At 37.1% G+C, this 243,793-nt stretch overlaps 2 protein-coding genes and 1 pseudogene across 3 annotated transcripts; 1 reads left to right on the top strand and 2 right to left on the bottom strand.

Moving 5' to 3' along the window:
- Window positions 1–5,469: 5,469 nt before the first annotated feature.
- On the top strand, window positions 5,470–18,006 carry TGIF1 (TGFB induced factor homeobox 1). The gene is made up of 3 exons (XM_007429224.3): window positions 5,470–6,801; window positions 15,092–15,318; window positions 16,964–18,006. Exons 1-3 carry the CDS (start codon window positions 6,786–6,788, stop codon window positions 17,507–17,509), a joined length of 789 nt encoding a protein of 262 aa, XP_007429286.1. The 5' UTR covers window positions 5,470–6,785; the 3' UTR covers window positions 17,510–18,006.
- A 16,081-nt stretch (window positions 18,007–34,087) lies between these two features.
- DLGAP1 (DLG associated protein 1) lies at window positions 34,088–138,932 on the bottom strand. 2 transcript variants are annotated; one of them, XM_007429225.3, is made up of 11 exons: window positions 137,976–138,932; window positions 121,374–121,588; window positions 99,613–99,790; window positions 94,103–94,347; window positions 58,568–58,593; window positions 55,028–55,398; window positions 52,127–52,218; window positions 43,650–44,071; window positions 38,880–38,971; window positions 37,908–38,060; window positions 34,088–34,306 (listed from the first exon to the last, which is right to left on the bottom strand). In XM_007429225.3, the coding sequence occupies exons 1-11, from the start codon at window positions 138,930–138,932 to the stop codon at window positions 34,097–34,099; spliced, it is 2,961 nt and encodes a 986-aa protein (XP_007429287.3). In that variant the 3' UTR covers window positions 34,088–34,096. The 2 variants fall into 2 exon arrangements, with proteins under 2 accessions (XP_007429287.3, XP_007429288.3); XM_007429226.3 differs by lacking the exon at window positions 58,568–58,593 and having other exon boundaries at window positions 94,107–94,347.
- LOC148213725 (U4 spliceosomal RNA) lies at window positions 105,218–105,292 on the bottom strand (annotated as a pseudogene).
- Window positions 138,933–243,793: the final 104,861 nt, after the last annotated feature.

Raw genomic sequence — 243,793 nt, 5'->3', positions numbered from 1 at the left:
CTTTATCTCACTATTTTTAAACCTGATAAATAAGGTACACTCGGCTTAAAATCAGATCCAGCCACACTGAAGCAGCTAAATTTGGTTGTAAGTTATCTCTCTGATTACTAGATGTGGAGCGATGAAGAAAAAGGTTCTAATTAAACTTTTGCTCTGAAACTCTTACTGTTGAGTTTTTCCCCTCCTCATGTATAGAGATGGTTTATATGTAAAGCATTGCATTGTGTTTTAAGAACAGTGAGCCATATTGTGGCACATTTAAGATTAACACAATTATTTGGTCATAAATTCTTGCTGGTCAGATCCTAATTTGAGAGTCGCATGATGTAATAGCAGACATCAATCAATACACAGATGCACCCATGTATACACAGAAGGCACAAATGAAACTAATTTACAAAGGTCATAATTTGGCATTTGTAGTGCACCTTTTCAGGCCATCCAGATGAGGAACTGATGTTACCCTTATAGTTGTAACCAATCCTGCTTTGGGCTTGAAGATTTCGTGTTATTCTGATATCCCCTTCAAGTTTTAATGACACTTCAGTTAAATTTATTTTATAAAATCAAAGCATGAGATCAATTAACAGTTATTAGACATAATACCTAAAGGGAAATTCTTCAGAGGCAGTATGTTTCTGAACACCAAATGCAACATGGATTAAGAGAAAGCAATCATTTTTCTTTCCAATCAGCTTCCCCAGAATTTTGAGTGCACATAGGAAAGACAACATTTGAATACATGAAATGTATCAAACGTGCCCAGGGGCATTTACAGCCAATCTTATTTCCTAAAGCCATGGGTATTTTTTGGTGCCATTACAAGCCTCTTTTAAAGCTTCATTTCCATGCAGGGGATAATTTTCAAGAGTGGGAACAGAACTGCAGCTGAGAAAGATCCATTTTGAGAGGTTTTATGGAAATTGCAGCATGTGGGAAGAATCTATCACAGAGGATTGGAACCACCTAAGCTAAATGTAGTGCTGTCACTTCAGATCTTTCTGGTCAACACAGGAAAGCTACAATAGCACGCCAGGCAAGTGGGGCAGAGCTGAAGTGCATGTCTCTACCCTTCATGTTTACAGTTTTGTAACAAAAATTTGAAGTGGGCTATTGCCACTCAGGAGTGTCAGACAGGGAAACAAAGTGCCTCAAAATGATATGCTTCATGGCAATTGAATTGGGTGGATTGTCTCTGCTCAAGAGATGTTTCAGGAAAGGACTCTGCTGTTTTGTTGAAAAAACAGCATATTCCCCCACATATATAATTCCTTCCAAAATGGATCAAATCTGAATCCAAAATATGTTAATATGTCATACAGCTACTCATAATTTGAGAGTGAAAATGAGGCCCAAATGACAGAAATCTCAGCAATGCTCTATTCAATTTCCCTCGAAATTGAAATTTCCTTACAGTTAGTATGTGTAAGAATGGCTGTCTTCCTGGTTTGTCTGGAAGTCCATCTACATTGGGCATGAGGTATAACCTTTTAAGCAGCCTGCTTCCTTATAGCCTGCTATACCTTCCATAATTCCCAACAAGTTAGGTGAGAGTTCTGGGAGATGTGGTTGAACATATCTGACAGCCAGTAGGCATTGTAGGTGATAAGCTGGCATATTCACAAACAAAGACTAACTTTTACAGGCTTGATAATCTGCAATCATTAGCTATCATCAACCAGACAAAGGAAAACACATAATGTGGACATACTGGCATTGTAATTCCCTTACAGCTTCCATTCAATATGGTTAGGCAAGTCAGGCCCTGACAACAGAGTGGGCAGACAAGTTGTGTAGGCATGCATGAAGGATTACATATGAATAGGCTGACTGACAGAGTAAAGAAAAGTTATTTTTGAAAAGGAAATGCATGCTTGTCAGCACAAGTTATGACAGTCTGTCTTTGGATTAAAGACTGTTAGTTTAAGTAGAGTTTATTCACCAATTGGAATCATTCCACCAGGTGGCACTGTATAAATACAGTGATGTCAGGCTTAAGATTCCTGTGCCATCACTGTCATCAAAGCAGGCCTTATATTGTATCATTACATTTCTCACACATTTACCACCTTCATTGTTTCTAATATCAACTAAAGAACTGCTTGAAATAACAAGAAAAGAGACACTTCTTAACCTGAATACTGACCACATCCGTCAGCATTAATGTATGCATTCCCTAGGCAGCTGTGAAAAATAATTTGGATCCATTAGTCTGAGGTGAGACATCCTAATTGGTCAACTATCCTTCAAGCTATATGAGGAGCATTACCCTTAGCCTTTACTAAATATATGCATTATTGAGAAGAGTATACCATAATACATGCTGGGTTTAGTTTCACCCAGCAGAAATGTTTATTTATTCGTTTCTATATCTGAAGGCTCTTGGCCAAAACACTGTAGGTGGGAAAATAACATATAAAGATTCCTTATTATCCAGGAATATTTTGCTAGACATGTGTAAAAAAGCTCATAATCTCTGTAAATTACACGTTTTATACCAAATATAATTTATTTCTGTAAATATCTTCCAGTAATCTCAGTTCCATTATACTTGTAGGATTCTGATACAATAATAAATGTAATTTATAAAAAAATCCATAAATATCAATAAAAGTATACTCTGATAAAAAAATACGATATAGCCAAATTTAGGACACGTGTAAAAAAGGTAGAGAGCTTTGATTGCATTGTTGATCTTGACTTTTTAACCTCCTCATTGCAGATGCCTGTGCTTTAAATATGCTGGACTTGTGGATTTAGGCCTTAAAAATTGTAGTATCTACATTTATTATAGACATCTTGAACAATTTCTACTCATAAATATCATTGAATTTCCTGCCCTTGGGTAAGTCTAGAGCTTTTGGATTTTATCTGGAACATAAGCACTGTGAGGATAAAAGGTATACCAAAATAGCATTCAGTTTCCTGAAGCATTTGGATTTTAAGGTATTTTCCTACATAATGGAAATAAATCACAATAAACGCATATGTAGATTTCTCCCATCTTGAAAGAGAATCAGGACTCCGTTCGTAATTCCAAATTCAGTGGAATTTAATTTTGAGTAGGCTAAAAATCTATAATCCTGAGGCTTCCAGGACAGACAGCACAGTTGTCAACCACTCCTGAATCCCATCACTTTTATTTTTAGAACGTTGGCATCTTATGTCTGATCCAGATTTCCATTAAAACAAAACAAAACAAAAAACAAAACACGACTGTTCCATATTGTACTGATGGGCAAAGTATCTCAAATAGATGGCGTGCCTTTTTCATTAAGAGGACTGTTTCCACCTGTTAGGCTACTATGCTGTGCTGTTCTGGATGCAATTCTTTTGACTGGCAGTCGTTTAGTTAAGCATTGCGCCGCATAAAATCCATTAAAAGAATCGAGAGGAAAGAACGACCCGAAGCAAGTCCCCCATCACGTCCTCTCAGCTCTTTCCAGCAAAGCGCCTCCTCGCGAGTTTACAGACCAGTAGCCTTTGGGCTTACTTGGCTGTCGTGCCGTGCCTAATGCACACTGGCCCTTTTGCCTTCAGACATACTTCCAAGTGTCGGTGGCAGGGAAATGTTTTCTCAAACCAGAAGGGTACAGTTCCAAACGTGTGCGCGTGTACGACACAACTACGTTGCCTGGGGAGAGACAGGCTGCGTAACGTCCAACGGCGGGCCAGACCCGAGCGAAGGGAAGCACCGCACTCAAGCTACGTCCCGCCCACATTGGGGGCAACGGGTCTGTGTCAGCCAAGAGGCGATCCTCTGCTTTCCGAACAAGGAAGTGAGCCGCCCAGAAAGGTAGGAAAGCCAGACGAACAGGGATTTCCTCCAAAGGGCGCCGCGTCCTCGCTCCGCCCCGCCCCGCCCCGCCCCGCCCGCCACCGCATTGGCTGCGAGCGGGATTGTCAGGGTGGCCGAGCAACCGCTTGGCGACGCTTGGGACGCTCAGCCCGGATGTGACTCAACCGCGGCCGCCAACTGCAGCTCGTCAGCGAAGGGGCCCCCAGGCTTCAGGCAAGAAGGCTCGGGAGCCGCCTCGTCTGCGCCGGGCGGGAGCCCTAAACCCTTTCGGAAGCGCGAGCCCGGCGCCGCAGACCCAGCGCGAGAGCCCTACGGAGAAAAAAGACGCGTAACGCAACACGACGCTTTGGTTGCGAGACAGGGCCGGCGCCGTGACCTTGCATAGTCTGATTTCAGAGGAATAAATATAAGACTGTACCGTTGAAAGAACGGGATGTGGACAGAGTTTCAGGTCTCTCCTGAAATGTTGGGGAGGGCAGGGGTCACATATCGCCCTTCTTACTACGGTACAGGAGGCCTTCTCGGAACTCCGCTCCAGGTTGCGGATCAGCTGAGCGATTCCGTCATTAACGATGACGCGGCGGATCTGTAAAAGCCTCTCAAAAGAGTGAGGGGGACGCAGATTCATTCCTTGGGCACGATGTGGTTTTCGGTCCAGATAATATGCAAAACAGACTTGAGAGAACTTTAAAAAAAAAAAAAATTCCCCAGTACTGTAACTGCCTAAGATTAACGCTTTAGCTCGATCCTCCTATCCGCCCCGGTTTGCAATACTGTACCTATTTACTGTAATCGGAGCGCCGCTCAGTTACTTAAAGAAACGAAGCCTTGCTGGCAACGTGATTATTTACTGATCACCGTCGTATACTGAGGAGGGAAGTCCGCGAATAAACGGCGCGCCTGCGCCTCCCCCTCCCCCCGTTCCGGCAGTGAACCCACGTGGGCCCTGCAGGCCTCGCTGTCCGCAGCTCGGTCAGCTGGCGGTTCGGCGGCTGAAAGAGCTCTTGGGGCGACGGCGGGGAGGGCCCCCTTTCCATTAAGACGTCGCTTGTTGGACTGAGTACGCCGTATGCTCTTCGGTTGGGCCAAGTGATAATTACTGCATGACATTCGCATTTAGTCATGATGAATGTGCTCATTCAGTTCAGGAAATGTGACGGGCTAACGCTTGAGCAAGAGGGTGCCTTTTCGGCTACTTCCTTACATCCCAAGTCAAGAGCTGTATTTTCCCACAGGAAGGCAAGGGAGACTTCTCTGCCGCTGTGGTTTGGAGAGCAGCCCGCTCATAACTCCCTAAATTTCAGCTCCATTGGCCTGAAGGAAGAGGCGGGCGGATCTCATTCGGCTGCAGTTGGATCTGTCCCAGTAACACTGCTAGGATAGTTTAGAGCAAAATAAACTGGAGGTACGCACGCTTTTATTCACTGGAGATGAGCCAAGCCGTGAGAGTCTAAAAACTAAGAGATCGCGGGGGCTGGACTCCCCCTCCTTAAATGAACATGTTTAAAAAATACGGAATGCATTTCATTAGTAGAAGTGGACCAGTGGGAAAGTAACTGCGGGATCGGCGAATTTCCCTCCACATAAGTTGGAGCTGACGTAATGTTTTCTTTTTTTTTCCCCCTCACTGTCTGAACAGACGGAAGAAACAGCACTGTTCAGGCATCCATCTGATTCTCGCGGTACTTACACACACAGTCCCCGTCCCAAGTTAAGCCAACACGGTTCGTCTTGCAGTTGAGCTCTTTTAAGCAGCAGATGCGATCTATCCCAAAGCGCGTTCATAGGGTGATGTAAACTCCAATGGGACGTACTTCTAAACCAGGTTTGGGATAGGATTGAGCGCCGGGTGCTGGTAGGTTTTTTGCCTGCGGTTTATAGGAATCGCTTTTTCCCGGGTAAACTCTCGGAAAGGATTCGAGGGGCCGTTCGGCACCTGGGGCGAAGGACTTCACCCCAGCAGTGCGTTATTCGGGGCAGGAGCTGCAGCGATCTCCGAAGAGGCGGAAGAGGAACAAGATCTGAGCCACCTGGCCGCTACGTGTAAGGCTAAAAAGTGGAAAACTTGCTCACTGTTCTCTGGCGGGCCAGGGAGCGGCTGTTGCAAGGACTCCACCGATGGAAAGAGGCCGCCAACCTGACTATCATAATCCAAAAAGCGGGATCCGAGAAGTGGCGGAAAAACCGCACCGAGGCCTTCTCCCGCTGACCAAGCCGAAGGCGAAAGGAAAGCGTGAAGGCGGGCTCGTGGAATGAGAGCAGCCTCCGGCGGAGGAGATTCCTGGAGCGGGCTGCAGTGCTACTGACACACACAACTTTGTAAACGCTGGTTGCACTGGGTTAGGAAGCGCACCCGGCGACTGAAGCATTTAAATTCACTTCTCCTTTCCCCCCTCCGACTCCCCCCTTTTCCTACTCGTCTTCCCCCATTTTTGCCAACTTTGCGATCAAAGGACTGATTAGGAAGCGAAGCACTGGAGCTTCCCTCGCCTGCTCGCGATTACGCTGCCTTGTGGGGGGAGAACTTCTCTACCCCCTCCTCGGTTTAGCTCCGGTATTTGACAGACTCACCCCATAAGCCGCTACCCAGCCAGCCCCCGGGAGGGAAGGGGAGCGGAGGGGAGGGGCAGTTCTGGCTCCTGGCTCCTCTCCCGCTTACTCAGTGCTGGGAGGTGGGGGAGGGCACACCTCGTGGCGGAGGAGGCGGCAGCAGCAGCAGCAGCAGCAGCAGCTTGTGCCAAGCACCAGTTGAAGAACAAAGAAGGAAGAAGCGGCGAGAGGGCCATTCTCAAGTTACTTTCTGCCCCAGCGAGCCCCGTCCATCCCGCACAGCAGACGCTTTTTTCCCGAAGGACTACTGGAAACTGCCTTCTCTCGCCCGCTCTTTTCTCCCCCCTTCTTTTTTCCCAAGTTTCTTTCGGCCTCTTCTCCCTTCCCCTCCAATAAAAGGAAAGGAATCCTCCACGATTAGGCGGAAGGCACCGAGATGAAAACTCAGAAAAGTAAGTAGGTTTGTCCTGGTTTGAGCGCCTTTCTGCTCCTGCGGCGGCTCCAAGCAAAGGAGCTCCTCTCTGCCTTCCTCGTGGCGCTGCTAAACAATTGTCAGGAAGGGTGCGTGCGTGTGGCTTGGTGTGCGCAACTCTAGAGTACAGCTTGTGGAAGAAATTGGGACTTCTCCCCGTCCATTTCTTTTAAAAACCCGGACCGTTTTGCTTCTTTGTACAGCAGTAGCACGAAACGGCAGTTGAGGGGGTTCCCCGTTCAGACAAAACATAAGCGCGGCGAAGTTTGTTTGAAGGTTTCTGCATCTTCAGCTGCTGGCGCCCTGTCAAAAACAGGTCTCAACGGCCTGTTTTGTGTCCGAACAAAGTTTTCTCTCCGACTCTTTCTCTCCCCGGCCCGCTCACAACTCTTTCTTTAAGCCTGCTTCTTTCATGTTATCTGGTTCAGTTTCTTCTACTGAAAACTCAACTTTTATTGAGCAAGGCTGCATCTAAAAAAAAATCTTAGACTAGCAACAGCGTGCTTGAAGTAGTTTCTTTGTTTGCGATTGTCGGATAGGGAGGGGGCATAGAGACAGGGGTGGAGCCTCTGAAAATCGGTTAAAGCCTGGAGAGCAGATCTCCCACGCCTGATACTCTGGACTTGTAAAAGTGCAGTTTATTTTTAAGAAGAGGACATAAAAGCAAGTTAATGTGCTATTTCCAGGATGAAAGGCTGGGGTACAAAAGATAACTGAAAATCACTTTTTTTAAAACTCTGGACATGGTGAACTGTCTTGTACGCTTAACAAAGGCATTGCCATTGTTTCTGTTTGTGAATTTAACAGCACAGTCCTGTTCATGTTTACTCAGAATATGCCCCTTTGAGTTACAGTAGGGTTTCTTACCTATGTTTACCTAAACTCTTGTTTATGTTACAGTAGGATTTCATATGTATGCACACTGAAAAATGAAAAGTCAGCATGCTTAGAGTTACATAGTTGAATGGAAAGGTACAATATAACTCCAGTATTAACAATGATTTAGGCTTTATGGTTCATTATGAAACTTACCGTTGCTTTTGAAATGTATCTAAAACTTCCTTTTCCATGCAGCTGATTTTGCGTAGTGACATGTAAATATGAAATATGAAAAGGAAAGTGGGCTACAAGTTAGGTAGATCCATTCAATGGTAATGTAAGCCCACATAAAATAAATCTGTGAGAGGCACAACCTTGGTTTATAACAATATCTGCCCCAACAGTACCATGGCCTACCTCTGAAGCTCATGCATAGTTTTTGAACTTTGTAGTTGAACAAAAAGGTTTTTGTAACACTATTGAACAAAAACTTCCACACTGAATAATTTGAATAGCTATTTTTATAACGTTCCTCTGCTCTCTCTGTTTGAACAGTGGTGGTGAGTTGGTTTCCTGCCTGCTGTTGTGTCCATTGTTCCAAGTTTGGGGAGGGGGAGGGGTGGGATGTGAGATGCTCTGTTTTGTGCGTGCGTATTTAAATCTCGAGCTTCTGTCTGGTCAACTTTAAGCATGCTGCCTGTTCTGTCAGCCCAGACACTGTTTAAGAAAAACTTTAAAACGTTAAGTACATGAGAGAAAGCTTCTGAGTGGAGGAGCTCATCAAATTTACACAAAAGAATGTGAGGAGATGTTTTCAGGTGTGTGGAATGTCAAGGAGATCAGAGCAAAAACATTTTGAAAAGTTGGATGGTTGATGATACACATGGTCTGAAATTTTATTTGTACTGTAATCTAAGAAAACTTGTAAGCTCCCATTTATTCTATATAAATGTGTTTTTTCTATTGGTGTAGTTTTTCGTGGTGTGAGAAGTGTGTATAAGGTTAAAAATATTGAAGGTGGGATAGATGATCTGATCAGTAATTTCAGATTTCATTAACCAAGTCAGTGAAAATGTTCTTTTTAAAAACATCTATTAACTGTAAAGTATACTATGTATTCTTACACAAATTGTGATAAATCTGGTGTTGCCACTGTTTTGTGAAAGGGCACACTCTGTGAGTTAATGTGACTAAGCTTTAGCATAATGATTACTATGTGTATCTTTGAGATTTATTTCCTCTTACCTCAGTGCTAAAAATTTCTCCTTTCCTATGTCCCTACAGCTTGGGATCACATCTGTAAACATTTTTGCCTATACTAAATGCTTTCTGTTTTAAAGTATGGTGAGATTTCATTTAATTATGTAATGAAAAACCTGTTGATTTGAAGGGCTGTACTCCTATGTATGAGAGCCAGTTTGATGTAGTGGTTAAGGCACCAGGCTAGAAACTGGGAGACTCTGAGTTCTAGTTCCGCCTAGGCACAAAGACAGCTGGGTGACCTTGGGCCAGTCAGTCTTTCTCAGCCCTAGGAAGGAGGCAATGGCAAACCACTTCTGAAAAACCTTGCCAAGAAAACTGTTTTTCTTGCCAGTAAAAATCTTGCCAAGAAAATTGCAGGGACTTGTCCAGGCAGTCTCCAAGAATCAGACACAATTGAACGGATTAAAAAAAAAAACCCAACAACTTGTATCTCCAAACTATATTTTCTAACTTTTAAAGAGTTGCAGGCTGCTACAAATACACATCCTTTCTAAAATAAAGCTTATAGGTAGGGTGCCATAACTTGATTCTTTCTGACCAAAATGACCATGGAAGTGTTATATGTTTGTAATTATTAGAAAGACAATAGTTCTTATTTTTCCAAGTAATACTTATTGTCTTAGCAGTTAATACCTTAGCCCTGTATCCATGTTTTTAATTTTGTGTCAGTCACAAATCTGCTATCTTTCTTTGTTGTTTTGCCTTCCCTGCAGTTGAAAAGAGTCAATACCACATGTGTAGACTCTTAAGTTTTCAAATTAGGAATAAGTTGAATCTTGTATGTATAAATTCTGCAGATTTTTTTTGGAAATGCTTGTGCTACTCTGCACAACAGTTTGATAAGAGTTTCGCACACAAATTTGTGGAGAAAGCAGTTTAGTACATTGCTTATAGTGCAAAGTGGGCATATTTGTTGTACAGTAAGGCATTTTGTAAATTTATCAAAACAGCTGGTATCTACCACTTTCCCTTGTAGTACTTTTTTCCCCCAGAACAGCAGTCCCACTGTTTTATAAGGTTCAAGTTTCAGTAGGTTTGTTATTTCCTTAATATTCAAAAATTAAGGAATTAATACTTTGACCATGCATGCCCAAATGTGGGGTTGGCTTGAAGCATAATTATGTTAATTTTTTGGCCACATAGAGGAAAACAGGTAAATAATTTACACAAAAAAGGCATTTGTTCTTGTTTAGATGTAATTAGACAAGGCTTCATGCTGTGCATGCATTTAGAAGAATTTTTCAAATCGAGACCTGCAATATGAGATGAAAGTCAACAGTGCCCATAAACTTTGGACCAAGTGACCTGATGGTGTAGCAACAAGTTATAACTGTGGTTTGGGGTTTGTTTTGTTTTGAAAATAGTATTGTAAAACTATTGCCTCCAGAAGAGTAAATGAATACTGAGCATCTAAAGTTATTTTAATAAGACAGAGCTCTCTTGTATATACACATTAGTACATTGTACAATATTAAATTGGTGTAACTAAACATTTCTCTTTAGGTGAATTTAAAATAAGCAATTTTTTAAAATTGAAATTGGTGCTTTGGCTGTATTATGACCAAGTAGTCATGTGGAAACTGTAATCTGCTATGTAAAAAAACACCAAAGGAAGAGTGCAATATTTCTGCCTGAAAAAATTCTTTAAAGAAACAAATGACAAAGCACCAGTGATCCACTGAGACAGGCAGCCTAGCCAGGCCACCTTTTAACTGTTCCCTGTTAAAACAGGAAATGCAAAGCACAGACTGATTACAGGGTAGCCTTGGCTTTCCCGTGTTAGTAATCAGTACAGACGCTCTAATGTAAACAGTGCCATGGCAGCACCAGTATGGCCTTTGCTCTAATAAAAGATCAGCTGGACGAGGTTGCACCTACCGCGTCCCGTAGTTTCCTGTAACTGCAGCTTCTGCACAAATAAAGGGTCTCTTTCCTGGCAGTTCAGAGTTAATGCTACTTTATTGAAATCTGCTCATTATACCAAGAGAAGTTTCATAGCATTTTTCTCCTGTTTAGCCCAAACCTGTTTTGTATCATTAACTTCTTAGCAGAGGGAACATGTCACAATAAGTAAGCAGATCAAAGGGCACTCAGTACTGCAGGTTTGTTCTTGCTTTAATTTTTATTTGTACTGTCAGGAGCTTTACAGGTTCTCCTTTTTTATGTTTGCGGGGAGAGGAGGAGATCAGTTTTGACATTTGTTTTGAAGGAACCAGAATACGTATTTTAGCTTTTGAACATTTTCTAGTCCAAGTTTTAAACTCATTTTTTTCTTTTTTTCTTTTTTTTAAGGCAGTCTTCTGTTCTAGCTACTAAAATAATTTGGCTAGATTGCTTTCCTCAGCACTTGGCTGTAAATCTTGTGTAATGTGTTAGGATCCATTGACTTGCTTTTTATTGCATCTATGAATGAATTTCTGTTCTTTACATGTTATCCATGTATGAAAGGTACTAATGGAGAGCACAATAACTAAAGGTCTCCACAAATCAGACCATTATACAGAAAGAAGTAGGTCCCAAATGTATCAGGACAGAAGGGAACAACAACAACAACCTCTCAATATTATAAACTATCTAGTATCACAGTACAGAAGTGTACTTAAAAGGGATATCCCATCCTGCTGACACATTACTATGTTTCCGTAAGGCATAAACTACTTTTTAAGATTACTTTCTGCTATCAAAAGTTTTCATGTAAATAGAAAGATACTCTCAGACTGAAATCTAGCTGGAAGAGCACTGATGAAAATAAAAAATCTGGCTTGTACAGTCCAAACCCTGACAAGATTGCCCTGTTTTACATCTGTTCCATTCATGGAAGACTACTGTCACAAAGCCTAGTATTAAAAGATACCATAATAATGTATAGCATACTATAAATTATATCAAACACAATGTAAAGAGGCCCCAGATCTCATATATTTTGCTTACATGACACATTGGATCACAAACTGGCCAACCACATGCTTGGGTTAGCATGTTGGATGAACCCACACCTTGTGACTAGGTTCAGTGTTGGTGTGAGCTCAGAAATTTTGGTTGATTAAACCAGGATTAAGTTAGCAATGGGTAAGAATGTTTTGTGAACATCACCACAGTCTGCCATTGAAAAGGCTAGATAAATATTTATCTGAAAATGCAGATAAACCAGCCAACATCTAAGTGTCAGAAGTCTTTCACTTTGCTTTCCACCTTGTCCACCTCCTTCTCCTTAATTGGTGATTCATTATTGTTGCAGGGCATCTTGTTAATCTCTCTCTCTATTCTCTTCAGATTATATAGTCCAACAGTTAGCTCTATCATTGTATTTGGAGAACACTGAGCTGTTGTATTGTAATCACCTGGTTTACTGACACACTAGTGACACAGCATGGCCAGAATTAGATCTTGAGCCCTGATGCAGTTGAATACTAGAAATCTCATTCTAGCCCCTGTACATGGCCTATTATGTTTACATTGCATACAAAACATTTCTTATTTACCTTGAAAAGTTTCAATTTTTATTGAACTGTATCTCTTAGAAGATATCATTAAAAAATTGGGTTACCAGAGTTTATATTCATAAATAACACTGGGACTTGCTGGGAAAAAAGTACCCATAGATAAACAATGAGTGCAGCTTTCCCATCAATGTATTTTATGCCTGATAAAGCCACAATTGTTATCCCGCTCCATCACACATTCTGAAAAGATACAGGACCATTGCTAGAAAAAGCAAGGCAGAGAAACATGCAGACCATGGCTTATGGAACTCTATCCAATCCCTTAATAACAGCTCCAATCTGGGTCATGTGCCTGGAATGGAAGATGGAAGGGATATAGAATGAAGGAGGTGATAACATCCTAATCCATTGCCCAACTGCTTCTTTGATAGGGATGCTTTGGAGCAGTTTTTTTGAATTTTTTTTAATCCACAGCTCTCAGCCTGATCTGGACCATTTTTAAATGTAGTCTTTCTTCTGCCAGCTTCTACCTCTATATCAAATTTGATCAACTTCGTTCAGTTTTTAAAGAGTTGGATGGGACAGTATCATGCCCCTGATACATAATTTATTTCCAATGTTCCATTGGATTGGAAAGAATAAAAGGTGGCAGACCAAGAGAGGAACAATTAAGCTCTTCTCACAAGTGGCTGTTGAATTAATTAATTCCTTCACAGTAATGTTTGTATTTAGGAAACTACTAGTTTGAAAAGATAATGTCACTAGGTCAATTCAGAGAGAGGAGCTGTTCTGCTCTATATTTTATGTTATTCTACTGGAAAGAACATGTCTTGTTTGGCTACCAGTGTCAAGAGACGATGCACTATTTTCTGATGCATTTCACTATATAGGATGAAAATCTATTTGAGTTCAGGGAGGTGGGGGTTATGATCAAAAGTTATGGTAATTTCCCCTTTTTACACAATACCAACATATACTGAATCCTTGTTGCAGTAAAGCCTGTACCACTAGTAAAGAAGGGTTAAAAGAGTAATTGAACTACAGGTAGACCTCACTTACCAACTGCCTAATTCAGCGACCATTCATTATGACGGTGCTGAAAAATAACTTTACAACCAACGCCCACATTTATGACTTTCACAGTGTCCCTCAGTCATGTGATTGCCATTACAGTTAGTACACATTGTCCTGTACCTGACCTGTTGTTTTTCTCCCCCCCCCCTCCACCTTGCAGAGTGGGAGATTGGAGAGGAAGGGTTTATAAGAGAGTAAGCAGGCCCACAGTGGGGAATACACTGGGCTGTTTGCGCAGCATGCTTGTGGCTGCTGGTGCTAGCACATTGCTTTCAATGTATATTCCCCATTGTATGCCTGCTTACTCTCTTGTAATCCCTTCCTCTCCAATGAATGCAAATACAAACATTAATTCCGTTCTGCTAATTATCCCAGCCCTGGGGTGAGCATTCCAGAGGGTGGTGGAGTAGTTAGGAGGCAAACAAAAGTGGAAATTGTGAAACTGATTAGTCTTGTCAGTTTCAAGCCAGCTTTCCCCACACTACTGGGGTGAGCATTCCAAAGGGCAGGGGAGTGGGAAAAGGATATTACAGTCATGGTCATGTGATTATCCACTTACCGACCATTTCACTTAGCAATGGATTTGGTCCCATTTGTGGTCGTTAAACGAGGACTACTGTAGTACATATGAAGTGATATTGAGAAAGAGGGTTGATGAAAAACTTCATTCTACTGTAAACCAACCACTTTTCTTGACTTCAGGGAATGGATGAAGGAAATATGGATATCATTTTGAGGCGTAGTTTATCATATCCTCATGAATATTTTCTCAGGGTATTAGTGCTAAGTGCTAATTTGCAGCTATAGTTGCAGAAATAGGGTTGATATTCCAAAAAGATACTATGTTAAGGCTCCATGCAAATTCTAACTGTTTAGAATGAAGTTTCATATCTAGCTGTTATTGGGCTTAATTTTAATAAGTCTTCTAATTACCAAGTTATTATTCTTAGGTGATTTAATGTTAGAATACTCATATAAAGTTATTGTAATGATTGAGTAGCAATTTTAAAAAGCCAGCTGTAAATGGGAAAGAGCTGATGCTCCAGAAAAAAAAAATGAGTGTGAGTTTTTCATTCTGTGGGCTTATTTTTATTATTATTATAGACAACCTTAATAATGAGAGTGGTTTGTGTACCACCTTCCTCTTAATACGTTTTTTTGAAATAACATAAATACTGGCATCACACATCACATTTACAACCTTGTTTGTCTCACTCTGGCTTTGAATGATGTGTGGATTCAGCCATCATAACTTAAAACCCTCACTTATTGCTTAACTTTTTGGTTAAGGTCAGCCTTTCTGATTTTTCAAGAAATGCTAATTAAATAAATCACCATTTAGTGCAGTGAGTGGATTAGCTCTGAAAAACTGTTATAAGTTCGTAAAAAGTGGTAGAGTTGGCTCTGAAGAAAATTGGCCAGATGCATATCCACAGTTGTTGGCCAATAGTTGGTATGATTCTGCAAATAAAGCAAATCATTGTATGTATACAGACAGGTACGTGAATTGCTAAAGTAGTCAGAATGAAAGATACTGGGACTTTCTGCCTGGTCCTTGTCAGTGCACATTACCACATTTTATTTGCAAAGGATGATGATAAAACGTGTTTGAGTAGAGAAATGCAGAATTAGAAGAGAGAGCATCATGCTGCTTTTTCATGTGCATCATAGGTGCTGCTGCAATATCAGGCAGTGAGACAGAGGACGATGACAACATGGATGTCCCCCTGGATCTCTCCTCTTCTGCCTGCTCAGTCAAGAGGAGGAGACGGGGTAACCTGCCCAAAGAATCAGTGCAGATTCTTCGGGACTGGCTGTATGAGCACCGTTACAATGCTTATCCTTCAGAGCAAGAGAAAGCACTATTGTCAAGACAGACGCACCTTTCCACACTACAGGTATGTAAGCACGTTCTAATGAAGCTTAAGGCAATAATGATAAGCATGTTTACCTGTTGAATAGTATAGATGTTGCTTTTAAATGAATAGACATTGGGTGGTATAGCACAGTAGTAGTGTTCAGTGTTCTATATACTAGCTTTCATTTTACCTTTAAAAAGTGTCTTAGTATTTGACTTTAAAAGGTGCCATTTCAGGCTGATTTTTACTGCAGACCCACAAAGTTGACAGCTTAGTCTGACCAAAGTGGTATGGTTACCTGTTCACCTAGGACTAATGTTTTGGACCTATCTAAAATCAGTATGAATGTCCAATGCCCATCTGTGCCTTTTATCAAGACAGTTTAAGCTTCTGTGGGATTGCAAAGTATGTAGCCTGATGAGAAATCCTGACTTACAGAGGCAAGCACACGTGGTAACAATGATGGAGGGAATATGGATTTCAGTTTCTCCAAATCTTCTGAATGCAGTAGTTTTGAGACTCCATGCACTTTCTTACATAAATACTTCTTTTTGCATATTTAGAAATCAGTTAATGTCTAATACTCAGTACTCAGATTTACCTAAGAATGCAAATGATTGGTTTCTGTTCCCAATTCTGAGAAAAAGTGTACAGTTCTCAGCATGTAAGTTAACTGTTGCTTGTTCCTTTCTACCAGTAAAAAGGAGGTAAAAGTATTCTCTAATGTATGTAAGGTTTACTTGCTGTCTGAATATATATGAAGTTTTGTAACATTAGAAATAAGGTCTGTAGTACTTACTGAAATAACCTGGAATCTTTTAATTTAAATATATGAAGATTTTCTAACAATAGAAGATTTCTAAAAAATATGGCTTTTATTTATTAATCTTAAGTCCTACGGGGGAGGGGGGAGATATGAAAACACAAAAGAAGAAGGATATGAATTTTAAAATACCTCTCTTGTTTGTGGGATTTTAATACAATTTTCTCCCAATCAATTCACCGTCTTTAAAAAAATAATACATTGTGTGTGCAGAATTTGAAGCTGGTGATGTGTATATTTGTGTTTTTGGACTATGTCAGTTCAGCCCACTTCAGCTTTATTAAATCTGGTTTTGCCATGTTGGATCAGAATAATTGGTATCATTTCTTTGTAGGTATCTGACACATTTTCTTTGTAAGGAGAAACTGTTCTCCTCACAAAGGACTGTTGGACTTTTTTTTATTGCCCAGGAAACTGGCTTGATACTCAAACAAGAGCAAACTTGGTGAGGTAATCCCTCTTTTGCCTGTTGACATAGTCAGTTGAACAAGGCAAATCAGTAACTGCTTTAGGGAGGAGTTACTCTTTCAGAGGGAAATGTTTTCCTGTTGTTAATTAACCTAACTGTAATGAACAAAGAGTAATCTTTGTTCATTACATGTATTCAGACTTAAAACCAAACTTAGGGGTTAATGCGCTACAGTCTTTGGACAGCCAGGGGCTTTCTGCTGAGAGGAGAGGCTGGCCAAACCAGGAAAGGCTGTCTTTAGGGTGTGTCAAAACTTGTTTGCCAGCCTTTTTTTGGTCCTGTAGTTCAGGAATCTAGCTTGAAGGGATTCAGGCATTTAGCTGAACTGCTCTCATGCAACACATAGTTGGAACTGAATGGAGGTAAGAATGAAAATGTCATTGTATTCTCAGGTCTGCAACTGGTTCATCAATGCACGGCGCAGGCTTTTGCCTGACATGCTGAGGAAGGATGGGAAGGACCCAAATCAATTTACTATCTCACGAAGAGGGACCAAGGTAACTGACGGCCACCCAGCGGAATTTTCCAGCTCAAAAAACTGCATTCCCTTGATTGAGAGCTCCTTTCTCTCTGGTAGCCCAGGACCAAACAAGTCTTGTAACACTTCTCCAGGATCTCTTTTGGCTCGGCCCTCAGTAATTTGTCATACCACCGTAACTGCACTGAAAGATGTCCCTTTCCATTTCAATCAGCCAGCTGGTGCAGGTCAGACCACAGATGACTTGCAGTGGGCTTCGCCTACCAACTTTACAGACAACTCGCTCCTATACCATGAGGATAAGTTGGGACCTAGTTCAAATGCACAGAGTGGGCTTTTCAACACTCCTCCTCCAACTCCTCCAGACCTCAATCAGGACTTTAGTGGATTTCAGCTCCTGGTGGATGTTGCACTGAAACAGGCAGCGGAGATGGAATTGCAGGCAAAACTCATGGCATAAGTTGTTCTTCATATTTTCTCTCTCCCAACAGGGATGTAATAGAAACATGTGGCAATTGTCTCAATGATATCAAGGACTTAACTGCATTATTTTTTCTAATTAATCTTATTTGCACAAGGGATTGCTGAAATGAAGCTTCCTATCTCTGTAATGGTCTTCAGTGGAATACAGTCATTCCAAAAATTATAAACTTAAAGCTACTGTAGAAGCAAAAACCTTTTTTTTTTTTAAAAAAAAAAACATGTTTCTTAGTAGGTTTTTTTTTCCATAATGTGAGATTGTTCCCAAGATCATGTGATTTTGTTTTGTTGTTCTTTTCATTATTTGTCTCTTTCAGACTGTGCAATATTTAGTAACAAGATTAGTATTCATATCATTCCCATGTGGAACAAAATATACCAACAGGCTGTCTTAACAAATTTCAGATTTTTAAACAAGTTTGGATTTGAATGATTATACTTTTTCATGGTGTAATAAAATATTTTCTTTAATAGTCGCTTTACCCTGAGTATTTTGTTGAACTAGTGTTTCAAAAGATAGCAGATTTGCATTGTAGCATGGAGACATTCAGTTCTTCTAACACTACATATTGTAAAGGCATCCCTTAAAGGGTATGATTTAAATTTGTACTGCAATGGATTGTAAGTTGCTGGCAGTGAAACATACTCTCTTAGATCTATATGAGCTTAATATATTCCCTTTAATACATTGCATATTCTTGCTTGTAGGACAGTTCTGCTTAAACATGTGGGCATTTAAATGCAAGTTCCTTATTTATCTTCAAAAATAAGTGATAGCACTATATTACTGATTAATCATTGGTTCTTTTAATTGGGTTTTCTAAAATTATTTTTTCCAAGATGTCTTATAGGAAATACATATTTATCTGAAAACTGTGAATTTAAGATGATTCTGCCCCCAAAGAATTATTAAACACACAAAAAAGGCTTTCATTCTCTAGGAATGGATTTCAAGTGGGATCAGGAGTTTGTGGCCTTCACAGTGACCATGGGATCTCAGGAGATGAGATTTTGGATGTAATACATGTAGTTAGTCACATGTTAAATCTGGCTTTTACCTCAGAGCAGCTGCAACGTGACCTGAAAATGGAGAACAGTCCTTTGCTGTGGTCAGATCACTTTCTTGTTTTCATGCTTCCCATCAGCATGTTTAACCTCTGCAGAAATGTCAAATTGGTTAAAATGATCCACCCAATGGACTATCTGGGCTTTTGGGGGATGTTTGAGGAATTCCCCAGCAATCCTGTAACCAGCTTTGTCGTATGTCTCATTGATCACTGGAACATGGAAATGGTGAGGATGCTGAATGAATTTTTTCCAAATTTCTCTCCTTCCTTGCAGGACCCAGCAAGTTCCTTGGTTCATGAAGAATTGCAGAAGATGAAACAGATGCAGTTCTCCACCTAAAGTGATGGTGGAGAAAAAGTATGAACCCAACCAATCAGAGTTGTATATCTGTTTTGGGGAGTATACCATAGCAATAAGGACAGCGACTTCTCTGCCCTTACCGTATCTGCAGACTTGCATCTGGCAACTCTGTTTAAGGTTACCCATACCTTTTTGGGGGAAAATGGCAGTGAAGATGTTGCTGGTGGTCACTAAGACACATTTACAAGTTTCTTTATAGTTAAAATCTTTCACATTTGCTCCAAGTTTGATTCCATTTCAACAGGAACTGTAAAGAAGACCAAGGGAGTGTCTTGCAAGAAGATCTGATGTAATCCTGGATTTACAGAGATCAGTGGATCTCTGTGGATAGGGCCCTCTGTGACATGAGCTTTGCCACTTGTAAGCTTGATCCATGTTTGTGATTGGATTCAGGAGGTGATCACTGCTTTGTTAAGGGAGTGGGAAGTTCTAGACGTCTTGAGAGAGGTAGTAGTATACCTTCTTCTAAAGCCAGTTCTCAACCCAGTCACTTTGGACAACTATTAGCTAATTTCTAATCTTGCCTTTTTAGGGAAAAATTTGAAGAAGGTGGTAGGAATCTAACTACAGAGAATCCTAAATGAAACAGACGCTCTGGATTTCTTGCACTTGGGATTCAGGTCTGGACATGGGATAGAAAATGCATTAGTTCCCCCTGTAGATGACCTTTGAACCTGGATACAGTGTGTTCCTCCTGATATTTTTAGACTTTTTGGTAGCTTTTAATACCATCAACCATGGTATCTTTTTGGATACATGCAAAGATTTGAACTTGGAGCTACCATTCTGCAATGATTCTGTTCCTTCCTAAGTGGGCAGTTCCAGTTGGGGTGTGTGTGTGTGTATGGGGGGGGAATAGTGGTCATGTCACACACAGCTCCGATGTGGGGTTCTGCAAGACATCCTTTCCCCTGTGCTGTTTAATATCTCTAAAAGCTGCTGGGGGAAATAATCAGTATGGGAAGCAGTATCAACTGTATGCTGATGATAATGAGTTAAACATCGCTACCTGAAGTATGCCTTCTGTGTCCTAGCCCAGAGCTTGGAATCTGTAAGCATCTAGATGGGTCAAATCAATCTTAAATTAAATCTCTTCAAGACTGGTACTGTTTGTTGGTGTTTTATTGGCCTGATTCTAATTCCAGTTTTGACTTTGGACAGGGTCACACTCCTATAGGAGCAGATCCATATTTTGGAGGTCCTTCTGGATTCATGACACTTGCTAGAATATCAGGTATAGCCTGGGGCCAGGAAGGCCTTTGCATTAATTGCAGGCCTTTTTGAACTGGGACCCCCTGGCAAAAGTTAATCATGCCTTGCCATATTCTATTGTATGATACTTTGTGTGGGTCTTGGGGCTGCTTTTCAAGACGACTTGCAAATTTCAACTGGTCTAATATGCAGCAGCCCATCTGCTAATTGCGGGTAGCATTTGCAGTGGTGTTACTCTTGTGTTGTGATCGCTGCATTGGTTATGTTTGCTTGTGGGTCAAATGCAAAGTACTGGTTATAACCTAATGCCATGGCCTGGTATTAGGATATCTATGGGTCCTCCTTTGCCATCCACATTCAGCTCACCCTGTGAAATCTCTGAGACAGCGCATGCTAAAGGTACTGCACCCACAGGAGGTGAGGAAAGGGAGTGCTCGGCAACAGTGCTTCTCAGAGGAAGCTTTGCCCTTTGGTGTACTTTACTTGCAGAGGTGAGGAATGGAACCTTTAAAGAAAGCTTTGAAAATTTTTCTATTATGCAAAGCATGTGGGTGCTGATGGTCCTAGGGCTGCCTGAGGTTAGGCTAGATTCATTATTTTTTTTTATTGGTGGTGGTTACTAATAAAGTACCACGAGTCCTTGTGTAAGTAGGCAGTCTACAAATGATTGTATATATAAATGTTACATCACCTGAATGATGACATTATTTGTGTGGCATCTCTTACTCTCCATTCCCCCTCCCCAATAGATGGATATGATGGGAATGTTACCTTTTGTACATATTTTCATATGTAGACACTATAACGCCACACCTGCATTTATATTCCTGATTTAGGTATAACACCTGAACAGAGCTTAAATATAGGATTCTAATATCTACGTACCAATCAGATGACAAAGCATGTAGACAGCTCCACATTACCATCTGAATATGCATATAAACACATGGATGGATGTTCGGTGATACATGAATACCACCAGACTCCATGTAGAAGAGACTCCCTGGAGTTGTAAAGCTTGAAGGGTTCAACTAGATATTTGTGGAAGCTTTCTCATTTGTCAAGTCCTTGAGCTATGCTGATTATTCTGCTCATTCTGTCTATTTGGGACATTTGTTAGAATTGGGTAAAGTAAGTATAAAATGAGGTTGACATTGGTGCATAATGTTGGAGGATAATTCAGAGGAAAAACCAGAAAAGTGCCAGGAGAAATTCTGTGAAAATGAATTTAAGTGGGGTATAATTATGACCAGTGCAATTTAGGCAAGATTTAAATGAAATACTAGCCACAAAGTGTATATTTCTGTGAAATTTCCATGCAATAGGAAGAATGAGTAAAAGTGGACTCTTTACTAGCCATTCATTTGCCTGAACAATATGCCCCAGAGATACTAGTACTCAAATACAGGACTTGTTTGGATTGACATGGGAGTAAGTACTCATTTGGAAAACGTAATTTGATGTGGCAAAACACTGCAGTATTGTGTGCATGATGCCATAAAAGATTTTCCAGACATTTACCATAACATGTTCAGTTGTGTCAGAAAAGTAGGGTTTGCCAGCTTTTTTTTAGAGCACTAGGGTTTTCCAGGTGCTCCTTTTGTTTTAGAAACATGTTTAATTTTGCCCCCTGCAATCACACTCTATACAATATAATATGATTCCTCTTACTTTGAATATTCAGTTTGACATATGACAGCCACGTTTTTGGTTGGTTTCTCAAATTATCCCAGGAGGTTCAAAATTGTGTCATATGAAAGAACGATGAGGTATAGATGGGTTAGGTTCCTGAGTCTTAATATTAACATTGTTCATTTAAGATCAGTTGTTGTTCAGGATTAGCTGTGTAGTAGAACATTATCTACAAATACTGTTCCTTACCCAAAAAGTTAAGAAATTGTGATCTAATTAAAAAAAAAGCAGAACTCCAAGTTGTCACCCACAAATACATTGAATCATATTCTGGATAATTTATACAGACACTTCAAAGTCATTGGCTCCAGCTTCATGTAGAGAATAGAGCTAGGCCTTTGTAGTTTAAAAACTAAACGTGGAGCACCCATTCATTCATTCATTCATTCATTCAGGGTTTTCTTTAAAGATAATTTCCCACTCAAATGGAATTTAAAAGCAGTATTACAATGTTGGTTAGGGTCATCTTATTGGGTACATGCACTTTTATTTAAAGCACCCCTTTAAATGGTTTGGGTAGCTGGAAGAGAGAAGACAATATAAATTACTTTTCCCTTAATGTTCTCCCACTAGAAATGTTTTCCACAAAAATATTCTTCTCCGGGTATTTCAAATGCATTTTTTTGTGACAAAGGTGCCTGAATTCTGAACATTTAATTGTAGTGAAAAGCACAAGATTTCAAGTTTCACCAAAATCCTTCATGGTACCACGAATACAGTGGGGCAAAAAAGTATTTAGTCAGCCACCAATTGTGCAAGTTCTCCCACTTAAAAAGATGAGAGAGGCCTGTAATTTTCATCATAGGTATACCTCAACTATGAGAGACAAAATGAGAAAAAAAATCCAGAAAATCACATTGTCTGATTTTTAAAGAATTTATTTGCAAATCATGGTGGAAAATAAGTATTTGGTCACCTACAAACAAGCAAGATGTCTGGCTCTCACAGACCTGTAACTACTTCTTTAAGAGGCTCCTCTGTCCTCCACTCCTTACCTGTAGTAATGGCACCTGTTTGACCTTGTTATCAGTATAAAAGACACCTGTCCACAACCTCAAACAGTCACACTCCAAACTCTACTATGGCCAAGACCAAAGAGCTGTTGAAGGACACCAGAAACAAAATTGTAGACCTGCACCAGGCTGGGAAGACTGAATCTGCAATAGGCAAGCAGCTTGGTGTGAAGAAATCAACTGTGGGAGCAATAATTAGAAAATGGAAGACATACAAGACCACTGATAATCTCCCTTGATCTGGGGCTCCATGCAAGATCTCACCCTGTGGTGTCAAAATGATCACAAGAACGGTGAGCAAAAATCCCAGAACCACACAGGGGGACCTAGTGAATGACCTGCAGAGAGCTGGGACCAAAGTAACAAAGGCTACCATCAGTAACACACTATGCTGCCAGGGACTCAAATCCTGCAGTGCCAGATGTGTCCCCCTGCTTAACCAGTACCTGTCTGGGCCCGTCTGAAGTTTGCTAGAGAGCATTTAGATGATCCAGAAGAGGATTGGGAGAATGTCATATGGTCAGATGAAACCAAAGTAGAACATTTTGGGCTAAACTGAACTCGTCGTGTTTGGAGGAGAGAGAATGCTGAGTTGAATCCAAAGAACACCATACCTACTGTGAAGCATGGGGGTGGAAACATCATGCTTTGGGGCTGTTTTTCTGCAAAGGGACCAGGATGATTGATCCGTGTAAAGGAAAGAATGAATGGGGCCATGTATCGTGAGATTTGGCGTGAACACCTCCTTCCATCAGCAAGGGCATTGAAGATGAAACGTGGCTGGGTCTTTCAGCATGACAATGATCCCAAACACACTGCCCAGGCAACGAAGGAGTGGCTTCGTAAGAAGCATTTCAAGGTCCTGGAGTGGCCTAGCCAGTCTCCAGATCTCAACCCCATGGAAAACCTTTGGAGGGAGTTGAAAGTCCGTGTTGCCCAGCGACAGCCCCAAAACATCACTGCTTTAGAGGAGATCTGCATGGAGGAATGGGTCAAAATACCAGCAACAGTGCGTGAAAACCTTGTGAAGACTTACAGAAAACATTTGACCTCTGTCATTGCCAACAAAGGATATATAACAAAGTATTGAGATGAACTTTTGATATTGACCAAATACTTATTTTCCACCATGATTTGCAAATAAATTCTTTAAAAATCAGACAATGTGATTTTCTGGATTTTTTTTCTCATTTTGTCTCTCATAGTTGAGGTATACCTATGATGAAAATTATAGGCCTCTCTCATCTTTTTAAGTGGGAGAACTTACACAATTAGTGGCTGACTAAATACTTTTTTGCCCCACTGTATCTAGCACAGTGTTTCTCAACCTTGTCAATTTTAAGATGTGTGGACTTCAACTCCCAGAATTCCCCAGCCAGCATGGCTGGCTGGAGAATTCTGGGAGTTGAAGTCAACACATCTTAAAATTGACAAGATTGAGAAACACTGATCTAGCATGTTAAGTTTCTGATGTGTAAGCAGTGGTTTGTGGGACTGATTTCAGCTCACTGTGAAATGAACTGTTTGCTTATCTTGTACCTGAGCCCAAAATGATATGCCAAGCTGCTTATATCAAAATTTGCTGTGACTAGCTGAAATTGTTTGAAATCTGAGATGCATTTGCTGTCAATATGGCTACTGGTTTTGTGAATGTGTCAGATTTATCAGCAGCTGTAGTTTTTACTCTTAGCCAATGACCTTGTGTTCAGTGTGTCTTAAATTGTTTCAGCTGTTATCTGTCTACGCTTCAACACTTTCCCTACAGATACTTGTCTTCTATTGGAAATCTTATTATGAAGTTTGTTTAGTTGGCACACAAGATGTTTTTGGTTAGATTAAATTATTTTCAGTGTAGCAGTAATCATGCTTTTCTCTAAGTGAACAAACACAGAATTAATAAAACTTTGTCCTTATGAGAAACAGCAAAAACACTTTTCGGCCACGAGGTTCAACTGCTTTTGGCTTAACACCACTGCAGTGAGAGAACAAGAAAACATATCTTGGAGGAAGGGAAAATGTCCGTAATAAAAGCTTGTTTATTTTGTTTCTAAACCAGGGATGCATTATGGTTTGGTGGGCAAGGGTTGGATTAAAAAGATTTTTAGAGGGATGAGGCTCACAAAATGAATGGTTTCTATCAATGTGGGCAGGACTGAGTTTTGGAGTGATGTTTAGAGGTTTTCTTTGTTTCTTTTAAACTAAATATGATATACCTATTTTAGGGTTTATTCTGCAATAAACCTTGTTTCCCATTTCAAAATGGCAAGAAATGACTATGATTGTTAGTTTAAACAATCATAGTGAGAAAGAGGGACCAAGGACTAGTGAGAGGCCTCATGAGGTACACCCTTGACCTAAGCTATAAAAATCTGGTTTGGATGTACTACATATTTAGCTGTGAGTTCTACATTTACTTACCTAAGAGCAAAACTCACTGAATGCAGGTATACCCAAAACTATTCCCATTCTTCTATTTCTGTGCAAATTTAAGATTCAGCATTGTAAAGTGGCCAACAATACTTCAGTTTGGGGAGGACCCTTCAGTGTGAGGCCTGGGGTGTACCCCGGTAACAAGAACATCTGCTTTCATGTTGCAGCATTTGTAACTAGGAAATAGGAAAGGGACAGGTATGGCTCATGAGAGTCCTAGTACCTATAGAAATTTCCAGATGAGATATTGGGCCTACCAGCAACTCCAAAAGCCACATTTGGCTACTTTACTGTTTAACTGTAGTACCTGCCCCAAACTTTCCATCTCTGTTAGGATGACACCTTGAGCCTAACTAGTACAGATACTGGTTTATGAATAGCAGATGGTAGAAGCCACTGCTGACCTAATAAAGAGGAAAGAAACAGAATGAATCATGGATTTCCAAAAGGAGCTTAGGGGAGGTGAATATGGGGAAGAGAGAGACAATTTTCTTAGGGGAAGCTTTCATGTTGTGTTTCATAGGACAGCTACTTTGCTAGTAAAAGAAAAACAGGGCTATAGTTCAGTGAAAAAAATATGATTTGTACCTAGAACATTTGCAATTTAATTAATCTTGCTATCCCAGGTGAAAGCATTTGTGCCTGAAATCTTGACGATCTATCAAAATACTTGAGGGACAAAATCTCTCTCATTTAACAGTTTCTACCTGCAATGGGACTGTAACTCTCATAATTCCCAAATGGCTGAGTTCTGGTTTAAATCCAAACATAGTTGAAGGGCACCAGATTAGGAAAGGCTGATCAAGAGCTGCTTGATGGTATGACATTTGAAATTATCAGCTCATATTTCTAATGCCACTTATTTTAAAGAGCATATATATTATAGAAATTATTTTTGTTTCAAAATAAAATATTTCATCAAATACAGTTATTGTTCCTTGTTCCAGAAAAATACAAATTTAGAAAAGTTAGATTGCACAATTAAGACCACCTGATTGCAGAAGAACAACAAACAGCTAAAAAATTTCTATCTATATTGTTGCATATACAATCTCTGGTTTACATTGGCTACTCCAAGATGATGAATTATAAGGTAATTTCAAATCTTTTTAGAAGTTGGATTCATTGTGCCTTTCCATTTGTGGAAAGGATCTTCCACTATCCGAAGATATTTTTTTCTTCCACCTAAGTGATGCATGAAAAAAAATGAATTTAAACCTAGAGCTATTCTGCTTATGGAAACGTTTATGGAAGCATAACTTCTGTAGCTCTTGCATTTTATACTACTGCATAAACATTTCCATTATCAGAATGTGCAAGCATTCACAGACCAGCATATAGAGTTGATTTTCATTCCATTTATCATTCTTTGGATCCAAATAGAGTCTTTAAACACAAATGCATTAGACTTTATTTCAAGTCTTGAAATAAAGTCTGACATGTCTTGTACCAACAAGTAATTGTATATGTACATGGCACTAATCACTATGCTACTTTTTAGATTTGAAAGACAGAGCAGGGGATGATTCAAGCTTTTGCCTGATACACCTTACTGGGGAAACTCCTAAACAATAAAGTGGTCATAGAAACAAAACTGTATAATACTTGCTTTTGCTAGTGCTCCACTGCAAATTAAGTTGAGGTAATATCTGTGGAGAGCAGGTGCCACAGACTTGCCCTTCAGAAGTTTTTTGCAATTGCTGTTTAAACACAAAAGATACAGTATAATGTTTACTATTTAGTACAGTGTGGAATACTGCAACTGCAGAATGCTAGGTTGTGATTGGTGGAGGTTAAAAATATCCAGATGTGATTTGAAGGATAGGGGACATGAACCTCTGTCCTTTTTCATCATGATCAGATCAGTCTCTAATTATTTTGGAGATGCTGGATGTCTATTTAGTTGATCTACCTGAGATGGTCCATCTGATGGATTCTCTGGGTTTCTTGGAGAGACCCTTTGGGAATTTTCTAAGGCCACGGTAGACAGTTCTTCTGAGGCTTACTTATAGTCTCAAGTATGGAGGTGGCTGTAGCCTTAGACATGAAGAGAGACATAAGCAGTCTGTCTCTCTTCACTGATCCAAGCACTTCCTCAGTTTACTGAGGAGCTTCAGGAGATGAAGTGACAGAGGAGACATCTGGAACACAGCTGGCAACAAAATGAGAAGTGAGCCTGACTGAACATGGATAAGAACTCAGGAACTTACTCTGAGGAGTAAGAGTGGTGAAAAGGCATTATTTCTTTGCTTTTATTGCATCCATAGAATGTCACAGTGACATCTGGGGTAAGTTTGAACCTGTGAGTCTTGAAGAAATAGAGTTCTCTGGCATGTCAGCCCTGCCACTTGTAGCTTAGATCCTTGTCCTGTCTGACTCATGAAAGCTTTCAAGGGAAGTAACAGGAAGCTGGGTTCAGGCAGTGAAAATGCTTCTTTCCTTGAATGGGTGTTCCTGCATGCCTTGAAAGAGGTAATGGTGTGCCCTCTCCTCAAGAAGCCACTGTTCAACCTGGCAAGTCTGGATAACAATATGTCAGTCTTAACCTTTGTTTTCTGGGGAAGCTGTTGAGACAGTGGTGGGTCTACAATAGCAGACAGGCCCAGATAATCCCATTTCCTTCAGAGCTGTTTTGGTCTGAGTTTCAGGCCTGAATATCATAAATGACAACCCTTCAAGGTAGACCAGGTCAAGAAAGAGATACTAAAAGGATTCCAGGAATGCTATTTCATTGATGTAGGGTTGTTAATGGAATCCTGAAAGCCTGTTCAAAACCTTCACTATCCCCTTTTTGAGGACAACAAGGTCAAGGTGGGGCTGTTCTGAATCCCCTTCTCACACTTTTTGCTTTCCCAGGACTGAGCAACTGTTTTATCTCTCTCACTTCCTTCTCAAGCCCAGAGCTAAATTCCTTTACACTGAGTGCTCTTGTTGATAATCCGTGGAAGGACCAGGATACAAGAAATGTGATCTTCCTGGTCCTGCTTATCTGTCAGTGGTATTCATGGTATTATTCTGAACCACCTATGAGGGTTGGGACTGGGGACTTTTTTTTTTTGTATTGGTTTGAATAGGTGGATCACGTTGGCAGTGGTAGGAGAGAGAATTTGAACCAGAAGGAATTCCATTAAGGGTTGCCACAGGACTTGATGCTTTCCCCTCCCCATATTAACATCTGTGTGAGGTCACTGAGTGAGATCATTAGCCAACATGGAGTCAAGTGTCATCATTATGATGACACTCAGCTTTATAGCTAAACTGTGGGTCAGATAGGAGATGTAACCAAGGCCGTGTCCAGGTGCTTGAAGGCTGTTGGCATCTGGATGGAGATGAACTGGTTCAGGCTCAATCCACAGAGATAATTGGTTCATAATCTGGGGATCTTCCTGGATTCTCAGCTTCTGTTAGAAAAAGTGGCAACTGTAGCTAGAAGGCCACTTGCACGATTTCATCTTGTGTATCAATTATGACTTTTCCAGAAGTGGAAAGCCCTCTTTACCATCTCTCATACCTTGGTCATCTCTCATGCATAAACTGCCCAGAAGTTTCAGATTGTCCAGACTCACCACAAAAACACTTGAGAACTGCTCGTTGTCACCTTCAAAGCCCTTCATGGGTCAGCACCTTAGAATCTTCAAGACTGCCCACTCCCAGTGGTTCCTGCCAAGCTATAAGATCCAGAACAGAAGATTCCCCCTGGGTCCCTTCCTTGAGAGAATGTCACTTGCAGGAACCCAGAGGAGGGCCTTCTCAGTTGCTGCCCCTTCCACATCTGGAATAGCTTTGCCCTGGAGATCAGTTTGGCCCCTACCTGGCTGAATTCCAAAAAGCTATAAAGATGATTTTCTGGCATGTCTGTGAGGTCTAATATGTTGTCCATCCTTTGGCAAGAATGTTGCATGGGATTGGTTGTTAGCAAGACCTGGGGTATTTTGATTTTTTAAAATGTATTTTGTTTTTAATCTGATTATTAAGTATATGTGCCAGTCAGTTATGAGTGGAGTAGCATATGAGCCCAATAAATAAGCAATTTAATAAATAACTTAGATTACATAAACATTGGTTCACTCATGCATAAAGGGGGATTTTAAAATTCACAACCAAAATTCTGATGACTTTTGAGTAAATGATGTATGGAGAATGAAAATGTGAAAACTAATAAAAAAAAAAAATGGAGGCTACTCCATATGGCAAAAAACAAAAACAAAAACAAAAAACCCAACCCTGAATGAACTGTTTTGCCAAATATTTTTGATGACTTTTAACATATACCTAGTAGTGCTACCAACAACCAACCAACCAAGCTAGAAGAGAAGGATTCTTAGTTGTATTGGGCACCTTTACCCTGGTATTTTGATGCTCATAGATGATTATCTCATCACTACTAAAAGAACATCTGAAATAATTCAGCAAAAACATCTATCTATCTATCTATCTATCTATCTATCTATCTATCTATCTATCTATCTATCTATCTATCTATCTATCAGGATCTGTTTTCCCAAGGATTAGCAAGGATGGTGTGAGAACAAATGTTCATATAAGTCTTTGCAGAGTCAGTCTAACATTCTATCCTGTAGTTACCCAGAAGAGCTGTTTTTTGCTCCAGACATCATACAATCACATCAAAAGCATTTTTTTTTTTTTTGGCAAAAAGGGAATAAAAATTTGTATTGAAAAGCCACAGCTCTTACAAGCAGTGCATTATTTATTTTATTAATTTGCTCTTTTTACATTACGGGAAACATTAATCTATTTACATTTTTTTGTGTGTCCACATACCAGATAGGTAGATAATCCTATGAAAAACTAATTCAAAATGCCATATAATGCTCTCCAGCCTTCCATCTAAAGTTTTTCAAACTGTAGCAGTTTTGCAAAAAAAGGAAAAAACAAAAAAAAAACCCGGATTATCCTGACTGGGAATGCATCTAGAATGCATCTATGTCACTGATTCTGATTCACATTCTAGTAAAACTATGCATTATAACTTTAAAAAAATGAACTGTAAATTCATAAATATAAAATCCAAATTAAAGTGATAGTGCATAACAAAACATTAAGGGGACACCCAATAAATAAATGGAAATATATTATAAATAAGATACTAGCATTTACTTTTTTCATATTAAAATGTTTAATCTTTTTCTTTATCTCTCATTACAAAAAGAACAACAGTGCACTCTTATGTGTGTCTACTCAGAAGTAAGGCTCAGGCTAAATGAGATTACTCCCAGATTAATTACAGTCTAAACCTGTAATCCTGCCAGGCTTCCCCAATTTGGCACCATCGAGATGGGTTGGCCTAATGTGCTTGGAATTACTAAAAGATCTAGAAGTAACTCCAAAATATCTGAAGGCACCAGGTTGGGAAAAGGTGTTAAACCATATTGAGTGGAAGTAAACTCTGTTTCACTCAGTGGCACTTACATCTAAGTAGACTTGCATTGAATTGCACTGTTAAAGATATTTTATGGAAAGATCTGCAAAAATATATATAATAAATATTTTAAAACTTTTGGTTTAAGAGGTCAACCTCTTTTTTTTTTAATACCCCCCCCAACCCCAATTGTACTTTAAAACATTGATTGCACCTTTTTTGTACAGATTTGGGAATTTGAATAAAATAAGCCCTACAAATTCAATTAAAATAATACAAGATACAATTTAGCCAATTAGAGTTTCTAATTCACACTGATTTCAGTGGAAGAAATCTGAGCACGTGCTTAGCTTCCCTGCAGAAACTAATGATTTGAAAGTGTTTTTTTCTTTTTGCTCTGTATGGATAAAAGGTCAGCAAGAGGTAACCAGAGTAAAGCAGTAGTTTGATTTATAGACTTGCAGTGCCAAAGAGTAATCTGGGTGGCACTACTGTCCACCGCAGGATTGCAGTTCCTCAAATTAGACCACATCCTCATATCGCATGCAGATGTTCAAAATCCTCATGTCTTCTGCATTTTTCTGGGAATTTATTAGAAGATATAATTGTTTTGTCTACATCAAACCCAAATGAATAATCAGGCATCATGTTAACAGATTCCTTTAAGTTATGATGTGCAAATACATCTCTCCTAAAATATAAAATTAAGTTGTGATCCTCTCCATTTTTTCCCAAGTGAAAATCCAAATAAAACAATCAGCTACTTTGTAGTACATCATTGTTTGTAATCATGTGGTATATGACACTGATATATTGCCTTATCTTAACACAATTTTTTTCAAGCAGCATTTCAGCTAGTGTTAAACCTTTTTTCGTGGGATTCAAATACTGCGGAAATAATATAGTTCTGAAAATTTATCTGTTTGACAAGTTTTGCGCATCTGTGTACGAAGAGCCCAATTTTTAAAAACATGTCTATATTTCAAGGTGGCTACTGATACTATATAGACTGCAAACAACGTGTAAGCCTTCAAATTTTAAAAAGAGGCTATAGAGTAAAGCAAAACGTTCTTAACATAATACAATTCAAATGTTGCAAGTCAGACTTTCTGTTTTGAGTTAACACTGGATTTTTCATCCTTGTCTTTAAAAGTCTTTAAAATATGAAAGTATTAGCCCTTTACTTGTAAAACACAGCAGTGATATTTTGTGCCCTGTTTATAAGTGTATAGCTTGGATATATCAATGGCTTTGAGAGGTAGCAAATTTTCTAGTGATTTTACATTTTATTCTAAGATTTCCATACCTGTTACCTCTCCCAGGTTCTTGGAAAAAAAAGAGCGCCTAACAATGATGCTGTATTATTACAACATGTTCTGGCATGATCTATAGATATATATTCTCAAAGAAAAAAGGCACAAAACAAAAAGCCAGCTTTTGAGTGGTAATTCTATCACTGTGAGATTGAACTATGTAATTTTACTACTCAACCAGTTAAGAGTTCCGTATTTGGAAAGTTTTAACCTTAAGAGAACTGAAAGCCAGCTTTGATAATACATAGAATACAAATCAGTCAGTCAGTCAGTGTATTTCATTAGCACTGGATCACTTCTTTAAAGTTCTTCCTTGATCTTGTCAGCAAATACCGTTTTCCATACTCAACATGGATGCCAATATGGGTGAAGTTAAATTTTCAAATAAGAAATGAGCCACAATTCTTTGCCCATGTCACTTGGGAGGATACAACTAAAAAAGGGACATATAGTCCAGAACTATAATCTATTGAGTTTTTTTAGTCTTACCCATGATTTTGGCAACAGAATGTAGACCAAGCCTTGCAAATGAACCCAACACCTCCATTAGGACATGAACTGTTAATTCTCTAGTGCCTTAAACATGCACTTTCCTTAAAACTGTGGTCCTTGTCAAATCATCATGCTTTCTGCTAGTGTGACAGTTTAGTCAGATTGCTTTCCACAGTCCTATGCCAGAGAATTCCTTATTACAGCTAAGCAGTGCTTCATATATGGTTCCAAAAAAGGTGTTTTATGTTGCCAAGTCTGGAGACAGCTACATGATCCTAGGAAAAGACATGGCTGCTTTAAAGAGTCATAAACAAGTTCTATGTTGGTCCTCCCAAGTGCTCTGAAGCACCTTTTTGAAATTATTTCCGAAGCTCTGCATAGCCCTGTTGTTTATCAGTCTTGTTTCCAAACAATCTAGCATTATGTGTAGACTACATATTTTAAAACAGTTTTGTAAAGAAAGGTATTCCTATTTTAAAGAGGAGACCAAAGGGGAAAGTATTAAACACTTGATATCAACAGTCATGAGTAGTGTACAACATGTATTTCATTTACAGCATTTTAGTAACAAACAGCTGTGTGGAGATGTGCAAAATCTGAAAGCTCATCAAGGTTAGGAAATCATCAATTGATTTTCCCCTTTAAAATGCATACATTGTAATAGGAAATGACAATATAGTACAATGTTAAAAATTCTTACTAATTGTTTGGATGAAAATACTCTAATCCAATTATCAGTCATCTTTTTAATTCATCTCCTAAGCTTTCTTTTTATTGCCTTAAAAATATTACTACCTTGGAAGATAGATTTTACAGTCTTCTCCTGATCAAAAAGATTCTAAGTTGAGTTTGAGGAAATAAAGTGAGGCAGTTTGTGCAGCTGCTAGTCTTTTCATGGAATGGCGGACATTTCATCTCCATGACTCATTTGAACTTTTACTGCAATATACCTATCTCCCCATCTCCTTCCAGAATGACAGATGAAAAGGATTATCTTGAAAGATCAAAATCATATGTGTCTCTTTTCTAAAAAATAAAATAAAATAAAAAATAGTCATATAAAGAAGGGATTCTGAGCCCAAGCTCCATTCACTATCAATGAGGAAGACAACAGAATCCTAAAGGTATTACCCTGCAATACTGGATTTCCAAAATACCAAATAATGGAATATTGCTGTACACTAGATAACAGACTACCTTTAAGGACCAAGGATGAATAAATTGGTGCATCTACTGTACAGGTCTGTGTGTGTGTGTGTGTGTGTGTGCGCGTGCGCATACATGTGTGTACATGAGACAGAAAGGAAGAGAGATGTTATTTGTGGGCGCATGGGATTCTTTACAAGAGGCAAGGTGGGCAGCATCAGTACATATGGCAAAGCACTAGGTTGACATGGGCAAACCTTTAGAAAGCAAGAGATGTTAGCAAAACCCTCTTGGAGAATTGACAGTTACACCACAGAAGTGTTAATTCATTGGGAGAGAAGAGAGAGATAAAAGGAAGAGGTGAGAAATACAAGTACATATTGGTATCTCTGAGCATGGACCTAGGGCAAATTATACAAGAGATGTTTCTTGCCATTAACAGTCCTCCTGGTTGGATCCCTTCATAGCCTGGTCTGGGCTTCGGGGATGTAAATCTCAATGCTTTCGGCGCTTTCAGTGGCTGAGTTCTGACGAACCGATGCAGCTCGTTTGGCAGCCATCAGCCGTTTCCGGGCCTCCTGACGCTGTGAGCTCTCCAAAGAGCGTTCCCGAATGAGTGGCACCTGACCTTTCGAAGGCTTCTTTGGCACTGGAGGAGGGGCCCTTCTCTCCTGATCAAAGCAGAAGGTTAATGACATTATACAGCTTCTCAGGGGAAAAATTTAAAGAAAGGGCAGGTGGGGGAGACAAACAAACTAGGACAAGTCAGTGGTTAGAAGATACTTGTTTACCTAAAGTTAACTCACTTTATCTTCATTGAACTGGTATTCAAAGACTTAAAAAAAGAACATAATCTTAAGGCCAAAAAGGATGGCATTGATAGCAGTGCTAGTTCTCCATGGACACGTCGTGTCAGCTACCCGTCTGAGGCTCAAAGGGATGAAGCTCCCACCATTAAATATTGTATGCAGTTCCTGCTGTGCAATTTAAATTCCTCTTCTGGATACCCGGAATTAGAAAGGAGAGCATTTTTAGTACTGCCGCTTAATACAATGTCATAATTCTATAATCTTAGAAAGTCACATTGTAATTAATATCACCTGCCACCTAATTATTAATAAAACTCTTGGGTGTTCTTAATAAATTAACTCAGCATAATAGAATAGTATGTAATAGAAATGAAAGACACAGATAATGAGCATTGACCCCTTATATACAATATACATACACAAGACTAAATGGGCTTACAACACTGAAGACTTATGGATATATTTCACAGTCATATGAACTAGCAGCCTGAGGTTAGTTATCACAGCAAAATTTGAAAACAAAATGAAAAAGAACATATGGTTGGTGGTGACTGGCCATGGTAACATTGCATACTTTGGGGTGCAATGTGCTTCTTAAAAGTATAGCATCAGAGTCAACAATCTACAAATTGAATTCAATTACAAATTCAAAAGTGGGTGGGAGGGGTTACTTAAAAATAATTCTGAGAACATACATTAATCATCACTTTGGCATCTAAAGATATCATAGTTAATAAGGAACAGATCTGTATATATCCACATGATATATATCAATATATCATATACATATATAGAAAGAGAGAGAATGAGAGGGAGAAAGAGAGAGAGAGAGAATGTGGGTATATTACATCTAGACTTTACATCTAGGATCCAAACTAGGGCTGGGCAGCAATCTGGATGTGAAGGGGAAAGGAATGCGGGAGCCATACATGTGTATGCTTCCATAAATTAAATGCACAATTCCTGGGATTGCATGATAGTAGCTGTGGGAGCTCAGGAAAAGATGCAGCTTCTTTAAAGAGATGCCAACAGATGTTACATTAGTGCCCGATGTGTTCCAGTTCACCTTTTCCCCTTCGAATCTGGATTGCTGCACCGTTCTAATCCAAAATATATATCTGTAGTCTCTAGTTTTCTAAAAATTATATGGTATTCCATTTTGATAATGATTCCTAAAGGGATTATTCATTGCATTATGCTCCATGAGTGTCATTATAATTTATCATTTTCTTATTGTTGATCAAAACAGCTGTTTGCTGCTTGTGTTAATGGAAATGAATTTGTTTGAAACATGACATTCGTTCTGCATGCAAAGAATGAACTATGCTGTTTACCCAAGTTTAGGATGAAGGATAACAAGCACAAATATAAAAACAGTTTCACAGATATTTTCATCTTTTGCTTAAATAGGGAAAACAAACAGCTTAATTTAAATATTAACGTAGCCACACTTGGTAACTATGAACCACAGAATATATTCTTTCATTACAGGTTGTCAAACCATCCTGGTTTTTTGTTTTGTTTAATTTTCTCCTTTTGCTGAGTTTATCATTAAAGTATTGGTTTCTTATGCTAGCAAGAAAACTTTGACCTATTTAGGTATCGTAACATCTAATAAAAATATAGGGTGTTTTAGGATCACCAAAAATTTTCATCTTAGAACTGGTGTCTTGTGGAACTTAGAGAGGTAATCACTTATCAATATTTTGGTTTGGGACAAGCAAACAAGCAAGTACATGATTTTCTCAGAATGTTATCTAAACCAGATGGCTTCATGCTTTTCCTTACTGAGCATTTATAGGTAAACAATTATTTTACTTGTCTTAATCATGCAGTATTTTTTGGTCAGTTCAGAACTAGTTAAGGTTCCTGTGTGAGGCACGATACATGCAAGAATGGTTCAACAAGCCCATTCTTTTCCCTGGACTTTTTACATGTTCCTATGGCTAACTGAACAAAAATACTGAAAATACTGATGTTATGGAATGAAATCCCAATTATTTTGAAGAAAAAATGTCTCTTGGAAAAAAAATGAAACATCTAAAGCATTTATTCTCTCATCATTATCCTTTGGCTTAAAAATAACACATGAAATAATTATAGGCAGAATAGGTCAGAGTATAACCAACACTGAGAACAGCTTCAAATGTCCTAAACAAACAGGAGTAAGGGGAATGCTTTGCCCCTCCTTTTCAATTTCTTTTAATGTGCATGAAACTGAATTTGTGCTTTTCCTTATAAAAGGCATGGACCTTAGAAGTTTTTGATTAGATCAGTGGTTGTGACATTGAATTTCTCTTTGCTGTGGAATTTTTTTTTTTTTGACTCATTGAAATAAACTTCCCATTACTCTGCTAGATTAGTCTCCATTTTAATTTTATGGGTAGATATATTACTAAGGGCAGCAGGGTAGAAATATATTAAACTACCTCATCTAAATATGATCTACATTTTTACATTTCATAGTGGGAGAAAATATTTCAGAAGTGTTTTGTTTTTTCTTCCTAATGTCCTGTCCTGTCCTGTCCTGTCCTGTCCTGTCCTGTCCTGTCCTGTCCTGTCCTGTCCTCCCCTCCCCTCCCAATTTTGGGTCCTGGAAAAGAAAAATGTTTACATGCAAGTTTTCATATTTCCATTCTACCTGTCAATTTGTATATTTTTGATTGTTATTATTGATGGCATACATCTGAGTTTTAAAATGCTTACTGATCTGTAGGGAAACAATGGATGTACTACATTTTAACCAATAACTACTTGTGACACCAGTGCTGAAAACAATGTGCCAAAGCACACTAAAAATTACTAAAATCCAAATTACTCTAGGAAAGAAAATTGAACCTTGATTTACCATCCTATTTAGTGTTTTAGAGCTAGAACCTACTGAATGAAATAAAAGAGGAGAAACCACCTAAGAGGTCTCCCTCAAAATAAAGCAACTAAAGTAATGACGCAAGAGATTTTCCATGTAATATTTATGATGGCTTGATTGGAAAATACCCATACATTTATCCATGGGAATGGGGCTGGTTACCAAGTCAGTGATGATTACAGTACTTCCCTAGTTTACTTATACATTTCATAGTGCATTAGTAAACAGAACTCTTACACTAGGCAGCACTGTGTACTCTCTATATTTATTTTAATTGTAAGAATCAATATATGAGGCAATTCCTTCTAACAGTTGATTATCTAATATGATTATACGTTAAGTATAATAAGACAAATGAGCACATTCCCATTGTTCACATAAACAAGTTTGCCTTAAAAATATGCCTGAACATATTACAGATAATATTCCAGGTGATTCTTACGTAAACATTTTCTTTTCTTTTACAATGGAATTAATCTGATATGAAATCCATTTCATGTTTTTAACATCAATGATGTATGCAGAGGCCTATTTAATCTGTCCAGTATTTGTGCAGGGTTTTAAATGAAGCATACAAAATCGACAATGTTCTACCTTCTTGTCATGTAGATCCATCTGTTTCCAATTATTGGCCTTTAACTGATGAAGTTCATCAAATTTCATACTAATATTTTCTATGGACAACTGCAGCATATCCCAAAACCCTGCTAAATCTTGGGAGGCCGGTCTCGGATGTGCATTGGGATTCTGTATGAGAGAAAAAATGGGAAAAAGCATGAAAAACTTCAAAGTCCTTGAAAAGGTCAAGTAGAGGTTTGCTTTTTATTTCTAATAACGTTGGCTGCCCTATTGTATCTGATTCATCTGGAATAGCAATACTAGTTGATTGAACTAACTAAGCTATCATGCACTGAGGCAATGGGGGAATCTTACACATTTAATAGAATTTCAGCAGAACCAATATGGATAGGATTAGGCTGTAAATTGGCTAAACGTTTAGGGGAAAGGTTGTTGGAACAACCCTACTTTGGAATGAATGTTTTGGCAGCAATGTGCTGAGATAATGTCTATGGATAGTGTCTACGGGACATGTTTCTGTTACTGCATATTACAGAAGTAGAAGGTCAACAGATTCTGGCACATTCCTGGGCTTTCAAGAATTTCTCAAATCAATATTTTGTTAAATCCATTTTTTGGTACAGCTCCACTTCATCTGTATCCTAGACAGCATACCTTTGGTTAAATTAAATGTAAGTTTCTGTTCCATGCTGTGATATGTTAGAATGGGAAAGAAATACCGTGAAGCAGGCCTACAAGTAAAATGTTATAAACTCACTTCTCTAATTTATTTTTCATGGGTTTGTTTTTAATTTCTTGGAAGAGGTGCTTGTAAGATTTTATTTCTCAGATATCAAAATATTTTGGCCAGCCTTGGATACCTGCATTCTGAGTTATGGGAAGAGACATAGGGGCATTATACACAATTCTGCTTCAGGCACTGAAATATTTTTTGGATACAAGTAATAAAAAACCCTATATTATGTGTCCATAATACATGTTACATACCAGATTTTCTTCACACAGTTCTCTGAACTGGTAAAATTTCTGAGCCATGAGAAGCTGGGCACTACCAACTGCAGTTCGAATTTTACCTAAAACTTAAAAAGAAATCAAAGCATGAGAACAGCATGGTGGAAATCTCTCCATTGTTACAAAGCCAGATAGAGATCTAATTCAGGAGTGAGCGAAGCACAATCGTAGGGTGGCCTGTGGCCTAATTTCAAAGCTGTCTGCAAGCTATCCATTAACATCTATGGCAAGAATATTTTTCCCCCTCTGCTATGTGAGAGTGAGTGAGAGCTAGAAAAAGAGAATGGAGTGTCAGAAAGAGAAACGGAGGGAGGAAGGGAATATCAGAAAGTGAGTAAACGTGTAGTGCCACCCACTTCTGGCACTTCCATGTCTACTGTTTGCTTAAGCCCAGCCCACCATTGATATATGGTGCTAACAGATTTCTATCAAGGGAATGCAAGAAAAGATTGCCAACCATTTCCAAATGCTATTACTAAAAACCCACGGATCATTTTAAAAGTGAACATACATTCCCAGTCATTGAAACTCCCTCCAACAGATACACCACTTAGCAAAAGGAGGAATGCAAAAGCAATTAAAACTGTCACATTAACAAAATAACCAAGATTGTGTTTCAACTTGGCCTGTATACTTTAAAATTAATCCTATAGATAACACATTCTTCTCACATGTGCCGATTTTTTTTTCAGCTGTGCTGCTTGTCAAATGAGGGATGATAGGAATTGCAGCTCAACAACATCCAGAGATCCACGTGTTAATGTACACTTCTGCTTTTTGTCATTGAAGTAGTACAGTAATAGTCTGAAGAATGCAAAATATTTAATCAAAACTGAATCTCTGCTGAGTTCCCTATAGGCAACATATGTTTGGTTTGGCATTGGCCAAACACATGGACTTCTGTAAAGTAGCAAGTTATACAGTGCCAAGTTAAACACATCTCTAAGCCACTGAAAAGGCAAATGTATCTAGGAGACTGTGAGTTGTGAACATATAGAAGGCCCAGTGGCTTGGATCCTAAATTGCTCCATGCCATTTTATACCTGGAAACTCTCCTCCATTTATAACCCCCTGCATCTTATCCTATACTTAGATTTTCATGGTCATTCAGAAGTTGAAAACAATATTCCTCAAATTTAAATGAGATTTAAGAGAAATCTCAAAAGCATTTGTACTCAGATCTGAGAAGCTTGCACAAATGTTCCAAGTTTCACAGAACAAAATATTTTTAGATGTCCTTGGAAACTGAATTCAGTGGGAGATATGTCCTAGCTGCAAAAGTTTCAGCACAATTCTAAAATCGTACACTTGTATTGGTGGCAGTTGAGCACAGGTTCATAGATGGGCTCTAGAATTTCTTGTGAGATCCTAGGCTTCTTCACTCAGAGTGTGTGCTGAGATGTTTAAGATGATAAAGTATTGGGGGATGATTTTTATCACAGATATGATCCCCACTCCAGCAGTTCCCAGCCTTTTTTTTTATGATGGCCATGACAACTATTGTTGATAACATCTGAGGACCATCACATAAAACAAATCAGATATGAGGCACCTGTGGGCACCATGACACATATGAATATCCCCTCCATGTCAAATTAAATAAAATTATTTTTGAAAATATTAAAATATCCTAAACAATCCAACAAAACATAAAACACTAAGGGGGAAGTCTTACATATTCTAACTGGGGAGTAAGTTTCACTGAATGAAAATCAATGGGCCTTATTTCTGAGTAAACATATGCCCAGTGTATATATATATGCTCAGCATTAGTAGGTAGATTATTATATCCTTTCCTCTGGAGGTCCTGGAAAGAACCCAGGCAAAAGCAAGCAGAGTTTTCTCCCTAATTTTAGACATCGACACCAAGAGGAAACAACTGTGAAGACAGAAATGTAAATTCACACTGCACAGCACAGGGAATTCTACACATAACTGCCATTTTCCCATTGTTGTTTGCAAGGGTTGCGTGTCTAATTCCCTAGGCACTGTGCTGAAAATGTACCCCTTGGTGTGTCTAGTCTTTTATTCATACTAATGTGCAAACCACTCAAGTGAAAGAAGCCTTCAATAGGGGGGAGGAGTTAATCGGAGAGCTTTCATGTGGTCCCCATTGTTATGAGAACCCTTCCCACTGCATCGGCTTCAGAACAGCTGCCTCAGCTGGAGCTGGGCCATCTAACATTTCACAAGGCATTTCAAGAATTGAAAGGAAGGGTAAGGGAAATAGAAGGGAGATGGTCTCCCAGCTGTGCATTAGAGGAGAATTTTGCACAAAGCCAAAAATTGCTTGGGTGATTCAAGAAGTTGCTTGAAATTGTTTCATGATGCAATATTGAACTATAGCAAAATAATCCTTATTAAAATAGTATTCTATAAAATTCCAGTACTTTGTGGGGGAAGAAGGTTGAGGAAAATAGAACATGTTGACTCTTCCCCTCTCAGGTATTTGGTGATCTAAGACAAATTCTCAGATGACTGTGAGATGAATGCTGAAGTTGTTCTGTATTGAGTCAGACAGTCCCTCTGGCTCAGTATGGTTTTCAGTGCAGTACTGTCTTCATGGTTTCAGACAGGAGGCTCTTTCAACTCTATCCGGTGATACCAGACAGTGAACCTTGGATGTTTGGCATGCAAAGCACATGCCTTCACACTTCTTATACCTACTTCTTATAGCAGTCTTCCCCAAATTTGAGCTCTCCAGATATGTCAGATTTTAATTCCATTAATACCCAGCCCAAAAACATGTAATCAGCTCCAAAAATAATGCTAATCATTTATAAATCTTTGAATGGACATTGCTATGGGTTCCTGTTGGTTACTGATCTAACCCAAAGCCTACTGCAGTCCTGCCTTATACCTATTTTAGCTGCTGATTTCTTACACATCAGCTGACTGAAGCATACGCTTAGAAGACAAAATGAAAGAACCTGCTTATTCTTAAACCATCATTTTATCAATAATCACAGCCCATTCTGGAGAGATTCTTCCCATTCTGAGGCTTTCACTGATAAGCTTGTCCTTGTTTATAGATAATCACTCAATCTGGTGCATGTAGAAGTAAAATTAAGCATTCAGCTAAAGTACCATGTTAGTTGTTTGGGTGGGAGGAAAGAAAGGACATAAACATCTATTCCACTGAGTTGCCCATTCTTAGAAGTAGATGTCCATGTTCTAAAGGAAAATGGGCCAATAAACAAGTGCAGTGAGCAAAATCCAGTTGAAGAGCTAACAGTAGATACACCAATCAAATCAAATTGAAATGTAATCAGTTTGTTGTCCAGTACTGTCTTCATGGTTTCAGACAGGAGTTTCTTTCAGCTAGTTTCAGCTTCCACTCCCACCCTGCTCTTGTTTTTTTAATAATCTACTGATAGCAGAGACTTTTTTTTAAAAAAGGGACATATCTGTTTAGCTACTGGCATTGTGTGCAATCTCCTGGATCAAAATGTCTTTTCTAAAACTTAATCACAGACACAATTTCTGTGGTGCATGTGTGTTTCTATGCAGAATTGGCAGTTTGATGTTGATCATCAGCACCACCTATGCTCAACCATTAATACAGAGAGGCCTGGCTTTAATAAGCTAGTTATCACTATTATGAAAAAAACGGTTTCAGAGGAAACTAACAAAACTTTGATGTAATAAAACATGTGCATAATTAACTAAAGAACTATCTCCAGATGTTCTTAACTCAGCCACTGACATTACAACTTGTTTTATATGCAGCAGCAGCGGCAGCAGCAACAACAAATTGCATTCATAACTGGAAACACTCTTTTCACTGTGACAGTTTATTTCGCTGCAAGATAATACCAAACATGTCTATGTAGCACACAAGACCCTGTCAAGCCGCCCTAAGCCATCTCCTCCAGACAGCTGTTGTACACAAGGAGGCATTGTCTAGAAAAACTTGTATCGTATTACTCCTAGCTTCGAGGTGGGATGGGAGAACATCCACTCTCTCAGCTGCCAAGATACTGAGAAAATTTCAGCCTCTGCAAGTTACCGTAAACATCAATGTGATGTAGTGATTAAGACAGAGTGGATAAGCACAGGTCAGATGAAGTAATATAACAACTACCACCACAAGCACAATCAAGAAGAAGACAATGACTAAGTCTAGGAAGATCCTATTCAAAGATATTCTTAGCTATGGAAGCTCACTGTTGCAGTTGTGGGGGAAAAAATGGAAGAAAGAAGGTTCTGTATTAGGACTTTGCATTTAAAGGGTAAAATGTTATTCAGAGTGTGCATGGACTGAAGCAGCTCTTGGGAATGCAATGCATCTTTCCTGGTGCAAGATGCAGAGGGCTATCACACCAGCCCCAAAAAGGGAACAGTTGCTTTAAGGTGTCCCTGACAGGTGCTACATTTTTCCTGATAATCTAATATTGTGAAGTGAATGCAAAAAAGTAATAACATATATGGGAGTCTGCAGGCAAGGTGGGGGGGGGGGGCAAATGACAAAATCTGTATAGTCAGGCAAATGCTGTGACTTTGTGTCAGATGTCAGGATGCAAGAATGTAAAGGTGCATTTGTAATGAGGCCACCACACACTGGTTGTCATTTTGGTGTCACTTCAATTTGCTATGGATGCTACTGGCACAATGATTTTTGTGGTACTTTTGACGGAGAAATATCTTGAGAAATTACAAGTGGTATTGGTTTCCCAATCTTTAGATTTTGATGTAAAAGATGACAAAATAAAGATATCTTCTCTTGTTAGCACTGGAATTACTTACTTTCTTCTGGAAGATGATTTTCTTGTTCTTCTCTCTCCATTTGTTGGCACCAACCTTCCATACGCTCTCTCTCTGCTTGAAGAAGCTTCAGGAACCAGTGTCCATCTCTATGGCACACTGACCTTTGAACAGCTTCAATTGGATCTTCAGTTATAGAATCAATCCAAGGATCCGGTGGAGGTAAAATGGAAGGATCAAAATCAGTGTCAAAGTCATCATCTACCGCACATGCATGATAATGGTTTCCTGAGCCCTGTATGCTAACAGTGGAAGTGCTGATATCTCGAGAATATTGTCTTGACATTGGCCCAGGATATGATTGATCTTCTTGAGGGTCCATGGACATTTCAAAGTTCTCATGGAAATCCATGTCTGCCTGAACAGCTGTTGTAACACTATTTGACCGGGTAAACCTGCGGAAACTGAACAGCACAAAACAGAAAGTTGAGCAGTGCAGACATTCACAGGCAGGTATACTTTACAGACAAGCAGATAAGATTGTACAATAGTGAAACAAACTTTAAATTCTACCTGGATTTTCCATAATATCAGCATTTAAAATAAAAATGTATTGCTTTTTAAATGTGATTAAAACCAGATGTCATAATGGCACAGGTTTTGCAAGGTTTTGAACAGTCATGATACCTTCACATTAATCCTTGATTTAATAAGGTTTTACATGCAATTAGTTTTAGGCTTGAGTCATAGTGACTCATAGGAGGTCCTTGAAAGTTTGATTGTTGTTTAGTATCTAATGATATTTTCATTGTGTGTGTGTGGGGTGGTGGTGGTAGAGAGATAAAATTAGTACGTGGGAAAGAATACCTCCCACCTTATTTCTACCCCCAAATCTTGTAGACCAAAATCACAGCTATCCTTCCACAGGTGATTGCTACTATACCGAGCACAATTATTAGATTTGTGTGCATGTTCATTTATTTAGAATATTGTCCCTCTTTCATCATCCAAGTCACAGAAATTGGATAACACTGCCAGTTCTACCTCTTCTCATTTCCCCTTACATTTGATTTCTGTTTCCGTATTCTATATTTCTATATCACCATAGGGCAGTACCTGCTGTTACTGATTTCACTTGAATTTCTATAAAATAGCTGGACTTTTCAATACAGTACAACTGAACTGAATCAGTAATACTCAGACTCAAACAGCCAGGTTTCCCCCAAACAATTACCTGTGACTTCATGTGCATGCATGTGCACGAGAGAAAGAGAGCATAGTAATTACAATAATAGAGGAGGATATTACTGTGGCTGAAAGGAAGGCAAGCCACTGCTTCAAGAGGACAAGTGACACCTACTAGCCTGGTTTTTTGTTTTCTATGTGTAGAGGGTGACTGCAATGGAGAGCTTTCTCTTCCCATGGAGACTTTTCACAGCAAATGAGAACTCCGTAAATGTCATGATCTCAATAGATGGAGAGTCTCAAAAGATAAATAGGCTCTCTATTGCAGACATTCATTCTTTACAAGCAGAAGGAAAGAGACAGGGCCAGGTTTAGCATATTGACTTAGTAGCAGTAAAAGCCCTAAGCATATGTATCTGGGAGTAATAGCCAATGAACTTAATGGGACTTCCTACAAAATAAGTCCATGTAGTTTTCTTCAGTTACAGCCCAACACAAAAGATTCGTCAACCCATTTCTTTTTATGCAAAAAGGGGGAAAAACAAAACAAAACAGCCCAATACCAAAAGAAGCTTTTCTGCAGTTTCCTCCCCAGTTTCCAGAGAAGCAGCCCAGGAATGCTCACCTGAGATTAAGAGATTAAGCATTCTTAAACTCATTGGGATTTACTGCAGAGTAAGCATATATGGGTTTATACTTTTTCAGTCCAGTTTTTTAAAGTTTTTCTCTGTGAGTGTGTGAGTGGTGTGTAAATTTGTGTGGGAGAGAATGTTTTGTGTAAATGTAGATGGGAGAATAGATTAATGTTAAAAGTGGGGTTAAATTAATTTTACTCAATAGTCATTAATTAATATTATGTTTTGGCTTGTCTATGTCTTTTATTGGAATGCATAGATATAAATATAGATACCCACACAACTGTGACATATGCACACAAACTCTTTCGCTGGGAACTGGGAACTCTAGATGACAAGGTGAGGGAAGTTGGGCAGTGAACAGAATTTGAGTGTAAGCATTTATAAGCAGTATTCTCTTTATAGTGGTTCACCTTAAATTCAGTCGTCTTTTTAGATAAGTGTGGTAATTTTCTATGTTTAAATTAGGACATTTAAAAAGAACAGTTCTAATACAAAATACTGATGCTATTGTGACTGCCTGGGTGCACAAGTTTCATCTGGAACAATAACAGTGAGAAATAACCCTGAGGATCATCAGACTGGTTCTGAGGGTTTGGAAAGTGACAGTGACAGCAACAGCTATGCTGAAGTCAGGTTTACATGCCACAACTGGTCCAGAATGCAGTGGCTCACGTAGTTATGGGTGGAATTTGATTTGTCCATGTGACACTTCTACATGGAGAGCTGCAGTGGTTGCCAGGTGGCTTCTGGGTGCAATTCAAGGTGCACCTTTAAAGCCCTACATGGTTCATTACCTGGGTTCATTATCTGCCAGACTGCCAGCTGAGAGTGGAATCTGCCATTCTGGAAGTGAAAACTTGCTCCGGCTCCTGATCCCTAGGCATTGTTGTTATCAGGGACCAATTGCTGACCCCTTCTCTGGAACATCAAAGCCACAGAGATTAGGGCAGCTCCAAATTTATTAGGATTCTGAAACCCATCAAGAAATGGTTCTTCTGGATGGTTTTTGTGGGAATGATGTGGATTTCATTCCCTCGTGGAAAAGGGCACCTACTGACTGTTGTACAGTTGTTAGTGGTAATTAAATTATGTTTTGATCCTGTTACTATAATATTGGTGGGTAAATTGCTTAGATTTTTTTATCTGGGAAATATATAAGGCTCAATAAGTAAGTATGTAAATGGTTACTTAATTAATTCTAGAACTAAAAAGAGCTACAGTTGTTTTATACAACTTTAAAAATAATACAATAGTCACATGGCCAAAGTGTGGATCCTTAGAATTATAAATGAGTCGGGTGGATGTGCTGGTTGAAAGGAAGTAGCTAGGGTTAATGCTATTATTATTATTATTATTATTATTATTATTTTGTTAATTTCATGTTAAATTTTTGTTAATATTATAAAGAGGAAGAAGCTCTTGGGGGAGCATAGAAAATATCATGACATACATAAAATGAGATTCCTCTCCAATTTTTTATTGTGGACATGTAGGCTCACTGAATATTTTCATGCTGCTGCATGTTCTGGAGCACAGTTAGGTAACACAAAAGTGAGTTATGTAAGTTTAATTTTTATAAGGAAACTACAATATTAATAAAGAGTGCATTCTTATTTTGCATACCTAATATTCATTTCATTTATTCATTTCAATCATTTAATTTACGGTGATAGACCAAAATGCAGAAACAAAAACAAAAGAAAACTAAAAAAACAAAAAACATGGGGTTTTTTGTTATTGTTTAATAGCCAACTAAAAGAAAAGAAAAAGACAGGAAGTAATTAGGATTTTTTTTTTTTATCCTGGGGCAGAAAACTCATTAAAAGCTAACCAAAAACCGCTTTTCTCTCCTAAGAATCCATTCAGTGGCATGAAAATTCAATGAACATTTGTGTCTTTATAATGATAGAAAACATAATGTCTCTCACAAAAAATTATCTCTTCCATCATATATCTCACTATCTCCTTTCATCTTACTAGATATGATATTTAATTTCTGAAACAGCTGCTGGGTCTGCTTCTAATACAGGTAGTCCTCATTTAGTGACCACAATCGGGACTGGCAATTTGATCATTAAGCGAAGTGGTGGCTAAGTGAAATCAAGACTGTGCTTATGGTTTTACTTCAGCTTTTCTTTGCTTTACAGACTTGCAAAGATTGTATACATGAGGATTAGTTGCAAAGTTACTTTTTCATCACCATCATAATTGCAAAGTGATGCTAAATGAGGTAGTCACTAACTGAGGACTACGTGTATTGAGTTTTCTCAATTGAGGATTCATACCTTTGTTGGACAGATAATATATACGGTCTCCAAATAAATGCATGCAGTAAAATTTTGCATTTTGATTTTCCACCAAACACAAAATACAAATTCTGTGAACTTCTCTGTGAAAATATAGTGCTGGAGGCAGGCATTACATTTTAAAACAAGGACAATTCTGTTCTGAGGCTAAACCTGTATAACAAAGCATAGGTTGTGTTGAACATGTAATAAGGAGTGACCCAATTTTGTATGCCTTTCTATGTATTTAGACAACACTATGGTTAAGCCTTGCTGAGTGTACTGTTCTTGGCACTGAAGCATGGGCCTACATTGGAGGTTCATGTAATACCTTTTGATAAAAAACAGAAACATTATTTCACTAATATTAATGTATACTGCAACAAAATGTGAATCCTCAACCATCTCTGTAATGACCAGCTTATTGTTGTTGTTTTCAGATTAAAATATGATGGGGTATGCAGATTTTTGAACACAAAACGTTATTACTGACTGAGAGGCCTCACAGTTGTTAATAAACCAATATAAGTTGATCAGATATGGCTATATAGAGCTCCACATGTATCAGTGATGGGAAGTGAATATGCATGCACAAACACGCAGCAATAGCTGAGAATAACTTTCCAAACCACTGACAAACTTGGAAAAACCATGGCTACTTTAATGATTCAAAGAGAGGTATTTTAGTCATTTTTCTATGCATTGTGAAGCATCTCATTCAAATGCTTTACAAACCAGACAGTGATCACTTTATGAAATTCTATATTGCAGATCTCTATTCTGAATGTAGGAAAAGAGCTTGCAAAGACTAAGCTGGAATTATTGGTTCATCGCTTTGTAAATGAGGCCTGTACTTGTTTGTGTATTGCTACCTGTAATCTCTCCAGTTAGGTGTAAAATAACAACAATTAAAAAATATTTGTTAAGAACTTGGTACACTCAGCTTGGTCCAGCTCAGCTCGGTTACTTGTTGTGAAGACCTGTTCTAGCAGTGAGTTTTATCAATGTTCATATATAGTTCTTAGAATAAAATCCCAACAGTTTCCTCACTTCATGTGCTTTGAATCTCGCTATCTTTGTATTCATTCGTGCCCTGCAGGCATACGGTATAATAACTACAGCCTCTGATTACTATGACAGTTACCTGACCTAAAGTTCAGAAAACCAAGAAACCATGGACTGGCTAAACCAGTACAGGACACAAAACAGTCTGTTCTGAATAGCAGCAACAAATTTATTTGCATGCATTTATGTTCCAGGCCCTTCTTTTATACCACTTTAAGAACCTTGTTTACATTTTTTAATCAAAGATTTTTCTTTTGCATCACAGGTGCTGAGCAATTTACAGATGGTTCTGACTGTCTCTATTATGTACTTGTTTATCACGCTGCCTTAAAATTTTAATCACAAAAATTTATATCAATGGATATGACTTATAGCTGAAACAAATAGACGTGTAACTGAGCTGAGCTGAAGTTACAGATGGTAAGTAGCAATGGTACTGATGATGGTTTCAGCCTGCCTCATTATTATCACTTAGAACAGACTGTGGTTACTGAATAGGTCCCAGAGAATGACAGAGAGATTAAGCAGGTAATGGAAAACTTCTTTAAGTTGCTGAAAGATTTGCAAGCTGCCTGCTTGTTTGTTTGTGTTTTTTAAATTGCAGGCAGAACTGTAGGCAACTTTCAAAAGAAACCCCTGTGAGCCAGGAGATCGCATCTGCAATCTTGGTGGGAATTACTGAATGCTGCCCTCCCCGTGAGCATATCATTATATTAAACTTTATCTAAAAGGCAACCCACTCTCAAATGCTATTCATGTATTATGTCAATCAACATCCTGGCTAATGACTCAGGGGAAATACCTTTCCTACTGCAGGTAGACAGTGATATTACTCTAAATTATTCAGTGCTCTCATTCCATGGCATGGCTGGTAGCTGTCACTGACTGGTTGATTTTTCAATATATGGTTGGACCAGATAGTACTTAGATGAAGACTACTGGAAATCCAAGGGCTAGGGTTGTACTGGAAACTTCAAAACATATCCCAGGAGGCCAAGGATATAACCCTGTAGCTGCAGTTTCATACATCTGTATGAAAATTACTGTAGGAAAATGAGACTTAAGTCCAAGTCTTGAACGGTGAGTATGGAAAACTAAACATGTGTATCCCGAAGCAAATCCTAGACCTCTGGGACTTTCTTCCAAGTAAATAAATGCGAAAAGCATATTTTGTCAGTGAAATGAAGAAGGAAGACAATTTTGGCATTTCCCTCCCCTTGAAGAATCCATGCCATCTTCCATAGTGGTCTAATGGGCCTCTTTATCCCACAAACCAGCAGAATTCAGGGAACATCAGGGACACATAGGGGATTAGCTAAAAAAAATTGAATCACAAAAGCAGTGAAATAACACTAGAGAATGGAATACAAGGGTTGTAGAATTGGGGTGCCATATCATGATTTACAAACTGGATGGCATTCTGTGATTCTAAATGCCAATAGTTGGGAGTGTGTTCCACAGAAGTTAAAGCATTGATGGCCAATAAGTATCTTCAGCATTCTAAAAGGCTCAGGCTACAAAATCAATCTATGACTAAAATTGTTCTTGGCACAGAAATATATAGGGGTCAATAAGGTGAAGTCTCCTTTAAGCTTCAAGTCATAGACATCCATGTGGTTTACATGGCAACAGTTTGGGAGGAATTTTCTATGGCCTTTTTCTGGTACCTTTTTTGGATTTTGCAGTCTAGCCCACAACCCTAGGATTGCTAAGTCGTCTCCCATTTAAGGACCAAACTGGTCCAGTCTTGCTTGTATTTTCTCCATCAGTCAAGAGTGAAACGTGCCATGAAATAACAACACTAAATAATTTAGCATTATGTCATTCTCTACCTGCAGCAGCAAAGATATTTATCATAAGCAACTAGCTTGGGTATTGATAGACATAACTTAAAGCTTACAGCTGAGAATGGGCTGGCTTTTAAGCCAATTTGATGTGACGTCATCCTGGGGGGGGGCAGAAGAGGTCAACATTAAGCAATTTCCACCAAGAAGGTAGATGCAGAAGGAAGGATTAACCATCTCCTTGCACAATGGTCCCTTCCCACTTAACCATAGTATATATTGTAAAATATTTCACTCTTTTCCAAGTCAAAGGATCACAATCTCCCAAATATATAGCAGCAACAAATAAAGCCATTTGATCTGAGGTTGCTCTCCAGATAAATGATTTGCATCAGCTACAGTGATCATCCTATGGCATCAGACTGGAGGGGTAAATTTTCAACAGAGAAATTATAAATTTTAACTCATATTTTAGGAGATTTACTTTTCTGCTTGAAACATTATAAGAAGGAAATCAAGTAACTGTGTAACTAGAAGGTGAACATTTTTCGAAAGCAGAGGTTCTTTTTTGTTCCTAGAAAGTTTTCATTTAAACTAATGTTTTCAATTAAGATGGTTCAAAAATAGCCAGAGGAACAGAGTTTAAGAAAAAAATATACATATAGTTCTAAATAACTCATCAAACAACAGACAGGTCTAACTGCTTGACAATTTGAAATTCCTTTATTTTGTTCCAAATAAAGAACTATTATCCAGTAATAACAGCCAGTGTGATGTAGTGATTACGGTGTTAGACTAGGGCCTTCAACCAGCAGATATAGCTAACAGAGTGCTGGGAGGGCAAAATGGACTTACTGAGTAATCAGTGAGTTGTAAATAAATATCTCTTTATATCATAGGAATAATTAACCACATGCTCAAGTATCACTGCAGGAAATTCTGCCCCCTCCAAAGTAAGGAGCATGTTTCTATTGTGTGGACGATTAATGTGTGCTGAAGATTTATCCTGCTGTTGTGTATTATGGTCGAATATACTTTATTTACTGGAAAAAAGGTAAGCTCAAATTTAGGATGATCTTTCCCCAAAACAGAAGATTACACAGAAAAAAAATTTCTAGTCTATACTGCTAAATTCTCAGATAGGTTAAGATTATAAATTATTACAATTAGTTGGGATTATAAATTATAATAAATCAGTTGGGATTTTTTTTCTGTTAGGTAAATAAATTACAAACCATGCACACAAGTTCTATTACAGAAAATGTTACAAGGCATGGCTGAACCAGGCAAGTGTTAGTTGTAACCATATATACAACAGATATCTACAGAGAGTTAGCATTTGGACATATGCTTTGATAATCCTCATTGTGGAGACATTTGTATTCTATACACTGGCCTGAAATAAGGGAAAGATATGAAGAAAATCCACATGGAACCCAGAGATAGAGCCTGGGCTTCTCAGTAGTTCATGAAGGGTTCTTGTTGCTGTTGTTTTACCATCATCAATATAGCTACAAACTACTGATAACATACTTTAGAATATAACATTAATATTTGCTTACCATTTCTCCTCCTCTACTTGAACACCTATGGATTGGAACTTACTGCACACTCTGGACTCACTGGAGCTAGAGGATTCCTCTCCACCATCAACCTGACAGAACAATCAAATTGAAATAGAATGAAAGGCAATGTGTAACATTATTTGAGGGTGTGGTTTTTTAAAACCGTATCTTACCAGTTTGGTTCTTCTTCTCATTACTGATGTTCTGTTTAAAGCTCCTATATAAGACAGGATGAAGTTGTTGCAAACCTTCAACAAGATTTCCATGATATTTTATTTAGAAAATGGATCAATTTGTTTCATGCACTATCTCTATCTTGTCTAAATTTTGTCAGAGAGTGTGTAACTTACGGTGCAGAACCTGCAGCAGGAGCTTAAAAGCATAGAAACTCTATTATCATTAGAGGGTACATGGGGTTCACTGTAACTGAAAATAAAATAAATAAAATGTAACAGTGCATCTGTTTAACTAATCCATAAGTGTATTTAGAATATGAACTGTGGACAATGAAACATTTTTCTTTAAAGAGGATATACACTATTAGTTACCTTTCTGAAAGTGATTTATCTCTTGTACAGTGATTTAGATCCTAAAAATAACAAGAACTGTCTCAGGAGTAGAAGAGATTTTTGTTCTATTCTTCTCTTCAGATGCAGCTCTGTGGTTCCCTGTTCTTCACAAAGCCACACCTGAAGATCAGAAAATGTTCTAGAATGACAGTCATATAGTAGATGAGTTTGGCTGTAGTATACAATTGATTAAAAATGGAGATCACTCTATTGGATACAAGCCACTATATCCAGGATGAGAAGAGTGAGAATCAATGTAATATAACAGTGGAGTGCTGGAGACCAGTTCGGGACCCTTAAAAGCTTATTGGATGATTTTGGGCCAGCTACCACCTCTCAGTTTAACCTTTTTGTAGATTTGTTGGGAGAAATTACTACTTATGCTTCCTTGAACTTTTTGGAGGAAAGGCAGCATATAAATTAAAAAATAATTAATTCTGGGTTGTTTATTACTCTGCTTATTCATTTTTTTAGGGTTAATGTGTGATTAGCTTCATTGTAAGGTCAATTTTTCAAATGTCGCTTATTGTATGCTCATGTATCTACTGAATATTACATTTCTTGGAAATGTATTAGAATTTGTTTCTTTGGACAAACCTCTAGTTGAGCAGAAACATTGATGATACAACACCTTCTTCTCTGGAGAACTTCACTAGAATATGAAATTCAAATTCCAAATAAGAAAAAGGAGTAAAAGCATACATTAACAGTGTGAGGTATCAGGGAAAGAGTTACAACAGGTTTTTCTGCTGTACTTTCCAAGATCTTGCTACCTTTACTGTAATTCCTCTTCCTACCTTTGTGTCCTTAATTTAAAAAATTGAAATTAGAAATAATATATCTGCTTCCTTTCCTCCTCTCTTTTCTTTCCACACAATTAAACTATAGCCTTAGGTGGCTTGATTGTTGTTTGACAACACTCAGTCCTTCCTAAATTTCTGTGCATGCCAGCTTAATAGCATATTTACCACATTGCAAAAAAGTGGTTATTTGTATTGTTAACAGCCTGCCCAGCTATGATTGGTCATTTATTTAAAAAGCAACGTTCTGAAGATAAATAGTAAGATAACAAATAATATACTGCATATCTGCCTTAATTCTAAGTAGAGCAAATAATAGTAACTGTAGCTCTGGTGTAAAAAGGAACTACATATCTGATTTATATTCTTTCTTGGCCTGGGCTTTAGTTAAGTTTTATTTGTTAAATTTCTTGCTCTGCCAGATGTAATAAAAATCTAATCTGTGTGTGTAGGGAGTGACAAATGAGAGAATTCTACTGGTGTTTTTAGGGAGTCAGATTAAAACTGGGGAAATGGATGAAAACCTCTGCTCAGCCACCAAACTCACTTGAGCTTAATCAGAAACCTGTTGCAAGAATCAAATTGGAGGAAAGAGACTCATATATGCCATCCTCAGTTGCTTAGACAAAGAGTGGATAAAATGCAATAACAGAAACAACATCAGACTACAAGATGAACTGCTACCACTTGCTAGGCTGGTCCCGTTTCTCCTTGTTCAGAGACCTTCCTAAAGCCTCTACAATAGTTCTGTCTGCTCTGTAGATTCCAGAACCATCTTGTAACAACACTGAATTTATTTTTCTTTTGTGCTGAGTCTTTAAGATTGTGAGCCCGTGGGCAAGGATTGTTCCATTATTGATCTTGTACACTGCTCTGGACCTGTATTTCAACTGGAAAGGGCACTTAGCTTCACGACACAGAGGTAGAGGATCACTCAGGTAAATACTTCATCCCTTGGTGAAGTTTGCCATCTTAAAGAAAAAGTTAGTTTCTCATCTGTTTGAATAAACTCAAAGTATAGTTTATTTAAGCAAGGGTGAATCAGACAGATCATCCTTGTGCCCTCCCTGCTGATTTAACAGCTAAATAGAACAAAGCTGCTGCACTGAAGTGAGTAACATGTGATGCATGAATAAGCAGTGACAATTCAGCTAAACTGGCAGAAAACATGTCTCTGGTGATAGTGCAGTGTAAATCACTGCTTTACACATTCTCTTTCAGTGATTTCATTCATGGTTTCCTGACTCCTGCAGGGTTATGAATCAGAGGTTTAAGTTTCTGTGTGCTCATTCAAATAAGAAGAATACATTAAACAGCCAGAAGCTTCAGTAAATCCTTACATCTAATGAATGAAACCTGAAGGGCTTAAAGGGGATTCTAATTGCCATTTGTGTTATCTAAACCAAAGTAAAACAGAGGAGCTATCAGACCCAAGAGATTAATGACTGGACTGTTTGAAAGATTGAAAAATGACTCCCAGTGCCAGTTAAGATATTGATCTGTAATATAGTCCCTTATTTTGTTTATACCTGTATTCCAATGGACAGACATCTGTTTTTCTTGAAATGATCTCTCTTTCTGTCATCTGCAGTTACTGTCGCAATGGTGGTAGTGGTGGTAACAGTAGCTGTGTTGTTGCCCATATGTTGACTGGCAGGACCATGGATCTGTGCGTTAGCTGCTTCAATAGCAGCAGTGAGTGCCTTCATACTGTCCAAGCTTTCCGTAGAATTGCTAAGTCCTGACTGACTGATATCTCCCCTTGGTCCGTGTCCATCCATGTAGGCATCTTGGGCAGATTCTGTGCTGCTCTGGGCTGTGATGGAGATAAAAGGTTTGGTGGTGGTTCTTGGTGGGACAGGAGGTGGTGTCTTCTTATAGGTTGTAATGCAAGAGGAAACTATTAAAATGCAAACACATATAGATGTAGGTAGCATATATGTAACTAGCACTCTTCTTTTTTCATAAATACAGAACAAGAATTTGTTTCCACCGGAGTGGAAAACTTTCTACCATAAACTCAGTAAAACTGTGTGACCAAGGTCAGAAAAGACAGAAAGAAGCCTCATAAAACCTTTATAAAAATGGCATTGTTTAACTATGTTTAGGATCAGAGAGTTAGTACTTCGTTGGTTTAGTACATATTTGTATGTACAATGTTATTAGAAATGGAAGAAAAAAGGTACAAATTTTAAAAATCTTTTGAAATGTATCTTTTAACATGACTAAGTAGTTTGATGACTCTTGCCACAGAAATCTACTTTGAACGTTTCAGGTTCATTTGTTACATCAATCTATTTTCTACCAACTTATTGACTATTTTTGAATGAATCACATGTATCATATGTTTATTTGTATGTAATTACACAGTAGCTATTTTATATTAGAATATATTGATAACTTTTAGGAAATTTTCAGAGGGAAGGCAAAATATTATGAAAGACAAAAATTACAACTACACAATTACAGTATATCACACTGATAAAGTAGTTAATCCCATTCAAATAAGACAACATCCCTTATTACTAACTGTAATCAGGAGGCAGAAGGCATTTTATCATATAATTTTAACTGTAGACTTCTGTGCTACTTGCATAGAATGTAATCGAATTATAGAATTTTCTGTTTATTCTATTCTATTCTATTCTGTTCTATTCAAGGTCATTGAACCATTCTGGGATTAATACCTCAAATTCAAATACATATTTCTGCTTCTTAAACAATTTGGTATCAAGAGGTAATTAAGCAAAGGAAAATATTTTATTTTTATACAAATTTGCTTATATTTGCACTCCCCTGAACAATGATGGATATAGATTTTAATTTTCTATTAATGAGTTCAAAATAAATGAAAGTTAATATAAGCATGTAAGTGATATAATTTCTGCTTATACTTACATGAACACTTTAATTTATATTTCAGAATTCTTGGATACTTGTCATTAAGTATTAAAAATAACTTAAACTCTTTTTTGGACTTACATGTTAAGTTATATGTGTTAATATAATACAAGTAGTCCTTGGCTTATGATCATTTGTTCAGCGATCATTCAAAGTTATGATGGCACTTATAAAACTTATAAAAGTTATAAACTTATAAAAGTTATAAGTGGTACTTATGACCAATCTTTGGAATTTTGGCCATCACAGTGTCCTTGTGGTCATGTGATTGTGATCCAGGCACTCAGTGCCTGGCTTGTAATTAGGATGTCACAGCAAGCCATGTTCATGTGATTACGATTTTCAACATTCCCTGCTGGCTTCCCACAGGCAAAGTCAATGGAGAAGCCAGCAGGAAGTCGCAGTCACATGATGTCCTCTCTTAATGACCCATGTGGTTCTTGCTTGACGATGGCACTGGGACTGCCAAAATTGCTGCTGCTAAGTGGCACAGTCACGTGACATCACGCTTTATGACTGTGTCGCTTAGTGATGGCAGTCAGGGTCCCAATTGCTGTTGTAAGCTGAGGTCTACCAGTAATATACTATATGTTAGTATAATAACTTATATTATTATCCGTAACATAATTTCATGTTATGGATGAGGTAAGTTATATATACAAAAAGACAATGCAAATTGGTATAAATTAGGCAGGTATTACAAATAAGAGTTAATGTTTAATTTTCAGACATGTATTTACTTATTTGCGACTGAAAGTATAAGTTCAGAAGTTGACAGGAACTCATTTTTGTTTTCCACTGACCAATACTCTCTTTAGAATCTCCTTCCATTTCCAGTTTCATGTTTGCCCAAACTCCCAAAAGAAAATATTGAACTTTTCATAATCAGTATATACTCTCTTATCAATCTTCCTATTATCTTTTCCCAAAGCAGAGCAATGAATTTGCCTTCTCACTATATGAAATATACTGTGAACACACACACACACACACACATCCACCCACAAATATTAAAAAGCGATTCTTGTAAATACTTCCGTGTTTGTCAAAAATGCTTCAGTTAAAACAACATCTAATCAACGTTATATATTAAGACAAGAAGACAGGGACGAGAAAGGTACAAAAGCAAGGCTTTTTGAAATCAGATAATGCAATCCTTTACTTCCTGAAGTTATGTGAGTGTATGAAGTTCAGAAGCAGACAGAAAACAAACCGTAAGTGGGCGGGGTGCGGGGCAGAAAGGTGAGAAGGAAGCTTCAGGCTCTTGTACTGGAAATGATGTAAGTTATTTGCCACTCCTGTACTGGAACTACAAAACAAGCCACAAGCTTCGGCGCGAGCTTCTAAATGTCAGCACTGACCAGAGACCTTCAGGTCCCTAAGCTATAAGGAGCAAGTAGACGGCATGCCTTGGATTTATTTCCAAACACACTGAGATCCTAGCAACCTGAAGCATAGCAACATGCTGATTCTTTAAAAGGCATTTCATTTTGTGTAAACTGCAACATTTTAAAAAAAGTCTTTTTTAAAAAAAAAGTATTGAGAAGAAATGTGATAACTAACTTTTTTGTTGTTGTTGTTCTGGAGCCAAGTGAAAACTGGCAGGGTAAGGCAATGTATTTAATCTACACAGAAAAGGAACTACCCCTTTTTTGGCTAGGGTGAATGATGGAAACGGTGGTCAAAACAAATCTCAGCCAGATCAATTAAATTGAGAGAGGTGGCTAAGAAACTGGCTGCTTTTGGAAACATGTACACTCGGGGTGGAGTTACTTTCCTCTCTACCTTCTCTTGCTTACCCAAACATAAGAATGGGAAAAGCAAGCATTCATAAGTCACTTTTCCTTAACCTGGTGTCCTCCATTATGTTGGGTACCTCTTCCTAATAGCATAACATTAATCTTTCCATAGTTCTTAAAATGACTGAATGGGGAATTTTTATTTCATTTATGTTGCCTGAAGGGCAAATTTTTAGACCAAGAGAAAAAGGGAGGAAGTTTCTTTAGCAGGTAGTGTATTTAGATAATATAGTCATGGAGCAGGAATTTGAAACAAGGAGTGCCAACCATTAATTACAGAAGAAAATAGGATAGATATACAGCTGTTATGGACTGTGAAGCACAGCCTTGCCCAACCCGAACGTCACAATCCTAGGAGATATGGTGGGCACCAGACTGAGGAAGACAGGTAAATTCTAAAGATGATGGAATGCTAAAAAAATAAAAATGACAGTGGAGGTGACCAAGACGCTTATTCATAGAGCAGCCAGAGAATAATAAATACAATATTCATATTACTCCATCAAAAACTCTCAGTTTTGCCTGGCTTCAAGAAATGAAACCTTATGCCACCTTCCATGACATAATAAAAAGTTGGGCCAGCAGGTAGAGTAAAAGCCTTATGAATGAATAATATACAAAAACAGCTGCAATATTATACCCATAATTTATCTGTAAGAAAGCCCTGTTAAGAGTTCTACTGGCTGAACAGAAGGCTGGTGTTTAAGCCAACTGGAGAAGAAAGTAGAGTGTATTTTAAAAGGTGGAAGTCTATATACACAAATTTGAGAAACAAATATGAGGTTGACTGTATTGGTGAATTGGGTACTAATAGGAAATACTGAATTATTGCCAACTTTTATCTAGCAATGCACGGAGTGGAAAATAAAGATTTCCTACAGAAAGCATTTGGAAGTCAATGCAAGAATAACAGAAGAGAAAAAAGGAGCAAATTTGAAGAAAAGATATTCTGTGTTTCAGCTGAGAGTTACTAACATGGAAAGGCTCACAGTTGCTGGTAGTTCAAAGACTTTGAATTTTAGGGCTCGGTTGCAGATTAAAGTCGCAGAAAAAGAGGAATATATTGTCTGTCTTGATTTGTTTGATTAATTTCTTTTAGCAACTAAATGGAGAAGTCTGTCAGTTCGCAGCAAGGTAACAGTGAAGATTGTTAAAAAAAGACAATACTCAACAAGACCAAACCTTTTTTTAAAATCAAATCACAATTTGAACATGTACTCACTCACTATAGACAGCCAGTTTGTTGTAGTGGTTAAGGCATCAGGCTAGAAACTGGGAGACCATGAGTTTTAGTTCTGCCTTAGGCATGAAGTCAACTTGGGCCAGTCACTCTCTCTCAAAGCCCTAGGAAGGAGCAATGGCAAACCACTTCTGAAAAACCTTGTCAAGAAAACCTCAAGGACTTGTCCAGGCAATCGCCAGGAGTCAATGAAACTGATTCAAAGGCAAATACACTTCCTCACTACCATTTTCCTTCTCATTATACCTATATGTAAATACACACGCCAGTTCAGAATGACATGCTATGGTCTTATAAATGGGCTCTGGTTTAGAAAAACATAAAACCCATAATCTATTTGTTGTCTTTGTGATGCAAGAAGAGCCTTGGTATTTTGGTATATCAAACAGATTAACATTACTATCACTTTGAATCTGAAGAGGAAGAAACCAATGTATAAAGTTCAAGTTGTGCCAGTATTTTGTAAGAAAAAAACATTTATGGAATCTACTTTGTAAGTACATTAATCTGCTACTTCTATTAATGATTGTAGTCAATGTTAGTTCTTTTCTTAAATACATTAAACACAAGATTCTTCATGGCAAAAGATAACTTTCAAATTGTTGCCCAGGGTAGTAGATTCCTGGCTAAAACTGAATGCCACCTACACAAAAAGGATCCCTATTGACAATCCATTTATGATCACCCGGGGCACAGATAAAGCCATTCCAATAAATCAGTGCTTCCAATAATCTATTGTACAACGCCTTAGTTAATGCCAAGCAAGTAACACTCTCTATTGCTTCAGTAGGTAAAGGATTCAGTCAAACAAGGACTGGGGATCCTAGGTTACATGAAAGTTGCCAAGCCAACGTTGGCATTAACAAATGTGCTAAGTGAAGAGCTTTCCATTTGCTTTTTCTCTTAGGCCTATCTCTGTACATAACAAAGAAGCCTGGCACATGTAATGAAGTGTGAAATGCTCTCTGAAGACAGACTGACTGCATGTGAGCTTTCCAAAGTGGTAATACCAATGCATGCTACGTGTAACAGTGAACCCCTGATATAATGAGGTAGGGAGCAGACAGATAGTTGCAAATGTCAGAAGACAATCTCTAGACACACCAGAGTAGTAGAGAATTTGATTAAATGCATTCACACCTGCCCCTTTAAGCTCTCAGGGAAACAGCTTTAAAACAGTCTTCTTTGAAGCTTCAGTCTTTCAAACTAGAACATCAAACTATAATGTTCAGCTTAAGAGTTAACTCATCTTTGTAGGAGCAGTTTATGTCCTTTTACTCTTTCTCTCCCTAACAGGCAAATCTGAAATGCCAGCCTTAGCTGAGGTTTGCATAGTCCTTTTACAGTTACCAGCTCCCTTTCTTCCCACCCGGCATTCCTGTTTGGGTGAAGGGCTCAATTCTCTGGTAGGGACATTAGCTGTTACAAAGCTAGGCCTCTTTGAGGGGTTGGGAGACTTTTACTGGTCCAAGCAGAGAAGTCAATAAGCAGTTTCTTTTGCTTTTTGTTTTCTCTCAGCCATCAGCTTGTTTTTTTTTTCATCCTTCTTTTTCTCCCTCCTCAAAAGCCAACTTCTCACAACCTTTTAATTCAACCTCTGTGCTGTATGTGTTAGTCCAGGCCATTAGGTTACATTGACTAATTCTAGGTCTCTCAACAGTTCAAAGACATCATAGTTCAACAGTTGTCTTAATAACTTGATTAATGAAGTATTAAAAAAAGTTTAGGAATATTCAAAATGCATTAGAATTACTCACTACATTGCAATCAGGCTTTAAAACAGTGTCCAGTAATAACGTCAGAGGCTGATTTAAAGCACAATTGCCATTCAAAGCTCATTTTTGAGGAGGGAACTCCAGACTTTGGTACCAGAATGAGCTTATTTACAGACATGAACATAAATAGCTTTGCTTAAGGTTGTCCCAGGACCAACTCTTTCTTATGTGATAACAATTTTTTAAAAGCTACAATAGCCCACATGGTTACATTTTGATGAACTTATAATGGTATTAAGTCTGGTTATATAGTACTTTTATCTGACATTTTTATTAGGCCATCAAAACAGCTTTAATTTGCTCATTCACCCATTTATTCAACAGAAAAATTATAATCTCAATAGCATATGATTGTTGAAAAAAGAAAACTTTCTCAGTTTTTTTCTTGCTGGAAGTATTGAAGTTTGTGATGATGTGTGGGGGGGGATGGGGGGAGAAATAGGTGGGAGAATTTTCACTGTCCTATTATTTTAAAAGGATTTTTTTTTCTATTTAAGGAATATGTCTTGGGCTAGAAAAGGTTAGGGTTATATATAACTGAGTTTTATTCCATCTGTGTAGATTAGCCCATCTATTTCTTCATGATATTTTAAAAAAATGCTTAGATGCTCTTTATGACAAATTACATTTTGATTCAAAGGGTAGCAATGAAAAAGACTTAGAAGCAAAAAATGGGAAAAAGGCCATTTAGGCTAGTGAATTTCTGCTCAAAGTATGAATGCAAATTAAAGTGTCCCCAACAGATGGGGATCCTGTGCATATTCTGCTTGAACACATGCAAAGCAGAGGAGACCATGACTTGTCTTGGTACTTGTTTCCAGTATGTAACTGTTTTTCTTCTTACGATTTTTTTTTAAATATACAATTGGACTTCATCTTTTCTAATATTAAAATCTTCCTTCTTACTGTACCATTACAATATTTATTACTATACATGTTCCCCTAGATTAGTAGCATTTATCTAATATAGAACAATTATGCTTGCCATTTTCTGAGCAAGCCTAAATGGCGGAATGGCGGAATCACAATAAATTCATTATGCCAGTTTTTTCTAGAGATGTCTTGGTACTCCAGCTGAGAATTCTAGATGTTACAGTCTCAAATCTTTGGAGGGGATTAGGTTGAAACAGCTTAGCTGCTTGCAGAGAATTTCATGGAGTCTGCATATTTTATGTATGTTTGATGCACAAAAGAAGAAAATAAAAATCTATACAAGACCTTGTATACTGATTTAGAACTTATTTATAGTACATTGCAAGCAATAAATATTAGGAGAATCTAAATTTTAAACAGAAAAGTTCCTCACTTTATTTCAAGAAGACTGTACCCCATTTATTCACTAATTTTATGTATCTATCAAATAATATGCAGATTTTTTTCTCCTTGGATTTCTACATTTGTTAAGTTGTACACAGTGTTCCAAGATCCTATATACAGTTTTTATCTCCAACTTCTATTTATTCATTAATTTAACTTAAATCTTAGTTCTGTATTCAGGTCATTACTCAGTGCTAGCAATAATATTTCTAGGGAAAATTCCTTACTACCCAGGATGTCAGAGGCTTTCTATGCATGTCAATAATTTACAGGAAGGAATACCGGAACCTAGTGATTTGCAAGCATATAGGGTAATCTCTTATATGTTGCTAAAAAAAAAAGAAAGAAAATGCAGTCTTCCTCCCCGCAAAGCAGTACATCATTGTATAAAATGAGATGTTAACTTATTAGTATATATGCAAATTTATAAATACTATGATATGATCTGTTTAAATATCACATTGATATTTACATTGATCACATCAAATATACATTGATTTCATATTTAAACCAATCCAATACATTTTTTCCATTCATTTGCAATGGCATTCTCATCAATTCAAATCTGTTTCTCTTCCTCAGGTGCTTTCCAGATACTTTGAATAACAAGAAATACGCCTCAGATAGTTGAATAGAATTAAGATTTGAAAACAGCTTTTTCGTTTTTGGAAAAACTGTGATAATACCTGAAAATTGCACTAAAGTCATTTTCATGTGGAGTACTGTATAGAAATGCCACTTTTCCATTTTTCCTGGAGTATTTGTGCCCCTCAAAATCTACTTCAGAGTATTGGGGGACTCTGTATGTCTCTCTCTCTTTCTACACACACATACACACACGTGCGCGCACAGACACACATACACACACACAAGGGGGCAGACTTGAGGAAAAATTTTACCAGCAAAGTCACACTGTTGTAGATTTTATTCTGAAGCATTTCTAGTATTTACTTGAACAATCCTCAGTTAATTGATCTAATACAGAAAGGTGGAGTCACTAAGAAAAAGATAATGGAGGCAGATTACTGTTTTTTCCTTATCCTTTTTCGGGGGACAAAAAAGGTAAAATAATCCTTTGAGAGGAGCTTTATTCCTGGTGACTATGTGAAGATATCCATGCCAACAATATGAAAGTAGTTTGCCATTCCATTTCATTCTTCCTGGAAGTTTTTCAACTTCCCAGTCATGATTACAATTTTATGATTTCATGGTGGTATCCCTTCCAGGAACTGAGCCCATCCCGGCTTAGTTTTTTAAAAAAATTAGTCAAAAGTGTTAGGTGCTGCCCCCTGCTGTCTTAAATCCAGGGCTACTTTCCTTTGGGGTAAATGCAGTGATGGTTTATTTCAAAGTGTGTTGCATCCTAAATATATTGTACAGAAAGTAGATAAGAAACAGATTGTATATATTTTCTCTGTGCTAATTCTTATATTTTCTGAAACAAGTACACACGGAGTTGTGAAGATCTTTGTAGATCTATTACACTGAAAAAACAATCCTTACATGATTTCTTAGGAGAAATTTGTTGGGTTCCGTTTTAAAAAAAATTGAAGTTATCAGCAGTTTCTTTCCACCATGGAAAGCATAACTGAAAACATAGCTTTACTATTATTAAAAACACATTCATAATTGCCTGCTGGACAAATGCAAACCCTCTGGTAATAAACACGTAATTTAAGTGATAAATGAATGGCAAATTGCCCGTTGCTTAAACAGCTTTTCTGAAGCTACATAGTATTGTATTGCCACATTGTTCTTTGTTTAAGGGAAGAGGTGTGTGCTCAAAAGGCCTGTTTGAAGTAAAAGGTGTCACCTAATCTAGTCTTTGTATCTAACTTTCCTTTCAGAACTTCATAAGGATTACTTCCATTGGCCTTATGGAGTTGGGATGTTATATACATTATGAATTTATGTAGTTGAATCATGGTCTTTTTCCTCAGTGACAGGAAAACAGCAGTCACAGTGACTTCCATAGTGTGTGGAATGCTCAGATGTCAAAGGCACAGTTCCCTGTATACAAATCTATGCTGTGACCATACCTAAAATATTATCGTGTAGTTCTAACTGCACTTCAGAAAGGATGCTGAGAGGCTGGAAAAGGATGCTCAGTGGCTGGAGGAAAGTTAAAAGGCAAGGAGATCATGACAGAGATGTATAATATTATCATGTTAAGAAAGTAGATAGGGAGTTTTCCTCCTTGCTTCACTACACTAGAATCTGGGGTCATTTGATGAAACTGAATGGTGGGCCATTTATGAATCATTCAAGAGTCCTTAGGAGTCCAACCATGATTTTTGCTACTGGAAGATAAAGAAAGCCAGGTTAAAAGGCAGGGCAGGGAACATATGAAACCCTGGCATAGACCTAGGGATGTGCTCATTGCACTGCTGACCTACAATTCAGTCTGCAATCAACCACTATTCCAAGATATTTTCTCCACCTATTTTAACTAAGCCAAATACAGTGGTACCTTGGGGTACGAACGCCTCTACTAACGAACATTTCGGGTTACGACCAGCTTCGGCAGGAAAATTTTACCTCGGGTTATGAACTTGCCTCTACTTACGAACCGGATCCGCGGCCATTTTCCCTGCTGTCACGCAGTCGCGGCTTCCTGTGGGCAAGGTCACGGTAGCAAGGAGATGTTCGGTGAGGCTCGTGGTGTGTTTTGCGGTGTTTTGTGAAGGTTTTTGGTGTGCGTGTTAGCATGGCTCCAAAGAAAATGCAGAGCAGGCTTGGCGGGAGTCAGGCTCTGAAGAGGAAATTGCCTCGGGTTGCGACCAAATTCAGGCGGAGGGCGGAACGGATTAACCAGATTTACATTGAACCCTATGGGGAAATTCGCCTCGGGTTGTGACCAAATTCGGAGGGCGGAACGGATTAACCAGATTTACATTGAACCCTATGGGAAACTTTACCTCGACTTGAGACCAACTCGAGTTGCAACCAGAGTCACGGAACGGATTAAGTTCGTATCCTGAGGTACCACTGTATTCCCCATCCTATGTCTGTGCACTTGATTTTTGTTTCCTATATAAACATCTTTGCATTTAATACTACTGATTTTCATTTTGATACTTTCACTTCATACATGTAACCTATTGAGATCATTTTGATTTTTTATTTATTGGCCATCCATCCAATTTAGTGTCATCTGCAAATTTGATGAGCATCCATCCACCTCTTCATTGACGTCATTAATGCAAATGCTGAAGAAAGAATGCTCAGAGCTGAGTCTTGGGGTATTACAGCTCAATTTCTCACTCCAGTTTAATGAGGCACTATTGAGCTTCAGTTTCTTTTGAAGTCAAGAACTCCAGCATTACTTTTCCACAATGTTTGTAGTACTTTCACTTTCGTGACTATGTGTTTCTGTAGTATGTCAAGGATAACTGATCCTCTTGTGCCTTCTTCTTCCCCCCAAAGTAGAAAGTTGTCAGCAAGAAAAATTAGAAAATTTCTGGGAGTACCATGCTTAGCTGAATTTGATCCACATTAGATGTTAGGGTAAAGTCCCCCAATACTACTACATGCCTCTTTGAAAAATCTCTTTTATGCTACCTTACCCACTGCATAAGCTAAAACGGGCATAGCTACATTTTGAGAACTTATTTTTAATTCAAATATGTAGTTGCATTCCTGTTTTCACACATATTTGCATGTACTGTAAAACCCACAGAACATTAGATTTCATTTTTGTTTTTTTAAAAAAAAATCACCGTAGTTGCTAACATGTATTTAGGGTTTAAGATACAGTATGTGCCACACTTGGCATAAAACAGCTTCAGGCATAGCTTTACAGCCTTCTCACTTGTCCCTTGAGGACGTGCAGGAAACAGCTGCTTATTTTATTCTGTATTTAGCCATCGTTGGTTCTGCTCTTTCCTGCACTGTGATGTGTTGTCCTGGAAAGCAAATTTTGTTTGGAAGACAAAGCACTAGAAATCCATGCAAGGAAAACAGAAATTAAGAATAATTTCACAGCTTTTGATGTATAAAGTGTAATAAAAGCTAACCTTATTTAACTTTCCTTTGGGGAAAAAATAGCACATACATTTTTTTTTTAAAACCAGTTGCAATGTATTATGCTGATTTGATAACACTTCTTAGTAACATGTAGCATTTAATAGCATTCTCGGTGTTAGAGTACCTCACAAACACTAAGTCCTTCTGGAAATATATTTGTTTGTTTGATTTAGGTGCCACCTGATTCTGGCTGGCTCATGTATTTCTGTCATGTCACTGAGAAGTTAAGTCTGAAACTGAAAGGAAGGACTGCCCAAGCAGTGTTTCAATTTTATAGAGCACTATCCTGTTTTATGGTGTTTATTTCCTTTCCAAACTTTTTGAGTGGTAGCTACACAGCACAGGTAACTCTACAGTAGAACATATATTTTGTCAGATGTCATAAACAACACTGAGTTAGAAGGATCAACTGACAGTATTAGCAGGAGACTGGATTAAGTGATTGAAAAAGTGATGGGTAGAAGTGAAATTAAACGACATGCAGAAACAACGCTGGCTGATGGATCCAGAGAGTTTCTGATGTGTGGGGAATTTCCCAGGCTGTTCCATAGATTTCCTGGTTAGCTCCTAGCAACAGGAAAAATCTGGGTTCCCAATGAAATTGTCCCAGGTGGCCCCTTTCTTTTCTCCAATCATGAGACATGTCTTAGTTTTCTGAAGAGCTCTAGGACATGAAGTTCCAGAAATAGCTGGAGCACTAGTGGAGAAAGATTAAAAGTTACAAGCTGAAGTTTCAGCCTACACTGTCATGATAACAGAGATGAAGCAGCATTACTTCTCCCTTATTGCATTGATGGGCTGTCAGCTGGCTGTCTTGTTTAGGGTATTAAGTCTCTCTTAGGAAGGGATGTTCAGGAACATGCTCTTCCTTAGCATTTTGTCAATAAAATTGCTCAGTTTTGTCAATACTGATTCCTCTTGGGCAGAGTCTGAAGTGTGATTGGGTTATTGTCTAGCTTGGTTATCTAGGATTCTCTTTCACCTGTGGATTCTAAGTAAGTGGATAGGTGCTCTCTGGTATGACCCCTGCAAATTACAGCCTTGATTCATGTGGCTCCTGGCTCTTACATGAGGCTGGGGGAATGATGAACTGAATTCAGTAGGTTGTCAACACTTTTCTTCAGGAGGGTGTGATGTCAAGAGCCTTGAAAGAAACTGTGATCTGCCTCTTTGCCCAGGATCCAGGGATGCTTGAAGACTGTTGCCCACCTTCCAGCCTTCCCTTTCTTGGGATGGTTGTTGAACATGTGTTGGAACTCAACTGCAGGGCACTCTAGAGGAAGCGGATTATCAGGACTGTTTTAAGTCAGGGTTCAAGCCAGGACATGGAGCAGAGACAGCATCAGTCACTCTATCTGATGAACTTTGTCACAATATCAATGGGGATAGGTGTGAAAGAACATAAACGCGGCTTTGGAAAGAGGGAAGGGAACAATGAACCACTAAGAAAAAACAATTCAATCTTTAAAAAGTGGAAAGTGTGAGAAAGAAACTCAAAATAACCCTGTCTCGATTTTGTTTGGTGCAAAATGGGGAAGAAAGAAACCCTAACGGGTTTCCAACTGTCATATAGTTATCCATACAGCAAGTGAAAACCTTCTGCGAGAAGTTTAAAAAGAACAGTCATCAATACTGTTGCTATTGCATTAACAGAGCACTTGGCAGAACAGAGCAGCGAATACTGGTAGAAGGAAGATGCTGACAGAACTGAATAGCTGATGTGGGAAGGGAAGAGAACCAGCTGGCTGCTGTCAAGAGGGAGGGGAAAAGGGAATGGGATGCTGACAAGCTACTGGGCAGCTACACTTCCAAGTACTCCCCAAGCCAAGCAAAGAGCCTTTGATCTCCTGAGCAAAGCTGGGACTGCAGCCAGAAGTCATATCCTTTCTACTGTAGTCTAAGCCTGTTTCCCTTCACCAGTTCTGCTAGTTGATCACAGGACAGTCCTCTAGAGTAATTTTCCCAGTCAATGAAGAAAATAAGATCCCACAACCTTTATGCCCAAACACTTATTTTCTCAGATCAGAAAGTATGACATGCTACTCTGGTTTCCCATCTTGAAAGGAACTGAACTAACAAGGCAGCTCCAAAATACATGTTTTTAAAAATTGTAACTTCATCTGGCTATGCTATATGTACTGCTGCAATGCCATGACTGGAGAAAGAGTTGAGCTGAATGGAGGCGATATCAGAAGTGAAAGGAAACTGATTTTTGATAAATTGCAGCTGGGGTTATATATCTGATAACACAGAAATTTCAAATCCAGACAGAAATGCATATTATAAATAATTTTTTTTCAGAAAACTAACCTGTAAATTTTAACAAATACATAAACAATTGGTGCCTGTATTCTGCACATCTTGGTGAAATTACAGCACATGAAGAGAAATGAATAGTTGATGAATAGGTTACATTCAGAGTTATACTTCCTGAACAACATTGCTAAGGAAAAGGAGGTCAATATGTATTATGCTATTATGGTTCACTTCAAAAACTACAAATCACTCAGGAACTTGATCTGGACTTACTGTACTGGATAACGAGGATATAATGCACATGCAGTGAGCAACTATAAATTGCTCATTGGATTAGGAGAAAAGAAGAATAAGGTAAAATTCACACTGAATTCTATTATTTCTTCTTTCTTTGATAACGTTTTTTGGGAGTAGGCTGCATCATGCTACAACTCACAGAACTGTCCAAGGGAAGCCATGATATATAAAAGGGTATAAACCAAAAGCCAATTTGCAATAAAACTATAATCTACAAATGCAATAGATAAGCAATTATTTACAAATTGTTTACTTACAAATATTGAAACTTGCCATAAAATCATGACTTATCAATAATAGATTCCACAGGAAAAATAATCATAATATGCATGATATATTTTTTTTGAAATGTATAATACTTTTTCAAAATAAATAAATGTGGTTACCAATGAGGCACAAGAAAAGAACATGAGGATATTTTGGGTATTGGTTACTTTATCAGGACATACCTTTCATAAGTATCAGTCTACATTATCACATACATGAAGGATCAGAAAATATGGCAGCAATATTTATGTTGACTTACATATCCGTTTGAATGTACCACATTCATTTAAAAAATAGGTCTCTAGCCCAGGACTGCTAATAAGTCCATGGACCCCCCTCTTAATTATCACCAGTCTTTTTCTGTCCCACTTGACTTTTGTATCAAAAAAAAAAAAAAACTGGAAGTGGAAAAAAAAAGAATTTGGTATATTGGAAAGAGCCAGTCTCCTGAATAATCTTTATTTCTAAGACTGCTTTTAGATTCCACGTTGTTATAAGCTTTCGTAGGAAAACAATGGATGTGCGCCACTCCAGAAAAAACAACAAGGGTAAGAGGGAATAGTACTTTCATGGGTGTATCCCATGCATGTGGAGGCTAGATGGAATAGGATTTTGTTAAATACATGCTTTAAACTTGATATATCTTTCATGGTTAGCTAGCATGTAAATGGGTAAGTCTCCCCTGAAACAGTAATTTTTTAAGGCCACCCAAGCTTGATTTCAAAATTTCCACCCTCCCAAAGGATCTCTGAGTAAGGATCGTAGTCACTTTTAAAATCTCATCTTGTCAGTTCAAAAAAGGAAACAAAAACAAGTAGGGTCATTTCAACTGTGCTTATTGTTCAAGGGGAAGAGTGGTATCAAGGAAACATGTCAGGGAATGCTAAGTCAAGCAAACTTTATTTATGGTGTGATCCATTTTCTTTTAAACTGAATACTTTAGGTCAGATAATAGGGACTGACCAGATTCCTTCTGGTCCCCTACATGCACACCCATACACGTACATTAACACCCAGCACTGGTAAGAGAAAATAGAAAATAGAAAATCTAACTCCTTACCTGTTTTCAGAGCAACTCATTTACAGTTGAAAGACAATCTACTGTATACAAAATACTGCAATCTATTTTATTTCTCTCAGAACTTGCTAAATAATGCTACTTGTAATTAAGAGAAGCAAGATAAATTTGCAAACCATTTACAATATTTTTCTTGGAAGTTGGTGCAAGCAATATAAGCAATGAAAGGTGAGCTATACACTGTTAGGAACAAAACCTAATAACAAATGTAAGAAATATTTTTGTTATAAAACAATGAAGAAATAGGGTCTGAATAAATGCAATTATCTAAGACATGATCTAGTATTATTTTTCAGTGATCTGGTTCTCAGGGATTGATTAGGCTGTAGAAAATCTTAAATACAGTATAACTGTTGCAGCACCATGATCTTAATATACATAACAAGAACTGAACCCTATTTTGTCATATGGACCATCCCAAATAAGGGTGAATGGATTGTAGTGTCTGGCTACAATCCTGCATGCTTACTTAAAGATAAGTGTAACCAAACAAAATGGATCTTGCTTCTAATCAAAGAATCAATCAATCAATCAATCAAATATAAAATTGGCTTGTTACATTTTGAAAATATTAGTAGATAATTCCTTAATTTAATCCCATTTCTTTACTTAAGCAGACACTGAAATAGTGGCAAGAAAACTAAATCTAAGTTGTAAGATTTTTTATTACTAAATGTAAGAGAGATTTACATTTGTGATATTACTACTGACAAGATATATAAAAATCAATATCAAGCCATAATGAGATTGAAATGTGGTACGTGGGAAATGAACAACTAAACACTCCTTATTAGATCAGAGTTTTTGTATTGTTGTTGAGTTTCAAGAAAACATGTATCATTAAAAGAAAGAAATAATTTCTGGGCAAATCTAATTATTTTTTAATAATTAACATTTTAAAGTTAACAACACTACTGGGACTGTTTTGGATTTTCAAAGGAAACAAATAGATTTCTAGGTAAGGACAAACTGCTTCATGCAGATCATGCCACCGTGCCAGCTCAAAGAGCTCCGTTAGTTGCAAATGCTATGTTTCATCATGTCTCATAAATGCATGTTTTCCAAGGCTTCAGGCTTGTTGTGTTTCTTCCTTCTATAAAACTTATCTTCAGCTTATAACACACTTGGAAAAATCAAGTACAGGCTTGGCATAGTATAGAACCGAATATGATTCTTATAGTACCACTCTCTTAAGCGTGGGTGTTCTGTATGAAGTTATATGTGCTAACTCCATTTTATGGTGTACTGCTGCCTTGGTGCAAAAAAAGTAATTATTCAGAGTTATGCATCAATCCCTAAATAGATTTTTATCCCCAATTTGTTCTTTATACCTGGCCAATTTTAAAAAAATGGCTATAAATCAATTTGTATAGATTTATTACAGCCACAAATTTTCCTGCCTTTTCCCTATTCCAGGGATAGCCATCTCTGCTGTTCTCCAGATTGTCTGGGTTGTAACCTGCATCTTTTCAGCATAATTCCCAATCACTGGCAATCTTTGCTTGGATATCTGAGAGATATAGTTCAGTCCAGACAATCTCTTCTGGAACAATCTAGGTGTAGTTTCAGGTGGGTAAAACATCTCTGTGCATTCACAGGATTCCACAGGTAGCAGAAAGAGATTACAAAGGTATGGTGGGAAAGGAATGCTGAACAGTGAACCCACTGGTGGACATTATTCGTTACTCTGAATTCTTTCTCAAGAAAGAATCTGGATATTTAAGTCCTGTTCTTCAGTCTGTTTTATGGGAAAGTACAGAGTGAGTTCTGTCTGAAAAACCAGCGCCTTGGGATGGTGTTTAAGGTAGAAGGAATAGTTCAAAGTCTTCCAATATTTCAATTAAAATAAAATTCGCATGGAATCCTAATAAGAGGTATTATTATGCTAAAATGATAGGCCCAGAGTTACAAAATGTTTATTAGAATTTAAATTTGTCAACATTTCTCCATACGGATTATTTAAAAACCTTTAATTAATTTGCACCTGACTCCAGAATAAATAAATTCATATCCTTTTCAATCATGCCTCAATCAATTCTAAATTAAAAAGGATGGAACCATAATGAAACAGGAAGGAACTATAATGTAGTGTTGGTGGGTCAGCATTCTTTGGATCTTTTTAAATTTTTTTTAAATATAATTTTTATTAAGAATTTTAATTACAATAGTAAAAACTAATAAAAACTAAACATTTAGAGAAAGGGAAGAGAATGGAAAGAATAAAAAGTGTAGGAAAAAAGAAAAAGAAAGAAAAAAGAAAAGAGAGATATAATAAAGAAAAATAAAAGAAATATATAAACAAGTGACTTCCAACCTTCATCACAAGTATAAACAGATTGAATAACTCTTCACCCCCTATAAGGTTAAACAGATATCTCTTCATCCTATATCCCATCCCTTATCTATAAGCAAATCCATAACACATCAACTTTTCAATCCTGGTGTTAGCAAAAAGTCCATAAAGGGTTGCCAGAACATTGCAAAATATATATATATATATATTAACCTTGATCAAATAAACCAAGTTTATATTCCTTCCTTTTCCTTCTAAGAATCTTAATCTTTAATTCAATCAATTATTGTTGCAGGATTTGATTTCTCTTCAATTCTTCTTTTTCCCATCACACAGATTTCTTCAAGGTTTTAACAAGCCTCTTTTGTAGATCCAATAAGAAAACATTTTTCAGGTCATTCTCTTGGTTTATCATTTGTGTTTCCTTTCTAATGTTTAAAACGTCAGTGGGTTTCTTTTGTAAATCCAGTAACATGTCCTTTTCCAAATCATTCTCTTGGCCTTTCATCTATATTTTCATATTCTGCATTTTCTCTGTCTTATCAGATAAAATTTGTTCTACATCTGTCATTACCTCGTTAACATCTTTTAGACATAATCTGTCCATAGAAGCAGACATCCTTACTGACAATGTTGATAGTGTAGTCACTAACTTCTGGCTCCATTCTTCAAAGATGGCATAACATTTTGTATCATTCTGTAACTCCCAGTATTAATTGACATCAGGCTTGTATTTTTTCTCTTCTGCTTAAAATCTTTAGTCCTCTCTAGTGTACAGTTTCTAAAACCATCACTTATCTTTTATTATGACTTGCAATTGTCAGGATAACCCAAATAAGTCTGTTTTCCACAAGAAGTTGTTTATTTCTTATAGTTAATTCCAAAATTTTATAGTAAAAGTCAATATTCCAAATTTATCTGGACCCTTAATCTTTTTATAACTTCCTTAGATCAAAATCTGATTTAGCTTTTTGCTGTCTATTTCAAATTCTTTAAGTTCTTAAGCTTGTAATTAATTTTTCTTTTGTTCAGAGTTGAAGATAAACTCACCCAATGAAGACTTTTCAAACCTATTAACTATTCTAAAGCTATTAAATAGGCAATTTCCAAAGGTGATCAGAAAGTGAAGTTTGTGAAATTAATGTCCTTTAAAAGGCCCTGGCATGGTTGCAAGAAAGATGGCTAATCCCTTTGTCTCCCAGTGTTCATGCTCATGGGAGACTGCGGTCCTGAAGTTTCCTCATGAACAGCAGCCATCCAGAGTATATGTGGATGATCTCTGGAAAAGTTCCAAGGAACCGGTCTATTCACTGGTTCCTTGGTCTTTGCCATGGTTGTCAGCTCCACTTCTGCAGAGCCATCTTCAGTTCACTGTATCTGCCCTGGAACCTCTTTGGATGTTTTTTAGACCAGCTTATCACAACTCTGTGGCTGAATAATACCTGGGACTGGAATATTCTTCTTAAACCTAACTTCATTCATTTAAGTATTCATGGGCCATAATTCTAGGGAAGCTCCACAATCAGTTATGGAGAAAGACTCCCGCACAAAACCCTGATTATAAAACTGAATTATTACATGAAAATGGGCAAGTAATATGAATTGGTACCTAAGTTCGCCTGCTTTCAGTTTGATATTTTAATAAAATTAATTTCAGAAAAAAATCACAGATTTTATAAAACTCCAATTATCATAGTAAGCAAAGAGTATTGTTAGAAGATCAGAATAACACTAATGATAAGAGTCAAAAAGTTAATATAGAGGGGTAAAATGCCAGTAGCAACTGTTCACTATATGATAGTATTTTCTTATAATCAGCAGTAATCAAGCAACTTTCATTATAGAAATGCTTTCTCATGTAACAGAGCAAGTCGTTATAAATTAAAACATCATTAAAACATTAGATACATTATAGTGATTAAAATAAATTATATGTAAGCAGAAAGGGGAAAACAAACTAATTAAAAAGATTAATGTAACATCCATGTAATAACAATATCTTCTTGTTTTCAAAATATAAAGAATTTTCAAAAATAGACACATGATCTGAATCCATTCCTGAATATATCAGGAGGGATAAGTTTATTTCCATTTATATAACTTTTTTTACGCTGAGCTCAGGCTTGGTAGAGCCAAAAATCTTTGTAAAATGATAAATTCTGTATTTTAGGAATATAATTTAACACTACATTTACATTTTTAATTATTGCAATTCTTTTTAAAATGTATTAACGTATGCCATGATTTCAAACCAAAATGAAGGTGTGGCTGAAGAAGCCCAAACTATAGGCGCTGAAGGGCTTTCACATTTCGTATAATGCTAGCACAAAAAATCTGGTGCCCGACCTCTTTAAAACATTTTTTCAGGATTCCAATAGACACGAAAAGTTATTTTCTGATCAATTAATTTCATTCTTAAATCACAAGATGTATGTTTTTTATTTCTTAAAAATTTGAGCCACTGATTTTCCAAGATGGGATATTCCAGTTTTTTGTTCCACAGTTCAGGTATGTAACTATTACTAATCTTCATTCTATTTTTAAAATTCCATATAAAATTGAATTGTTGGTTTCACTTCAAGCATTTCCAAGGATCCTAAAATATGAGGTACTCACTAGTTCACTATTGTGGTACTTAATATGACTTTAAATTTTTTTTAAAAAAAGACAAATTGCTTCAAGGAAAATATCCATGCTTAATCATTCAACCTACAGGGAGTTTTCTATCACACATTTCGGTGGATTCTGACACAATAGGTTCTTGCAGTGATGATTTAGAGAGGTTTTTTTTTTTAATTTGGCAACTTTAAGATGTGTGGACTTCAATTCTCAGAATCCACAGCCAGCATAATGGGGAATTCTGGGAATTGAAGTCCACACATCTTAAAGTGGCCAAATTTGAAAAACACTGATTTAGAGACTAAATGTAGACCTAAGTTACCTCAGAGCCATGAAAAACAGATCAGAAACATGTCTAAAAGCTCAAAATTGCTTCACAGGTAATCAAATTTGTTTCACTTTAGCAATCCAGGAAGTAGTGTCATGTCAGCTGGTGCATGTATAAAGAATAAAATGGGGAATCCTTCAAACTGGTGGCATTGAGCTTCAAGAGGATGTAGTAATCCAGCATTTAAGCAGAGGTTTGGAAAGGTGGTTCTTAAAGACCTCTCCAAAGATTTTGCACAAATGTACTGTACTTGCTGATATGTGTTAGAATGGAAAGAATTTGATTTAGTACCTTTGACAATGAATCGCAGAATGGATCAGAATGAAAATATTAATAATATAATCTGGTGGAATGAGAGAAAATTTCAAGGCAGTTCTTAGCTACTTGATAACATCAGGTTGATCTGACCAGGCTTCAAGAAACTGTACATCTAAAACGATATGTGTACATATACACATGCATGTAAAATACATGTCTTGAATCCAAGATACGATGAAGTTATATGACCAGTGATCTGGATTTGTCTCCTCTTCTATTTCTACATTTGGTAGAAACTATATTCGCTCTGAATAATCTGTGGTGAAGACTATAGTTTTTCTAATGACAAAATCAAGCACAATATAATTCTGTTCTTTGATCTTCAAAGCTCTTCTGCTAAATTCTTCAAAAGATCAATATCTCCCTCTAGTGTTTAACTACAATTATAACTTCATTATTTACAGGCCTTGAAAATACTGATATCTGGATACCATTCCACTCATTAATCCAGAAACCAGGTCAATTTATTTAAATCCAAAAGCAGTCATAATATTATTAAAACACCAATTGACAAAATCAGTAAAAACTTAAGTTACATTTAACAGCCTAGAAGAGAATTGGGATTCCTAAATAGGGCTACTATATCCAGTCTACAAGACTCTGGCCAACCATTATATGGCACCTAATGGTTTAAATATTCTGTACCTCTTTGCTGCCATTTAGAGCTTGTCCAGGCTTTTGCAGCTCAGATATGGTAACCTTCATCATAAACCTCTGATGGCAAGATTAAGCCAATGGCATATTAAGAATTGACTACTACTAGAATTGTCCTCTAATTCAATTTTAAAAATGCTCTAAAAAAACAGCATAAAACTAGAGAAAGAAAATTGTTGTTGTTCAGTCGTTAAGTCATGTCCGACTCTTTGTGATCCCATGAACCATATCGCGCCAGGCCTTCCTGTCCTTCACTGCCTCCCTGAGTTTGCTCAGTTTGATGCTCATTTGATGCTATCTAACCATCTCATCCTCTGCCATCCCCTTCTCCTTTTGCCTTCAATCTTTCCCAGCATCAGGGTCTTTTCCAAAGAGTCCTCTCTTCACATTAGGTGGCCAAAGTATCTGAGCTTGAGCTTCAGTATCAATCCTTCCAATGAGCAGTCAGGGTTGATTTCCTTTAGGATTGACTGGTTTGACACACTTAATTTCCTGATACCGAAAATATGTTTTTCCCAAGACATGAAAACCATTCTAATAAAATTGCATAAACATTCAGGAGGCACATTTTGATTCAGTTAAAAATATTAAGAAAAGATATAGATTCTGAAACTAGTTTGATGAAGGCTTTTTTGGTAAGGGTCGAAGGTTTTGCTCTTAGATCAAAAATAATTGGTCCAATTTGATCAGTTTTGTCATTTGTATATAGAATCAACTTAGCAGTAATTCTTTAATTGCTGAAAAGCCTCAGAGTTGTATTAGTAATATGTTTTTAATCAATTACTGTGCATGCTTCATTTATGCAGGTCATATATGTACTTGGATAGGCAAATAGGTGCACCTTTGCCTATTCAACTGGCTTGCCCAGGGGACTGATGGACCCCATTGAGTTCCAGAGGGAGTTTGGAGTTTTTCCAGAGGACCTGTCAGGCAATTTGGCCAAGGCCTTGGCTGCAGCCTGGAATAGGCATGTGATGGAGGCCATGGACCAGATTGCTCTATGTGGCCTCTCTCTGTGTGCTGATCTCAGGGTGCTCCTTGGTTTTCTGAAGAGCTCTGAGAGATGAAATGCCAGAAGTGATGTCTAGAGCACTGTTGGAGAAAGACAAAGAGCGTATCTGACAGAACACGAGTAAAACCCCATATTTGGGCATACATTGTGGTGATAAGGGAGGTGAAACATCACTATTTCTCCACCCCACCCTTATTTCATCTGCTGATAGCTGCCAGCAGCCTGTTTAAGGTGGCCCACTCCTTATGGGGGGGAGTGGGCTTGGGCTATAAGATCACCTCCAGGGCCATGGTGAGGAATATTCATGCCATCTGGCAGCTTAGATTCGCTCGGGGTCAGACTGTGACTGGGTAGGTCCTAATGAGTTGCCCAGGGAACAGTCTTGTGATATTATCTGGATTGAGTTTGATTCTGTTACACTTGAGGAAGTGGACAGGGTCCTTTTGTCTGTTAGTCCAACCACCTGTTTGTTAGATCCTGGTCCCTTCCTGAGTTATTAAAGCAGCCCGGAAGGTGACCATGGGATGGGCTCATGCAGTGGTTTTGACCTCTTTAAGAGAAGGTTTGTCCCACCAGCCTTGAAGGAAGTGGTGGTACACCCCCCCTCAAGAGGCCATCGCTGGACCCTTCCCTGTTGGAGAATTATTGGCCAGCTTCCAATCTTCCCTTTCTGGTGAAAGTTGTGGAAAAGGTGGCTGGATGACAGCTACAGAGGATCTTGGAGGAAGAAGATTATCTGGACCCATTTCAATCTGGCTTCAGGCCAGGGTACAGTACCAAGACAGCATTGATTGCACTTGCTGATGATCTTTGGCAGAGCTGGGATGGGAGTGGTACATCCATCCTAGGGCTCCTTGATCTCTCAGCAGCTTTTGATACTGTTGACCACAGTATCCTTCTGGACTGGCTGCAGGGGTTAGGAGTGGGAGGCACTGTGCTGCAGTGGTTCAACTCCTTCCTCAGCAGTTGGTTCCAGTTGTGTTGACAGTGAGGGAGAGATCGCATCTGTGGCCCTCGTGTGGGGTGCCTCAGGGCTCAATGCTTTCCCCTCTCCTGTTCAACATCTACATGAAATCACTGGATAAGGTCATCTGCCAGTTTGGGTTGCAGTATCATTAATATGCTGATGATGCCCAACTTTACATCTCTACCCCAAGCGGCACAGGTGAAGCTGTCAATGTATTGACTCAAAGTGTGGAGGCTGTTCAGGTCTGGATGGGGCAGAACAGACTTTGTCTCAATCCTAACAAAACTGAGTGGCTGTGGCTGTTTGGACCCCATGGGTCAGGGATGTCACCATCTTTGGTCTTGGATGGGGCTACACTTTCCCAGTCAAGACTGGTGCACAACTTGGGGGTCCTTCTGGACTTGCAGGTACTGCTCAAAAAGCAGCTCTGGCCAGGAGATGGGCCTTTGCACAGGTTCATCTTGTTTGTCAGTTGTGGCCTTTCCTTGATCAGGAGGCCCTTCAGACAGTCACTCATGCCCTGGTCACCTCCCAATTAGTTTATTGCAATGTGCTGTACATGGAGCTGCCTTGAAGACCACCCGGAAGCTATAGCTGGTTCAAAATGCAGTGGCGTGAGCAGTATTGGGTGCATCTTGGCGTGTCCATGTGTCACTATTGCTATTTGAGCTACATTGGTTGCCAGTTGGCTTCTGAGTGCAGTTCAAGGTGCTGGTTATTACCTATAAAGCTTTGTATGGCATAGGGCCTGGATATCTGAGAGACCACTTGTCTTCAACTGTTTCTGCCTGACCAGTACGTTCTAGCAGAGTGGGTGCACTCCGGGCACCCTCCCTTAAACAAAGCCATCTTGTGGGCTCTAGGAAGCATGCCTTCTCTGTTGCAGCTCCCACCGTCTAGAACAGCATCCCTCCAGAGATAAGGGTGGCGCCCTCTCTCCTGGGTATTCGGAAAGGTTTGAAAACCTGGCTTTGCTCCCAGGCCTGGGGTTGATGTTTATTATTTGTTCAACAGTCCCTGTTTTGTTTTGCTGTTTTTGCTGTCTATTGGATTATTTTAGTCTGGGCTGTCTGTTTGATTCAATGTTTTTAGCTGTTTTTATGTTTTCCCTAGTTTTGTACGCCGCCCAGAGTCTGCTGGAGTTGGGTGGCCAATAAATTTAAAATAACAACAACAACAATAATGATATATCTGCCTACTTCTTCCTTGGGAAGAACTTGATAGGTGGACAAAAATGCCAAACCCAGTGTAAACATCTGGCTGACTGTGTGACCAACCATAATACTTCTATACAATCAGGACTTAATCTGTGGCAATGTTCTAGGTTTTAGGCTCATAGTTGTATTTTGGAACAGATAAAATGGCTTCTGAGATGATACAGATTAAATTTCCCTCATCATGGAATAACTACATAGAATTCTCATATGAAAATGATTAGGAGTACATGCTTCTAAACTGCAGGGATTTCTGTTTAATCTTAATCCTTGACAGTTGGGCTGCTATTTATAGATATTCGATATTGTCATTTTTTTCCTTTCCATCTGGGCTTAGTGTGCATGTTCAAGATGCTTGGTCTCTAAAACTCAAGTATACCCCATCACAGCCCATAAATATGAAATAGATTCAGTAATACTGAGTCTAAAAGCTCAGGCAAACAGCATAAAAAAGCAAGAATGGCAGTCAGATGGAACTTGTAACTACTTCAAAATTTGGATCCAAGGTTCCAAGGCAGATTGGGAGTTGTTAAATTCAAACTACATTTCTTCTCAACTGGGAGAATCATGTAAATTGATGAAGGTTGTAGAGAGTAATAAAGATGACCTTGCTGGAAATATGCAAGAACTGTTACCTAGACAAAGGGGACTGAAACATTTTTTAAGCTACCAGAAAGATGATAATATTGAGAAGTAGCTCAGGCAGACACCTCCCTGATTTACTGGCATATAAGAAGGGGTAGGAGGGGGTGGGGTGGTGAGTTACAGAACAATCAGACTTGCAAGATTCTGTTATTATACCCAATCTCAATAACAGTAGTTCTAGTGTTCATGTGGAGTTGATTTCCTGGTCTGGTTTACCTAGTGGGGTTGAGAGGGTGATGTGAAGGCCTCTGCTAGGATCCGAACAGCCACTGTCAGTTATACTGGGCCAGATGGAAATGCTAAATAATACTAAGTTTGACTCAGAATAAGGTACCTTCTAGCATGCTATTATCTCTATTTATTTATATTTTATTATTCGGAATGTACCGTAAATGCAAGTAATCACAAAGAAAAAGAAAAAAAGAAAAAATGTAGAAGAAAAAGGAGACAAACAAAAATCATTATGGTAGTCCTCATTTAATAATGCTTACTGGAACCAGAAACTCCATCAATTAAGCAATGTGGCTGTAAGTCAAAAAACCACGTGACTGCACTGCTTACTGACGGCAGTTCTGGCAATCCCAGTTGCCATTATTAAATGAGAACCACAGGTCGCTAAGCAAGGATCTCACATGATCATGACTTCTGACTTCCTGCCAGCTTCTCCACTGACTTTGCTTGCAGGAAGCCGGCAGGGAAGGTTGCAAATTGCAATCACATGACTGCAGGACACTGCAGTGTTGTAAGTACGAGGTCTAGTCATAACTGCCACTCGTTCAGTGCCATTATAAGTTCTAATGATCACTGAATGAGTGGCTGTTAAATGAGGACCAACTGTATTGAGAAACTATTTGGTTACAAATTATCCTCTTGCTTCCCATTGTGCCCCAACTTACATATTTTTAAGCATTAGGAATTGGTCTGATTTCTATTTAAGTTCTTTCATCTATTTTTTTCCTCAGAAACTTTAAGGATCTAAATTTACCTTGTTGCATAATATGTGATGTATGAGGGTGCCATTCTTGCTTAAATTTACTTCTGTTGTTAAAATATACTGTTAATTTTACCATTGCTACATATTCTCCAAGCTTAGTTTCCCAGTCTGTTATCGTCAATAAATGTCTCTTTTCCATTGTTGTGCCACATTTATCGTTTACTCTTTAACTTGTATCTTAATAAATTATGATATTTCTTGTTTATGTCTTCTGGAACCATTCCTAGTAGATATATTTGACACTTTAGTTCAAATTTTTCTTTAACTTTTTTGTATAATATTGTGTATTTCTTTCCAGTACTTTTGTGTGGCTTTTTAAACATAACCATCACATAAGAATACATGTTCATATGTCATAAGACATATGCATGTTTCTTTCAGAGTACACAATGACTCCTCAATTAAGGTTGTGCACCCCTATACAGTGATACCTATTGACACTGGAAAGTTGCAGGGATATTGAGTATTGCCAGGTGAAAAAAGGAGAATTTACTACTTTTCAGCCTAACCCTGGGATCCTTAATGATGTGCCTATGGGCACCGCTGGGCCCAAAAATATCTCTCTTGGGACCTTCCTGGTTCTCTAGTTCACTCAATTTAATTAAAGATTATTTTAATCAAAAATATTTAAATAGGAAACAAATAGCCTCAAATATAATTTAGTTTGTTAAAATGTCTCAATACCCTAAACAGACCCCAACATTATTTTTTAAAAATAAAAATGCTGAGTGCATTTGGAGAAGGAGGTAAAACTATACAATAGAATAAGCAGACTAAGAATTATGAGTTGTGTATATATTTATTATTATAAACAAATTATTGTTTTTGAACTGAAAGTTCCAGGACATTTTATAAAGAGAAAACATTTTTCAAGGTTCAATGGCTTACTGGGAACCCACCGGCAAACAACAAGGAATGTGGGGCAAACTTCACAATGAATCTGAATATGCAGGGCAGGAAGAAAGAAAGCCACCGAGACACCAGATCAGTCTTGTGCTCTACCCAAGAAAATGGGATTATTGTTATCACAGTGGCAATCAGTGCAGGCTTTCCAGTGCACTTAAATGTCTTGAGTTTATAGACCTACTTAACTGCTCACAGTTTTGAAACAATTTAAGTAATAGTGTTCACTTTGGAAGAATAATCTCAAGTATCTTTACTTCAGTGCCAGATCTATTTATATTAGCATAAGAGGTTTGTTCCTTTCAATTCATCAGCAGTGTTTTCGCATTTCTTATAAAAAGGGTCTTTTCATGGACTTCAAGACTGTCAAAACATTTTTTAATAGTACAAGAGTATTTTATTCCAAAGATTCCTCTGAAGCAGGATGGGTAAATCTGCCTTCTTTTCTATTTTTGCCTAAGCAAAAGATTGTACCATCCTATTTCTACATTAGTTTAGGATTGTTTTTAAAAAGCCTATGCCAAAATTTAAATGCATTATATATTCACTTTTGGGGTACTTTCCCACAATATTTGCAAGCAATTCTCCTGAAATTTCATTTTAAAATAATTATCTGTTTAAAAATTGGATTTCCTGCCAGGTATGCTTTTCATACACTTAAAAAAAAAAAAAAAAATCAGAGAACAGCATTATAACATTTGGAGAAGAGCAAAGCTGGAAGGATAACTATGTTCCATTTTGCAGATTAGCAGCCCTGGATTAACTTTATAGAAAATAAGCAAGTGTTTAGGGCACCAAGGGAAGAGAGGCACCACAGAGGTTTTTTTTACCCAAACTATTATGCCCTTTGCTTTTTCACTGCCACACCCATCTTTAGTTTTCAATATTTTTGTTGTATTTGCACTTTTTCCCTTATGTCAATTTTATTACAAAAATGCATTGAGGTGTTGAAAATTAGCATTTTTTTTATTGTTCTACAGGTAGTCCTCGAGTTACGATGGCTGAGTGATGTGGTTGTAAACCGTGATGTCACGTGACTGCCTTGCTTAGCGATGGCAATCCCTGCAGTCCCCATTGCTGTCGTTAAACAAGGATCATGGGTTGTTAAACAAACACCTCCTCGCAACTTCCTGCCGGCTTCCAACAGCCAAAGTCAGTGGGAAGCTGGCAGCAAGCTGCAAGTCCCAGGCAGCTTGCAAGCAGGCTGGGAGGCAGGTAAGTGGCCAGGAGAGGGGGCAAGGGGGTACATGGGTGGCCAGAGAGGCGTGGCACGAGTGCAGTGTGGCTCAGGGAGGGTGTGGAGTGGCACCCTCCTCATTCACCTGAGCAACTTGCGACCTTTCCTGCCAGCTTCTCCATTGACTTTGCTTGTGGGAAGCTGGCTCTGAAAGTCACAAATGGCAATCATGTGACTGTGGGATGCTATGACTGTGTGCTGGTTGCCAAGCACCCAAAACATGATGATATGACTGCGGGGATGCTTTGACAACCGCAACTTCAAGGACTTGCATCATTGTAACTTTGAATGGTCACTGAACGATTGGTCAGTAAGTGAGGACTACCTGTACATTGCTCCAATTTGCTTCATGTTAGAAGCTATTCTTTATTTTTAACTAGTATATGCTAATACTGCACTTCAGTTTCCGTACTGAGTTGAGAAGAATAGAGATGACTTGTGAGGAGGGTACTTTCTCTGGGCTTTGGAAAAAAGATGTGAGAGAACCATTTTACCAGCTCTGCATGCAGCTACAAAGTGGTACTATTTTCGCTCCAAGAGGCTGAGATATCAGAATAATCTGGTCTGGTTTATATCAGATAACTACAGTATCTCTGCCTTATCTAATAGTTAAAGGAAGTCATCTTTTAATTACGCCGCGTGTACTTTGTAATGCTTTTCATAACACTTTGATGTTCTTCTCTGGCTTTGACTAAAATCTAGAGGTGAATTAAAATCCTCTCTCAACCCTCCTGAGTTTGATGACTCATTCATTCATTCATTCATTCATTCATTCATTCATTCATTCATTCATTCATTCATTCATTCATTTATTGCTGTTCTGATAGTTATAGAAGGATAAGAAGGTGGCTTTTCAGTCTCTCTCTCTTTTTTTCCTTTTCTCTGATGAATGTCTCTTTGCTACGGCAGCATGTCAGAGCTACAGACAGGTGGGACTATCACATTTACTCGTGTTCTGCATGTGGTTTTAGTTGCATACCAGATATTAGGACTTAAGGACTGCTAGGTAATTTTAGAGACAGATCTTAATGATCTTATTAAGTCTTGATAGTCGTCAGGGGTTGAGACTCCTTTCTGATTATCTTTTATTACTCAGAAATACATGCCATTTTATTTTTAAAATACATTTAAAAGAAAAATAATAACATTATCATCTACCACTAACTATATATTAAAAAACAACAACAAGAAAAGATGCTGTGGTGGGTGGTATCAGCTCCCAATGCTCCAACAGGCCTTGTTGTTGATACCCCGATCAGTCTGAGATGGTCATTTTCTTCTTCCTGTAGTTCATGAATACTGAGCAACAAAGGTAATGGGGAATGAAGAAACTTGAAGAAACATAACGGTAGATGGATATGTATGACATGAAATGAGTGAGGTTTCAGTTAAATTGAGCTATTGTTTTGTATTTTTAAAAAAATAGCCCAGTTTTTCTGAACCCAGTTTGGAATTTGTAAAATACAGGCTCTATCTACACACACACAGGACTCCTACTTTCATAAGTTACTGTGCTGAATCAAAAAATGATCATGGACAATTTCCGGAATGAATTTTGGTTTTGTAATCCCAACAAATCTGGATGGCATCAGGCAGTACAGTATAAACTTCAGGAATATGAATCAGAGATCATATACTGTATAGTTATCATGAGACAGAGGTTTTATGTGCTGTCTCTTTTCTTAATTTGGTACTGATGAATATTACACATTGTATGCTTCAATCTTGAGACTCATCGCCTGATAATTTTGAGAAAAATCAAAAAGGTTACAAGCAGAGGTATCCACAGAATCTGATCTTTTGGTTGGAATGACAAAACAGGTATCAAAATGCAAGTTCCGCCCAATACATACAGATGTATGATGCCATGACACATATAGAAAAAAGGCAGAGTTGCACTGCAGTACTGTGACACCCATTTCATCATTTGCCCCCTCCTGGAGATGTCCATGGTCACAAGATTAGAGTTCAGCTATTAGCTCTGTGGAAGGATACTCTATAATTAAAAATGATCCTATGTAATTTAGCCAGTGTATATAAGGGAAGAACAAAGAGCTCAGAGATTTTAATAGAGACATAAAGCTATATTAAAACTGTGATCTTGAAGCGTTGCTGACAAAGAAACAAATGAAAGCTTAAGATTAATGGAAACAATTGATATGTTTATGAAAAAGATATCAAAAGGCCTATACAAGGTCTGTTCCTTTTAACTATTCCCTACTCGTCCTAACTCCTTCTCATCGTCTTAGCCAAAATGTGGGATGTCCTTTGTCTTTGTAACACCAGGTGCACGAAAACTGGATTCCAAGCCTGAACTGTTGATAATTAAGGAGAGTCAACATATTCTCTACCAGAGCATGGTTTACAAAAGATAAGACACATTTTTAAAAAGTCAACCAAAATGTAAAATTCCGTTCCCTGAAAAAGAGGAAGATCATCACAGAATGACAAAAAGCAGCAACTGCAGCTTCTTGCCTTTGGATAAATAGGATGATGCCTTTTCTAACCCATTCAAATACAAAGAGTGTTTAATTAATTTCAGAAGAACTTGGTTTCATATTTCTTTAGGAAGACAGGATATAAATAGGGCAACAAAAGTTACAGTGGCATATGGGGGTGGTAAAAAATTATACGTTTGAATGGCTGAGTTTAACAGAATGCACTTTTATTTTACCCTCAAATGACAAAGCCTACTGCAATTAACACTATATACAGCAGATCTGAAGATAAGGTTAAGTTATACACAAATCAGGGGAACTGTTGATCAACCTTTAGTTAATACTAATAGATTTTTATTCTACGTTCGCTCTAAAAAGTTCACCACGTTTGTTTTTTCGGATTCTCATTTAATACATAGCAATCCAATTTTATGAAGTCTGCTTCATAATCATCCATAAACATGACATATTAGTGAATCTCCTTTCCTGACTTGCATGACCAGGAAACAGTCTACAGAGTTCATTTTAGGTTTAGTATGTCATTTGCAAAGTACTTCTGGCATTACTAATTAGAAAGTATTCCTATAAACAAATATTAAGCCACAGGGATGCGCTGTGGTTAGTGGCACTTAGAATTATTCTACAAATCATATGGTTAGCTTAAGACAAATTGAGATTACTGTTTCCTCGTTGTGCATCTTAGGTGGATGGGCTAGAGAGTGTGAATGACTATATTTGCCAATAAATCATGCTTATAGCCTATCATGTCATTCTAATGCATCTAGGCTCACCCAGGGAGTTTTATGTTAGAGTGGGAAAACTGAATCTGACTCTTCCTAATAATAATCTATTCCTCTAACTACTACATCAACTGCTACATCATTTTGTTCAGTCTGCTCAGCAAGGGGTGCTTCTGATCTCTCCTCCTCAAGAGATAATGGAGATGGTAGTTCCAAAGTAGACTTTGTTGATGGCACTTCCCTCTCTGGAAATTGGCAAGGACCAGGTTTTCTGCAGTGAGTTTGGGCCTGGAGATCCTTGTACCATGGGGTCCTCTTAATGTTTATTCTAATTTAACTGTTTAAGGTTAATTTACATAATGATAATTTTTGGGGTGGAAATTCATTGTTTTATCTTGTTACTTAACAAGAGTTGGGATATGCAGTCAGGATACAAATCCTGTAAAATATATAATCAAATCAAATCAAATCAAATCTATATCTTAGAATACAGGAAATTGATTGAGTGATCTGTCTGAATGCCTGATGTTAGTTAAAGTCACAATGGTAGAAATAAGAGAAGCCTACTGGATCAGGCCAAGGCCTCAATTTTGTTTCTTACAGTGACCAACCAGATGCCCCTTAGGTGTTTACAAGTAGGAGGTGGAAAATATACTCCTACTATCATTGTTCCTCAACTGGTATTTATAGGCATGCTCTGCCTGACCCAAATATAATATAGAATCTTAAAATACATAGCCCTGGATAGACCTGCCATTCATGCATTCATTTAATCTTCTTTTAAAGAAATCCAAGTTATCACTAGAAGCTTAGCTGGAATGTCTATACAGGTAAGAAAAGGTACTACTAAGTCCAAGATTTACTAGCATAGTTAATGAGCAGTGTTAAGAATGAGCAGTATCAAAAAGTAACTTTCTTTCAGATAAGAGGATAAGAGACAAAGGAATTACAAGCACTAAAGAAATATATCAGCAGGGAGGCAAAAAGGGGTTTTGAAAAGTGGGATTTTGATATCTTTCATTTACAAACAAAAAACAATTTAAATAAAGAGTAACTGGAAACAAGTCATTTGGGTATTTTATTAAAAAATCATATTGAAATTGCTAAGCAGCTGACCCATTCTTTGCATCTGTCTTCACTGTTGAAAATATAGAACAAGTGCTTATATCAAAATCAATAATTTTGGGAAGAGGCACCACAAATTTAGGACAATAGCATAAATAAGAAATGAATTTCTATGATATGATTAGGTCTATTATTATTTCTATAATTATTATAGAATGATCCAACAAAAATTTGTAAAACATCCTTACAACTGACCTCTGTATTAGGAAACTGCTAAGAGGGTTTCAGCTTTAAGATATTCATTTTCCAATGGTTGTATCTATGTACTGCTAAAACCTTCGTGTCTATAACCATCAACTGAGTGAAAAGTGCACCATAGGGCAACAATTTTTGAACCAAGATACCTCAAATGGGCTAACTTATAGAATATGTTCAAAATCCAGGACCTATTACTTCTGTGGGATTGAAATTTGGGAAATGTGTGGTTGCTTCAGCACTATTGTGCTGCTACACTGCCATGGTCACATGATCGTCATGGGCATATCCCCAGCTTCTTTCCCTCCTCCCTCTGTCCCTTGCACCCAATCAGCTGATGGCAAGGCCCAATGGACGAGTGGTGATTGGTTGCTTTGGAAACAAGGCCAAAATTTTAAATATCTTAACAGCTGTGGGCATTGAGGGAAGGATGAGGGAGTGACTTGGATGCCTGCTGGTGAGGTAGGGTTGGCTGGGGGGTGCCGGTGGTCAGCGGGTGAGCCCTCTTCCTCCTTCAAGGGAGGGGGCCCTTGGGGATACACCAGAATGGGGAGTGGGGGTGCAGTTTCCCTCATGGTCTGCGGCTCCCTTTGTTTCATCTTCCCCCAGCAAAGTGGCAGGCAGTTCTGTGGGTCAGTTGAGGAGCAGGAGGAGGAGGCTTCATGGGGGCTCTCCTCAGGATTGAGGGGAGGGTAAATGACACAAGCCTATATTATATGTAGGAAGGAAGGAAGGCAGGCAGGCAGGCAGATTTCTGATGCTCCCTGCCAGCTTCCCACAAGCAAAGTCAATCAATGGGGAAGCCGGCAGCAAGTCATAAGTCACACTCTGACACTCCCAATACTTCTTTGTCCTTGGTCATTCTGTTTCTCTTTTTAGGTACAGAAATATCTTTGAAACGATGACCCAATGGTTGTCTAGTGGTATTATAATTATCCAGATGCTGCATAGTTTATAGGAAATTACAGGGCAGCTACATTTATAGGAAATTACAAGGCAGCTAACTCGATTCAGGCATATTGGTGGAAAGAACTGTTAAAAATACTTATCAAGCATATGGATATAGAAGGGCAAATCCTGCTAAAAAGAATCAATATAGCTTCCGTAAATGGTAGAGCCTGTCTTACTAAGCTGTTGGAGTTATTTGATTGTGCCAACAAGCATGTGTTAGCAGTGAAATAAAGCAGAGATTATTTATTTAGAGTTTCAATAATGCTTGTGGCAGTTGCAAAACTGTTTTTCTGTACTGAGATGGATGATTTCAGCATCAGACAAATATGCAAGTAAATGCTAAGAAAGTATGATGAAGGACAGATTTTAGGAATGTTTTAAAACTATAATATCTATTTCCAAATTGTTAATTAGTTTCAAATGCTGCTATGATACTGATTGATCATAAGCCATATTCTATGAAAAGACATTAATTCTGCATAAAACTAGCTTTAGGTTATTCTGAAGAGACAGACTGCTTGTATGACACTGTGTTATTTTTCTGCCTCTCTGTGCAATTTTTACACATTACTTAACTAGAACCAGGATTCTTGAACTGGGTGGTTCTTGATCTGAGCTGATTTATGACATATAAAATCCTTGCACATTCTTTAGCAATGGGGCAAAAAGTAATGTCAAAATCTGGTAATAATTACAAAAAAAATCAAAAGAAGAAAACCCATTCAAAAAAAAAAATCTAGTTATGGGATATTGAATGCCATTATATGAAATCAGAAATACACTTTTGTCTTGAATGCAGTGTTCAGCTTAGAGCACATGAAAAACAGAAGTCACAAAAATTAATTAAAATATATTATTGAAGCTGAAACTGATTATTTAATAGTAAGAATTATCTCAAAAAAAAAATCCCAAACCAACAACAAAAGAGAAAGAAAATTTGTTTCTGAAATTAGAAGTTAATTATGTTGATTCTAAGGACTTAGCTATACATTGTGTTTAGACAGTTTCAGCTCCCCTTTACTCATAATTAAATACAGGTAGTGCTTGGTTAACAATCGCAATTGGGACTGGAACTGCCAGTGCTAAGCAACATGGTTGTAAAGTGAGACATCATGTGACTGTACCACTTAGCAATAGCAGTTCTGGCAGTCCTGGTTGCCACTGTTAAATGAGGACTGTGTGGGTTGTTAAGCCAGGACTTCACACGACTGCAACTTCCAACTTCCTGCCGGCTTCCCCACTGACTTTCCTTGTGGGAAGCCAACACGGAAGGTCACAAATTGCAATCACGTGATCTCAGGACACTGCAACAGTTGGAAATCCAAGCCAGCTTCCAAGTGTCCAGATCATGAGAATGTGACTGTGGGGACACTGCAACAGCTAGAATTCCGAGGATTGGTCGTAAGTCCTCCTTGTTCAGCTCTGTCTCCAGTTCGAATGGTTGCTGAATGAATGGACATAAGCCAAGGCCTACCTGTATTCAAAAGTGAAATATGGATACAGATAAAGACCATGCCATCCCCCCTCCTCATATATACTCCCCTTTGATAAGGGTTTATAAAAGGAAAAAAGAAAAGAAAAGAAAGAAACCTTCCTCTCTTGGTACCAGCTAGGGGAAGGGATTATCAAGAGGGAAGCAGTTCTAAACCAGAACAATAGAACTGGTGGCTGCAGGTTGCCAGCTGCTCCCTAGAGTTTGGGTATGGCTGGCTGAAGGTTACCACCAAATTATAATTTCAGTGCAAAAGAGGGAGAAATAATTAAATACCTAGGATAATAATGTCAACTTTACTGAATTGTTTAATTTTAATTTCATTTCACTCTTATCCTGACTTTGGGATTGTGACATCCAGCATGCCAAAGGCCAAGAAAGTTGCAAGCCCATGGAACAGAGTATTATGTGGTAAAAGGCATTTTTACCTTTCCTGAGAATTCTACCTTAAGGATAAGGGGCGCTTTTATGTGTACAAAAGTAAGGAGTAGCTAATTCACTGATTGCTGTCCATTGTCCATATGTAAGAAAATTAGATATAAAAAAGGTAAGATATGCAATCAGGCTTGGAGAAATAGTTTAAGAAAGCAAAGCCAGCTGCCCTACTGACCTCCAGCAGTAAAAACAAATGCAGAATTCACAATATCCAGCAACTGTCTAGAAGCAGTAGGAATTACTATTGCCTAATCAAATCACCACTAGGAGAACTCAGAAAGAACCATGGGGCCTATCAGTGCTTATTTGAAGAGGTCCCTCTCACTTCAGTTCTTCAGCTTTTATCAAAACTACTGCTGCCATTCTTTGGTTTTGAATTTTTTTTTTACTACTTGCAAATTGCTATCATAGACGAGTATATTAAGCATGTAGACTATTTATAACGGCTACAATTATTCATTAAGGCTTTTGTATAAGGAAAAGGCTAAAACCAAAGAATTTTCATGGTTCAGTTCCACCTGTCTTTTCATGCAGTCCAAGACATGATTTGTTCCCTGGATTCATTATATAATTTCTTCAAACTAGACTTATTACAAGTGCTTTTGTTGCATTTTAGATTTAATGCCATTACATTATACTCACAATGGATAGTTTCTGAAATTTGCAAAACTGCCTCATTAATATCCTCATCATACAATAAATCTTAGTGTGGGGATATTCACTATCAAGATAACTTCTTCCAATATTTGTGTTATTTTGATAAGGGGAACACAAAACTTTCCTTATCTTGTTCTGCATGTAACCTGAGTGCATACAGATGGAGTTTCTGGTCAGTACATTCCCAGCACAATTACGTATTTTAATGATGCAGGTATTTCAGTTAGGTTTCGTAACCAAATACAGGTTGTTATGTCATTCATAAATTGTTAAGACTTATTGCTAAAACAAAACTCAGTTTATCTATTGTTTTAGTGAAGCCGATTTGCTAACGTAATTAATAAAATGAATTACATAAAAAGTACTACTGAAATAACAACAACAACAATAATAATAGAAACGAATCTGGAAAATTAGGGTATATACAAAATAATATCATTAAAAAAACATCTTCCTTGCTAATTTATCAAAAAAAAAAAAAAAAGAACCGACCAGCAACCAACCCACAACAAATCCAATGTTGAAAGACAACACATGCAACACACTGCTGCAGATCAGGTGGGATGATAATTATTTTAGCCAAGCCTGGAACATTCACAATTCCTGATATCTTGATATTCCAAATACGGGGGACATAGCCAAGAAGACCATATGTATCTTTAACACACATTTCTCCAGAAACATGCTGATGTCAGCTCAAAATACAACAATAATAGGAGTATTCTGTACTTTATAATTTTATAATAGGAATACCAGTTCAATTCCAGGCCATTCAAATTAATTTTATATTCATTTTTATTGTCAGATTAGAATGACATAATTTGTTTAATTTAATTTTAATTTGTGAAAATGTTATTTTATTGCATGTTCAGCCCATCAATCTAACTATTTTATAGCAGTTCTATTGTGCCATTGACCATAATGAAGAAAGTCAGTTTATCAAGACTGTAAGTTGGCTGTTTGGATGGACTCAACTTCCTACAGTTGTTCTGAATATATATATATATATATATATATATATATATATATATATAGTTAGTTAATTAGTTAGTTAGTTAGTTAGTTAGTTAGTTAGTTACCTAGTGTATGTTATTATTGTGCTTAAAAGCTAAGTCTTAGACCATATGATGGGATACAGTTTAATAAGGAAATAAGCAAATCTCTACCAAGGCCATATATTATTTGGGAAAGTTTAGGCTCTTTATTTCTTTCTCAGTCATGGTGATATTATCTTTATAGGATTAATTTATTTCAGAGGTGGGCAACTGAGACATGCATATTAAGTTCAAGTTCAAAGAGAAATGTTGGAAATGTGGTCTTACTAATACAGAAACACAAAAGTAGACTACCTGCATCTTGTATAGGAACAAACCTTTCAATTTAAAATTATAAGTGCAAAGAAAATGCTGTTGTGATATTGTCATTACCATGTTTACCATTACAAAAGCTGTCTTTATGTGTTCAGCAACTGTTCAAAATTACGACAGTGCTGAACAAGGGGAATTTATGACCAGTTCACAAAGTTGTAGCTGTTACAGCATCCCATGGTCAAGTGATCATGCTCTGGGAGCTCAGGCACCCAGTTTGCGATTATGATGTCTCAGTAAGCCATGGTTAGGTGATCACCATTTGTGACCTTCCCTGCCAGCTTCTCGCTAGCAAAGTCAGTGGGGAAGCTGGCAGGGAAGGTCACAAGTTGCTCTCATAAGTTGCTCCTGCCTCTTTTTCTCCCAAGCAGCCCCACTATGGAGTAGAACATCCCAGGGATCTCATACTCTGTAGCATCCATTTGCCTGCCTGCATTCCATAGGGCATACCCACCCACAGCACTCCCTGCCCACCCGTGTCTGTAGCACATACCTGCCCATAGCACCTGCCCCCCGTGACACTCACTGGCCCACCTGTGCTCCCCAGCACCTGTCTGCAGCCCTTGCTGGCCTGCCCGTGCTCCCCAGTGCCCACCTGAGGCACCCCCCAACCCCTGTGGCATCCCCCCACCCCTCACTTCTTGCCTGGGACTCTCACCTCTTACTACTTAACAACCTGCATGGTCCTGGGGTTATGACAGAACTGGGATTGTCGTCATTAAGCAATGTGGTCATATGACATCACACTTCATGACCTCATCCATTCGTGATGGCAATCCTGGTCCTAATTGCCATCATAACTCGCTGACTACCTATATTACTAATATAGGACTAATCTGAACATAAGCAACTACAGGGTGTTCTGACTATGCACAATTAGCAGCAGCAGTCAACAAAGGACAGAGAGACAATACCAGTTTTAAGGGACATCTAAGGAGAATGAAACAAGTGGCTATGCAGGCAATGAAGGATCATAGAATTCACAGGATCTAGAATTGAAAAGGCCATTTAGGTGATTACATTTAACACTGAAAAGTATGAGTGGAGAGCAATCCAATGATGACTTACCAGTGCTGCTTTGGATGGTCCTCACAGTGGTGGTTGTGCGAGGTGGAGATGAGGATCTCAAAGACAGACATTCATCATCTTGGGAACAGCCCTTTTCAATTGCTCTCACATAACTGTGGCTCCTCATGCGGAAACACCCAGGCATTGGCAGATCCAGGGCCTCTACTGCCTGAGACTCTAGTTCGCTGAATACAGACTCACAGACTGATTCAAACTGGCCATTTACTTCCATCTCACTCACCTGCAGGCAAAAAGCATGCAGTTTAATTATATCTAATTATAACTAATAGAAAGTGCAATTTGCAGTACCATGTAATACCACAAAGAAGAGGTAATAAAACTTTATTTTTCCATTGTAAAGAATCACAAAACAGGGCAGAAGTTATATAAAACATTTCCTCTTGGTTTTGTAAGTTTTTAAAATATATGAGCATATAAGAGGAATATTTTTATGTTCCATTACAAATAGAAATAGCTTTATTTTTCAGTTCTCTACAGCATGATGCAAACTGTCCATATTAATTACAAAGGTACCAAAGAAAGACATGAAACTTTAATTATGCCAAGTTTTTTAAGTCAAATGCTTGGAATTCATTTGATGCCAAAAAACCCACCTGGATTTTTTTAAAGCTTGTTATGTAAAGGGGCAGGAATCAATAAAATAAATGCAATGAAACTGTAAAACTGATATAGGGAATATATGATTAAAGAATAGTGAGTAGTTAGTAGACAAGAAAGTGACAAAATATTGTGGTTGAAGACAAATTACTAATGTGTTTGTTAAATGTAAGGCAAACATTTATGCCAATCACTCACACAAGTCTTCCACATTGGCTTATGACTATTGTCACAGGATGCATTATGCAATATATAGGTTTTTCTCATATTTTCCTATTCTTTGCAGTTTGGAAGGTCTTTATACATTTTAATGCTGAAAATGTACCCAGATTTTTCATTCCGTATAGACTTGGGTTTTGTTTTTTTAAAGCCAAAATTACAATTATAGGAAGGCAATGAACAATGGCAAGAGTAATGTCTAAGAGGCAATAAGATACTATGGCCAAGGTGAGACTGCTGTTGAAAACAATCACGGTACATCTATTTCTGCCTTTCCTCTCTGACATGTTATACACTTCACTACAAGCACGGCTAGTAGTCTCTGTAGGGATTCTGTACTGAAAAATTGCAAATGTTGGAAAGTCATTATTAATATAATATTTCCTATTTGTTGAAGAACATGCAGGAAAATTAGGTGCAGGGTGTCTGTTGCTGCTTACAAAGGTTTTCCTTAAATTCTAAATGATAAAATTCTGAACATGCTGCTAAGATCCTGCAGTGAATCTCTTAAACCCTGAGGTAAATTATATGTTGCAAGTTGCTACTAGTGACATAAAAGCCTATTAAACAATTGAGTTTCAAATCAAAAAGAAGACTGACATATCAGTTATATTCAAAGACAAAACAGAAGCCAACCATGTAATAACCTCTTATGTCACAGTATTCTGTTAACTTCACTATCCATCCTAAAAGCTCCACAGCTTTCCTTGTGGTTTAGTGAGGAAACTATTTTGTATGAATACAGAAGAATCCCTGGAGTTCTCTGTGTGTGGATAAGGTTCCTTAAATATGTCTTTCTTTTCAGCTGCTTTATGTCAGGATTTCAAGCTCCTGCCACCATTTCAATGGTGGGTGTACTGGTAGAATTAGGAATAAATTAATCATACTATTGCCAGCTTGCCTAGATACAGAAACAGTCTTCTTGATAAGATAGACATAAAATCACTGGAGAATAAAAATGTACACACAAATAATTTCCCCTTTGGTTTCTAAAGTAAGAATACTTCAAGTTATTTTTCTTCAGTGATAGGGAAGAAATAAATTGCTTTGTTTAAAAAGGAAGCAAATTAATACTACGACTAAAAATATATAAAATACTGCAAAATCCATCCACAGAATTACAAGAACTAGTAACTCTATGTGTAATGACTAAAAGATATGCTTTTCTTATATTGCAATAACTTGTTACAAGTACAATCCCACTGAACCTCATTTTTAAAAAGAATAATTAACAAATCCTTTAAAACATTCACTTTAAAACAAAACTCTCTCTCTCTCTCTCTCTCTCTCTCTCCCCCCCTCTCTCTCTCTCTCTCTCTCTCCCCCTCTCTCTTCCCCCCTCCGCTATATATATGTTTCACAGAAGCAAAATAACTAAAATATTTAAAACAGGATATATTCAACAAAAGTGATCAAATCAAGAACCTGTGAGCTGCCTTGAGTTGATAGGATATGGGCACCTGGTGTTGGCTTGCAATGTAATTTTTAAAGATCCTAGGTTGTACAGAACAGCATAAGCATGCTTGGTATAAAATTGGACTATAGTTGCATTTGTGGCATGCTGGCCAAAATGTACAAGAACCAACTGGTACTGTATATTACAAAAAATGATTATGATTGAATAATTGTTGAATAATGATTGAATAATGCCACAATGGGTAAAAAAGACCAATATCTATGGCCCTATCTGGTGACTACTATAGCATATGGAAGATTTCATTTTGGAATTTAAGAGAAGAAAATGATGAAGAATATGAATTGACAGAAGAGAAGGAAAAGCAACTACAATAGATAGATTGTACGTCTGTCACTAAGATAAAAAGAAAGGGGAAGTAAGAATACTTCTGTAATACATCTGAATGAAGGTAGTCTGATCTTGTGGAGTGAAGCTGATTAATACACACAAGGAAGTTAAGGTGAATGTTATGCTCCAGTGAATGGTGTTAATGGAAGAACCAAAGATGAAAAACTGAAAATTGTGCAATAATTTTGAATGAATAAGATCCATAGGGGGAAAAATATTCTGTTAAGTGACATAATTGGATGGCTGGAAACAAGACAAGAGGGAATAGAAAGAATAACTGAGGTATTTGAAGACTAAGAATGAATGAGAATGATGACCAAAAGTCTATTTCAAATGTAGTGTTTAAGAAAAACACTACCAGGATCAGTTCATGTATACACATGGCAAACAGATGAATGCAAATCTTAAAGTATGACTGATTTCATTGTTTATGATGAAAGTTTGAGACAATTAGTGAAGGATACAAAGCTGGACAAACCATTTTTTGGAGGTGTCAAGTGGATCTTGGAAAAAGTGGACTATGAAGAAAAAGAACAAAGCAAAAGAAAATAGAGTGAAAATAAAACCACAGAAAAGAAAGTATGACTCCCAGCAGAATGAATGGAAAGTGGATGTAAGGCAAAAGGATGTGGAAGATGCATGAAAAAGAGTGAAAAGAATTATGTTACATATAAGGCTGTGGAGTTATGCTAATAGGAAGTATGAAAAGTATGCTCCGAATACTGGACAAAACAAATCATATGGAATATGTGCATGGATCATTTGTTTCATCTGGACATGCCCAGTTGAAACAAGTGAAAATGGCTAAGTATAAGTGCATACTTCTTCCAACTGTTTTAAGAAATTGAGGATTGTTTATATCAGGTGAAATATAAAAGTAAGTTGACTGCAGTGAAAATAGGATATTTAAGAATTGTGTGTGGTAAAAGAAGAACAAATAGGATGAAGAATGAATGGTTACCAAATGGATACGGACTGAATACAAAAGTGAGTGACAGAATGAAAGAAGTATGTTCAGGTAGTTGGTCATATAGGAAATACGAATGACAATCAAATTGCAAGACATATATATGAAGGAAAAGATAATGGGTAGAGAGAAAGGGAAAGACCAAAACTGTTATGATTGGATGGAGTTTATGAGATCTTTACCAAGAAAGCAGTGACAAGAGTAAAGAGTAAAGAAAAGTCAATGACCAGTATGAAGTGGTCTATGGGTTGTTGGCTGCAAAGATGGCTTGCAAGAATAGAGACATATGGAGTGGTATATGAACGGTATTGGTATAAAGTAGATTTAGTTGTATTTCCTTTCTTTCCCTTACCTCATGTCTTTAACATCGTACTATTTCCTACTCCCTGCGTGTATTTGCATAATGGTGCTTGCCTCCAAAAGGAATAGTGTGACAGACAGACAGATTCACACACAAACACACATATATATACACACACACACACATATATACAGTATATATACACACATACACGCACATACACACACACACATATGAATTGTATAAATACCTCTAGAAAAAATGCAGATTGCATTCCTTTTTGCCACTGAATCCATATTAATGAATGCTGGTTCAGATTGAATAATTTGGAAGGGATTAGATTTAGATTAGATTTCTAATCAGCTAAAGACTGATTTGGGGATCTGCACTGCTTGCAGGGACATCCACAGGGGAATTAGTAGGGAGTAGATGACAAAAAAATTGTCATGCCATTGCACCACAAGCTCTGTCCCCTTTATATATGCAAATGTTATATACATTTATGAAAAATGTGGTATTTGCAGTGTGGCAGGGGACACTGCTTTGGTCATTTTCACAAAAGTTTAGAATCCTGCAGACACCTCACTTTTTGGTATACATGAGCCATCTATGTTTCTCTACCCAGGCAAGATCTGAAATAAATGGAACAAATATTTCATTTCCAAGGCACACTGACAGCATTGATCTGTACACCCAATGTTATGCTTTCATTCGTAGTCTGGTTTCATGTGCAGGTATACATGAAAAAAATTGTTAATTCAACAAATAATGTGTATAGTATATGAATGATTAAGGGCACATCACTGTGTGCAGATGTATTGTCTTATATTTCATGAATCAGTGGTGCCTAGCAATCATGTATCACAGGCTAGATAGGGGTTATAAATACCATTTTAAAAATCCCAAACTGGTCAGAAGTTAAGCAAATGAAGAGAGGAGCTGAAAACATTTTTTTCTCAGGGATACTACCTGGTTTATGGCAGGGGTACAAAATTTTTGCTTGAGGATTCTATGCAGCCCACCAGGACCTCTTTTTATATCTCCTAAAGTGGGTGAGGACCAAATATGTACCCTTTTTTTAATTGGGGAGGGGGTTAAAGGGACATAATGAGCAACTGAAACCTTGAATATATTTTAGGCACACATTCCAGCACTTAATATTCCCTCTCTGTCCCAACCCACATTTGAGGTAGACCCCTTGATGTGCCATACAAACCTGGTTCAGCCCTTAAGCTGATGGAAGTTGCTTGATGGTCACTCTGCCTTTATCACAATGTTTTCCCCAAGTATAGTGATTTATGTTTACTGACATATGAGAAAAATCAAAATTCCACACTCAGGAGGAATATTTTGGTATGGCCAGTCACCAATTTTATACAGTTCCATTCTGAGACTCTATATCCTCTATAATATTATTGAACGTTAGGAACTGGCATTTATACAGCTAAGGGATTTTTAATAATACAAGTTGCCATATATTTGTTTTATTACAGAACTGCCCATGCATCTTTTTCTTATGTGGATCCTATGTTTATCAGAGCTGGATAGTGTTTTCGTACTAACTTTATTTTCTGAATTGTACAAGCATGTCACTCACCTGACTAATAGTGCTCATCGCCCTCATGTAGCTCTCATTCCGGGAACGGAACTTAGGAGACGTAAGCAGAGCCGCAGGGTCCAAGCTATCCAAACTCCTGTTGATCGAAACTTCACTCACTGCCCTCAAGTAACTGTGGCTTCGGATTTGGAGCTTTGGAGAATGTTCGCTAGATATCCTTAAAGGGAAAAAGCAACAATAAGCACTGGACATCCTTAAAGGAAAAAAGCAACAACAGCTGTGCCATATCTACATTTCATCTATGATAATAAGGACAATACTTTGTATCACAACAAAACAACCACCAAAAAATTCACATACAAAAACCAACCCAGTGACCCATAGCCATCTATAAACTTAGAACTCAACCTCCAAGAAGGGGACTGTTTCTATTCATTTGTTCAAATAATCTTTCAAAGAATTAGATTTGCAATCCAGAGTCTTTCTCCAAAGCACAGAGTGAAAAAGCATATTTTACAGAGGAGACGTGGTGAAGATGGGGAAATTTTTACTTTACAGAAAATATTTAATCAACAATTACAGTTTTGGAGATAAAAGGTTTATGAAAAAAAAGTGGTGGATATGATCAATGGTAAGTAATAGTTTCTTCCTAGTATTAGAAGATGTTAGTTAGATCAGCACTCCAATCATTATCAAGTTGGGAGGCTACAGGAACTGATGGAATATCTACAGAAATATAGCAAGCACCTGAAGAAGAATCTGTAAAGATTCTAACCAAAGTATGCCAATAGATCTAGAGGTCAACAGACTGGAAGATGTCAATCTATGAACATATATACACATATACATACATACTGTACATTCATACATACATACATATAAAACTTAATACAGTCGGCAAACTATTGTACAATATCCTTAATTTCACATGCTAGAAAATAATGCTTAGGATCATCCAGTGCAGATTAAAGTCTTACATAGAAAGGAAGATGTTCAAGCTGGCATTGGAAAAGGCGACAGAACATGAGACATTATTGCTGATGCATTCTGAATAATTGAGAAAGCTAAAGAACATAAAAAAGAAGTTAATATGTGCTTCATTGATTATAGGAAGGTCTTTGATTGTGTTGATCATGTCAAGTTGTGGAATATGCTTAGAAAAATATGTATCCCAGAAAATCTCATTGTCCTTATGTGTAACCCATATACAGGACAGGAAGCGAACAGAACATGGCAAAATAGAATGGCTCCAGGTTGGCAAAGTAATGAGACTATACACTCTCCTCTTATTTATTCAAGCTACTGTATACGTTGAATATATTTTGAAGAAATTGGAAGAAGATTAGTGTAGTTTTAAAACTAGAGGAAGAAAGACCAGTAACTTGTGGCATTCTGATAGCTGACAATAAAAGTGGTTTTCAGACTCTACAAGTCAAGGAGAACAGTGAAAAAGGGATTAAGATTAAATATAAAGAAGACCAAAGTAATGACAACAGGTAGAACAATCAGTCTTAGAAATGACAGTGAAGATATTGAAGTGGTGGATAGACTCTGTCTTTTAGGATCAATTATCAACTGTAAATGAACCAGCAGTTAAGAAAAATGCTGCAGACTAGCACTTAGTAGAGTAGCAGTGAAGGTTTTGAAAAAGATATTTAGATGCCAGGATGTATCTATGGGGACGTGGTGGCGCAGCGGCTTAATGACGCTGAAAGTTGCCGGCCAGAAATGGCTGACGCTTCCGCGGTTCGAGTCCAGCCTTCGCGTTAGCAGGGTGAGCTCCTGTTTCCTCCCCAGTTCCTGTCAACCCAACAGTTCGAAAACTCACGTGAGTAGATAAATGGGTACTCTCACTCCGGTGGGAGGAAAAATGCTGGCAGCGCCTTGCAAAAAAGGAGTCGGGAGCAGTTGCCGGTAAAATGTGAAAACCGCGCTCGCCTGAAAAGGGTGCGAAGCAACGGAAACCCCGCCTCCTGTGCGTGGCAGCTGGGCTCTGCTCTAGGAAGGAGGCTCTGGCAAACCACTTCCGAAACACTTGCCTTGAAAACGGCAAGGACTCGTCCAAGCAGTCACTGCAGAGTCAGTAATGACTGAGCGCAGATTAAAAAAAAAAAAAAATGTATCTATACCTACAAAGACTGAAACTGTGCAGGCAATGGTTTTTCCTTTCACTTTGGAAGTGAAAATTGAAGAAGCAGGATAGAAAGCATATTGATATTTTTAAACTCTGGTGTTGGACAAGTCTCTGGAGAATACCATGGACAGCCAAGAAAACAAATAAATGGATCATTGAACAAATCATTCCAGAGTTCTCACTCAAGGCCAGGATCAAATTATTATACTTGGGATACATCATGCAAAATGCTAGGTCTCTAGAAAAGTCTATAATGCTGGAAAAGGTGGAAGGAAAGAGAAGAGGACAACCAACAGTAAAATGGATGGACTCAATTACAGTGGCAATGGGTACACTGTTGGAAGACCCAAAGGACAGGTTGGGGACAGATCACCTTGAGAAGTTCTATCTATGTGGTTGCTAAGAGTTGGCACTGATTTGATGGCAGATAATCAATCAATAGCTTCTTCCTAGGAATGGCTCATGTGTCTCAAGATAAGACTGGGGATGCTTGTCACTGAATACAGTGTTCCAGTTTAAATGCTATAATATGAAATAGGTGGAGCTTAGCTTCTAAGAATTCGTAGCCAGTCTTATGGGAAGGAATTTGAATCTGCAGTTTGACAGATTCCAAAGGAAGCATTATTTCACCCCAGCCCTCAATTCTATGTGAGATTAAAAAGATCAAGTTCAAAGAAAAGACATGTATATTGTTTTATTTTTTGTTTCAAACATATAAATGTCCAAGGCTAATGCTATGAAACGATAATTCTAATTCTGTGTGTGTGTGTTTGTGTGTGCGTGTGTGTGTGCCTTCAAGTCAGTGTTGACTCCTAGCAACTGCCTGGACTGGTCCCTGCAGTTTTCGTGACAAGAGTTCGGAAGTGGTTTGCTACTGCTTACTTTCTAGGGGAGGGAGCGGGGGAGGGGGAGAGAGAGAGAGAGAGAGAGAGAGAGAGAGAGAGAGAGAGACTGGCCTAAGGTCTTATCTTTGTGCCTAAGGCAGGATTAGAACTCACAGTCTCCACATTTCTAGCCTGTTGCCTTAACCACTACACAAAAGCGGCTCTCAGTCCTAATTCTAGATGAAAATAAATTAATTACAAACTATGACAAAACCTCATGATGGTGACTTGGAAGTTGGATGACAGGAAAAGTGCTATTCAAAAGGCACATGGATCCAGCTCAATACAGTAATCCAGCTCAATGGGGGTTGCAACTTGGATATGAATTCCTTTCCGAAGAATGCACATTATTCAGTAGATTTTTTAAAAAATGCTTTTCCAAAATTGGTTTGCCAGTTACCTCTTTATTGTTTCTTGGCATGGTCAGAGCAGGATTTTTCCATTCTAAAAAACTAGGGTTAATTTGTAGAGTGTTTAAGTACTTTTACCCAAAAGCATCCACAGAGATTTGTGCTACCCTACATATACCTGGCAAATCTGCTGTTTGGACAGCCTGATGATTGCTGGCTTATATAATACAATCTGATACAACTCATTATATATGAAATAATGGATAACGGGGTTTCAACAGACTTGTTGCTTAATGATAAATGATGTATACTTACATGATGAACTACAAAAGCCTAAAAGAAAAACTAGAATGATTTCTATTCATTTTTTACTGATTCTCATTCATCTCTTCTCAACCATGTACAATAATTCTAAGAACTATTATTTTAATCAAGCTGTAGCATAGGTTGAAACATAAACACATTCTTTAAATACACACACACACAGACTTAAGGCAGATTAATGTAAATAAAGGCAATTTCAAACACTGATTTAGTTTGAAACCAGTGTTTTCCATAGACAATTCACATATTTTTCAAATGAATGTACATACTAATTGTGCATCTTAAAATGTGCATACTAATCAGCAACTATCGTAAATAGAAAAAAAACGTTCATTTGGCAACCTATTCAAAATAATTGATAATTTAGTTCATTTGTCTTTGGTTCTCCATAATTTTATCTAGCTGAGAAAGAGAGGAGAAATGAATGAATTTCTGTGGGGCTCTCTCAATACAAGGATTTTAAAAGTAAAGGCAGACATTCTAAATATTATAAAAGGGGTTTGCATTCTTTGGGGGATATTAGGCTATGCATTCTGTTAATATTATTGTGTGCTGCTCCATTTCTTGTTCTTAGTCAAAAACACAAAGAAATCCAATGCACATTGAAGCTATCAAAATGGGGAAAGTAAGTTTTATTCTATTCTCCCCGAATTATCCAATTATCCATACAGCAGAAAAAGAAAAAAAAACTTTTTTTAAAATACTTCATGAGAAGGGGCATATAATTTATAGATTGATTTTAAAAAAAGAATAGTGAAAGCTACGTGCTACATAATTAATATAACGTAGATGTGTGTTCAAACTATTGCATTTCCAACATGCATTGAAGTATCTCTGCCTTTTCCCTATTAAAGTTTTCAAATAATCAGCTTAAATGTGTACAACTTTCTAAAATAAAAGGCTAGCAATTACTTGGCAGAACATGATTTGTTCCTGAGATGATAGTAAATTTCCAGGCAAACAGCATGGATGTGCTATAAATATTTATAATATGTAAAAAATGTACTGTATTTTAAGTAGATAAAGAAGGATGGCATTATTGAAAGATAATAATATATAAGATAGTATTTACTAATCTTAGAACAAATGCTACTTATAGTAGGAAACCTACAGTAATGAATACAAAGCTTTTTATGTTAGGCTGTCTGATCTCAGAAATTAGGCATTTTTTTCTGCATGGGACTTATGAACAAGGAATCTATTCAACAGTTCATATTTAAGAAATACACGTTGGTGCAAATTCTGCCACTCATGCTAACTTTAACTGCAGGAATTTTTAAATAAATACGCCTCATAATTAAAAAGTATGGAAATGAGATTATGCCAGATGGCGATGCTGCTTTCTGCCCCAACTGCTGGTGCATTTTGCAAGTGTGAGAGGGCAAAGTACAGGTAGTCCTCACGTAATGGCCTAATTAGGACTGGCAACTCTGTCACTAAGTGAAATGGTCATTAAGTGAAATATCACATGACTGTCCCACCATGATGGCAGTTCCAGCATTCTTGGTTGCGATTGTTAAGTGAATCACCCACAGTCATTAAGCAAGACATCAGGTGAACGCAATTTGCAACCTCCTACCAGCTTTCCCATTGACTTTGCTTGTCAGAAGCCAGCTGGGAAGGTTGCAAATGGTGATCACGTGACCACAGAACACTGCAACTGTCATAAATGCACAACAGTTGCCAAGTGCTCGAATCATGATCACATGACAGCGGGGATGTTGTGATAGTCATAAGTGTGACGACCAGTTGTAAGTCACCCTTTTCAGCACTGTCATAACTTCGAATGGCTGCTAAAATGATTGGTTGTTAAGCAAGGACTACCTGTAATCATATATACCATTAGAAGCATCTTCATCAAGTAGGATACTCTGTTTGCTTAAAAGAGATCTAATGCAAGAGTTTTCTTGGCTGTGCAGTAATCACACTGAGCTCTCAGGCTTTATTTTAACATGTTAGGTTTCAATTAGCAATAATTGCACCTCGGATAAACCTCATTGGCTATGATACTGCCACCGCGCACATTCCCAAATAAGCCTGAGAAGACTGCTGCAAAAACTGAATACCTATTGTGCTCATAATTTTTTAAACATCAATACAAGCAAATCTAAAGTGATGGTACTCAGCAGGAAATGCGAGAAATATAACTGGCAGGTAAATGGGGAGTCTATTGAACAAGTGAATCTTTTTAACTACCTAGGAGTGGTTTTTACTAATAAAGGGTTGTGGTTAAATCACTTCAAAAGAAGCTCGGCAAGGGCCGCGGCAAGCAATAAAGATTATATAAATTTAACTACAATTACCCAGGCACCGTGACCCCTATATTGAAAGTGTTTAGGGCAAAAATAGTTCCAATGCTGACCTATGGTGCAGAATTGTGGGGTTTAAATAAAGCTACCCCATTTGAACAAATTCAGACCTGCTTTTTAAGATGTATATTGGGAACTGATAAGAATATGTCTGCCCCTGCAATCAGAGCGGAATTAGGTATCTATTCCTTACATAGTCATCTAATAATTAAAGCTTTCACATATTGGCTGAAGATCCAATCAATGGACTCTGATAGACTTCCCAAAATATGTTTAACTGAACAGATAAATATGGCACAGCCCAATTCCTGGTACAGCCAACTCTCTGAAGTTATTTTACAATATGGGTTTTCCATTCAGCATCTGCTCTCAATGGCCTCTCAGGCAAGAGAAATTTTTAAACAGAGAGTCCTAGATATTAGTGCGCAAACTGACATGGAATTAATGACTAAAAATAGATCTTTAAGATGGTTGGCTAAAAATAAAATTACTTTTCAACCTGAAAAATATCTATCAATGAGTCTGCCACAATTTTTAAGAAGGGCCTATTCCAGAGCTAGATTTGAGTTGATGGATTCCATGGTCAAATATGGGTGCTTCCACGACTTGCCATATCATGAGAGAACCTGCATATGCGGTTCACCAGCCACTGAAAATATTTACCATATTTTGTTCAATTGCCAACTTATATGCACCCATTAGGCTTAAATATCTATCATCCTTATTGGAAAAAACAGCATACTGGGATCCAAACCACAGATTGTCTTATTTCCTCCTGGGTTCTAATGTGCGTATTGTAAACAGAACTGCTAAGTTTATAACTAAGGCAGCGGTCTTAAGAACCCAATACATTGAACAAATTGGGGTATCCTGTAAGGGAGATTCATTTATCTGATTACTGACTCCTTGTATTATCACATATGTATTTTATCACTGTGTTTTCTCCTGTCTGTTTTCCTTTTTTGGAATTGGACTATGTATTATATGTTACATGATTTTAATTTTGTTTTGTTTTATTGATAAGGTCGTGGGACTAATCAATTAATAATTAAACTAAACTAAACTAAACTAAACATGTTAGGTGTTCACTGAAGATCCATGTATGTTTCAATCAAAAAGAGTTGAACATGAGTCTTTTCTAGTGAATAGCAGTGAGGAAAATCCTTTTCTCTCTCTGAAATGGATCTCTATTCATTGATAAATAAACAATTTACAAAGTTCTGGAAATGAAAGAAAGGACATTGATTGTGTTCAGTTATGAAAGATATGAAAAGAAGTTGAAGAAAGAACCTGTGGACCCATCCTTGATTGAGGAAAACCAAGATGCCATTTCATGTTCTGATTTTACCATCATTCTAAAACATGCATTGGACTGATTTCTGAAGTAGCCATTTGATGTTAACTTGTTTTCTGAAAATGATGATGTGGCAATTGCACATGTAGTGTTGACTGCCAAGAAGCAACAGCCACAGATATATATCTGCATAAATCCTACTGTGGCTGTCCTTTATGGAAGCCAATTACAAACACATTGTCTAAAAGTACCCAAAGAGAAAGCTGTCTTCAAAATAGGAACATCACACTTTTCTCTAACCTTTAAAAACTGTTCTGTCTTCCCTCAGTGGAATTGCGAGGTCCCATCTGTTCATATTTTTAACTGCTCATCCCGTCAACACTCAGCAACCAGGTCAAATTTCAACAAATGGAGGAACTTTGAAATTATACATTGGAGGACTATACTGTTATAAGGAAATGCAAATCAACATCTAAAGTTCAGTGTAGAGTAATGAGTGAGGAGGACAGGCTGCATGGAACTACGAGCTTCTTTTCTCCACTATCTCTTTCAAGACTGCTTGGACAGAAATAATCTTAAGATAACAGATGATTGGCAAGGAAAGGATTAAATATTAGTAGTGTGCAGATCTACTCTCATCTAATTTTGAACTATCAAATCAGATCAAACTGATTTTTTTGAATCACTGAACTGATTCAAGGAGACATCTGATTCAGTCAAGATTCAATCAGTAGGTTCGACCAAGTTGCCTTTGAAACAAATATTTGAATTAAATCTTTGCATAAACCTATTAAATCCCTTCTCTCTCCCTCTTAGTTCAGTCTGAAGTCAATTTCTGCTGATTTTCTTTATAAGTAAAGCCCAGGGACACAGGAATCACAACATAGTCTCTTCCTCCCCCATGCTGTATAAAAATTCTTCAATGGACTTTGACTCAGCAGGTGTTATGACTTTGAACCCCATGTAATCTAATAATACAATAAAAGAAAGTCCATCCTGCAATCCCAGATAATGGTTTCCATTTAAAGTAAACCAAAATCAATATTCAAGGTTAATACAAATGGTCTTTGAACTTCATATTGGCTTATTTGTCCATCTCCTTTATTAACTTCAGCATATATTCAGAGGCTTAATTTTAACATTAAAGTAAAATAAACTGAAAGTAAACAATGAAGGAGTCCAAGAATAGGCATGTAAAATTGAAAGTCTTTTTAACTGCATAAGCCATATTCCAACAGGGAAAAGGATTATGTTACTAATGCACATGAACTATATCACATTACTTTAAAGGGGTGTATATAGAGCTGTCTCCTTAAAGAAAGAGGCTAGAGTTCATTCTGCTGTGAAATATGATGGGAGTAGAACACCCCAATTTGCTGTCTATGGTATCCATGTCAGAATTCTTTTATATACTTAATACGAGAACATGTAATTTTTAGGTTGCATTGATTACATTAGCTGCTAGTCCAGTTCATTACAGGGATCACTTCAAAGATCTGACCATGAGTTTGGGTCTGGGTTACATGAAACCCTGCCTTCTCTTGAATAAGCCTGACAATGTTGAAATCATTCAGAAACTCTTCCTTCTGTCCCATTAAAAGTATCATTTTAATGGTATACTTTGAATACAGTACTACATCAATTATCACAACTTTTTCAAACATAAAGAGAAAAGGCCTTTATTGCAAAAGTTCTTGAGTCTGAATACTGATGAACAGGTGCCAAGTTCAGGAAGGAGACAATGGAAGTTTTGTGGGTATGTGCCGTGGCTGTCTGATCACAGAATAGATTTTATTGTTTTATTGCCACCTTCTGTCATCATCTAGCCAGCTTCAGATTATCTAGATTGGGCATGGAACTTACTGTATTTCTGCAGAAATATTTTCCACAGGAAATGGGTATGAGTGGAACCTTTCTTGCTCTCTTTTTGCCAGTGCGATAATGTTTCTTATTATGAGACATATTAAAGAAGAGAACGAAAGGAAGAATTCTCTCAGACAACCTCATATCCAGCCCAGTTGGGAAGAAGGGAAGGAAAGGATATATTTGCATATGCATATGAGTGCATATGCTTGGTGTGTGCATATGTGCAGCTTTCTACCTAGCTCCAGGTAATACATATAGCTCTCATGCCAAAACATTCGCCCATACTTGCATTAAAACTAATGGACAATGGAGAATTTCAGAATTCTGGAACAAGAGTGCAAAAAACCATGAATACCATGCTCCTGGCAAGTCAAAAGACACTTTAATTTTGCAGCTGCTAATCTTTTGAATGACAGATCCAAAGTGGAACATATTACAACAATATAAAGCAAAATTGGGAAGGTGAAATGGCTGTTAGGGTCACATCCACTAAGGGGAGAGGCAACCTTGTCAGCAGTAGAGATAATGAAAGATGATCCTGGCACCAGCTGCTTCCAAGAGCTTGACTGCAGTCAGTCCTTTATTGACCTCATCAAGTAGTGGAGCAAAACCACTATTTTTCACTTTTGTTTTCATGCAGTTTCAGTCAGCTTGCCTACTTCTAGTTCCCAGACTATCCAGACACAGCAGGTCTCACAACAATTATATATGTGAAAGCAGCATATTGAAAAGGAAAAGTTATCTTGTTATAATAATGAATCTATTAATCTAATCTAATGTAATACAGGTAGTCCCCAGTTTAAGAATGAATTTCATTCTCTAAGTCTGTCCTTAAGTCGAATTTGTATGTTAACTGGAACAGTATTATTGTATAATACTGTATAAGTAGTACTGTGTAATAAACTCGAACCATGTATATTTAACTCAAATCATTGTGTATGTAACTCAATTTTTGCTACAATAGGCTCCGTTCTTAACTATGGCATATGTAACCCAGGCATTCTTAGCCCAGAGACTACCTGTATATCACATGCGCCCTTCATTTTCTTCAAGGGGCTCAAAAGCAGCTTGGTAGAGATGTAGATGGGGAAAAAACACACACACACAAAACAATTAAATATCCTATACCTGAAAGCTGTCAATCTGATGAAAACTGAAATGACTTGTGATTGCTTCATACAAGAAAGACAGTATAATCTCTGATGTACCATATATTCTATCTCTGTTTAGGCATGGGGAAGGAAGATTGAATTGAACTCTTCTGATTCAACACCACAAATCAGCAGTCTAACTGGAATCTTGGAAGTCAACAACTGGTTATACAAAATATGTCATTAAGACAGGTTTGGATTCTTTGACAAGGGCCTATGCTACCTTCACAAGAACTGTAAAGAGATGTGGTACATCTTAAAAAAACTGGGAAGGAAGCATTTAGCAGGTGCCTCACCAGTCTCATCAGTAGGATGTTAAACTAGAATAAAAGGATGGCAGAAGCAGAATAATAATATTTATTAAATTTATATGCTACCCAACTCCCAGAGACTCTGGGCAGAAAGAACAGGCAGCCAAGGACTGTGGTCAAGAAAGAAGAAAACAAAGGGTGAGGCAAAAGACTAGGTTGAAGACTCACAGGAAACCACAACAGAGATCACAATAGGTGGTATTCAAAACCTCAGATGCTTCTAAAAAGATTCACATGTAAGGGAAATAAATAGGGAGAACTAGAAATCCTAATTCAGGAAGACAAAAATGATATGATAGACATAACTGAAACTTGCTGGGATAATACTCATGATAAGCACATGACATCTGCTGAGAATCTGTGCCAAGAACCAAAGGTCCCCAAAAATTCCCATTCTTTCTTGCTAAGAATTTTATTTGTTAATAAAATCCAGATTCTTTTATCCTGTTACTCAAGCAAATGAGCATCAAAGCAAGCAAGTGAGTTACTTTATTCTCCTTCAGCACTTTTAATTTCAGTATCCTGGCTACATTCCTTAGTAAGTGATAGCAAAAATGATTTATGGTTACAGAAGGTGAGGCCATGTGCATACTTCCTCTTTCATCTCTTCCTGAAGCTTGATTTTTAAACTTGCCTTTCAAAGAGTATTTTTAACCTGCAGCCAAGGCAGAATAGTCTAAAGCCTCTGCAAACATGTATATTTCTGGATTATGATGTGACTTTACGTATGCACTACACTTTTCTGACTCTGCCTTTTCCTAATTTAGTGGCAATTGCAAATAGTGGCAATTTTCTCAGTGGTTAATAAAAATGTTGATTTTCTGCAATCTTCTGGCGCTCCATCATGCCCTCTCCATTGGTTAGTTATTGTCCCTCTGTGTTCTTCCCCTTTTCTATTCTTTGGATTGAGTCCAACAACACTCTTCAGAAATACAAACACTCCCCAGTCCAACTCAGGTTTACCAGCCCTATTGTTAGTTAATAAAAGCAACAATTCATCTTCAACAACCATTTTTGTCTACTTCATTTTTGTTGTCAGCCATTTTTAAAAAAATCTCAATTCCAGTTTTTCTCCTTTCTTTTTCTTCCCAAAGTCTCCTTTGTTGCCAACTCAATTTCTCTTGCCAGGCCATTTGCAGCCCCCCACCCTACCTCTCTCCTGAGATAAGCTTTTCTATAAGAATCTAAAATAACACCTCACCTTATTTTCAACAAAGCTAACACACCACATTTGATTGTGTTATGGCTTGGAAGCCTAGATACGTGATTAGCAAGCAGGAAGCCATGGCTGAGTACAGGCTTTTCATAGGCTAGCTAACACTCTAAATGAAAAAGAGAAGATTCAGAATGATTTAGATAGGCTTGAGCAGTGGGCTGAAATCCACAGGATGGCATTTAACAGGGAGAAACATGAAGTTCTGCATTTGAGAAAGAAAAATGAAAGACACAACTATAGGTCACTAGGGCAAGTCCTCCCATCTTTTGCACATAGATATTGAACTCTTTGAAACTATTCTATATCTTCCACAATCTTATGTTTCCCATTTATCTCATATAAAAACTTTATTTTGTAAGTCCTCGTTGTAGCCACCTGTTAGTACAAATTATCTTAAAGTTTCTTCTACAGTCTCTCAAATCTGATTTTATTTTATGCCAGACTGTCACTTTGATTTTTTTTTTTTGCTCTGACACTTTTGCATAAGAATGGATACCAGCATTTAAATTTACTCCAAAATATAATGAATAAACCTCTCATCTAAACAAGGAAGTTACTGTCTACTCATGCTCACCATCACTGATCCAGATATATTTTTATCTTTTCTGAAATTCAAATGCAAACACATTGGCTTATGTACCTTACTCTTGGCATTTAAAAAAAATATGATCAGGCTGTCTTTCTTTTTAGTCTTTCCAACACAACGGAATGTTGGAAAGAAATTATGCAAAGAGAATCAGGACTCTGTCAACATGATAACTCTCTGAAAATGGAACAGAAGAGTACTGAATTTGGTGTTGGAGGGAGACGTCAGCTGAAGAAAGATTGAGTTCAAAAATGGTCTATATCAGGCCAGGGGCTGTGGACCAAAGCAAAAAATAAAACAAACAAACAAAAACCCAGTTTCCCTTAATACATCCTTATGGGATCGGCACTTGGGGCAGCAGTGGTGAATCTTACCAACTTCTTATTTCTAATCCTCTTTTGTCCAAATCACATGGCCCAGAGCAGAGCTACTACTAAGTAGTCAGAAAGAATTCGAGAAGCCGTGTTCTGCATGCTTTCCCTACTTTGTTATTATTTCCAAACCAATGAAATATTGGAAAGAAATTACATAAAGGACAAGGAACTTTGCCTATCTGTCATCACAATAACTCTCCCAAACCTGAACAAATTTGGGATGAGGGGAGAACATGCCAAAATAAATATTGAATTCAAAAATGTCCCCATTTGCCCAGGACTGAAGACCTGATATTACTTGGGTCCTATGAATGAGTTGAGTATAGAAATAGATTATGCATGGACAATTGCAATGAAATGACTTCTGGGGAAGAAATGGTGAACTGAAGACGGCTTTGGAAAAACAGAGCCAACACCACAGCAGCTGGCGAGTAGACTGGCTCTTTGATAATTTCTCTTTGGACAAGGAGACTGCAAGACAGTGGTCTCCAGCAGGTTTAGAGCTCTGGGAGTTGAGGGAATAGCCATCTTCCTCAAACTGTGGTCAAAAGGACACTGGGTTCACATACTTCCTTTTCTAATCACTTTCAGAAATTGTTTGTTAACTGCTTTTCAGCAAGTAGGAACCTTTAGATTGACAGGTTTATAGCACCAGATGACTTTCCTTCAATTCCTAGCGAAAGAAGTTTTAAATACAAATTTAAGGACTTAAAAAAACTTTTTTTTTTAATAAACAGCAAAAGGGTGATTAAAACTTTGGTTTTAGAAAGTTACAAATGGACTAAGGGTCCAGATAAATTTGAAATAAGATTTTGGAATTAATTATAAAGAATCCTTCCCGTGGGAAAATGCTTTTGTTTTGAATTTAAAAAAATAAAATAAGATAAGGCTTTACAAATTGGACACTAAAGGGAACCAGAAGAAACTAAAGATTACAATTAAAGGAGAAGAACACTCAAACTTGACTTACATATACAGAATGAAGCAAAATATTTTAACATTGGACATACTGAAGGATATTTTTTAACAATGGACCCAGAAGTTAATTTTAAGAGTGTCTCCCTCTCTAGATAGACTGTGTTTAAAATATGTTATGGAAGTGGAACAAATTCTACCTGACAAAACTGAGACTGATTTGAAAGTGGACTTGAAAATGACAGGCTACAAGAATGACATGGAAAAAGACATTGCACTGAACATACAAAAGAACCTGGCTGATGTCTTAATAATTAAAAGGGATATGCAAATAACAAATCAAGAGAGTGACCTGGATAATTTTCCTATATTGGATTTACAAAAGAGGCTTGTTAAAGCTTTGAAGAATTTTGTGAGACGGGACAAAGAAAAAATGAAAAGAAATCAAGTTCTAGGAGATTATTTGAAGGGATTGAAGATCAAGATTGTTAGAAATAAAAGGAAGGAATATAACATTAGTTTATTTGATAAAGGTTAAAATAGATATGTTATTATCTCTGGTGACCCTTAATGGACTTTTGCTGATATCAGGACTGAAATGATGAGGTTTTATGGATTTGTTTATAGATAAGAGATGGGATATGGGAAGACGAGATTATTTGTTGTATTTTAAGAGAAGGTGATAAGTTACTAAAATTGTTTATACTTGTTGTGATGAAGGGAGAAGTCATTTCTTTTTATATTTCTTTTCTTTTTCTTTACTATATTCTTATTTTTTCTTTCTTTTTTCTTTTTCTTTCTATTTTTTTATTTTCTGCACCTTCTATTTTTTTCTTTTTTTCTTTTCTTTTTTAGTTTGCATTAGTTTTTATTGTAATTTTTAATAAAATTGCTATTAAAAAGACAATTGCAATTAAATATGGCTATCTTTTGTTGGAGCTATATACATACACACACATACATACAAACACACATAGACACATATGTACACCTATGTATACATGATAATCCCTTATATATATACAATTTATCATGTCATTGAATTGTTTGTTCCTCTTTTCCTTTTTTTTTTTTTTGGTTATTTTGTTATTTCTCTGTTGTATTTAATTAAACAAATAAAGGAAACAAAATTCCACCTTTTAAAAAATGCCTCATGCAGTTACAACTTTCATAAGTGTAACTTTTAGAGCTTCATGGCTAAGATCTCAGACTATTTATTTAAATTTTGCTCTAATGCAACTTACCAAAGAAGCTGCTTTATTTATGGGGCTAGGCCTGCATTATAAAAAGATGAGCAGTATTTTGAAGCCCATCAAAAAACATGATTATAACATAAGAATAGAAGAAACCATCCAAGAAAACAACTACTGAATAAGAATGCAAATATAAATAAAAGTTTCACGATATCATGAACGTTCTTTTGCAGGTTTGAAATACTGCCAACCAGAGATCACAAGAATATTCTGAATATTAGTAGGAGAGAGGTTTGGCAGGCAACTTCTTAATTAACACAGGCTTCATTATCATTAATTTTGGGTGAAAAAAATTGTTGAATTCAATTACACTATTACTTGTTGTAATCTAACAAAACAAAGGAATGACATTTCTAGGGGGACAAAAGGTATATGTGCCCTAAGATTTTATTCAAAAGCCCAGCAGGATTAAAGGTTATTAGTAACAATGTTCTGCTGTGTTGGCTGCTACGTAGGAAGACAAAAATAAATAGGCACTTCTTCCTCGTTGCACACAGTACTTGAAATACGTTTTCTCCAGAGAGTACCTCTGTCACCCTACAAAAGCAGAGTCACACACAAACATGGTAGCTAATATATTTTCAATAAGGTAAAAATAAAGCTTTTGCAAATATTTTGTACAAGGTTGCTAGCAATCACAGATGATAAAGCCAAGTGTGGGCTGCTGAAGGCTAGCACTGCAGCATGATAAGTAAGCCTTATCAGATATTACTCTGAGCCAGAATAATTCTTTTGAATGTTTGAATTAAAATAGAAAATAAAAATTATTTTTAAATCTCTAAGTATATCACAGGGAAGATTGTATAGTAACACAAAATTCACTTCATATAAAAATTAGCAAATCTGGAGGCTTTTTGAAAACCTCCCCTTCTCTAGAAACAACGAAAATTCACTTGAAAGTATCTATTACTATTGTGCCTCCTTCATTATCTTCAACAATTTTAGTATCAGTCATGTTAAACATTCTTTGGAAAATACTTCCAGGATCTTTTTTTAAAACTGAATTGCAACTCATACATTTTCATCCTATATCACTGAAAATCTGCAGACGGTAGCATTGTATTAGCAAGAGAAACAGCAACATCTCCATGGAGATGTAACTTCAAGATTTATCTCTTAAACCAAAAGTCTTCAGTTTTCAAAATTTAAGTATTTTAGAGCTTTGGCTTTGTATCTTGTTGCTGTTTATATATAGCACTTGTAAACTGCTACAGTTACTACATTGTGTAACTTCATACCTATCACTTGTCTAAAGACTTGCTTACCTCCAACAGCTACTCACTAAAGAGAAAATGGTAGTAGCAATCATAACACTGCCATTCACTTGGTCCTGAAACTGCTTTTTCTGTCATTCAAGTCAGATGATAATTCAAGGATTTAGCCAGCTATGTCTTTTCCTTCTGATAGATTCAAAGACCACACTCTGCCAGTTCAGGCTGCTAAGCCAGAACTGTCAACAACATGCATTGGATCCTACAATCCTCATGAAGCCTTTATGCCTTTGCTTATATTACTTTTAAATTTGGTTTTTCTTATGCTCAGCTACTTGGTCTGCGCTAACATTCTCATTAGAATTAGACTACTTTGTTGGTTAATTCCCTATCCCCACCCAACCTCATTTTGTACAAATACAGTTTGTTTTCAAATCACTTTCAATATTTGGCATAGGAAAAAGCTGAACCTCAAAATATCAACAGGAATGTGATGCACACACTGATTTGGGCAAAAGAATTATGAATCAGAGGAAAAGAAGACACTACTTTTTTTTATAACATGTAGGTATGAGTTTGTGAAAGAGTTTGTTATGCCAGAATTAATTACTTTCTGTAAGTCTTTAGGACCAGTGAAATTGAAGACTATCTTCTAACAGAGGTTTCTATTAATAGGGTTCACTGTTGACTATTCATGAAAATCCTCCTTCTTCATCCTTTTATGTATCTGCTAAACCTATTCCTCATAAACATAATTCTTTTATTGCTTGAATATAAAATCGATTCCCTCATGATACATACTGAGCATGTATCATACAGCTTGTTTAGACAGATAGGTTGTAAGAGGTTTTGAAACAGTAGCAATCTTACAAGCTTAAGGTTGGCACATTAATTCAAAGTTCCTGCACAGGTTCCAAGCCACGTTGCTTCATTTCCATATTCACCATTGTTGTTTAGTCGTTAAGTCGTGTCTGACTCTTCATGACCCCATGAACCATATTGCGCCAGGCCTTCCTGTCCTTCACTGCCTCCCTGAGTTTGCTCAGCTTCATGCTCATTGCTTCAGTGATGCTAATATTCACCATACCCAGTTATAAAAAGTTGTTACATCAAATCACAGAAATGAACAGACTTTCTGTGGTCTGAATGGTTTTATATTCAATGAAATACCTGTTAATAAAGAATTATGATATGTACTTTGAAGGCAAAACTGCTTCAGGTCAACTGCAGCTTGTGAAACCTTCATACAGTTCACGCTGGCCTTGAGCTGCGGCTGTTGCACCATTTTCTTCATAGCATAACTGGACTAGTTATAATCATCATAGTTAAGCCAGAACTAGTTATTTCTCAGACAGCTTAATTCAAAGAAAGTCCTCCAAAACAGGCCAAACACAGTTTACATAGGAGTCTGATGTGGCTTCTGAAGTTCCCCACATGGTGACACTCATCTCCATTCCCTTTGTGCTAAAAAAACCCTCCTTTTTTCCTTCCTTCCTTCCTTCCTTCCTTCCTTCCTTCCTTCCTTCCTTCCTTCCTTCCTTCCTTCCTTCCTGCCTGCCTGCCTGCCTGCCTGCCTGCCTCCGCCTTTCTGATCCCATATGTTTGGGCTGAAATTCTCTCCTTTTCCTTTTCCTTTCCTTATGGAAAGCTGAACCTTCATTTTCTCACTTGGTGAGAAAAATGTTTCTGTTTGTTCCCTACTGTCTAAATTTCTTTTCACTCTCATACTGACCTCCCTCACTACAGCATTTACTCTCCCCTTTTTTTTTGGTCACAGAAAAATTCCCAGGTAAACCTATGATCAAAAGCTCAGCAGAGTAGGCTGCAGCTGTAAAAACAAAAGTATTATTGTACATATTGGTTATTAAATCTGATCTGGGATTCTGTACATACCTATTGAGGCGCAGTAAACTATTTAATTTTTTTTTTTTAGTTTTAAAACCTCAATAGATATTAAATAGACATTTTAAAAACTGATTTTGTACTGTGAGCCTGCCTGTGGTTCAAAACGGTCCACCTGTTAGGTGGCATGTGTCACCAGAACATGTGACAGTATACCTGTAGTGCAGGCCCCGCACTGGATTCCAATAGGCTTCCAGATGCAATTCAAACTTCTGGTTTTGACCTATGTAGCCCTGTATGTCTTGGTAGCCAGATATCTCCATGATTGCATCCTCCAAGTACAATGACTCAACCGACTTGATTGTCCAGGGGGAATCTGTTGCTAGTATCCCACTTCTGTGAGGTGACAAGGACTAAGACATGGAGATGCTGCTTTTCTTTGGTAGCACCTGTTCTTTGGAGCATTCCTCCAGTTGAAATCAGGCTGGGCCCTCAGGGTATTTCTTTCGGAAGATGCTGAAGAAGGAGTTCTTCCAAAGGGCTCTTATACATTTAGCTGTGGCTGTTTGGCTTTTTGTTTTGGTATTACTTTTCAGTTTTGGTCTGGAGAATTATTTATTTACTTATCATTTATATTTACCATGAATGAGCTACATTCCAGGTTATGTAAATTTGTTAACTGCCAGAAGTCATAGAATATTACAGTTGGTTACATATTGAATAAAGAAACAAATAAATGGTAGGTTTATGGGTAGGAATAAACTACTGTAAACATTCATTATAAAAATCTGTGATCCTCCCCATTTGGAGTGTGACTGTACCCTCACCCACTTTTAGAGTATAATCATTGATCTACTGGTCAAGAGCTAGGATAGCCATCATCCCAACAGAAACTGCATACCCCTACATTAGCTAGGTGAACTATGCACCAATAATAAACTAAATGCACCAGCTTCAGGAATTTTCAAGATCCTAGGCAAATATTCCATGCAAATTTAGCCACTGTGAGATTAATAGAAGTGAATGATAGAGCAAATCTGGACACTTGTGGCTCATACATTGTAGGCATAATAACTGCCATTGCTCCCACAAGTAACTTCTCATTAAAAATCTTCATTATACAGACCCAACTGACACCTGCCTTATTAGTTTTCAACAACAGAGATAAAAAATAACTCTATTATCAAAAGTTAATGAAGGTTTATGACTTCTGTTTTCACTAAAGGATTTGACCACTAATTTCAAATACAAATGCTTTTCTTTTGTCATATTTTGACACCTAGTATTTAATTATTTAATTATTTCAATGTTTTAATGCTAATGGTTGTGCTTTGGATTAATTGTTAGTTAACAAATTTATAGATTTGTAATAGTTTTCATGTTTCTGGATGCACAAGGGTGTAAAAGCAGAACATTTTTTAATTTAACTTTTCTCTTACAGTCTAGTGTGTAGAGTTAAAGAGTCTCTTCATGAGCAAGGGCAGTTTCTATACATGGTAGGCATCCTGGGTTTCAGTCTTAATATATTTTCTGTAGGTGTTAATATTTTTTTTATTGCCTATTTTCAACCTATTGCTCTTACATATTTAACAAGACTTATTTTGATTAAGCAGTAAAATAATATAGATCTGCTACTCACATATTTAGTATGTACATACTTTCTTACAAGTCATTAGTAGTAATTATTTCCTATGTACAGTATTTATTTAACTACATGTATTCATAAGAATGCTATACAGTATATTGAAAAGACCTTTTATTTAAGACATTCATTTGGATGTTTTTGTTTATGCTAGTTGACACTTTTGTTCATTCACTTAATATAAAGAAAATTATTTTATATATTACTCTGTATGAGGAGATTATGAAGCTAGGGTAGTAAAAGAATCAGTTTAATTAGAACAGTTTTACTTGCTTGATAATTATTTTTACTCCCCTCCTCCCTTCCCAGCAAACATTGCCATCTGAAGGAAACAACAACAACAGCTTCTCACTTCCTAGTAGGATAATGGGAGTAAAAGAGCGGAGGTGTGATTTCATGATCACAGCAAGCTGTGTTTTATTCAGAATTTTAACTATAACGTTCAAAAAGTGTTCTGTAACCACATGGAAACCATGGCATGGGGAACAGCTTGTAGGAGGGAAATTGTGAGGTGGGCTAAGGAGAAAATATATTAAAAGGAATCAGAAAGTATTTCTGCTTATGTAATGTGACCAGAATGCAGCTCTGATTTTATATTCAGATAAAAGGCACTGTGGATAGTGAAATACTCTGCCTTCTTACCATTCTCCAAAAAAGTACGATTTATATCAATCATATGGTTTGGCAATGTCTAGTATTGGGAATCTGAAATGCAACAATATTCTGGGCTGTTAAGGGAATAATGCAGTTGTAAGACTAGAATACACAGATTTATTCCTTACTGTCCTAAGTCTTACAGAAATGATGTTGCAGTATCTTTTCAACGCAGTCAGTTTTGGCTTGTTATCTGAGATCAAACAATCAGTGGCAGTTTAAGCAAACTGAAATAAATCCACACTGAATAAAGAACATTCTGATTCATAAGATGCAGCTCATGCTTCTTCTGCTTAACAGACCTAATATTTTAGTGATACAAGAATTTCACATTTTTGCTGGACATCTGAGGTGACCCTATTTGCCAAGATGATTAATTCTAGCCCTCTAAGATGATTTTCCAAACTCTGTAGAGACTGGTAGAATGCTTCTTACATGTAAAACAAGAAACAAGACTGATACAACTACTATGCAAAATTACAGTTATATAAAGGAAATTGCTTTATTTTAATATCAGTTTAGTCAATTTTCACTTCCCAAATTTATATATGAACTAATAGACTAAATCTGCACTTCTAAAAATTTTACAATGCAGTTTACAACTAAAAAATATGCAATAAACTTATATTAAAGAAACTCACTTGCAAAAATGAATATTGTGAAAAATAAATATTTAAAAATTGCATAATTACAGAAAAATGTGTCCCAAAAATCTGTATCAGAAGCGTTTAAATTGTATGACTTTTCAAGTGAACAATTTTGAACATTTTTAAAAATAACGCTGATGCAGAAACAGAAGTGGACTATGAATTTAAGATTTTAAAAATTAGAAATTATATGTATCTGTTTCCCATTCTTCCATAACCTAGTAGTCTGCTCTGAGGAAAAAGATTTGCTATCAGCAGTATTAAAACAAAAATTGATTTAATTTTAATAAAAAACCAAATCAATTAAATTATTTACTATATTAACAAAAAAGGAAGATGATCTGCATTTTAAACAACTTCTCTCAATAGGAACATTAAAGAAGGGCAATTTATTTTATACTATTTTATTTATCGTATTTATATTTATATAATTGTCACCATTATCGTGCAGAAAAGCCAAAAAAGTCAGGGATAGTTAGGTCTAGTTAACGGGATTTCCAACAACTGAGCACTAAGGTTTTTGGGAATGCCTACCATCTTCTCCAATATCTATGCCAACTGATGGCAATGGGAGATGGAACAACGTCTCAGATGTAGATGGTGAGTATCACGTGTATTTTTCTTCTGATGTAACAGGGAACCACAATTTCAATTACTATTCACAGCACGTAATGCACATTATTTCACTCAAACTGCAACTTAGACAACATCTTAACATATCAACTGGTAACACAGGGACACTCCTACTCATTTCCATATTTGGTAGTCAAGAAATCTCACCATCTGATCATTTTTGAATTTCTATCCTGTAATAATTATTGTTAAAGAAAGACTTACTTGAGGGTTGTGAGCTCTGTAAGTGATGGCTGGGTGGCTTTAAGGTAGCTCTCTCTGCGCGCAGCAATCTTTGGAGATGGCTTTGGGCTGGTGTCAGAGTCCCCACTGTCATCATCTCCCATGGCTTTAATGTAGCTGCCGCTACGCATTCGTCGACATGGAATCTCATCATCTTTGCCATGAGGAGTGTATCCAGACCATTCATCTTGAGGAACCTACAATGCAAACATTTTTTTTAATTAATATTTTTTTCAGTTTGCAGAGAGAACGCTGATGCTGAATCCAAGCTTGCTAAATCCTTCCAGAAGCTGTATAGGGGCAGGGGAAGCTATAACTGATTCTGTGATTATATCAAAGTATATTATACCATGAGGCAGTGTCTTTATGTGCATTCACTGCCAAAGTCATTGCAAATGAATTGCTTAAACTGTTCAGCAGAGTGGGCATATCTAATAAGAAACTTACAAATGAAGCACTGAGCTTTCAGTCTGTATCACTGAAGCATTTGTATGTAAACATGAGCATATCCACAACCCCTTCTGATGGACAAAGTGACAAAGAGACATAATCAAATTCTCAAAACTATGTTCTGGCTTGTACTCTTTGCATATAGAGAAGAGCCACTAGGAGTCAGCTCCTTTGAGCTATTAAATGGGAGAAAGCCTGGGATGATGGGTTTCATGTAGTGAAAGAAGACTGGGCCAGCGAAGTTCCAAGTGCAAGCAACTTAGCTGACTACAATCTCCCACAAAAGGAGGGGTTGCAAAAACTACAGAGCACAAGAAAAGCTGAAATTGGGACAAGACATACCAAAGTGCTGATATAATACTAAGGCCATATTAAAATCTCTAGTAATATGAGACAAAGTTTTGTGGCTGGCTGACTTGGGACCTGGGGTTTCAGTCTGGGAAGATTCTTGCTAGAGGTTGTAGCTAATAAACATAGCTGAACTGATTTTGCATTGTCTCTTGGAGTTCCTTGGGCTAGGCCTGACATCAATCTTCCCAGACTGAAACCCCAGGTCCCATGTCAGCCAGCCACAACAGTGTGAATTCCTCAGGGAGGTGTCAGTCTCATCCTCTTGTAGTTCCCACGCTCCTGCGGCGAGCTAAAAAAGTGCTTATCTCCCTGAGCCTGGCCTTCATAATTCCATTCCATCACAAGGAGCAACTTGCAAGCTCCTGCCGGCTTTCTCACTGACCTTGCTTGTGGGAAGCCAGCTGGAAAGGTTGCAAATGGTGATCACGTGATTGTGGGACACAGCAACAGTTGTAATTGCAAACCAATTGCCAATGCTCAAATCACGATCACGTGACTGTGGGAATGCTGTGATGGCCACAACTTCATGAACCAGTCATAAGGCTCCTTGTTCAGTGCTGTTGTAATTTTGAATGGTCACTGAATGAGTGGTCATAACCTGAGGACTACCTTATAAGGTAAATTCTTGCAGAAGTAAGATACCATTTATTGAGAATGTTTATTGCTCTTTCTTTGCATTTTGGTTGATTGATAGATTGGAGAAGAAATTTAAATGTACCACAGATTATCTTTGATAGATATGAGTGTCCATGGCAGCAGGGAAAGATGAAACATGCATCTCAGTGTTGTGATCTTACAATGCAAATACAAAATTGTGGAGCTTGGTCAATTTGGCATAATTATAGTAAGCTGCAGAAGCTTCTGTCAATAGATTTAGTAAATTCATTTTCCTATTCCCATGCATGGAACACCAACCCAAAATGGCATTTGGAGTATGTCATCAATATACTTATATATATATAACATTATATAAAATACCTGGCTGAAAAGCAGCAGTTTCTGTGTAGGATTCATGAGAAATGAATACATGTACCTAATTAATTACTCGAGTGAATCTGGCAAAGAAAGTTACTCTTACAGACCCAAAGGCAGAACAATTCAGTTTCTTTTTTTAAGATTAGAACAAAGAAAAGAGGTTCCCCTTTATCTTACAAATTCAACAATCTATATACTTTGCTATCAACCTAGCAAGAAAGACTTGTGATATTAGTGTGAAGTAATTCTGGATTATGCAGGATTCTAGTGGTTTATCAATACCTTTTATTAAAAAATGTTTAATATATAACTTTAATATATAAATTGAATAAGCTGAAGACCCATGCAGGAAATATTAATTCCAAAGCAGCATCAAGCTAACATTCTTACTTGCTGTTTTACTGTCTTAGTTGAAAACAATAATTGCTTCCTTTGCATCATACCTACTGTATATTATGTTGTTCTAAAATAAAGCACTCTGCATCAGTGAACAGCTGAATTTTTGTGAAAATCCTCTTAGTATTTTTGTTTAATTTTAACCTTTAGGCTTCAATTTACTCTATATCACTTTTCCCCACAGCCACAAGAGATGACTGCAATGTGTAAAGATATTCTCCCCAAAATAGCTTCCATTCCTGGTTTTTTTCACTTGAACTTTACAACAAAATATTGGGTAATACAAATGAAAGGCCTAGCCCTTTAATTGGTTTTTAAAACATCCTTTTTAAAGACACTTCATTCATTCAATACTTTACCCTGGAACAAGCAGCAGAAGCTAGTGCAACTAAGTAGAAGGAGATTCTGTAGTGTCTCAGGTGCCAAGTCAACTCTTTAGCTGCTTTCCTGGGTGGGATTGGAGTTGGTGAAACAAGGTATAGAAAACCTTAAAGTCATGTCTAGCGGTGTGCCAAATGTTCTATTTTGAGGAAAGTTCTGGGCCCATTTTGAGGTTGGCCTATTTTTGAACCACTCAAAACGACCCAGAATGACTCAGAGGTCATTTCTCTCTGGAGATTTCAGCTAGTCTGATATTGTCCTCTTTCCCCAACCCTGTCCACCCACATGGTTCTAGACGGGGGGGGGGGACTTATTCTAGAATTGTCTCTTTGGTGTGGGATTTAATTTAATTGCTATTAATACTAGAGGTGGCGACTGAAAAAAAAACATTAGGACAAATGGAAAAATCAATTATTTAACACAAGTAGCATACGTTTAAGACTATAATTCTATTTCAGGAATTTATTAGTATCATCTTCCAAAGTTCATTGCATATATGGTGATCTTCTTTCCCTTTTTATCCTCATGAACCCTGTAGAATATATAAACCAAGACAAAACGAGAGAGACAGGAGAAAATGACCATCCTAAGAGCTCTGTGGCAGAGCAGTAATTTGAAATTGGCACCCTCTGGTTCTAGTTCAACAGTCTAAGCATTATCCCACACCAGCTCACTGAAGCATGAATGAAATTAAGCCACCCTATAAAGCAAGACAACTGTGTTTTTCTCCTTAAGGATTTGAAAGGCTGAGAGAGAGGGAGAGAGAGAGAAAAAAACAAATTATGATACATTTTTATTTCAAACATCAACATTATCAGTCTTATTACATTATTGTTTTAATAAAATAAAATATGGAAATAAATCTGATTCTCTCAGGAGATTAGTTGAAATTCAAGTACAGTCTTCTTATAGTGATGCTTATGAAATCTATACAGTATTTGGCTGCTAGTATATAATCTAATTCAAATAAAGTATTTAATAACATAAAAACATAGGTCACCTTTTTCTGTCTCCCATCCAAAATAAAACATAATTGATTTATACTGGAGAAGAATGTTTCTATCATATGTGTATACCGAGGTATTTATTATATTATTAACAAGGAGTTCTCGACTGCTTATTATCATTCATGTTTTCTGTAGCATACAACAGATAAATTATTTTCTGAATACTGTTAACAAACAATAACATTTAATCATTTAATAATACAAGGAGTATGATTCCCTTTTTCTATAATTCACTTTGTATTAAGCTGATAAATAAAATAATATAACTGCACAGTAACAGTCCCCCAAATAATCTGTAGCCTTTTTGTATTGCTTGAATAGAATTCTAGTCCTAAACAAAACAAAATAACAATAAACCAACAATAAAAGTAAAATAGCATAGTAAAATAATTTGTGCAAAAGCACTGCTTATACATCTATACTCCAGCTGAATATAAACACACCACACATTCTTCTAAAATAGATTCCCTTCCTCCCTGAATTTTTTTGGGGGGGAGGGTGGAATCTTTTCTCTTATAATTTCTATGATCTTACCTTGTAAGGTGAAAAAGCGAATAGACTTGTTTTGTAGCATAACAAGTTCATTATTCATATCAGTCCTGCTATAGTTTATTGCAGCTGGGAACATTTAAGCTTCTTTTGGGCTTTGTGACGGCAAATGTGAGTTTGAAAATAAACAGGAGGTCTAGAAAGGAGGAGTGGTTGGCTATCACTCACCACAGGAGACTTGCAACTAGAACTTTCTATTAATATGCAAATACTTAAAGAAAATGAAATTACACAACTGAAGATCAATGATTAATGATTGCTCGGTATAGATCTTCAAAACGATGCCTTTTACAATTTATTATGGATTTTATACATGCCACTAAACATTATTTAGTTGTTGACTAAATAATGCTAGAGCCTATAAATTAATAGTCATTCTACAAAATAACATTTGTGCTTATTGCTAAGGATTGCATGTTAAAGCAGATTTTTAACTTATATTAACTATTTAATACATGTTAATACATGAATGAATGTCATCTCTGAAAAAGGTATTTGAGATTCTGAGAATAATAGATTGAGTGTTCTTTTGCATCTAGTAATTCCTCCCTCCCTCCCTCCCTCTTCTTCATTCAAACCAGACTTGGCCTGTCCATAGGATAGGCTTTACTTGAACACTACTTGTTTAAGTTCAGCTTGCCCGCTCCCTTTTAATTTCCTTGAACACAGCAATATTTGTGACTATGACTGCAGGTTGTTTTGTTTTGTTTTTAGGGGGAGATTGCATATATGCATATTTATTTATTATTTATTTATTTTGCACCAAGTTCTGAAATGAAAAATGTGATGTAACAATGAAAGAAGCTGTTACAATATCTGTATTTGTGTTAATTAGGTAACTTAAAAAGCTATTTGCCATGAAATCTGTTATGACAAAGCCCATGTGGTCAACTAAGGCAAATAAATGTGAAAAGAAATTAGTCTTAGAAATGAATGATTGAACATTATCTGTGTATTACTAAAACTCTCGTGTTTCTGTTTGTTTGTAACCTTCAATTGGGTGAAAACGGTGCATCATAGGGCAACAATTTTTCAACCAAGATACCTCATATGGGCTAACTTACAGAATGCATTTACAGATGTATCCAAAATCCCATCCCGAAATTTAGCAAAATTGTGGCGCTTCAGCACTGCTGCGGTTATGTGACCGTCATTTCCAACACTCCCTGACAGCTTCTCACAAGTCCATAGGGCAGCCAGCAGTAAATGGCTGCTGCCAGATGGGGGAGGGAGTGAGTAGGTGTGTGAGAGGTGTGGTCAGGGTCAGGCCAGTGTGTGGAGATGCGTGAGAAGGGCAGCACGGGTCAGGGAGGGTGTGTGTGGGTGCAGTGCAGGTTGGGGAGGGTGTGTGTGGGTGTGGGTCAGGAGGGTATGTGGAGGTGTGGCACAGATTGGGGAGGGCGTGCATGGATGTGGCACAGATGGGGAGGGTGTGCATGAGTGGCCAGTGCAGCACAAGCACTGAGGGACTAGGGGAAGGTGTATGAGTGAGGAAGGAAGAGGGAGGGGGAAGGGTGGGAGGGAGAAAGGAAGGAAGGAATAGGGAGGAAGGAAAGGAGGGAAGGAGAGAGGGAAGAAAGGAAAGGAGGGAGGAAGGAAGTAACAGAGGAAGAAAGGGTGGAAGGAAGGGAGGAAGGAAGGAGGAAAGGAAGATTTCTGATGCTCCCTGCCAGCTTCCCACAAGGAAACACAATGGAGAAGTCAGCAGGAAGTCGGAAGTTACTCCTGCTCTTTTGCCCACCCATGGTCATTTTGTTTCTCTGTTTAGGTAAGGAAATATCTCTGAAACGATGACCCAATGGGTCACAGGTTGTCTAGTAGTTAATACAACCCTTTCACCTCTTCAGAATCAATATTGTCATATTGTTCTTAAATGGTATTTTGCAACTTGGAATTTTGGAGTATTAGATTTTCACTGTAATTTAGAAAGGGGGGAAAGAGGAATTTACAAAACAATTCTGTCTGTGCTCATAACAACTAAGGGGACAGAATGGGGAAAAGGTCAATAAATGTCACTGCTTTCATCAAAGCCACCCTCATAAAATCTATGAGAGTGAAGTGCTATGGAACACCCACAGCATATTTGCAGTTTTGTTTTGAATCATTCTATCAAAATAGATTATTTCTGGTAAAAAAACAACAACGAGGAAAGTAAAGTAAAACATGCCAACTTTATTTGGATGATCTGTGAACTGCCATTATGAACTATGCATATAGCACACTGAAAATTGGTCTGGATGCAGCCAAAGTTATTCAGACTGTTCCCATTAATAGCTCTTTTAATATTATGAAATATTACCCTTGCTTTATCTTTCCAGGATGCTCATTATTGTAAAGTGGTTACCTATTTGATAGTCCACTATTAAATTCTTATTCTTAAAGTTAAACTGCTTTAGGTTTAAACATCATACCTCCTGAGGTGAAGTTAGCCCCAGTCCTTATGACCTTCTGGAAAGCTTTCAAAACGTGTTTTTTTCAGGAAGCCTGGGGATTCCCTGGTAACAGGGAGCTTGCACACTGGTTATATTGTATGTAACATCTTCCCTCTCTTGGTATTGTTTTATCTATTGTTATTGTTTTAATGCATTTTTAAAATGTTTTAATTCCTGGTTTTATTGTACGCTGTCCAGAGTCACTTCAGCCATATAAATCTGACAAATAAATAAATACGTAAATAGTGTCTATTTTCTGTTTTTGTATATTCAAATTCAATTAATATTATTTATTTTTGTTCTGAGCTTAGATTTTAGGCAACGTTAATAAATTAATACTTTAATAGCAATATCCTTTAAATCCAGTCGATTCTTTATATGTTGACAAATTAATTTTCATAGCCAAGAAATATTAGCCAACTTTATTTATTAATTGGAGCTCTTTGTAAACCCCTTTTGAAAGTAAGTTTCCAAGACAATTTATGCCAAAAGAAATGTATATTATAATGTAAAGCAGAATTTAAAACCCAACAAAACATATTAGCAGAATTAAAATACTTTCAGTAGATTTTAGGAAGTAGGAAGGGAGGTAGATTTTTCTGGAGGAAGAATTCCATTGTATTATGCCATCATTGAATAAGCTTTGTCCCTCGTAACTACTGTATGTATCTTTGCCATTATTAGGGACTTCAGACACAAAACAACCTGATTCAACAAATTACTTATACTACGAGCTTTAAAATAGGACTTCACCTATCTGACATCATATAAGAAAACTACGACAAACTCTAAGAGAGATAAAACAACAAAGGAACTAAAATTTACCCATATCATTTAATAAGTAGCTAAGTGGTTAGAATGATTCAAAATTCCACACTCAACCACTACAGTTGGCCTCAATGAGATTTAAGATGCATTGCTGTGCAAAGTACCCCAAATGATAGCAGGAAAAAATGCCACATGTGGTGAGTGGAAACAGGCTTTATACTCAAGCCAGAGGAGGAGAGGAATAAAGCTTTATTTCTGGATGTAAAAAGCAGTATGGATTAATCTGGGTAAATGAGGCAACAACAAGATTCAAGGAAAACAAGTCAGGAAAAAGATGCAAAGTGTGATTTCTGGATTTTTTCCCCAATTCCTTAGTAATAGGTCTTCTCTCAGTCCCATGACCAAGAAAAAAGAGGAAGGTGATTTAGAATAGAGGAGTCAGTGACGTTGAAGTCCATCTTTCTTTTTGCTGGTTTTTCCCCCAGTGACAAATTTGGTCCCATTTAGTTTTTAGAGTGTTATCTTGACAACAGACAGAAAGGCAGAGGGACAGACTGGGCTGGAAAGAATAACAAGGTCAGGAAAACACATATGGCTTCTTTCCAAGTCTTTTACCAGCAGTGGTCATGAGGCTTCTGCATTTTCTTTTGTGTAACAAATTATCTTGTGCTTATATGTGTAAGGTGGAGAGACAGAAAGCCTAGTCAGGGCAGTAAATATGTGGGTGTGGGGTCTGTGTGTGTGTGTGTATGAAAGAGAGAGAGGATGAGAGAGAGACAAGGTTGAATCAGGATGGGCTCCTATGTGTTGCCTCTCTGTGTTTTTCACTCTCTCCCTTTTATGTGTATATAGGTAAAGAGTATTGTAACAGTTTAACTTGGATGCAATTAATACATATCTAAGTGATTTTGGATCAGGTTAACTTAGAATTCTAGATGGTGAATATCTAGAGTTTTTAGCTATCAATGCCACTTGGCATTTATGCATGCCAGGTGTAATGAACTTCTATTTTCATCAGGCTGAGGTCTTAGATAAAAGATAGAATATACACTTATCAAATAAATAAATAACAAATTTTAAACCTCATTTCTAGATAGCCTCATATTGCAATTTTACACTGGAAACCAGAAACAATCAATTACCTTGATTATATGGTTTCCTGACTGGTGTCAGTTTTGTGCTATGGAGCAAGATTCATACACTGAATATGGCTACTCTATCAGCTGATTAAATATAATTTTAATTTCAGTTTTGGATATTAAGGGATCAAGTTGCACAAAACTCATCAGTTGCATCAATGTTTAATCAAGTGTCAATTGATCTGATTTTGAGAGGCTTGTTTTTAATATATATAACACTATAAATCAATAATGTTGTTTGAAATAATATATTATTATAATGCAGTATGTCCCCAAAGCCAAAAATATAAATTATATGTTTGACTTGATTATTGGGCTGTAGCATTAGATAGAAAAGCTAATGCGGATGTGATTAATATGTTAGGTTTATTCCAGGGGTTCCATCAAATAAGCATTAGACTTTTCTCTAATGTTTTTAATCTGTGTAAAACTAGATTGTCTTTTTGATTATAGCCTGAATGGTGCAAATCATTTGATGGCACTGCAATGGATAATTCAGAAGTTCCAGTGGAGGATTAATGCTTAATTAATAAACAAGGATGGTATTTGTCCACACACGCATACATTCTTTCTCTCTTTACTATCAGTGCAACATTTACAAAAAGGATGATATTCAAAACTTTGCTGGAGTTTTCAACAACGCATGCTGGAGTGAGAGTAAAAATGGCACAACAATGGCATAGCTGTATGAGAGAACTTTATCTGAATGAGATAGCAGCAACCAAAGATCTATGCAGTCTCTCTCCAGTCATGTGTTCACTTAGCAACCATTTTACATAACAACCTGGTCATTGGAACAGAACTTGGTTGCTAAATGAGGAGTGGGTATATGTTCAGACTCTTTCTCTGGCATTTCTTGGGAGCTACCATATTAATTTACATTTCTGTTATGTTTAAGAGTACATTAAATCCTCTTCTACATCTGAGTCTGATTCACCCAAATTCCCAAATTTTAAAAAATGGGTAAATCAGAATTCACTATTCCGTAACAATAATTAAAATGGAATACCCTTATCCTGGTCTGTTAATCCCCAAATATATCATATTAAATCATATGGGTGCATAACCATTACATAGGAGTACTGTATATTTAAAAGAGAATAAAAATAACAATTGCAGGTACAAGGTTACTGAATTCTAAAACAACAAAGGAAATATATACAAATTGAGGCTAGTTCAATATATTTTATTGATTTTTTGGGGAAAAAAGCCCACCATTCTCCAAACAACCTGAATTTGAGCTTCATTTCTTCTTTCTTCTATCACATTTGCATGGTTTTTTCAAAATTCTTTAACATCTTGCCTGATGAAGAATTCTGTAGATTTTGAAAGCCTATCACTCTTTTTGTGAAACTAAGTTTTGTGAAATTTTTCAACTGTCCTGTTTTGTTATTTTGACATTTTGTAAAGCTAGCAGACACTTTCAAACCATCTGACTCTGGTTTCCACTTCTTATTCTAACGCCTTTCTATACATCTAATATAAAATCTAATTATTTAAGATTTTTTTCTTGCCTGGATATAATGCTCGTACATATTTATTTCCTTTCTTTTGCATAAACATATTAGAAAATACTACACATTTAGTTCATGCTCTGTGTTAGTGATATACACTGACTGATATCATGGCAGGAAAGGTAGAATTAATGCTTATTGCATAAATATAAGGTACCATGATACATATTAGCTTATGAATAAAAAATCTAAATGCAATTAAATGAGAATAATACTATCCTTTTAACACATTCATAATCTGTCAACTTCTGAGATGGTTTGGCATCTTGTTGAATGTTAAGTCTTCTTCATTGTATACTTCCTTTTATGTTCTGCTTGTATCTTCACATTATATGGGAATTTGATTTACCGAATCCTCCCATTAGTACAAAACACAGCTGCTATTGTTACCAATTAGGGGGCCATTTGGAGAGCACTCTTGCCAAGATGTATACAGCTGTGTTGGCTGTTGACTACTAGGGCTGTACAAAGACCTCCTCAAAGGATCAAAGCACCAAGTCCATTTAGATAGGATTTCTCAAACTAGGCAACTTTAAGATGTGTGGACTTCAACTCCCAGAATTCCCCCCAGCCAGCATGAAACACTGATTTAGAGGCTTGGGGCGGCTACTTTGGCGGCCTCCCCATGTTTCCTGAGCATTTATGTTTATGGTCACACAGTTGCCATTTGCATGCTTCACAGCTGGCTTCCAACAAACAGAGTCAATGGAGTCAATGGAGAAGCCAGCAGTAGAATCACAAGTTGCGGTCACTTAACAACCTGCGGTGACTTGCTTAACAACCACAGTGGAAGTGAGGTCGTAAGTCCATCGTGGTCACATGATGCTTCACTTAATGACCACGTCACTTAGTGACGGAGATGCCAGTCCCAATTGTGGTTGTTAAGCAAGGACTACCTCTATTCTGTTCTGCTCTGTTCTGTTCTGTTCCGTTCCATTCCAAATACTTATTCAAGGTCTTGAGTGGTACAACTGAAGTAATTAGTGCAAAGAAATCCAGAAGGCATGATTCATGTCATTAACAGCAATCTCACATTTTGTTTCCATTTCCACATTGATAAAATCCCATGTGATCTACTCAGAACTTTGAAAAAATAGCAGTGCATTAGGTTAATATAATTAGATTACATTCTTGTTTCCTCAGTTTAATTAGACATGAAGGCTATTTTATGACTTTCAGATCTCAAAGATTTTGGGGGACAAGAATGTTACGTGTAAGATATTTTAGATTTTTTTTAAAAAATTCTTCATTTGTGGTACAGTAATCATATCTTTGTTGCCACCAGTACAATGCAAGTATGACAACTGTAATGTTTAAAGGATACCTAAAAAAGTAGAAGTCATGGTCTCTGGTAGGAGATTCTGCAGATGGAGGATATCTCGGCCCTCCAAAAATCTGACAAAATCCCTTCAAAACAAAAACTATTTGACTTTTTTTAAGGATGGAAATGTTTTTTTTATTTTTAGCATAATGGAATGAAATCTGCAAGAAGGCTAGACTTTATATCAAATCAGTGAGAGCTTTTTAAGCTATGATTCTTTAAAGCCTGATTTTTTTAAAAAAATATGTCCCTTATTTTGGGACAGAATATAATGAAATTTGCTATAATAGCAGCAAAGCTTGTAGGGCTCACTTAGGCCATTTCAGACAGATTTCAGATAGAAAGGGAGGCCTGAAAAGGGAAGGATTCTTGGAAGGAATGATGATGATCCTTCCTGAATGTGCTGGACCTAATAATCAAGGATTTAAGTGGAAACTTAAGTAATTAGTTCTCTTTTTATCCCATATCCTCCTACTGAATGTGGTAATGGTGAAAATGATAGCATGTAGAAATGTGAAAATAACGAAAGGTTTGCCCAGAGTTTTTGAAGTAGATTTGCACACACATTACGTGTTGGACTACTGGCGACTGTCAAATTCCTCTGGCATTAGATCTCTTCAAATGAAGTTAGTCCCTAATTTTCTTTATGGGTCTCTCTTCGTCATACAACCTCAAATGTTTTCAAAAGAAATTCTGAAGATCTATTTTGGAAAGTTCCAAATAGTATCCTTATAAACCTTCTCTGTGCAGACTCTGGTTTCCAGCCTATTGAAACAAGTACCATAGTTAGAACCTTTAAGTACTGGGACAAAGTAAAGTCCTTTTCAGATTCCTGGCTACCCAAACTTTGCCTATTAAAGGAAATAAAATATATTCTAATGAAACATGCTTACTAGTTCACAACACTGAGGGGTTTCTTTTATGTATATGGATATCCCAGATATTTTACATCAGGGAACAACTTGATAGCTCCACAGATATTTAAGAACAGGATATCTGATATCTCTGTAGAAGTTAATTTAAATTCAGTTGCTAGCAGCAAGGCCAAGTTACAAAATTAAAACAGGTGCAATGGAACAAAGTGTATTTGGGAGATGAAGGGTGCCAAATATAAATATGAAAGCCAATATCAAATGCATATTCTTGAAGGTTTGGTTGTTTCTTTTCTGTTTTCTTAAAGTTTTACACTTTAAAAAAGTAATTTGACTCATGTGGGAGAAAATGATCCCTAGCCCCAAACAGTTTAGGACTTCAAAACTGTTCTCTGAATTACATGCGGAAACAAACAAGTGAGCAGTAAATATCTTTTTACACCTATGTGACATGCTCAAACAAGTGAACTCTTATTGAAACAGCTGATATATTCTGAAGTTGTTGAAGCAGCCTACTATGTAATTAACCCAGTTTCAATCAACGATGGTGAGTGAGGAAGATTTAGGAGAATCAAATCAAAGTACCATATTTACACAAAGGAAAATACTCAGAATTTAGGATAAGTATAAACAGTGATAAAAACTCTGTGCAGTTCCCAGCTTCACCATCTTCTCAACACTGAACTGCCAGATTCAACTGAAACCAATCCTTGAGTACCCATTCCATAAATGTGAATTTGGATGTTTTTAAACTCATTCTAGATGGGACAGAAGAAGTTCAATCATCCTGTCCCTGCTTAAAGTTCAGCAGGTCTTTTCTTATGTTCAGGGCTACAAGAACTGTGAAAACCATCTGGCTTTATAGCACTATAATGAATTGGCATCCAAAGTCAGGCTTGAATCTTAAATTAGGCTAATCTGATCCAAAGTGAAATGATGATGACATTAAGAAACAGAAAATCACTTCTGTAAAATGATGAAGCACCTATTAATAGCACTTCCATTGTGATTAGATGTAACCCCCATCCAGTTCATTACTCAAAATATTTAGTGTTCCATTGCCCTGCCTGGATTACATAAAAGTAGAGCTGAATGGACACCATCAGTATAATATCATGCCAATTACTAACTCTCTCAGTGGTCTCAACCAATTATAATATATATATGAAAAACAAGATTCTTTAGAATGCCATAGCATAAATAAATATCACAGTTCAGTTAAAAAAAATCTCCTCTATCCAACACAAACAGGTAATAGATGACAATCATAGGGATACCAAAAACTACTAAGAGGTCTGAGTGTCAGTAGGGATGATGTCAGGCGCAGCCCAAGAACAACGGTGAAACAGTCCAGTTGAGTTAAGTTCCTTTATTTGTGTACACCTTATAGACAGAACCTTGCTAGACTAAATCTATACTACAGCAACTAGTGGATGTACCCTGGGAAATTCTAGGGAGTGGCTGTCCTGAATTTCTTACTCTTCCCACACTTCTCCTGCAGGACTGTGTTGTCTTTTGTCTCCTTTCCCTTCCTGGAATGCACCCCCTCCTTCCTGATAGCCTTGATCTCTCACATCACTTCATAGATACATTCCATCACAAATGTACATTTTATGCTACCAAAGCCACAGTAGCTCAATAAGTATAAAGAATTATCTGGGTGATGATCATAGTTGATTCTACATATTCAGATTCATTGATTATAGCCAAATTGGCCCCTTGTAAACTTGAGAAACTTAAATAAAACAACAAATACAGAAAAAACACAAATGCAGAAAAACTCATGCTCCTTTTAGATCCCTAGTCTTTGTGATTATGGTAACAATGAAGAAATAGACTTGTGTAATAAGGGACAATCCAGCAGAACAATCTGAAGACCCCACAGAAGTATAATCCTTCCCTAACCCAAAATAGGCCTCAATAACAGTTTCCTGTTACCTAGATTCTATTCATTTTTTTCTGTCATGAACTTTCAGAGGGCCCCTGTGCCAGTTCTCTAGCCCCCTTAGAGATTCTTAAACATCATTACTTCTGAACTTAAATGCTGATGTCATCAGATTATCTCTCTTTTGATATCCTCTTCCTTGTTCTCTCAAAATGTTTATTTACTACTACAACAACAATAGAAATATATATATATATTTGAGGTATAGATTCATCTGACTGTAAACTGCAGGAAAAATAATGTATATGGATTACATTTACCTAGAAAAAGTATCATATTCACATATATTTACTTCAGAAAGAACCTGGGAATCTCCCCTACTTGAATGTTACCTATCTGGAAGTTCTCCTGTTCAGGAGATTGAAAAAATGACAGCTGTCCTTAACAAATTTGTTGTGTTGTGCACAATCATTAGTGCATGTCTTCTTCTAGGGATGACAGGGATATGATTTTGCAAACATATCTTTTTATATTTATAGAGCTGCTTATTAAAGAATCTGCAAAAATTTTATGCTCCTGTGTTACTTCTTTAACTTGGAATTCTCATTTGATTAATAGAGTTAAAGAATATTTAAAGTACTTATAATGTTCCGATTAGTACCTTCCTTGTATCCATAATATTATGTTAATCATCTCAAAATAATGAAATTACTTCTTTCTAAATAAAAAAGTCAACCTAAAATCTTAAGTTATAGATAAATGGCAAAATGTAAGAACATTTAACTACTATATATGCATTTAGGACTATGCTATGTATTCACTGATGAAGAGTAGCTAATGCCCTCTAACAGGTTAAGCATATACATATCCCCTCAGATGTAAGTTCCATTAAATTAAGTGGGACTCATTCCTAGGTATGCAAACTTGCAGATTAATTCAATTTCAGTAAATTAATCCTATCACTTATATTATCATTCCATGCAAAACAGCCCATGCAAAAGGAATGAATACGCACACACACACATGCATACACAAACACACACACACAGAGAAAGATACACACTCTCATATATGATCATACATTAGATCATGAGCTATATAACTGACAAGTCTCTGAAGCTAAAGTTAATTTTTTTCTGGCCTGACACACAGTATAACAGTATCATTATTTTGATATGATCGACTGAAATTCTCCAATTTTATGATGCTGATAGTCCATAAGAACTTAAGAATATACAAAGATAAACATTCATATAGGACATACATCATGCTGTTTTATATTTTGGGGTGCAGTTTAATGTACAATGCATTTTTGTATTAAAAAAAGAACCCCTTAAAACTTGGTGCTCTGGTTTCATTTCTAGGTCATCTGAACTATAAAAGTATAAGTAAGCAGGACAATAGAATCCAATCCTTTACCTGAACACAGAGACTCAAGTGCAAAATTATGATTGCAGACTGCCCATCAAGCTAAAATCAGCTAGCACTAATTGTGGAATGCACAATGTTTTGAAATAAAACTAAATAGCAGATAAAAAGAACAGAGCAATTACTTACCCCCACTATCCCCCTCCCAACAACAAGAAAAGATTTTATGGATCAAACCTCTTTTTTCCTCATAGTCTTCTCTCTTCTTTGTTTGACATTACTCCACTGTCCATGCACAGTTAGATGTGCCATATCCACTTCAAAATAAAATGCATAAAAAACAATCCACAGATCTTTTAGAGCTGAAACTGTGTTAATTTTCTGATCCACGTTCTTGCCACAAAAATTAACCGGCAGTATGATAGCTCCAAGAGCAGACATCTGATTCCTGACATTTAAAGATACAATACTGGTGAAAAATAGTGACGCTTTATTAACTGCAAACAGCTTGTGCGGGAGTCAGTGATGTACTCTTAAAGAGTATAATCAGAACATTCAATAATTTCAGTCTTTCAACTTTGCATTTTTCAGAGAGTGCTAGCTATTTATTTTAAAGGAATAACAGCCAGGAACACCAACCTGGTCACTTCATATAATTATTTCCTAAAAGCTGTTCAGTTGTTTTGTATGTGACAAAAACTGATTGTAGGTTGGTTTGCAATTTACAAAACGGTGTGACATTATTAAGTGTTTAAAGGGTCTCAAGTTTTCATCTCCAAATAACATAAAGGCAGATGCCAAGATTACAGAAGCTGACAAATGTCTGTCCTGGGAATATCAGTTCACTGAGATTGTAATGCAAAATGAAAGCTTTACTACCTCTAGCTCTTGTGACCTGCTGTGCTGTTTTGTGTGCCCTGAGTGCCTTTTTAATCCCCCCCCCAATTATTCAGAGAGCTCTTGTTCTTTTCACATATTAAGAAAGTGAACCAGCTCCTCACTGTATGCATTCATTTGAAACACTGCTTCTTAGCAACCAAAATGCAGATTTATTCATAATTTGTATTTAGATTAACTCCCACTTACATCTTTTCATTTTCAATCTCATCTCAGTGTGAAAAGCATACATGGAACCAAAAGCAGTACAAGTAATACAATCAATGACATATACTATACCTGAAGATATTGGCAAGACCGCTCCTGTTGACAAGTCTCTGATTTCACCACTGTCTGGTCCATGTTCATGGAAGCTTTTTGATAAACTTCACGAGCTCTGCTCACTGTCAGAGTAGAGGACCAAGAGCTTTTTTTCATTAACTGAGCATCCAAATTTACAGGCAGGTTTGCACAGGTAGAGCATTTAACATCATTATTGCTTCTGGAAGGCTTTACAGTATGTTCACTAAGAGTATTATAGGCTTCCATAAAGTACTGAGAAGTGGAACGGTCAGGACATCTTCCCATAGTCATTATCCCACTTGGTCCATGGTAAATGCAAACATCGTTATCCAAGTTGTCATCTGAGCTCCACCATCCAGATGCATTTGACCTGGATTTTCCATCTGATCTTCTATCTTTACTTTTGCTACGTTTGCCATATCTTATAGTCTGTGTGTCCTCTGGGCTTGCTTTGCCTCCATTGATGCTGCCCTTTGATGGGCCTTCAAGAGAATGAGATTTTGTGAAAAGCTTTTGAACAGAATGAACCAAGTGGCGGATCCTTCCTGGACTATCACTACGATGTTCTACAGCAGTCCTTTTGTACTGTAAAGTATGGTAGCCATCTCGATTAAGAGGAAGCTGCCTTTCGAACTGGTCCAAAAGATTGGCAGGGATGCGATTACCTTTATTGGTTGTTCCATGTGGCACCAAAGCACATTCATCCTTAAGTTCATTGTGGGAATTATAATGTCTCCGAGGAAATGTGCTGCTAGCAATCTGATCGTTGTATGGAACCATGCATTCTCCTTGAAAAGAGTTTCTTTGAGTATAGTAAGTATGATCTGCAGGATGATGGTCCACAGGATTTAACAAATATGGCTTCCTATCTGAGTGATGTACCATAGAGTCACATACAGGTTCACAGGCAACCCCATGATGGTGACTGCGACTGCCAGATAAGCCTTTCATCATTGATGCAAAAAATGTCCCAAAGTCATCTGAATATGTGCACGTGTTTTACTGATAGACCACCAAGAAAGCCCTAGAAAAATGGAAAACAAAAATGTGAAGTGTTGTAATAATATGCATATTTGATTTTGGTCATTGTATTAAGACATTGGAGGAATACTGAGTTAGGGACACAATTCCTACTTAAATCAATGTGATTAAGTTCATCATGGCTAACTTTCATTACAATGGAAACTAAAAGCAGTTAACTTATTCTGGATCCCAACCAAAAAATACATTGAAGCTATGAAAATTCTTTAAGAAGTCATGCCACAATTGGATATTTTCAAAGATACATACTTCCTCTGATGTATATATCTGTAAGTGGTACATTTGGAATTTGTGGTGGTTCTCACTGAAGCACAGTAGTAGGAACTATATTGGTCACATATAACTATCAAACTAAATGAAGAATAGTTCAGTTCCTAAAGAAATTGCTTCCTTTTTATCAAAAAGGAAAGTTCTTAGCAGATAAAATGAGAGAGAATCTTCAGCTATAAAATACTTGAGAAACAAATTATACTTAACACCTTTACCAAAAAGTTATTTCTTTGTAATAGTTTAATGACTGGTAAATAATATCCCACAAACGTCTGACATACAAATGGCAGAGTTAGTATTTTCTATCCTTCCTCCTGACAAGCTTAAACACAGGTTGTTAATATATGGCAAGTTTTAGTTACAATTATGGATTGATAGACCAATACTTCATACAAAACAATCAGTACCACTGTGTATGGCTGGATCTATCTCCTTTTTCTAACAGGGCATTTAGCCTATGTAACTTGGATGCATGGAACTGGGTCACAAAACAGTCAGAAGGAGTTATGTGGCTACAGGATATCTCAATTTACAGTCACGCTGATGCGTCTGTTAATGCCAAGATTCAGAGAACTCTAAAATCCTTACCAAGAGAATGATTATATATTTAAAACTGTAAGTTACAATAGGATTTTTGAGATAATAGGTCAATGATATTTTCCAAACAATCAGTCACAAATTCTACATAGTTTTGAAATATTCATAATGAAAGTTCAAGATAAATATAATTTGGATGTATCAAATATCACTGAGATGAGAAATGAAATCTCTTTTTATGACATGGCTGAGGAGATAAAATAGAAGCAGCTCAAAGGGATTTCTTCTGTTTTTCTTTTTAGTCTCTCACACCTGCTTTTGACAAGAAGTATTGCCAAGTATTCTAAAAGTAAGGATTTCAGTCTAAGATGAATAGCATTTTGAGTAGTCAATCAAGTGGAACACAATAGTTTATTCAAAGGTGAGGATGGTTTTAAAAGCATTAAAAGTACCTCAGCAAGAATCAAGTCTTTTCAATTACAGAATATTTACTGTTTCTGATGGTTCATTATATTTTTCAGCTTTACCAACAATTTTGCAAACATGATCTACTATGCTATGGAAGAGTCTCCCAGTAAAGTAGTGATACTTAATTGTAGTTTCTCGGTTAGATAGTATGAATACCAGTGGATTGGATTCAGAACTGTTACCAAATGAAATAAATCCTTTCATTTGTAGAAAATGGTTGAATCCAGAAAAGGTTTCTACTCTGCTAACTAATGTATGTGAACTAAAGGGTGTGGGAATAATTGTTTTTGGTAAAAATTTCCCCTCCTCCTACAGTCACCAGAACCATTCTTTGTATGGTTCTGAACAAGCTGTATGGGGGTTGGGAGCTGTTTTGATGTTCAATGAATAACCATCCGGTTCAATGAGCTTTATTCAATGCAACTCTATATCTAACCTTCTTAATTAAACCAAGAAGTTTTCTGTCTTCTCTGATTAAGATAGGAGGAAATAGATGTGCATATCAAGCTCATGCATATCTAAATATAATAGAGATACGTATGCCCAACACAGACTACAGCATTCAATACACTTCACTTGCACATTTATAGCATGTAAAATGTAATGCCTAAAGTGGTTAGTGATTGTTCATTGTTTCTTGAGCGCATTCCACCTCTCACGGCTGTAAGGCAGAAAGAAAGAAATCCTGCTCTCCAAATATTTCCAAACTACAACATACACACATACATATATACATACATAATCATCATGCCATTCCTTTTTGGGTTAAGCAACATTTGGCAAAATTCAGAAAAAGAGTATGACATTCTAAGCCAAGAAATTAAAGGCATAATTTAAGAAAAAGAAGTAGAAACAAAAGTAGAACCAGGTATATTCTCTATAACTTTCCATATTTTTCCTATCCTTGCAAACCTTGTATCCACCACATCCATAAACTTCTTCATTGCTTTTTGTTTTTTGAGAGTCTTACCAATTCCATTCAACCACAGCTTTCTCAGTCTTCCTTTTCATTTCTCTTCATCTACTTGTTAGGCAATTTGTTCATTATTTATTTTACTATATTGGACACTTGGTGTTGAAGAGGACTCCTGAGAATGCCACGGACAGCCAAGAAAACTAACCGATGGATCATCAAACAAATCAACCCAGAGTTTTCACTCAAGGCACCAATGACCAGGCTCAAGTCTACTTCAGATGCATTATGCAAAGACCCAGCTCTCTGGAAAAGGCTCTAATGCTGGGGAAGGTGGGAGGAAATAGAAGAGAATGACCAGCAGCAAGGTGGATGGATTCATTTACAGTGGCAATAAGTGCAGCACTGGAAGATATGAAGGATCAAGTTAGGGACAGATCTTCATAGAGAAAAATCTATGTGGTTGCTAAGAGTTGGTACTGATTTAATGGCAGATAGTCAATATATTCTTTCTAAGAATTGCTCATGTGTCTCAGGTTAAGGCTGGGGATTCCATGCTTGTCACTGAACACTGTGTTCCAGTTTAAATGTTAAAATGTGAAATAGGTGACGCTTATATTTTAAGAATTTGTAGTCAGTCTTATGGGAAACAGTTTGATTCTGCAGTTTGGCAGATTCAGCAGAAGCATTATTCTACCATGGCCCCAGTCAAAATTTTGTGCTCCAAATTCAATAATGTTACAAATTCAACCAAAGAAAAAACAAGAAGGGAACAAAAATAACAAAAAGAGATATAACAGAGATTTACAAACATTATAAATTAGCTTTAAATGTTTTGAAATGACATTAATGTAAATCTGCATATTAGAATATTTTATATCAATTTGAAGTTCTATGTCACTGATAAAATAACTCAATATTAAAGTCATATTGATGACTTTAATATGTGATAATTAACAACTGTAATCAGCATAAATAAAATTATAAATTAGAAAATGAGATATAGAAATTGAAATAATTTCTGTGTAATCTGAGGAATTTGGCAAATTTAATAATCATTAAAAAATTGAAAATTATAATCTGAAATTAAGGTAAACCCAAACTTTGGATGTGGTACAATCTCTTTTGTAAAATTATGATGCAAAACCAGTTTCCACATTGAGTTACATTCTGTATCAGATTTTTTCTCACATATGAAGTAATTTTTTAAAATTTATTAAACATTTTTAAAAGAAAAAAAGCAAACAAGCACAGGAAAAGAGAGAAAAAAGAGGAAAAAACCACAGAAAAATAATATCTATAAGTGAACAAAGGATCTACCAAGATTGTACAGTCAGTGCTCGGTATATCTTTGATTAGAAATGAACTACGAAAAACATTAAATTAAGTACATTACATTATTTTAACAATGTAAGTAAGAATTTAAATCACTGAGCTAAATGCCAAAATATCTACTGTTTGTTGTTCAAGAATAAAGAGAGAGAGAGAAAGAAGAAAAAGCTACTAAAAATATTCGATACTGTAAATATTAGTTTTTAACTGCCCCTTTATTGTACAAAATTTATAGACAGTTAAATTTTTTTATGTCTTTCTGATTTCAATTTTTAGTCAATTCTTTTTCTCCTTAAAAACCACATTCTAAGTACTTTTATTTGCCTTGCCATGTAATGTATAGAATGTATGGAAGCCATTGTTGCTTAAATTTGATTAAACTTTTGTTGTGAATATATGTTGTTAATTTTGTTTATACAGCAGATTCTCCAAATTTAAATTCCAAGTCTCATATCTTTAGTAATATATCTCTTTTTCAGTGCTGTGCTAAATTTATCCTTGCTGCTGTAAATGTGTATCTTAGTAAATTGTGATATTTTTGATTAATATGTTTTGGAATTATGCCTAATAAGAAGAACTGTGGTTTTATTTAAAATTTAATTTCGAAAATTCTCTGAATTGTGCTGTGCATTTCTTTCCAGTACTTTTGAATTTTTTTCCATGTCCACCACATATGGTAATATGTTCCCTCTGTCTCATGGCATTTCCATTATTTATTACTATATGATATATCTGGTTTCTCTTCAGATCATATAAAGATATAGATCTTTCACCTTTTATAAATTAAGTTAATTTTGACATCAAGGCATACTCCATAATGTAAATTGCCATTCTTCCATGGAAGGAATTGTTCAAGATTTCTAATGAGAAGCACAGAGAATCCTAGCAGCTGTTATTATATACAAACCAGTTTAGTATACTTTGTGGGCATATAACATTTAATTTAATTTTTAAAAACAGACTGAAAACATTACCCTTAAAATTTGTTTCAAGTTTATTTATTTTTCTAAAATAATGATCAAATATGAAAAAATGATCCAACCTGATTATTGCATTTCCAACAATTTTTAGAGAATGAATGGGGCAGTCAACCCAGAAATAATATAACGTACCATCAATAGAAGATCTTATACCAATTTTCAGTGTCGTATTGGCTGTAAATCTGATATTTTTCTTTCATTGATATTCCCATTGTTGCATGTTTATTGTTCTATTTAAATCCATAATCAATAAATCAATCAAATCTCTTTAAACATACAGTCTTTGACTTGTTCACTTTCTGAATATTACTTTGCCAATGTGGAAGACATTATTCCTTAAGCATTCCATTTGGCACTTCAAATGTTGTATTTAGAAACAGACCACAGCAGCAATTATAAATAAGCCACAATAAGTGATCTGATTTTGATTATTATGTGCCATCAAATTGGTATCGTCTCTTAGCAACCATATAGATAGATCTGAAGTGATCTGAAGTGATCTGTATAATAAGTTTTTCAAACAGAGTAAAATCTCAGGGTGTTCCATCTTGTTTTTATAATTCCTTTTGGACTATACTGCTTATTTGTAAATACAAAACCAATGAAGTGACTTATTCATATGTAAGTATGAGTCCCATGTGAATACTTATTTCTCCTACTTTATTTTCCTGCAGTCCCTTCTGCTTTCACCCAAGTTTTTTTTACGGATTCTTTTTTTCCATGGACATTTTCTCCCAAGATCCATTCTTGATACTACCAAAAAATGATCTGCCCACTTTAAAATGTATTATCTCTCTTGCACCTGTGGTATCCATCACTAATGTCTTAATCTTTCATCATAATCTTTCATCATAAATAATAATCATAAATATCCCATGCTTTCAGTTTAAGATTCATTCCTTTGCCATGTGTACATAATAAACTACAGTTCTTAGCATATAGCATCATTGGTCAGGCAGATTGAGACTCCTGGGTGGTATAATTAAGCAATATCTGGATGACCACCTATTATAAACAATAACTGTGTTTGCTTAAACTCCTGTACCCATGGGATAACTGTTGACCGCCTCCCCACCAATGAAAGATACAGAGAAATATTAGTTTCAGAATGGACCATGATGTGTTTAACCTAGACGGTGTTTTTGTTGTTGTTGTTGTTGTTTGGTTTAAAAAGATCTAAAGACACAAACCATTAATTGGTAGAGCAGAAGTGAGTGATATGTGGTCTTCCAGATGTTACTGAACTCTAATTCCCATCAGTCCTATTGAGCATGCCCCGTAAGGAGGGGCAGATTCACAGAAAGGGAGAAATTTCAAGAATTTCTTTAAACAATCCTTTTACACTATACATACAGATTGTTGTACTGTGATGACCAATCATCACAGAGATTATATAAATTTGTTGAAGATATGCCACTGTAGCTTTTCATAATTAAAACTGAAACTTCAGTATTCAAAGGTGGTGTACCACTAATTATTAAATATTGAAAACCAAACATTACTTGGCTTGTCTAAGACAAGCAGCTGTATGGATGACCCCCATGTGAAGAAGAAAGCACAACAAACACACAGCCCTTTTGCATCCTACCAACCTTCATCTTTCATCTTTTGCAGCTTCTCTGAAGGCTTTTCACTACACTCCCTGAGACATGGACAGATATAAGGAGAAGAAGACATGGACAGGTATAAGGAGAAGAAGGAATTCTGACATAATTCTTCTCCCTGCCCCCTTCTCCTAATGCAAGCAGAATCCTGCCCATGCTCCATATGACTTGGAAATTGAAAATACTATAGCTAAAATTTTTAAGATTTGTCAGTGCTTTTAAAAGAGCAACTTCTGAGAGCAGAGAAGCTTCAGTGTAAACCACAGCAGGCAAAAAGAAGCAGCAGGGATACCAGATCCCAGCCTGCTGAGTGAAGATGTCTCTGTTTAATGCTCTGTTGCCAGCACTAATGAAGAGAAAGATAATGGTGGTGGCCTCAATAGATGCTGTGCTCTAGTCAGAGCTTGCCTGCTCTTGCACTCCATGGCATCAATATAGAGCATCCTCCAGTTTCAGAAGCTCATGGGGCAAGAGGCAAACCACACTATTCGCTGCATGGAGAGAGACATCAGCAGAAATGGTAGATGTTGCAGGTACATATTCATGAACTGGTAAACATTTCTACATGCTTGCAGGAAAACACACACACACACACACAGAGTGGATTTTGGCCTTGATTTTGCAGATGGAAGGGAGAGAGGCCTTTGTAATGCTTTCCTTTATGTCTTTGTTTTATCTGAGTCTAGAGGATGGAGATAACCAAGAGGGTGAAGAATTGAGAACTTCAAGTGGCTCATAGCTCCTTTGAAAGCAGTAATCCAAGACTACAAGTCTATGCCTATTTACTTGGGAGTGAATCTCATGCCACTATGTTTAAATCAAACTTTTCTCTCCATGTGACATAATTCGTTTCTGAATAAACTTGGGCTGGATTAGGCTTCACAAGGCCAGGAGGAAAAAAAAATGAAAGGATACTTAACTTCCTTCTCCCTCTCTCTCCCTCCCTCCCTCCCTCTCTCTCTCTCTCTCTTGACTTGCAATACCTACTCAGATAGTCAGAATTGTTGAATTGCATATTTTACAGGTCTGCGGCTACTGCGTGGCCTTTTCTAAATGGACATGGGTGGAAAGGTAGAGGGTTTCTATGATGGACTGAAGCTTGCCACATCTAGATGAATGGAAGCAAGTGCCTGGCTATGCTACTGTATACAAACCACCTGCTATTATTTGTAGTATGGTAGGAAGGATGCCTTCTCAATCTGCTAATTTCTGAGACTGATTTATTTGGTCTGAGTTTAGGAAAAGTTTGCTCCCATATTGACAAACACTGTTTCAGCTCCAACTGCTAATGTCTTATTGTACTGGATCTCTCTATTTAAGGAGTGAGAGACAGATGTTTTGGGGGGATTAGGGATAGTAACAATAAGTAAATGAAAACAGTAAAACACCTGTCCAAAGTGTCTTCTTTTTGCAATGTTCAAATATATGATAATCCTATTGTATCTAATTGAATAATCTAATTAGTTTCACTTTGGGTTGTAATAAATAACAATTTTGCTTCCACTTCAGAATATTGTCATACAGTATTTGGTCCAATTTTTCCACCTTGATTCCAAACTTATATCAACAAAGTACTATAGAACATAATTTAGACTATAAATGGTCACATTGACTTAAAGCTCAACATCTTCTGAGATCTCTTTGTTTCAAATTAATCTAAAACAAATTGTTACTTAGATTACAAGCACTATAGGAGCCATTATCCAAAGAATAACTAATCTGAGTATTTCAAATACCATTTCAAGGTATGGAAGTATTGAAGCAGTATTACATCTCTGAGACATACTAGCAATCTAAAAGGAACATTTAATCAATTCAATACAAACTGTGATTGTAATCGTTAATACCTTCTCTGAACCTATGCATGCAAATGTTACATACTGTATATAATAGTTTAACTAGAACAAATGTTTGGAAAAGATAAGCTATCAATAATGGACAATTACTGAAAAGCCCAAGTAAACCCAAGTACCAAAAGTAAACAAGGGAAGAAATAAAACTCTGGCTTTGTATAAGGTGGCTCTTTCTTAAATACTAAATTTCAACAATGCAAACACCAATACTGTCTAGATCTACACCATAAAGTGAACAGTACAAAAACATGACACCTCTGAATAACAAATACTGAGCAAAAGCATCAAAACCTGACCAAAACATCTTTGGTTTATTAAATCTAACCAAAGAAAATGAATGATTCTTTGGCCTAATATGGAAAGAATGCAAAATCATTGTTCAGTATTATAAGAATAAGATGTGATAAACACTTTGGGCTTACCTTCTTTATATGTATTCAGTTTTGATTAAGCCATAATTGCCATGACATCCAACCTCATGAAACTGTTATTCATTTTGCTAGTTCAGTAATGCAGGATCAGTTTAATTGTAATCCAAATTAATTTATTGATATAATAAACATCATTTACAGTTTTTAAAATCTGGATATAATGGGAAAAGAAAAGCAGGCTCCAATGATTACGATAACTTATTTTGATGGGCTCAAATTAAGCCATAGTATGTAGAAACCTACAGTTTATTAATTAAGGGATGTATCTATATCATTATTTTTACTTATAATTAAACTATGAGTTCCTGATTTTTCTATCATTTATTGCTGTTTAATATTACAACCTTCTTCACATGTGGCACCCTCCAAACACAGTTGTTTACAACTTCCATTATTTCACTATTTGTGCTGAATGGGGATGATGGCACCTGTAGTCCAATATATATAATTTAGGAACACATTATGGGAAGGAAAGAACTAATTCCAAGGCCACATAAATTATTTTGAAATTACTGAGAACATGATTTTTTGTCATTATGTGAAGAACAGATGAACAGCTAAATATATAATCTATTCACTTATGAAACAAGAGCTAAAGATGCTCCACTGCCCACACAGCTCAATATGAATGGGAAGAACAAAAATTTTAACCTCAGTAACCTATGAAGAAAATTATGCCATACTGATTCTTTAACCAACTATTCACACAACCAGCCTTGTATAAAATATCCAAAGATGAGCAACATTATTTTAAAATCCATCCAACAGAAAGATCCAGAACCTAGCTACAAATATGTAGCACACTATGCAAGGTAATATGTAATATAGGAAGATTACTTTCTGCATGCTTAAAATGTATAATAGTTATTATAGAGGCACAAGCACATTAGGGATGTTAGTACAGTTGACATGAGTCCAAAACTATTGTAAATTGGGTTTTCCAGTTGGTCACAGAAATCTTGAACCAGGTCCAAAAAGGCACTAGTAGATAGTGATCCTTGCTCTGAGTATCAGTGTTCTGGTAATACCAAGAAGTTATACTGGTTCTTATTAGTCCTGTTGGAGTTGTAATGCCCTCTATAACTGCAATATCAGGCTTAGCTCTCTCATACAAACAGCTTGTTAATCAAACTGTCTGTCCATGGATTTCTCTTGCTATGTCTTCCTTTTTTGTTCCAGAATAGATTACCTGTTTGTCTGCACTGGATAATCTTGCCTACTTCTAGACTTTTTGGCTAACGATTTTGGAGTTTGATGATTTGCCATTTTGATTGCCACTACCTGTTTCTTGCCCCATACCTTCCACTTCCACAACTCCTCACACTGAAAGCCAATTCTCCCACAGACTCTCTCTGGCCTGAGACATGCTACTCGATGCATAGTCCTTCTGTGAAAGGGCAGGGACTGATAAATCCTTTGGATAGAAATTCCTTGCAATGGCATGGATTGCTAATATATAGGAGTTCTGTCACTGGAAAAGGAAGCTGCGAAAAAAAATCATGAGCATTACTAGGCTCACTTTATGTAGCACTGTGGATTGTGGCAACTGTGGGTCAGCCAAAATCTAGTCTCCCCCTGTAAGTTTTTCTCATGATCATTCCTTTCCTTCTAAATGTATGCCAATCACTACAATAAAAAAATGAAATTTGAAACAAACATGACAAAATGACAAGCTATTTTAAGCACTTGGTTAATTGATAATATCAATGCAGTTATAAAACCATTTACACATATTATGTTTTCTTTACAAGAAACTGATGGTTACATGAATTCATGTGTGTTAACAAAATACAAATCTCAAACCTTGGTTCTAGAAACTGCATCTACTTTCTAATACATAATTAAGAATACTGCATAGCGTGACTCATGTTGTTACTAGATGAGCACTATTCAAAGCTTGGCATGCTTTCAGTAAAATAGATCAAGATTCACTTGTGGAAATTATGGAACATGAGAATAATTTAGAATAATGAAAAGCAAATGTGAATGAACAGCAGTATATTCCTTGAAATAAATTATACACATGACTTTTGTATTTTTACTACTATTGTCTTTCAACTCATAAAGAACAATGGACAATCTAATTGAATGTTGTATTTGTTCATAAAATTAACTTTATTTTAATCCATTAATTATTAAAGGGAATATGATTCATAAATTTGTGAAATAAGTGCTATTTAAGGAATTTTTAAAAAAATACTTTCTCATGTAAATTTATATTGAAAACGAATTACCTATATTTTGTCCACAAATTCTTTGCAGTATAAACTGCACTGAATTAGTGAACAGAAGCTGGTGCATTATGTTTAAAATATTCTAGGCGCATTCCTAAAATGTGAACTCATTATTGCTTAACGTGTCAGAAGAGTATTTATTATTTTTGCTGGAACTGATTAATTGGACTCATTTTTCACAGTGTCTGGGTTAGTTTCCTACTGAGTCCAGGTCTGAGTTCCTATAGTTTCCTACTGAGTGCAAACTTGGAAACGCAACTGAGGCTGGTTGGTGTGTAGTCCAAGAAATGGGCCAACAATATAGAATCTGATTTTATGGTTGTGTTCATAGGACACACCAAGCTAAAAGGTTGGCTAAAGGTGTATGCTGTCACTATTTTTTCAACCCTTTCCAAGCATGCCACCCGTTTTGGAGTTTTGGAAAGTGGCCCTTGTGATCTATGATAAAGAGTCATGTGATTGATTCATTAATCATTAGTCAAGCTTGTTAGTTCAGAGTACTATATGAACATAGTGTAGGAGCCATTTTGCCAGCAATCAAGTGGGAAGCAATCAGCTTTACATCAGTGTAATAGTACAGCACAGGTTGCTGCTAATATATATGTATAATATAATAATATATATACACACACACATAGACATACATACAGTACTTCCTTTCACTCTCTTCTTTCTTTGCCCAATCAAAACAAAACAGGAAGGAAGGAACCTTTCAGACTGATAATCAAATCCCCCAAACATTTTTGATATAACATTGCTTCCAGAACATCACTCTTTACGGAATCCTATCAGTAAGAAGCAACTCTTGAAATAGGATATAGAATATTACAAGAAGTTTGGTATTAACTTTTTCAAACAAAATGTGTATGGGCTAGAAATAAACAAACACTTTATCATGTCTTATTAATGGTATATTTAAAATTCTCCCATGCACAAACCTGGAGAGATTATTTCTTTTAAGTGTTATGAAGCAGGCAGCCAGCCAGCCAGCAACAAACCTTTTTGCCTGCAGTTCTGGTATGTATGTTAACCCTAATGTGAGCACAGAGCCTAAAATTAAAATAGATAGATGCAACAGGATAAAATAACCACTGTAATCAATAGTGCTTTGCTTAGTTAAACAATTTAAAACCCATTAGTATCAATGGGGACTGGAAGTACAGTTAACATTCCCTGACTTGTCTCTGCTGAGTGCAACACAGAGACTGAAAATTGTGTCAGATGCTACTTCTGTCTAATGTCTAATAAAATCAAAATAAAATTAGGTCTAGGTACAGATCATTCTCAAAGATGTTCTGCTGGGGATTATCAAAATAATTGTGTCCTAGAAAACAATTTACAATTATATATTGGAAGCAATGAATCTATTAACTCTTCATCAAGGACTGTTTCATGTTCCAGATCAAATTAATCAGTTACATTTCAAACCACCACCCATATTATCCAAATAAATCACAGAAACATCTACACTATATAGGCCTATCACATGTAATTTGTTATTACTTTTCTCCGTTGCATCCTTTAAAAAGTTCAACAAATTCAGAACTGCTCAGTTGAATCTGACAAGTAATCCTCTTATCAACAAGTAAGTGGATCAGTTATTTTTTTAAAGTAAGTCTTTGGATTTTGACACCATACTGCATCTTCCTGAAAGATTTAGGGCGATTCAAAATATTCCAAACTACTTTAAGATAAGATTAAACATCACATCAATCCAGCAATTTAGGTTATAATATATGACTAATTTAAAACTATCATCACTGACAAGGGAAGGATGAAAAGTTCCAGGCTCTTTTCTGTCCAGATGTTGCACTCAGTATAAACAGAGATGGCAGATGCTTAGGTGGAAGCACTGACCTAACTTCTCTTCCCATTTGGAAGCACTCAGGTGTACAGCTGCTCCTGAGAATAGGACCAGGCCCTTCTGATCTCATGAGTCTTCAGGGGCAACCTGAGCATGTCAAACCTCAACGATAGGGTTTATCAATAATTTCCATCTAAATAGTAAGTGAACAGTTCTACCAATCTTTTAATAAAACCATTAAGGATATGTAAAGTTAGCAATGTTCATCTTAATATAAAAGAAATCTGCCAGATGTATGCGTTCTGGACTTTTTGTTTGTTTGTTTACATTTTTTTACCAGTCAAATATGTGTTATCATTTTTTTGAAAAGCCTTCTAATTATATTTTTCTTTATTTCAGTTCATGTTTGTACCAATGACACAATCCATGTTTAATGAAAAAGCAGATCTTAAAATATGCCAGTGTGGTGTAATGGTTATGATGCTGGACTGGCTGAGGGACTACTATGTATAATTACCCTGAGCTCCTGAACAAAAGATAGGATATAAAACTAACAAACTTTTTTTTTCTTCCTGTCATTGATTCCACCAAATCTTAGGAGCTTCTAACTATCCTTTATACTTATAAAGAGGATTTATTTGTTTCTCTGTCTCACCCTTTTTATAAACTATAATATAGAGTTCTGAAGAAAATGAAAAAGGAAACAGCTATTATTTTCAACAAGTTTAAAAATTATTTGGTAGAGAGTTATATTCCAGCAGTATTTTCTTATAAATATTCAATTATCCTAGCTATCTTTGATCATGATCTAAATATTATTTTCATACCAAGATATTACTATCTCAATAATAGTAATCCAAGCTTGGTAAATGTAGTTGATTTTATTGAGCATATTTTTTTATTGTCCCAAAGGTTAACTGTAGCAAAGAACAGCAGATGATTATGAGAGGGCTGAATTTTTCATTTAATTCTAGACTGTATATCAGAGGTGTTGGAAAGATTTTAACCAATGCATTCTTAGCAACATTTTCATAGATTTGAAATCAAGTCTTGGAACTGAAACTACAAAGCAAAATTTAATCAGCAGTCCCAAATTCTTCAGACTAAATCTTTGTTGATGCTGAAATGTTCTGATGCTAATCTGCACCTGAATGTTATATTTAGCTGTTCCTCTTTTTAATTTCTACATAATGTTACACAGAAACGGCAGATTTTAGATCAATAGTAGAACTGCTTAATTCCAAAAGATGCAAGTCCCTTCTAAACAATGGCCATCTGAAACAAGGAAATCGCTTTATACCAAGTCTCTCCCAGCCCTACTGAGTATGTCAGGAACTAAGCCTTATAGCTTCAGTATGTAAAGCAAATGCTCTTATGTCTGAACTGTAATCCCTTTAGTGCTACTGAAACACAGCTTGTTTGCAATCAGGTGGGAGTTAGCCACTACTCATAAGGCAGTGAAACTGGGACTGCAGTTCCATGCAGCACTTAATATAGCACTCTATTATCCATTGAAATCCTACAGCACCTCTGGCTAAGAGGCCAAGTTTGTTTCTGTGGAAGCAACTCACATTTTATTCACTGAATTAATGATTCCCAAAATGTGCTTAGCAGGACTGCTTTCAGTCAGAAAACATATACTAGCCCTTTCAGTAATAACTGACTGGATTACCTGCTTCCTGATCCAATTCAAGGTATTACTTAATTCTACATAGATATTGAGAATTCCTATAGGATTAATAAACTCCAGCCATTTGCCTTGGCTGGCAATATTTATGACACAAACAAAGAATAAAATAGAATAAAATGCCATAAATAAAATACTACAAAACATAGCCAAGAAAAGCGCTTTTTAAAATTCATCGAAATTTCAGAATAATTGAGACAGTAGGATGGATGAATCAATTACAATGTTTTAAATAAAGCTTTCCCCCAACTGTTCTAAAAAAAAAGTTTTCATTTAAAATGCCTGTGAGAATAAAAATATTTTAGACCAGAAAATAACACAGGTGCCAAAGTTCCTTGGCGAAAGAATTCTATACCTGGAATTCTACTATTTGAAACCCCGTCTTTCTTATGTTTACGTGTTTCACTGATGTTGCAGGTGGTATTCTTAAGGAAGAACTCAGTGGGGGGCAGGTGGGAGGAAAGAAAAAAGAATCTTATAACAACTTTACAGGGGAGGCTTAGATGAAGAGGTGTGTTTTCAACAGGTACCTAAAAGATTTCATAGTGGATACCGAATTTTAGAGAGAAGAGCATTTCTGAGCACACCATAGAGAAGGCCTGCCACCAGGTGGCATTCAGTGGTTCTCAGTACATGTAACTTCTGGAAGACTTCAACCTGCCTTTGTTGGCCCCAGAGTCTGAGGTAGCTTAGGAGTTCATGGCCTCCATGGCAACCATAGACCTGATCCAACTCACAGTGGGGGTCATACGTTAGATCTGTTTTTGTCTCGGGGCAATGGCAAAGTGATCTGGAGTTTGGGGATATTAACATCAGTCCCTTATCATGGACAGATCACTCCCTAGACCTAGGGAGATCATGCCTTAGATTTTTTTTAGCCACCCCTCACTGCAGGGAGGTTGAGCCTACTCATTTAACCCACCTCAGGCACCTCAGGACCCAGTAGGGCTTCAGAGGGATATTGGGGTTATTCCCAAGGCTCTGATGTGTAGTTCGGTGGAGGTCTTAGTCGAGAATTGGAATGCACACGTGACTTGGATCAGATTGTGCCTTTGCAGACTCTCTGTGATCATGGATCCTGTAGGGTTCCCTGGTTTACAGAGGAGCTCTGGGAGATGAAATGACACAAGAGACATCTGAAGTGTGGAGGAAGACAAATGATGAAGCCAACCAGGCATTACTTTATTTCGACTTACCTCATGGCAGTAAGAGTGGTGATGCATGCAAACTGACTCTGCCCTTCTGAACTCACAGTTCCTGTTCAAGGAGCAGGTGGCAGCAATGGCAAGGGGGGCCTTTATACAAATTCATCTTGTGCACCAATGGTGCTCGTTCCTGGAGTAGGAGGCGTTGCTCACAGTCATTCATACCTTAGTCAATTCCCAACTGAATTACTGCAACATCCTGTACATGGGACTGCTGTTGAAGACCTCCTGGAAGCCACAATGCAGCAGTGTGTGCAGTTCTGGGTGCCCCATGGTTTGCTAATGTTATACCGCTGTTGTACTGGCTCCCAATTTCTTTACAAGTGCAATTCAAGGTGTTGGTTATCATCTTTAAAGCCCCAAATGGCAGGAGGGCAGATTATTTGTAGGACTGCCTCTCCCTGAATGTCTCTGCCCATCTCACCAGGTTGGATAGGAGAAGTGTGTACCATGTCCCTTTCATTAAACCCTGTCATCTGGTGGGACTTTGGTTAGTTTTCTCCATAGCTATCCAGACCATTTGGAACAGCCTCCCAACTGAGATCTGGAGGGACAGCCATGAAGACCTGGCTCTTCCCCCAGTCAATGGGCTAGAATGGGATGAGCCAGCAGATGTGGAGTTGATGGGATATCATGGTGGGAAGTGGGATGCTCCTTTGTAAAAGTGATATGATGTTTTATTGCTGTTTTACTGGTTTTGTTGTGAACCGCCTATTGCATATAAGATAGATGTCCATATAAGTTGAATATTCATTCAATGAATGAATGAATGAGAAGCTCCTCTGACGATCTTAGTAACCAATCAGTTCTATAATGGAAAAGGAGATATGACAGGTATTGTGGTCCCAAGTAGTTTAGGATACTGCATGTGAAGCCAACACTGTGAACCTGACTAATTGGCAGGTAGTATGGTTGCTTCAAGAAACATGTAGCATGACTTGGACATCTTTAAGCATCTAGTCCCAAGTGTCAGGGCTAGCTTTGAGTCTGAGGAGGAGGAGGTCACTTCAGAGGGCCCTGTGGAACAGCAGCCTACCTCACAGAGCATCAGGGAGATACCTGGAGCTGATGTGGCTGCAGAGCATGTGGAGCAGCTGGAAGCAGCAGAGAATGAGGGGTTTGGTCCAGGACCTAAGGCATGTGAGGGCTGAGTGAAGGGCAGAACAAAGGAGGTCTGCATGGCTCTTTGTGGGGCAAGGGCATTCCCACCAGTGATCGCTTGCACCTGGTGTTGACTCTGTTTACTGGAAACTCTGTTGCACCCTGAACTCCTGCTTGTAGAAACTGTTCTTTTGGACCTAGACTGGGTGATGACCTACCAATGACATTACAACCTCTGGACTGTGCCACAATGATGCTTTTGCCACTGCTTTGAGCTTTGCTTACTGGGAACTTGCCTGTAAGTTTTCCAAGGGATTTGGGACTGCCTGAGACTGTGTATGCATCTGCATACACACCCTGCCTGCTGCTGCTGTAATTGCTCAACCAGAGTAAAGCCTTTTGAACTGTACTCATTTGTGTGCATGTGTGTTTCATGCCAGGGACAGGACCACAGACAATTGAAGGGCTTTAAAGATTAAACCAGTACTTTCAGTTGAGTTCACACTAAACTAGCAATCAGTGTAGACCTCTACTCCTATGATTGTAAGCTCTGGGCTGTCTTCAAGGCCATCTCCCGTTCCAATCTATATAAGATTCTAGTCAGAATACTTCCAAAGGATGGACACCCATTGTCACCAGGAGGCAGGCTTATTATCTTAAACTAAACAAAAAACAAGGTAGAACTCTTAGAGGTTTAACCAAATTTGAAAAACCTATCACATATAACCTAGCCCTTATCTATATGCAAGCCCATAAATCACCAACATTTCAATCCTGATGTCAGCAAAAAGGGTTACCAGAGCTTTATAGAAACATACCTTATTTTAATCTTGGTCAAACAAACTAAGTTTATATTCCTTCCTTTTACTTCTGACAATCTTGATCTTTAATTCATTCAGATGTTGTAATAGGATTTGGTCTCTCTTTCATTTTTCTTTTTCCCATCCCAGAGGCTTCTTCGAGGCTTTAGGAAACCTCTTTTGTAAATCCAATAAAAAGTCATTATCCAGGTCATTCTCTTGGTTTGTCATTTGTATTTCCACTTTGATTTTCAAAACTTAATCAACTTTTTTTTGTATATCCAGTAGAAAGAGCTTATCAGCCAATTATTCTCTTGGCTTGTCATTTGTATTTCCACTTCAGCTGCCTTCTCTATCTTGTAATCCACACTTTTTTTTTTTTTATTACCCAGTATTTCTGGTTCTACTATTTCTGCATCAGATATAATTCGTTTTACATCTGTTATCCCTTCATTAACATTTTTTAGACATAGTCTATCCATAGAAATAGACATCATTTACGACATTCTAGCTACTAACTTCTGGCCCTGTTCTTTGAAAATCTTCTGAAGTATTTCAAATGTTATAGCATTTTGTGTAATTTTGTAAATCCCTATACTAACCAAAAACCAAAGGCAAGTTTACACTTTTTTCCCCCTTTCCTTTTCCCCTTTCCTTTTCCCCTTTCCTTTTTCCTTTTCCTTTTCTGCCTGGATCTTTAGTCCCCTCTAGTGTCCAATTTCTGAAATCATAAAGTCTCAAATTTCTGTTATGACTTAAGATAGACAAAACAATTTGGTTCCGATGAAAAGCTGTTTATTTTATTTAAGTATTTCCAAAATCTTATAGTAAAAGTCTCAATATTGCAAATTTGTCTGGACCCTTAATTCATTTATAACTTCTTAGATCAAAATTGTATTTAGCATTTATTTCCATTTCTTCAAGTTCTTAAACTTATGTTTAATGTTTCTTTTGTTCAAGAAGGAAGGTAAGGAAGGTGGCTTTTCAAACTTGTCATTTCAAAGATCTCTAATAGCCTTAGGATAGTTAAATAAGCAATTTCCAGACGTGATTAGAAAGTGTGGTTAGTGAACTCTGTGTCCTTTAAAGGGATCTGCTTTTTAATAGAAATAATTCTCTGGGACAAAGAGAATCTTCACACTCAAATGACATAGCAGGACACCCTATTTAAACAGATTGAATGTCCCTTTGCAGGTATTGAGGAACCACTGACCTCTAGTGCCTCAAACTTGTTGGGGCTGAGTTTCAGTTTACTGACTCCCATCTAGTTCATTCAAACTTCAAACAATGATTTATGTCTTCTATTGCTTTGAGTATGCTAGATGAAATGTAGAAACAAGCTGCATGTAGAAACAGGGTTGTGTGTAACTCTCCACGTATTCATTCTCATTCACCTGATAACTACTCCTGGAAGCCTCATACTAATCTTAAATAGGACATGGGACAAAATTCTGCCTACATCTGTTACTAAAAGGGACTGTGACAACAATGACACCCAACTTGTACAGAGTGAAATGGTCCCCTATAATTTTATATTTGCTTTCCCACTTTTCTTCAGAATTAATGATTCTCTTGCTTGAATTACATTCCTCTTCCAAATGGCATTCCCAGTTCTTGATCTAAATTAGCCTTGCCCAACATATAGCCTTCAGAAGTGCTTGATTAAACAGCCAGAATTCCCAATGAGAATAAAGCACCACATCCTGGAGATGGCTGACTTTGAATCCCATTTTCCCATGGTGTGCAACCTCTGCATTCATCAAAGGTGAGAGGTAAATTGGTCTGAGAGAGCGTGACTAATCCAAAGCCACCCAGTGAGTTTCCACGACCAAGAGTAGACTTGAACCTGGATCTCCCTGGTGCCAGTCCAGCACCTCAACCATTATACCATATTGGCTGTGGAGGGAAACATCATTTGGAAAAGGCAATGTGGTATAGAAGGAAATAATTTGATACTGTTCTTCTCATGGCTGTTGATACTGTGCTCGGTGCCTCAAAGGGCCCTAGCAAACGATCCTCTTTTTTATCTTTTGCATCTATATTACCTCATTGCTTTTGAAATTAGAAAGTATCTGGTCAAGCTGGAAGTCTGCTATTAAGCTACATTTAGAATGGATGACCAGTTTCATTCTCAGAAGACTATATTCTTTAAGAGCAAAGTGATCTGGATAAGCTTAGAGTGGCCACAGAAGTTAAATCATGACTACACTGGGATGAAAAGGGTTAATCCTTAGTCTTTATATATTCAAGATAGGAAAGAAAAGGATGGGGAAATCCTCTACTGGCCTTAGGTGTATGTACTGTAAATCAGTACATTCTCTCGCTCGCTCGCTCACTCTCTAACAGTTCTCTGCCAATTAGCTCCACTGAGAATATAAACTTAAACTATCTCTCCAATGCAGTGCTGGCTGAGGAATTCTGGGAGTTGGTCCACACATCTTAAAGTTCCTAAGGTTGAGAAACTCTGCTCTAATGTAACTTCTGATATGATGCTGAACTTGATAGGTATCTTCTTTTCAACTCTGTGACATCTCAGAATGCAGCTGATCAATGCCCCTGTGCTAGATATATCTGTTAACACAACTATCATTCTGTCAATTGGCCATCCTAGAATGGCTGATAGGAGATGGAATCCAACAGTATCTGAAGCCTCACCAACCTTTATTTAAGGTGTATAATCTCAATACAAAATCAACCAACCCACACAAAATATGATTTATAATGTGCCCCCACCAGGTCCAATCACTATAAAAAAATTAACAAATATAAACTAAATGGATATTGTCATCAAATTAGTATAATGCATTCCTTCCACTTTGAAATACAAAAGTGACAGCTAACAACTTTTCTTGACACTAAACTATTGTTTTGTTTTGTTTTTATGAGAGAATAAATAACATGCTGGAATGAGAACAGAATAGGAACAAAAAGATTTTCTTTTCTCTTCATTTCATGTTCAGATAACTTACACAGCAAACCAGTCGTCTAGCTATCCTGGCAGCTACTGGCAGAAAATGAAATCACCATTCATAGTTGTCATCTACAGGAACAAAACTGGCTCAGATGTTCCTAGTTTTAATAATATGTAATAGCAATATCATCAGGAACTCCTTTGACATTATTGTAATATCCATGTAAACAATTATGGCACAAAGCATGTAGAGGGGTTTGCAGGAATGGGCAAATGATGAAATGTGTATCATGATGCTAACTCCAATCTTTATATACTAAGTGCAACATCACATTGCAAGTATAAAGGGTGGAATTTGCATCATGAGCTCATTATGCACCTTGGTGTCATTCTAGTTAGGAACAGATGCTATGTGTGCATGGATTGATTGTAGCTCTACAGAAGGAAGGAAACAATGAATAAACATCAATGATGGATTTCTTGCATAATACCATCTTACTCTCCCATAGATGGAGTATTTAAACTGGTAACTACAAAATAGTACAGTTTTGATAGTTAAATGAGGTCAAAGTGAACTCAAAAAACAAACTCACCAGGGCTTTGATCTCATGAACACAACCAAACTTTTGAAAACATTGAGAATTGTTTTAAAAATGGATTTTTTTTTCATTACCTTAACCAGCCTATTCTAGAGTTTTGACAAAGTGTAAATTAATGCGAGTATACCCTAGTCTTGTAAGAAGTTGGATTATTTACAGGCTAAATATGGCCCGAGTGAGAACTACTTTGCACACAATTAAATGTAGGTTTTCGACAGTGAAATGTTTCAAGGAAATTAGTTATATTCTATTGTCATATAGTCGGAATCAGCTAAGGATAAGATGACATTGTCAAGTATTCTTTGTAAAAAATACTGCTTTGGCATTTTGTAAAAGTGGCCCATCTTTTTTTAAAAATTAAGATTTTTTTTTTAAAAGGAAAGTAAATCATGATTACTATGGACTACACATCACTAACCAGGTGCTCCTAACATATGCCAGTTATTTCCATTATAATATATATAATTTTGTATAATCATCACTCTCTCTTTGCAATTCAAATGGATTTCAATTTGCTGTTTTTTATAGAAATAAAAGAGTTTCTTTTTTTCTTGAATAAGCTTGTTAACAAAAATATTAGCTGACTTTTCACAAATAGAGATATACTTTGCTGTTACAAAAAAGTTAGACTCTGTTATATCTATAAAGCTGGGGCAGCAGAAAATATGCTTGTTTGACAGTTCAGATCATGACTTCTAAATCTATACATTAGATTAGAAATACATTATTGCTCTTATAAAAGTGTTTATATATTCTAACAAGTTGCAAATATTTTAGGTAATTTCTCTTATTATATAATGCCTGGAAATATATAATAATTCTTTAGAAATCACAATGAAAATCCCATATGCAGAATATCAGAGCAACATACCCTTCAGTTCATATTTCTCAGTAATTGGTATGAGAGCCATATTTTCTCTGATATTGGATGTAATTATAGATATTATGACCTGCAGCCATTCACAAATTGAGTTAATCACTTTTTAAGGTCATCCAAGTTGGTGATCATCGCTACATCTTGTGGAAGTAAATTCCATATTTCATTATGCATGGTATAAATAATTCCTTAATCCAATTAAGTGTGTTTAGAATTGCAGCTTTTATAATGCATACTATTCCTACTCATTTGATTGAAGCAGTTAATTTCATTTTCAGTAGAAAGTCAGTGGATTTTGAACTATGTTTAAATACCTTATCTTTTTGGATTATGCAAAGGCTATTGATTAAATTATTCAAACTATCGATATTTCATGACACATTTTATAATTAGTATTTGATAGAACTTTGTACATTTTTGCCGCTAAGCTAAAACTTTGGCTAAGTGAAAGCTTATTTCCTTTTGTAAAATATTTTGTTTCAGATGTTGCAATAACTGTTCCAATTTTAATACTCCCTCCCCCTTTTTTGCAACCTCAAGCTTTAACCAATATTACTTTATTTTAATATTTTCTGTTCTCTTTTTAAAGTTTGTATTTCTGGAATACATTAACAGTTTGTTCTCTTTTTCACATGGGTTTGTAAAATATAAACTTAGATTTATTTAAGACAGTATCTGTAGTGGTAGGATACTGTCAGGTCTGAGGGTGGGGTGGTTGTTGTTGTTAGGGATCTGACAGAGCAAGTTAGCAAGAATGTGTGAATGTGCTAGTCAGTCATGAAGAAATAGTTCATACTAAGGTATGAGGTTGATGTTGAGGGACTGAGAAGGAAAAATTTAAGATATGGAACAAAGGAAGTTGAAGGATAGGAGATGTAGTTGTGGGGGAAATAGTCCCTCTGGAGTGGCCCTGGCCAGACTGCTTGCTCCCCAGGCCTGAAATGGAGAAGGAATTGGGGGAAATATGGTTATCATTACTATGTCGAGAGAGGGTGAAGGGTTGACCCAGGACATGGCAATTTTGCTGGAAGGCCCAGTTTGTGACCCAGTAGTGGAATAGAGAAACAGATTCTAGTGGTGATGGGTCAAGGAATATACAGCAGGAAGTGCTGGGAAAGGGGAAGAGGAAGGGGAAAGGGAAAGGAAGGGAAACCATAATTTAGTACCGACCCCCACCTCCAGACTGACTGCCTCAGTCTTGGGTTCAGGAGGTCTTATTGTTGGTAACTTTGGGCTCAAGCTACTTATGGTAAATTCCAGGCCTCTCTGCAACATATCAATTCCTGACTTGATAGTGGATGAATGAGAAGACCTGGCATGCATTACCAAAACTTGTTTGGGTGAAGCTGGTAATATCACCCTCTCAGAGATTTTCTCTCCTAAGAGTTGGGTACTTTAGCAGCTGTAGGTCAATAGATTATCAATAGATTTCAAAGCACAATTTAAGTATGGGCTTTAATCTATAATGCCCTATATGGCTTGGCTCCCATGTATCTTCAGGACTGCCTTCTTCACCTAGAATCTAGCTATCCAGAACATGCTCACTGGTTTAAGAAATAAAGAAGCAGGGGGGCTCTTTTGTGGAATACCCTCCCTCTCTAGCCAGGTTAACACCTACTCTGATGATCTTCTGAAAGCTAGTGAAAACTGAGCTCTTTCAGAAAGTGTTCAGAGGCTACAGGGTCAGCTCTGTCTGAATAACTGCACTGTTGTGATGTTCTGGATTTATATACCATTTTTACTGTATCATTGATGTGAATTCTTGAGAGTCTGTGCCAATTATGGTGGCATATTACCTACATACCACATATATAAAGTCACTTTTTCTGGTGTCCCATACTACATTAGAGAAAAGTCCTCATCATTTTCTATGTGTTTTTATATATTTTGTAATATATTTTGTTTGAAATTAACAAGACTATATATTGAGCAAGGTATCTCAAAGACAGAGGTTTATCCTGACTTGACTTATGGTAGCTGTCCTGCACATTTCCTGAAAACCTCTCTTTTGCATGCAGCCCTGCATGTCTTGTACATCTTGTATCATCAGAGTTAACTCCAGTTGCCTTGACTGTGTATATTGCAAGAGGATTGAAATGCTTCTATAACAAGGTTTGGCATATTGGCTGTTCTGTCAAATGTCAGTGTTGCTTGTTTCTTGGCCTGTGCTTTGCAACCAAATCCCACTGACCCCAGTCCTCTGGCAGTCTGTCATCAAGTGGCAGGTAGTCAGCACAACATTCCAGACGATCACATCTGTTGAGAATTGTTGGTAGTTCTAGGAAATTAGCCATTTCCCAATATATAGAACCCAGAATCTCACAAAAGCAAAATCCAGGCAGTATTATGTTCCAGAATCTTTCATTCCAGTCTTTGTATTATGAAGGGGTGGTCGGAAGGGGTAGACAAGAAACAGGAAGTGAGCAGGAGACATAGTAGTCCAAGTCAATGAACATAGCTCCAATCAGGGGAGTCAGAGAAGATATATCATCCCTATTACTGAACTGTAAGAGTCATGGCATAAGGGTCATCTTGGTGACAAACAAATATTTCAGAATGACAAAAAAGTAAAAATAAAACTTAAAACAACCAGAAGTTAATGACTAACTTAGAGTTCATGAAATGTGAATATGGGGAAATTAAAAAAAACAAACGAACAGTGAAATATGGAGTATGCACCGGGCTGTGATATGCATTCTAAAACTTTCTAATAGGAAAACTTTTCATTAAAAAAATAATGTTATAGATTCCAAGTATAATCATAGTAGTAGTAATTGCCTGGAAAAATTTACTCCCTATTGGCTAGGCACTCTAAATCAGCAAAAGTGGAATATACATACACAGGGTTCTGCTGAAAAAGGGCCATGAGGATACTATATTTACTGAGTATTTACTTGAATACAGAACAGGAACGCAAAGCTTTTTGAAACAAGAAATAAGGTTTTGAAAGAGTAATTACTGTAGCCACTTTTCCAGGCCACTCCAATTTAGTTTGCACATGGTGAGCTTCCTGAGTTGTTCATCATAAGTTGAAATATATTGTAGCAAATATTGACCTGAATGCCAAATGTCACTCAGCTGAGAAGGATCTGGACAAGAATCCAGAAAACTCAAGTAAATCACAACATGGAAAAAAAAAATCAGAGTGGAAAATAAAATGCATAATGTTGTACCTATTACTACTGAAGACTCAGCTCATTATATTTCTATATATAATATAGTAATCAGCTTGTTTTCTTGCTTAGTTTAATATAGGTTCATATAATTGCCAGAAGTAATAAGAAGCAATGATTCCTGATAACTCATCACTGATCATTAGTTTTAACAGTTACAACTATTAATGTTTCCAATGATTATGGCGTTTATTTATTTGTTTGTTTGTTTGTTTGCTTATAAAGTTGTTTATAGACAACCTACCTCAAAAATAAAGCACTCAAGCCAGTTTACAATCAACAGAAGCAAGTTGAACCAAATTTAGCTAACCCAGGCAACCTTTATACTATCAGCATACCATCCCTTACTGATTGCATGGGGTGGGCCGAGTATGGTTAAGAAAGATATCTAGTAGGTACCTGGACACCAAGCCATCTGATGACCAGCTGCTTAAACTGGACATGGGAGCTAACCAGAAGCCAAAACAGCCATCACAGCAAGAGTGTAACAGTGCTGAATCTGCTACTTCCAGGTACCAGATGGACACTCACATTTGGACCAACTGAAGTTTCCAAGTCTTCGTGTACAGCACATAAAAATAGTTTATACACCGACTGTTGCCAGGGTGTCTTAGTCCTAAAAAGCTGCAAAACATCCCACTACCCAACTGAATCCTGTCAGACTGCAACTCTACTTTGCAGTTAAAATTAATCTGAGCTTGTTTTGACCTATCCACTTGCTTATGGCCTTCAGGGACTCAGCCAAATCTTCCACAACATCTGCGGTCTGGCCTGGGACGGTGACATACAACTGGATATCATCAGCATACTGATAATACCACATCCTGAACTGATGGATGACCTCCCCCGGTGGCTTTATGTAGATTTTAAACAACATGGGGGAAAGGACTGAGCCCTGTGGAACCCCATATTGAAGCAACTGTTCTTTCCCTGACTGGAATTACCTATTTAGGAGGGAGTAGAGCCACTGTAATATAGTAGTTCCAAGCCCCAATCCTTGCAGTCAGTCTGGAAGGATACTATGGATGATGGTATTAAAGGCTTCTGAGAGGACCAGGAAGGAGTACGTTCCATACACCAGCTCCTGATAAAGAGACATTATGTGGATAATAGAACACAAATTTATTAATTAGCAAAATAAAATGTTCATAAGCAAAATAAAGCAGCTACATGCTCAATGCTACACAGGTTTACTCAGAAGTAAATCTCACAGAATCTAATGGCATTTGTTCATTGCAAGAAAGAGTGTACAAGACTGCAGCTACAATCCAATAGCTCTTTCAAGGTTAAACACTTTTAATTAATTAACAAGACACCGTCCTTCTCTTTTTATTCTTTATCATCAGTTTACTGACAAAGCTGCCATCAGGGAAAAGTGCCTCTAAAAATTATTCTTACCAGTAAACATTTATTGCATGCTAGATAGTATAAGAATGTAATATGTACAGTTAGAGGGCAAAGTTAAAAAAGGAGACAAGGAATTCATTAAGCTGTAGCAAGTATAGCCTATGTGAAATTTAATCAAAGCAGACAAAATAGAAGATTTGATAGCCCAGTAATCCCAGTAAATAGATGTCTTAAGGAAACTATAATCTAAACATAGGGGGCAAAATGAAAAAAAATGAAAGTAATAAGTGCAGAGAGATCTAGTGTGGTGTAGTGGTTAAGGCAACAGGTTAGAAACTGGGAGATTATGTTCTAGTCCTGCCTTAGGCACGAAGCCAGCTGGGTGACCTTGGGCCAGTCACACTCTCTTAGCCCTAGGAAGAAGGAAATGGCAAACCACTTCCAAAACTGCCAAGAAAATTGCAGGGACTTGTCCAGGCAGTCACCAGGAGTCAACAATGACTCAAAGGCACAATTATTATAATAATAAATAAGTGCAGAGGATCTTACAAGCTGCCTTCAGATCTTGACATTGCAAATTATCAAATATAAAATTAAACTTTTCCCTGGTATGAAGCATCAAGTGTTTAAAACTAATTGATGTGCATATGAACTGTCTCTGTTGGCAGGTTAATATTTTATCAGCATAACATTATTTTCTGAAACACATCACACCCATAAACTTTCACAGAGCATGAACATACCATATTAAATGGCATTTTAGTATTTTACAAATTCAACAAAATTTAAATCAATCACAGCACCTTTCAAACTCAAGTTCAGACAGCATGCAATTTTACTTTCTAAAACTTAGACATCAAAATGTGGCAGCAAGAATTGTTACCCAAAGCATAACAACTTAAAATGCAACATTAAAAAAACCCTGTAATTTTGGCAAATAAGGTAAAGAAGTCATCCTGACATAATAAAACCAAAACTGTTCCTGTATTTTTTCCAAACATTTCTTCAATGTCACTTTCAAGAATCACAGAATCAACTTCTGTTGAATGAAGGTTTGCTCTGGAATAGCTATGTAATGTTAAATGATTTGTTCTACCATCAATATAGATAGCCTATTTAATTATATCTAGACAGTTAAGAAACTGATATTGATTACATGCCATGCTTTCCTCCTGTCTTTCAGTTTAGAGCCCTTAATAGTTTAATAATTTTAAACTGAAATTATTCTTAACAATATGAATTTCAATAATCCATGTAGAATCATTTGATAATTTACCCCAAAGACTATATGCTTGGATTACATTCACAAAAACATATAGAACAGGATTCTTCACACTATTTGCTTATTGTTCACAGGCAAGGATGCGAATGCACTCTGCTTGATTATTGCCACTTGATAATGTTTGCAAGCGCAAATGCTTAATCAAGCAATAAACTAGTTGAGTTGATTATGTTTGAACCCAGACTTTGACTTACTGCTTTTCAAATAAGCCTGCATATGAAAGTCAACTTCAAATGTAAGTTTGTTAGAGATATTCATAGTTTGGGAAGTAGCAATAATATTTTCTACTCAATTTGCTCCACAGTTAATTGGATTATATTATTGCTCCTATTTGCTGAGGAAGCAAATAGGTTGAATCAGGCAAATTGCACCAATAAATTTGCTTGTATGATAAGCACAGATTCAGAAGAATTCATTCAAAGTTTAGCATTTTAGGTGACTTTGGCAATTACATAATACTGAATTATAGCTACAAATGATGAATGAAAATTAATTCCATCCTGTTCCTTTTATTAATCTTCTAAAATTAACATATATATATATATAAACATTGTATAAATAGGACAACTGTTGCAAAACCTAATACAGGATTAAGTTAAATGGAACTAGAAACAAGAGATTCAGGAGATTTTTCAAGCCATATTGCTTGTTTTCCATTTTAATATTGTGTTAAGAATATTTAGAGAAAAAGAATGTTTACATGTCTCATTTAAGGAAATGCGATTCATTAAGGCTCATAAGTGAGTTCAACAATGCTGCTTACAATGGAAGCAGCCATTAGGATAAATTGGTACAGCAGAGAAATGGAATAAAAATATTTAATATAGGAGTACAATAAAAGTTGAGTGGGAATTAATCAAAGGCCATTTAGACTAGCACTTGTTCCCACAGGAACCAGATAGAAGCTGCTTGAAAATCAAGGTTGATATTGTTTGCTAATCTTTGCTGGCAACAGATGGGTGGAGTTATCTCTCACTGCCCCATCATAGGACCTTTTTTTCTTCATCCATTGCTTGTCTTATTATATTGTTGTCACTTTTTACTGTGGCTCAGAAGTGCAGGGCCAATGGAATTTGAAGTGAGAGAGCAAACCACTGGAGATTATGTACGTCAGATTATCAAATTCTGTATTTGTAGTAAAATGGTACCTAAAAAATGAAAGACCTCTAGAGTATTTCAAGATGGAAATTTTCAAGTTCTACAAAATCATTGTTTCCCCACTCTAAGTGGAATTACAGTGGGCTCCCCAAATATTAGTACTTTTCATTTCCCATCTTTTTTGTTCTCACCTATTGTAAAAGAGGGTTGTCAGAAAACAGTTATTACTAATGGACGAAAAAATTTAAAACAGGTGAACAAATACAACTGCTGAAAGGTTTCCAGGAACTCCATCTATCAGTAGCACTTCAGAAATGGCAAAATTTTATTGACAAATAATGAAAGGGGTTGGGCCATATTGGGGCATAGATTGGATTTTGATAATGACACTCATGACTATTTAATTCTTTGGAAAATTTCTACTCTAAAAATAGATGGTAAAACATTTTATTGGAAAGTATGGTTGGAAAACAGGATAGTGACTTATTCTAGATGTCAAGGAATGGATTTTGGAAATACGTAACTTATCCATCCTGGAAGAAGCAGTATTTTCTACTAATCAAAGGATGAAGCAATATGTTCTTCTTTGGCAAAGATTTTATGATATTTTACAATAATATTTTGTACCTGATTATACTATAGTATTATATAGTATTTATAGTATTTATTAATAAACTACTTCTCTTTTCTTTTTCTGGCTTTTATCATTTTTTTTTAAGTTGTAAGACTGTTTAGTTTAATTTTGTTATTTTAGGGCATTTCGCTTCTATTTTGTATTGTTCTAAAATAAAGATTAAAAATAAAAAAGTGTAAAAATCTATAATGAAAAAAAGAAAAATAATGAAGAGGTATTACAGAATTGCATTGAAATCAGGAAATGATGGTGTATCAACAGCTATAAATTCATAGAATGCATCCAATGCTTTGTGAGGGTAAATATACAGTTGAAGCCAGAAAGTCATTGTATGACGACTATAGCAGGGGTGGAAAATTCCTTCTGGATCATGGGTACAACTCAGACTCCCAACTGGTCAACCATATGTAAGTAAAGCAGGTGATACAGTAATATCACCAGCAGAGGCAGTGCTGAAAACTTTTAGTCCCACATTTTGTTCTGGAACAAAGAAATGACAACAAAGCATCTAACCCACTTATGGCTTCCTCCTCTCTGTATTCAGTGATAACACAGAATCAAGGTCTCTGCAAATTGGCTATTGAAGAATCATGGACTCGATAAACCAGTGTTGTCCAAACTCGGCCACTTTAAGATGAGTGGACTTGCTGGCTGGGAATTCTGGGAGTTGAAGTCCACTCATCTTAAAGTGGCCGAGTTTGGACAACACTGCTATAAACAGAATCAAGGAGCCTCGTTTCTTCAGTTTAAACTCAAGAACTGTATATATTTTTTAATTTTTACAAATTGAAGAAAAAAATTATACCATCAGAAAAGCATTGCAGTTCATGAACAGCCAAATTCCAAACTATGCTTTACCATCAAAGGAGGAGGAAGGAAAAACAAGGCAGAAGGTTAAGTCTACATTTCCATTAAAAATGCCCAGTAATTTTTAAACAGATACTGTATGCAAAAGTATGCATGCTGTAAATGTAATTCATTCATGGGGACAGATGTGGTACTACAACTACTTGCAACTATGCTGCTTGATTACTACTTGTGGTAAATATAACGAAATGTAATTTTACTTCATATTTTTTTGAAGTTTCCCATTTCCTTTCTGATTTTAAAAATAATAGACAAAATTAAGTTTATTTCAGTGATTCACCAGCATATTAACATCTTATAAAACATTTACTTATTTCTATGTGAGAATACAACTATATAACGGCATTAAAATAACTTATTTTAGAGGAACATATAATGTTACTGTTTTAAAAATTGGGAATAGAAAAACCAATAGAACACTTAAAAACCAACTTTCAGTTCTGTGTTTACAATGTGCAAAGGCAAACTGAATAAAAAATCTAGAAAAATAATAACTTGGACAAAGAGAACAGAGACATCATGTTATTATAATTTGATAAGTATAGGAAAGAATTGAGAGCCAGTTTGGTGTAGTGGTGAAGGCACCAGGCTAGAAACTGGGAGACTGTGAGTTCTAGTCCCACCTAGGCACAAAGCCAGCTGGGTGACTTTGGGCCAGTCACTTTCTCTCAGCCCTTGGAAGGAGGCAATGGCAAACTACTACTGAAAAACCTTGCCAAGAAAACTGTAGGGACTTGTCCAGGTAGTCTCCAAAAATTGAACACGTTTGAACGGATTAAAAAAAAAAAAAGGAAAGAATTATGAAGTGCAGGTAATCCTTGCTTAATGATGGTAATTGGGACCAGCAACTCTGTCGCTAAGCAACAGAGTCATAAAACATGACGTCACATAACCAAACTGATGACAGCAGTTGCTTTCGTTAGGTGAATCCCTCATGGTCGCAACATCCCACAATCACATGATCCACCACTTGCAACCTCCTGCTGGCTTCCCCATTGCCTTTGCTTGTTGGAGGCTGGCAGTGAAGGTTGCAAATGGCAATCACATGCCTGCGGGATGCTGTGATGTTGTAATTGTGAGCCAGTTGCCAAGTGCCCAAATTGTGATCATGTGACTGGGGAAACTGCAATGGCCACAACTATGAGAACTATTGCAAGTCCCCCTTGTTTAATACCACCATAACTCTGAATGGTCACTTAATGAGTGATTGTTCAATGAGGACTACCTGTAGACCTGCTGGCAGATGATATGTTGATATTTACTGATATACCTGTGCCTTTAACACCAACTTCAATAAAAGAAATTTATAGTTTTGGAGCTATGGCTGGATACAAAATGAATTTATCATAATCTGAATTGGTGGTTACTAAATTGTCAAAATCAGTTTTATCTCAAAGGGGTTCATGGCTTAGAAAGATTTAAAACCTCTGATCTAGAGAAAACAAAAGTGTTTCTTTCAGCATTACCGATTTTTTAAACAGTCAAACAACATTAAGCTAAGGCATTTAAAACCATTTCAGCTCTCCCACTATTCTTGCCTTCCTATACCTCTTCTGATAAACAGCAGAAAAATAGTAAAGCAGACTTGATTTATGTGAGCCTGGTCAAGCATTACTAGGTTAACCATTTCTTTACTATCTAATTAAATATTACAGTCTCCAGTAAAGTCAACTCAGTTATGTGTATAACTATTTCTACAATCCTCCCTACTTAGAATTAAGTAAAGGCATTATTTACGCTGGCTGGCAATCTTACTCAGGATGGCAAGATGTGTTTGCTATCTTCAGCCTCCTGTAGAGACTATTTTCAGTGGGGAAACATTTCCTTCATTGCCCATCTTCTTTGATGACCTTCAGAACTCACTTAGAAATGTTTCAGGAGTCCTGGCCTATCTTTTCCTGGAACCAAGAAGTCTTCGGAAGCCAACATTGTGTAGAATCCATTTTGGGTCTCCAACCATCATCTTTCTTTTTCTTCCTTAAATCTCTCTCTTTAAAGTCTACCAGCTCTTTCCTCCTCTATGCCAGCACATCAACTCCCCCTTCCAGTGAGAATGTTTCCCTCTGTGAGAAATGTGTGTTATCTCTTCTTTTCTCAATTTATGTTACCAGGTAAAAGAACATTCTGTAGGACTCCAAGCTCATCTCACAGGATGGTTGACAGCCTTTAATTACTGCATACTGTCACAATGCTGTTAGAATATTCTAGATTAATTATGAAGAATTAGGAAGACATGGAATAGTTAATTGAATACTATTTTGGCATCTATGTCACATTTCAGGAAGTAAATTATGATTCAGCAAAACTACTGTTTCTTGTCTCTTTGAATTCTATGTATCTTTTCAGGAAGAAATTTATACGTTCAGCTAATTACTGGAGATGTGGTACTGAAAATGTAACACTAATTCACATGATATGGTATTTCCTCTTCCCATTAATGAGATTTAGGTTGATTACTAGGCAAACTTTTAATTCAAAATGACATAATCAAGTTCACTACCTGATTTCTGCATGACAATGTCTCCCAGTATACTGATGATTCAGGAGTGACTACTGGCAGTTTTGCATATAACAAGAATAAGAATCAGTAAAAGAATAATATAATGTTATGATCTAAATCATCCTAATGAGAAGACACGTTTCATATAACTTGTCTCCTGTTGAAGAAATGTAAATTGAACCTGCTTTTTAAAGGAAGAAAGTGAAACAGCATCCTGTGGCTTCAGATAAATAAAATATTCTTTTTTTCAAAGGTGAACCATTAAATACTTTAAAGGCATGGCAGAACTGGGTGTATAGAGGTAAGAAATGGATACAGTTAGATGTTCCCATGGAGATTATTACTAATTTTAACAAGCACCTTATTTTAATGCATCTGCATGTTTGGATATATGAACAGGTATATTTTATTTATTAATTTACTTGCTGTTGCATTTGTATTCTGTCTTTCCCTTTAGGAGCTTCAGGAGACATATATAGGGGGTCTTAACTCACAAGGCAAACAGGACAGAGCTAAATAGATTCACTTTATTTTCTTCTAAAATGAAATATAGTTCAACGAGAAATAATAGCCATTGCTAAGTGCACCTTAAAATTGCTTTTAAGGCAAGATTACATCATTATCCAGCTTTCTGGACTACTCTCTAGGACAGAGGTAAGCAATTTGATGGTCTCTTTGGGTTTACAAAGACTGCAAACCTAACCATTACTTATAGAGAGCCAGTTTGGCGTAATGGTTAAGGCATCAGGCTAGAAACCAGGAGACCATGGGTTCTTATTCCACCTTGGGCACATAGCCAGCTGGGTGACCTTGGGCCAGTCACTCTCTCCCAGCCTTAGGAAGGAGGCAAGGGCAAACTACTTCTTGCCAGGAAATCTTCAGGGACTTATCTAGGCATTTGCCAGGAGTCAACACTGACTTGAAGACACAAAAACAAAAGCAACAACATACATCTGGGAAATACAGGAATTGTAGTCCAGATTGAGGACCAGATTGTTCTAAGTTTTAAGATTATACAATGAATCTACAGTACGTTCTGCTTCCCAGAAGCCATTGTGTAATGAATTCTGAAAAGAGGTCTTTTGAAAATAGAAATAGGCGTTGGTAATAACTGGCCCTAAAGACACGGACACATTTAGGCTGAAATGTCATTATTGGGCAGAAATTTTTATTTCGTTTTCATATTAAAGCTAACCTGTGTATTTCTTTGTATTTTCATCTGCAGTGTTTAATTAGGAAAATACATGATATTTTCAGACTCCTGATGTAAACAGTTGAATTGGAGCAACAGCAGCGAAATTCAGAAAGAATGATTTCATATCACACTTTTTGATTAAGTAAAAATGCATGGGTATATACAGAGGACAGCAAAGAAATTATGCTTCAGCATCAGCCAGTTTCAGGGTTAAAAAAAATCATGAAATGTCCTAGCCATATGAAGAAATAGTCATACATATCGTAGGATACAGGAATATCTCTCCTTCTTCCATATACAAACCTAAAAACATTATCTATTCACAGATCAAGCACATATATATAACTTCTTCAGGGACTCACTGGCTTTTCTGTGAAAATGCCATTTATCTGCATTTAATTTAAATGCCAGGATCAGAAACTATGATCAGAGTTCCAAATGCAGTTATTTGGAAACAGTGACAGATACTTTTCATCATATTAGAGCTGTTTTTTCTCCTTTGATTCAGATACTAATACAATTATAATACATAGCTGATTGGGAACATAAAATCTGCAGCAGGATTAATATATTTTCCTAAAAATAAATGGGTCAGATTCATGGAATTGAAAGGGGCCACCAAATCCAACTTCCTGCTCAGTACAGAATCCAAATTAAGTGGGTGTCTAGCCTCTGCTTCCATACAGCCAATGAAGGGGAATCCACTGTCCTCTGAATACTTAGTTATATTGCCAAACTGCTTTTTCTACTACAGGATCTTCATTTTCTATAACGTGAATCCATTATTCCATGGTTTGGCCGGTTTTAATACTCTTGGGTTGGATACGGAAGAGGTTTACACAGGGGAAGATGCCTGATTAATTATAATTAATAAAAGTTTATTAATTTATTAATTTTTGAAATTTATTTACATGTATTATACATTTATTTAAATTTATTATTATATTAATGAAATCCCAATTCTTACAGTATCAGAGAGATTCCTCCTGGACCACTTGCAGTGAGCCAAAGTTGCAGTAAGGAGGAAATATGTTAGTCCTATCAGGTAGACCAAACAGAAACAAACACTGAAGTGTTTTTAGTGCAGACCTAATACCATAACATTGCCATTTAGTCTTCTCAAGAGTAAACAATCTAATTTCTTTCAAACTCTCTTTATAGGACTTAGTTTTGAGTTTCTAGATTATCCTCACTCCTCTTCTCTAAACCTGTTGCAGTTTGTCTGAATCCTTCCTGTAGGGTGATGACCTAATCCAGACACAATACCCAAAAGATCCATGCAGAGTATCTTCTGTTCTCTAAGCTGATTTTTGTGATGAGAATAGTAGCTCTCTGTGGTCTTCATGTATTCCTTGACAAAGTAGTGGCATTGCATAGGTGCCTGGATTTAACCCCATAGAGAACTTCCGTTTGGGAAATTGTATGTATAATTGTCAGTGAATTGTCAGTGCTCTTAAAACTACTTGCTACACTATTAACGATGTTAGTGAAGCTATAGTATTGTCCTGTGTAGAATGGATTCCCAGATGTTATCACAAAATTTGCACTGTTGCTATATGTTAATTAGTATCTTCCATGCATGACTAATGTGAAGACATTGTGAATAGTGAGAAGTGAGAAGTGTTGCTAAGGAATCTGTGGGATCAGCCAACACTGTTGCTATGTTAACGCTGTTTTCAACTATTGCTTCTACTGTGCTTTTTACACTGTTGCTAGGAGGATATCTCAGGATACTGTATAACTAGTACATTGTTGCATCTTCCAGTGTAGCATCAGCAATCTTAGCATGAGCACCAAGACTGGCTTGCCCAAAAATTAGGCAAGAATTGTGCAGGCAGTTCTTCAGGTCTCACTCCACTGTGTGTCATAATCAAACAAATATACGAGAGAGAGATTTCAGTGAAACTTATTCTTTCTTTATGTCCCATCCCAGATGCTCAAACATCCATGAAACTGATTCTGGTTTCTAAATTTAGAACACAATGAATTCTGTGACTTTTTACAAGACCAAATGAATACATAATCATAGTCAGAGTATAGGTAGTCCTCACTTAATGACCCTAATTGGAACTGGCAACTCTGTCACTAAGTTAAGCAATTGTTTAAACAAAACATCATGTGACTACCCTGCATAACGATCACAGTTCCAGTAGTCCCTGTTGTTAAGCGAATCCCATGTGGTTGTTAGGAGAGGATCCAAGCCATTCCCATTCCCTCTGAGCCCCAAGCCTCGGTTCTTCCAGAGGCAAGGGACAGCCTCTGCTTTAACTCCCCCCACCTACCTATCTCCTCCCCCATCTCTGCCTTTTGGCCCCCCTCATGGCCAAGATAAAGAGGTATTCCGCCATCCCCCCCCCCCCACTGCCACTCCTAGCAGACCTTCCTCCCTGTCCTCCTCAGCATGATCATCGTGTTCTTCTCCTTGCCACTGCTGCCAAGGAGTGCCGCCTCAAGCCCCATGGCACGGCAAGCAGCCCTGTTGCCACAGTGTGGCAAGAAGCCCCATTGCTGCAGCATGGCAAGAAGCACCAGAGCTTCAGCACAGCAAGCAGCCCTGTTGCCATGGCATGGCAAGCAACCCCAGAGCTGAGGCCTGGCAAGCCCCAGAGAAGAACCTGCTTAGGAGCCCACCTCCTCCTGTGTCCCACTGGTGGCTTACCCAATGAAAAACACCCTGCATTGTTTGCCCAGGCCCATCTTGCCCATAAAGCAGTCTTCCAAGAGCCATGCCTCCTGACCCTGACCTGAAATCACTGGCATGCAATAAGGGGAGGGGAAAGAAAAAAATATGGCCCAGCATGGCAAGAAGCCCCAGTGTTGTGGCAAAGGATTTTCCCAGCCAGCAGTGGAACATAGTGAGAAGGATCACTCTGGCCAGCAGGGCCCTGCCCTTCCCTTTCCAGCAGGGCAGCGGCACACACCCACCTGCCCATAGCTCTTCCCCTCCATGGGGAGTCAGGCAAAGATGACAATGAAGGGTGGTGGTGGGGGCTGGCAGGGGTGGAGCGGGGGGATGGTCGTAAATGTGGGCAGGCTCAAATTTTTATCACGTGACTGTGTGGGCATTGTGTGAGGGTTCTTTGCTTTCCAAGGACTGGACCCACCACAGCATAGCAAATCTGTACACAACGCTTTATTGCAGCACACATCTTCACCAACAACAGGATATTGCTCTAGGTCAACTCCACCCATCTAGGACTTGCACGTTGCCATGTAAATATGTCTTTAAAACTCAGTCCTTTATACTCAATTCAAACAAAAACCTCAAAGCCTATAAAGTAGAATAAAACCTTTGCCTTTTTCCAAAAGTTCTTGCACTAGTTGGGTTGAGGTGCTGCCTCAGTGTGATTTTTCCTTTTCTAGTTGCTGCTGAGCTCCAGGCTAAGCTCCAAGCTCCACTCTTAAACAGTGTTGCTTTTGAGCACTCCAGCTGAGCTCCGAAGCCAAGCTCCAGGCAGAAATTCCACCAGGATATGCTGCTTACCTAGCAGTTGACTGGTAGTCCTCTTGCCAGCCTGTAATAGCTGTCAGTCTCCAGATGTCGCCTCCTGCTTCCTTGCCTGCTTGCTGTTTTCCTACCTCCTTTTCTCCTACACACCTCTGCGCACTCTGTCTTAGCGTTTGCTTTTGTAAGCTAAAAGCCTGGGTGGGGTGAGGCTGCCTTTGGACATTTGTACATCCTTGAAAATGCCAAGGTGTGGCTCAATTAGCCAGATAGCTGGAACGCTAGCATGGAAGCTCATGAGTAACTTTGTGAGTGAATGAATGCATGCATGAGGCCATCTCTCAGGTTTCTGGGGCTGTAAACTTTTACAACCCTTTGAGAAAAAACATGAGCTGTGCTGAGCCTTGGGAAAGTGGGGTGGGAAGCATTTCTGCCTGGCTGAAGCTGCTTTTCCCAAGTGCAGACAACAATCCTAGCTTCGCTTTCTCATATGCTGTAATGGTTGTAAGTTTGAGGACCAGTTGCAAGTCCATTTTTTCAGCGCCATCATAACTACCTGTACATCAAATCAAATTATAAAATCAATATTTGCAAATATAATTATTTATATTTATCAAATTGCAATGAATAATTGTAGTTTCATTAGAACAGGAGATCCATGGGCACTGTTCTATATCTTTTTTTATTATTAATTTTATTTATCAAATTTGTCACCACCCATCTCGTGCAGCAAATGTGTAAAACTAACCTGAAATAGTTGAAAAACAATCTGCCACAAAACCTAAATAACACAAGGTGGAGAACCTGTCACATGAACATCAAGAAGAACTCAGACTTTTATGATAATTCCAGTGATTTCAGCTAAACCAAGTAGGGTTGTCAAAGAAGGTTAAAGAAGCTTTTATTCTAAAGTTTGTCTATACCTTCAAGCCCTGAATTCATCACACAAAACTGACCAGTACAAATATGCGCACAAAATAATTGCCCACTTTTATAGACATTGCTTTCCTCATTTATTAAATAGAAACTTATAGAGTGCATATAACTTTTTGCCTAGCAATTATTATATCCCTCCCCAAATTTCAAAAGGGTGTGCCAGAGTAGTAAAATTTCTGCATTAAATAATGGGGCAAGGCCAATGACTTCCTTACAAATTAATTACATGTACAGCATGGAAAGTTACTACTTGGGTAATTCATTCTCTGTGAAAAATAAGAGGCTTGTGGTACCTTAGAGATGAACAATTTAATTTATATGGAATCTTAATTGGATCCTAATCCACTTCATTAAAATGCAATATGGAGCAACTAAATGGTTTAAAACTAGGAAAGGAATACATCAAGGTTATCGAGGTCATCTTATTTATTTAACATTTATGTAAAATATATAATGAGAGATGCTAGACTAGAAGAAATTGAGTCTGAAATTAAAATTGCTGGAAGAAACATCAATAACCTAAGATGTGCTGATGATGTACTTTGAAGGTTGAAAGAGAGGACGACTTAAGAAATCTCTTGGTGAAGATAAAGGAAGAGAGTACAAAAGCCAGTCTGCTGCTCCGTTTTAAAACAAAACAAAACTGAGATGATGTCAACAGTTAATGCCAACTCAGAACAAACAGACAAAGGAAAAACACTAAAGCAATAATCTTCCTAGGCTCAAACCGGAACCATGTCTAGACCATTTGTTATTTGAGAGAAAAATGGTGACAAGTCTAGATAAAATATTAAAGCGCATAGACATGAGGCTGACAACCAAGATATGTATTGCTGAGGCCATGGTTTTCCCAACTGTGTGAACTGGTTTTCCCATTCAGCTGTGAAATCTAGAACATCAGAACAGGCAAGGAAAAAAATCTATAACTCTGAATTGTGATGCTGAAGAAGATTGCTAAAAATACATGGGGTTGTAAGAACAAGTCATTTAGTACTAGATGAAATAAAATCTGACTGATCACTCTAATAAAGAAATCTAAAGCTTAAATATTTTGGACATAAAATGCAAAGTCAAGAGTCATCGGAGAAGGCCTGATGCTTGAAAAAAAGTCATAGGCAATTGAAAAAAAGGCCAATGGAAGACCAGGTAGCTAGACACTATTCCTGATTAGGGACATGAGCATGACCTTACGAGAAATCAAAGAAACAGTTACTGACAGACAAGCTTGTTGAAATGATGTCCATCGGGTCATGAAGAATCACAAGTGACTGAATAACAACAGATCCTTTTGTATTAAATGAGGTTATAAGAAAAGGGCTCCTATGTACTCATAGTTGTTCTTGGGGTAAAGATATAAAGAGTGGGAATAGTGAACATTGGGATGAGAAGGCAGGATTGTTTAGAACAGTGTTTCTCAACCTCAGCAACTTTAGGATGTGTGGATTCCAGCTCCCTGAATTCCCCATGATAGGAATTGGATAGGAAATGAACTTGCTACCATTAGATTTATTGCTCCTCTATAAATATATTTTGCAATCATTTCTCCAAAGATAAGTCATACAATTTCCAGCAACTGAGTTTGGGGATAACTGGAATTAACATTGTTTATGCCAATTTATTTAACAATGATACAGTAAATATGACAATAAAAATTGTTACCAGATTAATCTCTTTAACTAAGTAAGTTAATTTTTAAGAGTAGATCATAGAAAGAGAAACAACAGCGTAGATAATGGAGTGTTTAAAAAAACAACAATACAACCATAATATCATCATCATCATCAAGTACATACTGTACATGGATTCAAACAATTTGATAGAAATAATGCCACACAATATTCCAGTTTTTTTCCTTATTTTATTTAACTTAAATGTCAGTGAAAAACACTTTGTTTCCCAAGCTTCAAGCAATACAAGTGATTTATGACTCCTAATTGCTTTAACATTCTATAACAAATTCTCACAAAGCCTTTAGTGCACCAGTTTAAAAATGAAAAAGAACATAGATGAGAGGATGTGAGGAGGGGGTGTTTGCAAGATCTGAAAAAACAGTCTTATGCATAAGTATAGCATAGCATAAATGTTTACAAACCTAGCATCTCTCGCTCTATAGATATAGATTAGATGCAAGAGGCCCTCACTCTTGGAACTTTTGCCTGAAATAATGGTCTGTTAGGCTAGAAAGAAAGGTTACATGACATATCTCAGATGACTATAGAACCTTATGAGATAATGAAGTAATTCTACCTCTGCATGTTCCAGTTTCATGGTGGAAAACCTGAATACTGTAGGCTAATATTTTTGTTGTTGATCTCCAAAGTACAACTCAAGTTTTTTCATTCAAAGTTTTGTCCACTTAAAATATCTAGCTACTTTGAGATATTAAAATGTAATCCAATTACTAGGCATTTTTAAAATTTAATTGGACTACTGGTTCAAGATGAGCTTATTGATCCACTTTCCACTAAGAATCTAGAGTTTTCTGATTTCAGATTTTATAATAATGAATATGTTATTATATAAATAATACAGGTAGCCCTCGCTTAACAATGCTAATTGGGACCGGAAACTTCATCGTTAAGCGGGATAAGTTGAAAAACCATGTGACCACGGTAACAGCAGTTCCAACAGTCCCAGTTGCCATTGTTAAGTGAAGACAGTGTGAGTTATTATGCAAGGACCTCACGTGACTGTGATGAGCACCTGGATCGCAATCATGTGACCACAGGGATGCTGTGATGGCCATAAGTATGAGGATCAGTCATAACTACCACTTGTTTGGCACTGTTGTAAGTTTGAACAGTCACTGAACAAGTGGTTGTTAAACAAGGATCTAACTGCATCTAATCAAGGGATCATCTCCACAAGAAATACTGTATATGTAGTGGTCAAACTATTTTCAAGCAAGCACTGTTTGTTCTTTAATACATGGTCTAAAACTTTAACTTAACCAATAAAGATTTAGCTTATTAGACTAACAAATGGTGGTGACCAAATTTGAAATATAAATAAATAAAAAATAAATAAAAGTATATAACTGTTTACAATCTTTAATGTGCTACTGTGCTATCTAATAGTCTAAAGTGTTACGTTACTACAGATACACTTCAAAGGTCCTGGAAAACTTAAAACTAGCAGCCATATTTGCAGTACAGATAGTCCTTTGTTTAGCGACTACGTTGTTTAGCAACTGTTCACAGTTATGATAGTGATGAAAAATTAACTTATGACTAATCATTGCATTTATGACCTTTGCAGGTCTATAAAGCAAAGGAAAGCTGAAATAAGATCATAAGCATAGTCATGGTTTCACTTAGTGACCTTTTCACTTAATGACCAAGTTGCCAGTCCCAATTGTGGTTGCTAAACAAGGACTATCTGTACTTAGCTTATGTAAGCAAGTAGGTAATGCAACAGAAGTAACTCAGTTCTTAATTTCACTCTGTCCCATTTTCCTATGGTTTCAAGTACAATCAATTCACTGTTCAAGAATAGGGCTGCCATATCTGGGTTACAAAAACCCAGATAAGACTGGGTGGGAGCAAAGAGGTACAGAAAAGCCATTGATGCCATCTTGTGGTTGACCAGAATTTATTCATGAGTCCAGAAATAAATATATTTTTCATACAGTTCACTTTTCCATTTCCTATCATTACTTATTGTCCTGTCCCAGGACAAGCATACACAAGCACACAGAGAGGTGGTTGCAAACTTTACTGATAAGCTTTGTGAAGTAAATAAACAAAGAAAATGTGAGTCCAAACGCACTTGCACACACAGAAGAGAAACAAGTCCCCCAATGTTCAGCAAGCTTGCCTTAAAAGAGTTCCAATCCAAAACAGTGGGCACAAGAGTGGTCAAGCAAAGTGCAAAGGTCCAAATGTTGTAGAAGTTTCATCAGCCAATCCAGGGCCAGAGTCAAGGTCATGAGGTTTTAAATTGGGAGTCAAGGCACACAGAGTCTCGGTAAACAAATGGTTGTTGCCAATGGAGAGGATTGAGCTCGCTGCTCTTCTTAAACAGAAGCAGCCCCGATGTTGCTCATTTGGAGGGCGAGGCTCCTTTCTTGTGAGGAGACTTGCAGAGTACCTTTGCTCTGCTCTCTCTCTGCATGGTGAGCTCTTGCACTGGGAGAGGGTGGCAGTTCAGACTCCTCATCTTCAGAGACCAGGGGCAGCTGTGCCTGATGGTTACCAGACAGCGCCACCTCCTCTGCCTGCAGCTCCTCAGGCAGCAGTTCGTCTGGCAACTCTGGAACTGGCTGCTCACTGTCAGTCTCCTCATCTGAGTCTGAGCTCGCCATGACACTCATCAACATCTATTTACATAAAATCCTGGAAATCAAATTATTACGCCTTTCATCTCATTCATTCTTAAAACAACCATGGAAGCTGATGCTACTTGTATCAGAAGTAACTATGTCATTGCTTCCATATAACATAAATACATACATGCATTGCATGTTTTCTTCTTTCACCAGAAGAGCATGCGTAAAAGCAAGGATACAGGCACAGGCATCTATTACAAGGTATAATGACATTACCATGAGGACAAATGCATCATGACTTCATTGTAGAAAGGTGCAATTATGTAATCTGCATCATAAAATGCAACTCAATAATGTAAGTTATGTTATTTGTGTGATCTCTTAATGTACCTGTCACCATGTGCTCCCCAACAGACACCCGTCAACACAGCCATTTCTGTACTATTCAGGCCATGTATGAATCAGCCAATGACCCTGTTCCGTAACATGCTTAACTAGGTCAATGAGTGTGGGGGGGGGGGGAGTTTATACACGTTATGGGAATACCAGTAAAAAGTTATTTGATTCATCAACTATCCCTAGTTGGGTTAAATTTAATCGAAATGGGCCCAGTCATGCATAAGATTAAACTAACTCCACCCAATCAGCTATGAGTCAACTGATTTAGTTTGCATATATAATCCTCTAAGAAAAACAGCTGGAGAAGAAGAGCAGTTGAAAAACCCCTAGTTATCAGTAGTAGGGTCCTGGCAGCTACCAAACATGTTTCTGCAATGCCCACCAGCTTCAGAGGAAAGAAGCCACCCCATGTCTCATCAGGATACCAGCAATGAAAGCGAATGGAAAACAATCTCAGCAGAACCTCCTTTACCTAAGTCCCTGAAGCACTCTCAATCTCATATGCTCACATGTATTTCCAAAAATAAGCAAACGTCACCATTTCAAAGAACAAAAACATCCCCCAAGGCATTACTGGGAATTACCCCAGTGGCATCTAGCCTTGCTTGGAAAGATTGCATTATCCCATAGATTTCATAGCATACCCACTTTGGCAGCCAACTACCATGCCATCTATTTCCACAGAAAGAAATCCCAGAAGCATCTATGCCTTATACCCACCTGCACCAGACAAGCACACAGAATAAGCTACACTAGTTTCTGCATTTAGCCAGAATGAAGACATTGGTACTTAATACCTATCCACTGTAAGCCTAATGTCTTAACTGAAGACCTTTCTTTTTCCTACACTTCTCATGGTTTAATGGACTTTTTCCTTTTCCTTTTTGGTTTTGAAGCTGTTTGGCTATTGGTTGTTGGTATAACTGACATTTCTATCCTGACAAACTCTGGCTTTATCTTAACTCCCAGTGACTACAATTCAAGATCAAAGAAGGAAGTTATTTTTTGCCTATAAATCTACAACATTTGTATGTCTTGCTTCAGAAACTGCTTGATTCTGTACATTTACAAACTGCTAAAACTATTTGGGGTTGTGTGGAACTGCTCTGAGGTCTGAGACAGGGTAATGCCTGTTTGAAAAGAGGGAATCTGGCGGTATGGGTGTGTGAGCGAGAATTGTTGGTAGCTATTGAACCTATGACATTTTAGATTCAGTCAGCAAAAATAATGCAACAGAAGATGCTTTCACAAACATCACCTATGTAGTTGGTTCAGAGTGAGCATTTGTAGTGTTTATTGTTGTATATAACATGTTTTAAACTGCCCCACTTCCCACCTCGCCAGAGAGATTACCTGGTTGAAAAAAATCTAAACCAAATACAATACCTTCTACTAAAAAGGCAATCCGCAATATTTATTGAACATTATAACATACTCAATCCTAGACTTTTTTTACTATTCAAAATGATGTAATGATGAGCTATACAAAACAGATAATTGTGAAGTAGATGAAGTATAATCACAACTATAACATTTTGATGTTTGGGAATTTCCTGCCTTGCATCACTTAGTCTTTAAATTAAGAGCTATTCAACGTTCGTTTTCTGATAACACTCTTCAGGATACTGTAACAAGCATCTGTTCTTTTCTACAGTTGTCTTTTAAAGTCTCTACAAGTTTGAAAAATAGTTATATACCATAAATATGCTTCTATGAGTCATTTACTTAACTGAACAGCTGTCTTCTAATTAGCCAAATGATCTTCATTTTAAATCATAAGATAAATGAACTTGCAAAAGGCTGAAATGCATTTGCATCAAAACAGTAATCTGTAAAGGTCAATATACTTATTTTTGTTCCAATGAGCAACTAACCTTGTCTATTGTCTGAGTCAAACAATTTTCTCCTGTGCAAGATGATTCTAACAGTGCTTACAGTTTTACAGTGCTACCAATATCAATTAAAATATACAGTGATACAATTCTTTTGTCTCTAACTGATGTTTGTGTGTGGTAAAATGATGGAAAATGGAAAAACATGGAAGGGATACAAATAGAAGACAATAATGCCAGGGTTCTCTCTTCCTTTCTTGGAAATTATATGTGTTTCAATGTAATCAGTGGATTACTTTCTTTAAAAAAAATTAAGCATCATACATATAACAAGAAAACACACAAGAATTCCAGCATCCAAGAAATAACAAATCATACACAAATCCATAATTGAATAGCTGGGTTTTACAGACTTTCCAAACAAACAAACAAACAAACAAGGATAATGGTTAGGGTTAAGGTCCTATCCTTTGCTCCACAATAAATATCTCTAAAGGAATCAGTATAATTCTCTTCTGGAAGCATCAGAAAAATGGAAACAGAAACAGTCATTGTTAGTTTTGCTTAGCTTTAAATAAATATAAGCATGGCTTTTGAACAGGAAGATCATGCCACCCTGATACTGAAAGATCTGCATTAGGCACTGCCTTCTGGGCTCAGTTCAAGGAGTTGATTTTGACCTCTCAAAGTATAAACAGCTTAGTGCCTGGTTACCAAAGGGACTGCTTAACTTGCTACGAGATCATCCACTTACTATGTTTTACAGAATGACTTTTGAGGTTATTGTCTCTCACAGAAACACGAGCAATGGTTTTTCCTTCTAGTGCTCAGAATTTGTGGAATGTGCTTCCTTCAGAGACAACACTGACCCTCACTCTCTAGGCTTAATGCCCAACCTTCAAATTGCTTTTAAAAATTGCTTTTAAAGTTATAATCTTTCAATATATTCATTAATGATTTTAATGTAATTGCTTAATTTACATATCATCATGGTTTATCTAATTTATATATTACCTTGATGTTATTCATGAAGAGACTCCGAGAGGGTATATATACATGGGGCACTATGCAGCTAGATGTATAATACAATCTTTCATATTCAGAGTGAAGTATTTCAGCTGTAACCTTTCCACATTAATGCAGATCTTTCAGTATCAGGGTGGCATGATCTATTTATTGCCATTCAATTTCACTGTGACCACAGTCAATCACAGCATTTTAAATGTGATTGATTTCAATATGCAAGTTAAATGCATATTTATATCTGTATGTCTTTTGAAATCAGCTGTGGTTCAAATTAGACAGTATGAGCTATAGATGACCCTGGCTGGTATGATTCAGCTAAACTTTAAACTCATTTAGGTATTCAGTATATACAATACAATAAATATTATGATACAGGATATTATTTATTCTGTTCTATTGAACTATTCATAAAACTGACCACATGTATTATATTTGAAAACATCATTTGATTATTAAAGTAATACCTACTCTTTACAAAAACTAAAGGGAGCAATTTTATACAAAAACTAGAATAGATAAATAAGGTTTCATTAAAAACAAATATATGAAACTCCTCAAAATTTGATTAAATGTTATTGCTGTTCAATTTTCAGAACAGAGACTGGAAAATAAATCATTTCCCTCTTTTGAGCCAAATTAAATGCTCTCAATAAAAGAAGATTTTATCTCAAAATCTGTATTCTAAATGATCTATCTTATATTTATATAAGAAATCAAAATAATTTGCTCTCATTTCTGAAGGCCATTTTATACTCTAGGTCTCTTACCTTCTCTGCCTTTCCTTCCTATGCAGAAGTTGCAATTTCTGATTTAAAATCAATGTCTTGAAGAGAAAGAACTTCACCTATCCCCTGATGATAACATGACTTCTAATAGGCTAAGGCTTTTCAAGTATGTTACTGAATTACACATTAAAAGAGCTCCTTTGTTGCTCCACCAAGGTTAGTACAGTATCTGTGATTGATCCCTCGTTGCACAATTTAAAGCACTGTATCTATAAATTTGTGTACTATTGCAAAAAGGAACTTTTAACGAACTGCTAGCTCCCACGCTGATTTCATTGATGTTCTTTTGTTTTAGGAAAGTTGATGAACTATCAAAGTTAATGGTTTGGTTTATATATTCTGAATGCTTCTAGTGTCAAGAATGAGGGACCTAAATGTTGCCAAGCCTATGGAATGAGGTGGATAAATTTAATGCCTGCAGCACTTTGTAAAAGCTGTGAAGTTTGGTCATAGACTCTTGCTTATCAGTGCTCACTTCCTTCCTTAGAAGCAAATTATACAAAATAACTTCACCTTATGCTAGAAAAATATACTATTCAATTTTTGATTGCCTTCCTAGAGTCAGGTTTTCCAACAGGACAATTTAATGCTGGAATGGGGGAAAATGATTCTGCCTTATTTGCAGCCTTCTAACATTGTTCCTCTGATATAGTCTACTCTACTATGCCAATCAAAAGTTGTGATATGTAAATCTGCTGATTTGTGCTTATTGGTGATTAGATTAGACATCTTCATCTTTAATGGGGTAGTAGTAACTTACCTTGGAGGATTATGCCAAAGTCTACTTAATCTTAAATTTCAGCTTCTGAGATACCTGAGATATTAAAACAACTTGTTAAATCATTTAGAACTAAAAAACCTACCATTAGTTGTTATAGATATTTGTTATCAATAAATCAATTTGATATGCAGATGTTAAGAAATGAGTGGAATAAAGAATTAGAGGTTTCTATATTGTCTAGACAATGGGAGAGTGTCTTAACTTCTATATCAAGAGGGTCAATGGACCTCAAATTACAACTTACACAACAAAAAATAATATTTAGAATTCATTGGACTCCATTTTGTACAGAAAAGGACTGTCAAAAACAGCATTTTGTTGGAGATGTAATAAGGATAATGCTTCTTTAAAACATATGTTTCTACAATGTCCTATATTGATCAAGTTTTGGGAGAAAGTAGTGGATTATATAAATATGATTGTGTGACAAAAGCTAAAATTTTCAGAGGATAACATCTCTTGAACTACAGTATATACCTAGTACATGGAATCTGAAAACTGGACAATGTAAATGGATTCTCCATGCCCTTACTATGGCCAAAAGACTGATATTGCAGTATTGAAAAGATAAATGTATGGCCCCATTTACTCAATGGATTGAAGACTTGATTGCACTTGCTACTTATGAATGGATTGCCTATAGACATAGACTTTGTATGCACAAGTATAATGAAATATGGGATTCATTTATACAAAATACAGTAGGTTAAAAAAACATGATAGTCATATAAATGTATTAGAAATATATACGTACTTGCATAATATTTTAATATACTTTAAATAAGTATATAGAATTGTAATTGTTTACTGTTATAATGATATATTAACTTGGGGTTTTTTTTTTGGTTGTATTTCTTTCACTTTTTTTGTTAAAGCACTATTTTTTCCCCCTTCTTCTCAATAATTAATAATTAATAAATAAATAAATAATTGTACTTTGTACCTGTAGAACCTGCCTGCATACCCTGACAACTTTGCAATATTTCAGTCTGACACAGGAATTCAGAGAGAAAATTGGGCTTTTATGTTTTTTGGCCAATTTTCTAATATCCCAGGGATGTGATAATGCTAAACAGATTCTAAGACAACAAATTTTGGATAGTGAACAGCAATTGGATTTGAGCTAATTGCTACACATCAACATTTTGGCAGGGTTTCCAAACCTTTTCAAGCCCACTATTTACGTGTGACCTTGAAACAACATAGAACATTCACACTGGCTTGTTTTAATGCTCCTCCCTTAGTGTTGCTAAAAGGAAGATGTTACAGTTTCCCTTTGGTGAGTGACTCTATGCATGTGAAACAGTGAGTCATGTCCTCTTGCATTGTTCATTCTATTGTTCTCTGTACCCTTCTTAGTGAATTAGCTAGATAGATCTAATGAATTTTATATCCACTTATATTTGGCAGATTTGAAACAGTAAATTATTCTCAATATGGCACAATTCTGTGCTGCTGCCAGCAGAATTAGGCAAACATTGACTCAAGGGTCTGTCAATTGTTAATTCACATTTTAAAGAAAGATTACATTTGATAGTTAGTTCCATGCTGGTTAGCCCAATTCCACGTTATTGGTACTATGAAGAAATCACTGTATACAGAGAGAGGGAGAGAGGGAGAGGGAGAGGGAGAGAGAGAGAGAGAGAGAGAGAGAGAGAGAGAGAGCATATGTTGATTATTTGCTCATCTGTTCATGATGTGTTCTTGTACTCTTACCTGCCTGGTCAAGGACTGTAATAAAATTAATTCATTGAAATAATTTTGGTGATTGAAATTTGATGATCGTCTGAATAACTCCTTCATAATGAGAATTATGCATCAGGCAGTTGCCTTTCTTGAAGTATGAATCATAATATTCATTTTTTCCTCAGCAAAGAAGGATATGCACTTCATGTGTATTAAATCTTTCATATTTTAAGCCTAGTTCCTAAACACCTACTAAGAAGTAATGATTACAATCCCATACATTTGTCATAAAGGCTGATTTGATTTCTACCTCACCATTGACCAAAATGAAGCACTGCCTTGTTTTGTTTAATTTCAGGGAAAAAGCACATTCATTGGAATAGAAAATCTCCTGACATGGGAATGAAGAGGATAGCCCCTTGACTATCTGAAGTCTGAACATCTGAAAATATAAGAACAGATAATGAAAGGCCCGGGATAAGGAAGCATGAATTCAGTGTATTATTGATCATGGAATTTTAAGGCAGATAAAGATTTTTAAAAGATATCTTTATACAGTACTTGAGAGTAATCATGCCATCCATAATATCCTGCATGATGTCTGGCTGGAGGCAAGCAGCAGAATGTTCACAGAGCATACTTTTTGAAGGAAATACCTAAGATCACAAGCAGGAAAATCTGGGTGCTAGGCACACACACTTAGAAAGCTATAGAAAATACAGTTTAAGAAATTTGGGATAGATTGTGCTGCAAGAGGGATGCTGAAGGAAAAGAGGCAAAGTCAACAGGTCAAGATGCAAACAACAGCTGTAAAGACGTATGAATAGAATAGTTGCAGAAGGTTTAGACATTCAGTGAAATTTCCCAGGGCTATAGCACCCCAGCATGGTCCTTAACTGTTACTATTTGTCTTGGGTCTTCTACAGATGGATGGGCCTGCAGGACACCATTTTAATTTTCCATAATATCCCTACATAGCATTGCTCTGGGCATTGCAAGAAATGGAAATGGGGCTCAACTGGCTCCTCATAGGGCTACCATATCTGTAAAATTCCAGGATTTCCCTTTTCTTTTTAAAATTATTAACATACTCTAGTATAATTTCTTCTTGGTCCAAATTTACTGCAATACAAGCATTAAAGTATCTATTACTATTTCTACCAATGCTTTACATCCAGTATCTATTTGCCTGTACAAAATTTAAATCTATTATTCCCTTACCCTCTTCAACAGCTGATCATAAAGTATACTTGAGGATGTGATGCTTTCTCCTTAACAGGCAAAACCAAACCAATAGAATGGATCAAAAATTATGGTTCATATAAGACAAGTAGATGATTACCTTAAGAAGCTTTCTGGGTCAGTTCGGTCTGTCATGTAGAATTTAGATAAAATGACTTTGAATATAGGCCATTATCCAAAAGTATTCCCATTAACCTCTCCATCATTTGCTAAGCAAAGCAACTCACTATGCAAGCTGAATGCATTTTAGTTCATCTTCACTAACTGAATGCAATAAACTGATATTTCTGTTTGTTCATATAGAACCTGAATTACTCCACTAAAGATTCACAGTATAAAATCTGTTATTAGAAACCTGGAACTACCATCTGTTCACTGGGAAAACAAGCTGAATCAGAAACCTGTTAAGACTTTCATCTTTGCCAATATTCTTTATTCAATCACAAGGCTCATGATTTTATGACAAATATTTTTGCTGCGTATGTATTATAGGAATTGCCCCTTAAGCACCTGCAGCAAGACATCCCACACTGAATATCTGATTCTCTCTCAATCAGATACTCTTCTCCAATCAGTACATCCTTTGGAGTTTTCCTGTCCCCCAGGCAGAGGGCTAATTAAGCAAGTTCTTCAAGAAAGTCTCACAAAACTAGACAGAAAAGAAGATGATGGAGTGGGAAGAGATAATCAAATTTATTTCAGTATGAAAGAGACAGAACTATGATTTCTAAGAGTCGGGGAAGAAAGAATAGGATGGTTATAACTTGGAAAGAGAAGAATGCAAGGAAAAACTGAATGTGATAGGCAGGGAACACTCTTCTGTTATTTCAGTTCATGATAGTAATGAAGACATCAAGAGTGATAGTGATCTGAAGTCCAAATCAACTGAGAACACTGTCAAATATAGTACAGCTTTCCTAAGGCTACATTTAAAAAAACAAAGTAGTGTCTGGAGGCTGTGAATCAGTTTCTCCCTGCCAAAATGCCTGCTCAAAATGACTTCCCACATTTTTTTTCCTCTCCATGGGAAAAAGATAAAGTATTGCTGAAAATTTGAATTCAACAGGAGCCCTTGTTAGATGTAGGCTGCTAAAAGAATATTGAGTAATTAAGTAGCAACAGACTTGTTTATAAAGAAAAGTGCTCCTAATATAGTTGTATTGGATGCACAGTGTAGGCTACACCCAACTATCAGCTAACAGACATTCATGACATTTGAAGCAAAAGTTAGATTTATTAAAAGTGTATGTTGAATAAGAAATTCTGCAATACATCTTTTAAAATTACATCTTGAAGAAAGAGAAACAGAGGAGAGACAGAAGGAAAGAGGACAAGTACCCTTTGTATCAAACTCATTTTACTAGCGATAGTCTAGGTAAGAAACAAACATAAGAACAGCCTGTGAAAACCCTTCCACTCATCTGCTTCCCACTTTTTGCCCCATTGGTCAAAATCAACTCATACAGTAGATGCAAAGAGATAGTGTAATCACCCACAAGAGTCCAACTCTCTGCTCAGCGCAGGAATACAAATGAAAATAGATGGTTGTCCAGCCTTCATGTAGCCCACTGAGTGAAGAGGAGCCCTGCCTATATCTGGTTAACTGGTTTCATTGTTGAATTTCTCTTACTAACATTATTCAACGTTCTGCAGATTGGAACAACACAGAATGGGTCTTGCCTTTCTGTGTGATGTCTTTCAAGAACCTCTTCTCAAGGTTGAACATTCTAAACTCCTATAATCTCTCTTCCTAGAACTTCATTTCCAGATTCCTGAACATTTGCAATGTTCTTCCCTGAATCTGTTCTGGCTTCTCTGAACCCTTCTTAAAATATGAGGCCTCAAACTGGAAACTGTACTCAAAATGGAGTTTGATCGAAGGACAATAGAGGGGAACAATAACATCCTGTAATTTGGAAACATTACTTCAACTGATGTAGCCTAAAATTATTTCTCTTTTCCCACCCAAATTTGTGAGATTTGCAAATATAAGCATACACGCATTCTTGGGGAAAGATGTTATATTTATCTTTCACTAAAATGATTTATCAAATACAAATTGAACTGACAATCATTCAGGATAAGAAGCAACCATCAAGTTGTTTCAAATCTTATTAATATAATTAACGTCACATTAGCTGTACTCACAAATTTCTTGATGCAAAAAGCCTATTCTCCCAATAGTGCATGCCATTCTCCAAATAGTGTGTGCTGTTCTTGCAATGCTTTGGAAGGCTTCTGAGGCCTTCTGAAACCTCACGAGAAGGTCATGCCCCCTGTTCTCCAAATTGTGCATGAAGCATTACAAGAACAGCACACAGTATTTGGAGAACGGCATGTGCTATTTGGAGATTAGATTTTTTGCATCAAGAAATTCGCAAGAAGGTCGCAACCACTGTTCTCCAAATTGTATACGCCATTCTCTCAATGTTTCAGAAGGCCTCAGAAGCCTTCTGAAGCATTCCAAGAATGCCATGCACTATTTGGGGAATGGCATGTGAGGGAACAGGAAGAAGGTCTGGTGCAGCTAGTATCTGCCTCGCACAGGGCCAGGCCAGGTGCACCTCGTCAGCCGTGGGAGGAAGACAGCAAAGGTCAGTTGGGCACAGCAGGGCCTGCAGGGCAGAGGGCAGCAGGGGTGGTGGGAGCAGCTGGGACTTTGCTCTGTGGCACTGGGGTGGCTGGCTGCGGCACAGGGCTTGAGGTGGCACTCCTTGGCAGCGGTGCCACCAGCAGTGCCAAGGCTGAAGTAGAGGCCTGGGGGCGGGAGTGGCCAACAGAGACTGCTGAAGTCTCCAGGCCTCTACTTCACCCACAGTGCTGCTGCCGCTAAGGAATGCCACTATGCAGGGTGACAAAAATGGCAGAGATGAGGGGAAATAGAGGGGTGGGGGGAGTTGAAGAGGAGGCAGGCTCTTACCTTACCAAGGCTTGGGACTGTGAGAGACCAAGCCAGGAATGGCTTGGATTGGGGTGGGTCCTTGTGAAATGACTAGTGGGATTTGGTTAATGACAGCAGTGAGGACTGTCAGGATTGCAGTCACTAAGCAATGTGGTTATGTGTCATTATGCTTTACAACTGCATTGCTTAGCAGTAGAAATTCCAGACCCAATTACCATCATAACTCAAGGACTACCTGTAATGTGATGTTTGTGTAAGAGAAACATTGCCATCTGTCTTTTAACAACCAGAGATAGTGTATTTATACATTTCCCTGTGGTATTACTCCCAAATAAACTCATTTATCTGCTCTGAGGTTACCTTGAGAAATGTATTTTATCAGTCTTACAGAATTTAAGATATCCTGAAAATATTTTCCCATGTTCCCAACCAGGATAATAGAGCAGAATTAAAGGATATTGAACTCTTTATAATGTATTGGATCTCTCTAAAGGTTTATTTTATTTTATTTTATTTTATTGATTGATTGATTGATTGATTGATTGATTGATTGGATTTCTCTCCTGCCCATCTCCCCTACAATAGGGGATTCTGGATGGGTTACAAAGAGATTAAAACTATAAATATATATAAAATATATACCATATATACAATTAAAACAATACTAGAAACAAAAAAAATCCAAGAAGATGGAAAATCAGGGTGGGGACAGCCGGCCACTATGGGGCTAGCCATCTCCCTGCTTGTGATGTTCCCTCCCCACCCCAGGCCAAGTGGCAGAACCAGGTCTTCAAAGTCCTTCAGAAGGCCAGGAGTGAGGGGGCCAATCGCACCTCTGGGGGCCAAATGTTCCACAGAGCGGGGGCTACCGCAGAGAAGGCCCGCCTTCTGGACTCCGCTAGATGGAGTTCTTTTACTGAGGGGGTCTGAAGCATGCCCTCTCTGTGTGACCGGGTGGGACGGGTTGAAGTCATAGGGGAAAGGCGGTCCCTTAGGTAACCTGGTCCCATGCCATGAAGGGCTTTAAAGGTAATAACCAACACCTTGAATTGGACCTGGAAGCAAACTGGTACCCAATGCAGCTCGCGGAGCAACGGTGTTACATGGGCCCTTCTTGGGGCTCCAAAAATAGCCCGTGTGGCCGCATTCTGGACCAGCTGTAGCTTCCGGATACTTTTCAAGGGTAGCCCCATGTACAGCGCATTGCAATAGTCTATCTGGGAGATAACAAGGGCGTGAGTGACTGTTCGAAGGGCTTCCCGATCCAGGAAAGGGGGTAACTGATGCACAACCCAAAGTTGTGCAAAGGCCCTCCTTGCCACAGCTGCCACCTGCTGAGTCTAGGAGGACCCCCAGGTTATCCACTGGGTCTGTCTGGGGTAGTGACACCGCATCGAGCACTAAAGATGACAAAGTCCCGGATACAGAGGAGCCATTAACTCACAGCCACTCCATCTTACCAGGGTTCAGCCGAAGCCTGTTGCTCCCCATCCAGACCCTTACAGCTTCCAGGCACCAAGAAAGGGCAGCCACAGCATCACTTACTTCACCAGGGATGGAGATGTATAGCTGCGTATCATCAGCGTACTGATGATACTTCATCCCATGGTGACAGATGATCTCACCCAGCAGCTTCATGTAGATGTTGAAAAGGAGTGGGGAGAGAACCGAACCCTGCGGCACCCCACACAGGAGGGGCCGAGGGTGGGACCTCTCGCTCCCTATCAACACCGATTGGGATCGGCCCTGAAGAAAGGAGGCAAACCAGCACAATACTCTGCCACCTATCCCCAGTTCCCTGAGCCGTCCCAACAGGATACTGTGGTCGACAGTATCGAAAGCTGCTGAGAGATCAAGGAGAGCAAGGATGGTTGCACTTCCACCATCCCGCTCTCGCCAGAGATCATCCATAAGTGTGACCAATGCCGTTTCCATTCCATAACCAGGCCTGAAACCTGACTGGAAAGGGTCCAGATAATCCGTTTCCTCCAGGACCCTTTGGAGCTGTGAAGCCACCACTTTCTCAACCACCTTCCCCAAAAAGGGGAGGTGGGAGACTGGACGAAAATTGTCCAGTACGGTGGGATCCAGGGAGGGTTTCTTGAGGAGGGGGTGCGCCAATGCCTCCTTGAAGGTGGCCGGAAACATCCCCTCCTGCAAGGATGTAGTAACCATCGCCTGGATCCAACCACATGTCACCTCCTGAGCTGCTTTCACCAGCCAGGAGGGGCATGGGTCAAGATGGCAAGTGGTGGCCTTCACAGTCCCCAGGACCCTGTCCACTTCCTCAGAAGCAACAGGATCAAACTGTTCCCAGATAACTGGGTAAGAACGGTCCCCCGGTATCTCCCCAGACCCTGCCCCACGTTCGGAGTCTAACTTGGAATGAATCTGAGCGACTTTGTCCTGCAGGTGCCCTGAAAATTCCTCCGCATGGCCCTGCAAATGAACCCCCACATCCCCCTTGCCAAGGGGGTGATCCTAAAGGGCCGCCGGGCAGCATTCTGCAGACGCAATAAGGGCAGAAAAGTATTGGCACTTTGCCCCCCTTATTGCCACAATGTAGGCCTTAACAGCGGCTCTAACCTGTGTTCAGTTGGATTCAGTCTCTGTCTTTCTCCAGCGGCGCTCTAGATGTCTCTTAACCCTCTTCAGCACCCTCAACTCCTCCGTAAACCACGGGGAGTGTTGGGGCCGATGTGGCAAGAGAGGTCGCATAGACACGATCCTGTCCAAGGCCCCGGCCACCTCCCTATTTCAGGCAGCAGCCAAGGCTTCTGCTGGACCGTGCAGCAGGTCCACGGGAAGATCCCCCAGCTCCCTCTGAAACCCTGACGGGTCCATCAGGCTCTGGGGGCGAACCAATCTCATGAGTCCTGCCTCCCTGCGGAGGGGGGTGGCATAAGAGAAACTCAGGGTCACCAGGTTGCTTTACATGCTAGGTTTTTAACATATGCTCAATTTATACATGTTTAACATACGTTCAAAACATGCATTTTAGAATACTTGTTTGATTTAGGCATGCATGGAGATTACATATTTAGCCATGGCTATCTGTTCATGTAAATATGTGACAAAGCTTGTATTGTACATTCCAAATATAACATATAAAATATATGACATATCATGGAAAAAAGGAGGTAACTGCACAAAAAGTTTTTGAGATGTACCATACCAACAAAATCCTACACCAGTAGCCTAATGGGCTGTAAAAGGGCATTTTTCTGAATGTTTCAATTGACTTATAATCATTTAAGTATGTTGTATTTTAAAAGATTGCAGTTGTTAGCATGCCCCTGTTGTTAAATGAAATGTGTTCTACTATCTCCCTCCTGTGTTCTTGCCCTTTCTTGCTAAATTTATATACTGTACACCTATTGTGTGTCACAAAGACCTGAAGAAAAGCTTCAGAGATTCAAGGGGAAAAAACACTGGAGCTTACTTTTCCATAGCAACGGATGGAATTTAGAAAGAAGCCGAATATAGATGTCTGAATAAAGTTTGCTTGGTAACGTCACTGGAGTTTATTTTGGTTCCTTAAGCCAGGGGTTTCTGCTGCAAAGGTTCACAATTCATTCCTTTACGTAATTATTTGTGGGAGATGATAAACACATGAAGGTAGTTCACTAATTTAAGAGTGGAAATCCAAGAGTGGATTTATCTTGAGTTAGAAATGGTATAAATCCTCTCCATAATTCATCACACATTATCAATATTTCATCATGTGGATACAAAGAAAGTAAGATATAAGTTTCTACACTAGCACTTGGACAGAAATAATTTCTATTAAAGAAATTCTCTCCTATTCATTGATGATGATGCCTTTGGCATAATGATTAATCAAGACTGTGTAAATATGTTAAAATTAACATATTTTTAAATTTGTCATTTCCCTACATATTAAATACTTTAATAAGATGATGTTTAAAGGAGTTCAACTCTTAAATCAGTAGTAACTGGAGTAACATCACAAGATTTTTTTGGGAGAAACTATAGTACACATTTGTATAAAACTGAAGCATGTGTGACAAGAAATATATGTGAGAATGCTCTTTCCATATTGTTTCAAGAGGAGAAAATTAAGAGAACATTCTGAATTCTATACTTATAGTAACACTCTTATTTAATGTTCTTCACTGAATGAGAATGAAGTAGATGTGCAAAGAAGATGACCGTAAATTCAATTATCTTCCATGAAGTCTTATAAACTGAGATTAAAAATAGTTGTTACATCAGGTATATAACTAAGTGTCCTAATGTATCTGCTGAAAAAGTAGCATAAAAATATGATAACTAACTAAACAAAATTATGATTAAAACCAGATGGCTTATCCTAAGATAAGAAATACCTAGCCAGATGTAGATTTCCAGCAATTAGGAATGCTACTCTGTGTGTGTGTGTGTGTGTGTGTGTGTGTGTGTGTAAATAATAAGCCAAAGGGTGAACAGAAGAGTTAGATTCTTAGTCTGATTTGCACAATATGTATCCAGAGAAACTGAGAAGCTTTGTAATACAATTGGGAGACCTACAAATATGTAAAATTAAGAAGCCACTGCAGCTGGGGATTGTACTGTAAGCAAAACATCATCAAGCAAATAAGGCAGAAAAATAGATAGATTAGGGCCCACTGAGACAGAAAAGAGAAGTCCTAAAGAAGATGTCTCAACAGCTGAAATATGGGAAGAAACCTTGAGGGTGTCCAACTATAGATCAATGGCTTGAAGAGTACTTATTCTTGAAATTCTGCAAGCATAATCAGGAGAACCAAAACTCTTGCATCTTGTAGGCACTGAGAGAGACATCCCTGGAGAATCTATCCGTGCTATCACAGAAACAATGTACATATAAATGGCACACATAGTTATAGATATTGAATGAAAACAGCACGCTCATGAGGATCAAGTGTTAGTACCAAGGGATGAAACTATTGTATTGTCGAAGGCTTTCATGGCCAACATACGAAGGCTGGTGTGGGTCTTCCAGGCTGTGTGGCCGTGTTCTGGAAGTTTTGTTTCCTAACGTTTCGCCAGCATCTGTGACCGGCATCTTCAGAGAGCAGGAGCACAGACAGGAGCAGTTCTCTCTGTGCCCGGGACGATGTGACCCATCCTGGGCACAGAGAGAACTGCTCCTGTCTGTGCTCCTGCTCTCTGAAGATGCCGGTCACAGATGCTGACGAAACGTTAGGAAACAAAACTTCCAGAACACAGCCACACAGCCCGGAAGACCCACACCAACCTTCGGATGAAACTATTATTACGAATAATAGAAGTTATGAGTAAGTAGACAGAACTGGCATCAGTACAGAGAAATTGACCAGTGCCATGATGGGGACTGAGACCTCCAGTGGTAACCAGGATCCCAGACTGTCCCACTGTGCCTATTAAAGGAGTGTGGTAAGCAACAGAAGCCAGGGAGAACAGATGAGAAAGGAGTTTAGAAGAACACAGTTAAGTAGCTAATGAGCATTAGAATAAAATAGCAGGAGTTCACTTTCTAATTTCACTCTCTAAAGTACAGTTCAATAACCATGGCCTGTCCTCTATCCTTTCTGAATGAAGAAGAGGTAGAAGAGATGTAATCAACACTAGTGTCACTCATGAAGAGCTCTCTTGCATCAGCACTGGTTGTCAGGGCTGAAATGAAGATTTCCAGATGTCTCCTTTTTATGCAGGGCTGAATACTCTAGTATTCCTCTGATCTCCTCTGATCTTGGCTTTTTTCCCCCCTGCTACTGGAACCAAGATAGAGCACAGGCAAGTGGGAATCAAAATCTTTAATCAGCACTACAGAGGGCAGTCTCAAGGGTAGCAGTTTGTAGTAGTTTGAAGAGGGTAGCAAAACCTGCAGAGAAGTATGCAATGGGACTGACTGCAATAGAGTCATATACTGAGCCGATGCATTGCACAAAAATAAACTCTTTTCAGAATTATTATTTGCTTTCACAGCAAGTAACATAATTTGCAACACCTAGTCTTAGAAAGAAGCCCTTAGACAGAAGGAACAATTCCTGCACACTTGGATGGTAAAGTGTTGGCCATGAAGGCAAATGTTTAATCTGTAACCGTCGACCAGGCATACCAAAAATCAGGAATGACCATTACTGAAGAGGATTTTACTGCTGCAATCCCTTGCAGTTTTTGAGCTTTCAACTCTCCCAAGCCTGAAAACACTGAACAGAGAAAGAGGGGGAGGGGGGAGAAAGGAGAAGGAGAGGAGGAGGAGATTCTTCACAATGTTGCTTTACTGGCAGTCAGAAAGGAATTGATGGAAGCCAATACAGTTAGGCTGACTTTAAGACAGTATTTTTCAAACACTGTTTTAAGGTTCCCACTGAAAAACTTAAACTAGAATGTTGTGGAATGTTGTTTGTGCAGTGCAAATCCATCCATGTCATGTACAGAGAACATGAAGAACAACATAGCAAAATTAAATGGACATGTATTTATTAAGAGTTCAAGAAGCATATGAAAGAAATATTCCAATAGAAGGGAATATATGTAACTCAGGGTTGAACTGTGGAGTCCTTGGTACTCTCTGGGCTTGGCTGTTTGCTTGCAGACATTTCATTACCCAGATAGGTAACATTATCAGTGCAAGTAAGTGTGGGGTTTGCTCCCCATTTGTGTGTGTGTATGTGTGTGTGTGTGTGTGTATGTGTGTGTGTGTGTGTGTGTGTAGTATTCTATCAGTTCCTTTAGTCTTCCAATTTGGACGTGACCAGAGTGCTGATTGAACTTCATCTTCTAGTACTAGAGGTACTTGGATTTTGATTTAAAAAAAAAAGACAAAATGGGAAAATAACATGGGATAAATATAAATAGAAGCAGTATCATCAAGACCATTTATAAAACTATTTGATCAAGGTAAGGTGATCAAATAATAAAACACTAATATGGAAGCACTTATATTGCACTCCACACACACAGAATATTTGACATGGGTAATAAGCCAACATAAAATTAGACTCATTTTCCAAGGAGACCATACCACCTGCAATAACTGCAGATCAAGTTTATCAGTTCTTATAAGTGTAAACTAAAAAACCCAGCAAAAATACAAATTTTACTCTTACAAGTATTTTGTACATTGAGATTTTCTGAGAACCATCTGTGCTAATGATGAAATAGTAATTAATATAAGAAAAGTAAAATAAAGCTAAAAATAAGGGTTTGTGGTTAATGCTGAGATATCAGTACTTATTCAAATCAGTTTTTATTTGTTCCTTTTTCTCTCATGAAACACTTTTGATAGATGGATGCATAGCTTTAGCTCAGAAACAATGAAACCTGTTTACAGAACTATAAATATCATTGTTAATTATTTTAGTTAACAGAAGGAACAGAGCTGACAGTGAGATTCTGAAGGAATTGAAATTACCAACTATAAGATTACAAGATCTACCTGCCAAAATCTGGCTGACCACTAGATGTTTTCAAAAGGATGATCTTTAGTATGTTCTGGAAATTTTTAAATGAAATAATAATTACATATTTAAATCTAGGAAAAATATCAACACACTTTCAGAAATGATACAGTCATAACAATCTTTTTCAACAGTGAAATGTATTAGGCATAATTTTGGTGGATTCTTTAAATACATGTGATCACAGAAAAAGATCAGTATTATTTGTGTTCTGAAATGTATATCATAGGAATGAAAGTATAAGATGTCTCACCAAAGGGTAGTTTTCATTAATGAAAACAGTTTTAAACCTTGCACCAAGCAAGACTGTTTATTTTGTCAGAAGAAAACAACATTCAAGTAAAGAACAAATAATCAGTATGAAAGTGCTCTGTTGCAGGATCTTTAAGATTGACATCTGCTACAATGGTAAGCATAAAATATGTCTGTCCCCCATCTCCTAGGTATTTATGAAACTTCCTATTTTATTTAGACTGATATTTTATTATTTATACAAATTCAATTTATATGGCTTCCACTTGCCTTACAACTCTGGATAGATAACATCAACAATGTAACAAAACCAGCATTTTTAATAGAAATCTGTCAGGCTCAGCCCAAGAAACTTAGCGGGACAATTCAGGAACAGTTCAGTTACTTTATTAGCTTACACCTACTAGATAGAATCTCGCCAGACTAACTCTAGCCCCCAACAACTGCAATTAAACACTCTGGATTCAATAGGCTGGTGCCAGTCTCATCCTCTTAGTTTTCGCATGCTCATGCTGCGGGCTGAGGAGATGCTTGAGATTCTTCTCACTCTCCCCATGACCTTGGACCTCCTCACTCAAGCCTTCCATCACAGAATCTGTTTCCTTCCTTCCTTCCTTCCTTCCTTCCTTCCTTCCTTCCTTCCTTCCTTCCTTCCTTCCTTCCTTCCTATGTTTGTACATTTGCCTAATCATATAATTGTGAGATATACAACAAAAATGCTGATGCTGTTGTGAACTCTCTCTATAAATAATACCTTTTTTTTTTAGAGGCTTTGCAATACAGGTAGTCCTCATTTAACAACCCTAGTTGGTGTTGATGATGAAGATTGATGTCAGGTTCAGCCCAAAAACTACAATGATGTCATCCAGTACAGTTCACATACTTTATTAGCTTGTACCTAATAAGACAGAATCTCACCAGACTAAACTTATCTACAGCTACTATAGAATAATATACTCTGTGAGGCTCTAGGGAGGGGCCAGCCTCATCCTCTTCGTCTTCCCACACTCTTGCTGCGGGCTGAGCAGGTGCTTGCCCTGGAATGTCTCTCCCCCCTCCTGACAACCTTGAAGGTCCATTCCAGAATCTTCCCCGCTCATGCCATCCATCACATGTATATTAATTACTGTCCATAACTCTCTCCTGTCTACAGTTTAACATATTTAGAATGCAATGCAGAACCATTAAAATGGATTAGAATATTTCCTATTAGTTCAGTGAAATGGAAAGTGCATCGTACATAATGTATAAATAGATTTAGATAAAAAATATCTTATGTATCATCCCAAGAAGATTTATATTTAATTGCCTACTCATAGCAACTGGCTTGTGAATTATGCTTACCTCTAATGCATAGATCTTAAACAAAAATGTGCACAATTTACTTGTACAACAGATTGGAAAAAACACATTGACTACTGTATTGATACTGAACTTCTCAGTTTGCCCTGTTGTTTTTGATGCCATTAAAGATCTGCTCAGAATAATAGGAAAGTGCAGCTGTCATAACTGCTCTGAAATGCCAGATTCAATTGTTAGATGTAACTTAGGAAACCTTAGAATTCCAGGATTAATAAGCAAAATACTGTTAAACTAAATCAGTGTTGACTAGTACTTTGCCTTTCAGTAAATGTGATTAATGCACACTTATAGTTTCAGAGCTTTTGGAAGATAAAAATAATCTTAAAATGGCATCTAAAAGTACTGAAGAAACCCTTCAAAATTTTATTTATGATTTTGTCTGAAATAAAACAAATTTTCATAATACACACACACACACACACGCATACTCTGTGTGTGTGTGTGTGTGTGTACTGTGTGTATATATATATAATTATGAAAATATATATTCATGCTATTGTCTTTTGAGGTAAGCAGTATTATGCAAAATACAGAAAAATAAGAAGTAGAAAGCAATAAATAAAAGGGAGGGAGGGGAGGGAGGGAGGAGGTAAAAGGGAAAGGAAGTCTAATACAAACCAACACCCTTCACTATACATCTCCAAACCTTTTTACCGGACACGTCTGTGGGTGGGTGGAGGAAGAATGCAAAAGAAAAAAAAATCAAAATAATGATCATGGCCATGCAATCAAAGTCCTGTATCCATTTTGCACATGTATCAATGTTATGTGTGTGTGCAAAGGGGTGGGGTTTTGATAGCATGATAACAAGCACCGTCTTGACTTTTTTTTACTCCCCCATGCATGTTGCTGCTTTCTATCTTTGCAAATGATCCTTGCTTCCACTCAGTCCATATACCACTTCATAGTTTGCCTTTGTTCTTTAAATTTATCTCTTTTAAAAAGTCTCATCCAGTCTACACAACATGACTTCCTCTGTCTTTCTTTTTCTTCAAATCCATTTACTTTTCCTTCATATTCTTGTCTTTGGATTCAATCCTTAGTTGATGTCTATTACAAACACAGACATAGACATGCAGACACACACACACACACACACATTTATATTACATTAGTGGCTTAAAAGACATTGTTCCATCAAACAATCTCTGAAGTTGTCTGCATCAATATTTAAATGATTAGAACAGACTATAACAACCACTTAGACAAGTAAACACCATGATCTTATAGCTTCATTCTTCCATTGCAAATATTTATATCAACACAAAGATTTTGATTAAATTCCTCTACAGAAGAGATAAGTAACATATTTACTTTATTTCAATATGTTTTTCAAAGCTAGGGCCAAATTAGTTCTGTTTAATTAGGAAGTCAGGATGGCTGATTTAAAGAAACTATAACTCCTATTCTGTCAATGCAGAATACAGGATGACAGCACCTAAGATTTCAAATCACTGTTAATAAGATGCTACCCATCAGTTTAGTTAGACATTATAAAATTGTAACAAACTACTTATCATGGCAGAAATATCTTCTGGGTATGCAAATACATGCAGAGAAGATTTTAAAGAACCTTGAAGTAGCCTTGCTGAGTATTTGAACAGTTGCATCTTCACAGCTTAGAAGAGGATTCAGAATGGTGTATCATTCGTCAAGGAATTACTGAAAACAGAATCTAGTAGATCCTAAAAAACTTTCTGCCTTCAAAGATGCAAGGGCACTTAAGCAATAAGAGTGTGAAGGAATGTCTAACAGACCCTGGGAACACAGAGAAGAGAGTAAGACCATCACAGAAATTATTCCTTAGTCCAGGGGAGCAAGGAAACATGAGAAAAAGTTCAGAGAAACTCTGCCTTAATTATGCTAGGTTTCAGTTGATCTGGAGAATTGCTCTGACAGGCTTTCAAGACTGATGTCAAGCTCTTCAGAGTTGGGAATTCAGAAAACAAAAATCACCTGGATTTCTGGAATGACTTTTATTTCTAATAGGATAATGTAATAGAATCTTGAAAACCTGTCAAAGCAATTTTTGCCACTTAGCATAATTCAAGTGAAATAACTCTAAGCCTTATGTCAGATTCTCCACCTCCACCCCCGACTAAGAAATCTTTTTGTAATGGACTTGCTCCATCCTACATGTTCCCAGGATTTGTTAGATATTTCATCAGACCCCTGTTGCTTAAGTGCCCTTACATCTTTAAAGATTGAACATTTTTCAGGATGTACTAGATTGTGTCTTCAGTAATTCCTTGGTTCCACCTACTGCAGTGCTTCTGTTTTCCCCACCAATACTACTATGAAGACTAGGTATTTTTGTTTTTAAAAAGCCAGACCGATTTAAAAACAAAACAAACAAACAAAAAACCCAGATTTTTTTTTAAGTTTTTTTTTTTTTTAATCAGACATTCATAAGAAACCAGTCTCTGTTTGGCAACTGGTGCTCGGCATAGAACTTTCATTTTAATGATTGTGCAATACAATTTAAAAACATTTTTTTTTTTTTTTTTTTGTCTGCGCTCAGTCATTGCTGACCCTGCAGTGACTGCTTGGACGAGTCCTTGCAGTTTTCAAGGCAATTGTTTTTCGGAAGTGGTTTGCCAGAGCCTCCTTCCTAGAGCAGAGCCCAGCTGGCGAGTGCAGGAGGCGGGGTTTCTGTTGCTTTGCGCCCTTTTCGGGCGCGCGCGGTTTTTCGCGCTTACCGGCAACTGCTCCCAACTCCTTTTTGCAAGGCGCCGCCAGCATTTCTCCTCCCACCGGAGTGAGAGTACCCATTTGTCTACTCACATGAGTTTTCGACCTGTTGGGTTGACAGGAACTGGGGAGGAAACAGGAGCTCACCCTGTTTAACATGAAGGCTGGACTCGAACCGCTGAAGCGTCGACCATTTCTGGCCGGCAACTTTCAGCGTCATTAAGCCGCTGCGCCACCATGTCCCCCTTAAAAACATATATTATATAGTTTATTAGATTAGGTTTTACCCAATAGGTTCTTTATGTTTTGGGCCTACCATGATTGATTGTATCATGACTTTCTTGAAAATGGTTAGCCAGGTTATATATAGATGGTGCTTATCATTAAAATTGCAAAATAGTTTAAGTTTAGGGAAAACTAAAAGGTGTTTTTGCTTGTAAAAGAAATATAAAGTAGTGATGTGACAAAGGAGACTTTGTTGATGGTTTAGTTACTCATCCTTCTTCTATAAAAGAAGCAAGGCACATTATTAGAATATGCCTTAATCTTGCAAAGTAAAGAAATGGAGTTACTTTTTTTCTCTGCAGAGGTTATGAGCACTTTGTCAATTAACATAAACATACAACCATACTGAAAATAATTACTTGTAAAATTAATAGCTAAATTCTTAGGGTTGAGTTTGACTCCTGGGGAATTCGTGGCCACTTCCATGTTGTTTTCTTGGCAACAATTCAGAAACAGTACACCTCCCAGGGCTGACCCTACTTGATTTGCAAGCCTAGGCAGACAAATTCTACCACCTACTGAGACATACATTTATTAGGACCAACCAAATGAAAAGAAGATATGCATGATTTTGAGTTCTCTTGAACTTTTCACTAGTTTTAAAAATCAGAGAATACATACACATGTGAATATTTAATTTTAAAAATAATGGATTTTACCTCAAACTGATACATTGGGAACTGGAGTAATAAACAACTCCATATTTCTGCAGGAATAATACAAATATTTTTACGGTCTGTAGATCATTTAGATTCTATGCTCCAGAAAAAAAAAAAGGCCTGTGACTCTGTGATTCTGACTAGAATCTGAGTATAATTAATTTAGGTGATCACTAGCAAACAAAAGGAATGAAAACTGCTAGTTTTATAAGGGATTTAATTGGGGCTCAGGTACTCATCTGGGGACTATTGTAGAGGACCTGTTTCTTTCTGGAGATTTAATGTATTATTATAACAATGTTTATTTATTGCTCATATAGTGCTGTGTAGAAATAGGTTAAACATTATATAAAATATAAGGCAAATAGTTTAACCACAGAACAATTACACATTTATAACCCTGTACCTATTCCATGCATAAAAATGTACAGGTTGGAGGTGATGATATAGGAATCTCCAATTCCCAGGGAGAGAAAGCTGATTTGGACAGATGGTATAAACATTAAAAGCCAGGAAATGAACATTAAACCTGAAAAAGCAAGAGGAAGATGCCCAGGATTTAAACCTAGGGGCAGACATATTAATAGAGCATACCTCTGTGGTGCTTTTAGACTAAAAAAAAAAAAAACTTCTTTGCATGCATGTCTTCCTAATTCTCACTTATTTAGCTTCTAGTGTTGTCTTGGGAATGCAGAGTTAGGGAGAGTTTAATTGTCATGCCTAACAGGAAGCTTTGACACACCTGTTCAGTCAAGGAAAATTTAACTGAAGAAATAATTTCAGCTGAAATTACCAAAATGATAAAGTACATTTCAAAGGGTGGCCTACTTCTATGTAGCTAGCTGATGGCAACCTGCAGCTTGCAGTACAACCAGTAAGGTCTTGGTCAGCCCATAATGAAGAATCCTTCAGCAAGCTGGTCCCAAGCAGTTCAAGATGGCCATTTTAAATAAGCAGTCAACTAAGAAAGAGAGGTAGCTATCAGTAAACACACTGGTTCTGATAATTAAACCTTGACCCTGCAGAATAAGTCTTTCCATCATGCTGATAAAAAGCCAGTTCATAAGAAGAGAAAAAACACATTTTCAGTTCAAGTTGGTACTGTGTCTTTTCATTGTAAACTCTTTATTAGAAAGTTCTTGGAAAGCCCACTTAAAAATACTTTGTTGGTAAAAACCACCTTAATAATACTCTTTGTCTGTAAAAATACTGTAGATTGGAGACTTTCAAAAGACCTTTTAACGTTAAAAATATTTCAGGAGTTTCAGATGCTGCTAATGCATTTAGATCAAACTGTGAAATCAAAATACATTTCAGTTGAATATATTGCCATTCTACAATTTTGGACAATCCTAATTCCTGATCAATGAATGAATGAGTGATTTACCTGCTATTTTCAAAGTGGGATTAACTCAAAGTATAAATAGAGCATATAAATAAGAATCAAAATTAGACTCAACAGCTTCCAAATGCCTTGCAGATTTGAATGCTGGACATATCATAGAATTATGACTAAAAGAGGAAGCAAAGCTCAGCCATGATACCAGAAGGGTCACATAATCACTTTTTAATTGTGCCTATAATAGTTTTGGGCTTCACTTGAATTTCATTCAGAATACAAGTAAAAATGTATGCCCAGTTCTAAAGCTAAAAGTCAGGGAAGTTAAACCCCATATCATCATAGAAGATTTTAAAAATCTATGGGCTCTTGTCCTTCTTTTTTTAAAATTTTTTTTTAATAACTTATCAGTCTTATTTTATAGGTATTAACATGGAAATTCCTCTAAGTACATATACGAGTCTTGAACTAATATTAATTTTTATTGCTTTTTCCCCTTTGGCTGGTCTTTATGCTATACAATGGATGGGAGTTAACTGAATAGCTGTTCTCTTCTGGCCACTGGGAAACAGTACTGAGAGGCAGAGGAACAATGAGAAGAAGCAAGTTAAGACACAATCTGCCAGCCAGCTTTGTGCATTGGCAGGGAAGTGCTGGCTAGGGCATGATTAAAGGCAGATATGAAATAGAGCAAATCTCCCAGCCAAATCAAAAGTGACTTTAATCAGAAAGGGCAGCCAGAAGTAGGCTTATCATAAAAGTTTTGTCCAAAAGATTTTTCTCCCGCTTAAATGTATATTCTGAGAAATATCTCTTTTTATTCTTATGCATTCCTCCTAATATAAAAAGTACACCCAGGTAAGGTACCATTAAAAACATAAAAATCATATTTCCTGAGAGAACCAGACTTTATTTTCAATAACCATTAGTGAGAGAAAGGAACCAATACATTTTATATCTAAGAAACTGTGTATTGCTTTGAACAACTATACTACCATGGGTTTTAAATCAGAAACTATTCAACAGACTTCAACATGGATGACTCAGAAAGTCAACATTAATTCAGGAAAGTTGGGGATTCTTAATACACATGGACATTCAGCATCTTAAAAATGAATATGAAAGCCTGGTGGTGTCAACAGAAGGTACTTCTATGAAAACCCATTTGCCCCCATTCACAACCCTGCCATCCTACCACCACTTTCAATCTCCAAACTCTCAGAAGCAGTTTGAGGACGATCCATGATTATCTTTACAGTAGTTCTGCTGATTTGAAATACCAAGAAGTAAAAATCATGCCCCATTCAGAGCTGCCACAAATCCTGCAGCAATAAAAACCTCTCTCTTCCACTCCATGCAAAAAGGAAAGGAGAGGGGAAAAAAACACCCAGTAACCTAGCAATTTGCACACCAGTTACTTCAGTGCTGAAGAGAAGGATAAATTAACACTTTTGTCAATTTCATCCCTGTTTGTTTGATCTGTGCTATCAGGCTAGCATTTCCCTTATAGACCAGAACTTTAAAAGCCAAGAAAAAGAATGAGGCAAGAGTTCCCTCCAATGGGGAAAGGAAACCATAGCATCAAAACCCACTATAGTGAATATGAAAAAAAAAAAAATCACTTCAAAGAGTTCAGATACAGAACAGGTTAAAGGAGAGCCAGCTTGACCTGTTTATCCAGGAAAGACACCAAAGCCAGAGAACTGGGGAAGCAACCTAGGATTAGTGAAGCTAGTTGTAGTATAGGTTCTCTTTTATTTCACTGACTCAAGATCTCAACTGTATGAACTTGTTATGGTATGTGAATGTATGAGGGATCCTGGATTGATATTAACTGAGATGAACCTATTCAGAAGGCCTTTGCTAATTCCTTCTTTTCAACTTACTTCTAGCTCTCTGGCTTCTTATATACAATAAATATTTAGTCTGTTAATCAACCAACACATTCTGGGAAAGGAATCTAGCCTTTACCACAAACACACACACCTACCCACACACATCCGGTCAAGCTATTGAAAATGATTTAGTTGTTGAGATTCAGAATTACAGCAAGGTTATTCCCAGGGAATCTTTGCAATAAGGCTAGATGTGAAATGAATTCTTCATGACTTGGAACTTTATCTGTTTTATAAATTCTAAAGTAGTTCACCATTTTAGTGTATGCCCACTTCTATATGTGCACTTCTAGTAGCAGAAGACCCATGACTTCAGGAAACAGGCTGTTCCACTGAGAGCTACCAAGCAGTGGGACAGTATGGGTGCTCCATCACTGGAGAGTTTGAACCAAAGGTTGGGCAGCCATTTTTCTGGGATGGTCTGAAGAGGGTTAGACTAGAAGACCTCCAATGTTCTTTCCAACCCTATTTTGTACATTGCTAATTTTGAGCAGGAATGAAAAGCAGTGGGTTAGGTCATATTTTCCTGGGCAAAAATGAAACACATGCATATACCAGGCTCCCCCCCCCCCCATATAGTTGCTACTGTGTAAGTTGGCTGTTCTGTTCTTCATGGCAATAAATAAATATTCCTAATTTTGTGTTTACTTTCAATAATTTTAATTTGGATTAATTTGGATTTCTACATTTATGTTTCATTGGTTGTTTACAAAGTGGAAATGCCCCTCTCCCCACAATTCAGGGGGAACAGCAGGAAGGGAAGGGATGGATTCCCTCTCTGCACCTGCTCCTCCACAAAAAACTGTATGCCACTAATTTTTTTACACAGGAAGACATTTGAGGAAGGAGAGAAATGGGTAAAAGTAAATTAGTAGGCTGATACATTTTGTTTTAAGAGTGTAGATTTTAATATCGTCACTGAATTTTATGAGTCACTTTTCAAACAAAAAGTAAAATAGATATTGATTACATTAATAAATGACATTTTATAAGAGTGTACATCCTGTCTTTAGAATATAGAAGGAAAGTATTCTAAATTATACATCTTTTTAAAAGATCAGTTTAAGTTCAGCAATGAATGGAATTAACAAACCAAATTCCTTTTACAGCATTTAGTCTGAAAAATATAACTAAAATAGAATGTTCAGTTTCCAGTTCCAATTCCAATATTTTCTTGCTATGTCCAATCTGTTCTTTCCAATTGCATTCGCTGCCTTTGGTAAGAATTTAATATACAGTTATGCTCTATATTAATAGAGCGTAATCTATATTAATATAATACTAATTTAAAATTCAATAAAATGCACAACATTAAGGTTATTGGTACTGGGACAAATGCCATAGTAACTTTACTGAACCTCTGTCGATCTGCTTGAAAAATACAATAATCTTAGACTTGTTCTATATGTAACATTCCTTGCAGTTATTTTTTTTTTTTTGATACTTCAAACAAAACCCAGCATTTGTTTGAATCTATTTAACTCATGATAATAATCAACAGTCAGGGGATGAAGGTTTTCTATGAATAATATATTTATATAATCATGACAACAACCTTGTAGGGCTCTTGCACATTGCTACCCACCAATCCTTTTGCTGGAGGAAAAGTATGGCAGCATAAACTATGTACCTCCTTGTCAATTCTTATTTTGACAAAAAACAAAAAACCTCAAGGCTACAAAAACCCAATGGTATTGTCCTTACCATTTTCCCTAACATGGGGTGCAGTGAAATGAGGCAAATTTAGGCAGACGCTTAGAATGGTAGGTTTATAAACCTGTCAAGCTTCCCAACTGACAAGTAACAGGGCCACGATGCGGGAGGTGTGTACAGGGTGAAGTGGAAGGGAGCAATCCTGGGACTGCTGTTTGGTGCAACTCCCTCCTCCACTTCTGTTATCTGTCAGTCTATTTCTGAACACTGATGTAGCCCTCTTTTAAAATAGTATAAATCTTTGTTCAAAAATAACCTGGCTGAAGTCATGGAGGAGAACACAGGAAAAAGAAGAAGAAAGCAATTCATAATGAGGCAGTTCTGTCCCCAGCTAGTGCTGCAAGGGAAAGATGGTCCCAGCAGCACCAGAAGTAACCAGGGAACACAGTGGAGAACATGAGCATGAAAATGGACTTTCAGAATTGCACAATTGTGATAGGCCCATGAATAATAATAAGAATCAGCATCAAAGCTGGAATGATATGGACAAAATGACCACACCCACCATAGGGGATATAAGTAATCATGGAACATAGCATAACCAGCCACGGGAACTGTGTCATCATCAGACTAACTCCAAAAGCACTGAGCTAGCTGAGCTCCTGAAACATACTTAGATCAGGAACAGACGTTTACAAAAACTTCTCTTTTCTCATTTGAGTTTTGAGAGGGCTGAATGTCAGCATCAGGAGCTAATTACATCAAATAGTTCTTGATCAGTGTCTTCATTCTTCTTAAAGGAATGTAGAAGAAATTTAATTTTGTACATAAGTTGCACCTGATATATAGCAGATTAAATGTTTTGGGGCTGCTTCTCTTTTGTGGCATGTTGTTTTTATAGGTACATAAATTGTAATGATGCAGTTTCTCAATTAAATCAAGTGAACATTTGGCAGTCAAGTTTTTGAAATATACAGGAAATGTTCAGTAAGACCTGTCCTTAAGCATAAGAACATATTGTCCTTAACTTTTTATTTCACTTTATGTTAAATTGTCTGGTACTAAATCACATCAAGTAATATGGAGGACATATATTGCATCATATCCTTCTTCATTTCATGCTGTATAAATTCTATTCATATATTTGTAACATGCTGGTAATCTTAATATGCTACTTAAATGTAGGTAGACTAAAAATGGGAAATTGCAGGGATATAGTTCAACATATTTTATTATTTGCATGTTAGCTTAATCAATCTTCAATTACTGGCAGAGAGGATCTCATATAAGAAATTATTTTTTGTTTACATATGGAGGTTTTTTATTTCCAGATGGAGGTTTTAAGATAACTGGCATTTACTAGTTGAGTTAACATGTCATGCAAAGCCATGATAACCATAACTTACTGAATAACTCACAGAGGTCTAACTCATGCATAATGCTAAGTTGTAGATTATCTTTAAGTCCCTCATCACCCTAGGCCAAAACCAAATAGACCACACTATGAGTTAGTGAAGTATGTGAAACCAGCCACCAAGTTCTATTTTACTAACACTATCTATTTTAACTTTTTCTCTGTGTGCCTAATAAATAAGAAATTGATACACTGGGCTTACTGTGCATGTTCATTTTTTACAGCGAAACCAAGCTATCTGAAGGTGGTTCTCTCCTTTTCACTTGCTGTGGAGGGAAGGCTTAGAAGTACTTCTGAATCTACTTCCTGTGGGAGGGCATAGCCCCTTGCCCAATTTTGGACTAAGAAGTTGGAAAGAATATGTATATTAATATTTTTCTGTGGGTGTGCAAAATAGTCTCAATACAAACCCTTCCAAGTCCAGAACAGCTATTTTGAAGGGTCTGGGCATGAAACAAAACACGATTTTTCAGAACAATTTGGTTTGAAAAAAATGTCTATGTGTGTTTGAGTGAAAGAGTGTCGCTTTGGATGCAAACTAAAATGTGGCTGTTTCAGGTGAGAAATATTTCAGGTGTACCATTCTGTTTTAGGTGACATGATTGGAAGTTGTCTTGACTCTTGAAATTGAGATGCTATTTTTTTCATTCTCCTGATGGGCCAGTACAGCAGAGGACTCTGGTTGTCCCTGCTGCTATTGACATCGGCTGAATTAGTGGTGCTCTGGGATGGAGTTGTGAAATGAAGCAGTAGGTAGTTGAGGAGACATGGCAGTGTGAAAGACCAAATTGCAGAGGAAGAAATTACATTCAGCTCTGGGATAGTGCTTCTGCTCTAATGGTAATGGCCGGTGGTACAAGTAGGTGTATCTGATTGTCTGCTTCTGAAGCAGTCTGGGTCCCATTTTATTATAATGCTTATTTGTAGGGTTTTTTAGTTCCAGTTTTGATTCAGTGTAGTATGGTAGATGATGGTTTTACTTAGATAGAACGGGGGGGGGGGGGGAATCTCCCATCCCTCCACAATCCCCTTGCTTTGTGAATCAGTCCCCTTTTTGTGATTAAAAGAACATTTTTCTCCCTTACCCCAAATGACCTATTTGCTTATTTAAGAAAAATTAATTCTTCCAGTTAGCATTGTCTGTGTGTTCTGGTACTTTGCTGTTTACTGGATACATTTGTACAGACATTCAACAGAGCCCTTTATTTTTATGTTTTAAAAAGATTACCTCCAAGACTTCTCTCCCCCATCCCTCCATTTAGAGCTAGATAAGAACATTCTGTCCATTCCTCCTCCCCCCTTCCACCAATAAAGCAAGCAACTGAAACAAGCCTTGGCTGAGCAAACTAGGTCAGTTAGAGGACTAATCAGAGATAGGTCAAAATTTGCTGGTCAAGGAGGGTGACTGCTGCAAGGAGGCTTGATGTTAGAACCATGTGTTGTCACCATCTGGCATCATGATAGGTGAGGCTGGAGAAGAGACTGGTGCTGGGGAGAAAGCTCTTCCCTCCATATAAGTGGAGAAAGAGTTGGCATGCATGCTTCAGGCAATCAACCTGTTCCCTTGTGTATTTATTATATACAAAGACCAGAGATCTGTAAAGAGTTCTTTCTCTTCTTTATAGAGCACTTTAATGTGCAGCCATTTAAGGAACAACCTTTTGCCCTCTCTTCATTTACATGAGATCTGAAACTCTTCTTTCCTGTATGTTTTGAAGATCTATTAATCTGTCAATACTTCATACAAAGCACAACCAGTGCCAGGAAATATCAAGCCATGGGATTAGAAAATCGTACAGACATTGGGTTGTCTTGGTAGCCTGCAGAGAATTTATTTTTACACAGGGAAAATGCTCTAATCTTATATGAGACACCTTCTTTTCAACCAAAATATAGCTGCTTGGAAATTCTTAGCTGGACTTGCAATTTGCAGTCACAGCAGTCTCTAATAAAGGGAAAGAGGGAAGTAGAACATACTTGATAAGTTTAGCAGATAACTTTCTCCACTATTTCACATTGAAACATGACATATGTAGAAATAAACAAAATGCAAATGTTAACTTTAATCAACTAAGTAACACAACTCTTTTTTTCCAAGAGAGGGAGAGCAAAATATAATAACTGCCGCAACAAGAAACAGTAAACAAGAGCTGGATCATGAGGCAATTTCCACACAAACTGGCACTTGGCCAATTAATGCCCTTGCCACTCCAACAGTAATTCTGTGATTGTTTCACAAACTTGTGTACACCACACTGCAGAACACTTGATGGCTCATTACTGGACATATGAACTGGAAGCATTGAAAATGGTTGTATATAAACATAAAAGAATTGATACACTGCTTGAAGTCTTGCTCCTTAACACTGACATACTTTCTTCATTAAAATCTCTAAAAGAAACAGGATTCTAATGCAAAGGCTTCCTAACTTAAAATGGCAAGCACATCTGTGTTCAAGAACTGTCCTTTTTAATTCTTCTCATTTTCTTCCTTTTGGCCTTCTGTCATGCTTCCTTCTGTCTGATATCTCTAAATATGAACTGTCCTGAGACACTGACTCTGCTTCTGATTTCTAATAATGGTTATCCATAGAACTATCTGGTTTCTGACACTGCTGGTACCACCACACTCCCGAACCTTGTTAGGGTCTATACTCTTTTTTTTCCAGGAAGCCCTGGGTAAAGCACAATCATGATGCATTGTGTTTTGATGTTCCTGTAATATGAGCATGGAGAGGATACAAAGAAGATCTTTAAAAGGTCAACAACGCTGTGAGTCAGGAAAGTAAAGAAATAGCAAAGAAAAACCATAGCTTAGATGTCATTTCTTTGCCATGCTGTGTGACTCAACAAAGAAACTGTTGGAGAGCTGAATGCTTTTGAAATTACTTGCTTTCAACATCAGTTTGTAAGAAGCACTTGCTCCAGATTCTATATTATTAGGTTTAAAAAAAAACAAAACAGATAAATCAATCTACTTTTACAATAACCAACCCCTCCCTAAATTTATGCAAATGCAAACTGGCCATCAAGAATAAATTGCAGAATAATTAGAACTGGGCTAAGGGAAGAGAAAAAAGAGCTGGTGGTTGAGCTGCTCTTTCTAAAGTTTTGACCAAGCAAGATGTAGAAGCCCTTTTCTTTTCTGTATTATGTGTTTAAGCAGATCCAAGCCTGACACTGACAGAAACAGCACCCAATATATACTTCCAGAGTTTTCAGCAGATGTACTTGGAGCCTCCCAGATAAATATGCTACCATCCCCACTCCCAATATAGTTCTTCATTGTTGATGGAGGGAATGTCTATTTCTGAAAATAGCTTCCAGAGAAGATGTAGCTGCTTTAATCAATTGAAAAATGTACTGCCCATTGCAAAGCACTTCTTTCAAAACCCTAATTTCCACACAATTATAGCCCTAATATATTTGTTGTTGTTCAGTCATTAAGTCGTGTCCGACTCTTCGTGACCCCATGAACCATATCGCACCAGGCCTTCCTGTCCTTCACTGCCTCCCTGAGTTTGTTCAGTTTCATGCTCATTGCTTCAGTGATGCTATCTAACCATCTCATCCTCTGCCGTCCTCTTCTCCTTTTGCATTCAATCTTTCCCAGCATCAGGGTCTTTTCCAAAGAGTCCTCTCTTCGCATTAGGTGACCAAAGTATCTGAGCTTAAGCTTCATTATCAATCCTTCCAATGAGCAGTCAGGGTTGATTTCCTTTAAGATTGACTGGTTTGACCTCCTAGCAGTCCAGGGGACTCTTAGGAGTCTTCTCTAGTGCCACAGTTCAAAGGCATCAATTCTTCGGCGCTCAGCCTTCTTTATGGTCCAGCTCTCACAGCCATACATTACTACTGGAAAAACCATAGCTTTGATTATGCGGATCTTTGTCAGCAAGGTGATGTCTCTGCTTTTTAATATGCTGTCTAGGTTTGCCATAGCTTTCCTCCCAAGGAGCAAATATCTTTTAATTTCATGGCTGCAGTCTCCATCTACAGTGATCTTGGAGCCCAAATAAATGAAATCTGTTACCATGAAAAAATCTGGATGATGTATTGCAATGTAGATTTTTTATTATTATAATGTTCTGTCATTATAATAAAAATTTACCTCTTTCTGATATTCTTTGCAGTGTCATGTCTTTATCTCAGGATGAAGGTAAAAGAGGATAATTCTAGGTTTCTTCATCTTTTGTAGCTGGATTTGTTCCAAAAGTCATTACAGTTTCTCTCCCCACTGTCTTTTTTTATATAACCAAAAGAAAGCTCTATAAATATTGCTTAAACAGACTACTAAATCAGAATTCTCTATCCTCTTAGTTTTGGGTAGGGGTGAACCTATAAATAATTTGTTCTACATCCTGAATCTGTTAGATAAGCTTACTTTTAGTGTATAATCTAGTGATGTATGGGGGCATGTGAGGGACATTTCAGTTCTGTGGAGGTCATAGTGAAGCTACAGGACTGAAATTCAAAGCAGCAGCAGTAAAAAGTGTCCTCCAAGTACTACAAGATAAAGAACAGTTGAAAAATTAGCATTGTTAAATATGAATCCATGTATGCTGTTGCATGCATGCATGAATTTCCTATAAAGATTAGGGCTGCCATATAATAATCACTGTTTTTTAAATTTATTTTATTGAAACTGTGTTCTTTCCACCAAATAATAGTTATAACAGAAAATATCTAAAACAAAATAGAATAAAAATTCATGTTCTTTCCTGGCCATAAGGATGAAAAAATTTGTACACAATTAAACAGAAAAAAGAAGTATAATTCAAATAATTGAATCTCTTAACTTCTTGTGACTATTAAGGCACCATTAGATAAAGCTTTTTTAAAAAGCCTTATATTTAATTAATGTAGTTTTATTTACATCAGCATTAGTTCTATATGTTTAGGAGGACAGCCATTATTTTATCAATATATAACACTGCAAAAATACCAAAAGATATTCTTGCTTGAGGGAAAAGGGAAAGAATTCAAATAGCCTAACATTATAACCCTTATTTGGACACTGGCAAAAATAGCAGTGTACAGTAGCGCATAGTACAACTGAGTGAAGTGAATAAATCAATAGGGCACAGGACAGGCTAGTTTCTAGGTTGCAAGACAAAGGGAATATTTGAGAGAAAGGTAGCGCTAAGTGCCCCCGAGTTTTGCTTATTAAGGTAGTTAGTTCTTTGGCCTCCACGTAATGCCTATTCTGAAGATTTTCTAGAATTTTATTAATGTCTTGGTATTATATATAATAGCATTAAGTTGAATTTTATTTTTTATATACAATGCTTAGTTTCCTAGAGTAACTTCTTGTTGGGACAATATACTGAATGTCAAAGAAAAGCTAACATTCTTTGTATCCTTGGTAAAAAGACATTAGGTTGTCTTGGCTATAATTCTTTTAAAACATATTTTATAAAGCTTTATTTTTTTATTTTCCCCATTTGATCCTCACCCCCTCATACTGCTTTGGAATAAAATAATGTGCTTCTATAACATTTCTTGATTTTTCACATCACTTTCAAAAAAATTTAAAAAGTCTGTGTAATCCTCTTTCAACATAGAACTGCAATGTATTTTGATGGAAATGAATTTTCATGGATGTATTGTTGGAAATACAATAGATCATATTATATTTCAACAATAAAGGGCTCCAATAAATGCATTAAGAATATACAGTGTTTTTAAGAAAAAGTGCACAAAAAGTAGTAAAAAGCAAGTAACCATGGTTTGCACATAAAGTCATCCGTGGCTGCAATTATTTGACATCTCCTTTTTCCTAAATGTTATACAAATTTAGTGAAGCAAACAGAAGTAGGTCTTTGCCTTGGGGGTAAAGACTATGGCAAACTAAACAGAACATACACACAAAGAGTAATGTAAAATTCTTCCTTTTTCCTTTATTTTCCTTCAAAAACATCCTCTTTGTAAGAGAGAGGGCTTTGATTTCTGTAATTAAACTGAATGAATGGAACATCAAAAATTAATGTGGTATTGCAACAAATACAGCTAATGAGAAACTTTTAAAAAATTGTTTAAAATTTAGATAGAAGTTCAGAGAGAAGAGAGAGAAATATCTGCTAGAAATGAGATAGAGAAAACTTCAGTTAGAAATAAAATTAAATATGCAGCAGGAGATAGAAGAAATGGTGCAAGACTGGATATTGGAAGAAAAGAAAAAAATGAAGAAAACTGTTGTAAGCAGGCATGGAATTTCATTTTGAGCACGAAATAGTAAGGTTTACTGTGAGAATTGGTTGAAATATGCTTTTCTAACCATTAATATTGAGCTATATATTATTCATCATGCATCTAAGCACAACACAAACGTGATTAGGCAATATATCCCCCCTCCTTTTTTTTGTTTTTGCTACATCCCTATAATGTTGCTTTCATCTGGTTCCCAGCCATTAAGCAAGATAGGTTTACATTATTATTAGCTCCATTAGTGTTAGTAGTATGTTTCCCTTATTTTGGAACTCTCCAAGGGCAGGGTAATTAAAATCTGTTTGGCTTTGTTACCCATTAATTTGGTGGGAAGTCATGTCACTGGCAATGAGTGGCAACAGAGGCACGACAAGGAATGTGGACAGTACCCCCACACAGATAAATATAGCAGTGATGTACATTGATTAAAAAATGTATGCAGTAGTAGCTATCTTTCAGCCTAATTCTCAATCCATTTCAAGCTAAAAATGAGGTAAGTTTTCAGACTAAATATGTCATTTAATCTAGACTCTGGATTTCAGTTAAATATGTAAACAAAAGTGGTTTAACATCATGTTCTTTGATGACTATGTTTAGAATGGTGTGGTTTTATCTAGATTATTAAAAGAGTATTTGTTTCAAGCAATTTCTATTCCCCAGAGGGTGCTATTGGCTTGATAAATGTGAAATAAAGTATTGTTGCTATTTCAGATTGAAATTTATCCATTATGGCTGTGCATATTTTGAAAATTATTTGGAAGAAGCGTTTTGGGCCTTCTACAAGCACAAGAATAGCTTTTCTTCTGCTATTCATTGAAACAATCTGACATTTTTCGAACCTCTGTGTGAGCTTGAAAAAGAAGTTGTGGCCGCTTTATGGAATTGACATAATATGTCTCTTAAAGAAGCTGCAACTTTTTTCAGATTCACATGGAGGTCTGATGCTTTTCTCCAAATCATTTTTGAAATGTGTACAGTATCCCTGTCAAAAACCAATGCAGTATTTATCTAAAAATGTTTTCTGTAGAAATCCAGCATATATGGCAACAACAACAAAAACAACAACAAAATGCTTTTAATTATTTTCCATCTACTACATCAGGATTTGCATTTGCATGAATGATGTCTGTGTAAAATAGTAATGACTGGGCAGGTCCTTCCCCTCCTCCTTTAACTTTTCTCTAATTAAGAAGTTAAACTGAAGTAATTATTCATGTCAACATGCTCTGTCCTTCTGATTAAGGCATCTCCATGACATTCAGTTTCCACAGACATATCCAAGCTCTCATCACAAGCTGAGTCTTTCCCCTCGGTTGCCGATGTCCACACTCCAAAAACACACACAATGATAAGCCCACACATTAGATTATATGTTAAATATATGGTCCTTTTTCATGGAATATTTTTATTCAAAAGAAGTAAGTTTTTATACAGACTCTTAAGATTATATACAATTGAAAACTCCTGCTTGCCTAGTATCTGTATTTACCTTGACTTTTATGGGTCAAATTCAAGAGCTTGCCAGATTGTGAACTCAGATATTTGCTTGGGCCTCCAACTGTTTCATATGAAAATAAGAAATAATTTATTGAAAAGATTATTTACTTTACCTTTACTTACATCTTTGCATGGCCTAATTTTCATTTAATTTTCATTGAAAATAATTTCACTGATATTTTTATTGCCCACAAATAACTGGAATACTTTTCTTTAATCCAATTTTCCTAGCCTTTCCAGTTTTATTGCAGTTGAAAAACTTGATACACAATGTCAGTTTCAAAGAACTGCAATGTTGACTAGGCTACAAAATAACATTTTTTAACACGACTCATTCTGATTATGACACAACCAAGCTTTTGACAAAAAGCAATTTTGGCAGAAGGTTTCCCATTGGCAATATTTGTACCTTCATTACTTGATAGCAAGTTCATATAAAATAGGATGGAAACTGGCATTCAGTACCGAAGTCCATAATTGCTCATAGCTTCAGCATTGAGTTAACTGGTTGACTATAATCTGTCAACCTTGAGACAGTAATTCTCTATAATTGGAAGACTCACATGGGAAGAACTTTGTCCAGAGTTTGCATTCCTAATTATATACAAATATCACATGTTTTACAAGAAATTTCAGATTTTATATTGCCAAAAGCCCTTCATAAATTTTATATAAAATACAAACCTAAACAAAAGACTGATCATGTGCATCTAAGAACAAAGAACATGATTTATCCTATGTTACAAATAAATTTTGACATTATAACAATAAACGATTTCAATTCTATATATACTAATACTCTAATACAAATCTTATTCAAGTACTTATATATTTCTAATAGATTTATATGACTATCATGGTTTTCTTTTCTTTTTTAACCTACTGTATTTTGTATAAGTGAGTCTCATATTTCATTATATTTGTCCATACAAAGTCTATGTCCATAGGCAATCCACTCATAAGTAGCAAGTGCAATTAGGACTTCAATCCATTGAGTAAATGGGGCCATACATTTATCTTTCCAATGCTGCAATATCAGTCTTTTGGCCATAGTAAGGGCATGGAGAATCCATTTACATTGTCCAGTTGTCAGATTCCATGTACTAGGTATGTAGTTCAAAAGAATATTATCCTCTGAAAATTTTACCTTTTGTCACACAATCATATTTATATAATCCACTACTTACTCCCAAAACTTGGTAAGTATAGGACATTGTAGAAACACATGCTTTAAAGAGGCATTGTCCTTATTACATTTCCAACAAAATGCTGTTTTTGACAATCCTTTTCCATACAGACATAGTAGAGCGCAATAAATTATAAATATTATTTTTTGTTGTATAAGTCATAGTTTAAGGTCCATTGACACTCTTGCTATAGACTCTGCCATTGTCTAGGCAATATAGAAACCTCTAATTCTTATTCCACTCATCCTTTAACATCTACATATCAGATTGGTTTATTGATAACAAATATTTATAAAAACTAATAGTAGGGTTTTTTGTTTTTGTTTTTTTTTTAGTTTTAAAGGATTTAACAAGTTGTTTTAATATTTCAGGTACCTCAGAAGTTGAAAATGCTGCTGGTCCAAACAATGTTGTTAACAAATGTTGTAGCTGTAAATATTGCCATTCAGTTACATCTGATGGATGATATTCATCCCTTAAGACAGAGTACATGAAAGATTCATCTTCATCATCTATCAGTTGGTCCAAAGTCAATATCCCTGCTTCCATCTAATTTTTCCATATCACCATCTCTTTCCCAATTTTTAAAGTTGGGTTTCCCCATAAAGTCAATCTGGCATGGGAAAAAGGGTCAAATCTTTTTTTTTTTTTAAATAAATTACCTTCCACAGCTTTCCAACTGACAAAATTGTTTCCAGAGATATTAGAGTTTTAATATATTTATATCCTAATACTGTCCATCCAACCAAAGATTTATATACAGTATGTATAATCCACAGTTGCCCAAGTTGGAAAATTAACAACACTTGTTGGTGTCCACTATTTAATACTTGAGAATAGATAAGCATGATGATACAACTTCAAATTCAGAAAACTGAATCCTCCCTCATTAACTGATAATTGCATTTTCTGTAAAGATATTCTTGTAATTGAAGAACCCCATAGAAATTTTCTAAACAAAGAATTTATTTTCTGAAAATATTTTGCACATATAAAAACTGGAATTCCTCTCAGAATATAAATTAATCTGGGAATAATATTCATTCTGAGAGCATTCACCCTTCCCCAAAGGGTGAGGTTTAATGACTCCCCTCTGTTGATATCTGAAGAAACCTCTCTATATATTTTATTTCTATTACATGTTGCTGAGTTATATTCTTTGGTATACACATACCTAAATATTTAATAGATTCAGTCAAATACAAAATTGATATTCCTTAAATGAATGGGTAACCAAATTTTCACCTATTGGCATCAACTCCAATTTGGAGCAGTTAGAGTATCCTGCTATTTTAAGAAAGTTTATTGTTATAATGATATATTAATACTTTTTTTTTCTTTGTTGTATTTTTCACCTTTTTGTTAAACCACTTTTATGTATTGTTTTCTTCTTTTTGTAATGAAAATTTTTTTAAAAAATTTAAAGTAAATTTTGACATGGATTTCCAGAAGTTCACAGTCCCAAATAGAACGGCGTCTAGCACAGGATAGCAGCACAAACCACAGATTAATAATGCAGATAATATAGATACAGAATTTATTTATTGTCTCATCCTTAGAGAAATCTACTTTCTGCATGAGTTCCTGCATGATATAATTTCCATAAGAATCAGGACATTCTAGCAGATTTTATTCATTATCTAAGATAAGTCAACCTTATCATTCTTTGTACAGATAAGTAGCCATATTGTTAAACACTGACTGCCTGTTGGTTACCCTTGGTTACACGGTTTGTTTTATACTGTACTTGTCTAATTCAGTGAAACTTTCAATGCATGATTTATATCTTTATTTATTTAAATTTAGAAGGCCACCCAATTCCCAAATGACTCGGGTGGCTTACACATTTTTTTAAAAAGGAAAACAATTAAAAAGGAAAGAACGTGTATACTCAGACAAAACACATGTTGCATTTTTAAAAATACATCAGGACTCAACAACCAACCTAACTCCAGGCCTGGGAGCATGACCATATTTTTGACAACTTCACACTTTTGGAGGGTGGCAGCCAGGCAAATCTCCAGGGAAATAGTGTTCTAGAGGGCAGGCACCACAACAGAGAAGATGTGCTTCCAGGGTCACGCTACATGACATTGCTTGATGCAATGAGGAGGGTTGTTTGCCAGCCAACTTGTTGCTGAGCCTGAGGCTGATTTAGGGCTGAAAGAGAATGACTGGCCCAAGGTCATCCACCTGGCTTCCATGCTTAAGAGAAGACTGAAACCTGGGTTTCCCCATTCTTAATCCAATATCTTTACTGCTACACCACACTGATTCTGTCTACTTTGTCTCTGATTCAAAATCCTCTGCAAAGTTTGGCATAAAAGAAAAGATAATGTTTTAATTTATTTATTTTTTTTGCATTTGTCTTGGAGAGGGAAAAGGGAGGGTTTTGGAGACTGGCAGGTCCATCCTCAAATCAGACTAATTATCATCATCATCATTATCATCATCATCATCACCAACAACAACAACATGTATTACACTTATATGCTGCCTGACTCCCAGAGATGTTGGTAATCAGCCATCCATTTGCAGGTATCTGGACAAGTTGCATCGAGAATGTGTAAGGGAGAAGTGGGAAAGAGAGACAGAATTGGACATAGCAGTGTTTCTTAAACTTTTTGCTCTCAGGGCCCCTTCCCACTTTTAAAAATTATGGATGGTCCCAAAAGAGCTTTTGTTTGTATGGGTTATATCATCATCATCATCTTTATTATGGTCACAGACCAGGGTTATATTTATCAATATTTCCCGTATTAAAAATTAAAATTAATGCATTCGTAGAACATTTATTGAATCATGAAGAAATAATAGTGTTAAACCCATGAAATATTAACATAAATATTTTTCATGGAAAAAGCCCTGTATTTTTTACAAATAAAAAATAATGAGGAGAGTGACATTGTTTTAAATTTTGCAAATATCTTCAATATCTGGCAAATAAATGTTATTTTTGCAGATCCCTAAAAGAGTCTTGGGGGACCCCCAGGTGTCCTCCAACCACACTTTAAGAAAAAGTGGCATATGGTTTCTGTCTTTGCAATTACAGCTCATTGTCACCCAAGATTGCTTTTTTTCGGGGGGGGGGTCTATATGTATTGGTGTTGTCTGTTATGAATAGCCAGCTTATATTTCTTTTCTGTTTATCATTCTCATTCCTATTCTTACTTGATAATCTTTTTAGTAAGTTTCATTTCCCAACTTCCCCTTCTTTCTTTTTATACCATTACTTCTTTTAATAAATATTAAAATCTTTTATTTTGCTTTTAAAAGCAAATATTTTCCTATTTTAATTGTACTATGATTTCTGTCTCATTCAGTAATTCTAGAATCTATGTCGAATTAATCATATATAATATATTGTTGTATTGCTCCTCCTCCTGTCTTATGTCCTTCTAAGGAGGTCTCTTTCATCCAGTTTTGGCTTTACAGTATTAATAGCTAAGTGGGTTTGTGCTGGTATTACCAACAGTGACACCCTTTACCTCATTTTGTTCCTATTCACATTCATTTCATTCAGCTGGTGTCTCTCACAATAGCTCTACCTGGGAAATATGATTAACTGAATGGATAGGAACAGATAATACCAAAAGGCTGGGAGCCTGGGTGTTTACTTACTCTACCTCCCAGTATCCACCCAACCACAAGGCTACAAACTGAATAAAAAGGAAAAGGAGATGGAGTATTTAAAAAAAAAACAACTTTTTGCAGCATTTATTTAATTGTATTTGGGAAACATAGAAAGAAAGTTAATGCTCCATTATTCTTCTCAATGCTGTTTGCCCAACATGATTTTTCAGGGGGAATTAATTTAGTATCCAGATAAGTACACAATTCTGAATTAGTTTTGGGGGTTATTTGATGAGGTTATGATGTTTGCCCAAAAATTCTGAATCCCCCTCCAAGTGAAAGTTTCTGTACATACTGCAAAACAATACTGCTTACCACCACCTCAACCCTATGAGCTGAAGCAAGGAAACAGTTTCCACCCTCAGGCTGTTTCTATCTCTCTCTGTCTGCTTTTGGCCACACTTAGTTTCTACCACATATCTGTCTTCTGCCTCTTCCTGCCCCATACCCCAATTTAAGAGTGCCTCTTCATTGGAACCTCCATATTTATTGCTATTGTATTATAGTTGCAAATTTCACTCTGAAACAGTCAAGAAAGCAGTCTGGGTGAAAGTTCTCACAGTAGTAATGAAGACTTCTCCCATGTCTTTAAGGCATAGGGGAATATTTTAATATAAGCATACTATGGCTTGGAAAAAAATCAGCTGTGTATCAGTCAGTATTACTTCACTTCTCTACGAAGTGGCTGATGCACTGTGTATAGACTGATGAAGATACTTAATGGAGATGTGGTGTTCTACAGACTGCATGATTGTTTCTTTTGCATAATTCTCATTTATAGCAATTCTAAGTCTCTAGAGAATTGCATCAGAACAAAAATAGAAATTACTGCTGGTTTGCTTTCCTCAAGTCTTTAGCAGGGAGCAGTGCGATTATTTAAGCTGGAAAGGCACCCGCACACACAATTACAAGATGATGATGGCATATGGATTAAGACTCTCTAGACAGGGTAAGGATATTGGGAGAATGATACTTTGAGAACAACGACAACTACTCTTCAGTAATTATAAGCCAGCTGTCCATTCAACTGAAAGTTTCTAGAGACAGATAGCAAGTAGCAGCAAGGTTTGAAATAACACCCTTTCAACTTCACTTGGTGGAAAGCCATTTAGCAGCTAGGCTCAGGTATTATTATCAATAAATGACTGATGAGGGAAGAATGTGGTGTCACCAACTCACCATGCTAAAATGAAAATTATTTCTAAGCCTCTTTTACATGCAAGGACTGCCATGTCCCCAAAAAAATTTTATGGAATTTGTGTGCCCATTAATTATTGGCTCAAATGCTGCAAACACAATTTTGTAGTGTTTCTTCTGGAACTACTGGTTGTATGATTTCCCATTAGTTGAATTCCCCCCATGTTCCACCACCAGCTTCTGGGGATTTTTTTTCCTGCCATCTTTGCCACTCCTCCATACTGCCTATCCACTCCAAAGGTTGGCTTTGACACTTTCCCCAGGCAGAAGCCAGATAGTGCTTAACATTGTTGCCTCACAATGAAAATTGAACATGTTAAGAGAAGAACAGAAAGAGGACTAGGATGACATTTGGCTGCCATATTTTTTCCCATTTCACTGGCCAGCAGTGCAAATGATGGATTGTGCTAACAATGGAAACAGTCATGTGTTGGCATAGATCTACAGAAGATTCCACTGGATTTGTAGAAATGCTCCAAATTTCTAAATTGTCCCCCACTGACATACGAGAAGTTGATGATGTTCCTCAAAATGTCCAACTCTCTGTCCATAATTTTTCTAGGTCTTTTGAGAAATCAAGCCTTGATTAGGCAATGTATCTGGGCAAGAATAGTGTGGAGATGGGCTCACTGAAATTGCACTCTCTGAGTTTGAAAAAAAAGAGCAATTCAGAATGGGAAAGGGAGTGAGACAAGGATGCACATATTATAGAAATGAAATTGCAAACTTAGATATGATCAGGAAGAATAAAGAGATTCCTGTGATAACCAAGATCAGAACAGTTAAAGTAATGGTTTTCCCAGTAGTAACACACAGCTGTAAAAATCTGGACATAGAGTAAGAATGAAAGAAATAAAACAGATGCCTTCAGATTATGGATTGGAGATGGCTACTAAAGATACCATGGATTGTAACAATTAATCAAGGAATCCCAGACTAAAGAAACACTGAAGTCATGAACAAGAAGCAGAAATTTGCATATTTTGGGCATATTATGGGAAAAATGAGCAAAAAAAGGGAAAATCCTTTTTTTTCCCCTTGAAGAGGAAAAAAAAAAATCTAATCTTAATTTAGGACTATCTAATGAAAGTTACCAATATATCGAAGACATTGCCGTAAGATAAATTGTTTAGATGGCTTTAAAATTATAATTAGGAAAATTCATGTAATTTTTAAGTATGTAAGCAACTATAAAAAATATCCTAAACTCTGAATTCCAGTTGCCTTGATTAGTGAGCCTCCATAGCTGTCTTGAAAAGGTGACTGAATATTGGACTAAATTGAGTTTTAGAGTGATTGAGTAGGGGTCTTTGAATGCCATTATTGTATTCAGTTTGGAATCAATGCAGATGAAACATTCATCTGTGGAACCACAGAAATGACCATTCAAATTTCAGAATATTCCTTTAGCAAAATAACCATTACAGTCTTAAATAAAAACTAGGACAATATATCCCACAGATTTACTCACTTCATACATAGGCCTGAGAAAAATTCTGCACAAGAAAAATATTATAAAAATGGTTGCAGAATTTCACAGAAGAGTCATCTATTTGCCCTTATACCTTTCAGATAGATCTAAAAGGAAGGTTACAATTAATGCCACTGAATTCAGAGAAATGGGCATCTTTTCTTAACCAGTACTTGTACATCCTGCCACTCCTCTTCTACAATGAATAAAGAATGCATATTTGTCAGGTCTGTAGTTAACAACCAGTTATTAAAATGCACTGTGTTACCAATGGGCTTTTTCCTCTGTGTCTAAATAATGCTGATGAAACATTTCTACTTATTTAGCTGGGATTTATCCTAACAACTGTCAAAAAAAATGAACTGTGCCAGAAAAAAGTGCCCTATTAAACTGCAACAGTTCATCAATGAGTGTCACTGATAGGTCAAACGGAAGGAGATTTTTTATCTTCATGATAATCTCACAATACAAAAATAGAGGCTGTGTATCCCTAGCCAGGAGTAAACCTGCATTTAGGTTCAATATAGTCTTTATAAATACATTTAAATATTTCAACGTGGTAAGCCTCTAGTGATCCTATTTTTTAAAAAAAGAACAGATGACCCAACTTAGATAGTACTGTATCTTTTGGACTTGCAAATCCATGATCATTTTAGTGGTTGCAACTACACAATTATAGTTATGAAGTGATCCAAATGAGGCCATATAATCTCATGTATCTTTAAAACAGAAATAATTGTATGCCTGATCCTATGTTGATTATCAAAATTCAGATATGTACTGTAAACAAAACAATACAAGGCCAGAAACATATAAATCTATACCACACATCTTTTAATCTAATGGCCTCACTCTATCTGTGGTGATTGGCTGCTTTGATTGGTGCTAAATTACATCTAATACTTTTATTGTGGCAGGTTAAATGGGATAGTAGTTGTGTACTGAAATCAGTGAGATATAATCAGTGATTATTTTTATTAAGTCTAGTGTTGGCATAAAATTGTGTATAAGGATATGGCTGAGGATTGGAAAAATACACATACAGTAAGTGTGGTCTTCCTTTGCCAGTCCTGGCAATGTATAACTTTATCCCACTTCCATTCCATGTTTTATTTTTGCCAGGAGAGGAGGTCCCCTGAATGACAAGGGTGTTTTGTTATGTATTTCTTAGAAACTAGCATAATTAGGTTTTCTCAAAACAAACTTAAGTTGGAATTGCCATTCAGATCTTCTGGCCAGAATTTGAATCTGAGGGACATTTCCCTTTAACTTCTCTGAGGAGAAGCAAAATTCACAAAATTTCGAACTTTTAGGTGAGATGGCTGGGTGGCCAACCCACCATCCTAAAGCATTTGGTTGTGTTAGACATTGTTTGGGGAGAAGGCAGGGGGAATTGCAGAAGGACTTTTATGATCAACTTCTGTCCTTCCAGTTAGATCTTGCTGAACATAGTTCTAAGCAATCAGCCAAATTTTTCATATTTTCTTTCACAGTCACATACAAGGACTGTGTTGCTCCAGATGCTGATTATTGTTCATTATTTTCACTATCTTAACTTGCTTTCCATAGCTTGTTCTCACGCAGTTATGCAAGATCCCATTCTATAATGATCATCCACCGCACGATCAACATCAGCAATTCCTCTATGGGGTTGTTAGCCTACTTTAATGCATGCTTTCTACTTAAAATAATAAGTAGTGTTCATATTCAAAGGCTATTCAAGCTATTCTAAAATTAAATGGAGAATTATATAGGCTTCAGTTAATCATCGCTTTTTTTTCCTCACTGGCCTGCTTAAATTTTCATTATCTTTTGATAATGATATATTTCAGAGAATTGCATCTGTTCAACAGAAACACAAAGCAGCATTTAGAAGATTAGGATTAATATACAAATAATTATGAATAATCACCACAAAATACAGTCCCCTTATTAAGAACTCTTGGAATCTAAGGATGAAGACCTAAGATTTAAGGGATGGGAAGTGAATTGAATATGTATAAGTCAGAAACAATTACGTAAGAATTCAGTGAATGTGTGCAGATTTAATATGTAATATCTCCATCCTAAACTGGTGAAATAGAACAGCTGGAAGAAAGGAATAATTTAATAAGAAACCAGATCATTTCCTGTCATATGTATTTGTTCAATCTGTTATTTGCACAGCAGGAGTAAAATTTAAAGGGAGAAAATAATTTACCATTTCATTTGTCTTCTGTTCCTCTTAAAACAAAAACAAAACATGTCTCCAAATCAAAGTAATCTAGTCACAAATAAATGCACATAAATATGTCACTCCCCCACTCTTCAAATATGTTGAATATTTCTAGCCAATGAAAATAAAATAAAACAAATAATATACCACAGTGTGTGTGTGTGTGTATGTGCATGCGTGTGTGAATATATCTGATCATATCTAATAATGAGAACATTATTGTACAATATTAATTAGGAGTCATGGAAACATATATATAGCATGTAGACAGGCAAATCTTTCCTTCCTCCTTCACATTAGCATGAAAACTTGCTAGAATGCCACAATGAACTAGTTTCTTACTATATGTAAACTCATACACATTGTTTCCAGACAAGCCATGAGAATAATCCAATTTCCATTTAATAATCCAATAATCCATTTAAGGCTTAAATATATCCTATAAAATTTTCTGTAATTGGCACCAATTAATAGTAACATTCCAGATTTCCTACTGGTACAAAGAGAGAAACAAATGGAATCCATCCACCATATACCATCAAGTATATACCTTTTATTGAACAAGGATTCTTGTTTTAGCATTTTATATGATACAGGAAATACCATAATGGAAAGAGCTAACATCATATTTAGTTCCATCCTAGTAACTCATAACATATTTTTCACATTTTTCACAGCGGTCAAGTTTTCATTATACTATCCATCATTTCACTTCAAGATTTCTTCTCAGTCAGTGCCAATTCATACAAAAATATGTTTGTAGTTAAAAGCTAATTATGGACCCAAGTTTATTATTTTAAACATACCTCTAATCTCATATACACTTTGAATTTCTGTTTCTCCAGACTGGATACATCCTTTAGAGATTCTAGGATGTCCCGTTTATTTTTAACTACACATCAGTTTGGTGTAATCACAAAGTGTGGTAAGCACATTGCTCAATCTTAGTTCTATATCACTGATGAATCAGCTGAAAAGCCATAGGCCCAGTCTTAAACCCTGGGGGACTCCACTATTTACATATCTCCACTGAGAGAATTCCCCACTGATTCCTTAACCTCTCCTATGCACCTCCTTCATTTCCCCAATGATTAGATTAAATAGCCCAGAAAATAATACTGTATAAAAATGCATCTAATTTAAAATCTGAAAATGTGCTTTTTTGTAATTGCCTTAAAACTATATCACTATTTCATGCCACACAATTACATAAATCTAGTTTTGCACTGCAGAGTTTTGGACTTTTATACTTGTATGGCACAGATATTGAAGTTATTTTTCATGAAACAAGTACATTATATTAATATTTTTCTATTTTAAATTCCTCAAATGACCTTTTAATGGTTGGTTGTGGGCCCAAGGCACACAGGGAATATTCAGCAGACATCAGTAGCAATTTGCTTCCAATATATGATGCTCTATCTCCTTACTAAAGTGGATAGCTAAAGAAAAACAGCTACTTTGTAACTCTGAAAACTGTAGCAATTTCATCAGTATAATTTAATTCTGATGGTGATATATGGCTTTTTATGATGACAGATAGCCACTACAGTAGTGTATGAGCCTCAACAATCCATAGAATACTATTTGTTTGTCAGTCAGATGTCTTATACAATCAGAATCCCAAAATATCTAAAATAGAGCAGCCAAGGCACCAGTAGTCACAAATAATACTTTTAAAAATTAGACTGCTTTTACTGTAACATAAAGATATTTGCTTCAATGCAATCATTTCTTACATGTGTATAACTTGCTATTCATCTGAATGTTTTCAGTCCAAAGAACTTCTCCATACATTATAATGAAAAAACAAATCAGATCTGCAATAAGTTATAAAAAGATTCTTCACTTATAATAAAAGGTGAACCTTAACTGCATAGGAATTTAGGATGTAAATGAGTTGGAGAGGCATTCATTTGTAATTCTAGCTATATTTTATTTTATATTCTAATATGAAACAAATATCCAAGAAAAGGGCTTTTCAGCAAAGCTAACCCAGCTTTGAAATGCTTTCCCAAAACAAAATTTCCTTCTGATATTTTCCCAGTGGGAGATGAAATTCTTTTTTTTAATTGTATTTTTTGTTTTTTAATTACTCTTAAGCAATTTTAAATTAGACTTGTAAAAGTAGAGTTGCTATTTTTTAATTAGTTTAATGTGCAATAACATTTTAATTTAACAGACATTTTGGGGTAAAGGGTCTATTAAATCAGAATGACTGTTAAATCTGAATTTACATAACTGATAGCCCTGGCATAATTATATAACTGACATTTTTACATCAATTTGTGTCACTGGCATAATTATGTAATTGTGCTAATGATGTAAATTGTGACAACCGTCTGGACAGACTTTGGAAAAAATGGATTTACTTTTTATTTGGAGATTGAGGTTCAAATTATTTTTTTATGGAAGTAAATTTCTATAACTATGATATCACATCAAATATAAATTGATCAGTGGTTTAAAATGATTATTCAGATTACAATTAGACAACATTTTTCCAAGCCAAACTTGTGGCCACACTTCTCTGAATGATCTGTGAGTGGGGGCAACCAAGTTGTATTTAATTTAATTTCCATATCTAATTAAAAATAACTATAGTTACATAATCACTATCAAAGTAATTTATAGAATAAATTTGTCTTTCTGTCACATTAAAAATTATGACTTGGTTGGTGGCACTGGCAGCAACTGGGTATACATTTTGCACCTACAGAACTAGATTTTCAGGAATAAATGAGTAGACTAATGACCTGAAAATATGATAAAAAATGAAATAAGTTACAGTTATAGAAAAACAATGACAATGAGGGAACACCAGTGCCATTTACTATTCATATCAATCATTCTAATTAATTTAAATCAAAAAGTTCACATTTGTAATTATAAACTGTAGTCCAGTATTTAAGATTGGCCATTTAATCCTAAAAAGCAAAGCACAGACATAAAAATAATTTAAGGGAAATACAGACAAATTGGGAAATAGATGACACACAAAGAAAAAAACCTTGCAAGAGTGAACAGATGGGAAAGACTTTCTATACAGCACTAAATTAGCAGCTACCCCATCAGTGTAATTTTATACAGTCTAATATATTGAAAGGGGCTTTGCATGAACTTTAGGCTTGGCAGCTGCTTTTGAACAATATAACAGGCTTGTCTTAGTGATTATTTAAAATTAGATCTGAACCTATAGAACTTTTGAGCTCCTTAATCACCATCCTGAATCATAACTTCTGACATAAAAATTAAAGCAAATGTTATAAAGGTAACAAAATTAAATGTCTTTTTGCTAAAACCAGTTGGTCATATATTTCTTTCTTTTTTTTTTTTAAAGTCTCACTTGGTCGTTCTTGGAAATTCAGAATCCATGTGGACCTCTGCAGGCCCTAATAAGGGAATATTCTAAAACATGGAGAAAAGGCCAAACTATTTATTCCCCATTTGCTTTCTTGTGGACATCTATACATACTTTCCTACAGGAGAAATAGCTATGTGCCTGATCTCCATTAAAAAAAAGAAAAAGAAGTAAACATCGTACTAGAAAGGTTTAGTATAAGTAGCAGTCTCATAGGAAGGAGTGTATCTCAGTATAATCAGTAAAAAATTGTATACAAATTATGTCTTTTGAAAACTATATTATGGCTCCCTTTACTATATAATTAAAGCAATACATATAAAACTGATATTTGGATATTACTGTACCAAGAAACTTGCACTCTCAGTAACTAAAAGAATCCATTGTGTCCCAATCATTGCAGTAATGTGTAATTTCATTTCCAAACCACTGCATGCTACTGAGTCCAGAACAGACACTGGTTCTTAAAACAACTTCCTCAAGAATAACCATGCTAGTATTTAAGAGTGATAGGTGCTCTAATTGTGGGGACTTCAAATAGAGTGGGAATGTGCAAAGCGCATCAGCGGTAGCTGCCATAAAGTAGCCTAGGCTGTTTAGTGTCTGTACAAAACTTATTTCTTATAACAAAACAATCTACTAGATAAAAGAGTCCTTTCCTCCTTTAGTACTCTGTTTTTTATCACTTCGTTGCAAGGTATTTTGAGGGCGCACAAAGAGGAATGGAGAAGCATGAAGAATTACTCTGCTTTAATTCAAGTAATGGAAGTATTTAACTGGTCACAGTTTTGTCATTATAATGGATCATGATAGCAAATCTGCTACTGATTTATGATAAAGTTAAAAATAATATTTTCCCCCAAATCCAATCTCCCTCATATTGTTAAAGATATACATTGTTGTACACAAAAAGTATACAAAATGCAACACAGCAAAAGCAAATATATTTTGGTAGTGGACCTTTCTTTATTGACAAAATAAATCACTTATTTAGAACAAATTGTTGTCTTTTGTTTTTTTAAGCTGTTTATTAAGTTTTTGACATCTTGACAAGGTTCCTTCTTATAGTGAATAGCCTGGCAACAACCTAAAACCTGCTTTGTCATGCCATGCCATCAAACTTATCATGATTTAAAGTATTCGTATAATTTCCAGCATGCATATCTATATAAGCCAGTTAGGAATTTTAATGATGCTGGTATATATTCATTACTTAGACTTCCTATAGCAGATGGAAGCAGCTAGCCAACTTTGACTGATCCCAGAAAACATAAGCAGGTTTGGATGGGAATTTATCAGGAAATCTCAGGACAGTAGACTAAAGTGGGAAGCCAAAAGCAAATATAGAAACAAAAAATCCCAGAAGACAATGGCAAGCCATTTCCATATTGTCGCCAAGAGGACAATATGGACATCCCCCTGTTGTCATCAGCATAATCATCCATTCATAACCACAATATCAAAATGATGAAAAGGGCATTGCAACATCACAACACAAAGTTCATTTTTTCATAATTGCATTATAATGAGTTTTGCAAGTATATCGGGGCAGAATTTTTTGTCATTTCTCCCTTTTTGTCTCCCCCCCCCCCCACCTCTTCTGGGCATCTCTGGTCACCAACTTGACGCAAGTGAGACTTTATTTTTCAAAAAGAATAATGCTTTTCATCTGTGGTCTTTAATATAATTGTTAAGTACATTTAATTTTAAGAGAAAGTATTGTGTTTGAAATATTTCTAACTCAATAATTTTTTTATTTATTTAAACAATTAGTGTTTAGACAACTGCTTTTGAAAACTCAGAAGTAGATTATACAAAGATATAGAAAGCTGAAACAGCTTTTAAAATATAGCTATACCAAAATAAGATCAAAGAATGGCAGTTAAACTAAAACAAAAGCAGCAGCAAAAAAGGCATCAGATAAAATAGCAAGTGAGAAACCTAAAAGGGGAAGGGGAGGAGCAAAAATACTGTTCATTAAAATTTTGAATAAATAATTGTCACCTTGCACCTAATTTGTGCATGTATAAGTCCTGTGGAAGACATATTTAACAAACAGTAGAATACAAATGCAGTTGCCATATTTAGCAGCTCCTGAAAATGGTCTCTCCATGGCAACTAATCCTTGTACGGTATGTGATATTTAAAACCACTTACTACCCACATATTGAGAATATGTATATTTGATGGCTGACCAGGGGAAGAGAGAGGCTCACAGTATGATACCTAAGCTGCATGTGAAATTATATCCAGCCTTGTAAAGTATGTTGAGATTGATTATCAAAGTGAGTAAGTTTCTAGTGATATGAAAAGTGACTTTGATATCATCCCTTAGAGTTACGGCAACAGTATTCTTACTGTGTTCAATACTAATAAACCATTCATGACTAATACCTCAACTTTTTTATCTGTGCATTAAAGAACACTACTCTAATCCATGTCAGTTGCCTTATCAATATCAGAATACCTTTGATGTCAATTACATAAATCTACTGTATCAGATCTTATTAGACAGAAATATAAAACAGTAAATATTAAGAATGCCCCTGAGATGATCAGACAGTGGCTCTGATAAACACAGCTACCAAAAGAAATCCCCAGTGCTAAATAAAGCATGACACACAACTAATACTGCTGCTTTTATTTGCTGAAATGCATATAAAACTAAATGCCCTTGTTTCCCCAGGGATGTTATTTATATAGGAACCCAACAATCAAATCTGAAGAATTATGGTGTATAAGCCTATGAGCTACTCTGCCAGCAAGTAAGTACTTACGATATAGTGTAATTAATCCCATGTCACTTTGTGTTATGTGCTGCAGCGATGAATCAGCATCACAATAAACCAGTTAAAAAGGAGAGGAACATTAAACACTTATTCACATTTAGTTAGGAATGACCCTGTCTGTCAATTGCAAAGAGATAGGCAACCTTAGACTAGTTATTAGTATATCATAAATATACCTGAGGCAACTAAAATGTTATGAAACTAGATCACTTGGTTATGAGATAGGTGAATTAATAACATACAATACAGAAGAGAAGTCTCAGCCAATGTTGAATGAAATGAGAATCCTGGATCAAAAACATGTTTACATGTTTGATTTTCTGAAGGTTTCTATGCAGAAAATGCTATTACATTTCTGAGCAAAGACAAGCAATAACATAAATAAAACAAGTATTTATATTCCATACCTCTTGTAGTCAGTTTTGCATTTTCACCTAGAAGCTTGAGAGGTGAAAATCCATCACTTGCAGTGTTTGATTCTTGTCTGTTCTGGAATGTAATCAAAATAATAGTTAAACTTGATTGCTTGTAGCATACAAATAATATACAGTGTAACTTTTCAAACAGTTATTTTTTTCAGTCTTAAATAGCACTTCAAGAATGAAGAATTTTCATGGACCTATATAGTAAATTTGCCTTCACTTTGGATATTTTTTTTTCAGTCTCCAAAATACTAATATCTATTACTGTCTAATAGAAACTAACAGCTAACTGAAAAAGTAATCAAGGATGAGTTTCTATATACAAGTGATAATTAGCTGAATTTCTCTGAATATTTTGTCACTATCGGTATAAATCATATAAAAGGAGCTAATACCATCCAATGTATCAATCAGTGTTTCTAATCCCTTTTAAACTTTTAGCATGCATCTTTTATGAATGTGCCTGAAGGGCATTATTTTGATACACAATTTTATATTTTATATATATACAGTATATATATGCTTCACATAATGTATAACCATACCTGTCTATTTTATTTCTATTTCTAAAGGGTTAACTTGCTTTTGCTTTGTAAAGAGCACTGGTTTCTTCCCCCCCCCCTTATCTCTTTGCTGAATGCCCGATTGTCTTCGAATAAGCAATTAGCCAGTATAAGCTGTTTGTTGTACCAAGCTTTTCACAACAGTTGTGGGGCCCTGCATTCCAGAGAGAGATAAGAAAAATCTTGTATGCCATTCCCTTGGTAACCAGAAGAAAAAGTTAGATTTAAGTTTACCTTCCTAAGAACCACCTTTCACTTGCTCAGACTGTCCCAAAAATCCCTTGTATGGGTATGAGGGGATGTACTATCTGATTACAGATTTACATGTCTATAAAGCCTTTGATGTTTCTTTTGTGAGGTGTGATTTCATCAACATCTCTTGTGAATGTGTTGATTGGGGTCACCCAGCTGTGTCTTGATCAAAATACATCTGTTATCTTAAAGAAGCCTCGTCTCAAGTCTTTTTATTTGGCTTTATTGAGACTTGGGAAATAAAAGGTGCCATACATGCCTTTTTCTCAATAGTAAGATCTAGAACATTTTTTGCAACTAAAGCTTCCAATTTTGAAAAAAGGCAAGATATCAAAATCAAACTACATGGTATGTAAATTTAGGCCCAAACTTGATCTGCTGGTATTCACTTCCTGAAAAGAATCACTGAATGTTCTGGCGGGGAGTAGAAGTAAATGGCAAAAATGTTAGGTTTCCATATTATGTCTCTTGCAAAGCAAGATGTAAAATGTAATTTTATGTAGTGCACTGTAATTGTTTATGGACAAACACAAAAGGTAAACATGGCTAAATCAGCTTTTGAGAAGATGAGTTTCAATTGTAATTATTTTCATTACAGCACAGACATCCTAGCTAGTTATTTGGGGAATTTAAGTTCAGTTTATTTGGAATGAAAAGAAAGAGGGTTAAGTAATCGTACTCCTTATCACTCCTCTATCTAATGTAGTTACCATTAGAGATATCTGGAGATAATTCACAAAATCACCTTCATATCTTTTAGTGGGACTTACTGAAGGAATGCTTTTTCTATCAACTTAAAACAATGATATAAATATCTCAACAGAAAAATATAGTATATTTTTCTAGAAGCAATCAAGCACACAAGACTTCAGGATTCTTACATAAATCCAGAGTTCCTATTAGAGTTGTAGTAAACATGTAGTCTATATTCTTCTTCTTTACGCATATCATGCATGTATGTCTCTATGCCCACATATCTTCTACCTTACACAGATGCACATATTTGATTGTTCTTCTATATAATTAATATGATCAGAATAGCTCTAGAAACTGCACCCAAGCCAATTATTTATCAGTAGCCAACTCTGCTGGTCAGTATGACTCATAGCAGAAGCTTGCATTCTTTAATACTGTAATTTACATCCATTTCAATATCCTTAAAGTCAACAATACAATATCATAGTTCACATAATTATTAGGGTACTATTTTTACACAGGCAATAATTATTCTTTCTCCAAACTCTTTCTTTATAAGTTGCCTATACCTCATAAACATGAAAGTGCTTCACTTCACAGGCCATAACAGAGCCATTCCAATGCAGCTAGGAAAAACAAATGATAAAAATAGAGCTAAACCCTTTGAACCATTAAAAAAAGAAAGGAAAACAATACAATCCATTTGGACAAAAACAACTGATATACCTTAGGCTTACCACATACCAATGGAAGGGGGAAAAAACTGATAATGCTTTAGCATTGTTTTATATGCAGTCATCGTTCCAGTAAATAAACTTTAAGTCAGAGCAAGTTTGAGATGGTAAACTTGTTTAAACTTATGTGACACAAAGCTAAAATGAGAGCTATAGGTCATCACCATGCACACCATGACCAAAGATTTTAGTGAGAAAATGAGACCGAATATTCTATTGTTGTTCAGTTGTTAAGTCGTATCTGACTCTTCGTGACCCCATGAACCATATCGCGCCAGGCCTTCCTGTCCTTCACTGCCTCCCTGAGTTTGCTCAGTTTCATGCTTATTGCTTCAGTGATGCTATCTAACCATTTCATCCTCTGACATCCCCTTCTCCTTTTGCCTTCAACCTTTCCCAGCATCAGGGTCTTTTCCAAAGAGTCCTCTCTTCGCATTTGGTGACCAAAGTATCTGAGCTTGAGCTTCATTATCAATCCTTCCAATGAGCAATCAGGGTTGATTTCCTTTAAGATTGACTGGTTTGACCTCCTAGCAGTCCAGGGGACTCTTAAGAGTCTTCTCCAGCACCACAGTTCAAAGACATCAATTCTTTGGCGCTCAGCCTTCTTTATGGTCCAGCTCTCACAGCCATACATTACTACTAGAAAAACATAGCTTTGACTATGCGGATCTTTGTCGGCAAGGTGACGTCTCTGCTTTTTAATATGCTATCTAGGTTTGCCATAGCTTTCCTCCCAAGGAGCGTCTTTTAATTTCATGGCTGCAGTCTCCGTCTGCGGTGATCTTGGAGCCCAAATAAATGAAGTCTGTTACTGCTTCCATTTCTACCCCTTCTATTTGCCAGGAATTGATGGGTTCAGATGCCATGAACTTAGGTTTTTTAATGTTGAGTTTCAAGCCAGCTTTTGCACTCTCCTCTTTCACCCTCATCAAGAGGCTCTTTAGTTCTTCTTCACTTTTTGCCATTAGGGTGGTATCGTCTGCATATCTGAGGTTATTGATGATTCTCCCTGCAATCTTAATTCCGGCTTGTGATTCTTCCAGCCTGGCATTTCTCATGATGTACTCTGCATATAGGTTAAATAAGCAGGGTGACAGTATACAGCCTTGTCGTACTCCTTTCCCTATTTTGAACCACTCGGTTGTTCCGTGACCGGTTCTAACTGTTGCTTTTTGACCCACATACAGATTTCTCAGGAGACAGGTAAGATGGTCTGGTACCCCCATCTCTTTAAGAATTTGCCACAGTTTGTTGTGATCCACACAATCAAAGGCTTTTGCATAGTCAATGAAGCAGAAGTAGATGTTTTTCTGGAACTCTTGTGCTTTCTCCATGATCCAGCGAATGTTGGCAATTTGATCTCTAGTTCCTCTGCCTCTTCAAAACCCAGCTTGTATATCTGGTAGTTCTCAGTTCGCATACTGCTTGTAGGATTTTGAGCATAACCTTGTTAGCATGTGAAATGAGTGCAATTGTGTGATAGTTTGAGCATTCTTTGGCATTGCCCTTCTTTGGAATTGGAACGTAAACTGACCTTTTCCAATCCCGTGGCCACTGTTGCGTTTTCCAAACTTGCTGGCATATTGAGTGCAGCACTTTAACAGCATCATCTTTTAGTATTTTAAATAACTCAGCTGGAATACTGTCATCTCCACTAGCTTTGTTGTTAGTAATGCTTCCTAAGGCCCACTTGACTTCACTCTCTAGAATGTCTGGCTCAAGGTCAGTGACCACACCAGCATGGACATCAGGGACATTAAGATCTTTCTTGTATAGTTCTTCTGTGTATTCTTGCCACCTCTTCTTAATCTCTTCTGCTTCTGTTAGGTCCCTGCCTTTTTTGTCCTTTATCATGCCCATCTTTGCACTAAACGTTCCTTTGATATCTCCAATTTTCTTGAAGAGATCTCATCTTCCCCATTCTATTGTTTTCCTTGATTTCTTTGCATTGTTCATTTAAGAAGGCCTTCTTATCTCTCCTTGCTATCTTCTGGAAATCTGCATTCAGTTGCTTATATCTTTCCCTTTCACCCTTGCTTTTCGCATTCCTTCTTTCCACAGCTATCTGTAAAGCCTCATCAGACAGCCATTTTGCTTTCTTGCATTTCTTTTTCTTTGGGATGGTTTTAGTTGCTGCCTCCTCTACAATGTTACGGAGCTCCATCCATTGTTCTTCAGGCACTCTGTCTACCAAATCTAATCCTCTAAATCTATTCATCACCTTCACTGTGTACTCACAAGGAATATGATCTAAGTCATACCTGAGTGGTCTAGTAGTTTTCCCTACGTTCTTCAATATAAGCCTAAATTTTGCAGTAAGAAGCTCATGATTTGAGTCACAGTCAGCTCCTGGTCTTGTTTTTGCTGTCTGTATAGAGCTTCTCCATCTTTGGCTGCAAAGTATATAATCAATATGGTTTCGGTATTGACCATCTGGTGATGTCCATGTGTAGAGTCATCTCTTGTGTTGTTGGAAAAGAGTGTTTGCTATGACTAGCTTGTTCTCTTGACAGAATTCTATTAGCCTTTGCCCTGCTTCATTTTGTACTCCAAGGCCGATTACTCCTTGACTTCCTACTTTAGCATTCCAATCCCCTATGATGAAAAGGACATCTTTTTTTGGTGCTAGTTCTAGAAGGTCTTGTAGGTCTTCATAGAACCGGTCAACTTCAGCTTCTTTGGCATCAGTGGTTGGGGCATAGACTTGGATTACTGTGATGTTGAATGGTTTGCCTTGGATTCGCACTGAGATCATTCTGTCATTTTTGAGGTTGTACCCCATTACTGCCTTTCCCACTCTCTTATTGACTATGAGTGCTACTCCATTTCTTCTAAGGGTTTCTTGCCCACAGTAGTAGATATAATGGTCACCTGAATTAAATTCACCCATCCCGGTCCATTTCAATTCACTGATTCCCAAGATGTCGATGTTCAGTCTTGTCATCTCATGTTTGACCACATCCAGCTTGCCTTGGTTCATAGATCTTACATTCCAGGTACCTATACAATATTGTTCTTTACAGCATCGGACCTTCTTTTCGCTTCCAGATACATCCACAGCTGAACGTCCTTTCGGCTTTGGCCCAGCCGCTTCACTCTTTCTGGAGCTACTTGGAATTGCCCTCCGCTCTTCCCCAGTAGCATATTGGAGACCTTCCGACCTGAGGGGCTCATCTTCCGGCGTCATATCTTTTAGCCTTTTAACATTGTCCATGGGGTTTTCTTGGCAAGGATACTGGAGTGGGTTGCCATTTCCTTCTCCAGTGGACCACATTTTGTCAGAACTCTCCGTCATGACCTGTCTGTCTTGGGTGGCCCTGCACGGTATAGCTCATGGCTTCACTGAGTTACGCAAGCCCCTTCGCCATGACAAGGCAGTGATCCATGAAGGAGAGACAGAATATAGCAATCAGCTAAAACATATAGAGATTATATGCAACTTTTTAAAATCTGTATTTCTGTTTGTTTTTTATTGATTTCTCCAAGGAGATGAATACTAATTCCAGACATTTTCCTCTAGGCTAACCATTTCCAGCATCAGGATTTTTGACTTCAACGTACACTACTCCCCACCCAAAACAAAAACAAAAAAACCCTGAAAATTGGATATTTCTGCACCTGGGACGCTGCATTTTGTACCAACAGAAGCTTTCATATGGTCTTTAAAGGCAGTCCCATGTAAGGCATGCTGCAGTAGTGTGCAGGGCATGAGCCACTGTAGCAAGATCCTCATGTCTCAGGCAAGCAGTAACTAGTAGACTAGCTGAAACTGTGCAAAGATTTCCCTGGCCCTGGCTTCCACCTGCTAATTCATCGGGAGCCATGAATCTAGCAGAAGCTCTAAGTTATGGACCTGTTCCTTTTGGAATAGTGCAACCCTATACAAAGTCACCATTGGGACTATAGAGTCACCTCAATGTACAAACAGTAGTTCCATCTTGCTAGAGTTTCATTTTAGCCTGCTCTCTCACATCCAGACACACATAACTTCCAGTTATTGGGACAAAACTTCAACAGCATCTCCTGTGTGGCCTTGGGTCATTATGTAAAGCTGGTTATCATCAACATACCAAAGATACCAAACCCCAAAATGCTGGATGACCTCTAGAAGTTATTAAATAATTGGGAGGGGAGAAGAACTGACCCCTGCAGTACCCCACATGGGAGCAAACACTATACCAATCTCTCCTTCCCTAGCACCACCAACTGGAACAGGACACTAAGGAAAGAGCATAACCACTGCAGAACAGTCCCTCCAGTACCCAACTGCTACAGATGGTTCAGAAGAATTCCAAGGTTGATGGTACTGAAGACTGCTGAGAATCCAAAAGGACCAGGACAGATTCACTTCCTTTGCCTATAGCTTGACAAAAGTCATCCACCAGAGTGACCTGTCCCATGTCCAGCCCTGAACCCTGATTGATAAGGGTTCAGATAATCCACTTTCTCTAGTGTGCTCTATAATTGGCCCCAAGCCACCGTCTATAACGTTCACCAAAAAGGATGGTGGAAGACTGGGCAACAGTTGTCTAATACTTCTGGATCCAAGAAGGGCTTCTTAAAGAGAGGATAAACCACTATTTCTTAAAGGGCTGCTGACATTGTCCCCATAAAATATTCACAACCTTCTGGATACAGAGAACTACTCTCCCTTCCAGCTGCCTGGAGGAATTAAGAGAGGAAGGATCCAGCCCACAGATAACTGAAGAAATTCTTCTGAGCACCCTATTCACTTACTTGGTGTTTACAAGCAAAAAAGAATTCCAGGTAACACAGCAAGATGATTCCACAGGCACCACAGGTGACCCCGTCTGAAGTAGGGTCCAATTCAGGTGAATTTGAGAGAGTTTACCAGTAAAATGTTGCACTAACTGGTCACTGCAACCAAGTGGTAACTCTACAGGTTAGTTCTTACCCAGAAAAGAATAAGATAGGAGATTTGGATCCCAAGCCTCCTGTCATTCCACATCATTCTGCAAACTAGAGAAATATTTAGAGTAACTCTAGAGGAAAGAGTATTTGTAAACAAGCTTGGGAAAGGGATAGAAAAATAGACACTATCTTTACAACCTCACTCTCACCTTGCTGATCTGACAGGTAATTATAAAAGTTCAAACCTCTGAGTAAAAATGCTCTGAGAAAAAATAGTGGTATTATTTTACCGATTTCCCAGAGTAGCTCTCTCACCTTGCTTAAGGTGAGAAAAATAAGGAAAAATCGAGGAACAGTCATGGGGAGTGAATGAACAGCTGTGAGCCCAAAATCTACTCTTACCTCTAAGAGAAAGTTAAGAAAGTAATGTTTATTTCTCATATTACAGAATATGATAGTTGTTAAAATATATCAGAGCTGGAATTCAAAATTTCAAGTACTAAAAAGATACGGGTAGAGTAATGGTATGCACTCAGATGTTTGAGGATTTTTTTGTTGTTGTCTCACAATTTAAAGAAAAATAAACACCAAAGATACAATGTAGGAATAGTATAATCACTTGGGCTTTCAACTACTATTTTTATCAACTTTTTCTGGAGAGCTAATAGAGTGAATCAAGGATCTGTTGCATGTAAAACATGTGATTTAGCAATAAGCTTTAGTTCTTTCCCAAAACAGAATGGGAAAGCATCTGCTGCAGTGCTTCACTATTTTACTGTTTCTATAGAAACAGTATCCTATAGACTGCCCAACTTACTCACTTGTTTATTTCTTTGAAATCATATTTACAGGCTGCCCAGCTCATGACTTAGGGTGACATACAAGTTCAAAACAGATCCTCCACAATAAAATCAAAAAGAGGGCAATACTAATGCATTCAGCATTAAAAGAAATCCTTTCAAGGCACATACTTTCTAACCCAGACCCTGGAGAAAGAGCCAGGTCTTCAAGACCTGTTTAAAGGTTGTCAGAGACAGGGCAATTTGAACCTCTGGGTAATACTATTCCAGAGGGTAGGCACTGTACCTGAGATGGCACACCACCTGGGTCCCATCAGATGACACTGCTCTAAAGATGGGACCTGGAACACGCCCACTCTGCCAGATCTTAATGGATGGTCATAAATAATGTGAGAAAAGCAGTCCATTGGATAACCAGGCCCTATGTCATGAATGGCTTTATAGGTTACAACCAGCACCTTATTACATCTGGAAGCTTACTGTTGACCAGCACAGTTCATGAAGCAGAGGTTTTACATGGGTGTACTGAAGTACACCTTAAAATGTCCATACTGCCACATTCTGGAGCAGCTGCAGCTTCAAAGCATCTTTAAAGGCAGCCCCACGTGGTGTACATTGCAATAATTCACATAGGAGGTTACTAAGGTATGAGTGACTGTGGATTTTCCATTCAAGGAAAGAGGGCTATTGCTACAGCATACAAATGCTAACCTGCTAATAACAGGTGGATACATTGTTTGGCCTTTGGGAAGATTAAGGGAATCCTAGTGCTCTCTTCTAAAAAGTAATGCCATATATCAGAGATCAAAGTATAGTTACCATTTTTAGGGAATTGCATAAAAGTCATCTAAATTATTGTAGACAACTTTTTGTTAGACATGCTTCTAGGAATAAC

Source organism: Python bivittatus, unplaced genomic scaffold, assembly GCF_059951505.1.
Source record: "Python bivittatus isolate LINGU-HERP-01145 unplaced genomic scaffold, Pbiv_v1 ctg000840_np1212, whole genome shotgun sequence".
NCBI lineage: Eukaryota > Metazoa > Chordata > Lepidosauria > Squamata > Pythonidae > Python > Python bivittatus.
The sequence above is the reverse complement of the archived record's forward strand: the minus strand, read 5'-3'. Positions and strand labels throughout refer to the sequence as shown.

What these genes read in the sequence shown, in the direction of transcription:
- DLGAP1 (XM_007429225.3), bottom strand. Translation starts at nt 138,932, where the DNA reads ATGATGAAAGGCTTATCTGGCAGTCGCAGTCACCATCATGGGGTTGCC. An exon ending in ACAGAGCTCACAACCCTCAA is followed by an intron (nt 99,791 to 121,373) that starts GTAAGTCTTTCT and finishes TTTCCCTTTAAG; the next exon opens with GATATCTAGCGAACATTCTC. An exon ending in AAATCATCTTCCAGAAGAAA is followed by an intron (nt 38,972 to 43,649) that starts GTAAGTAATTCC and finishes TTTCTTTTTAAG; the next exon opens with TTTTAGGTAAAATTCGAACT.
- TGIF1 (XM_007429224.3), top strand. An exon ending in CGCACCTTTCCACACTACAG is followed by an intron (nt 15,319 to 16,963) that starts GTATGTAAGCAC and finishes TTGTATTCTCAG; the next exon opens with GTCTGCAACTGGTTCATCAA.